This window comes from Panthera pardus, unplaced genomic scaffold (genome assembly GCF_024362965.1).
Source record: "Panthera pardus isolate Hobbes unplaced genomic scaffold, ASM2436296v1 HiC_scaffold_17, whole genome shotgun sequence".
NCBI lineage: Eukaryota > Metazoa > Chordata > Mammalia > Carnivora > Felidae > Panthera > Panthera pardus.
In genome coordinates, this window is record NW_026526732.1 from 130293566 (window position 1) to 130581923 (window position 288358).

The window sequence follows — 288358 nt, forward strand, 5'->3', positions numbered from 1 at the left end:
CATTGGAACTCACTATAACACCAAAGGCTAGGATTCCAGCTAGAGGTTGACTGGGGAACTTGAAAATATGCTCCCCAAGTGCTCCTGCTCAGCCCTTCATGACCTGGATACATGGTGGCAGGGGGAAACATACTTAGAAAGAGCTTGCAATGCCAAGGAGTACAGTCAGGCCATGGACAAATAGGCTTTGGGTAACAGTTTCCCTCTGTTCAAAATAGCATCCACTTCGTCATTTAGTTGAGAATACTTTCTCAGACTTACTGCAAAATTTCACAGCCTGCCTGGAATGTCACTAATGTTTTAAAAGTTCAGGCCTTGGGGCGCCTGGGTGGCGCAGTCGGTTAAGCATCCGACTTCAGCCAGGTCACGATCTCGCGGTCCGTGAGTTCAAGCCCCGCGTCAGGCTCTGGGCTGATGGCTCGGAGCCTGGAGCCTGTTTCCGATTCTGTGTCTCCCTCTCTCTCTGCCCCTCCCCCGTTCATGCTCTGTCTCTCTCTGTCCCAAAAATAAATAAAAAACGTTGAAAAAAAAATTTAAAAAAAAATAAATAAATAAAATAAATAAATAAAAGTTCAGGCCTTGTAATATCTTTGGGGTGTGCAATCCTCACAGAGGTCAACAAAAACCACCCAGGACTGAAAGGCTGCCTGATCAATTCAGACAGCAAAAATCCCATTGCCCTTTAGAAAGCAATTTATTATTTTTTTTTCCAGAACTGAGAGTTATGTTTACTGAACATGAAGTCCTAAGTAGGAAGTATCACTTTTTCATTGTGGGGGGTCAGAGGGAAGGAAATAGTTATTACTCAGAGTAACTTTCCCATGTTAACCAAGGTTTAACTATAAAGGATGAACTTGAGAAATCTCCCCTCTGGGAACTAAGCTATTCATGACTCTAGAAAGACAGCAGGCACCCTGCAAAGGTCACTGTTGTTCTCCCTCCTGACCTTTATCACCAGTGCAGTGGGTACAGCAAACCAGTGCCTGCATGGGGGCGGAGGAACGCAGCAAGACATGCTGATTTATTTTAGTTGAGATGAGATTACATACAAGTGGTTGAAAGTCCTCCTGGAAACCAGACAGTCAGCCCATATGTGGGAATCTGAGCAGGGGCTACTCTGTAAGGGCAAAGTCTGAACAGTTCTGTGCAGCCTCCAAGCCAAGCATCGCCCAACTTTCTTTCTGAGAATGAATGATGCCCAGGCAGGATCAAGGTTGTGAGAGCCTGCCCTCGTCCTTCCCAGCTAGGCCTGGACCTGGAAGCCGGTGACATGTTGGGGCACTTAAGCCAAGGTTGTGGAATTGGTAGGAGGCCACCGTGGGTATTCTTACCTCAGTCAACACCTTCCTTTCCCTGCACCCCATTTTCTCTCCAGTCCCACCCACACAAAATACCCAAGGTACCCACATGTCATCTTTTTGCCCCATGTTTCCAGTTATAGGACTTCAAGTTTTTAAATTTTTACTTTAGTGTTAAAAGCATTTATTATGACCCTGAAACAAAAGTTGATGACACATTGGTGACTTTCAATGGTACCGTGACACCCATTTGAACAAGCTTGTCTCCCACCTTATTCCAAAGCACAAGTTCTGAACAAGGCTTAAACAAGAAAAAAAACAAACTCTCCCACTTCGCATTGCCTGCCAGTTTTCAACCCCCTCCCGATGTCATAATGGCCCACATGGTGAATGGACTGGGGCACATTTCTATGAGGAGATGTGAGAGAAGTCATTCAGTCCTCCTGGATCTCCTCCTATACCTTCTCCTTACAGGTGGTTGCCTGGCGATGCCCTCCAGCCACAAGCTCTGATGGAACCCAAACCTTCTTAGACACTGGGTACCAGTGATATCACATGAGCCCAACAAGTGGTATTAAAAATGAATGGATCATCGGGGCGCCTGGGTGGCGCAGTCGGTTAAGCGTCCGACTTCAGCCAGGTCACGATCTCGCGGTCCATGAGTTCGAGCCCCGCGTCAGGCTCTGGGCTGATGGCTCGGAGCCTGGAGCCTGTTTCCGATTCTGTGTCTCCCTCTCTCTCTGCCCCTCCCCCATTCATGCTCTGTCTCTCTCTGTCCCAAAAATAAAAATTTAAAAAAAAAAAAAAAAAAATGAATGGATCAGGTGACGAATGCAATTAAGGCAAAACAATCTTTTTTTTAATGTTTTTTTTTTGAGAGAAAGAGAGAGAGAGAGAGAGCGAGAGCAAGTGGAGGAGGGGCAGAGAGAGAGGGAGACACAGAATCAGAAGCAGGCTCCAGGTTCTGAGCTGTCAGCACAGAGCCTAATGCAGGGCTCGAACTCATAAACTATGAGATCATGACCTGAGCCAAAGTCGGGTGCTTAACCAACTGAGCCACCCAGGCATCCCAAGGCAAAATATTATAAGACAAAGGGTAATGCAGTGAATCAGCATGCAGCTGTCTGTAAGGAAATGCAGAAGAAAAACAATACAGAAGAAGTATTCACTTTTCAGTTTCCCTACCACTGAGACATAGAGCAGAGAAATCCCCTCACTTCCATTGAGCAATTAACAACTATTCCTCCTGGCAGCTTGCTGTTAACAGTTATAACTCCCAAAGGGGCTTTGGATGCCCCAAATCTTCAAAAATGCTGTGGTGAGAAGACAGGCAGTGATAGGTGCATCCACTTGGACCTGTAATTGTAATGACCGCTGGGCCAGGCATGGCCTGGGCTCCTGGGGACAATACAGTGACCAGCTGGGGTCACACATGATTTCTCTCCCTATGTCTTCCACTGACTATTTCAACCAGTATTTATTTGGTCCTATTTAAGGAGGTCCTTTATGATGTGTTGGGGACGTCTTCTCTTCCCCAGGCTGTTTTCTGTGCAGTATCCTTCATATATCCTTCAGATATCCTTCTGATATCTGTACAAACATGGTGACCTGCTCTACTTTGCCAAAATCCCAGGACAAAAGAGTAAAGATGCATCACTCCAGTGCCACGCCAACTAGACCGGGATGTGCTCTGGCAGGACATCACAATTGCCACAGCGGAGCTGAGAGTCACTATTTTTGTGGTTCCTTCTCAACCACTCCAGGGCCCATCCTTTCCCCAGAACCCTGTCTATACTCTTCCAAAGGGGGTTAAGCTAGATCCCACTAAGAGCATGAGTGTTGTCCTTCGTGACATTCAAGGTTCTGTGCCAATCACCCCCAGGGCCCAAGCTCCCTGCCCTAACCAACGTTTCATCTTTGTGAAGTCAACTTGAGGTTGACATCTAGAGTTTATGAAGAAAAGAAAATTGTTGCTTCTTTCATCTTTACCCGAATGGCCTTGAATGTAAGCTTCAAATATAAAGAGAAAGGATTTTCTTGTTCTTTCTATTACATGATATAATAATATACATATAAAAGGGATTTTGTATCTTTAAGCGTAGCATCATTTAAATACTGTGATGTCATTTAAATACTGTGACTTGGCCTCCAATTCAGAGTGAGTGGCACAACCAGGGCTCAAACCTGGATCTTCTTATCTCAAGACCCTTGCTGACAGACTGACTTCTTAGAATATCCATTTTTTTGGGCACCTGGGTGGCGCAGTCGGTTAAGCGTCCGACTTCAGCCAGGTCACGATCTCACGGTTCGTGAGTTCGAGCCCCGCGTCAGGCTCTGGGCTGATGGCTCGGAGCCTGGAGCCTGTTTCCGATTCTGTGTCTCCCTCTCTCTCTGCCCCTCCCCCGTTCATGCTCTGTCTCTCTCTGTCCCAAAAATAAATAAAAAACGTTGAAAAAAAAAAAAAAAAAGAATATCCATTTTTTTTAATGTTTATTTATTTTTGAGAGAGAGACAGAGCATGAGCAGGGGAGGGGCAGAGAGAGAGGGAGATGCTGAATCCAAAGCAAGCTCCAGGCTCTGAGCTGTCAGCACAGATTCCAATGTGAGGCTTGAACCCATGAACTATGAGATCATGACCTGAGCCGAAGTTAGATGCTTAACCAGCTGAGCCACGCAGGCACTCCAAGACTAAGTTCTTGAAATAAAATAAGTATGAATGTCATGGCCAAACCTCACACTTCAAAGAAAAGGAAAGGGTGCCTTTCCTGGGAGGGCACAATGGGCACCAAACACTGTGTTATCTTTGTGAATTTCTATTGTCCTGTAGGCCCAAGGATTTCAGGATTTCTAGGGCAATGCAGTTTTGAATGTCGGGGGAAGATTGCCTCATTGGTCAAGGGCTCAAATCTGAGATACATTCAAGACCTCAGAAATAATTGCCAAGCCAATGTGGGGGAAACCAATCCTCAAAGAGGACTAGTTTCCCTGACAAACACCTTTATTTTCACACAGAAATTGAAAATGGATGGACTGTATTTTGAAATAAGCCTTATTTCAGGGAATTCTCCATCTATTTATGATAATCCTATCGCCAGTGAAACACTGCTCAAAAGAAATGCATTTACCCTGGGGCCATTAGGTGAAATGGTCTTATGGAGCCAGCTGTAGCTGTGGAGGGATAGCCCTTCAATAGTGCATTCTTTACGCTAAATGAATTTGGATGGACTTATTAAACTCTTGACAGTTTTTTTTTTTAATTGAGGGTGGTGATGGTTAAATGGAGTTTTGAAGTGATCTGAGAATTATGATGCAGAAAAAATAACAGAACACACAGAGATGTCCTCTTGTTCCTGGAGCGGTTAGAATCTGACCATAAATAGGAATGTTAAGAGGAGACTAATTATTTTTCCCCCATGGAGGAAGACATGACAGCTATAATCCAAAGAGTGACACCTGAATCAAGACATTCAATCTTTTGTTTAATGTTCGCATCCTGTGGTCAAGTTCAAAAAACTATTTTCTGAGAGGAGATTAGAAGGCACAAAAGCGGTGACAGGAAGTGAGGTTCCTGCCTCAAATGCCACGAGGGGGCTGTGCTCTCAGAGCTGTTTAAGCCTTACAGATATTCTCCAGGTGTGAACTAGTGGTCTGTCTCCATTTCACCCTCTCTTTCCACCCTGTGTGGTACATTTGCTTCTGAATGCAGCTGCTGATTCTATATCTTAATTTACCAGGCTGAGCACACAATTATTGACCCCCCCCCCCCCCCGCCCAGTCAGTGCCCAATTAATATCTGATGAATGAATGAATGAATGAATGATGGGAGTCCCCGGAGAGGGGCCGTACCACCCATGCAGGGATCTGACTAGCTGCTCTGCTATTTCTCCGTTCAACTTCTGCTTCTCGACTAGTCTGAACTTACCCCTGTTGCATTGTTTGGGCTCCAGAAAGATATACTTTTTCCGTTTGTTTTTTGTTTGTTTGTTTTTGTTTGTTTGTTTGTTTATCACATATTCCTTTTCTTCCCTGGGCTCGTGAGCACTTTAGGGGAAATTGGTCATGGTGAAGTAAGCACAGCTTCCTACCGTCCCACTACTTACACCTCCTGCTAAATCCCACTTGCAGACCCAGCTCAGATTTCCATCTTGGGGATTCCTGATCCCAGGAAAATCATAGGGTGTGCTTAGATCACGCTCCCAAGTATCCCCTGATGCATCTTCTTAGACTCTAGTGGCATCAGAGTCATCTAGAAGGTTTGTGTTAAAACAGTGGTTGCTTGGTCCCATCCCCCAGAGTTTCCAGGGTAGGTCTGGGGTGATGCCCTCAAGTGTGCATTTCTAACAAGTTCCCAGGTGATGCTGTGCTGATGCTGCTAATCTGGAGATTCAACTGGAGAACGTCTGTTCTAACTTGACCCCAGGGACCCGTTAGAAGCTTCAGTTGTCTTCAAGTTTACCCCACTACATTTACAAACCACTTCCATACTTCAGGACATTTAAATGCCCTAGTCTACAGCAAACCAGACCCCTCTACTCTGGAAGTGTTTCTTGGCCATCAGCTAAGTAGCTTGGGGAGCTGAGGTGGCTCCTTCAGGCTCTGCAGGATCTGATTCATCACCTGACTACGCTGGTTATTTTGTACATTTCAGAGTCTGACACTGGTCCCAGCTCACATTCAATGTGTAGACTTGGGGGTTGAATGTGACTTCCCAAGGAGCCTTGTAGCACAGAGTCATTAATGGTGGCATTTGGCATCATGCCCAGGCAGCCTAGTTTCTAGAAAAATCCCTCTTGCTCAGTTAAGGAGCCCATCGCCCACGAAACACAAACTTCCAGACAAGCCTAGATGTTAGCTTGGGCCTGCCTCCCATAAGTGCTGCTGCCTTATTGAGAAAAATCTGAGAATGTGGCCAGGATCCCTCAGGACCACTGAGAAGCCATCTGTGATATAGGTGACCCAGGAGATGAGACCATCAGGATGCTCAAATGATCCCTTTCTCTGTACTTTGGCTGAGGCCCCCAACACCACATCTGCCCAAAGCCTGAATGATAGGAGTCTGGCTGCGCAGCACCCACCAGCACTGGTGGTCCTCCATGAAAGGGACCAAGGGGAGGGCAGCAAAGAGCAAGGGATTCATCTGGGAAGAAGGGATGGAGTCTTGCAGATCCCTTCACCCCTCATCCCTCTCTACTTGCTGCACAGAGTGCTCCTCACACAAAGCCAAGTGGCGAGGCTTCAGGGGCTCCCCTGAGGTTAGGGTGCAGAGGAACAGCTGTGTGCTAGTGTCCACACTGCCCTGAGGCCCTGAGCAGAGGATGTGATTCACCTGTCATAGAAAGTGGGGCCACTGGGGCACAAAAACAGACACTCAGATCAATGGAACAGAATAGAGAACTCAGAAATGGACCCACAAAGGTATGGCCAACTAATCTTTGACAAAGCAGGAAAGAACATCCAATGGGATAAATACAGTCTCTTCAGCAAGTGGTGCTGGGAAACTGGATAGTGACATACAGAACAATGAACCTAGACCACTTTCTTACACCATACACAAAAATAAACTCAAAATGGATGAAAGACCTAAACGTAAGACAGGAAGCCATCAAAATCCTTGAGGGGAAAGCAGACAAAAACATCTTTGACCTTGGCCACAGCAACTGCTTACTCAACATGTCTCCAGATGCAAGGAAAACAGAAGCAAAAATGAACTATTGGAACTTCATCAAGATAAAAATCTTCTGCACAGAGAAGGAAACAATCAGTAAAACTAAAAGGCAACCAATGGAATGGGAGAAGATATTTGCAAGTGACATATCAGATAAAGGGTTAGTATCCAAAATCTGTAAAGAACTTATCAAACTCAACACCCAAAAACCAAATAATCCAGTGAAGAAATGGGCAAAAGACATGAATAGACACTTCTCCAAAGAAGACATCCAGATGGCCAGCTGACACATGAAAAAATGCTCCACATTACTCATTATCAGGGAAATACAAATCAAAACCACAATGAGATACTACCTCACACCTGTCGGAATGGCTAACATTAACAACTCAGGCAACAGCAGATGTTGTGAGGATGCAAAGAGGATCTCTTTTGCATTGCTGGTGGGAATGCAAGCTGGTGCAGCCACTCTGGAAAACAGTATGGAGTTTCCTCAAAAAATTAAGAATAGAACAACCCTCAATTTGACAATAAATTTCATATTAAAAAAAATTTTACAATAAATTTCATATTAAGAAAAAAAGAATAGAACTGCCCTACGACCCAGCAATTGCACTACTAGGTATTTATCCAAGGGATGAAGGTGTGCTGTTTCAAAGGGACATATGCACCCCAATGTTTGTAGAAGCACTATCAACAATAGCCAAAGTATGGTAAGAGCCCCAATGTCCATCGATGGATGAATGGATAAAGAAGATGTGGTATATATATACAATGGAGTATTACTCGGCAATCAAAAAGAATGAAATATTGCCATTTACAACTATGTGGATGGAACTAGAGGGTATTATGCTAAGTGAAATTAGTCAGAGAAAGACAAGTATCATATGACTTCACTCATATGAGGACTTTAAGATACAAGACAGATGAACATAAGGGAAGGGAAGAAAAAATAATATAAAAATAAGGAGAGGGACAAAACATAAGAGACTTCAATATGGAGAACAGAGGGTTACTGGAGGAGTTGTGGGGGTTATGGGCTAAATGGGTAAGGGGCATTAAGGGATCTACTTCTGAAATCATTGTTGCACTATATGCTAGCTAATTTGCATGTAAATTTAAAAAATAAATTTAAAAAAGTGGGGCCGCCGGTCCTCCTTCTTGGGGATCAGATGTGAGCTGATGGGTGGGGCAACCCCCAGAGGGTGGACACCCTCTGGCTGAAGGAGATTCTGTGGCAGCCAGTGAGAGAAAGGGAAGTCACCTGCGTGCTGAAATCTGCAGCAGGATTGGCATGGGGCAGTCCCTGAGAAACTGACCAAAACAACCCCCTCCAGAAAGCAAGGCTTTGAGCATCTGCCAAGCCCAGGGGACTTCAGAGCAGAGTACACAGTGCCAGCCATGGAAGACTCTGTCCCTCCACTCATTAGCAGGACCTGGAGGGGGCAAAGGTGCAGCCTTATGGGAGACAGGTGAATAAGGCATCAGAAAAGACTTGGGACATGTTTGGACTTTATCCAGGTCCCAGGAAAGAACCAGCCCAGAGATGGACTTCCAGGACCCAGTGGGAAGAGTCCAGTTTCTTGAGGAATTGGAATCTCCACAGATTTCTCCTCACCAGCTCCTTCCTTATACCTGGGGCACTTCTCTATTTACAGTAAAACTTTGGACTGGGAGTAACCTGTTCTGCAAGTGTTCCGCAAGACAAGCAAACATCTAATAAATTTTAGCTTGCTAAATGAACGATGTCTTGCAATACAAGTAGTATGTGACGCTGAATGTCACATGATCACAACTGAGCCAATGGTTCTTGAAATTCGCTTTGACACATGAGTGCTTTGGATTACAAGCATGTTTCCAGAATAACCTATGCTCGCAAACCAAGGTTTTACTGTATGATGTTTCCCCCATAACTAGAAGAATACCTTTTCTTTTCATAATCAAAGCTCACATTTTTGTGCATTTACTATATTCCAGGAACTGTGAATCACTGAAATGTACATTTTCTCATTTAATTCTCAAGTGACCCTATGATATACCATCATCTATTTCACAGACTAGGAGTCTGAGGCAGACTTATCCAGTGACTTGCACAGATTACAAATAATGTGGCTGGGTTAGAACCAAGGCTCACATTCCTCTTCAGCAGTGGTTCTCAATGGGAGGCGACAGGTGGCATATCTGGAAATGTTCTTGTTCACATCTGGGGATAGGGGTGGCATGTGCTCTGAGCGGCTAGCAGGTCAAGGCCAAGGATGCTGCTGAACATCCCACAGCATGCAGGACAGCAAAGAATTATCAGCTCAAGATACCAACAGCGCTGAAGTTGAGAAACCCACCTTCTCTTTTAATTTGTTTGCCAAATAGAAATAGTTTTATTTTCCTGATTATAAAAGTAATATATCATTATAAAAAAATCCATCCATTCAGAAAAAGACATGAAAATTACCTGTAATCTCATCACCAGAGACAATTACAGTTAATATGTTTGTTTATATACACTCAGGTTTATTCCTCTGTGGATGTGCACATGCTCACATATGCACATTTTTCTTTCATGCAGCCTTTCTTTATTTATGTTTTTCCTTTTTCAAAAATAGAGTCATATTGTAGATGCTGATCCTTATGCCAACATTTTTACTTGATTGTACATTTTAACATATTGTAGACTTTTTTCCTTGTCAATGAATACAGATCAGTGGTAACTGATTCTCAAAGCGAGCATTCTCCCCCATAGCAGGGATGTGTTGGAAATTTGTAGGAAGTTTGTTTGGTGGGGTTCTTGGAATTTAGTGGGTGGTGGTCCAGCAATGCTAAGCATTCTATTATATGCAAGTCAATCCATCATATGAAGAAGTAGCCCTCTAATTTTGAAATATCACCCCACACATTTGTGTGGTTGAAAAGCCTGTTTAGAATAATTTGAGTTAAGATCTAAACTTCATTTTAATTTAGACACAAATAATTTTTGCATGGTTTTAGTACACACTGTGTATTCCAGGAATGTAGAGGGATATTGAGGGAGGATTGCACCTTGCTCTGTCCATTTTGGATAATCAATAGCAAAGCAGCTACAGCAATAGCATCAGCAATAGCAAAGCAGTAATGAGATCTGAACTCACAGTGCACACAGCTGAAGTGTCCATATTTGTGCCTGGGACGTTCATAGCGATTCCACACATAGGCGCCAGCTTTGACGTCCATATGTCTCCTAGTGTATGCCTGTCTGTATGTTTACATATGGATATATTTCATTGTCACTTCCCCACTTCATTTATTTCTCTTTTATGTTAATGTGAAGGTAATATATTGATCTTTTCAACTTACATGTGTGATTCATTGTGCCATTATATTGATTTCTTAAGATCATGTGTGTAGGTTATATTATCCAGGAATTTTATTTCAGGGTAGTAAATGGAGTATTATAAGCATTTATTATAAAAAGGGGGCATGGGTATGACTGAGCTCAGAACCACTGATTTATATCATTACACTTAATGTAGCCTCATTCCTGGGCATAATTTTATCATGGTTTATTTAACCATCTACCACTGATGGATACTGAGGTGTTTTGCTTTATGTAAGCAACACTCTATATATATCTATAAATATATCTCTGAGCACTAATTGAATTATTTCCTTAGGAAAAAAATTCATAGGAGTGGAATTGCTGAGTCAAAGGTTATGTACATTTTCCATTTCAAGGTAGTTTTGCCAAAGGATCCCACTAAGAGAGTATAAGCCACACTTGTGTGAGATTCTGCTAGAAGGAAGCCATGTAAGGCAGCAGGCATGGCATGGTGCTCATTGCTGGCCTATGCTGGGTGACAGTGGCCCAGATCCTGTACCCAGCAATAAGTCACGCTCTGGGAGCTGTGTGTCTATACCCAGCAGTAGGCACTACAACAGGACTGCAGTCCAATGTGGGTGTCCTTCCTAACCCAGCAGCTCCTTTGGGATTAGCAAGCATATTTTAATAAATTTCTTCCCAGCATAAATTGGCACGATTGGATTCTATTGTTTGCAACAAGTATTCCTGACTGATGTAGAAACCTAATATCAAGTGGCTGGTTTATTTCAGTGGTGTTTTTCACTCAGACTTTGTTGTGTTTCAAATTGGAACCTCTAAAAATTCACATGGTGAATTTCTAACCCCCAGCAGCTCAGAATGTGACTTAATTTGGAAATAGAGTCATTGCAGATATAATTAGTGAAGATGAGGTCTGACTGGACTAGGGTGAGTCCTACTTCAATATGACTGGAACCCTGATGAAAAGGGGAAAATTGGACACAGACACACAGGAAGAGCATCCTATAAAGATGGGGGCAGCCCATCTAGAGTTGAGAAGCAAACCACCAGAAGCCAGGAGAGAACAGATTCTCCTGGAACAGATTCTCCCTCACAGCCCCAGAAAGAACCAGCCCTCTGACACCCAGATTTGGTACTTCCATCCTCTGCAACTATGGGTGACAGTAAATTTCTGTTGTTCAAACCACTCAGTCTAGGATACATTTTGTTACAGGAGCCCTAGGAAACTAATACAGATTTCTAAGTTTCAATTACTGAATTTGTCGTATTGTAACAGCATGGGTTCTGTCATTGCTCAGCAAAACTGTGGAATGATGAAGCCTGAGGTAATATCAGGAGTCATCTGATCTACCCTCAACTCTGACATACAAAGAATTAAAACCCAAAAGGCCATGTGAGTTGTCCAAAATCAGACTGCTGGTTGGCAGCAGGGCAAGGTACATAGAAGACCTGACTTGTAAGTTGTGTCAAACGTCCTTCCCACTACGATGGGAACTGAAAGGGCAGCAAGGCTCTGGAGGCAGGTTTGGACAGCAGTCGCCCTGCAAGCGTCATAGCCACTGTGCATTGCTTCCCATCAGAATCACCCAGGAAAAGTCTCTACAAGTACAAAGCCAAATTGGCCTCTCCCTGAGACCCACTGAATCACATTTCTGGGAGTGGAGTCAGAGAATCCATGTATTTTAAGAGCTCAACCAGGTTTGGAGACTCTTGCACACTACCTTCCTCCCTGGCTGCCAGTGAGAGAGGATGGGGACTGGGCTGAGGGGCAAGCAGAGCTGGGGTGACAGCTGCCATCTGCGTGACCTCAGACACCTTACTGAAATTCTCCAAGTCTCAACTTCCTGGCCCATAAATGGCCTCCATAGACTGTACAGAATTGAATGAAAATTCACCCCCAGCACAGAGCAGTGTGTCTGGCCCATAGTAAACACTCATTAGAATTTAGCTGTTATTGTATTGTTATTCATAAAGCAGTGAGCGTGACATTTGCAAAACCTCATCGTTAGGCCACACCACTCCTTCCCCTCCCTGATGTCAGAGGCTGGGCCTACTCCTGTTATTTTTGCCTCTAATAAGGTCAGAGACTCATGCTGGTCTCTTTGCTTGGAGATCTTTCTGCACCTGTCAAAATCCTACTCACTCTGCAAGGTCAAGCATCACTTCCTCTTGGCACCTGTCTTAATCCTCTTCCTGTGTCTCCAGCCCCTAGTCCCTGTCTCTGTAGACCTGGTCACAGGTGTTTAGTTGCTGTGTCCAATGTCCATTCCTAGTGTTGAGCACGATGTCTGACGCAGAGGAGGCGTTCAGAAAACTTTCTCTCAATTGGATGGAATGTGAATGCTCATTCCAATCCCAGCAAAGCCCTATTGGATTTTTCTGAGCCATGAGTCAGGATTCCAGGTGGCAGGGATTTGTCAACACCTTATAAAGGAAGTCAAATGTGACCAAAGGAAGTGTTTGTGTCAACCTCAAGTGTGATTATTAGGGAATGGACAAAGGATTCCGGGTCATGGGTTTCTGGAAGATTCTTTCTGAGTCTGCAACAGGCAGCATTGTGCATCTTGCTGTCTCCAGGGACTCACACAGCTGATCCTGACTCTGACAGAGAGAAGCACATCGATTCCCCAGAGGAACGAGAGGCAGTTAAGGAATAAAAACGTCACCTGTGTGAGGGGCTATATTAATCATGGCTGTGCTCTGTGAGAATCCTGTTCCATAGAAAGCTATCTGTGCCTACATTTCTTATCATGGATGTTTCAGGGTATTAGGTCAGGCAAGATGAAAGAGGGAGAGAGAGAGAGAAATTGATGAATGGTGTACTGCTGGGTTATTTTTCTCTTAAATATCTTCTCTTTTTTATGTTATAACATCCTGACCTGAAAGGAAATTTCTATCACTCTCTCCTCTTACTGAAATGGGGCTGCACAGGTTTGAGGTAGACAATGTCACTCATGTGGACCATTGTGAACAAAAATAGAGGCAGCTCTCCAGGGTCGAGGTAATAGATGACACATGATTAAAACCCACTAGAAATCTCCAAGCTTCTATTTACTATAACTCGTGTCTTCTCTCCCCACTTACCCAGGTTTACCAGCATTGCCAATGATCTGGCAAATGCCTAGGAACCTGGTGACTTAAGATCTTTCTGACATTGTGCAGTGAACTATTGATCACTAGAGAGAAAGAAGTTTTCCATTTCTTTCTACAGATCCTCTTCCTCCCAAAAGCGAGTCTCTAAACTTTGCTTCCTCTTGCCCTTCTTTTCACTCGATATCTGTTGTTAATTCTCTGTTCCTCCTCTGCAGTGTCTCTTAAATGTATCCCTTTCTACCTCTTCCCCACCCCAGCTGTCCAACTAGAATTTCATTGCTTCATGTCTGGATCACTGCAACCCTCCTTCTTGCTCCCAGACTTCACACATACAACCTGAGCCATGACTCAACACTCAGACACCTATACACTGTGTATCCTGACTTTCGAAGTCCTGCCCATGCTGACCCCTCTGGGCTCTGTCTAATATTACTCTCTCTGTCCATCTACCAACCATCCATTCATCCATCCATCCATCCATCCATCTCATTCATATCTATCATCTATCTATCTACCTATCTATCTATAATCTATCTATCATCACCCTCTGTTCTCATACATAGGACTTTACCTGAATCAGGGCCATGTTCCCTCTGCCCCCAGAACACTTCTGTTCATTCCTGAAGCCATGGTTGTTTTATCTAAGTCTTATATAATGCTTTTCAAATAAATTATAGCTCCGTGTCAACAAGCCTGGGGAATGCTGCATACCTCAGCCCCTCTTGGGGTTCACAATGCACATTTATACTTTAAAAGCCTTTGTAAGTCCTATAGCCAAATATGTGCTATTCTTTCTACCTCAAATATTTCCCCCAGCTCCTGACTTTACTCATCTTTTAGGCTCTGTTTAAATGTCACTTTCTCGGGGAAGCTAGGACATCTCAACCTCAGTGAGGGTCTGTTACAGCTTCTAGAGCATCTTCCATTCCTTCTGCAGTCTAACCATTGTAATGTTTGTATTTCCAGCTGGAATGCAACTCCCACAAAGGCAGGGACCACCACTCTCTTCCTTGATGTCTTATCCCCAACACATAGCACAGTGCCTGACATGCTGGGGGTTTATACACATCTGTTGACTAACTAAAGGAAAAAAACCCAAAACTTTGGGAAACATTGCAGCAAACGAATGTGTCTGATTTGAAAACTTTTCTCCCTTTTTATACAGCAGGCATTGCCCCCATGATACTCACTGAGAAGATGTGTCCCCTTCCTTTTGCCTGAAATGTTTCACTTCCTTGACAGGTAACAAATCCTATCTCTTGAAGCTTGATCTTTGCTGCAAGCCACAGAAAATCCAAGTAAAACTAGTTTGCATAATAAAGGACTCTGAAAGGTCTAGACCTAGGACTAGTTTCCAGCAAGCATTTATGTAGCAAGTCAAATGATGTCACCACTGACCCAGTTTCTCTGTGGCTCCCCTCAGCCTTCTATTTGCATTCCACAGTGACTCTTGCAGCCAGTGCCCACATCCTGCCCTTGGGTTCCCCCTTTGAAATACAGGAAAGGTTGTCCCACTGCTTCATATCATACTGAGTGTCTTCTGATATCCTCCAAGCAAGAGATGTGAAGCTTTTCTTTCTAGGAGAGTTCAAAGGCTGGGAATGACTCAATGGTTGGAGGCAGGAGTCACCTGGAGGTGTCTTCACTCATATATCTGTCAGTTGATATTAGCCAGCAGCTAGTAACTACAACTAGAACCACAAACGGCACTGTGGGCCAGCACTACCGAATGTGGTCTCTTCCTATGACCTCACAGCATGGTGGCCTGAGACCTTCTACATGGGAGCTCAGGGTTCCAAAGGCAAATATCCCTAGAAAACCAAGATGGGGCTTACCTTTTATGAACTAGCCTCAAAAGTTACATAGCCACCCAAACTCAGGAGGAAGAAACAGAGGGCCCACCAGTCAGTTGGAGGAATACCAAATCATATTGTAAAGAGTGTGAGTTAGGAGATATCATTGTAACCATCTTTGGGAAATACAATATGGCATACTCCATTACATATTTTGAGTCTCTTAAGGGCAGGGGCTCTTTATAAATACTGCTTGAACCAGCCATTGAATCTAAGAATAGGAATAATTTGCCAATTATATGTTAATTTAATCTGTAACAAGATCAAACAAACCTTTGTTAGGTTTTCTATTTAAAGTGTTAAAAAGATTCTGTCCTGTTAGAATATGCATAAGAGAAATGGTTGCATGCAAGATTAAAATAGAAAGGAAGATTCTAGGGACAACCACTTGAGGACTTGAAATAGTCATTGGAAGTAGATTTGGTCTTAGGAAGACACTGCCTCTAGGAACTGTCCAAACAGTTTCCCAAGTTCTGCATTGTCTCCTCCTCCTCCAGAATCTTCACCTTGAACTCTGTCTTCCAGAGGTACCAAATTTCTTGTAGTTTTGCAAAAAGCTTGCCACCAACTCACTCTCCTGAGGACCTTTGCACATGCTGCTTCCCCCAACTGACAGTATTTCTAGTCCTAAAGGAGGTCTAGCTTAGATGTCACCTTCTCCAGGAGGCCTTCCCTGACACACTTCTCTTTTCTACCATCACAAAATGTCCCATCTTTTAGGAACTGCCTGGTTACTTGTTTGTCTTCTCCACTAAGCTGTAAACTCTGTGAAGACAGAGACAAATCCATCTTGGTAGCCATTTATATGATTGTGCTTGGCACACAAGAAGTCTTCAAAGAATATGTATCAGGTACTGTCATTGCCCCACCCATACCCTCTTGTCCTTATCATTTTAGTCCAGGATCATCCCAAATCCAACTGCCAGTACTTGCCCTCCTTTGGCTGAGCACTTTCTCCAACCACCAAAGCATGCTTTGCCTACCCTAGTAACAGGGCAGAAGTTTCAGGGAATTCATGCTCCCTGGGAGCAGTCCTTGATCAATGATTAATGGGAGTTGGTATACAAATATCCCAGTTCTCTCAACCCTTGGGTGGGATAACTCTGAGGCACATGTTCTACACTGGATCCCAAAGTTTCTCAGCTGACCCAACTACTATGCACTCTCTCTTGGCTGCGTTCCTTTCTCTGTCTTACTTCCTCACCTCACAGCTAGTATTTTCTTCAGTTCTCCAGGAAAAGACTTGCTCTCAAATCCTTGACTCTGGATCTGCTTCCCTGAAAACCCACACTGGGACAGAATGCTTGTTGAATGAACTAGGGAGTCTCTGTTTCCCTGTCCCCAACTTACCACACCGCAGCTGGTGCATGAAAACTGAGAGCCAGCAGCCATGCATGACCTGAGCCAGGAAGAGCAAACACCTAGCAGGAAATTTTAAGCCTCCATTTCTATCTCCACTGACATTTGTAATCAATACACACACCCAGGAACATTATTTCACTTAAAAGTGCAGTGTTGAGAAGTGGCACTGAAAGAGGTGGTTAAATCAGTAAATAACATGGCACCTGTGAATGCAATTAGCTCTAGCAGTAGAGACAAATGCTGGCTAGATCAATTTCCAGACAAATGCTACTACTTGCTTTTCATTTGCTTGGCACTTGACTGGCGTTACACAATTTTTCTCCCATCCTGCTTCAGAAATGGAGACCAAGAGCCAACACTCAACAATGGAGGGTCACCCAACAATGGAGAGGAAGCAGATGTTGGAGGTAGGAGTGGAATTTAGGGTTTCTCTCCTTTCTCTCCTCTACAACCCATTATTATAATTTAGAAAGGGATTTGCAGGGGATTACATACTTCTCTGGGGTCAGTGAAGATACCTACTCTCTTATTGCCCCACCATACTTCCCCTACAATTCTCTATTTTTTTTCCTTCCAGTCAATTAATAGATGTTTGCTGGGTGTGGGAAGAACAGGGCACAGTTCTATGGGGCATGAACACTGGAGAAGCTTGAAAAGTTTGAGGCAGACTTAATCCTGCAAGGGGACCTCTAAGGTCAAAAAATAGATGATGCAGGATTTGATGTTCTCTTAAGGCCACAACCCAGCTCCATATCTAAGGGGAAAATGTGGGGACAGAGAGGAGAAGTTAGCTCTGGGAGGGAAAAAAATTGTGTACTTCCTTCCTCTGTTAAAATAAATCATCTTTACACTGGGTGTTGTATGGAAACCAGTTTCACAATAAATTTCATATATTGAAAAAAATAAAAAAATAAAAAAATAAAAATAAATCATCTTTAAATTGAACACAAATAAATCTAAAGAGAGAAAGGAAATCTTAAGAAATCTAAGAACTCAAAGAACCGAGGAAGAAGGAGTTATTTTGCCACATTGAGGTGGGTGTACACCTGCACCTCTGGGCATGAGGGGTTTGTTTCTGATGTGACTTGAATCTGCCCCCCCCCCCCCCGCTTCCCCAACACTGGCTGGCAAGTGTTCCTGCTTCCACTGCCCTCCTCTTAAATCCAATCACCCACCAATCTTATCAATCCAAATCCTACCAAAGAACTCTCCTACCTAAAACCAGTGGCTCTCCGGTGCCTCCAGGCGCCATGTTGAAATGCCCACCTCTGTGGGCCCAGGAGGGTTCCCTGGAAGCCTAAGGGAATGAATGGCAGGGACTGGGGCAAACAGAGATCCCTTCCTTGGTTTTAGAGGTGTAAGCTATAACCTGGTGCCAACTCATTACGGGCACTTGAATCCAGTGATGTCAGATCGGATTCTTCCAAGGGATGCCAAAAGGTACTGACTTTTTTAAAAAAATATTTATTTGCTTATTTTGAGACAGAGAGAAGGACAGAGAGCAGGGGAGGGGCAGAGACAGAGAGAGAGAGAGAGAGAGAGAGAGAGAGAGAGAGAGAGAATCCCAAGCAGGCTCCCCACTGTCAGCATAGTGCCCGACACAGGGCTCAATCCCATGAAACTTGAGATCATGACCTGAGCCATGATCAAAAGTCGGATGCTTAACTGACTGAGCCACCCAAGCACCCCGGTACTGACTTCTAAAACTTTATAAGAGTCAAACGAAAGAAGCCCCTAAGATTTAAAAAAAAAAAAAAAAAAAAAAAAAAAAAGATTATCTCATGGCCACTAGCTTGCAAGCTCCACCCCTCAAAATGAAATGTAAGTCCTTTCACATGGTGTCTAATGTCCTCTATGGTCTTATCTATTGTTTCTGTCCCAGTTGTCTGGAACTACTTGTCACTCACTCTCTTTGTCCCCAAAACCCCACATCCCCTAGGGGCAACTCAAGTTAAAATTTTCTTTTTAGCATTTATTCAGTTTTGAGAGAGAGAGAGAGACAGAGTGCAAGCAGGGGAGGGGCAGAAAAAGAGGGAGACACAGAATCAGAAGCAGGCTCCAGGCCCTGAGCTGTCAGCACAGAGCCTGATGCAGGGCTCAGACTCACAAACCGTGATCCTGACTTGAGCCGAAGTTGGCCACTTAACCAACTGAGACACGTGGGTGCCCCAGGGCAACTTGAGATAATATATAGGATTGAAAGGGAAGGGTATAGACTTGTCTTGAAGCGGAGTCCACAGAACAAACTCAGTATTTTTGCCCAGATTGCTTATTTGAGATGGCCTTGAAGGACACTGAAAGAGATCATGGTGGGGTGGCACCTGGGTGGCTCAGTTGGTGAAGTGTCCAGCTTCAGCTCAGGTCATGATCTCATGGTTTGTGGGTTTGAGTCCCCCCCGTCAGACTCTGTACTGACAGCTCAGAGCCTGGAGCCTGCTTGGGATTCTGTGTCTCTCTCTCTGCCCCTCCACCACTTGCTCTCTGTCTCTCAAAAATAAATAAACATTAAAAAAAAGTTTGAAAGAGATCATGGGGGGCACCAAGCCCCCCTCGTGTTCCTTCCTGATGCACATTCCCCTCTAGTTCACCCTCTGGAAGTTCAAAGACCCTGTTTCCTCTAACAGGATGTTCTTTTATACGCTTATCCACCTGGCAAACTTGAATTCATTTTTCAAAACCTTGAACATCACCTCTTCCTCCCGGAAGAAAGAATTACTCCCTTTTCCTTCTGTATCTTTGCACTATCGCTATCATAGGTCACAACGTACTGTATGTATTGCTTCCTGTGTCTGACTCCCCCATGGATTGGGGACTCTCTGAGCTGGAGCCTGTGTCTTGTGGTATTTGTGTCCTCAGGGCCTGGTTCACAGAGCCCGTCTTCTACTTCTGTATTCCAACATCTAGAATCATCTCTCACACTTCCGTGAACACACCAGACATTCAGTAACTGCTTGTTGAAATGAAACCAATCTGAGAACTGAGAATTCACGTTGCCAGGCTCCTGACTCACAACTTCCTTATAGAAAGCACCTCACCCGCCACCTGCCTAACCCACTTATGTAACCCAGTTTGGCATTTCTGATTCCTCCCTCGGCCTAGGAGGTTTTGCAATGGGCCGCACCTGCTGTGGGGTCGGGGACAGCCGCGGGGGAGCAGGTGGACACAGAGCACAATTATGCAGAGCCGCGTCTGGCCAGATTGGAGAAGGGACAGCTTTGTCAGGGTGCCTGGTTGGCAGCACCTGTACTGAAATGGAAGTGAAAGGAAAGGGGATGCAGCGGCTGGCCAGTGCCTGTATCAGAAGCAGGGCTGAAAAGCGGCAAGGGGCAGAGCCCGTGGGGTAGAGGAGTTCAGCTAGCTTCCTAACAGCCAGTGGGAATTTCTCGAGAGGAGGAGTCATGGGAAGGCCTGGTGCAGGGCGGATGAAACAAGCTTCTATTTTTGTCAACGCCCAGGGCAGTGACTGTACTGAAATGCCCTGGCCTTGTGGGCAGGAGGGTGGGCTGGGACACCTCTGTCCTTTCCTGCCCTGGGCAAAAAGCTCAGAAGAGGCACTGTGCCCCAATGTTCTGCCACCAGCTGGCCAAACCCATAAACAGACAGTCCACCACCCCCAAGTGCCTGGCAGGATAGCAGAGAAGGAGGAAATTCTGACTTTCAGTTTGATCGGTGCTCTGGACTGGACGGAAGCATGTAAATCCATAGGAAGGAGGGGGCTTACCCCAGGAATCTTTCCTGGAGTCACAGGCCCTGGAGACATTACCCTAGGGGCAGTGAGAAATATTTGGAAAAGGTGCTTTTAACTAGAAAAGGAATCCTGTCACTTTTGATATTTTAAAACCCAGAAGAAAATATCTTTTTTGTTTGCATTATTTTATTTTTATTTTGCATTATTTTCATGTATTTTTTAAATTTTTTTTTTTTAATTTTATTTTTGAGACAGAGAGAGACAGAGCAGGAGCAGGGCAGGGTCAGAGAGAGAAGGAGACACAGAATCCGAAGCAGGCTCCAGGCTCTGAGCTGTAAGCACAGGGCTCAAACTCATGAGCTAAGATCATGACCTGAACTGAAGTTGGATGCTTAACCGACTGAGCCACCCAGGCACCCTTATTTTCACATATTTTTATTTGTATTACTTCAGTTAATCCTCATAACGCTTCTTGGGGGTAGGTACCATTTTCAACCAACAGAAACTCATGTCTGCCCCAGAAAGCAGATGCCCCACTGTGTTAGTAAGGTGGCCCCCCACTCTCACCCCTCTTTTTCTTACATTCATTCACCTTCTCTTTGGCCACCAGGAAGAAGGAGAAGTTTTGGATGCCCTGGAGATAAGAAAAGTAGAGAATGATGCAATTGAGATGCTGTTTCTCCCCAGTAGGTGGTTCAATCCGGTGGGAGAATGGTTAGGAATAAAGGGGCCTGAGGCTATTTGGATTTTTCAAGAATGACTCAGACAGACTCAGGACTGAGTGGAGTTGCTTGCTACATTTAGGGTAGAGAAGGCCATTATCTTTGTGTATCCAGAAATGGCATTTCTCTGGTGCCCCCAGGATGGGAAGGTTTAAATGAATCCCAAAATAGCACTCTTGCATGGTTTCAGCAATCCAGTGATGAGCATCTCTGGGAGGCCTAGCAGAACTGAGGTGGGGTGGGGGTGGGGCCAAGTGCAGAAGAGGCAACTGGGGGCACATATGATGAGCAGACTCTGGGCATGTGAGGCACCCTCTAAGGATTCATAGAGACAAGTGCCAGACACTGTGAAGGGGTTAGTTTCTGGCAGCCAGACGGCGGGGGGGGGGGGGGGGGGGGGGGGGACACAGGCAACTATAATTTGTCATTAAAATGAAGTGTGATTTAGGGGTGCCTGGCTGGCTCAGTCGGTGAAGCCTGTGACTCTTGGTCTTGAGGTTGTGGGTTCGAGCCCCATGTTGGGTGTAGAGATTATTAAAAAATAAAATCTCAAAAAAAATAGTGTGACATATTACAGACACCTGAATACCTGGATGACATCACAATTATAAAGAAAAGAAACATATTCAGAGAAATTAAGTACTTTTTTAAAAACTGCACATCAAAGAATGGTATGCAATGGAGAGGAACAGAGTGGTCAGGGTTCAAAATCAGCTCTTGTTAATCCTCTAGGAGACCATCGTAGTACGAGAAACAGGAACCTTTCCTCTTCATCACAGATCCACCTGTTTGCTGGCATATTGGTCAATCATTGGAATGTTTGTTTTTTTGCCTTGGTATTTCCATCTTTTAGTGAAATACATACAGTATTTACTCCCAATAACCCACTAGAATCATTATAGTCTAATACGAAAATATATACAGAGTTGAGTTTGTCTGGTAAAAAATAATTCATTTAGAAGGCAAAGCATTCCATTTTAAAAGGGAGCCAGAGGAAATAGGAGCTATCCGCACTGCAGAAAAACAATAATTGTGGTTATGTGAGTTAAGTAACTGTTGAGGTTTGTGGTTTGTTTTATTTTTTAAGAATAGCGCTGGGGAAGACTAAGTAATGTTAAGATGGCAATATTCCCCAAATTGGTCTACTTTTTTGCTGCTTTTTTTTTTTGCATAAATTGACAAATTAATCCTAAATTCATATAGAAATGCAAAGGACCTGGGGTGCCTGGGTGACTCAGTCGGTTGAGCGTCCAACTTAGGCTCAGGTCATGATCTCATGGTCTGTGGGTTCGAGCCCCACGTTGGGCTCTGTGCTAACAGCTCAGAGCCTGGAGCCTGCTTTGGATTCTGTGTCTCCCTCTCTCTCTGCCCTTCCCCTGCTCTGTCTCTCTATCTCTCTCAAAAGTAAATAAACATCAAAAACAATTAAAAAAAAAAAATGCAAGGGGCCCAAAGTAGCCAAAAAGAATCTTGAAAAAGATAAAAGGTAGAAGACACAGACTTTCCAATTTCAAAACCTATGACAAACCTACACTAATCAAGACAATGTGGTACTGGCATGAAGATAGACATATATTGAAAGTCCACAAATAAACTCATATATTTATAGATCATTGATTTTCAACAAGGGTGCCAAGACAATCTAGTGGGAAAGAATGATCTTTTCAACAGATGGTGTCAGGATAACTGCCTGTCCACATAGGCAGTGAAAGAAAGAGAAAGAAAGAAAGAAAGAAAGAAAGAAAGAAAGAAAGAAAGAGAAAATGAAAAAAAGAGAGAAAGAAATTAGATCCAAACGTTACACCATATACAAAAGTAACTCAAAATGAATCAGAAACCTAAATGAAAGCGCTAAAACTATGAAACTCTTAGAAGAAAACAGGAATAAATCTCTGTGACCTTGGGTTAGACATGACACCAGAAGCCCAACAAAAGAAAAAATAGATAAATCAAACTTCGTTGAAAGTAAAAATGTTTGTGTTTCAAAGAACACCACCAAGAAAGTGAAAAAGACAGCCCATACAATAAGAAAAACAATTTGCAAATATGATATATTATATATAAATATCTATATCCAGAATATAATAAAAGGATAAATAACCAAATATTAAAACAGCAAAGGACTTGAATACACATTTCTCTAAAGAAGATGTACTAATAGCCAATAAGCAGATAAAGGAATGTTTATCATCACTAACCATTAAAAAAAATGCAAACCAAGCCACAGTGAGATACCACTTCACACCTACTAGGATGGTTAGAATGAAAAAGATGGACAAATAATAAGTGTTGGTGAGGACATGGAGACATTGGAACTCTTTTTTTTCAATTTTTATTTAATTTTTTTTTTTTTTTAATTTACATCCAAGTTAGTTAGCATATGGTGCAACAATGATTTCAGGAGTAGATTCTTTAATGCCCTCTTACCCATTTAGCCCATCCCCCTCCCACAATCCCTCCAGTAACCCTCTGTTTGTTCTCCATAGTTAAGACCCTGTTAGGTTTTGTCCCCCTCCCTGTTTTTATATTATTTTTCCTTCCCTTCCCTTATGTTCATCTGTTTTTTATCTTAAAGTCTTCATATGAGTGAAGTCATATGATATTTGTCTTCCTCTAACTTCGCTTAGCATATTGCCCTCTAGTTCCATCCACATAGTTGCAAATGGCAAGATTTCATTCTTTTTGATTGCCGAGTAATACTCCACTGTGTATCTTCTTTATTTCTTCTATATCCATTCATCCATCGATGGACATTTGGGCTCTTCCTGTACTTTGGCTATTGTTGACAGTGTTGCTATAAACATTGGGGTGCATGTGCCTGTATAAACAGCATAGCTGTATCCCTTGGATAAATACCTAGTAGTGCAAATGCTAGGTCATAGGGTAGTTCTATTTTTAATTTTTTGCAGAACCTCCATACTGTTTTCCAGAGTGGCTATACCAGCTTACATTTCTACCAGCAGTGCAAAAAAGATCCTCTTTCTCCACATCCTTGTGGACATCTGTTGTTGCCTGAGTTGTTAATGTTAGCCATTCTGACAGGTGTGAGGTGGTATCTCATTGTGGTTTTGATTTTTATTTACCGGATGATGTATGATGTTGAGCATTTTTTCATGTGTCAGCTGGCCATCTGGATGTCTTCTTTGGAGAAGTGTCTATTCATGTCTTTTGCCCATTTCTTCACTGGATTATTTGGTTTTTGGATGTTGAGTTTGATAAGTTCTTTATAGATTTTGGATACTAACCCTTTATCTGATATGTCGCTTGCAAATATCTTCTCCCATTCCATTAGTTGCCTTTTAGTTTTACTGATTGTTTCCTTCTCTGTGCAGAAGATTTTTATCTTGATGAGGTTCCAATAGTTCATTTTTGCTTCTGTTTTCCTTGCGTCTGGAGACGTGTTGAGTAAGCAGTTGCTGTGGCCAAGGTCAAAGAGGCTTTTGCCTGCTTTCTCCTCAAGGATTTTGATGGCTTCCTGTCTTACGTTTAGGTCTTTCATCCATTTTGAGTTTATTTTTGTGTATGGTGTAAGAAAGTGGTCCAGGTTCATTTTTCTTCAGAGACACTGGAACTCTTATACATTGTGGATGGCATGAGAAATGTGCTTTCCTTTCCAGAAATAGTTTGGCAGTTCTGCAATAAGTTAAAAGGGGAGTTAAACAGGAATTCCAGTCCTAGGTATATGAGAATTGAAACTATGTATCCACATAATAACATAATAACTTGTACATAAGTTAAGTTAGAATTAAATGTTCATAGCAGCCTTATTCATAATAGCCCAAACAAGGAAACAACCCACATGTCCATGAACTGTTGAATGGATAAACAAATGTGGCGTATCTATAAAATGGAATATTGTTTAGCCTTAAAAATTCAAGTATGGATACATGTTACAACATGGATGATCCTTGAAAACACTGTGCTAAGTGAACGAAGCCAGACATAAAAGGCCACCTATTATAGACTCCTTGTCTATGAAGTTTAGAATAAGCAAATCCATAGAGACAGGAAAGTCAATTAGTTGTTGTGAGGAGTTAAGGGTTTGGACAGTAAGAGAAGAGCTGCTGATTGATATGCATTCTTTTTGGGGTGATGAGAATGTTCTGGAGTTAGATAATGGTGATTGTTGCACAACCTTGTGATTATATTAAAACCATTGAATTATATACTTTAAAAGAGTGAATGTTAGGGCATGTTAATTATAGCTCAATTAAAAAAAACTCAGGTGTGGGTCAAAAAAAAAAAATAAACGAGTGAAAAGGGATAAACCTCAAGAAGTATGGTAAGGCAGAATTGCCACCAGCTCATGAAACATGAGGCTAGACTCTACCAAGAAAGGGCTTGCCTGACCCTCAAAGAAAACTGGAGGAAGGACCCTCCATTGTCTCTCATGCTCAGACAGCTGTGCCCCTCTCCCTAGAGCTGGTGCAGGAAAGAATTTCCTTCAGTCTTTTTCAAGAATCTCAACCACCTTCTCCAAGGCCTCTAGTTCCCACAGTTGACCTCCTAATGCTGGTACATTTCAGAAATCATGTTGTTTCTGATATAGTAATGGTTTTCCACACACTACCCAAGTCTAAAACCTGAATCCCCTTAAAGAATTCAGACTGCAAAGGAAGCAATCCAAAATTTACAGAACAGCCATTGCAGCGTGTCGTACAACTGAAAAACTGGAAACGATCTAACTATCAAACAATAAGGAATTGGTTAGAGAAATTATGGTACATCCTTATAATGGAATATTATGGAACTCTTAAAAATAAGGCCTAATAAATAATTTTTAGTGACATAAGGAAATGCTTATGATCATGGCAAGCAGAAAAATATAATGGATAGAGAATCATAGGGGCATTGTGTTCTCAACTATGGTAAGAATACGCTTACCTTAAGAAATATGCCATGGGGCGCCTGGGTGGCTCAGTCGGTTAAGTGGCTGACTTCGGCTCGGGTCACGATCTCGCGGTCCGTGAGTTCGAGCCCCGCGTCAGGCTCTGTGCTGACAGCTCAGAGCCTGGAGCCTGTTTCAGATTCTATGTCTCCCTCTCTCTGACCCTCCCCCATTCATGCTCTGTCTCTCTCTGTCTCAAAAATAAATAAACATTAAAAAAATTAAAAAAAAAAAAAAAAAAGAAATATGCCATGATATTAATAGTGATCATTTTAGGCGGTGGATATTTTCATTCTAAATTTTCTTTTCAAATTTTCCACAGTAAGTATGTCATAGTTTTTGTGTTAGAAAAACATAATTATTTGGGGGTGGGGGAGAATTCCAGGTGGCAAAACGAAGAATTTTAACACAGCCTTGCACGTACCACGTACATCCCATTGGCCAGAATCAGTCCCGGGACCACTGCTGACTTCTGTTTGCCCAGAGAAAAGGAAATGGTTTGAGAAACACAATCTCTGCCACAGGGTTGCAAGAGTGTATGGGCATTGGTTGAAGATTACACAGCTAATGCGAACTAGAGCAAAGATTTGGAATCAGTCTTGGTCCTGTTCATCTTGTAGTTCTGCCTTCTTCCAGGTCCCCTCTGGAATGTTCTCTAGTCCCTGAATGCTAGAATGATCGCTAGGGAGGGTAAGAAAGTCTGATGAAAACATTTATGTTAAACACAGTTTTAAGCCTTTCTAGACCCATCAACAATTCCTGTACAATATTTTCTTCCCTTAACTTCTGTAACTCCCCATTAAACATTCACATGAAGCTGATGTGTGGCATTGTGGAATAGCTATATTGTACACCTGAAACTAATGTAACATTGCATGTTAACTAACTGGAATTAAAATAAAACTTAAAAAACAAAAAGAAAACAAGAAAAAGACAGGCACTGATATCTTTAAAAAAAAAAAAAAAAGCAAAACACTAAAGCAAAGCAGACACCAGTTTCAAGGCAATTCATTACTGTGCTTTTGATATATGCCACCTTTTATAGGTTTGTTTTGCAAAAGCAGAACTTCAAAGGCTCTTCTCTGCTTCCTAGGGCCTTTCTCAGCCACTACTCCGCTGTGGCTGGTGGGGGGCGGTGCTTGGCTCTGCCTCAGGTTCTGATGATGAGCTTCCCCCCACCCCATGAGAAAAAAAAAAAAAAAGCTGAGTATAAACATAAGCTTGATTGACTAATCATTATCATTAAACAAAGGGCTTATAATTCAAACATGATTTAAAGAAATACAGATACCTGGAGATATTCACAACCATTTATTTTAAAACATGAGAAGGGATCTAATTAATATCATCTTGACACTTCAAACACATTTTCTTATCTAACCTTCACATGAACCCTGCTGGGATGGGTCTCCCTCGGATCCCAGGTTCTATAGATGGAAGCGGGCACATGGGTTAGTGAATACGTGTACTGTGGTTCATCTTCTTGCTTCGGCATTTCCTTATCTATAGAATGAGAAAGGAGTAAAAACAATAGTAACAAACAAACAGTAAGTAAAATACCTACTTTCAGCATGTGGGGAGAACTGAATGGGATGATGGATTCATAGCGCTGAGACATGATTATGATGACTGTTTCATTTACAGACAAGGAAAGGTAGGTTCAGACAGCCATTTTGTCAAAGCCAGCCAGTCAGAAGTGGTAAGGCTGGGGCTTGAGCCCAGGCTTCTGTAGGTCTGATGCTGAACACTTTCTCTTACCACTTGCTACTTTTTATATTCTAGGAAACACAGGGAGTCCAGCACAAAGATACCTATGCTTGACCAGCTTTTAGTTCACAGGTAAGCATCTTTTCCGTTTAATTTATAAAATGTCTCAATCACATTCTACTCAAACTCTAACACTTTTTTAAACTGTTCTTTATTCCAGCATCTGGAATTGAAAGCTTAACTCATTTACCTTCTTTCTTGCCCAGGATGAATGCCTATCTAGAAATACTGGAGTTTCAGGGGCCATCTGTCTAAAATGCAGTAAGAATTTATCAAAGTCTCCACCCACCTCATGACGAGGGCTGGAGGACAGCAGTGGACAAGGGTGAGAAATCACAAGACCTGAGTTCTAGCCCCACCACCTACTGGTTCTTGCACCTCATGTAATTTCTCCTGCCAGAGTCTCCAGTTCCTTAGCTATGAACCGGAACACCTATAATACACCAACTCACCTCACGAGCTTGTGGGATCAAATGAAGCGGAGCCTGTTGCAAACTGTAAAGTTCTATGTGATTGTTTTTACTATCCCAACCACAATCTATGGCCAGACAGCTCTTCATATAGCAGACAGATTTCTTCCCCTTGGCAATAATTGTAAGTAATATATTCCAGGATGTTTTGCATTTTCCTGTGCTTAAAATAAAACTGAACCCAAACAAGAATGCAGACATGGTCCCGTGTTCTGTGACGCTTGTAGAGTAGCTCCTATGTGGGAGGCTCTGTGCTTAGTGCACTAGAGATAAGATGTAGTCCTACCCCTGACTACTTCATGGTCTAGTGGAGAAGGCCAGGCATTTATATAAAGTGCTGCATACTTTGAAAGAGGAACAAATACAGTGTTAGAAAAGTTGAAAGAAGCAAGGTCACTTTCAGGTTAGTGAAATCTGGGAGAGCTCCTTGGAGGAGCTTGAGTTCGGTCTTAAATTTGGCTAATATTTGGGCAAGTAAAGAGAACAACTTGAGCCAAGACTCAGAGGCAGGAAGATCCAGGCTGTGTATGGAAACAGAGGAGTATTTTGACTTAACTGAGTCAAAGGGTACAAAAAGAAAAAGATGGGAAACAGGGCAGATTTGGGGGGTACATGAAAGTCAGACTGATGGCTTAATTTTTCAAATAGGAAATCAAAAATTGATCCAGCACAGGGTTTACAGAGTGAGCTGGAGTGATGGAGAGAGCAAAGGCAGGCAGAACCCTTCAGAGGTCATTGCAGTGGTCCAGACGTAAGGAAATCCTGAATTTAGGGCAGCAGCAGCAGCAGCAGAAACAGGGAGATATCTTACAGGTATAGAACCCAAAAGACTTGTCAGAATATGTAATACAAAAGGACTGGGACTCTAAGAACTGGTAAGCAAATCAGGGTTTCTTTCAAGGTTCCAAAAGCTTCACAAATTCATCTATTTGACAAATATGGGTCAGCTGTGTGCTAGGGAGCAAGACAGACAAGATCCTTTATGAGAGGAAGGCAGATCCTAAACAGGTAATGGGAGTTAGTAATATGACACAGCGTCCAGGTGGCAGGACGGGGGTGGGGAAGGTAGGGAGCTACCCAGGTAGGAGGTGACATTTGGGCTGAACTTTAAATGATGAACATCAGACAACGAGGGGAAAGTTGAAGGAAGAGTAACCTTTACAACTTTGAATCCAAATGACTTTTTAGGGAGTTACCTTTGGCATTAAGACACGAAGGTCCCACTGTGACCCCCAGAGAAGGGACAATGTCTTATTTACTATCCTGTAGTATAAATGATCTCACTTGTCTCTTCCATGTGGTAGTCGACTCTCAACCTCTAATGTGACTTCTTTCTCACAAAGTGGCTATGGACCAATTTTCCATCGCTTCTTCCAAAGAGCTGACCTTTGGACGTCCAAATGGGTTTTTATTGTTTCTCTTAAAGACCAGCTTTACTGATAACATTTAGCACCAAACTGAAGCATCCCAGAAATTCATATACATTGAATAATCAAGACTCACCCATTGATATATGATATAACAAATATCTCTGCTCCAACTAATAGACCAACAGGCAGTTCGCACAAAAAGACAGGTGAATTTTTCAGTCCAAAGGGTGAGTCAACCCATCTGGTATGACAAATGCTGTTTCTGGCTTGATTCCTTGTCTGAGACCATTTGCCAAAACCTTTTTCATGAATCAATAGTTAAGATAATCTAAGCTGTTCCCAATAGATTCAATAGTTCACTGGTTCCAGGCATAAGACATCAATTTGGTTTGGTTATAAAATTTAATATTCTATAATTCACAGAAAATCGAATTCATGTACCATCTGGTTTTGGAAGGAAGACCTCTGGAAAAATTCAGGGGCTTTCAGGATTAACATTTCTTATCTTCTTCCTGATCTCACTCAAGACCTTTTCATTCACACTAAAAAGTGATAATCTACTTGGCATATTACCCCTTATTTCAAAAATGGTAAGTTCATTCCACCTGGTTTACTTTGTAATATGTCCATGAATGTTCTCATTCTCTTGCCCCGACTAATAGTCTGAAGCCACACTACATGTTTCCTGATCCCTCATTGAGGACTATGAAGGCATATACCCATCAGGTCACAACCAGGTTAATCTTCCTGAACCTCCATTTGATACTTTGTAAACTAAAAGGTTTACAAAACACTTTCACTATATTATCTCGCTTTGTTTTCATGCTGACCCTGAGAACATTCCCATTTTACCCATGAGGCCATTAAAGCCAAGAAGTTGACTGGTCTACCACCTGGGATCCCTGATTTTTGGTGTGCATCCTGTCCAAAATATTTAACATGCCCACCCCAGAATGCAGTTATGTTTCCTGAATCTTGCCATTTGAGCAAGATTCCCTACCTAGTTTTCCAACCTCTTCTCTTCTCCCATGTTAACTATCACTTCCAGTGGAGCTGGTGTTTCTGTTACTCTTAGAGCCTATTATGCTCCAGATGGCCTTAACTGGGCCCCAGGGATCCATCCCTAGAGCCCCGTGGTTGGGCTTTCAGCAACTGAGTACTGCATGTGGGATTTTGTATGTATATGCTTGTGTGAGTCTGTCTAGGGAAAGAATCCATAGTTTCCAACAGATCCTCAAAGAAGTCAATGACATCCTCCCCCCAAAAAGTTAAAAATTAATTTTATACGCTGCTTTTCTTTCACCAGATCTCCTCTCCACTCTCTTGACCTACCTACGTTTCATAATTTCTCTTCAGAACTTAAAGCCAACTATAGGCTTTCCAGATCACTCTTTCTAGATGAATTTAATTGTTCCCTCCCTCCAAATATTAATTCAAAAAGTGAGAAGCCGGAGTATTCCTAGGGTGGCCTTTATATATGCAGATAATATGTGATAACTTATCCCGACTGAGAGAACAATGATCTGTAAACCTTAATCATTCCCTTCAGGGTTGATTTGAAACCTTTCATTAGTACAATGCTTCCCATGGGATAAAGAGTGGGAAGAACTACATTGATACGGATATGGTATCTATTATGAAAAGAAAACCATTATCTTACTGTAAGGATTGCATAGTGATATTCCAGATGAAAACATAAAATTGGTAGAAGTTCAACCACTCACTCTCTACACACCAAAGCAAGCCAACCCCACTGCCTATGGTGACTCAAAGGCATATAGAGCTTTTGTTTGTAGAGCTCAGGGTGAGGGGTCTGAGTGGTGGGGTAAATGGAAAGTGGGAGGGGGCTCTGCTAAGGATGGTGGGGGGTGAGTATCAGCAGTTGGTTCACCAGCTTTGGCCTTGACGGCCTTCCAGCCTCCCAGCCTTAATACTCATTCCCTGGCATTTTCTCATTCCATCTTCCTGAGTCTCTTCTGCTCCCCTGCACTAGTCCATCTTCTAAACATGGCATACACTGTGTTCCATCAGGAATCTGCTATATTTGAGGGTTACTACTTCGGTTACATACCCCTCCTTCTGACCCTGGTGAAGCCTAATGTTTTCCATGAGTGGTGCCTCCCATGAAGCCCTATGCCTAAAGATGTAGACTATCTATCTATACCCTGTATATCTGGGAAGGGGAGAATTGCCACTCTCTGCCTTTTCTTGCCAGCTAGTGCTGCCAACACTTTCATTAGAGACAAGGGCACTGTCATGTGCTGCATAGGTCCCCACAAAAAGGTATGTCTGTATCCTAATCCTTGGAACCTGTGGATATGAACTTCTTTGGGAAAAGGGTTTTTTCTCAGATGTAATGAAGTTAAGGATCTTGAGAGGAGGAGAGCATCCTGGATTATCCAGGTGGGCCTAAAATCTAATAACAAGGGTCATCATCAGAAGCACACAGAGAGATGGAAAGATGGAAGAGGAGGAGGGAATGTGACAAAGGAGGCAGAGGCTAGAGAGAGGAGCCCCAAGTAAAGGAAGGAATTCTGCAGCCACCAGAGGGAGGAAGAAGCAAGGAGTGGAATCTCCCCTCAAGCATGTGGAGGAAGCACAGCCCTGACGACAACTTAACTGTGGACCTCCAGCCTCCAGAACTGTGAAAGAACACATTTCTGTTGTTTCAAGCCACCCAGTTTGTGCTAATTTGTTGCAACAACCACAGGAGACTAATACAGATTACCTAACTCCCATCATCTTGCAAAATACTAAACACCTAACATTTCCTGAGTGCCTACAAAGTGCTAGGTATTGTGCTGAAGACTTTTCATGGATTATGTGTGAAATTCATAGAATTACACTGTAGCACAGGACAGATAAGGAAAGGAAAGCCCTCAGGAGATAAGTGAATGCCTGCTGTCACACAGGTAAGCACAAGGGGAGGGACTAGCAGATGCAGGTTGCCTGTCTGACTACAAGCCCATGTGCATCACCACTCAGTGACACTGCCGCTAATGGGTGACATAGAGTCCACTGGGACCCACAGCACCACTGGCTCCACAGCATCTCTGCACCCTACTTCCTCAGGTCATGGCCTCCGTCCTCCAGCAAGGCCATCCCCCGACTTGCTCTTCCCCTGACCTCACCAGCTGCAGAATCCCACTTGCTGACCACAACCCTCTTCCTTTTTAGCTGTCTCACACACTCTCTCACACTCCACCCAACCTTTGATCTCTGGGCCAAAGACCTCAAATTGGACAACCTGTATCCTTACAAGCACACGGAGACTTCCCAAGGGGCAAATAGGCATGGGTGGTTTTAGTGAAACTAAATTTTAGAACCTGAATTTCCATGAGAACTTGTGTCATTCAGCCATTGCCACAATGATGCTGCAGAACAAACCACCCCAACACAATGTGACTCAAAACAACAATCGTCCATCCTTAGGGCAGCTGTGGGTCAGGTGGGATGCCCCTATTCAGGCTGCAGGTCTGCAGTTTGTTGGGCTAGGGCTGGCTCCAGGTTGTGTGAGCAATGCAATTTTACAGAGCCCTACACTTAATAGGACCTTGCACTTGTGCTTTAATACTCTGGGATGGACCCAAGACATTCATGTTTTGTGAGTGAAGTCTGAAGGTATTCAGTACAATATTCGCTGCACGCTCCAGGGCCTTTAAGCCTCAATTCGCACATGGTGCTGCCTTCTCCTATCTCCCCGCCCTCCTGGATAGGTACTCAGCCATCAGCTCTCCATGCATGCCCAGTGACCACTGCTGCCCTCTGTCCCCATGGGGTTCTGAACATGACCACAGGGAGGACCATTCAGGCACATGTTCTGCAGTGTCTTAAGGTGGGACAAGGTGGTGGCTATTCACACTGGCTGTGTCATGGCACATTTGGCGGGCAATGGGCAGGGATTTCTTGTTCACTCCCAATCCAGGTACCAAGTGCACCCCTGCATGGAGATTTCTACCCATTGGGTGTTGCCATCCACCATGGATGGAGGTGGTAAGCCAGGAGAAAGAGGGATTGAATCCTGATGCCCCACATTTTCATTTTGCAGTGGGCCCTACCATTAAGTGATGGGCCCTGGCTGCATCAGCTTAATTCTGTATCTTATTTGGGGCCCAGTGGAGGGCAGCAGCTACCCGGAGCATTGTCTTCTCACTGCAACTGCAGAAGCACTAGAACCCAAGCCAAACTGCACAAGCACTTTTCAAACTTTTGCTCACATTTATCCACTGAAGCAAGTCAGTAAACCATGCTGGAGGCCATGAGTGGGAAGCATACTCCAGCCACCAGGAGGCCAGGGTGAAGGTATGGTTGCACGATGTTATAGAAAAGTAGGACTGATCCACCTACCATAGTACTCCTTTCTAAATATGTCTCCTTCAGAATGAATGGCCCTGATCACACCAGCTCTTATTTCCACCTCATTTCTGACAGGTGTCCTTCCCTGCACATTACCCAGGAAAGGCATGGGGGTGCATGTGGTTCAACCAATGGTGCACTAGTGTAATCCAGGAAAAAGGATGACTTTTCCCAGCTTCACATTCACAGGAAATATTTTAACATCTTATTTCAGTTTGTGTAATACTTTGTTATGGGTAACTATGATAGGGTCAGCAATAAAAGACTTTCAAACACAAGAATCTACAATGGAATAAAATTCTTTAGGGAGAGTGGGATAAAAATATGAAAAGGAATAAAAGGAATGTTGAAAAAACCCTTTGTTAGAGAACAGCTATGCTGGTGGCAGTGTGGCATTTAGATGGGACACATTTAAGTCAGACATGTAACCATTTTATTTGAAAATATAAATATTTATAATATACTAGAAATTACATTCTTTGCTACTACCTGAATTGAAGGAAAATTTTTAAGTGTTAACTTAGAGATGTTAGAGCAGGTACCTGGTTTCTCAACCCCTCCCCTCCCCCGGGGGGCAAGCAATCAAAAGAATTTTAAGTCCACTCATCTAGGGAAAGAAAACCTTACATTTTTATTCAACCTATTACTCCCTTGAGACTGTATTTTCTTCCTTACCCCTGTAAGTAAAATAAGCCAGACACAGAAAGACAAATGCTATATGGCATCACTGACATTTGTGGAATCAAAAAGAAAAAAGCTGAACTCATAAAACCAGAGTTGAATAGTGGTTGGCAAGGACTGGGACGGTGGGGGAAATGAGAGACGTAGGTCAAAGAGTATGAACTTTTCGTTACAAGATGAATAACTTCTGTGGATCTAATGTACCACAGGGTGACTACAGTTAACAATACTGTACATTATACTTGAAATTTGCTAAGAGAGTAGACCATAAGTGTTCTCACTACCCAAAAAAGGTGACTATGTGAAGTGATGGATGTGTTAATTAACTTGATTGAGGTAATTGTTTCACAACATATACATACAAATCATCACGTTGCACACCTTAAAAAAAGAAAAAGAAAACAGTTAACCACTATCAATTGTGGCTTAATTTATCTCTTGTTGATGTGAGGAGGATGCAACTATTTAAATCATGTCAAATTTTTCTTCATTTTGGACCTGTTTGGGACTTTCCGTGGCAAAAACCCTTGTAAAGAGCTTTCTGTCAGTCTTGGAACTTTTTTTAACAAGCAAGGTCTCCCGAGTTTTTCTCAGTAAAGGGCAATGGGTTGCCTTCTCAGGATTTTCCATCATCTCTTTGACAACCAAGTGCTTTTGAAATTCTTTTTTTTTTCTATATGCAGATAAAAAGGGAAACACAAATTCACTATCTATTTGGATATGTGCTATCAGGAAATACAGTGATTTCTGTGTTAGGATTATTCTTCCTGTCAGAAGGGAGTTATTTCATTTTCTTTTAATCTGGGCAATTTGTCCTGTGAGATTGTGGTTTAGACTGGTTCTAATATCTGTCCCTAAGTAATCATCAGTAATTTCTGACTCAACTTGGTTCAGCAAGAAAGCTTTCTTTTTTTTTTTAAATTTTTTTTTAACGTTTATTTATTTTTGAGACAGAGAGAGACAGAGCATGAACGGGGGAGGGTCAGAGAGAGGGAGACACAGAATCTGAAACAGGCTCCAGGCTCTGAGCTGTCAGCACAGAGCCCGACATGGGGCTCGAACCCATGGACCACGAAATCATGACCTGAGCCGAAGTCGGACGCTTAGCCGACTGAGCCACCCAAGCGCCCCAAGAAAGCTTTCAATAACAGTATGAGATTATCAATCCATAATCCATTATAGCAAACATAATCCCTTAAAACAAACATAACAGCTTAAAATATAGAAGAGGTTTAGCACAGTCCAAGTTCAAGCTTGCAACCTAGAGAGAAGAGAGCTGCCTTTTAGACACTACTTGAGGAATCATGGCTGGTGTGCAAATGCAAGTTAGTGCACTGACATCATTGTGAGGTGTGTCCCAAGATGTTAATTATAGCCACCTGTGCCTGTGTTACCTCTGCCATCATTAAATGTGCATCTGTCCAACCTCTGAATGACTTGGGGTTTTACATAAAGGGTCATGTTTCTGACTTGGTGAAGTTGCTTAAAATGAGCCCTAATGTAATTAAAATGAGATATTGGGATTGTCACTGTGATGGTTAATTTTATGTATCAACTTAACTGAGCTAAGGGATGCCCAGATAGTTGATAAGGTAGTATTTCTGGGTGTCTCTGGAAGGGTGTTTCTGGAAGCATTTAATTCAAGGACTAAGAGATCCATCCTCACCAATGTGGGTAGGCATGTTCCAATCCACTGGGGGCCCCAATGGAACAAAAAGGCAAAGGAAGGGTAAATTCACTCCTTCTTCTTGGGATGGGATGTTCATCTTCTATCTTGGAGCTTCTGGGCCTTTGGACATAGGAACTTACACCAACTGGCCCATGGTTCTCAGGACTTTGCCCCAGGACTGGGAGTTATACCATCAGTTCTCAGTACTTTGGACTTGGACTAATACCATGGGTTTTCCTGGCAGTCCACCTTGCAAACAGCAGACTGTGGGACTTCTCAGCCCCCATAGTCATGTGAGCCGATTCTTATAAATCTTCTCTTTGTTCTGTTTCTCTGGGGAATCCTGACTAATACAGTCATTATGAGGAATGGTTCCAAAAGGAGCGTTTGATGATGAGAATCTTAGTTATGTCACAAGAAGAGGTTACTTCTGACTGTGGCCTATCCGCACTGTTCTCAGCCCAAAGCCTCTACTTTGGAGAGGAGACAAAGGAAGAGCAGCTGGGATGAGAATCAATCACTGCAGCCCTATGCAAATGAAGCTGTCATTTTTTTTTTTTTTTTGGCTGACAAAATATAACCAGCTAACCATTCTACCAAATAGATATGCTTCTCAAAGGTGCTAACCACTCTGTTATCTCTATTCCCGCCTCTGATTTAAGAGCCTCAGATGCTAGTTTATAGTTTACATTTCAATGAGATCTCAGATCAATTCCAACATGTCAGAAAATCCAATAAGAAGAGACACTGAAATTTATGTGTTTATTTAAAGCTTGCTGATAAACAATTACATACATCTTACTTATAATCAGCTACTACGGTTTAGAAGTTACTAGCCACAGGAGGTTGTGGGTGACTTTTTTTTTGAAATAGAAAAATAAATTAAGGTCCCTGCAACTTGTAGTATGTCTGACAGTCCAAGATGAGAAGCCATGAAACAGGGGCAGGCAAGGTTTGCTGTTGTCATGCATGTGTGTTTTCTTCGCTTCAGCAAATGAAGAGCAGAGCAAGAAATGGTCAGTCAACCAGTATCTATTTCCTGATATCTATTTTGTATAAGGCTATACTCACGGGCTATGCAGAAGTTCAAGGCAGCACCCTTTCAGGAAGCTGAATACCCATCTGAAAATCAGGTGAACACCACTAGACGGAATGTGCTAATTTTCAAAGGAACATCAGACAGCAGGTGTTGTTGGAGCTTGGGGGACAAAGATGTGTGCCTGGACTGGGTGACCAGGGAAGGATCCCCAGAGAGGGTGGCATTTAATATGAGTCTTGAGAATGGGTAACACTGGGGACAGAGGGGATAAGGAGATAGGGCTTGAGGGGAGGTAAAGGCCAGAATGTGAGGAATTGGAATACCTCTCTTTCTCTGGATCTGAAGTAATGTTCTAATAGGCACTGATCTAGAGTACTTTATAGCATGACTCCACCCTGGAAGGTACTCTGGGGGGAACTTCAGAAGCCTCCTTCACTCCTTCAGCTTCTGAGACACCCTTGGGTACCACATAGTCTTAGTATACTAAATGACTCCCTGGTGCCTTCAGTGAGGGAATAGGAAAGTAAGTAAGATACCAACCATCCCTAACATAGGTAGACATCAACTAGGAATTCCACGTTCCCCTCTCTCTTCATCAGTTCTCAGGATGAAAACAATGAGAAGCCAAGAGAAGAAACAATTTCACAAAGTGTTTCCTCAAGCACAAGAAACAAACTAAGCAAAACACCAAGAGTTTGGTGCCAGCACTGCAAGGAGAAACGTCATGCACTCCATTGAGCATCTGTTCTTTACCAGATGCTCAGCTAGGCCCTGAGGACACAGCAGTGAACAAACCAGACAGGGTCCTATTGAGGAAGGCAGATATTAAACAAGGAGAGATATAGAGGACAAGTTTAGGGAGCTATAAGAGCCTACAACAGTGGAGTCAGGGGACTGTCTGTCTGAGGGAGGGGCTCTAGGTTGAGATATAAAGGACCAGAGAGTATTAGCCAACTGACAAGAGGGTGCCATGGAGAAGAACCTTGCCCTTCATCCATTCTCCACCCTCGCTGCTGGAAACACTCCTTTAAATGACAGCTTTTTCTCACAATGACTATGGTCTCTAACTAATTTCCTTAAGACTGATACAGTCTATGCAGATAAGGTGAGTCTGCAAATATTTTTCTCTTCACAATGCATAAGCATCTTCCAGATCCCAAGATGTAGGTCAGTTGGCAGGTTCTGAGTGTTTGCAGATGCCATGAAGAGGCTTTTCATATGGTTTGGTTTGCAGTTAACCTTGGACAGTGTTTACTTAAAACTACCAGTGACCTTTAAGCTGTCAAATATAGTGTCTTTGTCCTCAGGCCTCATCCTCTTCCACACTGTGGGTCACTGTTCTGAAATTCTGCCTTCCTTGGTTTCCATGACACTGAATTACTCTTATTCAAACTCTCTGGCCAGTTCTTTCCTATTTGCTGTTCCTTGCACTGTGTCAGTTGGAATTAGGTTTGGCTGCAAGCAACAGAGACACATAATGACAGTGGCTTAAATAAGATAGAAATTCAACTCTCCTTCATGTCAAAGCCTGGGGATCAGCAGTTCAGGGCTGGTATGGTGGATTCACAAAGTCATTTAGAGACCTGGTCCCATGCTAGTCTCTACTGTTTCATCCTTAGAGTGTGGCACCCATACTCATGGTCCAAGGAGGCTACTTTAACTCCAGCCTTTCACATCAGACTTCCAGAAAGCAGGATGGAACATGGGACAAAAAAATAAGACAATAGAGACATGCCAAATGTCTATTAGGACAGGCTTCTGGAAGCAATTACATGACTACTATTCTCAAATCTCTTAGACAAAACGTAGTCATGTGGCAATACCTAGTGACAAGGGAAGCTGGGATATATGGTCTTTATAATAATAAACAATAAATAATATAATAGTAAATAATCCTGCACCCAACTAAAAATGTGGGTTCTGTTCTTCTTCTTGGGAAGAAGGTGAAAATAGATAATAGTGGACAACCCCTGGTCTCTGTGCATACCATAGATGTCCTCACCACGAGAGATTCTGACTTGGTCCTCTCTCCTTATAGCCCCACACTTGCCAGTTCAAAAAAAATTTTTTTTAATTCTACATATAAGTGATACCACACAGTATTTTTCTCTCTGTGTCTGGTTTATTTCATTATTGAGCAAATGTCCTCAAGGCTTATCTGTGTTGTTGCAAATGGTAGGATTTCTTTCCTTTTTATGGCTAAATAATATTCTATTGTATATGTGTGTGTGTGTTTGTGTGTGTGTCTCACATTTTCTTTATCCATTCATCCATTGATGGACAGTTAAGTTGTTTGTATTATCTTGGCTACTGTGAATAATGCTGCAATGAACATGGAAGACAAATAGCTTTCCAAGATACCGGTTTTATTTCCTTTAGATACATATCCAGAAGTGGGATTGCTGGATCATAGAGTAGTTCTATTCTTAATTTTTGGAGGAAATTCCATACTATTTTCTAGAGTGGCTATACCAATTTGTATTCTCCCCAACAGTGTACAAGGACTTCCTGTCTTCCACATCCTCATCAACATTTATTTCTTATCTTTTTGATAATAGCCATTCTAACAGATGCAAGCTAATATCTCTTGGTAGCTTTGATTTGCATGTTGTTGATGATTAGTGATAAGGAGCACGTTTTTATATTCCTGTTGCCCATTTGTATGTCACCTTTGGAGAAATGTCTATTCAGATCCTCTGCCCATTTTCTCATTGGGTTTTTTGGATTTGGGTTTTTGTCAGTGAGCTATATAAGTTCCTTTTATATTTTGGATATTATCCCTCATTAAATATATGGCTTGCAAATATTTTCTTTTATCCCATAGTTGCCTTTTCATTTTGTTGATAGTTTCCTTTGCTGTTCAGTAGCTTTTTACTTTAATATAGTCCCACTTATTTTTGCTTTTGTTGCCTATGCTTTTGGTGTCATGCCCCAAAAAATCATTGCCAAGACCAATGTTAAGGAGCTTTTACCTATATTTTTTTCTAGAGATTTTATGGCTTCAGGTCTTACATTTAAGTCTTTAACCCATTTCAAGTGAGTGTTTATAAGTGGTGTAAGATAGGGGTTCAGTGTCATTTTTTTGCATATAGATATCCAGTTGCCCCAACACCATTTATTGAGGAGACAACCCTTACCCTATTGTGTGTTCTTGGTGCCCTTGTCAAAGATTAGTTGACCATATATGTGTGGATTTTATTCTGGGTTCTCTATTCTGTACCATTAGTATATATGCCTGTTTTTATGTCAGTACTGTATACTGTTTTGATTACTGTGATTTTGTAATATCATTTGAAATCAGCTTTGCTGTTCTTTCTCAAAATTGCTTTGACTATTCAGTCTTTTGTTGTTCCACGTGAATTTTAGGATTGTTTTTTTCTATTTCTGTGAAAATGCCTTTGGAATTTTGATGCCTTTGGAAATGTGTGTTGAATGTATAGATTGCTTTGGGTAACATGGATATTTTAACAATATTAACTCTTCCAAATCAAGAACACAAATTATCTTTTCATTTATTTGTGCTTTCTTCAGCTTTTTTCCCTCAATATCTCATGGGTTTTGATTAAATTTATTTCTAAGTCTCATTGTTTTTGATGCTACTGTAAATGAGATTTTTTTTTCTTAATTTTTTTCAGGTAGTTTGTATAGAAATGCAAATTATTTTTGTATCCTAACTTTGTATCCTGCAACTTTAGTGAATTTGTTTACTAGTTCTACCAGGATGGGTGGGGGGGGGGGGGGTGGAGTCATTAGGATTTTTCATAAGATCATGTCATCTGCAGAGACAATTTTACTTCTCTCTTTCTTATTTGGGCGCCTTTTACAGGCAGACCTCATTTTATTGCACTTCACTTTATTGCACTTCATAGAAAATGCATTTTTTTTTACAAATTAAAGGTTTGTAGTAACCCTGGATCCAACAGGTCTATTGGCACCATTTTCAACTTCACCACCATTTTCCACCATTTACTCACTTCATATCTCGATGTCATATTTTGGTAATTCTCACAATATCTTAAATTTTTTCATGATTATTATATTTTTTATGATGATATATGATCGGTGATCTTTGATACTATGACCATAATTGTTTTGGGGTGCCATGTAAGATAGTAAACTTAATCAATAAATGTTGTATGTGTTCTGATGCTCCACCAACCTGCTGTTCCCCCAGCTTGCTCCTCCTTCTCAGGTCTTCCTATTCCCTGAAACACAACAATATTGAAATTAGGCCAATTAATGACTCTTCCTCTAAGTGTTTAAGTGAAAGGAAGGGTCACACATCTGTTACTGTAAATCAAAAGCTAGAAGTGACTAAGCTTAGTGAGGAATGAGTGTTGAAAACTGAAAGAGGCCAAAAGCTGGGCCTCTTGTGCTAAGCAGTTAGCCAAGCTGTGAATGAAAAGAAAGAGTTCTTGAAGGAAATTAAAAGTGCTAATCCAGTGAATACGTGAATAATAAAAGAGAGATTGCGGATATAGGGAAAGTTTTAGTGGTCTGGATAAAAGATCAAATAGGCCACAACATCCCTTTAAGCCAAAGCCTAATCCAGACCAAGGTCCTGACTCTCGTCAATTCTGTGAAGGCTGACAGAGGTGAGGAAGCTGCAGAAGAAAAGTCTGAAGCTAGCAGAGTTTGGTTCATGAAGTGTAAGGAAAGAAGCCATCTCCGTAACACCAAAGTTCAGGGTGAAGCAGCAAGGGCTGATGTAGAAGCTGTAGCAAATTATCCAGAAGATTTAGCTATGATAATTAATAAAGGTGGCTACATCAAACAATAGATTTTGAATGTAGATGAGATAGTCTTCTGTTGGAAGAAGATGCCATCTAGGATTTTCACAGCTAGAGAGGAGAAGTCAATGCCTGCCTTCAAAGCTTCAAAGGATGGGCTGATTCTCTCATTAGTGTCTAATGCAGTTGGTGACTTGAAGCTGAAGCCAATGCTCATTTATTATTCTAAAAATTCTAGGGCCCTTAAGAATTATGCTAAGTCTACTCTACCTGTGCTCTATAAATGGAAGAAAGCTTGGATGAGAGCACATCCATTTACAACATGGTTTACTGAATACTTTAAGGCTACTGTTGAAATCTACAGCTCAGGCAAAAGAAAAAAAAATTATTCCAAAGTATTCCTGCTCATTAATCACGCATGCATGTGGTCATGCAAGAACTCTGATGGAAATGGACAATGAGATTAATGTTTTTTCAATGCCTGCTAACACAACATCCATTCTGCAGCCCAGAGATCAAGAGTAGTTTTGACTTTTAAGTCTTATTACTTAAGTAATACATTTTGTAAGGCTACAGCTCCCATAGATAGTGATTCCTTTGACAGATCTGGAGAAAATAAATTGAAAACCTTCTGGAAAGGATTTTGCCATTCTTGATGTCATTAAGAACATTCGTGATTCAGGGGAAGAAGTCAAAATATCAATGTTAATGGGAGTTTGGAAGAAGTTGATTACAACCCTCATGGATGATTCTGAGGGGTTCAGGACTTCAGTGGAGAAAGTAACTGCAGATGTAGTGGAAATAGCAAGAGAACTAGAATTAGAACTGGACCCTAAAGATGTGACTGAATTATTGAAATCTCACGATAAAACTTCAGTGAAAGAACAATTGCTCTTATGGATGGGCAAAGAAAGAGGTTTCTTGAGATAAAATCTGCTCCTGGTGATGATGCTGTGAAGACTGTTGAAATGACAACAAAGGATTTAGAATATTACACAAACTCAGTTGATAAAGCAGTGACAAGGTTTGATAGGCTTGACTCCGATTCTGAAAGATGTGCTGTGGGTAAAAGGCTATCAAACAACATTACATGATATAGTGAAATCATTCATGAAATGAAGAGTCAGCTGGATGTAGCAAACTTCATTGTTGTCTTATTTTAAGAAATTGCCACAGCCGCCCCATTTCCAGCAACCACCACACTGATCAGTCAGTAGCCATCAGCATAGACCCTCCACCAGCAAAAAGATTATAACTTACTGAAAGCTCAGAGGAAAGTCAGCATTTTTTTTTACCGATAAAGTATTTTTAATTAAGGCATGTACATGGATTTTTTTAGGCTCATTGATGTTGTACACTTAATAGACTACAATAAAAATAACTTTTATTTGCACTGGAAAAATTGATTTGACTTGCTTTATCGCAATATTCACTTTATTGTGATGGTCTGGAAACAAACCCACAGTACCTCTGAGGTATGCCTGTATTTGTTTTTCTTGCCTAGTTGCTCTGACCAGGATGCTAGTACTATGTTGAATATAAATACAAAAGTAGACATTCTTGTCATGTTCTTCATCATAGAGGAAAAGCTTTCAGCTTTACACAATTGAATAGGATTTTGGCTGTGGGCTTGTCATATATGGACTTTATTATGTATATTCCTTCTATACCTCATTGTTGAGAATTTTTCATTGTTGGAAAAATTGTTGAATTTTTGTCAAATGCTTTTTTTGCATCTATTGAGATGATCACATGATTTTTTAATTCTGTTAAAAAAATTCTGTTTATGTGATGTATCTTATTTATGTATTTATGTATTTATGTATTTATTTATTTACTTATTTATTTATTATTTTTAAGTAGATTCCATGCCAACATGGAGCTCAATATGGGACTTCAACTCACAACCCTGAGACTAACACCTGAGCTGAGATCAAGAGTCAGATACTCAACCAACGGAGCCACCCAGTGCCCCTCTATCACAATTATTAATTTACATATATTGAACCATCCTTGCATCCCCAAATAAGTCTTAATTGATCGTGGTGTATGATACTCTTAACGTGCTGTTGAATTTTGCTGATACTTTGTTGAAGATTTTTGCATGTATGCACATGAAGAATATTGGCTTGTAATTTTCTTATAGTGGCCTTGCCTGGCTTTAGTATCAGGATAATTCTGCCCTCATAAATTGATTTTGGAAGTATTCCCTTCTCTTCAACTTTTGGGAAGAGTTTGAGAAGGATTAATGTGGATTCTTTTTTAAAGGCAAAATGTAAATAATTAAATTATTTCCCACATTCCCTCTTTGTTTTCCTGTGTGTGTTTCCTACTTTTTTTTATTATTTACTTTTTAATTTACATCCAAGTTAGTCAGCATATAGTGCAATAATGATTTCAGGAGTAGAATCCAGTGATTTATCCCCTACATATGACACCCAGTGCTCACCCAACAAGTGTCTTCCTTAATGCCCCTTGCCTTTTTAGTCCATCCACCCCACCCAACTCCCTCCAGCAACCCTCAGTTTGTTTTCTATAGTTACAAGTCTCTTTTGTTTTGTCCTCCTCCCAGTTTTTATATTATTTTTGTTTCCCTTACCTTATGCTCATCTGTTTTGTATCATAAATTCCACATATGAGTGAAGTCATATGAATTGGTCTTTCTCTGACTAATTTTGCTTAGTATAATATACTCTAGTTCCATCCATGTTGTTGCAAACAGCTATATTTCATTCTTTTTGATCACTGAGTAATACTCCATTGTGTGTGTGTGTGTGTGTGTGTGTGTGTGTGTGTGTGTGTGTATATATATATATATATATATATATATATATATACCACATCTTCTTTATTCATTCATCTGTCGATGGACATCTGGGCTCTTTCCATACTTTGGCTATCATCGATAGCGTTGCTATAAACATTGGGGTGCATGTGCCCTTTCAAAACAATACACCTGTATCCTTTGGATAAATACCTAGTAGTGCAATTGCTGGGTTGTAGGGCAATTCTATGTTTAATTTTTTGAGAAACCTCCATACTGTTTTCCAGAGTGGCTGTATCAGTTTGCATTCCTACCAGCAGTGCAAAAGGTTCCTCTTTCTCTGCATCCTCACCAAGATCTGTCTTTGCATCGTTAACTTTAGCCATTCTGACAGGTGTGAGGTGGTATCTCAGGTTTTTTTTGATTTGTATTTCCCTGATGATGAGTGATATTGAGCATTGTTTCATGTGTCAGCTGGCCATCTGGATGTCTTCTTTGGAGAAGTGTCTATTCATGTCTTTTGCCTATTTCTTCACTGGATTATTTGTTTTTTGGGTGTTGAGTTTGATAAGTTCTTTGTAGATTTTGGATACTAACCCTTTATCTGATATGTCATTTGCAAATATCTTCTCCCATTCTGTTGGTTGCCTTTTAGCTTCGCTGATTGTTTCTTTTGCTGTGCAGAAGCTTTTTATCTTGATGAGGTCCCAGTAGTTCATTTTTGCTTTTGTTTCCCTTGCCTCCAGAGACATGTTGAGTAAGAAGTTGCTGCAGCCGAGATCAAAGATGTTTTTGCCTGCTTTCTCCTCGAGGATTTTGATGGCTTCCTGTCTTACGTTTAGGTCTTTCATCCACTTTGAGTTTTTTGTGTGTGTGTACGGTGTAAGAAAGTGGTCCAGGTTCATTCTTCTGCATGTCGCTCTCCAGTTTTCCCAACACCATTTGCCGAAGAGATGGTCTTTATTCCACTGGATATTCTTTCTTTCTTTGTCAAAGATTAGTTTCCCATACATCTGTGGGTCCACTTCTGGGTTCTCTATTCTGTTCCATTGATCTGAGTGTCTGTTTCTGTGCCAGAACCATACCATCTTAATGATTACAGCTTTGTAATACAGCTTGAAGTCCAGAATTGTGATGCCTCCTGCTTTGGCTTTCTTTTTCAAGATTGCTTTGCCTATTCAGAGTCTTTTCTGGTTCCATACAAATTTTAGGATTGTTTTTTCTAGCTGTGCGAGGAATGCTGGTGTTATTTTGATAGGGATTGCATTGAATATGTAGATTGCTTTGGGTAGTATCGACCTGTGTTTCCTACTTTTACACATTGCCATTATTTCTCCACCCCATTCCCATCATCCAATCTTTGCTGTCATGTATTGTTTCTCTTCATCTCCCTCCACATGCTATTTGTGGACAAACTCCTATTATCTCTTGTCTGGACTCCTGCAACAGTCTTTTGGCTATCTCTTTATCCCCAGGGTCAGCCTATTCTCTAATCTTCCTGACATATGGCTGTCTGATTCTCAATGTCTAGAATGGGTCACCTCTATCTTTTATTCCAAAACATTCAAATGTCTCCATGTTACTTACGGAATAAAACCAATACCCCAACCCAGTGCTCAACCCTCTATAAAGTGACCCTACACTCTCTTCTACTCTACAAACACTATGGAGTTTCAAGTATGTCCCAGACTCTATTCTAGGTGTTTGAGGTCCATTATGAAACAAAACAGACAGACAGACAGACAGACAGACACACACACACACACACACACACACACCAAACACCCACTCTTTGGAGTTTACATTCTGTTTTTCCACTGTTTTGAGAATTCTCTTCACATATCCTTCATTCCAGGCAAACGGATTCACCTGCTGTCTGTGCAGGGCTTGTCCTTTGCTCTTTTTTTTCTCTCTTTCTGGAATATTCTTTTGCTTATTCCTTTATAACTGTGATTCTCAACCAGGTGATTTTTTTTCCTGTAGGGGACTTTTGGCAATATCTGCAGATATTTTATTTGTCACAACAGATTGGGGTCCTACTGGTACCTCACTGGTAGAAGCCTGGGATGCTGTTAAACAATCTTACAATGTACAGGAAAGCCTCCATAGTAGAAAATTACCTGGTCCAAAATGTCAATAGTGTTGAGGATAAGAAACACTGCTATAGATAGGGTCAAGTTATACCCACCCTTCAATGACGGCTCAAATTTCTCCTTCATGAAATACCCACAATTCCTTCTTCCATTCCTGTTTGCTCAAAGCTATCTGCTGTCCTGCTGAATTCCCACTTCCCCTGTGGGTAGCTGTGTAGTGTCACTCATCATTTGTCATAGGCTATAAAAGTCTACAAGGGTGGATTTACACCTGATTCTTCTGAGTTCTCAGAGGCCAACCTGGTGCTTAGCTCACAGAAGATGGTACCCACATATTTGTTTTAGGCATGAATAGGGAATACCCAATGTCTGTCTCTTCTCCCAGACTTCAGTTCCTAGGAATTAAGCAGCCTGAAAGTTCCTGCTTCAGAGGAGAATCTGCCAGGCCCCTCCCAGCCATAGTTGGAAGAGACTCAACTGGCATCAAGCCACAGGAAAGACTGCCTCTACCAGTCTGAAGGAAAGAGGTTAACGGAAAAAGAAACTAAACAAATATGGCAAGAAACATGACTCTGTGTGCAAACAGAGGTTCCCTACAAAAATAATTGAAAGCAGGAAGGACATTTGTTTGGATGGGAGCTTGACCAGCTTTATAAATGGGTTAGGGTAACTAGTGACCTCAGCTGCCCTTGAAGTCATAGTCTTAACAGTGCAGAAACCAGGAGCCACATGAAGCCACAGCCAGGGGTGGCTCCCAGCCAAGGACTTCTGTGCTGTCCCTGGGCCATTGCCTGATGAAGGCCTGAGCACACACACATTGCTGCTGCAGGATTCAGAATTGTGTGTCAACCATCACTCATTAACTCAACTTTTCCTGTCTAAGTCCTTGAGCTGTCTGAGATGCTGAAGTGTCTTGGCAGGCCTAGGAAACTGTTGGATCTCAAGAAACAGGCTCAGTTATCTCAGGCTTCTCCTGAATCCAAATGTTCCAGTTTCAGCCTCCTCCTCATGAGCTGCTTAGAGTAGGGATCTCTGCTATACACCATTTTTTATCTGCCTGGCAGCTGAAATGGCAAAAAAGTATGTGAAGTCCCAGCTCTGACTCCCTAAAAGTAGGCACAAGGGAGCTTTAGTGCTTTTGCAAAAGGAGTGATTGAAGTCAGGTAGAGAAGAACAAAATGACTCAAAGCTACAGCCAAAGCCCAGAGACACAGAGCATTTGGTAAGCACTTTACAGCTAGATCTATTCCACATGGGAGTATCTGTCACTCATCCAACTTAATGCAATATGGTCCTTAAAATTAATAAAATAGCATAGCAAACCAACCAAGTTAGTTCTCTTATCCACTACCTAACCCTGTTTCTACAAGCTTCATGGTGGGGTTGGATGTTGGGAGAGAGGGAGTGAAGAAGAACTCTGCTGACATTTTTCCCCCTTACCCAAGATTCTGGAAGCTTGAGCAGAGAGCAGGGGGATGAGGTGCTTTCCCAAGAGGGAACATTAGTATGGTGTCCCAGGCTCTGACTCTTGGCTCTAACTTGGTCTCTCAAAAAGAAATACAATACTAGCCACAAACACAAGCCACATATGTAGTTTTAAATTTTCCTGTGGCCACTTTAAAGATGCATAACAAGGATTAAATTAATTTTAATAAAATATTTCATTAAATTCAATGTATCCAAAATATTATCATTTAACCTGTAATCAATACAAATAGTACCATCCATAAAATAATACGTGTTCCTTTTTATCTTGCTAAGCATTCAAAATTCATTGTTTATTTTACACTTACCAGATATCTTAGTTTTAACTAGCCACATTTCAAGCACTCATCCACAGGGGGAGCCTAGGATAATTCAAGACTTTCACAGGTCATCAGTTGGTGCCCAGGCACTAATGTATCACGTTATAAAACAGGGAGCTAAAATAGCATTTGAAACATAATGAGATGGGGAATTTTTTTACATTTATGAAACTCCCCCCAAGGGGAACACATACCACATGTGGTTGAGAGAAATACTTTGAAAAGTCTGCTGTGGCCAGCATGAGGGTAGGGGATGGAAGCGGGAAACCCCCATGGAGGATGTTAGGGCAACACATAGACTGACAGCTGAACTTGAACCTCTGAGAGAGGTTCACTGACACTTGAAACTGAGAGCAACCTTTAACTATTTTTCTAGGACCAAGGCAGAGGACACAGGGAGATATAACAACAGTGACTCATTTTACTACTGGAGAAATTGTAACAACTTTAATGTCTAATGGGAGGAAACTGTGAATCTATGTGAAAGAATATTTTACTATGATGAAAACATGGGGATGTACCTAATATAAAATTGTTATTAGGGAGAGAAAAGCAGATTCAAGTGTAGTTGCTTATACAAGCTCACCTATAATTAATAAATGCAAAGAAAAGAAATGCACAAACATATTGCCATTGTTTTTACTAAGAAATAGCAATATAACAGGGTGCCTGGGTGGCTCAGTCTATTAAGCATCAGACTTCAGCTCAGGTCATGATCTTGCAGCTCATGAGTTCAAGCTCCATGTAAGGCTCTGTGTTGACAGCTCAGAGCCTGGATCCTGCTTGGGGTTCTATGTCTTCCTCTCTCTGCACCTCTCCTGCTTATGCCCTGTCTCTCTCTCAAAAAAAATAAACATTAAAAAAAATTTTTTAAAGAAATAGCATTCTGCACTGCAATCAACAAAAGTAAAAGGCAGCTGACGGAATGGGAAAAGATATTTGCAAATGACATATCAGACAAAGGGCTAGTATCCAAAATCTATAAAGAACACACCAAACTCCACATCGGAAAAACAAATAATCCAGTGAAGAAATGGGCAGAAGACATGAATAGACACTTCTCTAAAGAAGACATCCAGAGGAGGAGCCAAGATGGCGGAACAGCATGGAAGCTTTTTGTGTGTCTCGCATCCATGAAATACAGCCAGACCAACACTAAACCATCCTACACACTTAGAAAACTGATTGGAAGATTAACACAACAATCTGCACAACCTGAACCACAGAATTCAGTAGGTACGTGATACAAACAACTGAACTTGGGGAGCAAGAAGCCACGAAAGGTAGGGAACCCCTTTTGCGGGCAGAGGACGGAGACTGGGGGGGGGAGCATACGGGAAAAGCACCCCTCCCCAAAAGCAGCTGGAGAGAAAGTGGAAAATTGGAAACAGCTACAGGGACTAAACTAAAAAAAGAGAAAGGAGAAAGGAGAGGGTTTAAATTCCATTAAGACTGTAAACAAGGGGAGCTCAAAATCTGCAACTCTACAGCTCAATACTTGCCAGTGCTCTGGTGGGTAAGGTGAATCCCCAGGAACAGAGTGGGGTCTGGGAGGTTCTCGGGCCACATGGCGAAAAGCGGTTCCACTGCTGGAAGGACATTTTGTAGAGACTGTTGAAGCCACCTGGTCCCAGCAGACCCCAGAAGGCAGCCACATTCACTGGTGCTGGGGCAAGGTCATTGAGGGTGAAGCCTGGTGCCAGATGTGTGTTGCGATTTTCCATAATCCCTGAAATGCTGATGCTACACTCTCACAATCTTTTTTTGGGGTGGCCTGGCACCTGGCCACAGTCTTGGGGCACCAGCAACAGCAAGGTCCAACGGGTGTTCCTGGGCACAGCCAACATTCGGCCATTGCTCATTCGGCCATTGCTCGGTGAGACCCTCATGCAGAGGGGCAGAACGGGTCAAAGCCTCAGTCCTTCAGAAGTAAGGGGCTGGGAAAACAGCCACATCTGAGACAAAACTTGGTTGACAGGTACTGCCTGGGGCCTGGCCACAGGGAGTGGAAAAGTGGGAAGTGGACGAGAGCTGAAGATGGAGGACGGTGCACAATTGCTGATCCAGGAGAACAGACTGGGTAGCTGGGTGGCGCCATTTTTCACCGCTCCCACGCATGCGCATGTGCAGCTACAAGCACTGCAACAATCCACCCCAGTAGGCTAGCAGCGCCATCTAGTGGAGAGCAGAACTGTTACACCAAGCCCCGCCCAACTGGGCCAACTTTGCTCTTCAAGAACGCAAACCTCACCGCCGGTTTAATTTATGGACTATAAAGAGCTACAGGAACTGACCTCTAGGGGAAAACGAAGCAATTTCAGTCCTACTTCAATCTGTTAGCAGGTTCATCTATTCAATTTTTTTTTCTCCTTTCCCTTTTACTCTTTTACAATTCTTTTCTTTTTCTCGAATACAGAAAGAGAAAAAACTCATTTTTATTTTCAGTTTTTATTAAAAATACCTGTCTTTAATGTTTATTACTATATTTTTTACTTTTGTGTTAATTTTCTCAAATTCTACTTTACTTCCACATTTTATTTTAGTCTACTTCATTGTACTCACTTTTTCAAATTTTCAATTTCCTTTTTTTCTTTCTTTTTCTTTTTTTCTTCTTGAATGCAGAAAAAGAAAAACTTCATTTTTACTTTCAATTTCTATTTAAAATATTTTTATTTAATTTTTATTACTATATTTTTCCTTTTATGTAATTTTTTTCAAATTCTACCTTACTCCCATCATTTTATTTCAGTCTACTACAATGTATTCACTTTTTCAAATATTCAAACGATTTCTTTGTTTTCTTTTCTTTTTTTATCTTTTGTTCTCTTTTTCATTTATTTTCTTTTTTCTTAAATACAGAAAATGAAAAAATTCAAATTTTTTTCATTTTTATTAAAAATATTTTTCTTTAATTTTTTCTACTATATTTTTGTGTATATTTTTTCAAATTCTATTTTACCCACATTTTCTCATTTTAGTCTACTTCAGTGTATTCACTTTTTAAAATTCTCAAATGATTTCCTTCCCCCCTCTTTTTTTTCATTTCTCTAATCTCTCAAACCACTTTCAACACCCAGACCAAAACACACCTACGATCTAGCATCATCTATCCAATTTGTGTGTGTGTGTTTAATTTTTAATTTTAATATTTTAAAATTTTTAATATTTTTTTAATTTTGATTTTTCTACCTCATTAATTCCTTTTCTCCCTTCAAAATGACAAAACGAAGGAATTCACCCCAAAAGAAAGAGCATGAAGAAACGACAGCCAGGGATTTAACCAACACAGATACAAGCAAAATGGCTGAACCAGAATTTACAATCACGATAATAAGAATACTAGCTGGAGTCAAAAATAGATTAGAATCCTTTTCTGCAGAGATAAAAGAAGTAAAAAATAGCCAGAATGAAATTAAAAATGCTATAACTGATCTGCAATCATGGATGGATGCAATGGCGGCAAGGATGGATGAGGCAGAACAGAAAATCAGTGATATAGAGGACAAACTTATAGAGAATAACGAAGCAGAAAAAAAGAGGGAGATTAAGGCAAAAGAGCATGATTTAAGCATTATAGAAATCAGTGACTCATTAAAAAGGAACAACATCAGAATCATAGGAGTCTCGGAGGAGGAAGAAAGAGAAATAGGGGTAGAAGGGTTATGTGAGCAAATCATAGTGGAAAATTTTCCTAACCTGGGGAAAGACACAGACATCAAAATCCAGGAAGCACAGAGGAACCCCATTAGATTCAACAAAAGCCGATCATCAACAAGGCATATCATAGTCAAATTCACAAAATACTCAGGCAAGGAGAGAATCATGAAAGCAGCAAGGGGAAAAAAGTCCCTAACCTACAAGGGAAGACAGATCAGGTTTGCAGCAGACCTATCCACAGAAACCTGGCACCCAGAAAGGAGTGGTGGGATATATTCAGTGTGCTGAATCAGAAAAATATGCAGCCAAGAATTCTTTATCCAGCAAGGCTGTCATTCAAAATAGAAGGAGAGATAAAAAGTTTCCCAGACAAACAAAAGTTAAAGGAGTTTGTGACCACTAAACCAGCCCTGCAAGAAATTTTAAGGGGTACTCTCTGAGGGGAGAAAAGATGAAAGTGTATATATATATATCTGAAAAAAAAAAAAAAATATATATATATATACCAAAAGCAACAGAATATTAGAAAGGACCAGAGAACACCTGAAACTCCAACTCTACAAGCATCATAATGGCAATAAATTCATATCTTTCAGCACTCACTCTAAACGTCAATGGACTTAATGCTCCAATCAAAAGACATAGGGTAACAGAATAGATAAGAAAACAAGACCCATCTATATGCTGTTTACAAGACAACCACTTTAGACCTAAAGACACCTACAGATTGAAAATAAGGGGATGGAGAACCATCTATCATGCTAATGGTCAACAAAAGGAAGCCGGAGTAGCCATACTTATATCAGACAATCTAGACTTTAAAATAAAGACTGTATCAAGAGATAAAGAAGGGCATTATATCATAATCAAGGCGTCTATAGACCAAGAAGACCTAACAATTGTAAACATTTATGCTCCAAATGTGGGAGAACCCAAACATATAAATCAATTAATCACAAACATAAACTCATCAGTAGTAATACCATAATAGTAGGAGACTTCAACACCCCACTCACAGCAATGGACAGATCATCTGATCAAAAAATCAACAAGGAAACAAAGGCTTTGAATGACACATTGGACCAGATGGACTTAACAGATATATTCAGAACATTTCATTCTAAAGCAGCAGAATATACATTCTTCTCCAGTGCACATGGAACATTCTCCAGAATAGACCATATACTGGGACACAAATCAGCCCTAAGTAAGTACAAAAAGATTGAGATCATACTGTACATATTTTCAGACCACAACGCTATGAAACTCGAAATCAAACAAAAGAAAAAATTTGGAAAGGTAACAAACACTTGGAGACTGAAGAACATCCTACTAAAGAATGAATGGGCTAACCAAGCAGTTAAAGACAAAATTAAAAAGTATATGGAAGTCAATGAAACTGATAGCACCACAACCCAAAACCTCTGGGATACAGCAAAGGCAGTCATAAGAGGAAAGTATACAGCAATCCGGGCCTTCCTAAAGAAGGAAGAAAGATCTCATATACAGAACCTAACCTTACACCTTAAGGATCTGGAAAAAGAACAGCAAATAAAACTCAAAACCAGCAGAAGACAAGAAATAATAAAGATTAGAGCAGAAATTAATGCTGTCAAAACCAAAAAAAACAGTAGAACAGATCAATGAAACCAGAAGCTGGTTCTTTGAAAGAATTGATGAAATTGATAAACCACCAGCCAGTTTGATCAAGAAGAAAAAGGAAAGGACACAAATAAGTAAAATCAAGAATGAAAGAGGAAACATCACAACCAACACAACAGAAATAAAAACAATAATAAGAGAATATTATGAGCAATTATATGCCAATAAAGTGGGCAATCTGGAAAAAATGAACAAACTCCTAGAAACATGTACACTACCAAAACTGAAACAGGAAGAAATAGAAAATTTGAACAGACCCATAATCAGTAAGGTAATCGAATTAGTAATCAAAACTCTGCCGAAAAATAAGGGTCCAGGTCCAGATGGCTTTCCAGGGGAATTCTACCAAACATTTAAGGAAGAGTTAACGCCTATTCTCTTGAAACTGTTCCAAAAAATAGAAATGGAGAGAAAACTTCCAAACTCTTTCTATGAAGCCAGCATTACCTTGATTGCAAAACCAGACAGAGACCCCACTAAAAAGGAGAACTATCGACCAATTTCCCTAATGAACATGGATGCGAAAATCCTCAACAAGATATTAGCCAACTGGATCCAACAATACTTAAAAAAAATTATTCCCCACGAACAAGTGGAATTTATACCTGGGATGCAGGGCTGGTTCAGTATCCGCAAAACAACTAACAGGATTCATCACATCAATAAAAGAAAGGGCAAGAACCATATGATCCTCTCAATAGATGCAGAGAAAGCATTTGACAAAATACAGAAAAAAAAAAAAAAAAACCCCAAGAAAGTGGGGATAAAAGGATCATACCTTGAGATCATAAAAGCCATATATGAACGACCCAACGCCAATATCATCCTCAATGGGGAAAAACTGAGAGCTTTCTCCCTAAGGTCAGGAACAAGACAGGGATGTCCACTCTCGCCCTGTTATTCAACATAGTATTGGAAGTCTTAGCCTCTGCAATCAGACAACACAAAGAAATAAAAGTCATCCAAATTGGCCAGGAGGAGGTCAAACTTTCACTCTTCGAAGATGACATGACACTCCATATGAAAAACCCAAAATATTCCACCAAAAAACTGCTAGAACTGATTCATGAATTCAGCAAAGTTGCAGGATATAAAATCAATGCACAGAAATCGGTTGCATTCCTATACACCAACAATGAAGCGACAGAAAGAGAAATCAAAGAATCAATTCCATTTACAGTTGCACAAAAAACTATAAAGTACCTAGGAATAAATCTAACCAAAGAGGTGAAAAATCTATATACTGAAAACTATAGAAAGCTTATGAAAGAAATAGAAGAAGACACAAAGAAATGGAAAAAGATTCCGTGCTCCTGGATAGGAAGAAGAAATATTGTTAAAATGTTGATACTACCCAAAGCAATCTACATATTCAACGCAATCCCTATCAAAGTAATACCAGCATTCTTCACAAAGCTAGAACAAATAATCCTAAAATTTGTATGGAACCAGAAAAGACCCTGAATAGCCAAAGCAATCTTGAAAAAGAAAACCAAAGCAGGAGGCACCACAGTCCCAGACTTCAAGCTATACTATAAAGCTGTAATCATCAAGACAGTATGGTACTGGCACAAGAACACTCAGATCAATGGAACAGAATAGAGAATCCAGAAATGGGTCCACAAACGTATGGCCAACTAATCCTTGACAAAGCAGGAAAGAATATCCAATGGAATAAAGACAGTTTCTTCAGCAAGTGGTGCTGGGAAAACTGGACACTGACATGCAGAAGAATGAACCTGGACCACTTTCTTACACCATACACAAAAATAAACTCAAAATGGATGAAAGACCTAAATGTAAGACAGGAAGCCATCAAAATCCTCGAGGAGAAAGCAGGCAAAAACATCTTTGATCTTGGCCACAGCAACTTCTTACTCAACATGTCTCTGGAGGCAAGGGAAACAAAAGCAAAAATGAACTACTGAGACCTCATCAAAATAAAAAGCTTCTGCACAGCGAAGGAAACCATCAGGAAAAATAGAAGGCAACCAACAGAATGGGAGAAGATATTTGCAAATGACATATCAGATAAAGGGTTAGTATCCCAAATCTACAAAGAACTTATCAAACTCAACACCCAAAAAACAAATAATCCAGTGAAGAAATAGGCAAAAGACATGAATAGACACTTCTCCAAAGAAGACATCCAGATGGCCAGCTGACACATGAAACAATGCTCAACATCACTCATCATCAGGTAAATACAAATCAAAAACAAACTGAGATACCATCTCACGCCTGTCAGAATGGCTAAAGTTAACAATTGATGCAACGGCAGATCTTGGTGAGGATGCAGAGAAAGAGGAACCTTTTGCACTGCTGGTGGGAATGCAAACTGATGCAGCCACTCTGGAAAACAGTATGGAGGTTTCTCAAAAAATTAAACATAGAATTACCCTACAACCCAGCAATTGCACTACTAGGTATTTACCCGAAGGATTCAGGTGTATTGTTTTGAAAGGGCACATGCACCCTAATGTTTATAGCAATGCTATCAATGATAGCCAAAGTATGGAAAAAGCCCAAATGTCCATCGACAGATGAATGAATAAAGAAGATGTGGTATATATACACAATGGAGTATTACTCGGCAATCAAAAAGAATGAAATCTTGCCATTTGCAACTATGTGGATGGAACTTGAGGGTATTTTGCTAAACAAAATTAGTCAGTCAGAGAAAGACAAAAATCATATGACTCCACTCATATGAGGACTTTAAGACACAAAACAGATGAACATAAGGAAAAGGAAACAAAAATAATATAAAAACTGGGAGGAGGACAAAACAGAAGAGACTCATAAATATGGAGAACAAACTGAGGGTTGCTGGAGGGGTTGTGGGAACGGGGGGATGGGCTACATGGGTAAGGGGCATTAAGGAATCTACTCCTGAAATAATTGCTTCACTATATGCTAACTAATTTGGATGTAAATTTTTAAAAATAAAAAATAAAGTTAAAAAAAAAAGAAGACATCCAGATGGCCAATAGGCACATGAAAAGATGTTCAATGTCACTCCTCATCAGGAAAATACAAATCAAAACCACACTCAGATATCACCTCACGCCAGTCAGAGTGGCTAAAATGAACAAATCAGGAGACTATAGATGCTGGAGTGGATGTGGAGAAATGGGAACCCTCTTGCACTATTGGTGGGAATGCAAACAGGTGCAGCCGCTCTGGGAAACAGTGTGGAGGTTTTATTTAATATTTTAATATTAATATTTATTTATTAAATATTAATAAATAAATAATTTATATATTATATATTATATATAATAATATATTATATTATTAATATATAAATAAATAATATTATATATTATATATATATTTAAATAAATAAATTTATTAAAATTTATTTAATATTTAAAAAAATTAAAAATAGATCTACCCTATGACCCAGTAATAGCACTGCTATTTATGCAAGGGATACAGGAGTGCTAATGCATAGGGGCACTTGTACCCCAATGTTTATAGCAGCACTTTCAACAATAGCCAAATTATGGAAAGAGACTAAATTTCCATCAACTGATGAATGGATAAAGAAGTTATGGTTTATATATACAATGGAATACTATTTGGCAATGAGAAAGAAAGAAACATGGCCTTTTGTAGCAACGTGGATGGAACTGGAGAGTGTTATGCTAAGTGAAATAAGTCATACAGAGAAAGACAGATACCATATGTTTTCACTCCTATGTGAATCTTGAGAAACTTTACAGAAGACCATGGGGGAGGAGAAGGGGAAAAAAGTTAGAGAGGGAGGTAGCCAAACCATAAGAGACTCTTAAAGACTGAGAATAAACTGAGGGTTGATGGGGGGTGGGAGGGAGGGGAAAGTGAGTGATGGGCATTGAGGAGGGCACCTGTTGGGATGAGCACTGGGTGTTGTATGGAAACCAATATGACAATAAATTTCATATCAAAAAAAAAAAGCAATAGCATTATGGGTTATTCTTCTGGACCTTCCAATACTTTCCTTACAAACACTACTTTGAGAATTAGGGCAAAAGGATAAAATAAAAAACAAAATCCAATGATTCACTTTCCAGAATCCTCCCACTTATATAACTACTTAATTACATGTGTGTGTTTCTAGTGTGTATGCCTGTGTAGGCATGTGGGTGTGTGTATATGCATGTGTGCCCATGAATATGTGTGTGTCTTCCTGAGCCATCACCTGAGACTGATCCCAGAATAATGCTCAGTAGATCTGGAGAAAGGCAACCTTCTTCCGCTTGAACATACTTTCTTGGATTCTATTAAACTGGCTGAAATAACCTGTCTATAGCCATTCCAGACTCATTTCTAATTCCCACATACCTAGTTGATTTTTGACAGACTATATCTCTCACAAACATTCCCAGCAAAGTATAGAATGGTTTTCTCCTTCACTTTATAGTGTAAATAAGAAAATAAATCACCTCTGACCTCCAAGTTCTCAATTCAGAGGCAAAGAACTCAAGATGATTATGCAGCAAAAAAATTAAGCCACTTCACTGTCCTGACATCTAATCATACCAGGCTGACTGCACAGTTTTTCAGAGAGTCATTTTTCAATTGCCTGTTTTATATTATAGGGTTAAGACGGAGAAAGAAAGCTGACAGTAAATTAAAAGTAGAAATTTTAAAGTATTCAGAAAAAAATCCCCCAGTAATGATAAAGTTTAATGATTAAATATTTATGACTGCAACATATTCAGCAAAGAGATATATGCTAAAAAGATAAGAGTTTGTAACAGAAAATCATATATTGTGAGAAATCTCTTTTTCCAGCAGTATGGCAGACTGGATACCCTGAATAACTCACCCAAATAAAATAACTCATATAGTGGGTAAGAAATCTTTTAAAAATCCTTTTTGAGGGGCGCCTGGGTGGCGCAGTCGGTTAAGCGTCCGACTTCAGCCAGGTCACGATCTCGCGGTCCGTGAGTTCGAGCCCCGCGTCAGGCTCTGGGCTGATGGCTCGGAGCCTGGAGCCTGTTTCCGATTCTGTGTCTCCCTCTCTCTCTGCCCCTCCCCCGTTCATGCTCTGTCTCTCTCTGTCCCAAAAATAAATCAAAAACGTTGAAAAAAAATAAATAAATAAATAAAAAATCCTTTTTGAACAGGAAGCATGTGTAAAGTACATGCCAGTCTCCAAAGTCAAGTGAAACCAGGAACTCAGAGTGCCAAAGCCTGGAAAGTTTTGGCAAAACCTGGAATCTTTGAGCTCGTGGTTTAAGGACTACACCAGATACAGGGGGCAGAAGGTAAAGTCTAGAGCACACCCCAGATAGAGACTGAAATGGAGATTCTCATAAAAAGCTTAGACTCACAGTGAAAGCCCCCCTGTGCAGAAAGGCACAGCAGGGAAACTGACTCTCAATCCTAGGGTTAGAAGGAGCAAAATTAAAGTAACCCCCTGGGAATTCATAACCACAAATGGGACTTCATGTGGATTTGGGTTTCTGTTACCTATGCAGTCTGAAAAACCTCAAAAAGAAAAGTTAACCTGAGGTGGTCATTGGTTGGTATTGTTCAATGGTGATTGGCAAGAAAAATCCAAGGCTTCAACTTCGACCCAGGCCTCAAAGAATCTCCACAGACAAATTTCTAATAAAAATGAACAGTTCTGGGGTGCCTGGGTGGCTCAGTTGCTTAAACATCTGACTCTTGGTCTCAGCTCAGGTTTTGATCTCACGGTTCGTGGGTTCAAACCCTGTGTCAGGCTCTGTACTGACAGCTCAGAGCCTGGAGCCTGCTTTGGATTCTGTGTCTCCCTCTCTCTCTGACTCTCCCCTGCTCACACTCTGTCTGTCTCCCTCAAAAATAAATAAACATTAAAAATTTTTTTAAAAAGGAGATCTTAAAAGGAAGTCAAAGATGTCAACAAATAAATAACAATTTGACTGACTGCTCACCTCTCATAGCCACAATGGAAATTAGAAGATAATAAAATAAATATTTTCAATAAGCTGAAAGAAAATAATTACCAATAAAGAATTCTATAACCAGAAAGACTAACTTTCAAAGAAGAGGGAAAACAAATTATTGCAACAAACAAAAATTAAAGGTTTGTCACACAAACATTCTCAGTAAATTAAATTCTAAAGGATGTACTTCAGGTAGAATAAATGTGATCACAGATAGAAGGTCTAAAATCCAGGGAGGAGGGGCGCCTGGGTGGCTCAGTCGGTTAGGCTGCCGACTTTGGCTCAGGTCACTATCTCGCAGTCCGTGAGTTCGAGCCCCGCGTCGGGCTCTGTGCTGACAGCTCAGAGTCTGGAGCCTGTTTCAGATTCTGTGTCTCCTTCTCTCTGACCCTCCCCCGTTCATGCTCTGTCTCTCTCTGTCTCAAAAATAAATAAACGTTAAAAAAACTTAAAATAAAAAAATAAAATAAAAATAAAATCCAGGGAGGAATCGTGAGTAAAGATTCTTGTGAACATGTAGGTAAATTCAAACAAACATTGACTGTCACACAATAATTATAAAAAGTTGGAAAATAGGCTAAAAGTAAAATACTAGAAAACTAGTATAAGATTTGGTATGGAGGTGATTAGGATTAATGCCTTTCAAGGTCACTATATTATTGAAAAGAAGGGTAAATAATGTACAAATACAAATACTTGAAAATCAAGTATGGAAAACAATAAATCAAATAAACACAAACAAAAAATCTGAGTGATTATATCAATATAACAAAATACACACTTTCAGGCAAAAGACATTACTAGCAACACAGAATGTCATTTGAAAATGACAATTAACCATAATTCTAAATTTGTATGCTGTTAATATGCTGTTAATAACACAACCAGCCTCAAAGTATATGAAGTAGAAAATGATAGATTTACAAAGAGAAACTGACAAGTCCACATTTATAGTTGGAAATTTTACTTTTCTCTTAGTACTTGGTAAATTAAGGAAACAAACAATACAGTCAGAAAAGATATACAGTACTGGAACAGCACAATAAATAATGTCCATTGTTCAAATGGACAACACATAATATTCAAATACACATGAACCATGTATGAAAGTTTATCACATGTTTGACTTCAATGCATTTTAAAGAATTGGTATTAGGGGCATCTGGGTAGCTCAGTGGGTTAAACGTCCAACTCTTGATTTTAGCTCAGGTCATGATCTCACTATTTGTGAGCTCAAAACCCACATCAGGGTTTGCCCTGACAGTGCAGAGCCTTCTTGGGATTCTCTCCCTCTGGCCCTCCCCTGTCTCCCTGTCTGTCTGTCTCTCTCTCTCTCTCTCCCTCTCCCTTTCCCCCAAAATAAATAAATAAACTAAAAAAAGTTAAATAAAAAAGGATTGTATCATACAGCCCAAATTTGATGACCATAATGTACTTAAATTATAAATGAATGATATAAACTAGACACAATTACATGCTATTTACAAAACTGGAAACAAAAGGATAAAAAATATATACCATGAAAACACTAACCAAAGGGAAGCTGGAGAGGTTACGTTGATATTAGAAAAAGTAATACTTAGGGCAAGAAGAATTACTAGATAAAGAGGGACATTTCATAATGATAAAAAGATAAATTCAATGGGACAACACAGAAATCATAAAGTAATATACATCTAACATTTAGCTTCAAAATATAAAAAGCAAAGACAGAGATAAAAAGAAAAATAGATTTTCTTTTCCAATCATAATTGAGAATTGTTTTCATGAGTATACAGTTTAATGGATTTACACACAGAACACACCCACTTGTACAAAAAGAACATTATACCACAGAAGCTCCCATAAAACCCCCTCCCAGCCAACGCTCCCTCCCTTGACTTTTTTTAATAGATATTATTTCTCAGAGAAGTTTTAGATTCACAGCAAAATTGAAGGGAAGGTACAGAGATTTCCAACAGACCCCCTTGCCCCACACATTCATAACACATTCATTATCAAAATCCTCCTCCCCTCCACAGAGTGATACATTTGTTACAGTCAATAAACCTTAATTAATGCATCATTATCACCTAAAGCCCATAATTAACTTAACTAAGAATTCACTCTTGGTTCACATTCTGCATGTTTGGACAAATGTATAATGGCATGCATCCACCATTATAGTATCATACAGGAGAGTTTCACTGTCCTCAAAATCCTCTTTGCTGCATCCATTTATCCCTCCCTCCCCTCTAACTCCTAGAAACCACTGCTCCATTGTCTGTTTTTGTTTGTTTTTACTATCTCCATTGTTTTGCCTTTCCCAGAATGTCATATATTTGAGATCATATAGTATACAGCCTTTTCAGATTGGTTTCCTTCACTTAGTAATACACATTTAAGTTTCCTTCATGTTTTTTCATGGCTCAATAGCTCATTTCTTTTTAGCACTGAATAATATTCCGTTGTCTAGATGTACCACAATTTATTCATTCACATACTAAAGGACATCTTTATTGCTTCAAAGTTTTGTAAATTTTAAATAAAGGTGCTATAAACATCAATGTGCAGGTATTTGGGTAGAATAATTAGGGATTTTAATACTATCAGTGCCTGATAGACCAAATGAGTAAAAATGTCAGCAAGAATATAGTAAATTTAAACAATACAATTAACCAAGTTGATCAAATTGACTCATGTGGTACACAAAATTCAACAACTATAGACTATGGATTCTTTTCAAGAGCACATGAGGCATTGATCAAGATGGACTGCATGCCAGGCCATAAAGCAAGTCTCAACAAATTTCAAAGGATTAAAACCACACAAAATATGAAATTTAACTAGAAATGAAGTTTTTTTAAAGGTCATTAGAAAATACCCAGAAATGACAAGAGATCATAATACATATATCTTTGTTGGGTACCAGCTATTTTGTTCCATGTTTTGTTAGCATCTCCATAACTTCCTGCAGGTCAGGAGGTGATCCTGCATCAGACCACAGTGGCAGTTCAACCCCAAGTCTCTGCACTCCAAATGAAGCACCAGAGGAAAAAAAAAAATGTCAGTTAGAAGAGTTCTGTATTAGGTATAAATGGTTAGGGCCTTATCCCACCATCTATTTTAATCACTGGCTGAGAACTACCCTAAGAATAGCATGTACTGTTACCACTGCTTTGCTCAGACATTGGCCAGGAGGTTTCTCCAAGAAGACCATGACCTTGGCTTAAAAACCAAAGTAGACCCTGAGGGAGATAACAGCTGGCAGCTATCTGAGGACCATACTCAGAGCGACTGGGCATGTTCTTTGTTGAAGGATTATCCAAGTCACAACCTCCATGTGTGCCACAGCTTATGCAAAAGAAGAAAGATTGAAAACCAAGCATGCAAATGTCCATAAAAGATGCTAGAAGAATATTGGAAAGTAAACACAAATAAAATAAAGGGAAGAAATGATAAAGATAAGAGCAAGAAGCAATGAAATAGAAAGCAGATGAGCAAGGGAGAAAATTCACAAAGTCAGAAGTAAGTTCTTTGGAAAAATTTAATAAAATTGATGGCTCCTAGCAAGACTTATCGAGAAAAAGAGAAAAAGATAAAGAGAATATAAACTGTGAGTATCAAAATTCAATATATACTAAAAATTTAATAAAAGGATATTATGAAAAATTTTATGCCAATACATTTGACCACTTACATGAAATGGACAGATTCCCTGAAAAGCACAACTTACTGAAACAGCCACACACACATACACAAAAGAAAATTTAAGTGGTCCTATATATGTCAAAGTAATTGAATCTATAGTTTAAAACCTATCCACAAAGAAAACTCTAGTCTCAGATGGTATCACTGGTAAATTCTTCCACATGTTTAAGGAAGATATCATACCTCTCTTATACACACTCTACAGAGAACAGGGGATGAAGCACCACTTTCCAACTTGTTTCATGAGGCCCTTGGAACATGATCTGTCAAAGATATTACAAGAAAGAAAATTATAGGCTGATTTCTGTCAGACTAAGGTGTAAAAATTCAAAACAAAACAACAAATCAAATCCAGCAAGTGTGGTTTATCCCAGGAACATAAGATTGATTTATAGCATTCAAAATCAACCCATACGATTCACCACATTAACAGAATAAAGGATAGATATATAATAAACTTTGTAGATTCAATAAAAGTATTTGATAAAGTTCCATACTCATTCATAATTTAAAAAAAAAAAACCCTCAGTGGACTAGAACTAGAAGGGCACTTCCTTAATATGATAAAGGGATGACCCAAAAACCTTCTGCAAACAATATACATGAAGTCAAAATATCAAACACTTGCCCCTGACTTTCAGACTGAACCAGACAAGGATGTTCACAATTGTCACTTCTGTCAACTTTGTGCTCGTGGCTAGTCTCTGTAATGTGGCTAGAAAAATAAATTATAGATAGAAAGTTTCCAGAGAAAAATGTAAAACTATTATTTGAAAATCTTGTTTGTCTACATAAAATATTCAAAATAATCTACACACTCACAATAATGGGTGAATTTAGCAAGGTTATTAGACACATGATTAATATACAAAAATCAAATAATTTAGGAAGTACTGTCGTATATTCTAAAAGTTGGCTTAAAGTCTTCCTACCCTTGGCAATGTATTTTCTCTATTCAGGTGATCTTCTTAGCATAAATGGCAGAAAAAATGGCTACAGCAACTTCCATATTCCTTGCAGGAGGGGGAGGAGTGCTCCCAAAAGTGGGAGCAGTCTTTTGGTTAGGGGAACAAATCTTCAGAGGGCTGTTGGGTATTAAAGGTAAGACTCAAGGTATTGGTTAAAATGGGGAGATCCAGTAAAATGAACTAAAGTTTTCTTTATGGTAATATAAAAGGCTAGTTCCGGTGAGGTGGAGTAAGATCTAATTTTAATTGGTTTTCAGCTCTCTTTGGAAAAGGGGGAAAAAAACATAATAGAAATGACCCTGGCTGGGAAAAGTAGACTCCACATATATGGTGAGACACAGGGCCTGAGGGGAGAGTATTCTGAGTTATTTCCAATTCTGTAGCTTATTTATGTTCCATTCTCCTCCAATGGTTTCAGCCAACCTTTAGTAACTACTAAATTAGTCAGATTTATTTTAGCATTTTCTTGGGAAATAAAGGAAGGTGTGATCATGCAGGCAGTTCAGCTGGGCCACAGAAAGACAGAAGGCAATAAAGAGGTATAGGGAGGAAACCAGGGAGAAAGCCAGTTCAACAGCCAGAAGTGGTCTAGAACAAGCTGATAACTGGGGTTGGCAGTTGATCCACACTCTCTGGGAATACTCAGAAATGTTTAGGAGGAGGCTAGACTTACTAGAGCCAAATATGGGCTATAGATTTAAGTTATTTTGTTTGGATACCAAAAAATGGTGACTCCCCCTGTTATTTGTAAAATTGAGGACCTTCAGGTTATGCTTAATGACAGTATCGATATAATAAATAACATATGTGTGAAAATATAACATGACATGGCTTGTAAAGCATTTTCACGTTTTACTATATTATCTGCAAGGTAATTCATTACTGTTTCACTTTCCAAACCTATCCCCATATTTAGAAGAGACAATATTTTTTTTTCTTAAATAATACATTTAATGATATTTAAACAGAAACTAACACCATTTTCAAATACAGCTACACGGTGATTTACTTACAATTATTAAATAATTCATTCTGTCTACAATAAAGCAAACATCTCAGGTCATTTGAAATAAGCTTTTTGTTAAATTGAATTTATACCCAATCTTTCAGGAACATCTTTATTAGAGAGCCTTGGGGATACCCTCTAGTGGCATAGGCCAGATGGTCTTCTGAGTTTCCTCCTCTCAGGGTCTATGGTGTGTGGAAATGGAATAGAGTAAAGACAAGCTCAGAAAGACCTCTGTGCCAAAAGAGAGATACAGCAAATATCCTGCTCACCAGGGCAGACATGGTCACCATGACAGCAATGGAGGTCATGTTTGTGATGAGCAGAGGCATCATTAAATGGCATTTGCTTTATCAGTGAATAACCTCGTCTGGTTTTTCTTCCCCTAAACTGAAGCTAATTGCTCAGTTATCTCTCCCTCAATAAAGTGTTAATCTTCTACATTAACTGCAAAAGCACTTCCAAAGTTTTGCCTGATGCAGCCAGCCCGCAGCCCACAGCAGCAGTGAAGGAAAGAAGCTAGAAGCTCCATATGTGAACAGGAGGTTGGGGCCATCTAAAATTTTTTCTAGGATGAGGCTAGAGTCAAAGTATAATTTTTTTAAGTTAAAAACATGATTCTCATACAAGTATTGAATGAACACACTTCAAAAATTTGCTTTACTGATTTATGAAGGGACTAGCAGAATTGTAAAGCTGGTAGAAAGTGAATCCGAGACATTGAACAAATGAATACAGGCATTGAAGGAAATAATGCTGTAATCAGATTGTTAAGTTAGATATAAAACAGGTTACTAGGGCAATAAAACCATAATGTTTGTCACTATCTTTTCTAAACGAGAAAAATCATGTGCATCTCTACTGGACAAAAATCACTTCCACCTTATAAATCTACAGGTTAACATCTGATTTCACAGAATCTGAGCCCTCAGCGATTGTAAATAGTAAGTGAAACAAAGGTCCCACTCCCCTTGAGTATGACGACAAAGGGACATGGTCATCCTTTTATTTTCTATCCAAGTTTGGGGTATTTTTTCCTCAACACTTAGAATTCATAACTGAATAAAATAAACCTTAAGCACATGGTTGTAAGAATGTAGCCTTTTCAACCTATAAATGGCAACAAGTTTCACTGGGATTTATGTTTTTATTGGTGTGTTTATTTCTTTGATCGCGTATTTATTTTTGCAGCAAGCGGAGACTCCGAGGCTATCCTGCTCTCCCCGGAGGAAACACTCTATTTCATGAAAATATCTGATCTTCTTTCCATTGCCATTTAGGGAGGACAGGGCTTGCCAGGAGTACAAAGTTCAGAACATTCAGACCTCTCCCTAAACTGGACAGCCAAATTAAAAGAACTTGATTATTATGTCCTTAAAAAAAAAAAAAATACAGAAACAAACCTTCAGGAAAAGAGATCAGGCCAACTCAGAAGAAGAAAGAAAGAAAGAAAGAAAGAAAGAAAGAAAGAAAGAAAGAAAGAAAGAAAGAAAGAGAGAGAGAGAAGAAAGAAAGAAAGAAAGAAAGAGAAAGAAAGAAAGAAAGAAAGAAAGAAAGAAAGAAAGAAAGACAAAAATACAAAGCTAATTCTTGAAAGGAATAAGTTCATTGGACTTTCTGTAGGAATTCACCTATCTAAATGTACTAGGAAAAGCAGTTAAGAAAATGCAAAAGAGATGCTGGGGTAGCCCTGGGGGTGTGAGCATGCTTCAGTCTTTGTTGCTACAAGAGGGAGGGGGCAGCGACGCGGGAAGTTTCAGGATGTGGCACACGAGGGACGGATCCCCTGCTCAGACTCCAACAGGAAGGGAACACAGACGGATGGAAGGAGATCACAAGCAGGAGAGAACACACCAGGGCAGAAGGCAGCACTTAAATGAATCAGAGAGATAAGGAGTCGCAGCACCGTACAGCCAGTCCCATTAACTAATGAAACAGGGAGCCATAACATCTTATAGAGCTATTTAGAGGGGAGCAGAGGCTACCTAAAATGTTCAGTGACTGCTTGGTGTCCAGGTTGGTTTGGAACTTTAAATCAGAAGCCACAAATGCTAACATGTCGGTATTGGCAGTCACATTGTCTACGTAAGTGTCCATGAGCCCTGTTGGGGCTGGGGAATGACACTCCTTATTCCACTGAAGGTGGGCAGGGGCGTCCCAGGGCCACTCATTGCTGCCATGTGAGAACAATGGCCTCAAGTTGCCAAGTCTTCAGATGGTTTTAAAGCTAGACTCTCAATTCATATGGGCAACCTCCTAGCGTTGACTTTGACGCCATTTTTTTTAAATGTCAGTGAAAGTCAAACAAAGCACATCTGTGAGCCACCACTCTGTGACCTCTGAGTTGGTGGCTGCCTTTCTTCTCATATCCAATATTACCAGTGCTCTATAAAAATCCCTCTTTCAAAGCATCTGATCTCCTTCCCTGGATGCCTCATCCGCAGATTATCTCTTTCTGACTTGCTTCTTTGGATGGAAAACTCTCTGCCAAACTTTTGATTCAGCCTCTCCTAGGATTTCCCTTTCAAATAATTTTTCCTGGCTTCATCCATTGCAGTGTTTTGTCAAGTGATGTTCTACCTTTGTTTGACCTTAATGTCTAGAGAATATACTCCAATTTGGGTCTGGCATCCCTAATACCATTTGTATGAACACAGATTCTGAGCTAGAGCATGTGTGTGCCTGTGTGTTTGTATGTGTGTGTGTGTGTGTGTGTGTGTGTGTGTGTGTGTGTGTATGTATGTGGAAAGGGGGGGGGAGTTAACACTGAATTGAGTTGAGAGAAAGGGATTTGTTCCAACATACAGTTGGGATATGAATAGCATGGAACATTGAGAATTAGAACTTGACAAATTAAGACTATTCCCTTAGCTACACTGGTTAATAATTACTAGCAGTGGCTCTCAACCCTGGCTTCACATTACAATTACTTAGGAAGACTTTATAACATACAAATGATTGGGCACCACCCCCAGAGATTCTGATGCAATTTGTTTGTATTATGTGATGTGGCACCAGTACTTTCTAAAAGTTCTCCAGTGATCTTAATGTGCAGCAGGGTTACAAACCACTGAGTGAGGAAAAGTCCCAGAGCCTAATGGTTCAGAAGGTGGACTTTAAAACCAGCTTTGAAGTGAGCTGCAGTTCCAATTTTATCACCCAATAGCTATGTGACTTTGGCCAATGTGCCTGGGATGTCTAAGGCTCACTTAGTCATGTAAAACACAGAAACAAATGCCTACTTTATGAAGCTGTGTTAAATGAGGCACTGTTTGTAAAGTGCTTAGCAAGTGTAGAATAAGCAATGGTTATTACTATTATCAGCAGGTGTGAGGGAGACCTGGTATTCTCCATTGGTGGTCATTGGTTATTTAACAATATTTTAAATAATCTTGTTATTTAAAAGGAACATGTTAAACACCCATATTAAAATCCTACTGGAGATTATATATATATATATATATATATATGTGTGTGTGTGTGTGTGTGTGGGTGTGTGTGTGTGTGTGTATAAATAATTAGCAAAATGTATTCTCATTCATAATAGTGTTTCAATAAATCATTTTGATGGTGACATAGGGATTGCAGATGAAGAAGTCCTTCAAGGATTGTAATATGTGGACACTTAGAATAGGCTCTTCCCACCCATTATAATCATGTGCAGAGAGGTAATACCAAAAGAAATACATATGGCTATTATGGATATGACAAGATATTGAACCATCCTAGTAATCTAGCAAATTCAAATTAAAATAACAATGAAATCCTTTTGTGGTCTATTAGACTGGCAAAGACTTTTTAATAGCAACATGAAGAAATTTTTAATTTTATGCACTGATAGTAGGATACTAAATTGGTGTTCAATTCTTAGAGAAAAATGTAGTAGTATGTATTTTGGTTCAACAGTTTCACTTCTAGAAATTAATCCTCAAGGACAATAATCAGAGATACATGAAATTTAATATGCAATCATGTTTATCACAGTGCTATTTATTATAATAGCAAAATGGCTGAAAAACAGCTTAAATGCCAATTACAATATAAATAAATGGTAGTGCATCCATATAATGGAATACTAACACTATCATTAAAAATTTATGCTTTCAAAGATTACTAAATGACATAGAAAAACACTCGCCAAAAACTGTAAGTAATGAATACATATCCAACAGAAAAATAAGGGAAAAATCCAAAATGTTAATAGTGATTATCTTTGGGTGGTGGGATTGTGAGCCTTCTCTATTTTTTTTCAAATTTTCTATAATAAACCTGTATTATTTTGATAATAAAAAATATATAAATATATAAAGCCCACAAAATAAAAAACGTCATAAAACTTTTAAATATTACATTGACAAAAGAAAGGAAGGCAAATTAAGCAACTTCTTTGAAAGCATCCTACTTTAATGATGCTTATTTGTGTTCTCCAGACCAATATCACAAGTAATTTCTGTTCCAGAGATCTGGGGACAATGAGAGAATCTCTTGCCAACAACATTGAATTGGTCAGAAAGTAAATCCTTTCCACAAAATATTTTTCCCAAGCAAAGAGAAACAGGTATGAGAATATGGAGGAAATACAATAAAAAGGATGAATGTTTAAGGTGTCATGGGACATCCAAGTAAGGGTGCCAAGTGGCAGCAGAAAATAAAGGACTGAAGCACAAGGGAAAGATTGAGACCAGAGATGTGGGTCTAGAAGTTGAGAGCATAAAGGTAAAAACAAAGGCTGTAATGAGTTTACTTAAAAATATGCACATAAAAGGAATAGATGATCAAAGACTGAGGTCTGAGGGAAGTTACCATTTAGGAAATGGGGATGTGAAAGATGGCAGTGGTGGTAGCATATTTTTAACTTCCTCAGACTCCTCCATAAAAGTAATAAGAGAAACTAGGATGGCAAAACAAAGGCCCATTGCCAATATCTACAATATAAATTGGTTGACAAGATGTTCCAGAGATTTCTAAATCCAAAAGGTGCACACAAATCCTGGCAGCTACAAGATCTGCATGGCATTAGCATCTATACCAGAGGAAGTTGAAGGAAGCAATAGGGCATCTGATGGCCCCAGGAACTCCAAAATAACCATCAGTGGCCACTTAGAAAAGCTCAGAAAGCCAAAGTGGAGAACAGCAGGTGAAACTGTAAGGGGTTTGCACATCCCAATAACCTATGAGTTGGAAGGGTCCTGAGGAAGGTGGGCAAGGGCTGAAATGGACTATGAACTCTCCTCAAAATGAAATAGCCAAAACTCCCTTCCAAGTGTCCCACACTGAGGAGGAACTGTTGAAAACAGACTCCAAATTGAGCAGGGCAACTGACACAAAGGAAGAAGAAAATGCATATGGGACCAGGAAATATAAGGAAGCAAATTGCCATATTTTTTAACACAATGTAAATCAATAAGAAAGGGAGGTCTGTGAATTCAGGAAATCTCTCTTGAACCCAGCTTATTCTAAAAGTTCAGGAAAACTAATTTCACGTTAACATGTTCAATAGAAAAGATTGAGATCAAAGAGATAAAGAAGCAGAATAACATCCCACAAGAAGCAGAAAGAATCCCACAAAGACAGAAGAAAAATATAACATAATATTTCAAAATTAAGCAAAAAAGTCATCAAAAACAGTAAATTATATGGAAGGAAAATACATATATGAACTAGAAATCTCAGAAAGTGATGGAACTTTCAAAGAATTAGAGATATAGAATAATTATTTCAGGGGCACCTGGGTGGCTCAGTTGGTTAAGCATCTGACTCTTGACTTCAGCTCAGGTGATGGTCTCATGGTTCATGGGATTGAGCCCTGGACTGGGATCTGTGCTGACAGCACAGAACCTACTTGGGACTCTCTCTCTCCCTCTCTCTCTCTGCCTCCTCCCACCCCCATTCTCTCTCTCTCTCTCTCTCTCTCTCTCTCTCTCAAAATAAATAAACATTTAAAAAAAAAAAAGGAAAATCATTTCAGAAGTGAAAACTAAATTAGAAAGAATACAAGAGCACACAAAACAACAGATATGGAAATAGAACATTAAAAATAATGAAGGTAAAGATAAATTGGATTAGGTGGGAAGTGACAATACAGAAGACAGGTAAAGAAAATGCAATAAATGAATAGTAGGAGCCTCAGCAAAAGAAAATTAAAGCAAGAAAACAGAACAAATACTAAAAACTATGTATTATTAAACTTTAAAGAAAAAGAAAAATTTTTTTTGTTATCTAGGTAAAAATAAGTTACATAAAAGGGAATGAAAATGTGATTACCATCAGACTTTTTGATAGCAATACTTTTTTCTAGAAGAAAATGAAGTAACATATTTAAAGTACCCGAAGGAAGAAAATGTGAGCCATGGACTTTACATCCAGGTAAAGCTTATTTTCAGGTAAAAAGGCAGCAAATTGTCACCAGCACGCAGGAACTAAGAGAATATTGTTCTCAGGAGTCCTTCTTTAGAATTTACTAGAGAAAGAACTTTAATCAACCAAAATGCCTTGGAGAGACATCAGCTTAAATGCTGGCAGTGAGCATTAAATATATACTTAAATATACATTGAGTACTAAATATATATTTAAATGTACAATAAACATATATTTAAATGTATAGTTTAAATGTACAATATATTTAGGGGCGCCTGACTGGCTCACTCAGTGAAGTGTGTGACTCTTGGTCTCAGAGTTGTGGGTTTAAACCCCACATTGAGTGTAGAGATTACCTAAAATAAATATTTTTTAAAAGCTTTAAATGTACAATATATTTAAATGAAAGATAAGAGAGCTAAAGTATAAAAGATCTCTGTGCTCTGATAGTGCAGATTGTAATATGACTGTGAAAAAGGAGGAAGGCATATGTCAAAAAATGTTTAATTTTTCTTGCTTTCTTGGTAAGCCTTTACCACCTTGGTAAAGTGTTGGGATTGTTATTCTGAAAATGTTTTGGCAAAAGCAAATTAATGACCCTGTAATATCTAATTCTATCATCAGTGTGTCCCTGAGAACCAGGATTCTTGGTTTGGGAACGAATGGATATAAATGTTAAATGGAAGAGGTTAATCATCCTGTACTCCTGAATTTGAAAAGGAAGTAATGTCATAAACTCATGAGGTATTTTTTTAATCTTCAAATACCCTAGTTCTGTCCATTGAAAAGCCCTGAAATGATGACGTAACCGGTAGCAATGAGCATCATCTTGTTTCCACCTTGTGGTCTTGGAGGAATGGCTGCTTCCGAGCATGGTGCAGCAAATGCACAAGATGAGCCTGCAAAATCACGACATATAGCAAGAAAGCTACTGAAGACCCTTAGGGTTGGGTAAAGAATGCAGGAACTGACTTAAAAAGACTCCCACTGACCAAAGATAGAAAAATTTGACCATCAATAAAGATAATTGTTGTTGTCAGTTAAAACACACCAAAAGACACCAAATATCATTTGATACCTGAGTTTATAAATTGTAACCACCACCACCCCCCCCCAAAGTACCCTAACCCTAATCAGTTGCCTCTGGAAGAGGCTACAGAACTGACAATTTTAAAAATCAGTAAATAAAGGGAAGATTTCAAGCTATCATTTTGCCCCCCAATTTTTTTTTGAAAATTCTACCACTGGGTAATCAACTAGCAAATGAGGGAAAGTTTCTCTTTTTACAAGCATTCCAGCTAATAAATAAAGAAGAAATGATGGATTGAACTATCACCATTTTGCAATATCGAAAGAAGCAAAGAATCTGGGCATTGACTATTGGTGGCTGTTAACAACACAGAGAGACATTAGACACTATATGCCCCTCAATGAAGACCCAAACCAACTATGGGGACATTCAGGAATTAAAATAGACTTAGGAGACACATTCTGAAATAAAGTAAACAGGCAGACCTAAACTATAGTGTAGAGTGATAGTATGCGGGTGATAAAATTATAAAGAAAAGTAAGTGGTAATGTAAAGATCAGAGAGTGGTTACTTATAGTGAGAGTTTTGAGGCTTATCAGGAAAATGTGGCTGCCAAGGTCCCATTCCTTGACCTGGATGGTGGTTACAGTGGTTACTGTCATAGAGAAGAGTATGTGGCTTGAGAAAGAAGAGGGCTGGCAATGGAACCGTGGCAAGAGAATCAATACTTAGGGCAAGAGTGCAAGAAGGAAAGGAAACCAGGGGATGGAAAAGGAGTGGACAAAGATCTAGAAGAAAACCAGAGAAAAGTGGTCTAGAACCTAAAGGAAAAGAAGATGAGAGAAGATGAGAGATGTAGAGAGCAAGAGAAATAAGGGTTGTTATCCTGAAAGCCATTGCTATCCTACTTCACTTCACTGTGGCATCTCTCAGGATTGACCATGAACAGCTTGAGAAGCTCTCCTTCCCTGACTTGGGCCATGTTCTGGTTTCCATTCTCATCCTGTGCCTGGATCTTCAATGGGGCATTTTCCGGTTCAGATACCATAAATAATAGAATTCTTCCAACATTCTGGCATTATTTCCTTTTTCCTTTTTAACCATTCTGTTCCAATTTCTAACACTCCCGTTACTTTACTAGCACATCTAAGGCAGTAAATCTGTGTCTCTGGTTCTCAACTTTCTCTTTAGCTCCAACTGCTTGTTGAACATTCCCATGAGGACTCCCACCAACACTCAAAGTCCAGTATCTATGAAACCAAATCAGTCAGCTCCCAACCACCGTCTCCTCCTGCCTCCCCAGAGTCTATAAACAAGATCGCCATTCTTTCTTCCACATGAATTTGAAATCCTTGATCATCTCACCTTCTTTTCTAAAAGTGCCCTATCCCATAAAGTCTTCCCTCAGAATGTCTCATGAACCAACAACCAAAGTCTGTCTATTTCTTCTGCTGCTTCTCCAGCATAGGATCTTTTAATCAATGCCCTCTCCTCTCCTACCCCACCCCATCCTCTATCCCTGCTGCAGTCTTATTGCAACAACTTTCTCGTCCATTCCATTCTGCCTACCACCAGGCTGCTCTTCCAGAATAGTTAACTTTGATTTGTAAGGGGAAAGAAGGATTTTCTTAACATTTCTAAAATTATACCAAATAAGGAATTCCTCACCAACTACAACAAACTATCATTCAAATACAGGAAACCTAGTAGTGTGTTATGTGTGGTGGCAGGTGTTTTACCACTGGAAAATGTGAAATAAGTACAATACTCCTATGTAGGCAATAGTTTACTGTTACCAGAAAATAAAACCACTTCTTGTTCTGTTACACTCTTGATTTTTCTTTTTAACAGAGATTTGGAAGGAAAAGCCTAGGTATAAACAGCATGCACAGAGAAGAAGCCACAGGGACACTGACAGAGAAAGGGGGTGTCAGGGGCATGTACTGTGTTATAACTGACACTGAAAAACACGGTATATTGTTCCAACCCTAGGCATAGATACATCACTTGCTAATACTGGCATGGGGTCAGGATCACAGCTGGCTGAAGGAAAGGATGTCAAGGGTCAGAGGCACATATTAGAGCAATCACTTGCCATAAGCCCTTCTCCTGATCCATTGCATCCAGACCCCAGACCACATCCCACCTCATTAGCACAGTAAGCAGGTAATCATGTGCCTGCTGAATTTGGGTATTCTGAAGTCTCTATCCCGTTGTATTTAATACTGAATTCATTTTCTGCAAAGCTGCAAATTATAAGAGCAGGAGTAAGCATGGGCACATGCCCGTGTGTGCTCCTGAGCATTTGTGTAGCAGTATCTGGAGGACACAAGTACTAAGAATAGGATCTTCCAGTGCTTCTAAAACTTGGCTGCACCTTAGAATCATTTGAGAAAAATGTTTAAAATCCCAGTGCATAGGCTCTTCTCTCCTTCCCAAACCAAGTTCATCAGAATCTCCCAGGTGAGGCAGGCATCAGTATTTTTTAAAACTCCCCAGGTGATTCGCATGGGTAGCCAACATTGTAAATTGCTGTCCTCTCCCACAAGTCATCAAACTGTGTCTTTCTCTTGGACACTCACCAGTAGTGTAAACTCATGCCCTATGTTTGAAAACCCCTCCTTTGACCATTGTTGAGAACCAGGACTGCAGATTGAGTTCCCTGACATTCACCCTTGTATGGCTTTGTTCCTCTCACTGTTTGTTATTAATTTTTATTGATGTTTTTATTTTAGAGAAGGAGAGCACATACATGCAGGGAAGAGGGGCAGAGAGAGGGGTAGTGGGGGGGGGGAGAGAATCTTAAGTAGGCTCCATTCTCAGCACAAAACCTGACACGAAGCTTGATCCCACAACCCTGGGATCAATGATCTGAGCTGATATCAAAAATCAGATGCTCAACCGACTGAGCCACCCAGGTGCCCCTTCTCACTGCTTATTTTAAGAGACTGACCTTGAAAAGTAATCAGGATTGGCCTAGAGTAAGAGTCATTCCTGCCTCTTGCCCACTTCTGTGGGTCCCATTCATCTGGCTATTGAATGGTGCTATTGTTTGGTGTGATTATCTGTGTGCATTGAGGCTGCAAATTCCCTAAGGGCGGACACCTGATCCTTCCCACCACTCTGCATCATACCTTGCATACAATAGGTGTTCTACGTATAGGCTTCTGATTTTTCTAGGGTCTTCAGCTCCCTTTAAATAGAAACATTTAAAAATATTTTAAAACTTTACATGCTTTCAGCTGCCTCTGACTATATTTTTACACATAGTTCTAATGTAATCCTGACATAAATGCCTTCTCCTCTCACCCCTCTTGTGGTTTTTGCCACACCCTGCCTCTCCAGAATGTTCTCTCTGGGTTTGGTTTCCATGGAAATCTATCTCTGGGGGAGAAAAGTGTATTTGCTGTAGAAGAACCATAACCGCCAGTTGCCTCCTGGTGTAGTGTCACCACAGGAGTGGAGAGAGAGCTCACAAGGAGTTGGCACCAACACCAGTGGGAAGCCAATCCTCTTCGTGCCATTTCCATCTGGGTCCACAGGGTGGAGATTTTTTTTTTTAAGCTCAACTCAAGACAGAAGAAAATTAGGGTGCCTGGGTGGCTCAGTCTGTTAAGCAGCCAACTTCTGCTCAGGTCATGATATCGTGATTTGTGGGTTCAAGCCCTGTGTTGGGCTTTGTGCTGATGGCTCGGAGTCTGGAGCTTGCTTCGGAGTCTGTCTGTCTGTCTGTCTCTCTCTGCCCCTCTCCTGCTCACTCACTCTCTGTCCCTCAAAAAAATGAATAAACGTTAAAAAATTTTTTTAAAAAGGCAAAAGTAAGTTAATAGTTGCTTTGTCACACAGAATCAAGAATACTATTTAAAAAACAAAATTCAACTGAATAAACTCTAAAGATCTTACTGACTTTATTCAGTGATTCACAAATGGAGCAGCGTCCTATCCAACAGATAGAAAGGAGCTCCAAGGAGCCGTACAAAATGAAACACTTTTGTAGGCATAAAGGAGCAAGACAAGAAAATCATTCCAGCAAGCGCGGGTTTATCAGGCAAATTAACTTCACTAGTGCTGACCAGGTAGCTCCTGATTGACTGATTCAAGATTCCATTCTGGGGAGAAAACGAAACTGTAATTAAGTATTGGGTCTGGCTTTGACGACATAGAGCTTAACATGACTTAATTTGTGGCCCGTTGTCTTGTTTTTAACAATACCAGTTTCAGATACTTCTATCCTAGAATGTTTGCTCTTCAGGGAATGACATTAAGAGAAAGTGGAAGGGGACAGTGACAAGAAGGGTCCAGGGCTATCATTTAGAACAAATGAAGGCTGGGATGCAATCCCCAGCCATGCCCACAAGGTGTCACAGTGATTCTGCATAAGGTTATTCTTCATCTTGAGAAAAAAAGGTAACTGTCTAATAACTAGCTAGTAGTCTTCAAAGAAGCAAGAAGAATCTCACAAAATCCAGGAATGTTGGTACATTGAAAAGGAAGCCACAGCAGCAGGGACAGAGGTCATGTAAACAGAGCCCCTCCCAGTCCACCTAGAATACACTTACCATTCAGGACCCACAGTTTAAGATATGGCACCAAAGATGTGTTTCAAATTCATTACTAATAGGAACATTGACTGTTAGAGATATTGCAATAGCTGTCTTAATTTTCAAATGCTTTCATCTGGGTTTTTAAATACCCCACCCTTAAAACAACTCTTGAACCTAATAACTTTTTTTTTTTCCAACCAACCAGTCAGGAACATTTGGAAATAAACTGTTGGAGGAGGTGGGGGTAAAAGTATGTGTCCAACTACATTTCAGAATTCTCAGAAATCACCCCAGACTCCAGGTAGAAATGTCATCTCTGAGGCCTCCTGGTTGCTTCGGACAAAATGGCAAACTTTACAATAAACCAATTCAACCACAAAGAGATATTCTCCCTGTCTCCTCTGATTTAATCGTTTAATAAATACTTACAAACTTCTACCTAACTATACATATGCAATGTGCAATTGCTCAGGAATCAAAGATAAATAATATTGGGGACCTCCTTTCCAGGAACTCAGGATCTAGGTGTGTAGATAGTTTTATAACCAAAGATGTTGATAGTTGTGAGACTACTTAGCTATTGAATATTGGGTATTTTCAGCATTAGATAGGATTTATTCTCAAATTAGGGGCAAGAAGAGATGCCCTTGCTTGGGGTAAGTAATCCTAGGAGGAAAACACACTTGCCTTTAAGTGAAGTGAGGATTTGTAGGCCTCACTCAGACACGAGGGTTTATGTTGACTCCCCCCACCTCCCCCCCCAGTTGTTATTGTTCTTTCAATAGTATTCCGGCAGTCAGACCAGTGAATTCAGACTTAGAGCCAGCAGAAACCCAATCAGTTAAGCCTCACTGTTTGAGCCCCAGGTACTAGTTGACATCTTAACACTGCAGCAAGTCAAGAAGCTAAAATGTAGAAATCAGAACTCAGTTTAGGAGGCATCATAGTAATTGACTGGATAAGCATCAACTAGGTTGAAGACGTGTAACACTCAAACTCTAGGTCCTGATACTAGACTTTAATATGAGTGACTCTGCCTCTTTTTGACCCCCTCTTCTTGCTGTCTCCTTCCTCTGCCTCTTCTGCCCTTCTATTCCAGTAGAAACTCTGACCATTTTATTCTATCCTATCTTTGATTACCATCTTGTTATTTGACTGTTGAGATGTTTCCATGGTAATGCTAAAGCACACCTGCATGGAGATTCGAATACAATAAACTCTCAGGCTCTTAGCAGGCCATCTAGGGCCAGTTCATCCATCTCTAGGATGCAATAAGTCCAAAGAGTGGTTGGGTATCCCTCTTCTACTTCTGCATCTGTGTGTTTTATGGGTGAAGAAAGTTGAATCTACTAGAGATGAGAACTTAATGATGTTGGGGATGAGGGAAGCCCTCATGGTCATGAACCTGTCTATATAACATATTCACAAGGGCTTCGAGTCAAAAACCTTGAGATTGGCATGAAGGGATAGTCCCACGAGTGTCCTTCGGTGATGTGACTAAAATGTCCTTCCCAAACTCATCCTATAGGAATTCACTATAGGCTGCATAAATGAAAGACTAGACTACTTTGGGGGAACTCTTCTTGACCAATGTTGTGATTAGCAAAGATTAGCTAATCAGAGTTGCACTGATTAATTTGGGGTGAAAGTCTGCCCTCCACCCAATCACCCCAGTGGTCATAACTGGAGCAAAAAAGGAGGGGAAAGTAGCAAAGACAATACCAGAACTCTTTCACTTAATCAATCCTATTTGTTGCAGGTCTCTTAAACTCCTGGCACCACATAGGTACTGAGGGTGGTAGAACTGTCACCTGGGGCTGGTGGGGATGGAAGGAAGCAGAAAGCCAATGACAGTACAGCAAGAACATTTTGAAGCCTGTAGAAGTAGAGCCTAATCAGAACTGAGAGTCAAAGGAAGGATGAAAAAGGGTTTGGAGAAGTAGTATCTCCACTGAGCTGGTGCCGCTTTTATTCTGGATGGTGCCAGAGTGACTGAGGGAAATTGGAGACTTCTAGGTAATTATAATACAATGCAGTGAGTGCTATTAATAGAGGCAGGAACAAGGTCCTGTGGGAGCACAGAGAAGAGAAGTTTCTTTCCTGTCCTCAGGGAAAAGATAGCAAGAAAGGAACAAACTTTGCAATTGATAGCAATTGCTCCCGGTGGCTGGGTGTAGCCCCAGATGCAGCAGGTGCCCAGGGGACACCGTAGGATTGATCAAGAGGATGCAGAGACCCTTGGGTGGGTCCAAACCAGTTGCTTCAAACATTTAGTGAAATTGCCTTTGGTCATCCAGAAAAGAAGTGTTCACAGGCAAGGAACATAAATTTAAAGAGGAAAATGTGTAGGTAAATGTTGTCTAAAAAGTATTTAACTCCTGGGTCTCTGCCACCACCTTTCAATTATCTGCAAAGGAATCTTTTGCTCCTTAATTACAGTTTTTTATAATCTATGGGGATTTCAGAAATAAGTATATCATGTAGTTGGAAGCAGGGACCCTTCCTTGGGATGAAAGTGAAACTTTAAGGAGGAGGACTAGGAAAGGGAGCTAGGACAAACTCTTGCATCCGGGCTGCGCCATGGCTGCGCCCCTCTGAAGCTGACCACTGTGCACTCAGGCCCAGAAGTCTAGTCCAGATGCCACCAGCTCCGCACACAGGAAACTAGGGGTGAATTGGCAAAGAGGAGGATGCTGAACAGTTTGCTGTTTCTCTGTAAATAACACTTCAAACACTGTACTAAGAGCCTCAAAGCAGAAGTTAATGAAAATCATTTATCTGAAAATCTGGAAATAACTGTGGGAAGATCGACTAAAGGGAACAGTAACTCCAGCAAAATTTACAAAAAAGGAAAGAAGACACTGTCTGAAGCTAACTTTGGAAACATATATGTAAAATCAGTAAAACTCCCCTGACAGTGTCATAAGAATAATGTTTATTATAGATCAACAACGTGGTCACAGCAGAAGAGCCTGAAACTAATTGTGTAAGATTTGCCACACAATCTGGATTCATAGCTTATACTTCTGGTACTTTCTGTAGCTTAACTAAGCTGTACTCAGGGCTGAAAAGGATCACATGCTAGTTTGGGGGGGTAGCTGAAAAGGGAAATTAAGTATAGAGTTGCAGTTCTTAAAGGATTAGCATTTTCCAGCACTCTCAAAACCTGACTAAGAAATATATTAGGTGGCTCTACTTAACCTTTAATTTTTCTCACTTCACTGTACTAAGCCCTTTCCCTGATATTAGTACTGCTTCCTATCATTGTATGGCCACTTCCTTTTTTTAGATTTTTCACCTATTTGCAGTGATGTGCAGCTTCCCCTGACAGAAATAAAAAGAACTCTATGTGGGGGCTCTCTTCCTGATTTTGCTCACCTTGGACCTTAGATTATTTTATACATATATTTATTTTGAGAGAGAAAGAGAACAGGAGCCAGGGAGGAGCAGAGAGAGAGGGAGAGAGAAAATCCCAAGCAGACTCCACGCTGTCGGCACAGAGCCTGACATGGGACTCGATTTCATGAACCATGAGATCATGACCTGAGCCTAAACCGAGTCAGATCCTCACTGCCTGAGCCACCTAGGCACCCTACTTTAGATTTTTAAATATTATTGTTGGGGTAGGGTCTGTAGGATCTAGATATTCACATATAATAATTATAGCAGTGCTGCTTTAAAAAAAAAACTCAAGACTAAGCAGACAACTAAAGCATTAGTTGCGAATGACTACACTCACTGCATGCTAAGAATTATGTTCCAATCATGACATATGATTATAAAGGATACATAGTGCCTTCTGAAATCAATCTCTTAATTCCTCAAGGAAACTGGAGGTAATTAGACTGAGCCTTCTTCTCCATACACCACATTGCTCCTAAGTGCTCTAATTTGAAGCATGTTGACAATGATGAGAAATTCTAGGCCACACTGCTTCAGTGAGGTACAGGAGTGGAAGGGGAAAAGTACAAATAATCTTTCAAAGCCTGATAGAAAAACTAAAAATGCATAAGATTAACAAAGTAAATTGTGAATTTGGCACATGATTCTACTCATTCTTGTGCAGTGAAATTGTAACTTTTTTCTTCCATATAGAATATAAAGACCCAAGAAGAACCCCAAGGGGCAACATATTTCTAACTACCAATTATCTGCACCCTTCTCTTTCTCTAGCTTTGTTTTATTTTTTCATGAAAGGCCGTGGAATATCTACCTAAGTCAAAGACCATCGCCTGAAGGAAAATCTAAATTATTTTCAGTGAAGCAAGTCTAAAGTCACAGCAGAGAAATAGCACTGTGCTGAGTTAACAGGGTAAGGAGCCAGGTAGGGTAAGTCACAGAGCAACAGCCAGGAGAAACAAAATCAATGCAGACTGCCAAGGCCAACAGGAGGATTTTGGAGACCTATTCTTATTTCCACATGCTGTGTGACCAGGGGGTGTGTTTAACAGTCTTAAGAAGTTGTGGGGCAATGACAGATAAACAGAAAGTGGGACAAAACAGAGAGCCTGAAAGTATGTCCACGTGCCACGTGTGTCAGGTTAGCTCCTCTAGAAGCAAGCTCTGAGACAAGAATTTGAGTGCACGATGTTTATTTGGGAGGCATGGAACAGTGAGATAGGGAGAGAGGCAGTCTCTACAGCGGGAGCTAAGCCAGATACAACAGTGGGTTATGGAACTATTTCCCTGGAAAAACTCTGGGAAAAGGTCTAAAACATGTCTCAGGATTATTCCACCTTAAGAGTGAGGGAGGGAACTGAGATAAGTCCTTTCAGACTCTGGTTGTGAACCGCTTCCACAGGATGTTAATTCCCCAGCACTTTCAGGCCTCTGTGGTTTTGTAAAAGTCCAAACATAGGTGATACATTTGGTACATCAAAGAAGTAGCTATACATGTGAGTGAAGGGAAAAAAAAATGGACTGTTCAATAAATGACGTTGGGACTAATGACTATCCATATGGCACAGATAAAGTTAGTTCCCTATCTCAGGCTATACACAAAAATAAAGTCCAGATGGATTAAAGACCTAGATGTTAAAAAAAGAAAAAAATATGTAAAAAAATCATGGGCAAATATCTTTATGACATCCAGGAATGGAAAGATTCGTTAAGATGTGAAAATCATGAATTATTAAGTATATATATGTGTGTATATATATACATATATATATATATACATATATATATGTATATATATATATTACTTTCTTAAAACTAAAACATCTGTATCACAAAAGAACCACAGGGGCACCTGGGTGGCTCAGTTAGTTAAGCGCCAGACTTCGGCTCAGGTCATGATCTCATGGTTTGTGGGTTCGAGCCCCATGTCAGGCTCTGTGCTGACAGCTCTGAGCCTGGATCCTGCTTCAGATTCTGTGTCTCCCTCTCTCTCTCTGCCCCTCCCCTGCTTGCACTCTGTCTCTCTCTCTCAAAAATAAACAAACATTAACAAAATTTAAAAAAAACAAAAGAACCACAAACAACACAAAAAAGGAATTTAAAGATTTAAAGAACTTATTGTCAGACAACAAACCTGATAAACAATTAATATCTACAATATACAAAGTTATCCTTTCCACTGATAAGGAAAAGGCAGCCCTAGTTGATAAATGAACAAAAGCTATAAACAGGATTCACAGAGAAGGAAACTAGTGTCTAATAATCATATGAAAAAAATTTTCAATCTCAGTAAAACTCAGGGAAATGCAAATGAAAACAATAAGATAATGTGTCATACACATCAGAAATTCCTGTCTGGTAATACTACATATTAGCAAGGATGCGGAGAAGCAGGAACTTCCATATATCGCTGGCAGGAGAGAGACAGCAATTTGCAATAGTGAGGGAAGGATGCGTAAGTTCCACAGATGAATAATTCTACCTCTAAGGATGCACCCTAGAAAAACTCTCCCACACACAACCCAGGACACATCCAAAAGGGTGTGTGCTGCTATTTGTAACAAAAAATAGAAAAAGGAAAGAAGAAAGAAAGGGAGGGAAGGAGGGCAGAAGGAAGGATCTAAATGTTCCTGAGTAGGAGGAATGTATATATATGAACTATGTTAACTTGTGTATGAAATACTGTTCAGCAGTTAAAATGACTGAGGTAAGTACATGCATATGAACACGGTTAAGTCTCAAAAAGCATACTGTTGGTAGGTGGCGGGAGGGAATTTGAAAAGAATACTTAAATTATACCATGATACCACCTATGTAAAGTTTTCAAACAAACAAAAAGTGGTGTAATTGTTTCTGGATACAAAAGAGCCAAACCATGTGATGGAATGTCAGTGACCTCTGGAAAGGGGTTGGTAGGGGGAGGTTCCAAGGAGGAAGGCATGTTTTCATGCTTCTTAAAACGATCTAAGCAGATATGGCAAAATCTTAGCTTACATTAACATCAGTGGAGGGTATAGAAGTCCTTGTTATGACTTTTGTACTTTGGGGGAGGTTGGAAATATTTCCTAATTTAAAATGTGAAAATATTACTAAGTCAGAAGAAGCTGCAGTCACACTAGAGCACCCCACCTCCCAGGATCTTCCTACACTCAGTTAGTCATTACTCTCCAGAACATCACCATCATCTGCAAGAGTCCCCGATCTGCATCTCCCACCCTTCACCACAGAGCATTCTTTTTCCCCAAAAGTCATCAGTTGGAATCAGATTGATTTGCTAAACTCAGGCTTATAATCTTATTTCATTAACAAATAACCAAATGAGGGGCACCTGGGTGGCTCAGTCAGCTGAGCGTCTGACTTTGGCTCAGGTCATGGTCTCACAGTCTGCGAGTTAGGTTCTCATGAGTACTTGGGAGCAGAGCTGGACTGTAGACTGAAGCCTGTCTTTCTCTGAAGCCAGATTTCCATTTTCTCTATAGGAAAGAGCATTTGCAGAGAAGCTCAAAGTTCCAACCTAAGACCCTAAGTTTTTATCACTTTATGTGTTTTATTTGGGCACTGTGTACTGGAGACGAAATAAAAGAATCCTTGAAAGAAAGATGAAGAGATCACAGAGGGGTGTCCCAGTCTCAGTCGGGAGTATCATGGGTGTCAATCGGTGTCTTTCCAGTAGGCAGCATCCTCTATAAAGCAGATGGCAATCAAACGGGGCTGCTCTTGCCTAGGAGTTAGAGTTGTCCCAACTCTCAAGATGAGGAAAGTCACATTGTGCCCTAATATTCCCTCCTTTCCCTATGTTGCCCCATTTTTGTTCCCCTAACAGCTCAGGACTCCTCCACACTCTGAGACAATCCTCACCCCCAACTGGCCGAACACCATGGTATCAACATCAAGTCCGCGTTGATGTTTCCATGACCCTACCTTCATACTCCAAACCTAAAATCTGTCTTTTTTGTGCTGGAACACCTTCCTGGTACCTGAGGCCACCCTCCTGCAGTTGGGGGTCCCCAAGTCATAGGTCCCACTGGATGTCACAGACCCAGGCTTGGGAGAGAAACACTCTAGGTTTTATTTACTCTCAGCTCCTCTTCCTACATATGAGTTCTGTGGCTTCTAACAGGTTATTTCACTTTTGCGGGCCTGTTTCCTCATTCAGGGATAGAGATGACAACAATAGTTATTTCATAGAGCTATTGTGAGAAGCAAATAGATAAGACATGAAAAGTGCATATTAGCACATTGCCTGCTGCTGAAGGGCACACTCAGTGTTACCATTGCTAGACTCGAGCCGTGGGGAGTGCCAGGTTTCCCTCCATGATGCCCTCAGACTTCTGCTTAGCACCTTCTCCCAGATTCCCAAATGCCCTGTCCTATCCAACTCGAAGGCCCTTCTACCACCTGGGAGGCCTTCAGGACACTTATCTGTCTCTACACCCTTTAATTCTGTCTTGTTTCTACAGTTGGATTATCTTCCAGGGCCACTTATGTCCCCTCAGTGCCTGCAATACCCCAGAGGGCAAAGACAGAACCAAATCCTGGATTCCAGACACTCCTGGTCATTGTACCCCTGCAGTTAGACAGATATCCAAGCTGGACCTTGCTTTAACATATGATGGAGATGACAGCAGGCTGTTGGTGTTCTGTGAATAATGTTTGCCTCAGGGATTTCAAAGTTAGTGAGATAAGATGCCGCAGAAACCAAGCCCCCAAGTTTTAGAGATGTCATGTCTAACACGGCACTTAACTGCAAAGGCTGGGGAGTGATCAGGGTTGCTCAACCTTGATGCTTATCAACACTTGGCATATTCTGCTCTTATCACTGTTGTTCAACATTGTGCTAGAGGTAGGCAAGAAGGTGGGGGTGGAGGGTGTAAGGTTGAAATGTAAGAGGTAAAGCTATTATTATTTGCAAACAAATTTGGATATATATAAAAGCCAAAAAGAAAAAAAATTACAATTTTTATTTACTATTGATATTACTAAGTGACTATTTTAAAATTTATTATTAAAAAGAAGTAAATGCTGTAGACTATAAGGTCAATATGCAAAAATTAACTTAATTTCTACATACTACTAGTCAAATAGTGGAAAATGACATTTTAATCTGAATAGACATTTTTTTCAAAGAAGACATCCAAATAGCCAATAGGTACATGAAAAGATGCTCAACATCATTCATCATCGGGGAAATGCAAATCAAAGTGAGATATCAACTCACATCTGTCAGAATGGCTATCATCAAAACGACAAGTAACAACAAGTGTTAGTGATGATTTGGAGAGAAAGGGACCCTTGTGCATTGTTGGTAAGAATGTAAATTGGTGCAGCCACTGTGGAACACAGCATGGAGTTTCCTCAAAAAGTAAAAATAGAAATGGCATATGACCCAGTATTTCCACTTCTGGGTATCTGTCTGAAGAAAACAAAAACATTAACTTGAAAAGATATCTGCACCTCCATGTTCATCGTGGCATTATTTACAATAGCCAAGATATGGCAGCAATTTACATGTCCATAGATCGATGAATAAAGACAATAATATCTATCAATTCACAGGGGGATCAATAGATAGCAACAGATAGATCATGGAACATTATTCAGTCATAAAAAAGAAAGAAATCTTTCCATTTGAGACAACATGGATGGACCTTGAGAGCATTTTGCTAAGTGAAATAAGTCAGAGACAAAAAGACAAATACCATATTATCTCACTTATATGTGTGATCTAAAAACGAAAATAAAACAAAAAACAATGAGCCCATAGATACAGAGAACAGACTGGTGGTTTCCAGAGACAGGGGGGTATGGAAGTAGGAGAAATGGCTGAAGAGGGTCAAAAAGTACAAACTTCCAGTTATAAAATAATTAAGTCATGGGGATGTAATGTGACTAAATACATAGTGACTAAATAATACTGTATTGCATATTTGAAAGTTGCTAAGAAAACAGATCTTCAAAGTTCTTATCACATTTTTTGTAACTATGTATAAGGACATATGTTAAGCACATTTATTGTGGTGATCTTTTCACAATATATACAAATATCGAATTGTTAGGTTGTACACCTGAAACTAGTATAATGTTATATACCCATTATACCTCAATAAAAAATGACATTTTAGAAATACCATATAAATAGCATTAGAAAAAAATTAATATGTAAGTAAATCTAACAAGATTTATAAGATCAAATAAAAACTATAGAGATAAAATTGTAAAAGCCTGAAGAAATAGAATTTCCATGTTCACAGACTAAAAGAAAAATATTGCAAATATGTCATTCTCACCAAATTGAACTATAGATTCAATGAGATCCAAATCAAAATCCCAGCAGAATGTTGTTGTTTTGTTTTGTTTGGGGTTTGGTTTGGTTTAGTACGTAAAGATTTAAACTGATTCTAAATATATATGGAAATGTCGCACCTATAATTCCCAAGACAATCTTAAAAACAGAAGACATGTACCAATATATATCAAGGCCTATTACAATAATTAAAATCACATGCTATTGAGGGAAGGCTAGACAAATAGGCCAATGGGATGGTATAGAGAGTTCAGGAATAGACCCACACGTATATTGCAACAGAGAAAGAATGGTCTTTTCAATAAATGGTTCTGGGACATTTGACTATTTTTATGGAAAAAATAAATCCTGACCCCTACTTCACACTATATGCAAAAATCTGGTCCAGGAGGATTTCTTAGAAATCTCAATAAATGTAAAAGGTAACATAATAAAACTTCTTAAAAACAAAATAGGAAAGTAACTTCATAACTCTTGAGTAGGCAGATTTCTTAAATAGTACATTTTAGGGGCACCTGGGTGGCACAGTTGTTTAAGCATCTGACTCTTAATTTGGGGTCACGTCATGATCCCAGGGTCATGGGATTGAGCCCTACAAGATTTTATCTCTCTCCCTCTGCTCCTCTCCCCTGATCACTCTCTCTCTCTGTCTCTGTCTCTCTCTCTCTCTCTCAAAATCAACCCTAAAAGGAGAGTATTGATGAATTAGAAAAGTTAAAGTAAGTCATAAAAAGACAGAAAATATTTGCAACCATATATCTGATACAAGATTCACATCTGGAATAAAATGAACTATTACAAATCAATGAGAAAAAGGCAGATAACCCCACAGAAAAATGGGCAAAAACTCAAATAGGCATTCAGTGAAAGAAAATATGTAAATGACCCAAAGATGTTGAGCATCATTATGTTAGTCATGAAGCATATGCAGGTTAAAATCACAATGAAATATCAAAATTGCTCCAATCTTAAAACTGACCACATCCAGTACTGGTATGTGGAACTGAAATCGTTAGTGAGGGTGTAAGTTGGTGCGTTTATTGTGGAAAACTGGCAGTATCCAGGAAAGCTGAAAAAACAAAAAAAATTCTCTAATCCCATTCTTACATATCTTCCTAAAGGAAGTGCACACAAACGTAGACCAAACACATTAGTGTGCACAACAGCGTTACTTGTACAACGAGAAGGAGAAAGGCATGACATGAAGGAAAGCAGGAATATGGTGCAGGAAAAAGATAAAGGGAATCCCAAGAGTGATACAAAGAAAAATTCCAGGGTAACATCACACAATAGGCCCAGGAGGCAACCAGCAGAGGAGAAGGAAAAGGGAAGTCTCCAGAGCAGGGAGTCTTTGGGAGGAAAAATGGAACCTATGGATTATTTGATGTTAATCACCCTGAGAAAAAATGTACGGGGGAGGCTGTGAGATGATGAGATGTATGCAAAGAATTAGCAATGAAGACAAAGAACACTGAGCAAATAAGACACAGGTCACTGTTACTTTCAGGGGGGAACAAAAAGGAAATGATGGTGGCACATGACAATTTTCAGCTGTGAACATTATCTGAACACATATGTTAATATTCTGAATATTGTTTTCACAAAATTGGAGTGACCATATGGGCATAAGAAAGAGGAATTCAGAGATAATGGCATGGTAAGAAAGATAAACCCTTAGTTGCCACAGTAGGTACTAAAGAGATCAGGTCTAAATCTGGAAGTAATTAAGATGTGCAAGGAGCAGAAGACACAGATGAAGAAATCCAAAGTGATCATCTCTGGATCAAGGATCTGGGAGGAGACAGGCACTCAGTGAATTTTTATAAACCTTTTAGAACTATTTGATTCTTTCAGACTTCTGTGCTCATATACCTTTGATAAAATAGAAATTGAGTAATTAAACAAAGATAAAGTGAAATAATAAAAAAAAAAGTCCCAAAGAACATAAACCCAAATATTAATAGTGTGAATCTTTAAGTCTTGTGCTTCTAGGTTATTTTTTCTTTTTGTTCCTTTCATTTTTTGACAATGGACATTTTTAACCATAAAAAGATACAATGAATTCTCAGGCAGAATATTTGATTTATCAGAGGTCATAATTGTCCTACCTCCAGAAACTCCCAAGGGAGCCAATACAGGTTGCTTGGCAATAGAATCAGAGCTCAGGAGGCCAGTTGAGGCCTGGCAGAGGTGATACCACTAGCCAGGAGAGAGCAGAAATCCAACAACCTGTCTTCCGAACTTCAGATCCCCAAGTAGGATCTGTGTTTTAGGGGGAGTCAGCTAAGCTAGGAATAGGTGAGGCCTCAATCTTAAAAGGGAAACCTAGAGAATTAGGCAAGCAAGCATTCTATACTCAATGAGTTCAGAAAAAGCCAACATGGAGAGCTGAGGGCTTTCCCCAGTCTCCAAACCCTGACTCCCTGACAGTGGGAGACACTTGGGGGCAGCTCAGGGTACCGAATCATTGTGACTGAGCCTCTAAGAGGGAGTAAATTTATTTACATCCTGTGTTAGTGTCCTCAGGCTACCATAACAATGTGCCACAAATTGAGTAGCTTAGGCCACAGAGATTTTTGTCTCACAGTTCTGGAGGCCAGAAGTCCAACAACATGGTATCAGCAGGGTCAAGTTCCTACTGAAGGTGCTGCAGAAGGACCTGTTCCAGGCCTCTCTCCTGGCTCTGGTGGTCCTTGGTGTTGAAAGCATAATTTCAATCTTCACATGGCATTTGGTCTTTTTATACAGACACCAGTCATATTGGTTTTGGGACCCACTCTACTCCAGTATAATCTCATCATAACCAATTACATTTTCAAGGAGTCAGCTTCTAAATAAGGCCACATTCTGAGGTCATGGAACTTAGGACTCCAACATATGAATTTGGGACAGGGAAGACACCATGCGACCCACTACACAGCCCCAGGCTGACATGGATGGTACGGTCTGGATTCAGCCTCAACCAGCAGCAGAGCACATGAGTGGATCCAATGTCAAGGATCTGAGGCAAGATGAAAGAGCAAAGCCACACCTCTCTTTGATGCACATACGAGGATGGATGAGGGAATGGCCTTACCCATTTGATTTCAGATGTGACATGAGAAATATGGCCCAGCAGGATGATAGAAAGAAGTCATCATTACCATCACTATTGTGGTCATATCACGAAAAATCACAGCCAACAAGCACTGAGCTCTTACAGAAGTGTGCTGTTTTACAGGACTTCACACAGTTAATCCTCAACTCGGACCAATGGGGTAGATGTGACTGGTCTCCCCATTTTATAAATAAGGAAACCAAGGCTCAGAAAGATTAACTCATATTGTCTAAGCTCTCAGCAATTAATGAAATGACACAGGATTCATTCTTGGTCTGCCCGACTCTAAAGTTTGTGCTCACCTTTATCACCCCCTGCCTGGGTCTCGGGTCCAAGAAGATGGTGAGGTTCAGTGGGGATCATACTGGCAATTGACTCTCAATGTCTGCCATGGGCTTGGGAGTGGGGAGTTAGGGCACATGTGCTGTGTATGTGCTGTGTTATATTCCACCCAGTGGAAAAAGCACTAAACAGGGAGTCCAGAGAGCTGGGTTCTAGGCTTGGTTCTGCTCCATGGGCTGCAGGTGTCCCTCAGCTTTCTGTGTATCAATGGCCTCACCCATAAAACAAAAACAATGAGATGATTTAAAACGTCCTTACATATCCTAAAATTCTATGGTTTCTATAAAGAAAAAGATTCATTCACTCTTCCTGTCTCTTGAAGAACAGTTTGTAAATGTGTAAATTTACATATATGTGCCTATTTGTACATAAAATGTAAAGATTTTATAGAAAAAAGAATACCTATTTCTATCTGAATAAGGATTGCCTAGCAAGATTACAGGGTTTCTTACTCAAAAGATGAGTAAGTTCGTCAGAGAAACCATCTGTCTGGTTTTTAGCAAGGGCCTCTTGGGTAAGTAGCGTTCAGGATAATGTAAATAGTGGATGTTCCTTAGGTAGGAGCTCTGGGGGCCCCCATCAACACCCCACTGGTACATAAGAAGGGGTTCCTCCATTGGTCATCGTTCAGTTTGGGGATGGGTGACCACAGGTGGGAGGTCATTGGCATTCATCTCAACTATTCAACTGTATTCTTCACTTCTCGGGAGTGCTAGGAGGATTAATGACTGTCTGGCAATTTAATGTCTGTAAGGCATTTTTGTAATCCTTGGAGAAAAGGCACCACATACATGTAAGGTCATTGGCAGCCCGAAACAACAACCTCATCTCTCTCTCTCCTTCAGAACTTGCCAAAAAACTCTCTCTGTACAAATCCTGTCAGCCTGCTGTGAAAGAATTTAAAAGAAAAGCCATGGGAACTTCTCCCACCCTTTCTCCCTGTGATTCACCATAATTCTCAAAACAAATGTGTCTTTATGTCTGAACTATTCAGACCTTGAGAACTCTAGGCAGAATCTGACCGTATCTGTCCATTTGGAAGTGGACTCCTCCACTCCACAGCAGCCACCCTTTGGTCAAAAACTCCCCATGAGCAAAGGGCAGGCTGCTTTTGTCCTCCCCTTTACCACAGGCTCTACTCTATACTAAAGGCTGCTCTGCTAAGATCCTCCTAGGAGGCAGGAGAATTTGTGAGCAGGGAGACAGAGGTGGGGGCAGGGGATCTGCCCCTAAGGCTCTGCATCTGATTCTGAGTGGTTAAGAACACACCCTTAGAAGGAACTAGCCCAGATAAACATCAGGACATATCACGCCCCCTCAGTAATTCAAACAGTGCATATCGGCCAAAGGAATATGATACAGAATGTCCAAAACAACAACCCTAAAAAGGAAGAACAAAGTTCGAGGACTAACTCTACCTGATTTCAAGACTTATTATAAATCTGCAATAAACAAAATCCTGCAGCTTTAGTGTGAAGGTAGACAAACTGATGAATGGAACAGAAGAGCTCCAAAATGGAGCCACATTTATATGGTCAGTTGATTTTTGACAACAGTACCAAGGCAACTCAATGGGGAAAACATGATCTTTTCAACAAATGATCCTAGAACAAGAAGGTATCTGTATGCAAAAGAATCAACCTGAACCCTTAGTTGACACCATATACAAAAATAACTGAAATGGATATAAACCTAAATGTAAGAGTCGAAACTATAAAATTTCCAGGAAAAAAAAAAAAACAGAAAAGAAAATCTTACTGACTTTTATTTTGGAAAGGTTTCTTAAATACAAATTGAAAAAGCACATGCTTGGGGGGCCTGGGTGGCTCAGTCGGCTGAGCGTCTGACTTCACCTCAGGTCACAATCTCACGGTTTGTGAGTTCGAGCCCCCTGTCAGGCTCTGGGCTGATGGCTCAGAGCCTGGAGCCTGCTTCCGATTCTGTGTCTCCCTCTCTCTCTGCCCCTCCCCCATTCATGCTCTGTCTCTCTCTGTCTCAAAAATGAATAAAAATTAAAAAAAAATTTTTTTTTAAAAAAAGAAAAAGCACATGCTTTAAAAGAAAAAATATATAAATAAATTTAACATTTTCAAAATCTAAATTTTGCCTTTCAAAAGGAAATGAATATAAAAATAAAAGGTAAGACATGGATTGTGAGAAAATATACAAAACTTACATGCAACCAAAGACTCATATAGACATTATATAAAGAACCCTTACCACTCAACAATAAGAATTCAATGAAACCAATTATAACAATACCCATGAGACCTGAACACACACTTTACAAGAGAAGATACACTGACAGCCAAATAAGCATAGGCAAAGATGCTTGCCATCAAAAGTCATTGGACAAACGCATATCAGAACCACAATAAGACACTACCACACGCCCCCTACAATGAATAAATGTAAAACACTGACCATACCACCTGCTGGCATACCATGTGGTGTTACCAGAACTGTTGTTGGGGTTTTTTAATTTATTTTTTTATTTTGTGAGAGAGAGAGCATGTGCATGTACACCTGTGCATGTGCATGAGTCAGGAAGGGGCAAAGAGAGAAGGAGAAAGAAAATCCCAGGCAGGCTTCACACTGTCAGTGCAGAGCCCAATGCAGGGCTCAATCTCATGAACCATGATATCATGACCTGAGCTGAAGCCAAGAGTCGGGAGTGTAACCAACTGAGCCACCCAGGCACCCTGCAGCTGGGGATCTTGTACCCTGTTGGAGAGAATGTAAAATGGTACAGCCACTTTGGAAAACAGCTTTATCTTAAAAGACCAAGTATACATGTACCATACAACCCAGCCATTGAACTCCTAGGTACTTAGGAGAAATGAAACTATATATACATTACAAATGTATGTGCACAAACATAGCAGCTTTATTTGTAATAATAGCCCAAACCAAAAATAACCCAAATGTTCACTAACAGATGAATGGTACATTCATACAACGAATACCACCCACCAATAAAAGGAATAAACTATTGACACATGCAAAAATATGGCTGAATCTCAAAATGATAATGCTGTGTGAAAAAATCAGACGAGAGGGTACATACTGTATGATTCCATTTATGTAATATTCTAGAAAATGCAAATTCATCTATAGACAGAAAGATCAATGGTTACTTGGGGAGAGAAGATTCCCAAAGGTCAGAGGGAAATCTATGGGGGGTGGAATGGATACATTCACTACCTTGATTGTGGTGATGGTTTCACTGATGTTTACAGATATCCAAAATCATCCAACTGTATACTTTAAGTATGTGCAATTTATTTTATGTCAACATAATATATATTTACTTAAATGCTGTCTTGACCCAGTAGAGATCCTGACTAGAGGCTGGTGGGTTCCTTAGTGAGCAGCTGATTGAGCTCATGACGACCACCTCCTCCCTTATCAGTCTCTCACACTCCAAGCCACATCCGTGTGCCTTATCAGCCCAGTGCCAGGTACCAGACAACTAGGGGCGGCCCCTGTACCCCAGAGACCACTGAATTATCCAGACTGGCCACTCCTAAGCCTGCTTACCCTGCCTTACCTGTTCCTTCCTGCAGAAGCCACAATAAAGACTTACCCATCCACACTTGGCATGAAGCCTGCTTAAGATTCTCTCTCTCTCTCTCTCTCTCTCTCTCTCTCTCCTTCTCCTTCTCTCTCTCTCTCTCTCTCTCTCACTCTCTCTCTCTGCCCCTCTCCTCTGCTCTCTCTCTCTAAAATTTAAAAAAAGACTCTTGCTCATGATTTCCCCTCCCCCTCTTCTCCTGAGTGACCCCAGTGCTTCCTGTGTGGGCCTGCATGGTGTGGTGTGTTCTCCCCAGGGAGCTGTGATGCAACAAAACAGTAAAGCTTTCTGATTTCTTTCTCTTGATCTGCATCTGGTCTCCCCATATTACTCAAGGTTAATATGGTTAACAGTCCAATTTACCTCAATAAAGGTGTTTAAAAACAAAAAGAGGGAGAATATTAAGATATTTAGGGGCACCTGGGTGGCTCAGTCAGTTAAGCATTTGACTCTTGATTTCAGTTCAGGTCAGGATTTTGTGGTTCGTGAGATCAAGCCCCGCATTGGGCTCCGTGCTGACAGCGTGGAGCCTGCTTGGGATTCTCTCTCTCCCTCTCTCTGGCCCTCTCCCTCTCTCTGGCATGTGCTCACTCTCTCTTCCTCTCTCTCCCTCTCAAATAAATAAATTTTGAAAAAAAAAATAAAGATATTTAAATCCATCCCCATCATTTTACAGAAGAGAAGGTCAAGAAAAGGAGAAAGCCATCTTCTCTCTCCCTGCCACACACCCCCAGGTGTGGTGGGACAGGTTGGGGTGTGGAGGCAAGCCTCTGAGCCCACTCAACAGCTGTGTAAATGCAAGAATTTTAACTGGAAGTCTCTGAACTTCATTTAATGGCAAAAGGGGTGAATAGAAAAGTGTAGGCATCTCAAGAGTGGAGAGGCGTCCCTTTGGGAAGAAATAACAGCACAAAACCCAGAGCAAATAGAATGGAACTGGCAGGGCAGAGCAGAGATGTCTGGGAAGGGGGAATGAAGAAATAGCAGCCTGACAGGCTGTGAGCAGACTCCATACGGAGGCCAACCAGAGGCGGCTGATGGGCGCAGGCAGCCGTGGGAGCCGGGGACACCTGACAGGCCCGCCTGACCAAAGGAGCCTTAGCTTTCGGGGGGAGGTTTGGGCAGCCACACCGTCTCTGATAATGATGTTCTTGATAAGCAGAAGACAGCAGGTGCATGGAAATGAGCAAGCTACACCCACATACCTACCACCACAGCCAAGACACAGAATGTTCTGTCTGATCCCTGCCACCCACAACAGTGGTTCAAAGCCGTCCTTTCCTTTCTTCTTGTTCCCCAAACCCTCATTTCATGTCATTTCCCAGAGATAATTCTCCCCTGCATGTTTTACCTGCCAATTCTGCAGCACCTAGTGCCATAGAAGCCCAGATCTGGAGGACTGGAGGCACAGAGACTCCTGGATAATTCTGCCCCACCTGCAACAAACATATCCCTTTTAAGTTCCAACTCAACCTAGAAGCTGAGCTGAACTCTTCTATTTAAACCTCCTGACCTAACTGTGTCTCTACCAGACTGTGAGACAGGCCCTGGAGGGTTCTCGTTCATTTCTCCAAAAATCAATTCTTCAAAAAACCAATTCACCAAATGACCAAATTTGCTAAAGAGCTGATTCACCAAAAGCCAATCTGCTGAGTTATTGATTGAGGCTCACAAATTATCGATTGGGGCCCAACGATCCAGGCCGGGGGTTTCTCCCCTGGGCCAGGAGCCAGAGCTGTGGAGTAACAGATTTTGCTTGATGTCCCTTCATCTGCCTTTCACAGCTGTTCCCAAAGCCTGCAGGCACCGTTGGCTGTGAGTCCAAGGATTTGGGGATCCTAGGTTTCCGCTATCGTTCTCTCAGACTCTAGCCCTGGAGATGTGCCCCCTGATTAAGGTTCCCCTTGGCTGGATATCTCATCCCCATATTGCTACTATCCTCCACTTTCCTCTCCTTTACCTAATCTGAACATTGCAAGAGATAAGCCTGTAGATAACTTAAATATTTTTGAAATATGCTTTTACTTGCATGGGAAATAGATTCTGCAGATTTTCTCATGGCCTGCTTAGAACGCTGTCCTTTCCTTCAGAACTTAGAAGGGGTTTGTCGCTGGGAGCCACCCTAGCTGGATTTGACAAATGCAAAGCTAAGGCTTCCTGCCATCTGAGCTGTGGGGAGGTGGATTCCACATGACCTGGTGCAGGTGTCAGCCCATTGGTGAGGGCAGCTCACACTGCCTGTGCCGGCCTCTCCGAGCTTCTGTGGAGACTTTTAGCACCTGTTTTATAGACTTCTTTCATGGTGGGTCGTTCATTATTCAGCATTTCCCCAGACATTTTACAACTTACCTAATACCAATGCTTTATTATTCTATTCAGTTTGCGAACTTCCCAAGGTGCTCTGCTTCCCTCCTGTTCTTCATGGCGGCTGTCTCCCTCCACCCAGTGCCCCTGAAGGCTGTCACCTGCATTGAGGCCATGCAGCTGTCCCTGTTACCACCACCTTCCCCTCACTTCAGAGAAAGAAGAGCTGACTCTATATTTAAAAGCTGTTTCATCAAACTATCTCGTATCTGATCTGTCCTCCAAATATCCCATGTATGGCAGGAAGTCGATGACCATGGTGGTGTCCTGGAATCAGGTAAGAGTGCCTGTGATGGAGGGCATGTTGTTGGATCAGTCTGTCATTCCTCACTTTCTCCACTAAGGTACCTTTCCGGAGCAGTAAGAAAAGTCTTTATATCTTAGGATGAGGGCCTAAAAAAGCTCGTCCATGGTGGCAGTACTTCTGTCTAGGTGAATTTGACCATGGAAAACCTATTCAACTTGCTGCTTTGAGATGTAAGTATCTCCAAAGACCTGCTGTTTTCTGACCTTCTTAGAGTCTCAGAGGGATGTGGAGTGGCAGAGCAAAATTCAAGGACAAACAGAATCAATATTGGTATTGAAAATTAGACTGAACTTCATTCCCACCACAAGGAGTGAAGTCAATGCCTTTGTGGAACTTCTATGTCAACAGCTGAGACTCAGGGCTGAGCTCCTGAATTTGGGAATAAATTCTCCTCCAGAGATGCCTGGGAAAATCTCAAAATAAGGATTAATGTAAGTTCAATTTTCCCCAGACCACACAGGTCTTGGGATAATCAAGGACTTGGATGACAGTCCCACTAGGGTTTGGCCCCAGTAGCTACCCTCACTCCCCTAGTTATCCTCCCCACCCTCTCCCTGTAGACCCCAGATGTTTCTCCTTTTAACTATTTTTGCTTTTCTCTTCTCAGAGGTTTCTTTATAATCCCTTGTGCTGTTCTCTTCCTAAATTTCAAGAAGGATTGCCTTAAATTATTATGGATCTTTTTTAGCCAATTAACATCTGGCTGGCCTTTGAGCAGACACTGCATAGGTTGGGCCCCTTGCTGGTTCAAGTTTTCAGCTTGGACATAAAAAGCCAAAACCAAGAACAGACTCAGAGAGTGGTCATAAGCTAAAACAAACAAACAAACAAACAAACAAAAAGTACAACATCAAAGGCTATGCTCTAAAGAGATGGATTGCCATGAAAGACTGAGTTAATAGCAGACAGCTCTAATCTGCATGATGTGATCATTAAGGCCAAGAGCAAGTAACAGGCTCAAGAAGAGGCAGAGAAGGAAAGGGGGGTTTGCACCTGTACAAAAGGCACAGGCCTCTGAACCAAGCATCTGCAGTCCCTCCTGGTCTCTGAGTAACCTAGCCTGTATGTGACTGAAGCCTCCAACATGGTTCCAATAAGTCATATTTATAAAGCCATCTGCTTAGAAACATCAGGCACTGTTGAGGGACAATACCCACTATGCACATGAATCCATTCCTCCATAATTCAGACCAGTTTTCTAAACAAGAGAGTTTGTGTTATAGTTCTTACTGACTCATGGATACTGAAGGCCCCAAGATTGGGCCATTGCATTTTTCAGAACTTTAAAAAAAATTTTTATCCCAGAACTTTTCCAGTAAAGCTTTTCCTTGGCAATTTAGTTATTTATCATAAATTATTTATTAAATAATTAAGAACTTATTGGAAGGTACTAGAATACATCATGGGATCTAGGGAAGTGTCAATCAGCAAGCCACAAGTAAAGTGGGGATGTATTTGGGCCTCCGGAATAATTGGGGTCAGAGTCTGGATTTCCCAGGACTCTTTATTTGTTTCTATGCCTCCTTTCAGTTGCCTCCACCCTTCAATAGCTCTCTCCACGGGGTGAGAAACAAAAGGCCAATTCCTGAGTCCCATATCTTGCTGCTCTTACCTCCACAAAGACTCTGTGTTTCACTGACAATTCAAAGCATTCTGGGGGAGGACTCCCAAAGACTCAGTGAGGCAGTGCCCAACTGAGCAATCACTTCTGGTCAAAGGGATGTGAGGGGTCCACTTAGCTCACCCATAATACCAATTAACTGAGGGGAGGGGGAGGTAGGGTAGAGTACTCCATGAATAATGGCAGCTCTCAGGAGAACCACAGAGATGGAGTAGAGTAGCAGCTACTCATCCCCTTAGCAGTCTGAGGTTCTTATGAGGCTTCCCAGGGTCTTAAAACTACAAATCTACCCAAGTATAAATAAACAAAAGCCAGAATGGCAAAAATATTCCTTCATTACTTCATCAAACACTTACTGACCACTTGCAATGTGCAGGTGTTTGGAATATGGCACTTAACCCCTATCTTTAAGGACTCACCATCTACTAGAGATGAGCAACAAGGAATACAACATAGTGAGATAATGTGTTATTATTTAAGTAGAGTAAGAGAACTATAGTAAATTTCCTCATTTACTATTACAATTTGGCCTAAAGCCAGACCTAAATGGAAGAAAGATTAGAGATGATTTGTGATATATTACTGATGTCATTTCCTTGTGATCCCCAAAGTTTATATTTTCAACTCTCCAAAGGTCTTCCATTTTCACACTAAAACATGAAATTACCAAAAAATAAAAATTCATCCATAATATATTCTAGCTTGTTTCAATTAAAGAGGTATATTTATTTTCACACATGACTATGTATCACATTGCTGAACACCCAGTAACTGAAGGGAGTTTGCAAACGGCTACAATAAACAACAAATTGATGAAAACATAACTTGGTAGAAAGCCAAGCTGTGAAATGAACCCCAGTCACTCCCACAACCACCATATGCCCTGACACCAGAGCAGCCCTGGGAGTATGTTTCTAAACAGGAAATCTGGAAACTCTTGCCCCTTGCTATGTCCAATCCTGGACCCAGAGGATAATTTATTGCCTCTTCATAGACACACAGATCTCCTCAGTCACCCATTTTCAAAAAATGCCAAACTCATCCTGAAAATTGTACTCTGAAAGTGTCTTTTAAAATAGGAGGTGTGTCGTGAAGAGTAGAAAGCAGAGGTGAGGCAAAAACCTTTCTAGGTGCCCTGGATTCAAGAACTGTAAATGCTTTTGGTTGGCAGCTTGCTGCTCTCTAACAGGAGGCACACAACTGTCTAACTGGCATCCAACCGGTGGCCACTAAACACAACTATTAAACGTTTCCCAGGTGCCTTACTATCATGGCTAATTTTAGGTAAACTTGTCTGGGCCATGGTGCCCAGATGTTTGGTCAAACATTATTCTGGATGTTTCTGTGAAAGGGGTTTTTCAAATGAGATTAACATGTAAATCGTAGATTCTGAGGTAAAACAGATTATTCTCCATAATGTGGGTGGGCCTCATCCAATCAGTTGAGGGCCTTAATAGAACAAAGATTAATCTCTCCCAAAGGAATTCTTCCCACAGAACGCCTTTGGATTTGGACTGCAACTCTTCCCTAGGGCACCTACTTCTGGTTCTCCCTATATATATTAGATTTAACCAAGCCTCTATAATCACATGAGCCAATTCCTCAAAATCTCTCTCTCTCTCTCTCTCTCTCTCTTTCTCTCTCTTAGACACACACACACACACACACCCCCTGTTGGTTCTATTTCTCTAGAGAACCCTGACTAATACACTTGGCTTCTCTTCAGCAGTGTTGTCTGGACACTTGGCCTCCAGAACTGACAGTCAGTGCCTACTGCCCTAAATCCCACATGGTTTCTGGAACCTGCCATTTTGTGGAGCAGAAGGAAAGGTGGGAAGCAGTCAGGTGGCAATAGCAAGCCCCTCTCTCAGGCATTCTGTGACTTTTTGTAGCCTCAGTGCCCATCTCAACGCACCTCCGAGAATCGAGGGCTTCCAGCCATGCTGAATTTCATATGACAGTGGCAGGAAGGGACCCTACCAAAAAGTTCCAGTCCATCCCAGGCCATTTCTAAGGGGCCAATAAATGCATCATCCCCTTGGCCCCTTCCACATTTACGACATTTATTGAGCCCTACTGTTACCCAGATGGTGTTGGAACAAGGGACACAAACAGTAATAAAACACAGCCTGTCCCCCAGGGGACCGGATCTCATATCCTGTTCCTTTTATTTTTTCCCATAACAGAAAACATCATCCAGACATCAGAATTACAACTATCTTTTTAATCCTTTCAGAAACCACTTAAAGGAGAAGCTATAGGGGCGCCTGGGTGGCGCAGTCGGTTGAGCGTCCGACTTCAGCCAGGTCACGATCTCGCGGTCCGTGAGTTCGAGCCCCGTGTCAGGCTCTGGGCTGATGGCTCGGAGCCTGGAGCCTGTTTCCCATTCTGTGTCTCCCTCTCTCTCTGCCCCTCCCCCGTTCATGCTCTGTCTCTCTCTGTCCCAAAAATAAATTTAAAAAAACGTTGAAAAAAAAATTAAAAAAAAAAAAAAAAAGGAGAAGCTATAGAAGGAAAAGCCATAGATCACCAACTGGGGACCACATTTTGACATCCCATAGACTTCAGGTGACTATACTCAGGACATAAAGGAATTTAAGTGTTGAAGAACCAGAGGCACTTATTTTTAGATAAATATAGAAGTGTATTTTTTTTTTAAATTTAAAGTTTATTTTCAAGAGAGAGAGAGAGTAGGTCAGACAGAGAGGGAGACAGAGAATCTGAAGCAGGCTCCACGTTGTCAATGTAAAGTCCCATGTTGGGCTAGAACCCACAAGCTGTGAGATCATGACCTGAGCAGAAGTTGGATTCTCAACTAACAGAGCCACCCAGGTGCCCCTAGCAGTATATTTAGAGACTGCTGTTAAATGCATCTTTGTCTATTCCCTGAATTGCTGACAAAAATTTTAAGTTCTTGAAAGTGAGGATTAATCCCTTATGGTGCAGATTTTTTTAAACATGTAGAAGACTTTTTGAACTTAAAAAAAAATTATTTTTAATTTTAGTCAAAATATAACATTAGGAGGGAATGCAGGCTTCATTTTGGAGAGGTAACTGCGGTTGAAAACTTTTTGTTCCCAGAGGACACTGTACAAATATGTAGTTGTACTCACTGTTGTCAGTAGGTGGCAGCAGAGAGGCTTCTATCCATTCACTTACAAGAGAAGAGGAAGGAAGTGAAAGGAATCCTAGACCTTTGTATTGGTGTAGGTGATTGTGGTCTTTTCCTGTTGGCATCAAAAATGCCAAACCACCATAGTGTCTATTTATATCAGAAACAAGTACCCCCACGGTGTAGAACTGATTTGAATCCAGCATTATCAATTTAATACGTGGGCTGGGGTTGGGGTGGGGAGCAGGGTAATCGATCCCACATGCACTTTGTCTCACTCATGTGGCATTTCCTTGGCATTCTTGAATAGTAGTGACATCCCAGTTGTAGAGCTGTTGGTTTTCTGAAGGTGGCTTTTTCATAGCTCATTGTCCCTGGTGCCCCTAGGTTCAAGAGTATCTGCTTCTTTCTTCTGAGACTGCCTTTGTACGGCCAAGTATATTGTGTCCAATTTCCTGACCTGTGTCCCAAGAAGTCTTACTAAAAGAACAGCAACACAGCATTCTGTTCCCTAGACCTTCAGGTGACTGGATAACCCCCCAGTAGGGATGCTGTAGAGATAAGTCCAGGGTGGAGGAGGATAAGTCTAGCAGTCCATAATTCATACAAACACTTGGCAATGGTAAGAACCAGTGCCCCTCTAGTGCCTCACCACAGTGTTTCCTGGGGATACACGCCCTTAGGGAAGGCTCAGGCCAAGCAGTAACTACAGTTTATACCACTCACCTTAGACTAGAGTTGCTGCTTCAGCAGGCCCATTTCTCCCTGTACCCACCCTTCCTCCAATGCCTTTATCACTGCCATAATTTTACATTTATTTGTGTATTTCATAATATCTGCCTCCTTCCCTTTCCTGAAAGCTACAAAGGGCTGAGACCAGGTCTGGCTGTGCTCAGCATTATATCCCCAGGATTTTGCATACAGTAAGAGCTCAATGGTTCAATGAATGACCACATGAATGTCCATCTTGGCCTCATCACTTTTCATGGGTGAAAGCCATCTGCAAGTGAAAGTCATTTGTTTGTGCCCATTTCTCAGTTCAGTGAGCTGGGGTCCCAGCTTTCTGGGATCTCTGCAGTGGCCATAATCTCCTTGAGCAAACTTCCTTTGAGCAAGTTCAGACTTTTTGACCCGTCAAAACAAAAGACTTCCCTTGGGCCTGCTCCACCACACTGTGACTGCAGTGCCCCAGACTGCCACCTGCATTCAGGAGGGGAATCTTTATGTCTGCAATAGACACAAACCTCTCCATCTTTTATCAAAATCCACCACAGCACTGCCATTCAACTAATACTCCCAAATTCCTGAAGTGGGTACTTTTCCCTGAGGAACTGCATTTACCCTTAGAGCTCCAGGGGACAACAAGATGGAAAACATTTACTAGAACACTGGACAAGTGCAGAGGGGAGGGTACCAGCTCAGAGTTAGGACATGACCTAACATGACCTTCAATTGGTTCCTTCTTCATTTGTTGGCTTTAGTTTCCTCTACAGTAAACAGAGAAGGTTTGGACAGATAGTATATCTACTACTCCTGTAAATCTCCAATTATGCCAAGGACATATGCTCTGAGGACATCCCCATTCCAGATGAGTTACTTGCTGAGCTCATTTTTAGAAATACCAGTTAGAGACCTACTTTAGTAGATATATCTCAATCTCCAAATCATAAGGGCTTTTGCCTTAAAGTTCTCCTTAAAATGCCATGGCTGAGGAGGCGCCAGGGTGGCTTAGTCAGTTAAGTGTCCGACTTCGTCTCAGGTCATGATCTTACGGTTTGTGGATTCAAGCCCCACGTCTGGCTCTGTGCTGACAGCTCAGAGCTTGGCATCTGCTTCAGATTCTGTGTCTCCCTCTTTCTCTGCCCCTCCTCACTCATGCTCTGTCTCTTGCTCTCTCTCTCTCTCTCTCCTTCAAAAATAAATAAACTTTAAAAAAATAAAATTAAAAAATAATAATAAATAAATAAAATGCCATGACTGAGTCTCATGGACATATGTTGACCATGAGTTGAATTACTTCTCCAAATGATAACAATCAAGTGGACCCTTGTCATTTTTTAATTTCCCATTTGCATTTTGAATTTTCTCAAGCACTCCCAAAGGTCTACACAGCATGGAACCATGGGTAGTTTTTCTGGGCCCCATTTGAGTAGCAGCTGCTACAAAGCAAGCCAGTTGGCCAGTGAATGGGCCAGCCTGCCTCTGCCTCCATAGGAAGAGGTGGTTTGGTTTCCCTGCTTCCCTTAACATACTCAGCAACCATCACAAAGTGATAAAAAGTTTGCTTCCTTGATCCGAACAGCCTCAAAAGAGGGCCAGGTGCTTACACTGGTGATGGAAGTTGAAAAAAAGAGGATATAGATGTGAGAAAATAGTGATTCTTCCAGAAAGTAGAAGTTTTAGTTACTTATGGAATGGTCGTGCCTGTGGTTTCTGAAGGGAATGGACCCACGAAAAGTCCTGCTTGGAAGTGTGACCCTCCTGAAATGAGAGCTCCAGCCAGGGTGAAAGCTGCTCATAGAGAGAGGAGTAAAACTTTGGTGGTTCCATTTTGGAGTTGTATTTTGTTCTATCTTATAGGAGAAACTACAGTATATAACAGAGGTCAACAAGATTTTTTCTATAAAGAACAAGATAGTCTGCATTTTAGGCTTTGTGGCCATTTGGTTTATTATGAGTTGAATTCCACCTCTCCCCCACCCCTACCACTACCAAATTCACATGTAGAAGTCCTGAACCTCTGAGAGTGTGACTGTATTTGGTGATAGGGTCTTAAAAGAGGCGATTCAGTTAAAATAAGGTCATTCAGATGGACCCTAATCCAATCTGAGTGGTGTCCTTATAAGAAGAGATTAGGACACAGGCAGACATAGACCAAGGGGAAGCCACACGAAGACACAAGCAGAAGAAGACCACTATCTGCAAGCCAAGGAAAGAGGTCTCAGTGGAAACCAGCCCTGCTGACACCTTGATCTTGGACTTCCAGCCTCCAAAACTGTGAGAAAATACATTTCTACTGTTAATCCACCCTGTCTGTGGTCTTTGTTATGGCAGCCCTGCTTGGTCTACTAGACTAATGCACAGTCTCACTGCAACTACTCAATTCTGCCATGGCAGAGTGAAAGCCACCACACAAACAAATGGATGTTACTGTGCTCCAATAAAACTGCCTTTACAAAAATGGTGGAAGCCAGATTTGACCCAGGCACCATAGTTTGCCAACCTCTGATCTAGCTTATTTCATGGCATCCCTTGTGAGCATCATTAATTATGCAGCATGTAAAACTAGAAATGAGAATGAAAGGCCCAGCAAGTGGACTAAAACACAAATCAGAACAAGTTCAAGGCTTTGGGTATCATGACACCTGATACCTCACTCTATTCTGTATAATTTCCTTGTAGGTAAAACAAATTTTTTCTCCTAATTTTACTTGAGGAGACATTGTATGGTTTGGATGGAAAATAATAATTCTAAGCTGTTTCATTTTCTAATTAGTAATGAGAACCGTTTGTGCATAGAAAAGCAGACCCAGCAAAACTAAAAGGCAACCGACAGAATGGGAGAAGATATTTGCAAATGACATATCAGATAAAGGGTTAGTATCCAAAATCTATAAAGAATTTATCAAACTCAACACCCAAAAACCAAATAATCCAGTGAAGAAATGGGCAAAAGACATGAATAGACACTTCTCCAAAGAAGACATCCAGATGGCCAACCGACACATGAAAAAATGCTCAACATCACTCATCATCAGGGAAATACAAATCAAAACCACAATGAGATACCACCTCACACCTGTCAGAATGGCTAACATTAACAACTTAGGCAACAACAAATGTTGGCGAGGATGTGGAGAAAGAGGAATTCTTTTGCGTTGCTGGTGGGAATGCAAGCTGGTGCAGCCAATCTGGAAAGCAGTATGGAGGTTCATCAAAAAATTAAGAATAGAACTACCCTATGAGCCAGCAATTGCACTACTAGGTATTTATCCAAGGGATATAGGTGTGCTGTTTCAAAGGGACATATGCACCCCAATGTTTATAACAGCACTATCAACAATAGCCAAAGTATGGAAAGAGCCCAAATGTCCATCGATGGATGAATGGATAAAGAAGATGTGGTATATATATTCAATGGAGTATTACTCAGCAATCAAAAAGAATGAAATCTTGCCATTTGCAACTACGTGGATGGAACTGGAGGGTATTATGCTAAGCGAAATTAGTCAGAGAAAGCCAAATATCATATGACTTCACTCAGATGAGGACTTTTAAGAGACAAAACAAATGAACATAAGGGAAGGGAAACAAAAATAATATAGAAACAGGGAGGGGGATAAAACATAAGAGACTCTTAAATATGGAGAACAAACAGAGGGTTACTGGAGGACTTGTGGGAGGGGGGATGGGCTAAGTGGGTAAGGGGCATTAAGGAATCTATTCCTGAAATCATTGTTGCACTATATGCTAACCAATATGGATGTAAATTAAAAAATAATAATAAAATTTAAAAAAGAAAGAGGAAGAAAAGCAGACCAAGTACCATAGCCTACCATCACAAAATCACTGCCTGCTAGGCCTTCTGCTGTGGAATTTCCCTTGGGTAAATTTCAAGATCCTTGACTCAGCAATCTCTGTCTGTACAATAGGCTGACTGGGGCAAATGTCTCCTAGATAAATACTCTAACATTTTATGATTGTTTTTACTGAGCTCCTAATCAAAATATAGCACAACAAAAGTCTCCAAGAAAAATATGAAAGAAACACAAACTTGGCTACTCATAACTTAGATAAAACAATCCGTGAATAATTAAAAACAGTACATCATTAAGCACTATGTTCTATACCCTAGTTCCTTACATCTTTGTAGATACAATGAGAATTCAGAGAGTGGATAGATTAAAAGATTGGAGACCACATCAGAGAAAATATGAGGGTTTAGTTAGTGAAAGATGGCTGGGGCTTTGGCAGCATATGGAGAAAGACATTTTAGATGTGAGAAATGATGTGAGTACAAGGATGAAGGCTTGTAGAGATAGGAAACAGGTTGAGTGGCAGAAGCTGTACCCAGAAAGACACGGAAGCTAAAACAGTATTTCTCAGTTGCAAGTGGGAGAAGAGGAGTGTGAGTAAAATGAGCTGGGAAGTTTTCTAAACTACAGACGCTATCTCCTCCAACCAGGGCACAACATAAGGAGATGGGTATGATTTGATAGGCCTTCCCAGGTGATTCTGATGCCCCATTCTTGTGGGTGAGATGTCCGTGATTTTCAAAGTGTGGCCCCAATGCATCAGCATCACCTGGTAACTTACTGGAAGCACAAATGTGCATGCCTCACCTCCAACAAACTGAGACAGAAACTCAGGAATCTGTGTTTTAACAAGATGTCTGAGTGCATCTGATGCATGGTAAAATCTGAGAACCCAGGCAGGAAGCCAGTGCTTTTCCACTCTGGCTGAACAGTATGTCACTTGGGGAGCTTTAAACAATTTAATTGCTCTGGGGAGGGATCTCAGCATGTATTTTTATTTACCCCATTTTATTTATTTGTTTTTATATTTTCCTTTTTTAAAATTTTTATTTAAATTCTAGCTAGTTAACATAGTGTAATATTGGTTTCAGGGGTAGAATTTAGTGATTCATCACTTACATACAACACCCAGTGCTCATCATAACAAGTGCCTGTCCTTAATACCCATCACTCATTTAGCCCATCCCCTACTCACCTCCCTCTGTCAACCCTCAGATTGTTCTCTATCGTTAAGAGTCTCTTATGGTTTGTTTCCCTCTCTCTTTTTCTCCTTCTTCCCATATGTTCATCTGTTTGTTTCATAAATTCCACAGATGAGTGAAATCATATGATATTTGTCTTTCTCTTACTGACTTATTTCACTTAGCAAAATACACTCTAGCTCCATCCATGTTGTTGCAAATGGCAAGATTTCATTCTTTTTGATGGTTGAGTAGCATTCCATTGCACGCAGGCGTGTGCGTCTGTGTGTGTGTGTGTGTGTGTGTATGGACATTTGGGTTTTTTCCATAGTTTGGGTATTGTTGATAATCAGCATGTGTTTTTTAAAAAGATCCCCATATGATGTGCATACAGGATTGAGAACCTCTGAGCAAAATAGTTGAGCCAAATCTACAGTGTAGGAAATAATCATGGCAAATATAATGTCCCTAGTTGAGTTAAAAAGAGACTAATTCTCAAACAAATACTTACACATGAATGTACAAAGAAGCACTATTCACAATAACCAAAAGGTAGAAACAACTCAAATGCCTATCATCAAATGAATGGATAAACAAATTGTGGTATATACATAAATGGAATATTATTCAGCCGTAAGAGGAAGCAAATATTGATATCTGCTACAATGTGGATAAACCTTGAAAACATATGCTAAGTGAAGGAAGCCACTATGTTCACAGTTACATGAAATACTCAGAATATGTAAATCCATAGAGATCAAAAGCAAATTGGTAGTTGCCTAATAGGGTTTTCTTTCAAGGTAATCAGATGTTTTAGAACTAGATAGTGGTGATGGTTGCACAACATTGTGAACACACCAAATGCCACTGAACTGTATACTTTAAAATGGCTAGTTTTATATTTTGCAAATTTCACCTCAATAAAAAAGAATAAGAATTAAAAAATATATAGAAGCCCTTCTTAGTAAGAGTACATGATGAGAACCAGCTTAGATATATGGTTTGACTGCCAACATTGCACTATGGTCCTGAGCTATTGGTTTTCTCCATATGTTTCTGTTTCTACTCTCCCATATCAAACAGAGAGATTGGCTTTGTCTCTCTTACCTCATATTTAAGTTTGTGGCTTAAAGTTAAAGTCCTCTGTAAAAGTCCAAGAAATTTGCAATGGCCATTTCAAGTGTTGATGAGTAAGAGGAAGAATTGAAGACAAAGTCTGGGGGTGGCTGGAAACATGCAAAAGATATCTTCCCCTAGGCTAAGTGGAAACAGGAGACTTTGGATCCAAGGATAGCCAGACTATATTCCTTGGTGGTATCTCTGGGAAGATGGCAGATCTCCAAGGCACTGAGAGATAGTCCCACCCCTGCAATAACAACTAAGGACCTTGGACATCATGTAGGCTCAATTAATACAGCTGCCAGCAGAAATCGTGTTATCTTGTGGATCAGGGGATCCACTATCATCTTCTCACTATCACAGAAGCTTGTCACCCTAGAGAGGGAGATAGTGTTAAAACTTTGCACTAGGCAGGTTGGGAGCTTTGAATGGAATTTTAGTTGAATTTAAGTTGATATTTAAAGATTATGAAATGTGAGTCTTCTTAGTACACACCCAGGTAGACTGCATTAATAGAAGCACCCTGTACAGAACAAGATAATGGAACTAATAGTTCGTCTTTATTTCGAGCTGTAGGGTCACATCTGGAGTGACAAACACAAGTAAAAATAACCCTTTTAATGATTATAGTAGTAGCTACCATTTACCATGTGCTAGGCACTCTCTTAAGCACTTATGCCATTATCTTCTATTGCCTTACCTTACATTACATTATCTTAATGCCATCTTACAAATTTAGAAACCAATTTAACCAATATGGTTGGTTACAAATTTAACCAATATGGTTAATAGCTCTAAGGACTTAAGAGCTCTGTCTGACCACAGAGGCAAAACCTGAGAGCAGCCAAGATTCTGATGATATTCAAAAACTGCTAATTGAGGAAATGGCTAGAAAAGCAAGTTTTAGACAAATGAAGCTATCATTAAATACTGGGAGGACTACCTGCCACATGGGTCAAACTCAGACCGATGACTGGAATTGATTAGGAGACAGATTTTGACCCTGAAAAATTTCTTCAAGGAAAATTGAATTCTCCACAATCTTTGCTAGATGAAAGTAACATTACTGGTGATGAGCAGTAGTACTTGGTACTGCCTAGAAAGGCAGTCTGCTGTTTTTGTCACTAGTTTAGTATTGAGTCCTGCAAAGTTTACACATGATATCTTTGTTATAGGAAACAGCATAGTACTGCCACCTAAACCCCAAAACAAGGTCAACAACACAATTTCTCCACTTGTCCAACGCCAAAGCCACAGCCTCAGCTGCCTAGAAGTTTTGTTCCTTTTTTTTTTTTTTTAATTTAATTGAGGAAATAAGTCATTGGCTGAGTGGTCTGTCTACTTGATGAGTTCCTGCTGTGTGTCCCTGGGCAAGGCCTTTCCTCCTCTTCTGGCTCTAAATTTCTCATGTTTAAAAGAATTAAGTGCTTACTTAGATTTCTTCTATCACCATGATGATTTAATGTTCTTCAACATGTGCAATGAGCAAAGAACTTATTCAAGGCAAAGGTAATAAGCATTTTAGAAAGAATGACTTATAACAACATTGGACATTAGAGCTATCATTAATTGTTCTGAACAGGCTAACCAGTTCATATGGAAATATAATGTCAAAAGTCAAAAGGCCTGTGATAGGGCTCTGACTCTACCACATCCGACTCCTGATGCTTTTGGACTTCCTACCTGATTATTTATACTGTGTGTGTGCCTCTAGAGATAAACTTATGAGTGAAAAATAAAAAATGAAACTTCCTAAAACAATTTTCACTGTTCTGAAAATTTTATATCAAATCTGGAGTCTCCATAGCTAAAAGCACATAAATAAAAAGTCCTTCTGCCTCATTAATTGTGACCCTTTATGCTAGACTTATGTATAGATAACACTGAATACAAGGGGTTTCCTCTTATGAAAGATTATGCTGTATGTGTAGTCATGAGTCCCAGATGGCTTATTTCTACTGAAAAGGAATCCCTAGTACTGGTGAAACAGGTCCATACAGGCTGAGGAGACTGAGAGAAATAACTCATCCTAAAGGAAGAGGAGAGTTCTAAAATCTTATTCCAATAACAATGCCTCATTAATCAAGTATACTGTTTTGTCTATTGCTAGATCTTTCTCTGGGCTTACCCATGGTAGAACTGAGCTAAAGGTGATTTCTGAGTGCTATAATTACTATATGTAAGATTAATGCAAAGCTTTGTGGGTTTCAGTAGAAAAATTAATATTTTTGGTGTGAGAAAATGAGTGCATATAAACCAAATTAATTGAAGGAGAAGAATGTTATTACGTTAAATAGTATGAGGAATGTTTTTAAAGCTGGAAGAAGACAATATTAATCAAGACTAGATTGGCCCACAGAATGGCCTAAATATTAATCTTTTCAGAGTGTCAGATGTGCTGATAAATTCTGGAACTTGGAATGACAGAGCTTCTCATCAAAATTAGGCAATATATACCAAAGAAGATGACATAAATGAGTCAAGAGAATAGCTGATTTTGAGGAAGATTCAACATCCAAAAAGTTACATGTAGGCAACATGTCAGTTGGCTCCATCTCTCTGGAGCACAACTTGGCAATACATAATGACTAATATAAGGTCGCCACATCCAGGCAGACTCTAAGCCAAGGGTGGGTGATGACTTTGTGAGACTCAAGAAACAACCCTGAGCCAGCAATCATAGAGCCAGCCTATGTCTTATTGGGGGAACTGATGCACAGGGATTCCAGGAGCAGCATACTGGACAAAGTACCCACTGCTGGGATCTACATGCAACAAGCTTTTGTAGTGTAGCAACTAGCCTCACAGTTCTCCATAGCTTTGCCCTTCCTTGGGTGGCCAATGTTCCAAGGAGATCAGAGCCTGGACATCCTGCATTACCAAGGAGATGGCCTGAGTTGGCCACCCTGGAACCTCTGACTTGGAATGCTGAACAACATTTCCACATATCTTGCTTGTGGGAAGTGACAGAAGAAAGACAGGAGCTATACACTCTCAAGATAATGATTAATAGGGGCATTCAGGGTATGCTTGTACAAACCAGCCATCTGGCCCTTACCATGCAGCCAGTCATCCATATCTAGAAATATATTGTAGTTAAATAAAGATGCAAGTCACAAATATGTAGCTGTGACTACATAAAGCTAAATCTCAGCCCAAATGTCAAATAATAGGTTGCTTATTGGTGATAGCACATCAATATAATAAAATATTATTTAGCAATTACAAATAAGCAACAAAGCCTTCTTAAATAAATTACAGTTCAGCCATCCAAATAAAAAATGATTTGTGGGAAGAATAAGAAGTCTTCTACTTTCAGACAAGATGACGTAAAGGAGACCAGATTTACTCTCTCATCTGAAACAAGTGGAAAAAACAGACAACATACATGAAACAATGGTTTTCAGACAGTGGATAACAGCACAAGCTAGTCATCTCAGAAAGAAGGAAAACAAATAAAGTGATGCCTACAGTCACCTCCAACTTACTCCCTTGAGACATATTCCAGGCCATGGCACAGAAAGTAGGAGCTCGGTCAGAGCTCATTGATCTCTCTGAGTTGAGGAGACAGAGATGGGAGTCCAGGGAGGTCAAGGCAGCTAACATTCACAGGGCTGAATATTAGAAGAGAGAGCTGAACAATAGGACAATTGCAGGAACTCGCAGATGGTCCTGCCAAGGTAACTGATCATAAGAAGATTGCCCAAGGGCAAGGAGACAACTACCCAAAAGGATTAGAAGAAACCATCATCAGTGATCACACTGGGTCAGGATTAGTGCCTGCTGTCACTAGTCAGAGTGAAGAACATTATAATTCACAGGAAATAAGTATGGTACTCAGAACAGTTTTGCCTTAATAGTGGGGAAAATCAATACTAGATTAAGCCCTATTCTGGTCATCTCCAACAAAGCCTGGAAACAAGATCCAAAAGAAGCAAACTGTTTATTTGATAACTTAACCACATTCCAGAATAAAGCTCAAGAAAATTTATGGAATATAAAGATATATCTAGCACCCATCATGATAAAATTCATAAGGTCTAGCATCCCACTAATAATTACTAGGCATGCAAAGAGGCAAGAAAATACAACTCATTATGAAGAGAAAAAGCAATCCATCCAAAGTGACCCAGAAAAAAAATAATACAATAAACTTGTAGACAAAGATATTAAAAGAGTAATTATTATTGTATGCCATATGTCATGGGACTAGAGAAAAAACTGAACATGGTAAGACACAAATCAAACTTCTAGAGATAACAATACAGTGTCCAAGATGAAAAATTCACTGGATGGAACTAACAACAATTTAGACACTGCAGAAGAAAAGATAAGTAAAATTGAAGACAAAATTATATAAACTACCAAAAATAAAACACATAGAGAGGAAAGAGGTTGAAAAAAATGTACAGAGCACCAGTAGGTTGCGGGACAACTTCAAGAGATTAATGTTTATGAAATTTCAGTCTGCAATGGGGAAAAGAGGGACTGACAGGGAAAAAGTTTTTCAAAAAAATACTGAAAATTTTAAAAATGTGTTGAACACTATAAATGTATACATTCAAGCAGCTCAATAAACTTCAAGCATGAGAAAATTATACCATAGGACATCATAATCAGATTGTCTAATACTAGAGATAAGGTCAATATATTAAAAGTGGCTAGAGGGAAAAAGACACAATACATACAGAAGAACAAAGATGAAGTAATGGCAGATTTCTCACCTGAAACAATGTAGGCTAGAAGACAGTGAAATTATACCTTTGAGGTGGTGAAAGAAAACAATTGTCAATCTAGAATTCTTTGCCCAGGAAAAATATTTTTCAAAAATAGTGACCCAAAGTATAAAATAAGTACGCATGAATCCATACTAATTGTATCAGTTTACTATTGCTTTTGTAACAATTACCATACATTTAGTGGTTAAAATGACAAAAAGTTATTATTATATAGTTCTGGATGTCGGGAGTCTAAAATCAGTTTTACTGGCCTAAAATCAAGGTGTTGGTAGGGCTGTGTTCCCTCTGGACGACAGGGGAAAATCTTTGGCTTTTTCAGTTTCTAGAAGCTGCCTATGTCACTCCAGTCTCAGCTTCCTTTGTCTCTTGCTCTGACTCTGACCCTCCTGCCTCTCTCTTAAAGAGACTCTTATGATCACATTGGGCCTACCCAGATAATCTGGGGATAATCTTTCATTTCAAGGTCCCCAAGTCATATTTGCAAAATCGCTTTTGCCATATAAAGTAACATAGTTATAGGCTTTAGGGGTTAGGACATGGACATCTTTGGGAGGCTGCTTTCAGCCTACACACTGATATAAATAAATAATAGCATAAATTTTTAAATTGAGGAGAAGAGACAAATCTTTATAGTAGAATTTTAAGTAATCTAAGTAGATGCTCTTTCTCCAGGATGTGGAGCATAACCTCCTACTTTCTTGAGTAAGGGCTGAACTTAGTGACTTGCTTCAAAGGGTACAGTATGAAAAGGGAAAAACAGTAACTTCATAGTCCAGAAACCTGGCAACAAACACTACTTTAACAAAGCGATGAGGGTTAATATCACTAGTGAGAATGTATGATGGTAGAATGCACCCAATATCATGTCAAGAAGGGTACTTCCTCTGTGTGGTATTCTTCCCAGAAACTCATAACTCCAGTCTAATTGTGAAGAAAAAAAAATCAGACAATCTCAAACTGAGCGACATTCTATGAAATACCTAACCAGTACTCCTCAAAACTATTAAGGTCATAAAAAAACAAAGACAGACTGAGAAATTGTCTCAGACCAGAGGAGACTAAGGATACATAAGGACTAACTGCTATATGGTATCCTGGATGGGATCCTGGAATAGGAAAAAACTGTCACTGGAAAACAAGTGAAGTCGGGATAAAATCTAGAGTCTAGTTATTAGTAATGCATCAATGTTAGTCCATTAATTTGACAAGTGTACCCTGACGATGTAAGATATGAACATCAGGGGAAACTGTCAAGTGGCATAAAGGAGCTCTCTCTACTATTTTTATCACTTTTCTGCAAATGTAAAAGTATTCTAAAATTTAAAAATTCAAGTGAAATGAAGACTTTTCAAACATACAGGAGCTGAAAGAATACATCCCCAGCAGACCTGCACTACAAGATGTTTTCAAGGAAGACCTTCAGCCAGAAGGCAAATGATGCCACACCTGGGGCTCAACAAAGGGGACACCTGGGGCTCAACAAAGGAGCTAAATGCACCACAAATGGTAACTATATGAGTAAATATAACGACTCTTTTCCTATTATTTATATCTTTTTAAGGGATAATTAACAATAACTACATATTGTGGAATTTATAACACACGTAGAAGTAGAAGATAGGACAATAGCACAAAAGTCAGAGGGGTGAAGAGAAATGGAAGGTTATGGTTGCAAGGTTCTGATGGTTTATGTGAAGTGGTACAATATCACTTGAATGCAGACAGTGATAGAAGGTAAAGAGGCATACGATCAACTCTAAAGCAACCACTAAAATAATGCAACAAAAAGTTATAGCTAATAAAAGCCAATAATCCAATTAAAGGGATAAAATGTAGCAAAAGATGAGATAAAATACAGTCATAACCCAAAAATGAAGAAAAAAAGAGTAAGAAGGTAACAAATGGACAATAACAGATTTTTAAAAGAGGCAAAAAATATCTAGGTGGTAGATTTATACCCACATATTTCAATAATCACATTAAATGGCAGAGGTTGGATTAAAGATAAATAATACCCAACTATATGCTGCCTTCAAGAAACTCACTGTAAGTAAAAAGATACAAGTAAGTTAAAAGGATGGAAAGAAGATATAGCATGCTAATACTAATCAAAAGAAAGCTGGAGTGCCTAGATTTACATCAGAGAAGGTAGATTTCAGAACAATATTATTGGAGATAAAGAGCATTACTTTATAATGATAAAGGGGTCAAGATAATGATTAAGAGAATATAAGAATCTTGAATATTTATGCATGTAATACTGGAGCTTCCAAGTACAGAAGCAACAGCTGACAGAACTACAAATAGAAGTAGAAAATTGCCAGCAATAGTGAGAGATTTCAGTATCCTTCTCTCCATAAGTGACAGAACAAATAAACATAAAATCAGTAAGGCTATGGAAGAGCTGAACAATACTATCAGCCAAATCGACCTAACTGAATTCATTTGTAGAAAACTTCATGCAACAATGGTAAAATACACATTTTTTTTTAAGTGTATGTACCAAACATACCATATCCTGGGCACATAAAACAGGTCTCAACACATTTTAAAGGATTTAAGTCATGCAAAGTACACTCTCTGACCACAATTAAAAATCAACAGTGGAAAGATATTTGAAAAAAAAATCCTCAAATATTTGGAAACTAAATGATATACTTCTACTCCCATTTTAAAAGTGTAACAGTAATTGATAACTTGTACCTTCTTTAAATCAGTATATTTCCCCAAAGTACCTGGGAAAGTAGTTGTCATCAATATTCAATATCTTATTAATCACTGAGAAGCAGCTAATCTGGCTAAAAGTACAGAGGCCCACTCGGCCCTCACACTCCATTTGTGTTCACCCCCAAGGAAGTGTGTGCTTTTTGAAGGAAGGAGAGCAGTTTCCTGTCAAGGGTGGCCTCCTGCTGGAGACATCACATTCAGAAAGGTAGTCTGTGTTTCTCGTTTTATCTCTTTTCAACAGAGCTGTTACTACCAATTATTAACCTAAAATAAAACTGACTAGTGGTCCTGACCACAAGTAGCTTTATCAGGAATAAGAGCAAAGGTGTTTTTATCGCTTTATTCTTCATAGGGCCACGGCCATAAGCAGAAATTGGTGTTCATGTCCAGGGCTAAAAACACTGGTGTCTTGTGTGAGAGCAAAACCAAAAATCCCATTGTTCAGGGATCTGTCTTTGTGTTATTTATTTAACAAAAACGTACTGAGCATTTCCCATGTGCTGAGTGAGCCCTGTACTAGGCACTGAGAATTCAAACTGAACAGGCCCACAGCCTCTGACCTCTGGCTGCTTATGAGGTAATGGGTGTAATCAGGTAATTAAGAAAATTTAAAATGATGCAATTAGTGTTATGGCAACATAAGTATGCTATAGGATACTACAGGAACACTAGGTACTTAGGATTGAAAGAAATTACAGCAATAATGCCATCAGGAACAGAAATTAAGCTTGAGATTTCGATCTCTAGTGCCCAGTACAGTGATGAGCACAAATTATTTAAAAGTTCAAATGACTCAACATGATATTACTCACTATAGGCTCTGTTCTTCTGTTTTGCTGGTGGTTGTGGTGGGGTGATACTTCAATTCCTGAACTAAATCAGAACTTGTTTAGCTGAGTCAAAAATTGGCACAGGTGAAGATTTTTAGACCCCAATGAAAAATTTTCAGATCCCACTTTAATTACAATTTAAAGATGGTTTTCCCCTAAAGTAATGTTAAAACAAAACTTCAGGAAGAGTATGCCTTAAAAGGAGGTTAAGGAACTTAAAGTCTTTTTCATCACAAGAGATTTTTTTCTCACTCATACCTGCATTTGAACCAATCACAAAAGGCATCCTTGTTTGCAGTGATGGGAAGTCAGGGCCTTTCTTTCCCTACCTAATTGCTCACATATTGAAAAGACACAGAAATATCATCATAGTACATAGGGTCGTTCAGCTTTGAATAATTTTTACATAATTACAACTGTGGCTGAATATTACTTAACTAAAAATGTGATAGAATTCCATTGGGAGGATGGAAAAAAGGGAAAATGAAGGGAAAGGAGAGAAAAGGTTCTGCCAGAACAAAATAAATCACTAACCACTAAAATGCAGATATCAAGAAAATTAAAAATAAGAGTATTATTTAGAAATAAATGAGTTAACAGCTAAAGTTGCTAAAAGCAGGACCTTTGGGAAACTAGCCTTAGGTATGATGAGAGATCTATCAGGGGACAGCTAGTTTTCCTTATAATTTTTTTAGTATTTACTATTGACTTTCTAAACTGTGCCTAAGTATTAGTTTAATAAAAAATATAAATATTTTAGGTAAAGGAAATAAAAATTAAAAAAAAAAGAAAACTACCCAGTCTTGGCTGATCACACCACTTTGTACAATGAAACTTGGGAAGAGTTCTTTTTCAATAATGCTTCCCTAACTGAAAAGTTTTCTCAGTGTCACAGCAATCAACAACAGCTCTGCTCCCAGAAATCCTCTGGCCCTTGTCTCCACTGTGAACTATGTAAGGTGGCGGGGAGAGCACCAGTTTTGTCCATGATATATTACAATTGGTAGGTGTCTGAGAACTACTGAAGTCACTGATAGTTTCTGAGGCTTTAGAAGTATTTTGCTAGGTGTCAACAAAATATCACTGAAAGCCATTATTTGCAGAATCATTACCTAATAGATATCTGCAGAAACACAAAATTTCATGTCAAAAAAGCTAATTAAAAGTGATGTTTGGTCTAGCAGTGAAGCTCACTTTCATTACATCACTTGCTGTACTTCAAGTATGATCTTTTGCATTCTTCTGAAGCACTTACCTTTAATTACCCTCCCTCAACTCTACCTTGAGTTAGCTATGTTTGCCCCTACAACTATATGGACCACACTCCAGGATTCCCAGTTAGCCATTCCCTTTATAGGCTTCCAAACTTTGCTGTACATTAGAATCACAAACTTTGCTGTACATTTATAGGCTTCCAAACTTTGCTGTACATTAGAGTTTTAAATGATCCCAATGCCCAGATTTCACACTTCACCAATTAAATAAGGATGTTGGGGGGTGGGAGCTAGGAATTGGTACATTTTTTTTTTGAAGAACTATTTTTTTTATAAATATGAAATTTATTGTCAACTTGGTTTCCATACAACACCCAGTGCTCATCCCAAAAGGTTAAGCATTGGTACATTTTAAAGATCCCCAGGGGAGGAGGGGCCACCATGGTGGAGAAGCAGGGGTATTTGTACTTCCCGTGTCTCTCAGACAAAGAAGGGTTGAAGCCAGCAGACTTTGAACCGCAAGAGTCTGGGAGGAAAAGAGACTGAGTCTACCAGGGAGATACTGGGACAACCTGATGGACCATAGGTGGGAGATTATGAACTGGGGGAGATAAAACGGGCTGTGTAGGTACAGAGGGGAGGGATCCCCTTCTGAGGAGAGACAAAGGGAAGAGAAGGAGCAGCTGGGGAAGCATAGGACTATATCTGGACAAGAGAAAAACCTCGGACTGGGACAGAGAGGGATCCCATCTCTAACTGAGGGGCTTTCTCTGTACTGGGGCTGGCTGCCCTGTTCGTGAACCTGGGGAGGCGGGGAGCCACTCCTGGGTTCGGTGGTAGGTCAGGGGTGGAGTCCATAGTAGGAGAAAGTGGTCCCCTCCCTCCCTGGAGTGCTTCTGCACAGAACAAAACCAGCCGGGACCACATATCGGGCCACATAGAGAGATGCCTCCCAAGTGCGGGGCACACAGAGTGGGAGTTTGAATCCCAGCCAAACGCCTGGGCACAGGAGTCAGCAGAGCGAGACAGACTGCCTTGTCTGCGTGCCCAACACAGTGAGGATAGCTCGAACAGAGTGACTTGGGACACCGGGTCGTGGAGAAGAGACTGGGGGTCGCCATTTCCCCTCCCCCCGACCTATACGGGGTCCACAGTGGAGGAGGGACCAGCCTACACCAAACCACTCCTCTCTGGGCCTGGTAACTGCGTATCTACTAGAGCAGGATAGACACTGAGGAACCAGACAGCGCCCTCTTCCAGACCAGGATGGCTGCATTACCTGGATTAATTCTAGGACAATTCTTGTTATTTAGATATATTCTTTCTTACTTTTCTCCTTCTTATCTCTTCCCTCCTCTAGGCTGGTTACTCTGGTTGTTGGTTTGTTTAAGCAGACATATTTAATCCATTCTCTTGATACATGTTCTACACCTTCTTCTTTACTTTCCTTTCTCTCTGGAATAATCAAGCCATATAGTTTCTCTGTCTGGGTAACTTTATATTCATTTCTTTTTCCCTGTCTCCTTCTTTGTTTTCCTTTCTCTCTCTCTCTCTGGATTAAGGTGTTTAGTCTCTCCGCCTGGTCAATGTTTATTTTTTTCTTTTTCTACCCCTGCCCCTGTCATTTCTGTCTTTGTACGTGCTCTTCCATCAGCACTGCCTGCACCCTGTTCTTTACTTGTAGCTGGTGTTTCTGGGGTTTTTTTTGCCTTTGGATTGTTTTTTTGTTTGCTTGTTCATTTGTGTGTTTGTTTTGTTTGTGTGTTTGTGTGTTTTTGTTTTCTGTTTGTCTGTTTGTTTTCCTTTCCAAGGCTACTTCAAGGAACAAATCAAGGTACACCTGGTAGAGGGTGCAGAACATCACTACAAGTAGGGAAATAAAATAACCAAAGTCACACCAATAAAGAGCAAGTAACACTCTCCAAAAAACACCTCCTGAAGGGCCAGGCAGTGGACAGTGTATGACCCACCCTTTAATATAGCAGTGCTTACAGGTACAGAGCACATAACAAGCTTTTAACTCATAAGGGACAGAAAACTAGCCAAAATGAAGAAACAGAAGAATTCTTCCTCAAAAGAAATTACAGGAAGAAGTGAGAGCTAAAGAATTGATCAAAACAGATATAAGCAATATAACTGAACAAGAATTTAGAATAATAGTCATAAGATTAATCACTGGGCTGGAAAAAAGCATAAAAGACAGCAGAGAATATATTGCTGCAGAGATCAAGGAAGTGAAAAATAGTCCTGATGAATTGAAAAATGCTATAAATGAGGTGCAAAATAAAACAGAGGCAGCCACAGCATGGACTGAAGAGGCAGAGGGGAGAATAGGTGAATTAGAAGATAAGATTATGGAAAAAGAGGAAGCTGAAAAAAAGAAAGATAAAAAAATCCAGGATCACAGGGGAGAATTAGAGAACTAAGTGATGCAATCAAATGGAACAACAGCCATATCATAGGAATTCCAGAAGAGAGAGAGAAAGGGGCTGAAGGTGTACTTGAACAAATCATAGCTGAGAACTTCCCCAATGTGGGGAAGGAAACAGATTCTGAAATCCAAGAAGCACAGAGAATTCCCTTCAGATGTAACTTGAATTGATCTGCATGACATATCGTAGTGAAACTGGCAAAATACAAGGATAAAGAGAGAATTCTGAAAGCAGCTAGGGATAATTGGGCCTTAACATACAAAGGTAGACACATAAGGGTAGTAGCAGACCTATCTACTGAAACTTGGCAGGCCATAGAGGAATGACAGGAAATCTTCAATGTGATGAACAGGAAAAATATGCAGCCAAGAATCCTTTATCCAGCAAGCCTGTCATTCAGAATATAAGGAGAGATAAAGGTTTTCCCAAACAAACAAAAACTGAAGGCATTAACCACCACTAAACCAGTCCTACAAGAGATTCTAAGGGGGACTCTGTGAGTGAAATGTTGCAAGGACCACAAAGTACCAGAGACATCACTACAACCATGAAACCTACAGATAACACAATGACTCTAAACCCATATCTTTCAATAATAACATTGAATGTAAATGGACTAAATGCTCCAATCAAAAGACATAGGTATCAGAATAGATTTAAAAAAAAAAGATCCATCTATTTGCTGTCTATGAGAGACCCATTTTAGACCTGAGGACACCTTCAGATTGAAAGTGAGGGAATAGAGAACTATCTATCATGCTACTGGAAGTCAAAAGAAAGCCGGAACAGCCATACTTATATCAGACAAACTAGACTTTAAATTAAAGATTGTAACAAGAGATGGAGAAGGGCATTATATACTAATTACAGGGTCTATCCATCAGGAAGAGTTAACAATTATAAAGGTCAACGCACCAAATTCGGAGGCACCCAAATATATAAAACAATCACAAACATAAGTAATCTTATTGATAAGAATGTAGTAATTGCAGGGGACTTTAATACTCCACGTACAACAATGGACAGATCATCTAGACAGAAAATCAGTAAAGAAACAATGGCCGTGAATGATACCTTGGACCAGATGGACTTGACAGATATATTTAGAACTCTACATCCTAAAGCAGCAGAATATACTTTCTTCTTGAGTGCACATGGAACATTCTCCAAGATCACATACTGGGTCAAAAAACAGCCCTCAATAAATATAAAATAATTGAAATCATACCATGCACACTTTCAGATCACAATGCTATGAAACTTGAAATTAACCACAGGAAAAAGTCTGTAAACCTCCAAAAGCCTGGAGATTAAAGAACATCCTAATAAAGAACAAATGGGTCAACCAGATAATTAGAGGAAATTAAAAAACAAAAAACAAGGAAACAAATGAAAACAAAAACACAACAATCCAAACCCTTGGGGATGCAGCAAAGGCAGTCCTAAGAGGAAAATACATTGCAATCCAGGCCTACCTCAAGAAACAAGAAAAATCCCAAATACAAAATCTAAAAGCACACCTAAAGGAACCAGAAGCAGAACAACAAAGACACCCCAAAACCAGCAGAAGAAGAGAAATAATAAAGATCAGAGCAGATATAAATAATATAGAATCAAAACAAAAAACAGTGAACATATCAATGAAATTAAGAGTTGGTTTTTTGAAAAAATAAACAAAATTGATAAACCTCTAGCCAGGCTTCTCAAAAAGAAAAGAGAGAGGACCCAAATAGATAAAATCACGAATGAAAATGGATTTATTATAACCAATCCTTCAGAAATACAAGCAATCATCAGGGAACACTATGAAAAGTTATATGCCAACAAACTGGACAACCTGGAAGAAATGGACAAATTCCTAAACACCCATACACTACCAAAACTCAAATGGGAATAAATAGAAAATTTGAACAGACCCATAACTAGTGAAGAAATTAATCAGTTATCAAAAATCTCCCAACAAATAAGAGTCCAGGACCAGATGGCTTCCCTGGGGAATTCTACCAGACATTTAAAGCAGAGTTAATACCTATCCTTCTCAAGCTGTTCCAAAAAATAGAAAAGGAAGGAAAACTTCCAGACTTATTCTATGAAGCCAGCATTACTTTGATTCCCAAACCAGACAGAGATCTAATAAAAAAAGAGAACTACAGGCCAATATTGCTGATGAATATGGATGCAAAAATTCTCAACAAGATAGTAGCAAATCAAATTCAACAGCATATAAAAAGAATTATTCACCATGATCAAGTGGGATTCATTCCTGGGCTGCAGGACTGGTTCAATATTCGCAAATCAATCAATGTAATACATTACATTAATAAAAGAAAGGATAAGAACCATATGATCCTGTCAATCGATGAAGAAAGAGCATTTGACAAAATACATCATCCTTTCTTAATAAAAACCCTTAAGAAAGTTGGGATAGAAAGAATGTAATTAAACATCATAAAAGCCATTTATGAAAATCCCATAGCTAATATCATCCCCAATGGGGAAAAACTGAGAGCTTTCTCCCTGAGATCAGGAACATGACAGGGATGTCCACTCTCACCACTATTGTTTATCATAGTGTTGGAAGTCCTAGCATCAGCAATCAGACAACAAAATGAAATTAAATGCATCAAAATTAGCAAAGAAGAAGTCAAACTTACACATTTCGCAGACAACATGATACTCTACGTGGAAAACCTGACAGACTCCACCAAAAGTCTGCTAGAACTGATACATGAATTCAGCAAAGTTGCAGGGTACAAAATCAATGTACAGAAATTGGTTGCAGTTTTATACACCAATAATGAAGCAACAGAAAGAGAAATAAAGAAACTGACCCCATTCACAATTGCACCAAGAACCATAAAACACCTAGGAATAAACCTAACCAAAGATGTAAAATAAAACTATAGAAAGCTTATGAAGGAAATTGATGAAGACACAAAGAAATGGAAAACCATTCCATGCTCAGGGATTGGAAGAATAAATATTGTTAAAATGTCAATGCTATCCAAAGCAATCTACACATTCAATGCAATCCCAATCAAAATTGCACCAGCATTCTTCTCAAAGCTAGAGCAAACAATCCTAAAATTTGTATGGAACCACAAAAGACCCTGAATAGCCAAAGTAACATTGAAGAAGAAAACCAAAGCAGGAGGCATCACAATCCCAGACTTTAGCCTCTACTACAAAGCTATAATCAACAAGACAGTATGGTATTGGCACAAAAACAGACACAGAGACCAACGGAATAGAATAGAGAACCCAGAATTGGATCCACAAATGTGTGGCCAACTAATCTTTGACAAGTAGGAAGGAGTATCCAATGGAAAAAAGACAGTCTCTTTAACAAATGGTGCTGGGAGAACTGGACAGCAACATACAGAAGAATGAAATTAGACCACTTTATTGCACCATATAAAAAAATAAACTCAAAATGGATAAAAGACCTGAATGTGAGACAGGAAACCATCAAAACCCTAGAGGAGAAAGCAGGAAACAACCTCTTTCACCTCAGCAACAGCAATTTCCTACTCAACACATCTCCAAAGGCAAGGGAATTAAAAGCAAAAATGAACTATTAGGACCTCATAAAGATAAAAACTTCTGCACTGCAAAGGAAACAATCAACAAAACTAAAAGGCAACGGATGGAAAAGATATTTGCAAATGACATATTGGATAAAGGGCTAGTATCCAAAATCTATAAAGATTCACCAAACTGCATACCCAAAAAACAAATAATCCAGTGAAGAAATAGGCAGAAGGCATGAATAGACACTTTTCCAAAGAAGACACCCAGATGGCCAACAGACACATGAAACGCTGCTCAACATCACTCATCATCAGGGAAATACAAATCAAAGCCACACTGAGATACCACCTCATGCCAGTCAGAGTGGCTAAAATGAACAAATCAGGACACTATACACATTGGCAAGGATGTGGAGAAACAGAACCCTGTTGCACTGTTGGTGGGCATGAAAACTGGTGGAGCCTCTCTGGAAAACAATATTGAGGTTCCTCAAAAAATTAAAAATAGAACTACCCAGCAATAGCACTGCTAGGAATTTACCCAAGGGATACAGGAGTGCTGATGCATAGGGGCATTTGTATCCCAATGTTTATGGCAGCACTCTCAACAATAGCCAAATTATGGAAAGAGCCTAAATGTCCATCAACTGACAAATGGATAAAGAAGTTGTGGTTTATATACACAATGGAATACTACATGGCAATGAGAAAGAATGAAATCTGGCCATTTGTAGCAACGTGGATGGAACTGGAGGGTATTATGCTAAGTGAAATAAGTCAGAGAAAGATACCATACGTTTTCACTCATATGTGGATCTTGAGAAACTTAACAGAATACCATGGGGGAGGGGAAGGGGAAGGGGAAGAAAAAGTTACAAACAGAGAGGGAGGGAGGCAAACCATAAGAGACTCCTCAATACAGAGAACAAACTGAGGGTTGATGTCGGGTGGGGGAAAGGGGAAAGTGGGTGATGAGCATTGAGGACACCTGTTGGGATGAGCACTGGGTCTTGTATGGAAGCCAATTTGACAATAAATTATATTAAATAAATAATAAATAAATATATAGATAGATAAATAAATACCCCCAGGTGATTCCAATGCATAGCAAAATTTAAGAACCACTGCAGTACCATAATTACTTCATGGGACTCAATTTTGCAAATATTCAATTGTGCCAATATACACGCAAGCTGCTGTTCTCATTTTCCTTTGAGTGCCTGAGTTTAGAGAAACTTCCCTTTATATGTTATACATAGCTGGTAGCAGACATTCATGACTAAAGTTTTGGGATAGGTTGCATTATGCATGTTCTATTATGCATGTTCTATTATGCATGAAATTGATCTTCAGGGCCTCATGTTAGATGGGCCCAGAACTGTTTTCTAAGGAAAATCTGGACTGGGGAAAGTGTTCAGTTGGTCCACCACGGGTGTCCTTTATTGAGGCCCAATATAATAGTGAAGATTTACCCAGCATAATGGTGATGATTCATTGTTAAGTTTCAGAACACTGGACATAGAGGGAAAAACAAGACAAAGCAAACAGGTCTCATTTGAAAAGGTCAGTTATGAGAATATTCTTGCTTTCTTAATAGTAACACTGGTAACCAGAAGATAACTGAGATGCACACCATCTGAAAAACTTACTCTTTATACACAATGTTTAGAAATCCACTGGAAGATACATTCTACTAAAACAAAGTAAGTAAATCAAGAAGGAGAATGACATATAACACAGGAAACAAGATTCCCAATACTGGAGAGAGGTACAGGGAATACCTACCTTAAGGGTGAAGGGAGAATTTGGATATCAAGTGGCACCAACAGAAGGAACAATTCAAGACTAAAACAGGTAAAAGAATAAGGAGAGACTGCTTTTGGGTAAACTACCTCATTCAAACAAATATATTGAGAGGAGATTTAGACAAATGGTGAAGACTTTAGGGTTTAGTAATAAGTACGTGGAAAACTTATCAAGTGAAAAAGAACCTCATAATCTCCAGGAAAAACAGAAACTGTACAAGAAAGAAAAGTAATTACAATTACTTAATAGTAAAAAGAGTAAGAATAATGAAACTCTGAATATTAATCTAATTAGAATTACAGCATGACTATATTAGGATGAAAGGACAGGAAAAGTTGGATGGAGGGGAAGGCAGTGGGGGAGGAAGTGAGATAAATCCTCATCTTTAAGAGTGGGAAGTCACCAGGCAAATACCTAAAACTCAAAAATTAAAAAACAAAAATAAAGTATACTACTTAGAAATATGGAAACAGTCCCGAAGGCAGTCCTGAAATCAGCTAAGAGAGTTCACATGGTGGGGGAGATATGTTAAAGACTGTTCTTTGCCTTGACAAATCTTATAAGCTGGTGCCTGAAAGCCTACGCATGTAACACTTTAACGAAAACTTAACATCTAAAAAGTTCTGAGGATTTTTGTTTGCCTGCTTTATAACGTTAAGGTAAACCTCATCTACCACTCCAAAAAAAAAAAAAAAAAAATCAGTATGATATACATTTCTCGTGAATATTTTGTGAAATAGATTCCCTTTGTGGAATTCTTGGTACAAGGGTGGCACCAGCAAGCTAGCAACTTTCAATGATAGGCCACCCACATAGGGTTTGCTTTCATATATATCTTTTATGATATATATATCTTTCACATACATCTTTTATGTATTCACCTTGAATATACATATCTTTCATATACATCTTTTATGTATTCACCTTAAATACAGTTTTTATATGTATTAAAATTCCAGCACAGACCTTCAATAACTTAGCTAATCAATAATTTTGAGGGTCCACGCTGATTTTAGCTAACTTTTTAAATTGCCACATATTGACCAATAGCCTATGTTATTAAGTCATACATAATGTAACTACAGCAATGTAAAATATCTTAATCTCACAACATTATCAGCTCTTTTATTAGATTTACTAGATATTTCCTACCACATGTCGTCATTTAAAAACCCTGTTAGGGAACCTGGGTAGCTCAATTGGTTAAGTGCCAGACTTTTGATCTTGGCTCAGGTCATGATTTCAGTGTTCATGAGATTGAGCCCTGCATCGGGCTCTGCACTGACAGCGTGGAGCCTGCTGGGGATTCTCTCTCTCCCTCTCTCTCTCTGCTCCTCCCCCACTTGCATTCATGCTCTCGGCTCACTCTCAAAATAAATAAACATAAAAAAGAAAAGAGGGGCGGCACCTGGATGGCTCAGTAGGTTGAGCATCTGACTTTGGCTCCAGTCACCATCCTCCACTTGTGAGTTCAAGCCCCATGTCAGGCCTGTGTTGACAGCTCAGAGCCTGGAGTCTGCTTCGGATTCTGTGTCCCTCTCTCTCTCGGCCCCTCCCTTGCTCATGCTCTGTCTCTCTCTTTCTCTCTCTCTCTCTCAAGAATAAAATATTTTTAAAAATTTAAGAAAAAAAAACCTTTAAAAACAAGCCGTTACCACCTGTTGGGGAATACTCTGGTAACCAAATTTAAGGATGCACTAACAGGGAAGGGAAGGTAGAGGGGAGGGGTAGCAGGAGGCTGAAGGTAAGGAGGAGGGCTGGACCACTTTGCCAAGTCAGCCTGTGCAACTGATGCATGAAAATGATCAATTTCACACGAATTACCAGTTTTTGTTCTCCTTATAATTTACAGCTACTTATCCCCATTCTTGTCACATTTATAAATCATCTCTCCATATTCAACCTTTGTGTTTTCCCCATGTTCTGTTCTATCTAACATGAAAGTCAATCATATTTCAGTTAAAAATTTACTTCATTCAGCCTCATTCTTCAGAACATTAAATTTTTTCTCCCTAAATTAATCTCCCTACTATAATTTGTGCACACACCCTTTTAAGAGAAAAAATATATAATAGCTTATTTTTTATTGCCTGCATTGTGTACCTTTCTCTCTTACTATCTTTCTGCCTCCTGAGCATCTCTCTGTAAATGTATAGGCTCCTTTCTTGCTGTGGGAGGCCGGACCCCAGTGCCAGGCTGAGACCGGCTCGAGCAACGGCTCCCTGTTGACTCAGCCAACCCGGTGGTTCCCCCTCCCATTCCCCCACTTGCAAAGGCATACGAAAGCCTTGTCAAGGCTGAGAAAGTTAATTCCTGAAGCCTGTGGTCTGTGGGTGTTGGCAGTAATGTTATCCCCCTTTTCTACCCCGGGTCAAATAGAAACAAACATGGGAACTGTGTTTTGCTAGCAATCTATCAACAAGGTCTTGCTGTGACCCGTTTAGAAAGTTCACAAGGTACACAGAACTAAATGTTTTGGCTGGCAGTGATCATGTGAAACCTGTTTATTCTTAGAATTACCTGATCCATAAGAGTCTTATAAAAGATTGTGTACAGTAACATAAAGCCATCACTTGGGCCATCAGCCCAGGGGACCCTCCTGTTCCCAAACTGTCTTCTCTTCTCTTTTTTTTCCTCACATTCCCCTACCCTCAGGACCCTGATCTCGGTGTTTGTTGCGCTGGTCACAACATCTTGCCAATTAAAATCAGCAGGAGTATCAGTGATCTGTCCTAGCCTATGCTGCAAAGTTATTTACTGAAAGTACACTGGTAACTAGAATTTATCTAACAAGAATGATCTCACCAAGGAAGTCATATATTTATTTACACACACACACACACACACACACACACACACACACACACAAATAAGAAATAAAGCATTCAAATTTTTCTCCCTAATCCAAGCAAAAAAGGAAAAAAAAAGTGAACAAAAGTCCCAGCCAAATCATCAAGCTTTTTTTTCTGGACTAACTTTGTGCTAATACACAAGGATCCAAGACCTTGGATTTCACCATGAATATAGCTTTACATGGCTTAAGTTGTATTCCAACAGACTGCAAGATAAATTAAAAAAATAGGAATGAAATAAACAAAAGATACCAAAGTCCCTATTTCCTACCTCTGCTGAATGGTATGCTTAAATCCCATGAAAAGTGCATGCAAACCGTGTACATGTGAATGCATGCATTGTACTTGGAAGATGTATCATAGCCTTTACGATCTTTTTAGGTTCTCATTCTACTACTCCACATGGATTGAAAATTACTGGCTTAATATAAAAATAATTACATTGAGCATTAAAACTAATTTAGATGTAACATTAAGTTAAAATAGTCATCATAGAGAGGATACTAAAGTGACCACAAAAGACAAAACTGTTCTTAAAAAAATTTTTAATAAAAAAACCTGGTACTAATTATTTAACAGGTTGTACATATATTTTATGTACTTTTCTATAATTATGGTATATTTCACCCCCTCAAAAATGCTTTTTTAAAAAAACATACATCCAGACAGAAAGAGAAACCAGTTCCTGAATAATAAGACTAGAAATTGAAAACAAAAGGATTAGACAAATAAAAGCATGATAGATGTGTTCCTATACATAGGAATGAGTTTAAAGGGTGATTTTATTATTGACTTTATAAATCAAGAAATGCATGTTTAAGTATATATTTAACAAACAAAAATAAATGTCTATTATTGAAATCACCACACAAGATGAAAAAAAAACCCCACAAAATATAGTGTGCATTCAAAAGAGAAGGAGGAAAGCAGGGGGAGACCAGAAAAAAAGAGAACAAAGGAAATAAGAAAGGCCGAGTTTACACACACACACACACACCAAAACAATCACATGAAGATTAAAAGAACTCTCCTCTTGGGACAAAAGGGAATTTAAAATTACTATTTACAAACTACATTAAAAACATATGGAACCTGATCAAAACTGTACTCAAAAGGGAACTCTTACACTTAAACACTTTCATTAGTTTAAAAGAAAGTAAATAAATAATAACTCAAAAAGGCAAGAAACGCAAAAGAAAACAAAACAAAGAGGATCTTCTAGAAAACGACAAGAAAAAAAAAAGGCCAAAATTGAAGTTAATGAATTAGAAAACAGAGTGTTTGTAGAATTAACAACATATATCCAAATATGTCCTAGTGATTCGTGTTGTAAGAGGAAAATAAACAAAAATGTGAAGAAATGTGGGGAAATGTGAAGAAGGATATAAGTTTCTGTTGTATATTTTTCTTCTTTCTTTTTTTTTGAATTTTTTAAACATTTATTTATTTTTGAGAGGCAGAGCATGAGCAGGGGAGGAGCAGAGATAGAGAGAGACACAGAATCTGAAGCAGGCTCCAGACTCTGAGCTGTCAGCACAGAGCCTGATGTGAGGCTCGAACTCACAAATCACAAGATCATGACCTTGGCCAAAGTTGGACGCCCAACCGACTGAGCCACCCAGGCGGCCCCATCTTTCTTTCTTTTTTAAACAACCTTTTAAAAATGTGTAAAATCATTATTAGCTAAAGGGCAGTACAAAAACAGGCCCACTGGATTGGCCCAGGACCTACAGTTTGCCAATCCCTATTTGACCTATGAATTCAAGAATGGTTGAATATTAAGAAATATGTTCGTTTTATGCAAGGCATCAGCAAAAAAGAGAATTCTTTAAGACCATGAATGTATCCAATGAAATCCATCATCCATTCCTGTTGAGAATTCTTCAGAAACTAGAACCAGAATGATAATTCATTAATATGAGAAAGATTTCCTCCCCTAAATCAAAAGCCAACATCATACATAAAATGCTAGAGGATGTTCTCTACAACCATTACCATTTTATAATATTTGAAAATTGTAACAAATACAAAAAGAAAGATGAAACAGAAATAAGAATTATATTAATAGTAGGGAAAAGAAAACATGTCATTATATTATATTTATGGACACATAAATATTATGCCCACATTATATTTGTGGACAATATAGTGATATCCCTAGTTATCTAACAGTTTATTTTAGAGTCTATAGAGTTCCCTTCATTTTTGGAAACTTCTCCCTTTTTTCTGGAAAATGACCCTGTGCTCTACCATTTTGTCCCAGTGGTCATTAAAAGAGTGTTCAGGTTAGTACAATAGGACTCTACCCTCTGACAATAGCTGACTGATGGAGGCAAACTCTTAGCCTGAGCTGGGCTAAGCAAAGCCCCTTCCCTAGCTATTTGGACTTGACCCTGCCTTCATCTTTCTCTGAATACCTAAACTGTGTTAGTGAACCCTTGGAGTAGCTGGTAGCCATGCTTTACTGAGAAGCAGGAAAGAATGGTATGCAGAGAGAAGGACAAAGAGGATATACAGAGAGAAGTGCGGACAAGACATGGAAAACAGTATCCTGATCACATTCAGCCCCTGGTTCCAGTGCATACCTGAGACTCTTTCATGTTCTTAGACTCCATGAAGCATTTTTTAAACCTTATAATAAATTTCCATTTTGTTTATGTTAATTCAAGTTCTTATTTCTGTTATTTGCATCAGAAAATGTTTTAATTTGTGCACCTAGAAAGTTTAATTGCTGAAAACCATTTTTTAAATTTTGAAAAATCAAACTTACAAAAAGGTTGAGACCATAGTACAAAAAAACCTTTTTGTAAGTTTTTTTTGTAAGTTTCTTTTGTAAGCTAAAGCCATTTGAGAACAGTTGTTATTATGATAATCCCCACCCCTGAATACTCTGGCAAATATTTTTTCTAAGCGAGGACATTTTCTAACATAAAAACAATATAACTGCGAAAGCCTCCACCACCCCTCTATATAGACACTGACCTTGCTCTATCAGCCTAGTGGCTTTAAGATAGAAGTTTTCAGCAACAGAAGAATAAGAACTATCATTTTTTTTAAATATTAAAAATGTATCTGGATGCAAGATAAATGAGACTTTTGTGTTTGAGTTTTTAATGGCATGTGATTTACCATTAGGGAATACAATTTGCAAGTACAAATTTCATAGAGATGGCTACCAGAAAAAAAAAAAATGCTATTGCATGTCAAAAACTTTCTGCTCTGATATTTTTCTCACTGAAATATTGTTTTATAACACAATTTATGATATTTGTAATGTTCTTGGAAATACATTATAAATATTAAAATGGGAGTCATTATGTGTAAATATTGGTGCCTTTCCTAAATATCAGCAAAAATCAGAAAACAATTCTAATTCATGTCTGACTTTTGAACTCCAAACCCATTTTACCAACTGCCTACTTAATATAGCAATCTGTATTTCTTACAATCATTTCACACTTAATACATGCAAAACTAAACTTTTGATTTATAATGCAACATACATGTTTTCTGTTCTCTCAGAATGCTCCCCACCTCGGCCCAGAAACTCTCAAAGCCATCCTTAATTCTTCCCCTTTCTTAAATTCCCCCAATAGCCCATCAGGAACATTTTACTCCCCAAATACACTGCAAATCTGCCCACTTCTCTCCCCCCGCCAACTATTCTACTACCATCATCCATGAACCATCCAAATTGGCTCCACCATCTCCACCATCTCCATGAACACCAAAATGGTGGCCACACTGGCTCTCCACCTCTACTTTTTTTTAAGTTTTTTATTTATTTATTTTTGAGAAAAAGAGAGAGAGCACAAGCAGGAAAGGAGCAGAGAGGGAGACACGGAATCCAAGGCAGGCTCCAGGCTCTGAGCTGTCAGTACAGAGCCAGACACAGGGTTTGAACCCATGAACCACGAGATAGATCATGACCTGAGCCGAAGTTGGCCGCTTAACCAACTGAGCCACCCAGGTGCCCCTACTCTTTCTATCTCTCCAATCCATCCTTTACAACAAAGTGATCTTTGTAACACACGAAGTGAATCAGGTTGTTTTCATTTATTAATAATAATAAATGAAGAAACAGGAAGTTGTACCATTTTTAAACAATAGGTCAAAAGCTATCTTTTTTTTTTTCAGAGAAAATACGTTCAATCTTATTTGGGTGCTTTCTAGAATACCCGAAATATTGAGACTATTCTTGCCACCACACTACCCCTCACTAGACAAACATGCATTGGATTCCAGTCTCCTGCAACCCTAGGCACCTGACATGTGCCAAGGAAAAATTTAGAGACGTAGTTATCTGCATGCAATTCATTCATACGAGGGAAACACCATCCATAGTCTGTGGTCATCAGACAAAGGCAAAGACAAGATTTATAGGAGAGGGGAGAGACAGGACAGAAGGTAACTGCAGTGGACAAGATGAATCATACTTTACACTTTCCAAATAAATTGATTAGTTAGAAAATAACAAATAGTTTAAGTAATCCGTCCTTGAGCAAGTTGACTAGGGTATTCGAAAACAAACAACTGCAGTTGTTTCTGGGCTTTCCAAAACCATAGGCCTTGAACCCTGCAGTGTAAGTGACAGACTGCCAATGTCCTTCCCGAAGACCTCCATCTTGATTATGTCAGGTCTCACCAATTCTCTCTTCTCTGATACAAGGATAATTTTAAAAGTCACTTTAATATTTTTCAAAGAGCTGAATCAAACAAGGGTTTTTTAAGTCTAACAGTTTTGCCCTCGGATTATATTTGTAGTAATAATGTTTTCTTCTAATTTGACAAAGATTATACAATCACCGCAATACATCCTACTCTCCTTCAGCTGGAGTTTGGTTGAGCATTTACCTCCACCACGATGGTGCCTTACCATCTCCACCTGTGAAAATCTGCTCTGCTCTGCTCTCCGAGCTTCTCAGAACTTCTTTGTCAGTTTCAAGGGCATGGTCTCTTTCCCACTTCTCCTTGATTGCACCACAGGGATAATACAAATAACTGCCTGGACCTTAGACAGAAATCCATCTGAGCTCAGTGGAAACCTTAAAACCAGAAACACTGCCAAGATATGGATGAGATCTGAAGCAGGTGGCTCCTTGGCAAAGCCAACATGAGGGACTCCCTACTGCAGCTCAGGCCTGCAGTCCTGGGACCCAAAGTCAGCCATGGCTATAAAGCAGCCCTGGAAAGGAAATGTTTCCTCTCTGGTCCATTCCTATAAGACATGAGGATTTCAGGGCTGCTTACCAGTAGTTAAATCCATGAATATACCATGTAACTTCCCAAGTCAACTTACCTAGTTATCTGAATCTCACAGTAGACAGGAAGCTGCTGAGGGCAGAGGTACTGTGTTGTTCTCTTTGGTCTCTCTTAGTACAATGCACAAATGGGTGCTCAAGAACTGTGGCTGATTTAATTGTCTTAACTGCAACTTAACACCTCCATTTGGAAATCTATTATGCATTTTTTATGACAGTGGCATCACATTATAGTTTTATATAATTACTACACTATCCATGACAAAACAGGCTCTTAATTTCCATTGCATTAGACTGCTTCTGTCCTAGGATTTAGTTTTATCTAAACAGTACCACCATATCAAGCCAAATGCCTAGAATTTATCCATAATGCTTATCTTTCCTTCATATCCTATATCCATCCATTCATCCTAAGTCCTTGTAGACTTCTCCCTCCAAAATACATACCAAATCAAACTATTTCTCTTCATCTTCACTGCTCCATCTTGGTTCCTGTTTATATCTTATCTGAACTACTACACTGACCCCCTAACTACTCTTTCCCTCTTCAACCCATTTTCCAACACTGTAGCCAGATTGGTCTTTATGAGACCTCTTCCTACTTAAAATCTTCCAGTGACTTCTCTCTAATTTTAGGATAAATTCCAAACTCTGAACATAAGCTACAAGGTCCTAAGTGATCTGGTCATTTCCTACTCTTCCTCCTTGACTTTGTCCATTCTCCAACCACTTGATGGATTCATGCCACATTAGTCTTTCTTCTATTCCTTGAATTTACCAAGTTTCTTCCTGCCCCAGGGCCTTGGCACTTGTTTCCTCTGCTTGGGACATTCGTCTCTCAGATATTCACATGTGCAGCTTCTTCTTGTCAGGATTTCAACTCAAACCTGCCCTCCTCTGAGAAGTCTTTTTTGGCAACCTCCCTCCTAGCACTTTTTAAAATCAGTACCCTGTTTGAGGCACCTGGCTGGCTCAGTCAATAGAACATGTAACTCTCTATCTCACCCACATTGGGTGAGATTTAAGTAGAGATTACTTTAAAAAATAATAGTACCCTGTTTTATTTCTTATACAATGTTTAAATACCTGAAATTGTTTTGTCTTCCTGTTGTCTTTTGCTTCCCTCCATTAGAGTATGAGCTCTATTGGGGTGCCTGGGTGACTCAGTCAGTTAAGCGTCCAACTTCAGCTCAGGTCATGATCTGTGTTCATGGGTTCCAGCCCCATGTCGGGCTCTGTGCTGACAGCTCAGAGCCTGGAGCCTGCTTCAGATTCTGTCTCCCTCTCTCTCTGCGCCTCCCCCATTTGTTCTCTCTCTCTCAAAAGTAAATAAAAACATTTAAAAAATTAAAAAAAAAAAAAAAAAGAATATGAGCTCCATGAAAGCAAGACCCTTTCTGGCTGGTTTACCACCATCTCCCTGGATCCTAGGATAGGCCTGGTACATGATAACTCTTTAATAAGCATCTCTTGAAGACATAAAGGAATGAACTCCAATTGTAAATATCTGTAATTTATCAACAAAAGTTCACATATTTCTGTGGAAATTTTCAATGAAAAGGAACAAAGTTATCCAGAATATCAGAATATATCCAGAATATATGTTTTTAAATGGGCTTGAGATCAGCAATTAGAACTTAATATGAATTCAAAAAAGCACAGTAGCAAGAGACAAGTTGATCCTGGCTTCCGAAAATCAATAAAGGTGAGTATGAAGTTTAAGAATCATTGCCTTGAAAGCCGCAATTAAGCAAATTAACCCCAGGTACAATTAAAAAGATTTGTGGCTTTGGTCTATCTGCCATTACGACATTCGAGTTAAGAAGGAATTTATTGCCATTAAACACACAGCAATAGCAACAGAAAAGGTGAAACAGCCCAGGGATCATCTCGTATCTTATCTTCTATTTCTCTTTAAAAAAATATACCCTTTTACTGAATCCTTGTTCCCTTTATATATGTTATATAGTAGAATTCCCTGAAAGATGCATAACTTTAGAACTCTCTACCTTGTATGGAGTTCTTAAAGAAGATCAACAGTACATACCATAATGTATATCCTACAACAGTGCATATTACTGATCTAAAAGCCTATTTGCCATGTAGTATGGGCTTTGGCTCCTAAATGAAAGTTGATAAAAATCTTCTCACCATAGAGTATCTTTTCCCAGTTTCCACGTATCCACATTCTTTCCACATTCCGAAGGCCTCCCCTGACCACACCCATCCACAGTGGCAGCTCCCACCTCCAACTCTCCTGACTCAGCTGGTTCAAAATTGTTCCTTACCACTTGCTGAGCCAAATATAACAAGCACTTTGGGTAAACAAACATTTATTCAGTCTCGCAATGGGGTCATCAGAAAAAGCTTGGAACAAGCACAGTTGTGCAAGAATGTTTATTATCTGTATTGCCTAGGCAAAAGGATAAATAGGGGCTGAAGTTCATCCAGCTCAATTTGCCAATTAGGTGCTTCCTAAACCATGTGTTCATGGGGCTGCATATGTACAACTGAGTTACTTTCTAATTCAAGTAAAAATGTACCATGTGGGGTGTATGGGTGTCTCGGTCAGTTAAGTGTCCTACTCTTGATTTCATCTCAGGTCTTCATCTTGGGGTTGTGAGTTTAAGCCCTGCATTGGGCTCTACCCCAGGCATGAAGCCTACTTAAAAAAAAAAAAAAAATGTGCCATGTGGATTAATGCTGACCTTGATCATCTTCTTAAGAACAAAATTCTTCAACTCTCCTAAGACCTGTAGAACAAGGACGTGGTCTCTCCTCTCAGACCAAAGTTGTTTTTTTTTTCTTTTTTTCATTTAAAAGAGATGGAAATCACAGGATATGATTGTCAGAGACTGGTCCAAAGGGCTTTTATGGTCCCTTCATTCCCAAAAAGATTCCCACCATTGCATAACTTCTCCTCAACAAATTTGTCACTCCATAGGGACCCAGGGTTCTACATGAAAACCTCAACCTCACTCCAACAGAGTTGTCTGCTACTGCCTCACACATAATAAATTATCAATAAATATCTGCTGAGGAATGATTGAAGAATGAAAGAATGAATGAATGAATCAATCAATCAATCAATTTTCCAGCCTTGCTAAATGCTGCCAATATCTTTATGAAGCAGGTGAGCAAGGCAGATGAATGGCAGATCATTCATTTTATATCAATCATGCTAATAAATGCTTTGTCTCAACTTCCTGTGATTGACAGTAACACTCTAAGACATGAATTCCATCTGGCCTGGGTACCTATGAAGTCTCTGTAAAATAGAGAATTTGATTTATGAGGGTTGCCTGCAATTATAATCAGGCTGAAAATGTTGAGAAGTATGAAATACGCACTACATTTCTGGTCCATGAAATTCCACAGAAGCTTGGAATGAAGAGCATTATTCAAAGATAACAGTCGCCTTGTAATGATGTATTACATTGGCTAGACTGGACCTGTGAATTTTCTATCAATGAATCCACTTAGCTCAACTTAATTCAAATTGTCCAGCAAATTGAAGACGTTGTTGAAGGAGGGGAGAGAAAAGGAATTAATGGTCCTAATCAAATCTTCAAAGACCTAAAATAGCCTAGCTGAGGGCCCAAGACATACCTTTGACACTGGAACTGTCAAATGCAGGACTGCCCAGCGTAGGACTGGGCAATGAAAGTGGGGTTGCCCATCAGACAAGTTGGAGGGCCAAAGCATCAGAGACAGAAAATCCAAGTGGTCAAATGCAAAAGAACAAACCCATGAGGCAGTGTGAAACAAAGCCAACAGGAACCAATAACTTAAAGCCTTCATTATAATCTTCCTTCAGGTAAAAGTGAATACTTCTGGAATGAAAATAAAGATAAGTGTTGCCAGCAAAGAGAAACTCATAAAACAAGTCAAATAGAAATTTGAGAAAGAAAAAAAAAAATAGAATGCCTAAAAGAAAAAAAATCTACTAGGTAGCCTCAATAACCATGTAGATGACAGAGAGAAGAATCAGTTAATTTGAAAATAGATTAATAGAAATGATCCAATCTGAAGAATAGACAGAAAAAGCCTCAATAACCATGTAGATGACAGAGAGAAGAATCAGTTAATTTGAAAACAGATTAATAGAAATGATCCAATCTGAAGAATAGACAGAAAAAGGATTAAAACATAAACAGTCACAGAGACCTATGGGACAATATCAATCTCATTGGAGTCCCTAAAGAAGAGGAGGAAGATATTGTCACAGACAAAATATCTGAAGAAATAAGGACTAAAAATAAAGACATATATTTATAAATTTAAAAAGTCTGGTCAGCCCCAAACGAAATAAACTCAAAGAACACCATGCTTATACACATCAAAACCAAACTGCTAAAGAACAAAGATAAAGAAGAACAAAGATAAAGAAAAGTCTTGAAAGCAGCCACAACAAAATGATACATTACATAAAGGGGAACAACAATTCAAATAGTACAGTTACTAGAGAATACTAAAGTTCCTCATCAGAAATTATAAAGGCCGTGGAGCAAAATCTTTAAAGTGCTAAAAGAAATGTCAACTAAAAATTCTATAATCAGGGATAATACCCTCCAGGAATTAAAGTAACATAAGGTTATTCTTGATGAAGAAAAACAGAGAATTCATTGCCAATGATATCCACTGTAAGAGAAATTGCTAAAGGAATTAAGGCTGAAGGAAAATGTTCCCAAAGGGAAACCTGGAATGAAAAAAACAAAAACAATAGAAATGATAAATGTCTGATTAAATGATATTTTTCTATTTTAAGTTCTCTAAAATACATATAAGTGTTGAAAGCAAAAATTCAAGATTGTCTGGGAAGGTGTAAATGTGATACATATGACAACTATAAGATAAAGGGGGCAGTAAAGTGATCTATATGGTTACAAGCCCTGCATTTTATCTCAAGTTACAAAACATCATCTCTAAGTAGACTGAAAACTTAGTCATGTATAGCATAATCCCTATAGCAACTGCTGAAAAATAATACAAGCAGATACAGCCAAAAGCTAGCAGATAATTTAAAATGGAACATCAAAAAATATGCAAAGGAAGGCAGGAAGAGGTAACAGAAGAACAAAAAAACCAGGAGACAAATAGAAAAATAACAAAATGGTAGGCCTAATTCAACCATATCGGTTATCACGTTAACTGTAAATGATTTAAATACACCATTAAAAAAAACAAAGATTGTCAGATTGGATCTAAATTTAAAAACTAACTATATTCTACCTACAAGAAACCTTTATTTTTTTTATTTAAAAAATATTTTTTTAATGTTTATTTATTTTTGAGAGAGACAGAGACAGAATGTGAGTGAGCTAGGGGCAGAGAGAGAGAGGGAGACACAGAATCCAAAGTAGGCTCCAGGCTCCGAGCTGTCAGCACAGAGCCCAACGCAGGGATTGAACTCACGAGCTGTGAGATCATGACCTGAGCTGAAGTCAGATGCTCAACCGACTGAGCCACCCAGGCACCCCAAGAATCCTACTTTAACTATGATGATATACATACATTAAAAGGATGAAAATAAATCACATAAACCCCAATCAAAATAAAGCTGTATTGTCTATATTAGTATCAAATAAATTAGATTTCAGATCAAGGAAAATTATTTATCAGGGATAAAAAGAGACAATACATGATGATAAAAAGTTCCGTTCATCAAGGAAACATAAAATCACCAATTTGTATGCATGTAACAACAGAGGATGAAGTAGAAACTGATAAGACTAAGTGGAGAAAGAGACAAGTTCACAAATATACTTTGTTACATCAACATTCTTCTCTAATCTACAGAACAAATAGACAGTAAATCAGTAAGTGTCATTTAAAGAATATCTGAGGGGGGTTCCGGAAGATGGCGGCGTAGGAGGACGCGGGGCTCACAGCGCGTCCTGCCGATCACTTAGATTCCACCTACACCTGCCTAAAGAACCCAGAAAACCGCCAGAGGATTAGCAGAAGGGAGTCTCCGGAGTCAAGCGCAGACTAGAGGCCCACGGAAGAGGGTAGGAAGGGCGGCGAGGCGGCGAGGCGGTGCGCGCTCCACGGACTGGCGGGAGGGAGCCGGGGCGGAGGGGCGGCTCGCCGGCCAAGCAGAGCCCCCGAGTCTGGCTGGCAAAAGCGGAGGGGCCGGACAGACTGTGTTCCGACAGCAAGCGCGACTTAGCGTCTGGGAGGTCATAAGTTAACAGCTCTGCTCGGAAAGCGGGAAGGCTGGAGGACAAAGGGAGGGAGAGCTGCTGAGCCCTCGGACGGCAGAGCTCAGCTTGGCGGGGAACAAAGGCGCCAGCGCCATCTCCCCCGCCCATCCCCCAGCCAAAATCCCAAAGGGAACCAGTTCCTGCCAGAGAACTTGCTCGCTCCGCGCAAACACCCAACTCTGTGCTTCTGCGGAGCCAAACCTCCGGCAGCGGATCTGACTCCCTCCCGCTGCCACAGGGCTCCTCCTGAAGTGATCACCTAAGGAGAAGCGAGCTAAGCCTGCCCCTCCAGCCCCCGTGCACCTTGCCTACCCACCCCAGCTAATAGGCCAGATCCCCAGCAACACAAGCCTGGCAGTGTGCAAGTAGCCCAGACGGGACACGCCACCCCACAGTGAATCCCGCCCCTAGGAGAGGGGAAGAGAAGGCACACACCAGTCTGACTGTGGCCCCAGCAGTGGGCGGGGGGCAGACATCGGGTCGGACTGCGGCCCCGCCCACTAACTCCAGTTATACACCACAGCACAGGGGAAGTGCACTGCAGGTCCTCACCACGCCAGGGACTCTCCAAAATGACCAAACGGAAGAATTCCCCTCAGAAGAATCTCCAGGAAATAACAACAGCTAATGAACTGATCAAAAAGGATTTAAATAATATAACAGAAAGTGAATTTAGAATAATAGTCATAAAATTAATCGCTGGGCTTGAAAACAGTATACAGGACAGCAGAGAATCTCTTGCCACAAAGATCGAGGGACTAAGGAACAGTCACGAGGAGTTGAAAAACGCTTTAAACGAATTGCAAAACAAAATGGAATCCACGATGGCTCGGCTTGAAGAGGCAGAGGAGAGAATAGGTGAACTAGAAGATAAAGTTATGGAGAAAGAGGAAGCTGAAAGAAAGAGAGATAAAAAAATCCAGGAGTATGAGGGGAAAATTAGAGAACTAAGTGATACACTAAAAAAAAATAATATACGCATAATTGGTATCCCAGAGGAGGAAGAGAGAGGGAAGGGTGCTGAAGGGGTACTTGAACAAATTATAGCTGAGAACTTCCCTGAACTGGGGAAGGAAAAAGGCATTGAAATCCAAGAGGCACAGAGAACTCCCTTCAGACGTAACTTGAATCGATCTTCTGCACGACATATCATAGTGAAACTGGCAAAATACAAGGATAAAGAGAAAATTCTGAAAGCAGCAAGGGATAAACGTGCCCTCACATATAAAGGGAGACCTATAAGACTCGTGACTGATCTCTCCTTTGAAACTTGGCAGGCCAGAAAGGCTTGGCATGATATCTACAGTGTGCTAAACAGAAAAAATATGCAGCCGAGAATCCTTTATCCAGCAAGTCTGTCATTTAGAATAGAAGGAGAGATAAAGGTCTTCCCAAACAAACAAAAACTGAAGGAATTTGTCACCACGAAACCAGCCCTACAAGAGATCCTAAGGGGGATCCTGTGAGACAAAGTACCAGAGACATCACTACAAGCATAAAACATACAGACATCACAATGACTCTAAACCCATATCTTTCTATAATAACACTGAATGTAAATGGATTAAATGCGCCAACTAAAAGACATAGGGTATCAGAATGGATAAAAAAACAAGACCCATCTATTTGCTGTCTACAAGAGACTCTTTTTAGATCTGAGGACACCTTTAGATTGAGAGTGAGGGGATGGAGAACTATTTATCATGCTCCTGGAAGCCAAAAGAAAGCTGGAGTAGCCATACTTATATCAGACAAACTAGACTTTAAATTAAAGGCTGTAACAAGAGATGAAGAAGGGCATTATATAATAATCACAGGGTCTATCCACCAGGAAGAGCTAACTATTATAAATGTCTATGCGCCAAATACCCGAGCCCCCAGATATATAAAACAATTACTCATAAACATAAGCAACCTTATTGATAAGAATGTGGTCATTGCAGGGGACTTTAACACCCCACTTACAGAAATGGATAGATCATCTAGACACACAGTCAATAAAGAAACAAGGGCCCTGAATGATACATTGGATCAGATGGACTTGACAGATATATTTAGAACTCTGCATCCCAAAGCAACAGAATATACTTTCTTCTCGAGTGCACATGGAACATTCTCCAAGATAGATCATATACTGGGTCACAAAACAGCCCTTCATAAGTTTACAAGAATTGAAATTATACCATGCATACTTTCAGACCACAATGCTATGAAGCTTGAAATCAACCACAGGAAAAAGTCTGGAAAACCTCCAAAAGCATGGAGGTTAAAGAACACCCTACTAACGAATGAGTGGGTCAACCAGGCAATTAGAGAAGAAATTAAAACATATATGGAAACAAACGAAAATGAAAATACAACAATCCAAACGCTCTGGGATGCAGCGAAGGCAGTCCTGAGAGGAAAATACATTGCAATCCAGGCCTATCTCAAGAAACAAGAAAAATCCCAAATACAAAATCTAACAGCACACCTAAAGGAAATAGAAGCAGAACAGCAAAGGCAGCCTAAACCCAGCAGAAGAAGAGAAATCATAAAGATCAGAGCAGAAATAAACAATATAGAATCTAAAAAAACTGTAGAGCAGATCAACGAAACCAAGAGTTGGTTTTTTGAAAAAATAAACAAAATTGACAAACCTCTAGCCAGGCTTCTCAAAAAGAAAAGGGAGATGACCCAAATAGACAAAATCATGAATGAAAATGGAATGATTACAACCAATCCCTCAGAGATACAAACAATTATCAGGGAATACTATGAAAAATTATATGCCAGCAAATTGGACAACCTGGAAGAAATGGACAAATTTCTAAACACCCACACTCTTCCAAAACTCAATCAGGAGGAAATAGAAAGCTTGAACAGACCCATAACCAGCGAAGAAATTGAATCGGTTATCAAAAATCTCCCAACAAATAAGAGTCCAGGACCAGATGGCTTCCCAGGGGAGTTCTACCAGACATTTAAAGCAGAGATAATACCTATCCTTCTCAAGCTATTCCAAGAAATAGAAAGGGAAGGAAAACTTCCAGACTCATTCTATGAAGCCAGTATTACTTTGATTCCTAAACCAGACAGAGACCCAGTAAAAAAAGAGAACTACAGGCCAATATCCCTGATGAATATGGATGCAAAAATTCTTAATAAGATACTAGCAAATCGAATTCAACAGCATATAAAAAGAATTATTCACCATGATCAAGTGGGATTCATTCCTGGGATGCAGGGCTGGTTCAACATTCGCAAATCGATCAACGTGATACATCACATTAACAAAAAAAAAGAGAAGAACCATATGATCCTGTCAATCGATGCAGAAAAGGCCTTTGACAAAATCCAGCACCCTTTCTTAATAAAAACCCTTGAGAAAGTCGGGATAGAAGGAACATACTTAAAGATCATAAAGGCCATTTATGAAAAGCCCACAGCTAACATCATCCTCAACGGGGAAAAACTGAGAGCTTTTTCCCTGAGATCAGGAACACGACAGGGATGCCCAATGTCACCGCTGCTGTTTAATATAGTGCTGGAAGTTCTAGCATCAGCAATCAGACAACAAAAGGAAATCAAAGGCATCAAAATTGGCAAAGATGAAGTCAAGCTTTCGCTTTTTGCAGATGACATGATATTATACATGGAAAATCCGATAGACTCCACCAAAAGTCTGCTAGAACTGATACATGAATTCAGCAAAGTTGCAGGATACAAAATCAATGTGCAGAAATCAGTTGCATTCTTATACACTAACAATGAAGCAACAGAAAGACAAATGAAGAAACTGATCCCATTCACAATTGCACCAAGAAGCATAAAATACCTAGGAATAAATCTAACCAAAGATGTAAAAGATCTGTATGCTGAAAACTATAGAAAGCTTATGCAGGTAATTGAAGAAGATATAAAGAAATGGAAAGACATTCCCTGCTCATGGATTGGAAGAATAAATATTGTCAAAATGTCAATACTACCCAAAGCTATCTACACATTCAATGCAATCCCAATCAAAATTGCACCAGCATTCTTCTCGAAACTAGAACAAGCAATCCTAAAATTCATATGGAACCACAAAAGGCCCCGAATAGCCAAAGCAATTTTGAAGAAGAAGACCAAAGCAGGAGGCATCACAATCCCAGACTTTAGCCTCTACTACAAAGCTGTCATCATCAAGACAGCATGGTATTGGCATAAAAACAGACACATAGACCAATGGAATAGAATAGAAACCCCAGAACTAGACCCACAAACGTATGGCCAACTCATCTTTGACAAAGCAGGAAAGAACATCCAATGGAAAAAAGACAGTCTCTTTAACAAATGGTGCTGGGAGAACTGGACAGCAACATGCAGAAGAATTAAACTAGACCACTTTCTCACACCATTCACAAAAATAAACTCAAAAGGGATAAAGGACCTGAATGTGAGACAGGAAACCATCAAAACCTTAGAGGAGAAAGCAGGAAAAGACCTCTCTGACCTCAGCCGTAGCAATCTCTTACTCGGCACATCCCCAAAGGCAAGGGAATTAAAAGCAAAAGTGAATTACTGGGACCTTATGAAGATAAAAAGCTTCTGCACAGCAAAGGAAACAACCAACAAAACTAAAAGGCAACCAACGGAATGGGAAAAGATATTTGCAAATGACACATCGGACAAAGGGCTAGTATCCAAAATCTATAAAGAGCTCATCAAACTCCACACCCGAAAAACAAATAACCCAGTGAAGAAATGGGCAGAAAACATGAACAGACACTTCTCTAAAGAAGACATCCGGATGGCCAACAGGCACATGAAAAGATGTTCAACGTCGCTCCTTATCAGGGAAATACAAATCAAAACCACACTCAGATACCACCTCACGCCAGTCAGAGTGGCCAAAATGAAGAAATCAGGAGACTATAGATGCTGGAGAGGATGTGGAGAAACAGGAACCCTCTTGCACTGTTGGTGGGAATGCAAATTGGTGCAGCCGCTCTGGAAAGCAGTGTGGAGGTTCCTCAGAAAATTAAAAATAGACCTACCCTATGACCCAGCAATAGCACTGCTAGGAATTTATCCAAGGGATACAGGAGTACTGATGCATAGGGGCACCTGTACCCCAATGTTTATAGCGGCACTCTCAACAATAGCCAAATTATGGAAAGAGCCTAAATGTCCATCAACTGATGAATGGATAAAGAAATTGTGGTTTATATACACAATGGAATACTACGTGGCAATGAGAAAAAATGAAATATGGCCTTTTGTAGCAACATGGATGGAACTGGAGAGTGTGATGCTAAGTGAAATAAGCCATACAGAGAAAGACAGATACCATATGGTTTCACTCTTATGTGGATCCTGAGAAACATAACAGAAACCCATGGGGGAGGGGAAGGAAAAAAAAAAAAAAAGAGGTTAGAGTGGGAGAGAGCCAAAACATTAGAGACTGTTAAAAACTGAGAACAAACTGAGGGTTGATGGGGGGTGGGAGGGAGGGCAGGGTGGGTGATGGGTATTGAGGAGGGCACCTTTTGGGATGAGCACTGGGTGTTGTATGGAAACCAATTTGACAGTAAATTTCATATATTAAAAAAAAAAAAAAAGAAAAAAAAATTAAAAAAAAAAAAAAGAATATCTACCTGATGGGGTGCCTGGGTGGCTCAGTTGGTTGAATGTCTGACTTCAGTTCAGGTCACAATCTCAAAGTTCATGAGTTCCAGCCCCTCATCAGACTCACTGGTGCCAGCACCAAGGTAGCTTCAAATCCTCTATCCCCTCTCTCTTCCCCTCCCTGACTCATGTTCTCTCTCTCTCAAAAATGAATAAATGTTAAAAAATAATAATAATAAATAGAGAGAGATCTACCTGACAACAATGCCTTTTCTAAGACATGTGGAACATTCACCAAGATAGACCATATGCTGGGCCACAAAACAAACTTCTTTAAAACAAATTTAACAGCATTGAATTAGCACAAAGGACGCTCTTGGACCACAATTAAATGAAACTCCATGGTTCATGTCCTTTTTTTTTTTTAGTTTATTTTTTTATTCTGAGAGAGAGAGAGCACACAGGAGGGACAGAGAGAGGGAGAGAAAGAATCTCAAGCAGGCTCTGCACTCTCAGTGCCAAGCCCCAGTGCGGAGCTCAAATTCATGAACTGTGAGATCATGACCTGAGATAAAGTCAAGGGTCAGACGCTTAACCAACTGAGCCACCCACATCACCCATTACATGTTCTTCACTGGCTCTCAGAGTTCTCTGAGTTGATTAATTTGCTTGATTAACTCACCTTTTATTGGCGGCTTTTGCTTTCCTGTCTTCACTCCTCCCACACAAATGTTTCCTGGGATGATTTCCAAATAAACTCCTTTCTGGAGGTCTGTTTCATGAAGCCCAAGCTAACACAGTTGCATGCACAATTAATTCTCATTATTTGTTCAAGTGAGATTTTCTAAAGTCACTGCAAACACTGAATTAGCGAATACTGAACCCTGTTAGCTCCAAGGGAAAATACAGTTAGGATCCTGTGAGCCTCTGGTCACATTTTCATCAACGAATCAATACATAACCTTGTTTTATGTGTATTTCTGTTTAAAGACAACTTATTTAATACACATTGAAATTTCATTAAGATTGAACTGATGCCAGAGTGCCTGGATAGCTCAGTCGATTAAGCGTCCCTTGGTTTCAACTCATGTCATGATCTCACGGTTCGTGGGATGGAGCCTTGAGTTGGGCTCCGTGCTGACAGCATGAAGCCTGCTTAGGATTCTTTCTCTCTCCCTCTCTCTCTCTCTCTCTCTCTCTCTCTGCCCCTCCCCAGCTTGCTCTGTCTCTCTCTCTCTCTCAAAATAAATAAATAAATAAAGTTTTAAAAAAGATTTAACCTATGTAAATAGCACTATAACTCATGTCTAAGTGAAGCTTATTTAGGACACATTTTCCCTATAAGACACATCACAGCTTTCTTGCACTTAGGTACACTAGACAGCACTTCATCACTATACTTGGAGGCATTTTAAACAGCAAATTTCCACCACCACCACCAATAAAAAAAACCACATGCCCACACACAGATGTGGAAAACATGATACAAAATAGACCATGAAAAGGACACTTGTTTGCAGTATGAGAGCTGGAACAAGATAGCAGATCATCTCCTCGTTTACCCCTCAGCTGGCAACGTGCATGTACTGAAACTCAAATGTTTTGATGCTCTCTCTACACATGTCTATGAAATAGACATATAACTATGAAAGCCCCAGGAGTACTGATTTGGAGGTTTCAAATAAATTTTGTAGCGAGTGAGTTCTCAAATACAGAATTTGAGAATAATGAGAATTGACTGTGTCTTTTTAAAGTCTTCATTCAGTGACTTATGGATAGAAATCTTAATTCACTTCTTTTTTATACAGAAAGAAGAGGCCATATCACCTTTGCTAGTCAACAAGGATGTCATCTGCTTCCCCAACCGTGGATGTCATTCTCTGACCTCTTTCTAAGCCCTGGAATCAATGTAAATTATTTAATGTTGTACTGAATCCATAGCTTATGATTCTTTTTGTGACTCTCTTGGCTCATTTTTTATCGTGGCCATTGTTCTTGTTCTTTTTTATGCATTTGGACAAGTTGTAAGATAAGCTTTGGTGTGAACAAGAAAAATTGGAGTTATTCTGGAAACAACAGCCACTTCTTACACAGTAATATGTATCAGTTCCAATCATTCTCAGAGCAGGATACCTGAGGGAGATTTCTTTGCTAGAGAAAAAGGATTGAAAGGTAATCCTCAAACAAAAGGTTGGGTTTATGTTTGTGCAATACACACACCCAGACCCACACCCACCCCCCCACCCACCCCCCCACACACACAATGTGGATAAAATAGCCATGGATGGATGAATGAATGAATCATTCAAGTATAAGGAACTCAGGCACAGCTGATACAGTGAGTCAAATGTTTACTTCTGAAATGTCTTTCTTCTCTAAATTATAATAATTGAAATAGAAATGAAAATAGAAATAGAAATAACATGCAAAAACATATAAGATTCCAGAATGTTATTTTTAATATATTTTAATATATTTATATTTTAATCACGTATAAGACAGTTTAGAAAGATGATACAAAGCCTACGTAGAAAAAAAAGATTAATTTAGTAAAGAAAACATAATAGCAGCATAGGTTTAACTGGTCTCAAGCAATGTTATAGAACTCAAGCCAAGAAACAGCTTTGATACTGAGTACAGAACATGGACTAATAATCTTTAATGACTAATTGAAGATAATATATTACCCCACCCCAGAAATTTATAGATTTAAATACCATAGTTTCCTTAATCCCACTTTTTCTAGTTTTGTTTATTTTTATTTTAGAGAGAGAGAGAGAGAGAGAGAATGAGCAGGGGAGAGGGGCAAGGGGGGGGGGGAGAATCTTAAGCAGGCTCCACGCTTAGCTCAGAGCACCCATGTGGGGTTTGATCCAGCAACCCTGTGATCATAACCTGAGCAGAAATCAAGAGTCAAGAGTCGGACGCTCAAATGACTGAGCAACCCAGGTGCCCCTAGTTTGTTTTAACACAGGAAACTGGCAACAGTTAACTTCCCTCTCCTTAAACTACCACTGACTGAAAAAGAAATAGTTCAAAGCACAAAAACATTGATGTTAATTCCTTCTGAAACTTCATAAAAACATAGCAATTTACTCATAGCTTATTATCAAACATGGAAAAATATGGCCTAGATAGACATTTTCAATAGCCCATCATTCAATACACATTTACAGACTATTTTGTGTCAAGCAGTGTGTTAGGAGGTGGGGCCTGGGGTTTACTGTAAGTGTGGAATTCTCAGTGTGTGCCTGTGGGTGAGTGAGGAGACAGATCACTAACCAGACATATACAGTGACACAGGTGCTATGAGAAAGAGAAGACAGGGGGGATTATAGGAGCTCAGAAGGAAGAAATATACCTGATTGGGGGGGGGGGGGGTCAGAGGAGACTTTCTGGATAAGATGAGGATATGAAGACTCAGAGAAACAGAGTATCCCAAGTTCATCTGCAATGGAAGATTCAAGTATAGGGTCGGTGAGAGATACACTAAACTGGTAGGCAAGGGCCAAATCTTGAGGGCCTTTAGGTTAGACTAAGAAGTTTGAATTTTTTCAGAAGACAATGGGGACCCACCAGAATATTTTCAATTATGAGGAGAGATTGGGGAGAATTATGAGTGTAGCGTCAGGTTTACAATTTAGGGAAACCAGTTAGGAAGCAGATAGACAATGGGCTGCAGATGTGGGGCTGAAGTCAGCAAAACTGGTAAGTGGCTGTTATGGTAACATAACTAATGATAATCCAAAAACCAGTAATCACACACCATGAGGGTCTATGTTAAGACGGTGGTAGAGGGGAAAAGGAAAGAAGTGAAGAAATATTTAGAAGTCAGAGTCACTAGGATGTAGCAACTGATAAAAGTGAGGTCTCAGTGCGACAGAGAGATTCCAAGATGCTTCCAGGCTCCTAGCATGCACTGTTAATTGGACAATAGTTCCCAAATAGCTCATCATGACTGAATGGGACAGAATTCTTGTATGTCATAACAGTATCTGATGGCTTGAAAATCAGAAATAAAAATAATCATTATGACTGACAGAAGACACACAATTGGTAGATGTTACTCTGCGATTCTAAAAAAGTAAATATTTTTAAGATAAAAATTTCCTACCACTGAGCACAACAGTGTGAAGTGGGCATCCTGGCTCCTAAGCGTCATTACAGCACAGTGGGCACCTGTGACCTCCAGGGGAGTCTGGGATTCTCCGTACACAGAACAGCATCAAATTCCCTTCCAGGCAGACCCTTCCCCGCCCCCCCCCCCCCCCCCCCCCCCCGCAATCAATACTCTAAAATGGGATCCAATCAGATAGGACATTCCCCTTCCAATGCCTTCAGAAGCACCAGGGGAACCTGATCATATACTAGAGATTAGAACTTTGTGAGGTCTTGACTGGGCTTCTGCATTGCTTACTCTTATCTAGACTCACTACACCCTGAGGATATAGAGGGAGTGTATTATTGCACTAAGAACTGATAACCAGACATACCAGTGATATCTTCAGTGGCTCTCCAAAGCTCTCAACACAAAATCCAAACAGCTTAGCGTGGAGCTTCTAACCAACTCACAGTGGTTCCCTTTAGCTGAGAACTGGTCTTTTTACCCATGAGGCCATCATAACCATGTTTAAATGGCATGGCCTGAACTTCTGGTAACAATTTGATAGACCAAAGGTGGACCCAAGATGTCAGGAATGTCTATCTTCTCAATCATCTCCCCTCACTCATTCACTGGCATATAGTGGTCTTTAGTAAATACAACCAGTGGAGATGCAAACTATTTGAATAACGGTAAAAAAAAAAATACACTCCAGAGTTTATGGTTTTATTGCTCTGTAAGACATTAACCAATTTTGTATATAACCTGGCAGTCTACTCTAGCATTCTTTTTTATAGTAATGATATAAACCAGCCTTTCAAATTCTTTCTTACCATCCTGTTAGTTCCCTAATTAATGAGTTAAGTAAAACTCTCACCAATGTTCCCTCTATATTTTTAAAATTATACTTTGGCAAAGATACTTTCCCATATCCCACTTTTCTGTTGAAATATAGGAGGCATAATCCAAATATGTTCACCACTAAAGAACTTTTTCAAAATACTAATATTTCGGAGAAGTGTTTCATCTTCTGGAGTCCAGAGAATCTCCCAGTATTTTTGCAATTTCCGACTAGTGTATTTCCACTGCCTAAGAGGGTCACTTAACTCAGTCCATGACAGGACCAATGCCTTTGAGAAACAGCTCAGCCTACCAACCATAACTTTGTACTGTCTGAAGTTTTAGGAGAAGTCCAAATTGTTCTACCTGGCCTTCAGTCTTGCTCCCAGCTGAACTACTACCCATATCTGCCTGATGAGGCACAAATACTAAAGGACCATCAGCGTGGAATAATAAAATTACTTGGGACTTCAACTCTGGGCTTTGAGTTGAAACATTCTAATACTTCCAAGTCACAGGTCTTTGGGCAAGCCACCTAATTACTCTTTCTTGACCTCAATTTCCACAACAGCAAAATGGGGAAACACCATTTTTCTTGTGTGATTACAGAAAGAATTACAACTACCCTGGCTCACTATATATAGGTAATCCAGGCCTACTTGGATGTTACACCTTGAGCACTATAAATAACAAAAATTTAAACAGTAAATTTGAAGAGCTAACTGGCTTTATGAAATGATTCATGAATCAGGCATGCTGTTGAACTGTAGAAAAGGCAGAGAGGGAGCAGAAAGAAGGCAATTATTAGCAAACAATGCATCATTTTAGGCAAGGTCAACCTCCTGATAGAAACAGAAGTCATCAGTAAATTTCCTGCTGTTGATCAGGAAATTCCCTATTGACAGTTATAAAGTAGGAGGGGCAGTGTAGGAAACTGCAATCAGGTTAATTTATTAAGTCTTAGTTTGCTGACTCTGAGCCCTTAACATAAGTGACTCCATTCTGGACCTGTGGTTTTCTTTTTAACCCCATTTAAAACAGTGAGTTTTGTTGTCCTCCTGTGACTGGAGGAGCTGACTGCCAAAGGCCCTTTCAATTCTTAAGAATTCTTTTCCAAAGCCGCACCTGGGTGGCACAGTCAGTTAATCGCCTCTTGATTTCGGCTCAGGTCATGATCTCACGATTAGTGGGTTCAAGCCCTGAATAGGGCTCTCTGCCGACAGTGTAGAGCCTACTTGGGATTCTTTTTCTTTCTTTCTTTCTTTCTCTTTCCTTCTTTCTTTCTTTCTTCTTTCTTTCTTTCTTTCTTCTTTCTTTCTTTCTCTCTCTCTCTCTCTCTCCCTCTGCCCCTCCTTGCTTGTGTGCTCTCTCTCAAAATAAATAAACATTAAAAAAAAATTCTTTCCCAAAGAAAATACTTTGTTAAACACTTTGGCAAAACTGACAACTATCCAGAGTTACTGATGTGAAAAGATGGGTTTAAAATAGTCAGCAATTTCTGATGCCCAGGTGCTCTACCAGGTCTGTAAACCTTTCATCTTTTGCATTAAATAAGGCGTGTTCTGTTTTTTTTTTTAAACACACCCTCATTATTTTCCTTCCTTAACGCACGGCCCATCCTAGGTAGGTGGGCGGTAGGAGAGGGAAGCGACCACCCCTCCTCGGGCCCTCTAGCAGGTAGACCAAACTTTGGCAGAGTTCCAGTGTACCCAATACACACCTTCGCACCTCCTAACGCACCTCCTGGAGCTCGGACAGCCTGAGTTTCCCACTCCATTTGTCGGCTTCCCGCCAGTCGTTGCCCCCGCGCCCCAACTTCCCTCTTCCTCCTCCGCCTCCGCCCGCCTCCCCACATCTCCCCAAGCCTCCGCAGAACCTTCGGGCGCTGTACCTCCCCCACTCACTTCCAGCCGCGCCCCGCCTCCCCGCGCGTTGGCCCCGCCTCACACGCCGTCTCGCCCGCTTTGACCTATCGGGTCCCCACCTCCTCCCCGCCCCGGGCCCGCCCCCGCGCATCGTTCCCCCAGCCCCCCGCGCAGGCCCCGCCCCCGTCCCTGATTGGTCCTGGCATTCCGTTCACGCCCATACCCTCGGGGTAGCCATGGCTGGCTCAGCGGGTAGAGTCGTCCGGCGCTGGTACCCTAATGTGCTGAGGCGGTAAGTGCTGAGCCAGGGGTCCAGGGTCACCCTTGCGACGCCTCCGTCCCGGGAGAGTCGCCGCCTGTGGGAGCTGCCCTCTCTCTTAACTTGTCCCGAGAGCAACAGGGCTATGCTTTTATGGTTTTTCAGGAACACAGTGCCAGCAAGTATCCTGAAACGCGCGCCCTCTTCCTCAGCTGGGCGCGAAAGAGTCGGGGTGGAAGCCGCGGGGCCTAAGCTGCGACTCTTCTCCCCGCGCGCGTCCGCGCTCAGCGCGCGCCTCGGGCCACACTCCCTGCAGGAGTGCGTAGCACTCAAATCTCCGGCTTGTAAGCCGCCACCCTGGCTGCTTCTGGGTTACAAACGTAGTTTGCTAAAATGAGGTCGAACATCTAAGCACGCTTGGCTTATTCTGCTGAACGCTGTAGAAACGCAAACCCTTATCAACTATTCTCTTCTTGGAGAACACTTGGAGAATAATGTTAAATGGCGGGATACACAAACTATGTAAAAACTAAAAAAGGAAGGGGGTGCGCCCGCTATGCAGGCGGTAGAGCACGTGACTCTTGACCACGGGTTGTGGATTTGAGCCCCATCTTGGGGAGAGAGTTTACTTAAAAAAAAAAAAAAATCTTAAATGGCACACACAAAAAGGACGCTATGCGTGAGAAACCAGAAACCCCGGTAATGTGTTGGAGTTAACGATTTTCCTGATTCGGTATATTAAATGGTAGTGTTTTGTAATTTTTTTAACTTTAGCTTAAAATAAATGTGTACTATATTTTGTGAACACTTGCACATTTATTTAGGCCTTCTAATGGACATTTTGTTTTCCTTTCATTTTGTTTGGAACTTCACAGGTGCCAGATTCACGTAGGATGCAGTTTTTTCCCCCATTTTGGAAAGAAACTAATTCAATTATTTAATATAAAAATTGTTGAAGACTTATTGAATTACTAATATTTAAGGGTTTGAACATAGTGTTCGTTATACTCTTTGAAAGTTGTGTTATTGCAGAAGAAGTGATACTAGGTTTGGGCTCCATTAGTAATTGTATGTTTTAATCATCATTGATCCCATTAACTTGAACTTTATATGCCAGAGTCATCATTGTGAACACCCTTTTTGTTTGTTTTTTTGCTTGTTGCCTTAATACTGTGCACTGAAATTTTCTCCTCCCCTCTGCCTGCTAAAAACTTACCTGTTTGTGCTTGCTGTTTCTGCTCTGCTTCTAGCTGGCTCCTTAAACTTCCTGGGGTGAGTATTTAGTTATATCTGTTCAGCCCAGTTTCACAGACTAGCATCCACATCAGTTAGATTTCCCCTAGGTGGGTCCCTTACTTCACTAAGAAGTGGCTGGCTCTTTGGATGCCAGCAACAGCTCATTTGTCTTTTTGAACATTTCTTGTATTTTACCTCATTCTCCCCTCCTTTCATCTGTATGTTGAGACACACATTTTGCTGAATAGGAAGAATTGGCCTTGTAGTATATACTTTGTTAATCAGTAAGGGCAGACAGGGTTTCTGGTGCACAGGGTGCAAAAGACCAGGTTCTGTTCACTTGACCTGTTCTGACTCAGTCTCCTGATTACTTTCATTTTGCATGCCTTTCATTTACTTCTTGCCAGTGGCAAAATGTTGTGGCAGTTCAGGTTCTAGCTGTTCTTACCAGTATTTAATGTGAGTTGCTACAAATGCATTGCGGTATTGTAGCTTCCTTTTCCTTTACTTGAAGATGACTACAGTTAGTCTCTGTATTGATTTTTAGAAATCACTGTTGGGGAAGAAGAAATTTATTTTGCCCTTCAAGATCCTTCTAGCTGGACCAAGAATCAAATGGACATACGACAGATTCACAGAAAACCAAATTTAGTTTCATACATATGGGGAATACATGACATGAATTTCCAAAAATAGGCAGCATGAGGCTTGTATGACTTGTATCTTGAAGCTTACATTCTGAGCTAAGTAGAAGGGGTATGGGTTTGGGGATACAAAGGGGAAGAAGACCAGTAGCAGGAAGGTGAGAGAATGTTGGCAAAACAAAGATGGTCCTGTTAGGTAAAGTTTGTTAGATAAAGAGGAATCTCTGTTAGTGGCTTTCCTCAACCGCTCTTCTTTCCAATGTAAACTCAGGCAGTTGGTGGGGAGGCAGAGAGATTTTCCTACATCTGCTGGCTTTTGCTTGCTTTTTACTCAAAATATTGTTCATGCCAAAGTGGCCCATCTCGGGGCTGCCTGCCCTTGGCCCCTACACCACTAACCATTTGCAGCCAACTTGTATAGGGCAGGTATAGGGAACATGTTTAAGGAGAAACATAGCATTTTGGTATGTAATGGTTGGGAACAATTAGAAATCAGTGTGCCTGTTTGTAGTTCCCTGCAGGTCCCAGCACTTCAGCTGCACGTGAGTAAAACAGCAATGAGAGCCAGTCAGAAGGACTTTGAAAGTGCACTGAGTCAGGTGAAACTCTTGAAGGATCCAGGAAATGAAGTGAAGCTAAAACTCTATGCGCTCTATAAGCAGGTAACTCCCTGAGGTCTCATATCATTTAGAGACGTTTTGAGCAGATGGCTCTCAAATAGATACGCTGTGTGTTTTACTAAAATCTGTTTCTCATGTTTTTGAGGTTGCTGCCTTGCCTCTCAAACCTGTATACATGAGAGTTTTTGTATATTATTGGCCTTTGCAGTACTGTTAAGGCAAAAAGTAACCCCTCAGGATCACTCCAGAGTAAGAGAGACTTAAAAAAGATAACAACCAAAGGTGTGGACCTTATCTGGCTGAGAAAATATCCGCGGGGGGGGGGGGGGTAGTTTTTTTGAGACTACTGGGGAAATTTGAATATGGATAGAATATTGGGTGATACCTGGGAGTTATTACTAAGGGCATCATGGCTATATAATAAAATGTTGATGTGTTTTAGGAATGCACGCTAAGTATGTAGGAGTGAAGTAGTATGTGTTTGGGAATCACTAAAATGGGCAAAAAAAAAAAAAGGGGGGGGGGGAGAAAAGGATGGACAAAGCAAGTATGACCAAAAAATGCTAGTTATTGAGTTAGGTTGAATATTGGGAATTCATTAGAATATTGTACTTTAGTGTATGTTTTATTTTTTTTAATGTTTATTTAGAGAGTGCGTGCATGTGCGCAGGGTGGGGGTGGGGGGCAGACAGAGGGAGACCAAGGATTTGAAGCAGCCTCCACACTGTTGAGTGCAGAGCCTGATGTACGGCTCAAACTCATGACCCTAAGATCATGACCTGAGCCGAAACCAAGAGTCCACTGCCTAACCGGCTGAGCCACCTAGGTGCCTGTTTGAAAATTTTTATAACAAAAATTTTAAACTTCAGTTTTTAAGTTGTGATGTCTAAAGACTACCTTGAGAAGTCAGCTCATCTGAGCTCCTGGGTGTGATCTATTTTCCTCTTCCTGTGATTGGTATGAGCCTCCCTTACTTTCATATGGGTGTGTATAGTGAAGAATTTGACTTAGCTCAGAAAGAGCTAATGAATATGGATAGAATATTGGGTGATACCTGGGAGTTATTACTAAGGGCATCATGGCTATATAATAAAATGTTGATGTGCTTTAGGAATGCACGCTAAGTATGTAGGAGTGAGCCTACAAAGTATGTAGCCTTTGCCCTTGATTTCTGGGAGGTAATCCCTCAGCCCTTGAGATACCATGCCTGGTACAGACTATCTTTGCCCGCCTGGAGAGTCTAACAATGTGATTTAGAGTGGGGGCTTCTGGTTACTTAGTCAACCATACCCATGTGATGGAGCCCCAAATGAAAATTTTGAACACTGAGTCTTGAGTGAGCCTCCCTGGTGAGCAGTACTCCACGTGTGTAGTCAGACACGTGTTGTGGGAGAAGTGTTGCTATCCTAACTCCATGGTGGGTGTGGGGAAGGAGGCTTGTGAACTGTGTTGCCTCCAGCTTCTCAGGTATCCACCCCTTGCAGGGTGACTCTAGTCTCTCTGTCTTGGGAAAGTCTCAGACTCTTTTACTGCCTTTGTTTTTCAAAGCCTCTTCTTTCCTCTTTTGGCTAATTATGGAATTTAAAGTTTTTAAATGTGGCTATTTAAGTGGAAAGCAGTTGCTTGGGATATTTTATTCATCTTAAAACACTCCACCTGTTCTCAAATAAGTAAAATTTAGTTGTTTTTATGCTTCCTACTTGCATGCCCTTCAGTTCAGCTTCCAAAGGGTGAGTGGCTCTGACAGCCCCCCATCCCTGCTACCCTAGGCATAACTCTAGTTAGCAAAAATCCACCACTGAATGAGTGGTATTTTTTTGTACCTCTGAGTGGGGTTTCAGAATATGCTGTAGGTTTGGCTAGTTACGTTTGAAGATAATTTGCTTGAATATTTTGAGTGTGTGTGAAAGATGTGATCATCAGTATAAAACTAATGGACTACTGGAATTTTTAAAAAAGTACTTTCCCAGAACCCTTACCTTGCATTATTTTCACATGCAGGCATTTATAACCTATTTTAGGGGCTAATAGCTCATGGCATATTTTCTCTCTCCAGTATTTTTTCTGTTGTGTATTTTTAGTAATAGCGTCAAAGGGAGGGCAAGGAGAAAATTCAGATGAATTTATGTACCTTCCGAAAGTATTTGGGAGTGGAAGGCACATTCATGCTAGTTGTGCATTCTATGGATCTTAAATATTTAACACTCCAGTTTGCATGGACATTTGATAATTGCCTCTCTGCTTTTCACAGGCCACTGAAGGACCTTGTAATACACCCAAACCAGGGGTGTTCGACTTGATCAATAAGGCCAAATGGGATGCATGGAATGCCCTTGGCAGTCTGCCCAAGGTAAATTTACTTGCTACTTTGCTATTATTTTATTTGCTATACTCCTGAAGGAAGTTGGGTGCTTCTCATTATTAAGCCATTGCAGATGGAACCTGTGAGATCTTGATGTGTTCTGTTGAGTCAGAACCTCTATTCTTTCTTCATTGGAAGGTGCTGTTTCTTAGCATTGTAAGTTTCTCAAAATGCTTACTCGTTGACCATGGGCCGAAGTTATTTGTCATCTTCTCTTCAGGAAACTGCGAGGCAGAACTATGTGGATCTGGTGTCTGGTTTGAGTTCTTCCTCTGACTCCTCCAGCCAAGTGAAGCCTGAAGCAGACAGGAAACAACCAGGATATGAAACCCTGGTGGTAACCTCTGAAGACAGCATCACAAAGATCATGATGAACCGGCCAGCCAAAAAGAATGCAATGACAACTCAGGTAAAGCGACCTGCCGTGAGAGTTTGTCCTGCTTTTCTGTTCTTCCCCTATTTCACTCAAAAGCTTTAGTGTTTCAGCATCATTCCTATTTTTGTGATCTCTCGTTTGATTTGGTGTAGTAAGATGAGTAATGGTGGCTGCTACTTCACACGACCAAGTTGGGCATTCATTATTTAGAACTTGTTGGCTTCGGGTAGGTTCTGCATGTCCAAAAAGCACTGCAACTTTCCTAACGATGGAAGCACAAATAAATTAACATAAATGAAGTATATATTGATATAAGTGAATGTGCATAGAGATTCTCTCTAAGGTCAGGATAGACCATCCCCAGACTTTGTTCCTGTCACTTAGACTTGAGAGGGAGTACTATTCTAGTTGCATGGGGCTTTATTTTGTACAAGTAGAGGGAGAAAGGAAATAAGGCCTTCCTCTTAAATATAGCATAACCCAGCTCTGCTTAAAATGAGCTGCTTTATAAGAGCAACTTTGATCTTTGAATCTTTCATTGAACTAGAATAATAATAAAAATAACTATTTCCACCCCTTCCACTTGAAAAAATTATAGGGAATTAATTAGATGCTTCGTGCTGAACTGCAATTAAAATTTGAGAGGACTATCTATAACCTTCTTTGTTGGGTTTATCATATGCTTTATAGCAGAAAGAGCACACTAACTTTAAAGTAGTCTTAAATAAAAATTCAATGAGGTTGGGTATGTGCCATCCAATTAGTAAAACATTTGAATCTCAAAACTTTATTTCCCTTGCCCTTCACTCAATTCTGTATAATCCTGGTGATGATTATAGCGAATAGTAGGTACTCTTCACAGTGTCAGCACTTTCCACACAGAGGTTTCTTTAGTTCCCATACGGAGCCTACTGCTATTATTACCTAACAATAAAATAATTAGGTTAAGTAGTAACTTGCTCAAATAAGCTGGAAAACCTAAATTGAAACCCTAATAGATCCATCTCATAATCCCAGCTCTTGCCAGTTACCCCATCATGCTATGTCATCATAACTGTAATAATATTGGCATTACTTCTTCATTTCTTCCCTCAATGAATATGATTTCACTTTTACTCATATATTATGTAAAGTCTATCTTTTTTTTCAGTGTCTGCGTGTGCATAAATATCAGCCCTCTTCATCATTCTCTCCCACCCACAGTGATGTCCCATCTGAGGTAGAAATGGCACCAGTGCATTAAAAGCTATAACAACTACACATCTGAGGTTTTCAGAGATGTTGCTGATTTGAAATACTGTCCTGTTGTCTTTGGTTACCATTACAGTGTCCTGAAATCCCAGCCTTTAACACTCATTAACGCTTTTCAGACTGCCTGGGACACTTGGGCTCTTTTTTGAGGTCCTAGCTGAAAAACCGCTTCATGAAACTCTATGGCCACCTCCCCTCCCACCCATGCCAGATGCATCAGTGCTTCCTCTGAGCTTCCAGCTGCATTGTACCCTCCACCCATTGTAGAGCTTCCTGGACCCCTCCCTCCCTCCCCCCCCCCCCCCCCCCCCCGCCCGCCAGCATTAATTCCAAAAGCTCAAGAAATGTGTCTTGCTTACTTTGGGAAAAAGTGGACAAATCCCCCAGTGTCCACCATAACACATGGTACCATTATACACACGGAGTAGTTGTAAAAAGAATGAGAATCCTTTCAAGTGTATCCAACTGCCTTTTTGATTATATAAATACAACCAACATAAACAGAAGGCACTTTGCAGAGAGCAGGCTTGCAGACTGACTTTAGTCAATCTACCAGGTGGCAGTTATTATTTTCAAAGTTCTTTTCTTTTCCTCGTCTCCCCCTTTCACATAGATGTATAATGAAATCATGCTTGCACTTAAAGCTGCCAGCAAGGATGACTCTGCCATAACTGTTCTAACAGGTAAGACATTCTCTTGGATTTCTTAATAATTAAATTTCTATTTGGGGGGGGGGGGTGGATTTCCTACCAGGTAGGAAACTGAGTAAATAGCTCTAAGGTCTTTTCCAGTACTGAGATACTCTAATTCTTTAATATATAAAAAACACAATAGGCACAAGATTAGTATCTTTATCATGTAAAAAGGAGATACAGACTGGTAAGAGAAGTACTAAGATCTCCTAGAGAAATTGGTGAATAGAATGAATAAACAGTTTATATGATAAAGACCAGGTATTAGATACCAAGGAAAAATGCAGCCTCATTAATAATCACAAATACAGATCAAAATGATGAGATACCATTTTGTACTTCTTAATTAGCAAAATTTTTAGTTATACCCTACTTTGACAAAGTTATGGTAGAATAAATGACTTTAATGTCTTGCTGGCAGCAGTGAAAACGGCTGTAAAAAGTGTAAATAGCAAAGGAAAAGGGCATTTTGGCAATATATAAATTGTTTAGCATGGGAATCCCACTTTGTAGAAGTTTATTTTAAGGAAATTATCCAAGAAAAGGTTAAAGGCTTGAGGCAAGAAAGGTATTTTGCAGCATTTCTTGCAATTGCAAAAATGTTAAAACATTCTAAATATGTTGCCATAATAGAATAATAAAGCAAATTCTAGAATATCCACCGGACTGTTTATTGCATAAGCACTAACAATTATAATTGTAAAGACCAACAATATAGAAAATATTTAAGATATAATTAAAAAAACAGTAAAAATTTTTAAACAGTGAAAATTATATCAGTTCTATGATAATCACTGAAAAATATCACGGATGCCCATGAACCTGGACTGATGAGAACATAAAAAATAGAAGTTGGATTTGGAAGGGACACCACGTGTGTGTAGGGGGCTAAGGCTCAGGACTCAGGTCAACTTACATTTAAATCCTGGCTTCATTCCTCACCTACCTGTGGGTGACCTTTGCTTCTGGAATGGAGAAGACAGTGTTTTACTAACCCCATTGAAGGGTTGCGATGGTGACATGAGATCATGCAGGTAAGGGCATGGCACACAGCAGGAATGTGGTAGATGGTAGCTGTTACTGTTTGTTGGCATTAGCAGAAACAGAAGTGATTCTGCTTTCTTTTATTTTTTGTTAAAGTTTGTAAAATAAATAATATAGAGATATCACACAGCTCTTTGCGAGAAAAGAGGTCAGGAGAGAGAAATCTCATAGCTGATTAGAGGGTCAGAGGAAGGGAAGAGCTGAAGATCGTCCTGGCAGTTCACGCATCTACCTAGGTGATTTCGGAGAACGGAGGGAACAAAAACAGTAGGCTAGAAGTGACATTGGTTTGATACAGGAGAAGGATGTTTTATGTATATTTTTTATAATAGTTTGACATAAGCACATGGTTTTTGTTTTATTTTGTTTTTAATCTAAAGAATATGAAAAGGCAACATAACAAAACTAAATCTCAATTCTTGGAACCCCAGTCCTGCTCCCTAGAAAAATTTGATTTTTCTTCCATGCCTTTTAGAAACTGTATGTATATACGTGTGTGTGTGTGTGTGTGTGTGTGTGTGTGTGTGTGTGTTTCTCTTCATGTTTTTAAAAACAACCAGAAAGACAGTATACACACATACTATATCCACCTACCTACCTTAACACATCCTGAAAAACTGTTCTGTTAGCAACCTACACATCTCAGTGTTTCCTTTCAGGGCCACAGAGTATTACATTTTTTGGATTCCATAACTTACTTCATTATTCTTCTGTTGATGAACATGTAGATTGTACTTAGTCTTTGGCTATTAAAGTGCTTCAGTGAATGTCTTTAGATGTATGATTTTAGGCTAACGTGCAATCATATCTACAGGCTCTATTCCAAATTGCTAACTTAATAATAATGATAGGTGACATACATATATATGTATGTGTGTGTGTGTGTGTGTATATATATATATATATATATATATATACACACACACATACACTTTCTGTTCTCTTCACCAGGTGCTCTTCTAAACACTTGGATTCTTTTTAAAGCTTTTTTTTATTTTAACTTTTTCTAAGCTTTCTTGGAACAAACCCAGTGAAGTTAGGTCCTGTAATTATTCTTCTTTTATAACTGGGAAAACTCAAAGGTTAAGTTTTGATAAATAGTGCTTTTGCTATAGTTATCTTTTATATATTCTTCACATTGGGTTTCTGTTTCCTCTTTGATCCAATCATTACATAATAATGATAGTTCCTTAAATTTCCAGAAAGTTTTTTCTTTTGTTTGTTTCATTGGTTGGTTCCCTCCTTTCTTACCCTAGGCTTCAGTGGCACAGCCTGCCCCAAGTTGCTGGCTCTGGTCTCCTTTGTAAGTTCATACTCTGTGTTGTCATCAAATGGGAGAGTTCCTGAAGGTTTACCCATAGGCAGTCTTTTCTTGCTTCTAGCTCTCTCTGGACCCTGCATCCATGCCTACTCTCCAACAAAAATTTACATGCTGGTGATTCCCCCATTGGTATCTTTACTGAGGACGTTCCACGAGGTTCCCAACTGGTGTACCCACCTGGCACTTCTTCAGAGGTGTCACCTCCCACATCTCTCTGGAGCTCTTTTAGTGTTCCAAATCACAGTAGGTGGCTTCACATCTACCCTTTGTGTAGACCAGAATCCTAACATTCATTATTGATCTTGTCCCTGTCTTACCTCCTATGTCCAGTCCAATCCAATTTTACTTCATCAGTATTTCTGGACTTGTACTTTTTTTTTTTATGTCTCCTCTGACCTAGTCCAAGCTACCGTGGACTCTTGTCTGAACTGAAATCAACCCCATATAATCTCTCTGATACCCTTTTGTCCACCTCTCTCCCATGCCTTGTCCAATCTTACCACATCCAGTAAAATTCTTTTTCCAAATAAAAATCTTATTCCTCCCCCATTTGAAACTTCTTCAGTGGCACCAAGATAAATCAGTGGAGAAAGACAAATCTTCTGAAAAATGGTGCCAGAGCAACTAGATATCCATATATGGAAGAGTAACTAGATCCATATGTGGAGAAATGAACTTCAACCCCATCTTACAGCCTATACAAAAATTTAAAAGTTATTTAAACATAAAGCCCACAAACATAAAGCTTCTAGAAGAAAACAGTATCTTTGTAACCTTGGGGTAAGCAGAGATTTCTTAGAACACAAAAAGTATTAACCATTAAAGAAACTATTTACAACTTAGACTTCATCAAAATTTAAAATATCTGTTTATCAAAGTCAGTAGTAAGAAAATGAATATACAAGTACCACAAGCTGGAGGGGGGGCATATTTGCATATACAAATTTATGTATACATAAATCTGATTAGTGATTAATATTCAGAATATATAAAGAACTCGTAGAAATTAACAACAGCCAGATTTATAAACTAGATAGAGGTGCTGGGGTGGCTAAGTCCATTAAGCGTCCAACACTTGATTTCCACTCAGATCATGATCTCACGGTTTGTGAGATCGAGCCCATTATCAGGATCTGCACCAAGCGGGGAGTCTACTTAAGATTTTTCTGTCTCACTCTTTCTCTGCCCCTCCCCCACTCACACATGAGCTCTTGCTAAATAAATAAATAAACAAACTTAAAATAATAAAAGAATAAAAACTAGATGAAAGACTTGAATACTTCATAAAAGAACATATACAGATTGTCAGTAAACACATGAAAAGGTGCTCAATATCATTAGCCATCAAACAAATGCAAATTAAAATCACAGTGAGATATTTCATGCACTAGAATGGCTAAAATCCAAAGAACAGACAATATGAAAGACTGGTGATGATGTGGAGCAACTGGAACTCTTACACATCTAATATGAGAACTCTGCAGAAAACTGGCAACTTTTATGGAGTTAAAAACATACCAACTCAGTGGCACACCAATCTACTCCTAGACAATTACTCAAGATAAGTAAAGCATATATCCACAGAACAGTTCATAATCCAATTTACAGTAGTCCAAAACAACTCAAATATCCATTCAGCAGATGAATAAACAAATTGTTGACTAGTCACACAAATGGAGTACTACTCAGCAATGTAAAGGAATGAAGAACTGATACGAGAATACAGGTGAATCTTTAAGACAGTTCAGCAAAGAGAACACAGACACAAAATAGTACACATTATGTGATTCCATTTATGAAAGTTCTAAAATAGGCAGAAGCGTTCTGTGGTGATTGAAGTCAGAAAGTGATTGCATTGGGGCAGGGTGGGGTGGAGTGAGATGGCTGGAAAGGAGCTTAATGGAACTTTCTAGGATGGTAGAAATGTTCTATATCTGTTTCAAATGGCGATCACAATTATTTACAGTTATCGAAAATCATTTAACCGAGCATTTAAAACAAAAGCATTTAGCATAAAAAAAAAAAGCATTGAAATACACAAGCATTTCTTGTGTGTAAATTATACTTTAAAACAAACACCTTCAATGGCTCTTAGAATAAAAGGCAGAACTTCTTAATGGTTCAGCAAAGCCCTGCATGGTCTTTCCTGCCTGCCCACATCCTACATACACCAACTCCCCCTCTGGATTTTACTGCTCTGGCACAGTGGTGCTTCTTTCAGCTCGTCATGTACACCAGGGTTACCCCCTTCACAGAGCCTTTGTACATGGTGTTCCCTCTGCATGAATTCTGCCTTACCCCTCTTTTTCTAGCTAACCTTGCTCCTCCTTCAGATCTCAGTTCAGCTATTCCTTCTTTAGGAATGTCCTTCTGAAACGGGATTAGAACAAATTCTGTTACATACTCTCATGTCATCGTCAAGTACTTCTCTGTATCAGAATTAGGTTACCTACATTTGCTTATGTGTTTTGAAATCAATGTCCAGCTTATTCAACAGTCTGTAAATTAGGACAGGAGCCATAGCTGGTTCACCAGTGCATTTCCACTGCTTGCTAATAGAGCCTTACCTAGTAGATGCTCAGTAATTACGGAATGAATGGTGAATCTGCTGATTTTATTTACAGGAAATGGTGACTATTACTCTAGTGGGAATGATCTGTCTAATTTCACTGATATTCCCCCTGAGGGAATAGAGGAGAAAGCTAAAAGTGGTGCCATTTTACTGAGGTAAGAGTGACATTTGTTGATCCCAAAGGGCACATTCTTATTCATTAAAGTGGTATTTAGTCGAGCAGAAGATAAATACTTCTTTGTGTCAATGTAATAAACTACAGTTCTAAAAAAAAAAAAAAAAAGTTCTCTCGTATTGAAGCAGAGAGATCTAGCAAATTCTCTTTTTGGCCAGAGGATTGCATGGTTTCTATGATTGCGGGTAATGAGATATGTGAAGTAGTCTCAGCCTAGAGGACAGGAAGGCTTCTCTCTTCCTAACTCATTTATCCCTCCTGGGTTTCTCATTCCCACTGAGCTATAAAATTGCAGCATATGCTCAGCCAGCCACCCTAATCTCTAAGTCTGTGGCTGACATACAGCCCTGACCTGGCTGCCCAGAATACATGGTTGAAACAAGGTCAAGCTTATGGGACTCATTTTATGAGCTTCCATCAAGTGCCATTCAGATGGATGTCCAGCCTGGCCAGAGAGTTTATTTCAGGCTCATGCTGTCTTTCCTATACTTCAGTAATGCTGCATTGGAACATTTAAATGTGCTTTTGTATTTCTGTTTCTGTAGGGATTTTGTAGACTGTTTTATAGATTTTCCTAAGCCTCTGATTGCAGTGGTAAATGGTCCAGCTGTGGGAATCTCTGTCACCATTCTTGGGCTATTTGATACTGTGTATGCATCCAACAGGGTAAGTTAGCCCCCAGAAACTTACAAAGTCTTGAGGGAAAAATGAGGTCCTCTGAACTTTCCTTTATTGTTGCTAGTAGTAAGTAGATTACATGGTTTATGGTAGAATGGACTAAATTAAAATTTTTCCTAACGAATTACCCTAATGTAATTCAACTTGTTTTATTTGTCCTTCATTATTAACTTAGGTTTTCCTAAACACCAGTATTGTTGTGAACATTTGTCCCCACTCTTTCAGTTCTTTAGTCAGATTACATAACAGTTACTCAACTTCTAATTTTCCAATTAATCTAAGATAGGAGTGGCATTTTTGCATGTTACACAAGTGGATCACTTAATACTTTTTTTTTCCAAATAAATTCTAGAGTTTAGAATTTTAGAATAGAATTTTTGAATAAGAAGGAACTTTCAAGCACTCTCTGCCCTCACTCCCTTTTTTGCAGGTAAGTAAACTGAAGCTCAGTGAAGTTACTTGCCAAAACAGTTCAGCCTGGTGTTTATCATTGAATTGTACTGATTTTACTTTCTGTTCTTACTACAGTAGTGGTGTATGTCATAGTAGAAAATAAAATTTTGAAAAATCTGGAAAAGCACAAAGAAAAGGGTTCAATTAAAAAACACTCCTTGTCTTACCTCTCAGAGATAACCAGTCCCTGGGTGCTGGAACTCCAGGTCTTTCATTTTGAACAAAGATGTGATGACCATTTAGCTTAGAACTTTTACCCTAGAACTTGTACTGTAGAACTAATAATCCCTTGTATGGTTACCAGATTCTTAGAGTTATTTTTGCTTCTGCAGTAGTAGGATTTCCTGATCTGCACCTCATGGGAAACATTTGGTTTTTATCACTGAAGAGATTTCTAGTTTTGTTTGGAGGTGTTTTCCCTACTGATAGACAAGACCATATTTTAAGATCCTAATCTCTTGGGTTCATTTTTTACCAGATTCAGTTTGATCGGATTGGGCATATTGTCAGACCTAATTGTTACTAATAATTTTTCCATGAAAATAGTAAATGAGATTCTAGGTGCTAGGATGTCTAACCTTTACAGGTGGAAATTTCTGCCCAAAGGCAGAAATCAGTAGCCTTTGGTCACATTGTGTGTTAGAGGACTCATTAATCAGCCAGTCCAGAAGGGGGTGGGTTCAGGAATTCCTGACATGAACTTGGGGGTCTCCTTCTTCAGTACTCAGAGGGAAAATATATCATCCTCTTTGAATATTTTCCTGATTCTCTCTCAGAATTCAAAATGACTGTCCTATCCATCATCCTTTTATAGGTTTCTAGGACTTCCATCTTAAACGATACCAATTATAATTGAAATCAAAGAAAACACATGTATGTAATTAAAAATGCTAAAAGATTTGGCTCAAAGTAAAATATTTAAACAAATAGAGATCACTGCTAAGAGTTCACCCAACTGAATCAAACCAAGGTTCAATTTCAAATCAGAGAAAGACACAGAAGAAAGAACCTGTGGAGAGGAATTCGTTTTATAGGATTTATCATTATTGGCTTCATAAACAAATACCATACTAAACGTGGGTTAACATTTACTCATATAATCAAATGATTCTTTATTATGGGCAGTAGTTAACATTGTCTGTTAGCTTCTTTGTCAACAAATAGTGCATTTCCCCATGAGGTAATAAAAAGGTAGAAATCCTAAAAATCATATTTGAGTACACCACATACTGGGTGTTCTGTTGATGCACAGTGTACATACATAATAACACTTACAACAGCCCTGTGAGACAGGTACTCTTGTCTCCATTTTACAGATGGGGAAACTGTGGCACAAAGAGGTTAAGAAGCTCCCAGCATCACCAAGCAGTCTGATGCAGAGCCTGACCCTTAGTCACATCTGCTCTATTTATGAAAATGGGCTAAATGCTTACTTATAATAATGACTGTAAATAAGTTAAATGGTGCTTTATTGTTGGCTCCACACATACCTGTTCGTGTCCCCTTAGCTATGATTAGCCTTTTCTTTCAATTTCCTGCTTGTAATCCTTAGGCTGTGACTTTGCAGTATATCTTCTTGAATATGTTTTCTTTTGGAGGGAGGGGGATGATAGGTGACATTAGTATTTTATATTTTTATTTTGGTTTATGTGCTGCATACATTATATATTTATGTCCTCTAACAATATACATTATGAAATAGCACCATATCTGATTAGGGGAAACGAAGTCTAAATGTTCTGTGTACATATTGTCAATTATAAATTAATTTCCTTTCATAAGGACTTCTCATTCATCAAGAAATACACAAAAATATTTCTTAAATAAATTTAAAAAATTAAAGATGGCTCTGTAGTCTAGATAACTAGTATTAGTCATAGATTCTGATATTTAAAGCCAATTTAAAAACCTGAGGTAAAATCAAGACAGATGACAGACTGAGGAAACAATTTTTCAACTGACACAATAAAGGCTAATCTTCCTAACATTTTTTAAATACATTTATAAAATGATAGATCAAGAACTTAATGTAAAAATGGGCAACAGAGGAATACATAATCTGCAGAAAATAAAGTATAAATGCCTCTTTAAAAACATAGGAGAAAGACACTATTAAGAAAATTACTTGCAACCAGAATACATAAAGAACTACAATTTGATAATAAAAAGACAACCAATCTAACTTAAAAATCATGGGCAAAGTATTAGAATGATTACTTCATCAAAAAAGATATAAAATGAGCTAATAAGTACATGAAAAGATGCTCAACATCATTAGTCATTAGGTAAATGGAAATTAAAACCACAAGACACTACTACACACCTACCAGGATGGTTCAAGATAAAACGACTGATAATAACAAGGTTTAGCGAGGGTGTGGAGCAATTGGAACTCCACGTGCTGCTAGTGGGACTGTTAAATGGTACACCATGGTGGAAAATCTTTTGGCAGCTTCTTACAAAGTTTTAAACCACCATTTACCCTACAACCCGGCAATTCCACCCCTAGGTATTTACCCAAGAGAACTGAAAACACGTTCATGCTGAGACCTGCATAAAATTATCATTAACAGTCGTAATCATAATAGCCAAAATGCTGGAAATAACACCGATGGCTTCCGCTGGTAAATGGATATACGAATTACAACATCCATACAATGGAATTCTTCTGTTCAGTAACGAGAAGGAACAAGCTACTAATACATACTACAGCATGGTGACTCTCAGAAATCTTAGGCTAAGGACCAAAGGCTACAGAACATGTGATTCCATTATATTACATTCTAGAGAAGGCAAACAGAGGGACAGAAAACAGATCGGTGGTTGTTTAGGGGTGACAAGAATGGAAGGCACAAAGGAACCCTTTGGGGTGATGGAGATAGTCTACACCTTGACATGGTGGTGACTGCAGAACTGTATACATGTGTTAAAACTTACCAGCTGCATACCTAGTAGTGAACTTTCTGTGTATATAATTCCACCAAAATCCTAATTGTAAAGCAAGTTACTCAGTTAAGTATTGTGAGGATGTAGACAATAGTGGGGTTTTTTTTATCCCATACAAAAAAATAATTTTATTTTCTTTTTTCTCCAAATAGGCAACATTTCATACTCCTTTTAGTCACCTAGGCCAGAGTCCAGAAGGATGTTCTTCTTACACTTTTCCGAAGATAATGGGCCCAGCCAAGGTAACTTTTGGAAACCTCAAGAATAAATTGTAATAGTGACTTCTGTTCCAAAGGCAACTCTGTACTCTCTCTTTTTATAATATAGACAGGAGAAAAATGAAACATTTGCTGATAATGTTTGAACTCTACAAGTTTCAAATATAGAGGAGCTGGGCTATGGGAAATGGTCTTTCTGGTATGAGGGAGAATCAGAAACCCTCCATAACTCCCCAAACTAGGATCTATTCTTGCAGCTGGGTGCCTAGCTCATTCTCTGCTGCTGTGTGGTGTTAAAAGACCAGGGCTTTAAAAGCATTAAAAGACCAGGGCTTGTACCCAGCTCAGGGTGCCACCTGGTTTCTGTACAGATGAGTGGCATCCTCTGGAAGCCCTAAGATGACGCCTTTACTTGGAGAGTCACGGGAGATACTCTTCCACAACCACTTCCAGTCACAGCAGCCTCTTCGTGGGTGGTTTTAGTTGTGTGTTCAGGTTCCCTGAGTGGTTCAGTGGCTGCTCAGGTCTGTCACTGTGTCTGGAAACTTGGTTGTGCAGGCTTAGTGTGCATGACTGCAAGGTGATCACAAGACTGGAGCATGGAGAGCAGGGGCTAGGGGATGGCTCGGCCCACACTCTTTGAGGTATGAAAGGGCTGGCGTTGGAGTTGAGCCTGTTTTCACTGACTGCTAGGTTTTTGTTGTAAATACGTATTTTTTAAATCTCATTATTCTGTCATAGACCCTGAGTCACTCTACAGATTTTAACTTTGAAAAGCTGGGCAGAACCAACTCTAAGGCTTAGGGCATTTGACTATGAAAATACTATTTTTCCAGAAGAAAAATTGGAAATACAGAGGATATCTGCTTAGGGATCTCAGTTTGTTAGAAACAGTCTTAGTCCTCACTTTCCTTTAGCCAGGTAGAGCTAAGTAAGTACTAGTCTCTGTGCAGGTAAAGAAACCTGTCAGAGCTGGACCACTGGGTAAAATCTCCAGGGAGAGGAAGTTAGAGAGGTAGAGTGTCTAAAGTTTGGTTGGCATTCACTGTGACCATGATTTTCCTTTTTTTTTTTTAATTCTTTTTTTCTTATATAGTTGTTTATGGTATATTAAATAAAAAATTATAGCTGTGTGGGTTATCAAGTCAGCATCTGCTTCAAGTCATTTCTGCCCTGGGCTCCCTGCTCTTGCCTCTCCAACATAGATACATCCAGAAGCAAAAACACCTGCAAACCTTCTAGAGAGCCTAAGATGGCTTCAGCACATTTTGCAACAGCATTGCCTATTGAGGTCTTCAGTTTCTCCCTGAACAAGAAATCCTGGCAACCTGAAAAGACCACAGGGGAATCTCCCTATGTCTGCTGTTCTGAGGTTAACTGACCTTTGTTTTATTAAGTTAATATCTCAATCCTACTTTTCATTTCAGGCAGCCGAGATGCTTATTTTCGGAAAGAAGTTAACCGCTGCAGAGGCATGCGCTCAAGGACTTGTTACTGAAGTGTTTCCTGATAGCACTTTTCAGAAGGAAGTTTGGACCAGGCTGAAAGCATATTCAAAGTTGCCCCCAAATGTTTGTGTTCTTTTTTTTTCTTTTTTAATAGTAGAAACCATGGAAATAATGTATTTGCCTTAAGAGAATAAGGAATTTAAAAAACAAGACCTATCTTGGTTAGCTTTGAGCATATCTAAATTTGAGATTAAAAATAACCATAATAATGTTAGAAGCACTGATTTTTATAAAACTTTTCAAATAGACATTTTCATTTCTCTGATATGTAGGAAGGCAGAGGGGCAGTTCTTTCTGGGGATGACTTTGAGGAGGATGATAGGCATTATTTGCTGAGCACTTTTATTCTTGAATCCAGGTGAGAAACCAGATAGGTTGACCTTGAGGAGATTCTTATTATGCAGCACTTTTGTGGGGGTGAGGGGTTGGTTTTTGTTTTTATTTTAAGTTTATTTATTTATTTTGAGAGAGGGAGCACAAGCAGGGGAGGGGCAGAGAGAGAGGGAGAGGGAGAGAATCCCAAGAAAGCTCTGTGATGACAGCACAGAGCCAGACATCAGTCTCAAACCCACCAACCCATGAGATCATGACCAAGAGTTACACACTTAACCAAAGAGCCACCCAGGCACCCTGCACTTTCATTTTTATATGCAGCTAACTGGTGACTGATTGCTCTTATAGTCTTTCTGTCCAAAATATGGTCCTGGAACCAAAAGCTTTAGTATCTATCTGGGGCTTTTTACAAATGTGGAATCCCAGGCTCTCTCCCACACCCATCAAAGTAATTTGTATGTGCATTGTAGTTTGAGAAACACTGTCCTATGTTACACCTGTATCTGAACGTGTGACAGGATTAAGTGAACAATGGAGAAACAAAAATCAGAACTATAGGGTACCCTGTTACAATGCCTTTTAACCTTATTGTTGCTTTTGTGTTTTCAGGCCATGAGAATTTCAAAACAGGTCATCAGGAATAGGGAGAAAGAAAAGCTACATGCTATTAATGCCGAAGAAAGCAGAGTCCTCCAGGAAAGATGGCTGTCAGATGAATGCACAAATGCAGTCATGAACTTCTTAACCCGAAAAGCCAAACTGTGATGCCTATCACAGAAACGTTAAACATTTCAAAGGAAGGGATGTGCTATCATTTGTGATTTCCAATACTTGAACTGAATAAACCGTGCTGAAATATCACTTACGATTATCCTACTTCACTAAAGCCCTGGTGAAAAACAAATGACATGTAAAACAAGAATCTACAGAGGTTTTTGGTCATAGCGAGTCTTACATCTTTTGACATGAAACGCTGTTGCCAGGAACACTGAAACATTGTGCCTGTGGTCCTGCTTTGAAAAGCATTCACAGCATTACAAGCTGAAGTCAGGTCTTCGAACACCACGATAGCACTTTGCCGTCCACAGAAGGTGACTGACTTAATTGGCCCAAACACTGACAGCCTCTGGATTACTGACTGGAGGTCTTCGGCGGGTTGCATGTTCTTTTTCAACCATCTAGCAAGGGAGCAAATGGAGCAGTAGTACTATTAGAAAATAAGTAAGAATCTTATTTCCATTTTTTCCCCCATAATTTAATAAAAAAGGCATGAAGGGAAAATTGGGTTATTTCATTGGAAATAAAAGCAGCGTTCTGGATCCGTAATTACATACTTAACTATTACATAGTCTTCATTCTTGTTTAACGTGTTAGGTTATAAAAGGCATACCTACAAGCTACCTTACCTGTCCTTGGAACTTTCTGCTTTGATTGGCGCCATATCTATTAGTTGACAAGGATGAGGGTGTCATTCCAGTGGCTACAAAGCCATCATGGAATATTTTGCTCTTCTAAATACCCCCTTTCCTTTTCAGTCTGTCCTTCAAGCCTCAGTATCCAGGTAGCCAGCCCACTGAACCTGTAACTTTTGAGGTCTTCATTTTTGTATTCCAGTATTATAATCCAAAATGTTCAGTCTTACTGAAAATATATGAATAGTAATAGCCATTGTTTTGAGCACTTACTGTTACAAGTGTTAGATGACCCATAACCACATTTTATCCTCAAAAAGCAGTGCCACAAGTTGAAAATGATGTGGGTACTGTTGCTTCTACCATTTTACAAGTAGGGATGTAGAGGCACAGGGATTTAAGGAGCTTTTCCAGAGTCAAACTCACAGGAAGTGTTGCAGAGAGTTACAGTTCCACTGTGTTACCATGAGCCTACTACTGCCTACCCTCCCACTAATTTCATCTAAAATCTCTGGGCAAAAGATGTGAAACAATTCCTTGGAGATGCTGAAATTGAAAGCAGATGGATTGTGTTAGGGCATCAAAATACAAAGAAGCAACTGCACAAGGATGAGTTTCTCAGATGGTGGGAAACGAAACAGTTGCTGGGCCTTCCTGAGCATGTGACTTCCACCCAAAGGCAGGCCCCCATTAATCCTTGCAGTGGTGGCCAACAGTACACCTGGCCAAATAAAATCTGAGATAAAGGAAAACCTTTTTCTAATCAGAGAAAGGATTCCCTGGGGGGTAGAGAGTAAGCATGAGGACAATCCCCGAGCAGAGAGAGAGACATGTTCCCCTAACTGTATGAACACACACAAGTCTCAAGTTCATGAGTGGACAAAACACACAGAAGGCTTTGAAGACTGCACTGGGATTTTTGATCATTACCCACACAAGATCAAGATAGAGTGTATAGTCTCTAAGCAGGTTGGTTACTTGCTAAAACAAAAACAGCAACATTCTCCAAACGATTGTAGCAGGACCCACAAAAACAACATTCTCCAGACAATGTCAACAGGACCCAGGATCCATGCAATGTGTAATATTTAGTGTCCACGGTACAACGCAAAATGATTTGACATGCAGAAGACCATGAAAATGCAAACAGGTGAAGAAAAAGCACACGTCAATCCTGAGATGACCTAGATGCCATTGTCCTACAAAGTTTTTAAACTAGTTTTTGTGACTGTTCTACAAGGTAAAGCACACTTGAAATGATGAAAACAATGTGGCTTCTCAGCGCAGGAACAAGCTACCAAAGGAGATGCAAATATAAACTTTGGAACTGAAAATCTGAAATTTAAGAAAGATGATCTGAAGGGCTTTGCTAGCAGACTTGGTGACGAAGGAGTCAATAAACTTGGAAGGTAGATCTACAGAAATTAAGCAGAGCAAAACACAGAAGAAAATACTGGGAAAAGATGAATAAACAGTGACATCAGCAAGATGGCAAGCTAGGAAGATTTAGGCCTCATTTTTCCATAGAAACATCAAATAACTACAGAAACTGAACACACCTAAACAAGTGAATGTCCAACACAAAATCACATTGAATTTTGTAAGAAATTGTGTGGCATTTTTACTTGCCCTTGCCCCACCACTTCCCTGCATGGTGTGGTTGGAAGGAATTCACCTGATTCTTGGCTCCCTCCCTTGGGATGAAAGGAGCAGAGTGGAACTTGTTTGCAACATTCTGACCTATCTGTGGACTGTCTGAGGAACTGTTTGCTGTCTTGCTGGAGTCAAAGTTCAGAAGGGAAACACTGCCATAATTTGGATGTGAGACAAGAAACCACAAGAGGCAGTGGCAGTCAATGGAACACATGAAAAGTACAAGCTGACTGCAGATGAGAAAGATTACAAAACAGTGGAATACAATACAATACTTAAGGCCCCAAGAAGAAGGTGGAGATTCTTCAGGAAATTAAGACATTTAAAAGCTGAGGGAAATTTTTAAAACATACAGACCTGGACAGGAAGCATGCCCAGAAAAGACCTGAGAAGGCCCGGGATGCTCTGAAGACTCATGGTCCCACTAATGAGAGAAGGTCTTACCCATCAGTGTACGAGGGGCCTGTTTTTGCAAATGCCCACTTTTCAACAAAAGGTCATGGGCATGCAAAGAAACAGAAAAACATGGAAGCAAAAATTTCAGAAACAAGCAAAAGGCACCTAGTTATTAGACAAGGGTTTTAAAACAAATGTCAGATACCTCAAAAGAGCTAAAGGCTAATATGGACAAAGAACAAAAGGACATCAGGAAAACAGCATGTGAAGATAAAAGTGTATTGACAAAGAGGTGGACTTTTTTTTTAAACTGAACAAATTCTGGGACTGAAAATTACAATAATTGGAAAAATTAACTAGGGCAGTTCAGCAGCAGACTTGAACAAATAGAAGAAAAATCAGCAAACTTAAAAAGAGGTCATTTGAAGTGATCAAGCTTGAGGAGCAAAAAAAAGAATGTTAAGTGAACAGAGCCTAAAAGACTTAGGGGACAGACTCCGTCAGGCTGACTGCTATACACACAATGGGATCCCCAGGTAGAAGAGGAGGAGAGAGGGCAGAGTGATCATTTGAAAACAAGAATGCCTAAATTTGAGGAAAGATGTGGATATACAAATCCAAGAAGCTCAGTGAACTAGAAGTAGGATAAACATAAAGATACCTACACTGAGCCACACTATAATGACACCGGTCAAAGACAAGGAGTGAATCTTAAAAGCAGCAAGAGAAAAGCAACTCATTATAAATTTATTTTTAATGTTTTTATTTATTTTTGAGACAGAGACAGAGCATGAGCAGGGGAGGGACAGAGAGAGAGGGAGACACAGAATCCAAAGCAGGCTCCAGGCTCCGAGCTGTCAGCACAGAGCCCAACACGGGACTTGAACTCACAAACCGTGAGATCATGACCTGAGCTGAAGTCAGATGCTCAACCTACTGAGCCACCCAGGCGCCCTGAAAAGCAAATCATTTTAGAAAGTGATCACCAATAAGATAATGAGCAGATTTCTCAGCGGAAACCTTGCAGTCCAGAAGGCAGTAGGATACATTTAAAGCGCTCAAAGGAAAAGAAAAAAAAAAAGTCAACTAATAACTCTACATTTGGCAAAACTGCCCTTCAAAAATGAGGGAGAAATTTAAGACCTTCCAATGTAAAACCTGGGCATTCATTACTTCTAGATCTGCCCTACAAGAAATACTAAACAGCATCCAAGTTGAAATGAAAGGGAGCTAGATAGTAATTCAAAGCCACGTAAAAATATAAAGTTCTCCAGCAAAGGTAAATATATGCACAAATATAAAAATCGTACTCTGATATTTGGGTTTGCAACTCCACTTTTTATTTTCATAGGATTTATTTGCTTGTTTATTCATGTGTCTTTATTTTAGCATGAGCAGGGGAGAGAGGCAGAGAGAGAGAGAGAGACAGAATCTCAAGCCTGCTCCATGCTCAGTGCAGAGCCTGATGGGGGGCTAGATCTCACAACCCTGGAATCATGACCTGAGCCAAAATCAAGAGTCAGATGCTTAACTGACTGAGCCACCCAGGAGCCCATATTTTCTTTTTTTTCTTTTTTTCTTTTTTTTTTAATGTTTATTTATTTTTGAGACAGAGAACATGAACGGGGGAGGGTCAGAGAGAGAGGGAGACACAGAATCTGAAACAGGCTCCAGGCTCTGAGCTGTCTGCACAGAGCCCGATGCGGGGCTCGAACTCACGGAATGCGAGATCATGACCTGAGCCGAAGTCGGTTGCCCAACCGACTGAGCCACCCAGGCGCCCCAGGAGCCCATATTTTCTATAGGATTTAAAAGACAAATGCATAAAATGTAATTATAAATCTATGTTCATGGGTATGCAATATGTAAAGATTTAGTTTGTGACATCAAAAACAGAGGGGCAGAGCTCTAAAGGAGTTTTCTTATGCAATTGAAGTTGAGTTGGTAACAATTTAAGATAGATTGTCACAACTTTAGGATGTTATATATAATCCCCATGGTAACCACAAAGAAAATATCCATAGAAGATACACAAAAAGAAATGAAAAGAGAATCAAAATGTGTTGGTACAAGAAATCAACCAAACACAAAAGAAAGCAGTTATGGAGAAAATGAGGGGAAATATATAAAACATACAGAAAACAATATGGCAAAAGTAAGTGCTTCCCTATTAGTAATTACTTCAAATGCAAATGGGTTAAATGCTCCAAAAAACATGGACTGATAGAATAGATAATAAAGCCAGTCAGGATTCAATTATATACTGCCTACAAGAGTCTTACTTTAGATCTAGGGACATGCTTGGGTTAGAAATGAAAGGATGAAAAAAATACTCCATGCAAATAGTAAGCAAAAGAGAACAGGGATGGCTATACGCATTTAAAAACAAAAAAAAAGGAGACTAGAAAACTCTTACAATAGATAAAGACATAATGTAATGGTAAAAAGGTCAATGAGGCAAGAAGATATAACAATTATAAACATGTATTAACATTTTATAAACACACCAAATATTAGAGCTCCAATATATAATCTTATGATTCCATTATAAACCAATGGAATAGAATAGAAAACTCAGAATAAACTTTTGCATGACTTTATTTCTAATGATGAAATGATTTTTGACAAAGGTGCCAAGACCATTCAATAGGGAAAAGATGATCTTTTCAATAAATGCTGGGTGTTTTGTTTGGATAAAACAAAATGTAGCATATACATACAATGGAGTATTATTCGGCCTTCAGAAGCAAGGAACTTCTGACACACAACATGATGAACTTTTGAGGACATCATGCTCAGTGAAATAAGCCAGACACAAAAGGACAAATATTGTATGGTTTTACTGATTTGAGGTATCTAGATTAGGCAAATCCATAGAGACAAAAGGAAAAATAGTGTTTGTCAGGAATTGGAGAGACCAGGAAATAGGAGTTAGTGTTTAATGGGTGCAGAGTTTCAGTCTAGGAAGATGAAAATGTTCTGGAAATATGGATGGTGTGATGGTTGCACAGCAGTGTAGAGGTGCTTAAAGCCACTGAACTGTACACTTTAAAAATGGGGGAAATAGAACATTTTACGTACATTCTACTGTGATAAAAATATTTTTAAAACAATATAATTCACCGTATTAATAGAAAAGATAAATATGATCAACTTGGTGGATACAGTGAAAGCATTTGACAAAAGTCAATATCCATTATGACAAAAACTAAGCAAACCAACAACAGTAGTGAACTTCTTCCAACTGATAAAATAACCTGCAAAAACCAATAGCCAACAAAATACTGAATTATTTTTTCCTGACATTAAGAACAATGAAAAGATGCCTGCTTTTACCAGTCCTAGTTTTTAAGAAAAGCAAATAAATGTTTGTAGAAGAAAATATGAATAAATATGTCATTTCTTATGTTCTAACAATCTGGCTATATTTTTCAGAAACCAAACAAACTAGGATGTAAAGTAAAATATATTAGTTCACATCAAGACATTATGGCCTGAAATTGAGGTGTGTAAACTGTTGTTTTCTTTCTTTATAGGCCTCCAAAGTATGGTCAAATAATCTTGAGTAATCAGGAATCATCACTTAAAATAACTTCTATCCTTAATCTGAACACAAGTTTAGTGCCTTGTATTGTTCAAGAAGAAAATACCATCATTCTAATTCTTTTATAACATATCTTTGCCTTCATTGAAAATGGATTTTTAAATCCAATTGTCAAGTTATGCCACTGAGGACATTGGGGGGAAAAATGTAGACAAGGAAATTCTTTCCAAGTGGGAGCTTCCAGTACAGGTAAAATTCATGAGCTGGAAATCTCTCCCTGTTACCTTCAAAGCAGAGAGAACTCTGTCTTTATAGAAAATTATATATTCTCCTATCAGCCTGGCAACAATATTTTTTGAATACCTACTAAGTGCTACATGTAGAAATCACTTATTAGGTATTGTATAGCAATACATGCAGCAATACTGAAGAAACAAATCTGGAAACATCCTCTGTCTGGCATTATCAGGGAAGGAAGTGTACCAACAAAGATAATTTTCCAAGGAAACCAAAGCTTATAACTTTAAGTGCCAGAATCCAACTAATTCTACATCCCCTCTGTTACTACTGGTCTGAGACATACCATCCCTCTCCTGCTTCCCCCCTGGTGCCCCTAGGAGCCAGGGAGGTTTCAGATGAGATTGTATCGCCCTTATTTTTAAGACCCTGAAACGGCTCCCAGTTCTGTCAGTGTAAAACCTGCACACTATACAGATAACGCTAAGGTTCCACTGTTTATACTATTGTATCCTAGGCCCCTAGTCATGCTAGGGGTGCGCTGGTGCTTCCTGACTCATGCAGCATAAAAGCCCCATAGCTCTGTAGTCGAGTCCCTCTCCCAAGAATGCCAGCCCAGCCCAGCTAGATGTCTGCCTACTAACGTGAAATGCAATGGCCCATGGGAGACCTACACACCTCCTATCTCCGTGAGTTCTCTCTCTCTCAGAATTTTGTCTCCATGAGTTTTGTCTCTGAGAAAATGGGGCTTATATGCTTTTATACATAGCAATGCTTGTTTTCATGCTCATCATACATCTCAAAGAGCACATTAAGACATTTTTTGGCTAAGGCATGAAGAGTTTGTGATCACACTAAAAGTAGATGCCTACCTGACAACTATGGTTGACATCGGAGGTTCCTCAAGGCTTTTATTCCACAATTGACATTTCTTCCACCCACGATTTGCATTGTTGATGCATTTTCTTCTCCACAGGGGCATGCTACTTGGATTGGGAGTCAGATTAATCTCTTTTGGAAACTGATGTCTTGCTAAGATCCTTTCTAAGCCAGAGAATTCAGAATTCCGACCTAGTAATAGAATAAACATTCATACGATTCAGTGTTCCTTTCCATCTTTGCATAGCAAGAGTAACATGGCATTAGTTTCAGAAAGAATATTTATACCATTTAATAATTGCTATTGAGCTCTGCCATTCCTTCACTGCAAAAGTATTACTTGATGACATTCAGACCTTAGTCTGGTCCTAGACATCTAATAGATGCACAACAAATAAATAAATGAATGAACAAACCAATGTGCTGGTACCACCACAAATATTGAAGTTTGTTTAAGTAATTTGTGCGTGATTCTCAAATTAATGGCAATTTACTGTTCCATTATTTCAATCTTCAGAGAGATTAACCATACCCTGTATTTACATCACATCCACCACTTCACGTTGCCCGTGTTTGGCCCCTAACCAAATCTCTCGTCTGCTGTGGGACAAAGAGCTTGTGCCAGAATATAATTCAGTATACTGCTTCCTTCATCAAAACAGTCCTGCTACCAAAAGAAAGGAAGAGAGGGAAGGAGGGAGGGAGGAGGCAAGGAGGGAGAGAAGAAGGGAGAGAGGGAGGGAAAGAAAGGAAGTCAGTAGAACTGCATGGTGGATTTGGTGACATACCACCATACATACACTGTAGTGTAAGCTTCTCTCTTTGCCAACTGGTAACAAGTTGAGAACCAAAACCAGTTTGCCGGCTACACTGTGAGTGGCTCTGCAATGCAGCTGGGTGTATTAGAAAATAAGAGTGCCGTGATCAACCTAATGCAAGAAGAGCAACTGAGCCCCAGTGATTCAGGGTGACCCTGCATAGAAATTAGTTCCCAACTCAGCCAGCCTCTGTTGTTTCTCAGACTGAACCACTGATGGTCCATCCCAGACAGGGTAATTGGCACAGACTCCAAAGAACCAAGAATTGACTCAAGAGGCCATCTCTTGGCAATCTAAATGATGTAATGATTAACAGATCAATCTTTAGAGGCCTGCAAATCATTCTAAGTGAGTAAAAAACAGGAATCTGGGGCTCCTGCCCAGTGGTCTCGGGCCTGGCCCAGACAGCATTCACATACTGCTCCTAGAAGCAGTTTTAGCTCAGGATCCCATGGCGGGCGGGGGCAGGGATGCCGAACTCAGAAGCCCTTACACTCTAATGATAGGAATAGCATGGTTTGCTTTGGTTGTCAGAATTTGGAAGCTAATTTATTTGTTTATATTTTTTTACTGTTTATTTATGTTAAAGAGAGACAGAGAGTGAGCAGGGGAGGGGCAGAGAGAGAAGGAGACACAGAATCCAAAGCAGGCTCTAGACTCTGAGAGCTGTTAGCACAAAGCCTGATGCAGGGCTTGAACCCATGAACTGTGAGATCATGACCTGAGCCGAAGTCACAGGCTCAACAACTGAGCCACCCAGGCACTCCTGGAAGCAAAATGTAGTATTTGACCGAAATAATAAACCCAATTCAGGTATTTGATGACATCCAGCTAAAAATAATTTTTGCCTTAAATGAATTGTTTTTTATTGTCTTGTGTACACATACTTTGGTATTCTAAACTGCCTCAAATCCTTTATGTAAGTAATCAAGGATGAATTAGAAAGGATAACATTTAACAAATATAACAAATTCTCATATTCTCCAGCATAAAATTTATATTTAGCACTGCACACCAAAATAAGATAAAAACTCAGAACTCACTTTGAATATTTAAGTCTTACTGCCAGCCTTATCTGAAATTATAAGCAAGTTTCCTGGTTTTGAAAGAAAGTACAGAAAGTATAGTTATGCCTCCAGAAATTATTGGAAATAAAATGATATTGATTATAAATTTATAGATGAAAATTAGATATATTGGACTGTGAGCTGCTTTGAATGGTTTTTGATTTCTTATTTTTTTTTTTTTTTTTGAGAGAGAGAGAGAGAGGCAGGTGGGGCAGAGGGAGAGGGAGAGAATCTCAAACAGGCTCCATGCCCAACACAGAGCCCAATGCAGGGCTCAATCCCACAGCTGTAAGATCATGACCTGAGCTGAAATCAAGAGTCAGATGCTTAACTGACTGAGCCACCCAGGTGCCCCAATTTCTTATTTTAATGTGTGGAATGCAGTACATGTTAGATGGGTGGATGGTTTGAAGAATGGATGGATGAGTTTGTAATCACAATACAAATCAGCATAGATAATGTATATAAACCAGTACACAAGCCAATGTGTGTGTGTACCAGACACAGCAGAAAATAGGTAACTTAAAACTGGAGGCTTTAAAATGACTTGTTGCTTTTTCACCTCAGAATTGTCTTTAAGGCACACACAAAAGTCTCCAGCTGGCACATGAACAGGACATACACACACACACACACACGGACACACACACATGCACACACGCACGCCTCTTCTAGAGCTGCCCCGCTCATCTCCTCCCCGAGCCCGCTCCTTCTGTGGAATCCACTCTTCCTGCTTTCCCTGCCCCTCACTGCATCCAACTAAGCAACCTCCCAAAGTATCTGTGGGGAAAAGCCGTGAATTAACCAAGAGAGGTAGCTTCTTAAGCGTTAAAAACAATACACAAAAGCTTCAAACTTCCTCCCATTTCCTACTTTTTGGTTTGGTACCAGTCATTGAGAAAACTGGTCTGGAGAATGTATTAAACAGAATATGACGAGGAAACCTATGAGATCTGCTTGTAATTTTACCCAAACATGATGACTGAAGAGCAACAGAATGGTCACAGGGGAAACCATGACAAAAAAGAAAATTATTTTCTACTTATTCTTTGCCAAGTTCAACTCATTTAATAAGCCAGTAACGTACATTTTAAATTTCGGCAAAGACTTTCAAATTATCTTCAAAAAAGCCCGAATCAATAGCATTCTAATAATGATTATGAGGGCATTAATTTCCCCACATGTTCACCAGTATTGATCTTTTAAAACTTGACCAGTCTGATGGCCTAAAAAAATATTGCCTTGATTTATCTTTTACTTCCTTGACTACCAGAGTGTTTGAACAGCGTTCATGCTTACTGATAATTTGTATTTCATCTTGTGAATTGTCTGTCTATATTTATCTACTCTAGGAGGTTGCTTTTATTTTCCTTGATTATTTTTATGTAATCTTTAGTGTAATCTGGATATTGGGATCAATTCACAATACTGTGCATTCAGGGACTTGGGACTAACCAGAATATAAATGGACAAATTTGCCATTAAACCTTCCTCCCCAGGACTGTGTCTTAAGCACTGTGGCAGCTGCTATTTTCCTTTCTAAATTCATGGGCACAAGTGGCTACCAGCTACCTTTGTCTTTCACTGAAGCAGGAACAAACACTTCAGGAGGCAGGCCCCACCCAATTCTGCGAATCAGTCCAGTTATAAACAGCTCTGAGAGAATTCCAGGACTGGGGGCTGCTCCAAACTCCAGAAAGGGAGGGGCATTTATAATCCTTGGTGGCGGGGTGGGGGCGGGAGGGAGAGGGAATATCCGGCTTCTCTGTGGGGTGGAACAGTAGGAGGAAGGCACACCAGGAAATAGAGCAAAGGAATAAGCTTCGAAGCCTGACCTTCAACTTTGACATTCCCTTACTCATCTTCAAATCAAATCTGAACCTGTAAATTTAGAGATTATTTCCCACTTAATCCACTTTCCATCATCCCACAGGTAGACTTTGCCTGAAGAACAGTGACAGACCTCAGTTGGTTCATAAAAGACCAGTCCAATAAACGAAAGGGAAGAAGGGAGCTCAGAGAGCATGGACCCCCACAGCATAATCAGCATGCCAAGGACTGACCACACCTGCCATATAAAGAGTCAGTTCTTAGTCATGGTAAAAGCAGAGGCAGGGGGTGGCTGGGTGGCTCAGTCAGTTATGAGACCAACTCAATTTGGGTTCAGATCATCATTTCAGTTTGTGAGTTTGAGCCCCTCATCAGGCTCTGTGCTGATGTGTAGAGCCTATTTGGGATTCCCTCTTTCCCTCTCTCTCTGTGCTCCTCTCCTGCTTGCTCTCTCTCTCAAAATAAATAAAAAAATTTAATAAATAAATAAAAGTAGAGGCAGTTTTACACCAAGACGAAGTATATGCTTACTAAACAGAGTTCACGCCCATCCTCTGCCCACATACAATTTTGTTTGTCCTCTTCCCTCTTGTAGAAGTAGAGTGTCTCCATCATATGATTTGGCAGCAGTTTGTGAAGGTTAGACAGGGTCTCAAAGGTGTGACACAGAACCTCAGGTTGGGCATAGTTTTTCTGTGTCTTGGGTTTGTCAAGGAGGGGAAGTTTCAGTACAGTGTGGTTGTTCTTGGCTGTCCCCATGATGACCCACTGAGTTACAGAGAAGAACAAATAAGGAATCAGAAGGGTAGAGTGCCCCACAGTTGTTCTTTCTCCCTGCTTTCCTCCATCTCGGAGAAGGTATCACAGAATCTATTTTCTGGTCTCAGATCACTTAGCATTCTGAGAGTCACAATGGCCCAGATCTTAGCCTGGAACCCTGAATGCTCATCCTATCTTCAAACCAGAGGAAATCAGCCTGTCAAAAAGATCTTGCCAACTCTTATGGGGATTTCAGGCAGAAACTCATTTCCTGTCTGAACGTGGACAACAGCTGAGGCAAACAGAGTACTTTCCTAAAGGGAAGAGGGGAAGCCACTGTGCACACATCCAGTGTTGATTTTCCATCTGGCACTTCATGGAGGTCTGTGTGTACATAATTGAGACTCCGCAGACCTACTAGGCCCCAAGGGAAAGCGATTACCTCCATACAGTCCTCAAGCTGAACTGAGTGAAGAGCTTCATTGTCCACAACTGAGGAAATGTCCAGATTAACACAGGTAGGAGGCCAACCTGCTTCTTATTCTCTTATCCGAACTAACAGAGTCAACCAAATGCTCCATTCTAGCTTTACTGACAGAAGCCAGTCCTCACTGTGGACCCAGAGCAGAAGTACTAAATGATCTTGACCCACCATAGCTGATAGCATAGCCCTGAGCAAGGTAGAAGGTGTCAAGAACTCCTCCCAGATTTGAGGCCAAAATGCGAACAGTTAGGGTTGTTCTAGCTACTCCTTAACCTCAGCCTGCTTTGCCACCTGAGCCAGGGTCACCACTTTGCTGTATCCCATGAACTGGCTGGCAACCGCACTGCAAAGTGATCAGAAATGAGGAGATCCATGTGAGCCAAGCACGCTACGAGCCAGCTGGTAGTGCTTGCCAGCTTCTTAACAAACTTCAAAGCCCTTGGTCAGGACCACAGTAGCATCATGGTTATATCATGTCATACATTAGTGCCCAGAGCAGAAGATACAAAATTTTATTTCTGAACTTGCAAATTAGTTTTTAATTTGCAAACTTAAAGAGTAAGGCTTTAAAAAAAAACAAAAGGGTTTACTTTGAATATATTTAAAATATGTTAGAGAATCAGAATCACTCGAATATAATGTGATTCTCATGATTTCATGGGTGTTTTTGGAGACAGAAGGGAGCTTGTGGAAGTGAGGGGGGTAGGATATTTTGATAGGTGGAGACTTCTTTCTTCCAAGCAAACTTGAATATGTTACACTAAATATTATTTATATAAATAGAAAAGAACGAACCATGTTTTAAGCTATTCTACAGGCCAAGGAAGTGATATATTGCATGTCAGTTGACATATATATATATACATATATATACGTATATATATATATATATACATATATATATGTATATATACGTATATATATATATACATATATATATATATATTAGTGTTACAATACCATTGACTATATTCCCTGTACTATACCTTTCATCCCCGCCATATGTTCTTAATCATTGCTCTAAATAGCAACTGATGGAATGTTTCCAGTTATTTGGCTTATTTACCTTGGCTGAAATCAGAAGTAGGCCACGGGATTATATTTTATTTTTAAATAAATGCTCTGATGGATAAATGTCTTCTGCAATGGATAAGACTGCTTCAAGGAATCCATCTCATTCACTCTATGTGTGGTGCAGTGGAAAGAATACCATTCAGGACCAGGGTCAGCAGTCGGAGGCTGGTGCCCCGCTGCTGTTGACTAGCTGTGTGATCTTGATCTCAGCCAGCCAGGTCTCACCCTACAGAACTAATGTCCTCTGACGAAACATCCTTCTAGTTTGTATCTTGTTTTGAATTTGGCTTATTTCCAATTCTGTTCTTCCATGGCCAAAAAATCTACATTTCCAAAACCACATTTGTAATATATGATTATTTTCTCAAAAGAAAGATGAGAGAGAATCCTCCTAAGCCAGTGCTCTCTTTCTTTCTTATTGTGACAATGAGTTGCTATGAAGGGCCAGCTGTGCCGCTCAGGTAGTAGCACTGTATTATTAACTAAATTGATCCCACAGCACAGCACCTGCAGGACGCTGCGTTGTTTTTCTAGTTAGGCTGATCTCTTCTTCATGACTTTTAGGTAAACGGCAATTCCTTTTTTTGTTCCAAAGAGGGCTGTTGTGTCTCCCGAACACCTTCCCCTTCCCCTCTGCCATGGTGGATGTGACAAGATCAGCTGGCTTCCAGAAGGCAAAATATTCAGTAATGTTCAAAGGGAAAAGATCATCTCCAAGTTTCTTAAAGAAAGCGTTCTAAAGAGAGTGTTCTGTTCAAAGCAAATGAGGTGGGAGGGCTCCAGCTACCAGAATGAGGACCTAAGCGACAACTTTCCTGGCACCAGAAAGTAAGTCCTGCTCCGGAAACTTAAACATTCAAAGTACATTTGGGATACAAGGCTAAGAGCATAGGCATCTGAAGGACAGGAAGCCATAAAGCTATGCAAACTGCAGAAATCTAGTCTTGCAGGAAAATCTAAATATAGGTAGACATATATGACTGAGAATTTATTCAACAGTATGGGCTGCAACATATACAGGTGCAGAATTTGTGAAGGTACCTGCTTAGCTTTTGGAAATATATCCCTATGGATCACTATCACATTTGTTCTAAGAATAAATAGGTCTTAAACAAGATTTTTTATGTTTTTGCAACAAAATGGTGGTCTCCCACATAAGGGAGCAAAGTGTTCAAGGTTAATTTTTAAAAGAGAAATGCAACTTCTAACCAAAAAAATATTTTTATACATTATTTCCTAAAAAGAAATTAGACAAATCCAAGAAAGTTAGGACATTTAAGGTAAAGGCTCACAGAAATGGAGTCCTAAGTTGGGGTGAATATAATTGGCTATGGCTGAAACAGAAAGCAGGAGCTGGGAAAGCAGGAGAAAAGGAGAAGCAAAGGACTAGTTATCTAAATCATACACTAAATACAAATTGTCCAGAATTGAACTGAAATGTTTCCCACTGAATAGCATCTCATGTACTTGGGAACAAAAATGCATATTACTAATTAGAAAATATGGCCTTGACTTTCTGAAAATATTTACATAATTACACTGAACAAGATTCCACTGCAGTAAATAACCAGCTGTGACATTGACCATACAGCAGGGAAGAATAAAGGGAAGTGGAGGCAAATACATGAGTAATGTAAAAATATGAAAGGTCTTGAAAGAGGTGAATGGAAATAGAAGGGTTTCCCTGAAGAATCATTAGAAGCTAAGCAGTGTTGTCACTGACATCTCTTTACATAACTCTGGACGACAAAAAGGAATGTATGTTAAAGGGCTTTCCAAAATAGTTTTCTGTTGGTCAAAATTGTCACTTTTGTCATAGTAGGAGAAACTGACTTGATCAGCAAGCCATGCTTACCTGCCAAGTGATTGGCCCAAGGCGTTCCTTCTTTCCACCAATTCAGACCACCTCCATTGCAATGAATGTAAGAGCTTGTTAAATGCCCTGAGACATAGAACATCTCCCTTACCTTCCTTCACTGGATTAGCTAAAGAAGTGTTAAAGTAAGGCAAGTCTGATGCTGCCACTAAAATCTGAATTCCTGGAGTGGCCTTGGGATGGCCTATAAGGAAAGTGCACTCTGTTGGGCTAAGGAGTGATGTTAGAGCTGCGTCAGAGCTACTATGGAAAACCCCTGTCCAACAAATCCCCTTGCTCTCAAGGCAGGACTAGAGCCAAACCAGACTGAGGGGTTTGGAGAGGGTGTGATTCTCTTAGCTGTTTCCCTTAGATTTCACACTGGCACATCATTTCACACTTTTTCTCTTGTCTCCTCACCACCTAGACTGGGGCTCCCACATAGATAGTGTCCAGGGACTTTGATTGATACTAAAAACTATCAATTCAACAAGTGATTGGGGGGGGCATGATTTTTATGCTAATGTCAAAGCATTAAAAAAATCTCCAGAGAAAGGGGGGAAGAGTCAAATTGATAAGAAGGTTTTTAGAAATATGTCCTGTCAAGAAAAAAAAAAAAAAAGAATCTTAGAGGATGTATTTAAGGATGACAAATCTGAGGGAGCTTAAGGGATCGGGAAGCAATTCATGTTCTGAAACAAAAGGAAAACACAGAAACAAACATAAACCAAGGAAGACAGGAGATGTGTGAGCTAGAAAAGTGATGTGCATGCCCACGTGCACATATACACACATCATTTTTGTCTTCTATCCCGACAGCAGAAAAAAAAATTTCCCAGCTAAATATATTTGTAGAAAGTATCATCTGGTAGTATCTGGACTTAAATATTTACCCAATTCACTATTTTTAAAATAATTGTAAGTTGGGAAAACAATATATTTAAGGCTCAGGTTACCAATTTATAAAATAGGAATAACTTCCCATCGTGTTATTAGAAGTATTAAATTGGTTAATCTATATAATCTATATAAAATGTTCAGCCTTATGCCTGCCACATGGGAACCCTATCCTAGCAAGTGTTATTTCTAGCAAATGTTATTTGTGGAGTAATTAAATTGATTCAAATATTTATTGCATGCCTACTATATGCCAGGGACCAGGCCAGATAGAATAAGTCCAGGCCTTGTCTTTAAGGCATTGACAAGATAGTGACTGAGATATGAATGAAATGAAGAATTAGAATGTAACAGTGAGTAGGGAATTGTAAGCAAATCAGAATAACCCAAATGAAGAATCTTGGAAGAGGTAGCAATTTATTCTTCCTGAGGGGCTAAGGAAGATGATTTGTGAACTAGATTTATATGGATAGGACTTAACTAGGCAGGTAAAAGGGGGGAGGAGAAAAAAAAGGAGGAACTATTAAAGAAAAAGAAAAATGATGTATGTCCTGGCAGAGAGAGAGTGTTTAAGAAAACTGCAAAATGTCTGAGGTGTTGGACATGCAGGCACCAGGAGTGATAAGCAGATACTTAAAGCCTGGCTACAGAATTTGGACCTCATTCTTTGGGATTAGGAAGGCATTAGAGCAGGTCTATGTTTTATATCAGCAGTATGGAAAACAGTCTGGAGGACATAGCCTAAGAGGGAGACTTCCAAGGAGACCAATGTGAAATTCATTCTCTTATATTTATTGTCCTTCTACTATGTGCTAGGCACAGTTTTAAAGTGATAGGGTAGATCAGTGAACTAGACAGTCAAGGCCTCCGCCCTCACAGAGCTTTATACTCCAATGGGAAGAGACAGGCAATAGAAAAGCACACAAGATTAACAAGACTGTGATGCATACAGTGAAAGAATAAAAATAGGGTCTTATGAAAGAGTAAAGTGGGTGGGAAGGCTTCTTGAAAGCCGAGCCAGGAAAGGCCTTTCTGAGAGGAAAATGGACATGCAGAAGAAGGAGACAGACACCTCTGGGCAGGGGGTGGGGGTGGGAGTTCCAAGAGCTGACAAACCCTTGAAATTCTGTTGGACATCTGGTTTATATGTGCATTTTCTGGGAAGACTCTCAAAGGAGCATGACGTCTCTTCCCCCCAAATGTTAAGAACCAGTGCATTTAGATGCTTAATGAAACATTTTGGGGTTCGAATCTATAGTTGGATGTTCAACCCAACAGAACGCAATAGTATCATCAGCAAAGGATTGCAAAAATGTCTTTCTCAAATGTCAATGCTTTCTTATAAAGAATATCGCTGATTTCTTTAAACATTCTTTACTTATACACATATATCTTTATATATTATTATATGTTATTTATACATATATATCTTTATTCATTTACTCATACACATATATCAGCCATAAATATGTAAATATTCACTTACATATTTACTTGTTATACATGTATATACACAATACTGCACATATAATAATATATCCATATCATATATATGCATACACGCTCCTTCCTCTCCCACCCCACACATTGATTTCATGGAACTGAAGTAAGAGATATACATTTGGAGGGCCAAACTGGTCTCCTATCATCTAAATTTATCCTAGATAGAAAAAGAAAAAATCAGCTTCTGTTCTTCTGTTGTAAGACCAATGACTGATATGGAACCACCAGAGGCGGGCTTGCTCTCAGCTGGGATACCTTCCTTCTTCCATTTTAATTAAATTTACATATTATCAGCATGGATAGAATTGTACATATATCCGTGCACATACGTACATTTAGCCAGCCCGACCCCCTGGCTTCATTCGAACAGGTGCCAGGGATCTGCGGATATCTCTTAGCTCGCGGTCAGGGTCAGGGCCGGGGCCCAGGAAGGCCCGAGAAGTCCCTGCGGCCGTGACCTCCGCCCTTGCGGAGCCTCGGGGCGGCCCCTCCACCTGCGATGGCTGAGTGCGCCTGTCCTCCCGCGAGGAGGAGCGGAGGGGCGCAGGGGCCCGGACTCAAGGCACTGCCCTGGCGGCGCGGCTCGTCCCGAGGGGCTGGAGGCCTGGCGACCCCCAGAAGGCTCTGGGCCCAGGCGGCCCCCGACCGGCCCGCGGCCCCGGAATACCGGTGGCCCCGGTGGAACGCGGGACCGTCGCGAGCGCCCCCGCTCGATGGTAGTTGCCGGGCGACCGGGCCGCTGGGGAGGCCCGCGGAGCCGCAGCCCCAGCCCAGGCTGGCCTCGCTGGGCCCGGCCTGGGCCCCTGCGCCCCGCAGGCCGTCCAGCGCCGAGGGGGCCGCGCTCGCGGCCAGCCGCCGTCCGCTGCCCCCCCTGTCCTCCTGCTGCAGGAAGGCCGAGTCCGAGGGGGCGCCCGTCAAGCCGTTCGCCCCGCACGCGGAGGGACCCGGGCCTCGGAGCAGCAGCACCTTCGGGGACGACGCCGACGACGACACGTGGGCCTGCGGCGCCATGGGGTAAGAGGCCGCGGCCCGGGGCGCCCCCGCGAGCCCCACCTGCTGTCACCTGCTCCGTGCCCCGGACCGAGCCACCCCCGGCCCGGGAAGGAAGGGTCAGGAGGGGTGGCTCACTAGCGGGCTTTGTGCCTCCCACCTGCACCTCTCTCCCTGCTTTCCTGTCCTGAGGCTCCTTTCGCCGCCGAAGCTTTGTCACAAAGGCCTCCTTGTCTCTGGGCCCCTCCTCCAGGTGCGGTAGCCTTTTCCAGGCACCCCAGGCCCTACTCCGTGGCATACACTTGGGGGGTCCCCAGGCTGTGCCACCTATTCAGCAAACTCCTTCCTCTTCCTTCATTGTTCCATCCCAGGGCCTGGCATGGAGCAGGTGGATCGATACCTGAACTGTACTCTTCTATTTCTTCAGGATCTGCCTCTCCTTCTAGGAGACAATAAATTGTAAATGATTAAGAAATATACTGATTACTGCGGTGGCTTTAATTTGTGATTCCACATAGTCATACATTAGCCCAGTGATTGTCTTGTCTGTTATGTTCTCTGATACTTCTACCTTATACAGTAGTGGGCTTAGAAACCATGATAGTTGGGCATGGAAAATAGCGTTTGGTCCTTTGGGCCTTCTAGTGTCCCCAGAACTGCATGGGGGGCTATAAGGTTCATCCGGCTTTCAAATGGAGCACCTGTTTTGCCTAATGAAAAGCCAAAGAGTTCCTGGCCCTGTTTTATGAGTTCCAGATAATTGATGTATTTTTTCTAATTTGTTTTTTTTTAATTTTTTTAATGTTAATTTATTTTTGAAAGAGAGTGACAAAGCAGGAGTGGGGGAGGGGCAGAGAGAGGGAGACACAGAAACTGAAACAGGCTCTAGGTTCTGAGCTGTCAGCACAGAGCCCAACAGGGCTCACAAACTCACAAACTGTGAGATCATGACCTGAGTCAAAATTGGACACTCAATGGACTGAGCCACCAAAGTGCCCCTCTAATTTGTATTTTTTAAGTGTATTTATTTATTTTGAGAGAGAGTGAGAGAGAGAGTGCAAGTGAGAGAGGGACAGAGAGGAGGCGAGAGAGAATCTCAAGCCGACTCTGAGCTGTCAGCACTGAGCCTGACACTGGGCTCAATCCCACTAACTGTGGGATCACGACCTGAGCTGAAATCAAGAGTCAGATGCTTAACCAACTGAGCCACGCAATTGCCCCTCTAATTTGTATTTTATCTTTCTATCTGATATGTTTCCTTTCTCACTTAAGACCTTAATTTCCTAATCTTCTGTCAGTTAGATTTTAGAATTTGCTTTGTCTGTGCTTTTTTTTTTCGTCTGGCTTGCACCTTATTTCTGGTTGATTTCCTATTGTTACCTCTTCCCTGTCCTCATAGTTCCTTTGTCCTCCATTCTAAACATTTTTGCAACCTCCTTTAGATGAGGAGCCAAAGCACAAGCTTTGAAAAAAAAAAAAAATCACTGTTATACCTTACCCATCTATTGTGCCTGTCCCACAACCTGTGTAGGATTTTAAGGAAACAGAGATGCAAAATGGGAAGAAGAAATGGAGAGAACAATGGCACCACCCCGCGTGCATCCAGCATCTCGCAGGAGGTACGGCCTGTGGCAGTGACCTGAGCGTTAGGCAGCTGCTTTGCTAAGACAGAGCTCCTGCTGAGTCTTCCTGCTGAGACCCCTGCTGCTTTGTCATTGTGAGCGGTTTGTGTGGGATGTTCCTCTTGGGAACTTGCACTAATAGCAAAGGGAAAATTGTTATTTCTCTTAATGAAGGAGAAATTCACCAGCTTCCCTCCAAACCTCAAAACGCTTCCTGTTGCAATTGGACTTTGTGAAAGATGCCACCTTGATCCATCAGGCCATGCTCACCTTGTAAAATCTTCTCACACATAACTTTATGAAAAGTGTTGGTAAGGCAGGTGGAATATCAAAGAGCCTAATCGTTCCCAACCTGTAAGGAGTTTGCAATCCCGCTGATGTCGTGCGGAGTTAATAGCTTTCCTTACCAGTTGACAAATTGGTTTATATTAATCTCTTATTTAATAAATTTATTTTTGAGAGAGAGAGTGCAAGCGTGAGCGTGGGAGGGACAGAGAAAGAGGGAGACAGAGGATCCAAAGCAGGCTCCACATTGTCAGCCCAGAGCACATCCCAGGGCTCTAACTCACCAGCCCTGAGATCATGACCTGAGCCAAAATCAAGAGTCCCATGCTTAAGCCACTGAGCCACGCAGGTGCTCCTATATTAATATTATTGGATGACCTCAACCACAGTTAACAGCTTCCCTTTAAGGTGTCACTGTAAGGATGTTTCTCTCACATGTTCTCTTGTGCATTAGTGGACCAGGATCACAGAGCTGAAAGAAGCCTGATAATCTGTCAGGGAGGTTTTAAAAATACAAATAACTGAGCCTTACCTTCATCCTACTGAGTCAGAACTTGTAACTTTTTTTTCAAGCATTAGTTTTAAAAAGGTCCCCAGGTGATTCTCAGGAGACTAGACCTAATTATATGTTATCTCAGGGAGCAGGGAATTAACCTCCAGAGAAAGATAATCTGCAGGCTACCTTCCCAATGTTCAACTACCTTTCCTGTCAGGAGATAATTTTCTTGTGGGCCAGTTAAATCCTCAGACTGTATTTAAGCTTATTCTCCCTGTTCCTCTTTTAGTTTTGGGATGACACCTAATGTTTTATTTGTGTATTGCTTAGAGTTTAATTTACAAAGGGTTTTCTTATTTTGAGATAGGAAATAACTGAGTTTGCTCCTAAAAAATTACTAAAAAAAAAATAAATAAATTCCACCTCCTCATTTTTCCTATTCCAAGATAAATTGTTACAATCCTCTCCTACACGCATCCCACATCCCCCCCCCCCCCCATGGCATAGCACAATGTCTGGAACATAAAATATTCAGTACATATTAATATCTTCCCCTATTCATTTCTTGACTTGCTTTTGAATACTTCCTGAGTGTTTTTTCAATATCTGGAGTCTAGAATGATTGGTGAGTTTGTCAGTGTTGAGTACGATGTGAGGATTAGAGAATTTTTTTTGGTCGATGGAAAGAGTTTATAGGATATCAGATCCCGTGTTCGGATACAGAAAATTTGGCCAATGTGCCATGGTGTACCAGGGACACACAGAACTGGATATTTTATTGTATTTTTAAAATCGGTTTTGAAAACCTGTGTGTCATTTTTTTTTTAATTTTTTTTTAACGTTTATTTATTTTTGAGACAGAGAGAGAGCATGAATGGGGGAGGGTCAGAGAGAGAGGGAGACACAGAATCGGAAGCAGGCTCCAGGCTCTGAGCTGTGAGCACAGAGCCCGATGCGGGGCTTGAACTGACGGACCGCGAGATCATGACCTGAGCCGAAGTCGGACGCTTAACCGACTGAGCCACCCAGGTGCCCCATCATTATTTTTAACAAAATGGGAATGAAGCCATAAATCATTATAAAAGCCTTTCTATTTCCTAATAGGTGTCATCAAGTTGTTAACAGTTTGATAAGAGAATACTACCTGCTTCTCAAAAATGCTGGTAGTGTACTTATAGGAGGGACAATGGGTCAAGAAACTTTGTGCTTTTTGTCAGACTTTATCTACAGACATGAAAAATTATGTACTTGAGCTTTTATTAAAGTGTTCTTAACATTGTTTATCCTAAAACAAATATTGTTTTAGAACTTGTGTCACTGGAATTTGGATTCAGAAATACCTGCTCCTGAAAATAAAAATCTCCCACCTGGAAAGGATAGTGCAACAGGTGGTAAGAAATCCTAGATGTATGTATTTATACTTATAAATATTAAAAATTTATATTCATACTTGTAATACAAATAGCCACTTATATTAAAGGGGGTTTGTTTTTAATGCAACCAGTTTTATGTAACTATTAATTGTCATTTTTTCCATACACATTCTTTCAGGTTCAATTAACAAGGTAAGGATAAATGTTTGGTTTTAAATAATTCACAAAACATTATTTTAAAATTACATGTATGCTCATTAAAAATTTTTTTCTTTAAAAATATCAATTTCATTTCCGTAGAGTTCTTCAAACAAGTCAAAGCCTTTTCTGTTCTATAGGGCTGCAAACTGGTCATTAAATTAATATTTTATTATGTATTTTTCAATAAAATAATACCATAAATGGAAATTAACATTGCCAAAAGAGAAGTAGTTTCAGCCCTTGAGATTTATTGAAGCAATTGAAATGGTTCATTTCAACTAAGTAATTGAAGTAGTGAAGAAATTAATCTTTCATTTACTTTTTTTGATCAGGATATAAAACACTTAACTATCAGTAAATCTTAATGATATTCAAGGCTTATTAGTTAATGCTGTTTAGCTGGTACTTGCAACAGATTATACCAGTTCCTGCTGAAGTCAGTAAAAACAAATGATTCTTGGTTAGAACAAGAATTATACAGTCTTAGAACAAGAGCAGGGAACAGAGATGTCTTGTGTTTAAAAGTCTTCTGCTGCTTTATAGAACCATTTGGAAATTTCAATAGAGCAACTGATGATAGAACTTAATTTGTCAGAGCATGCTCACAAAAGAACACAGGTGGGATTTTATTCATCATACTCCTAAAGTATTTTTTTTAATGCATTCAGTTACTAAAATGTTGTCCATGGTTTTTCTGTTATCAGAATAGTAAGCAAGGGATGTTTCAGTTATGGAGTTATCCACTTAATGAAGGAAGTACCATGGAGAACAGGTGAGAGAATATTTATTTTTGTAAACCCATAAATTAGTGAAATATATCTAAATACAATGAGTTAACTATTCATCTTAGATACTAGGAAGAAAAACAACCTGAATAAAAAGTATTGCATATAAATATGGGGGAATTATAGAAACTCTAAACTAGGAAGTGGCTGGCTTACACTACAGAGATCATCAGTGTATGGGCAATTAAGAATTTCTGTGCCCTTAAATGAGAGTTTATATGGATAGAGTTTGGGCTTCTCATCGAAGGGAAAATAAACTGTAATAGGAAAATAATAGTCCATGGGGCAAGAATGATTTCCATCCCTTATGTATAAGGTACTGGTGTCAGCATTCCTACTTTACAGATGAGAACACTGAGTCAGGGCGACAAGATATGTAACTTGCCTAAAGTCATACAATGAATGGAATGGTAGAAACAGGATGTAAGAAGAGCTTGGTTCATGCTCATTAGCACTACAGTGTATCACTTCTCAGACTTTACTTATTTTTTGGTTCTTAAACTTAAGTATCCATCAGAACCAGCTAGAATGCTTCTTACAAACACAGGGTACTACTATGTGGAGATTACATTTATTGAACCCTGGGTCACTTTTACACACAGTGTGCTGTTTCATGGAGATCCTGAGTTCTGTTCCTCAGTTTTGTGCCCAGTTTTGACAGTGGGTGTGGCTCACTTGATAGCAGTCTCCCAGAGGACTTTACCTCTGTGAGACTCAGGATGAAACTCCCCTAAGCTGAAATTCAAGGTGTGAATCCAAGAAATGCTAAAGGGACCCTAGTGACTAATGCCCTAAGGGAATGTCGGTGCTGAGGGGGATAGAAAGGCTACTTTTACTAGAAGGAACTCAGCTGGGAACAAGGATTTCAAGGTAAGAGGTCAAATGAAATGAATTGAATTGTATCACACTAACACAGAGCAAACAAATTGAGTCAGCAGAGGGCAGTGGGTAGGATTACAAACATCCGGTCCCACCACTCTGGCTCTACCACTTACCACATGTATGACCTTAACCACTCTGCCTCGGCTTCCTTACCCATAAAAGGTAAACAATAAAAGTGCTTGTCTCCTGGGGACTAAGCAGAACAATGTGTTTGATAGGTATTTGCTATTTATACTGGGAAACCCTAAGATGTTGCAGAGTTGGAAGCCCAGGATCAATGAAATAGTTTATTACTGAGATTTTTCTCTTCAATATGCCATCAAGAAGAGAATAAAAGTAATATTTTTTATTTAGGGTTCAACATTTTGCAAAGTACGTTCATGTAATTGGCTTCTCAGACCACCTCAAGGTCGGTATTGTCCTTACCATTCTGATCACTGGTGGCAAAGGGATTCAAACTTACGTCCCCACTCCCAGATTCCATGCTCTTTTCACTAAACAACGTGGATTGTGTCTGTCATCAATTGTAGATTTCAGGAGACTTTCCTGTGGTTTTATAAAGGCAAGTCGGTATAACTAATATTTAGCTAAAGAAATAAATTTTTACTCTTTTCTGTAGAAATAAAAGTATTTTTCAAAATCCTTCAAGAATACTTTGCTGTCTTTAATATAAACTGGCATTAAAAGAAGCAAGAAGATAATGAGACTTTAGATGTCAATTAATGCTTCAACTCTTTCAATGTCAGTACTTCTAGTAAGCTTTAAAAAAATGAACTATTATAAACTCAGTGTTCCATGGCCTGGCTCTTATGCAGTTTTCATTCTAATATAATACCTAGAAGCATTAGTCATAAAATAAAAGAGCACTTCCAGGTGAAAATTACAATGGGATAATTTTTTTTTTTTTTTTTACCTGTATGGTTCCTTTCTTTCTTTTTTTTTTTTTTTAAACTATGGGATAGTTTTTGATGAACATTGTTTTGTTTCCTTTTATATGGGCATAATTTTTTTTAGACCACAATGGCTAATGTAGAAGGCTTTATTGAGTAACCTAATTACATTCTTTGAGCTTCCTTTTATCTAATCCTGGGTCATAAACATGTCAATGCAATTTCAGTTTGAGTTGGATAGCCCCCTTCTCCGACATCATCAGTGCAGATACAATCTATTCATAGGTAAATAGATGTAATTAGCCACTTTCAACCCAGTGACCATTCATAGACACAGCCATTTGTGGGTATAACGATCTAGTTTCCTGTGAATGCACACAGGGATATCCAGTTAATATTCTAATCTATACGTTTAAAAATGTATATAGTTTTATGTACTTGAGCATATTTGGGAGTTAACATCTGTCAGTTACAGATAGATACACATAGGCCATTGGAAACTAAACATTAACCAGTCTTTGATAATTTTACTTTTTGATTATTTTAATAGCATTTTAATTCCAGTCAACAAACCATTCATTAACTAAATCATTTTTTGAAGGGATTTCAGAAAATCTTCCGTGGAAACTGGCTTTAATGTAACCAATAATCCCATAAGGCTCTTTACTCTGAACCACGCACTTGTAACAAGTGCTTCAGTTGAGAAGCAAGTTGGTTCTTACCCTGGACTGCAGATACCATCGGTTCTCTGCTGGCCCTATGCTGATGGAGACTTTTTGAAGGACAGAAATGAGCCTTATATTAATTTATGTTCAACTATAGAAAACAATAGTGGTGAAACTTTACCTGCTTTAAATTGGAACTTGAAATATGGAAACAGCAGTGTGGAAGAAAACTTAACAGATGAAAGTGATTTATCAGAAAATGAAAAAGCAAGTGATAGTTTGCTCAGCTACTTTAAAAAGATGGACCTGAACTTAAAGCCAGAAACAATAGTAAACGTTGAGGAATCTGTCACAGAGGAACCAAGTGAAGTATTTCCATATCCTGATTTTCTCCCTTCTCCTTTCAATACCCTGGACTTGCACAAATTAGCCCTTTCAAAATCTGAAAATTGGAAAGTGACAGTAGAACCTCCAGAAAGCTCTGTTGAACGTCTGATAACTCGTTTACTAGAAATGGAAAGATTGCAACACATGACTGTCCAAAAAGAGAGGCCCAGACTACAAACTACCTTCTGTACTCTGGCAGCTACTGAACGACCCTCTTCCTCCAAAGCTATACCCAAAGTGAGACAGCCCAAACTTTCAGACCCTTTGAGTCTTCAGACGACTTGTGTAGATAAAAGTCGTGAAAAAGGAAAAAGCAATTCTGGATCTTGCAAGCTTGAACAAAATGCTTCAAAATGGAATTGGAGCAATGCTGGCAAATATAAATGGAATTCTAGACCAACATCTCTAAAAAGTTCATCCACCACCAAACAATTGGTTGCAACTTGTGATGACTTTAGGAATCTCAAAAGCTCCATTTTAAATCCATGCCAAGAACTCGCAACCAAGCCTACTCCTTCCCAAACAACTCAATCATTGGTTAAATTGGTCTCAACAAGATGTCTGCCACCAAAGTCTCCAATACCAGTCTCATCTATACCTCTGTCTTTTCCCGAAAATCAGAGAGAAGAAATTAAGGTACCAAGGACCAAAAAGAAACTTTATCAAAAAAACATAGCACTGAACAGACCATTCTATATTCAGAAGCTGAACTGTTTATCACCTTCCTTTACAGCTAAGGATAAGTGTTCACCTATTGACCAAAAATAACTTTTCTTTCATACAGCTCAATGTGAGCAAATCTGTTTCCAAGAAGCTTGGCTAAAACGTGGTTCATCATTCTGAGATACAGGTATTACACACATGCATGAGTAACTTGATTTGATGTGGAGTGGAATTTGTAAAAATCATTGCTGAGATGTGTAAATATAAATTCAAGGGCTTCCATACTGACATATTTGGCAATCTTTTGCATGTTATGTTTCAAAGGAATGTTTCACTTAGTAAACTGTTCTTTTCAAAAGAATATTCTCTTTTGTTGTGATGGTTTCCTAATGTAATTCCATCATCAACGAACGCTATAATCAACTTATTGCTGGTATATTTTGTGTTCTATTATAGTTTGAAGAGTGTAGTTACCTCTTTTTAGTTCTTCCCACTCTGGTTCCTTTTTTCTTTCCTTTACTGCCTCTACAAATCTCCTTTGTCTATCATTTTGACCAATCTTTTGAGTATTTGCTTGGCCATTAAAAGCTAAAATACTTGCTATTTTGTTAAGTTAATATGTGAGAGCCCCTGGGTCCTCCTGTGAATCTTAAAAAATGTTCCTTTCCCAGGTCCTTGGTCATATACATGAAAGCAAGATCAGTTCCCTTGGAGACTAACTATAGTTGTAGACACGAAACAACCCTCTTCCACTCAGACTAAGTAGTTTTATTTTTTTTTTAATTTTTTTTTTAACATTTTATTTATTTTTGAGACAGAGACAGAGCATGAAGGGGGGAGGGGCAGAGAGAGAGGGAGACACAGAATCGGAAGCAGGCTCCAGGCTCTGAGCCATTAGCCCAGAGCCCGATGCGGGGCTCGAACTCACGGACTGCGAGATCGTGACCTGAGCCGAAGTCGGACGCTCAACCGAGCCACCCAGGCGCCCAGACTAAGTAGTTTTAAAATGTCAAAGGGAAAATGAGAAAAGGTTGCTGTCCACAAGAGCAGCCAAAATCTGTTAGTGGAACTTTTCCCCAAAGTTCTTTGTTGCTGGAAGTCTTAACCCTGGTTAGTTGAAACTCAAACAGCTGAAGTTTCTTATTTAAAAAAGTGTGTGGGGATTGGAGGCAGGGGGACTATGTGATGGACACAACTTACTGCACCTAAGAATCAGGGAAACAAAAAAGCTGAGTCCTGGGTTCTACCGTAGGTGCACAGACACAGAATCTTTTGAGAGTGGGGCCAGGGAACCTGCCTGGTAAACTTCCCAGGTGATTTTAATGCAGGTGGTTCTTGGATCCCAGTTTGAAAAACCTGAAGGAAAAACTTGATGCAAAATGCTCAGGGTTGGTTGGTTTGTGGGGATCATGTGCTTTGGTTTTCAGTTGATGGTTGGTGAATTCAAATGAGTTTTTCTTAAACATTAAAAAAGTAACACAGGATTAAAACTTTTAGGTTTCCCAAAGGAAAATGAGAAATAAAAGGCCTGTTCCCGCTCCCAGCCCCCCACCAAGGCAATTGATATTGCATTTTTGTGTAGCATCCCCCAGCCCCCTTGCCCCCCCCCACCCCCAAGATGAAATAACATGAGATCCAGATGGCGAAGTGAATTTTCAGGACGATTCAAATACACTCTGAAGACAGCAACTGCAGCTCAGTTTCCTTTGTGCTATTTGTAGTCAAAGAATAAGGCTCAAGGAGTTTGCTTAGAAGCAGAGGTCAAAGAGAGCATGCTTAGTTTTTAGATTAGTTTCCAAGAATTTTCTGGAACTGCATCAACACAGCAATAGAAAATTAACTGTTCAGGATCCCTTGTCATAGAACAGAATTTTGCCTAAATCCCACACAGTTGGTGTCATTATCCAAAGTACTAGAACATGCCTTTGATAGAATACAAAAATGGACTCCAGCTTTCACTCTGTTCCAGCTTGCAACGAATGATCTTTCTGGTTTCCCCTCTCAACCACCCTTACTCTCATTATTTAAAAAAAAATTTTTAATGTTTATTTTTGAGAGAGAGACAGAGTGTGAGAAGGGGAGCGGCAGAGAGGGAGACACAGAATCTGAAGCAGGCTCCAGGCTCCAAGCTGTCAGCACAGAACCTGATGCAGGGCTCGAACCCACAAACCGTGAGATCATGACCTGAGCTGAAGTCAGATGCTCAATGGACTGAACCGCCCAGGCGCCCCATCCTTACTTTCATTCTTACAGCTCTGAGTATTGAGCCTTATTTGCCAACCCTTGTACCCATTCTCATTTCTACCTTCTTTACTTGCTTTGCATTTTATCCCTTCACCTTTAGGGTTGTAATGATGTAATTTTTATCTGTGAAAGCTTCAGGAAAGGGACATGCCTGTTCTGTTCACCACTGTATCCCGAACTATCATTGGTTGGCATGTAGATACCCTTCACAGTACATAAGGAAAGGACTTTACCCAGCCTTGAGGACTGTTAGGTGACACAGCAGTTACAGGCGCTGGCTCCAAGGCCAGACTGAGTCTGAACCCAGGCTCTGCCACTTAACAGCTATACACCTCAGTCAGGTTCCTTAACCTTGGTTCTTCACTTTCCTAATTGGTAAGGTGGGTAGAGTTATCTTTTATCTCATATAATCATGTGAGGATTGAGTAAAGTGCCTGGAAAATTACAAAATAGATCAGGGAAAAGAGGAATGACACAGGAGAGCACACTGAATGGAATGAGGTGCCTCAGCACTGAATTCACTGTCACTGGAGTAACAACTCAAGATTATTAATGTCCTACATCTTACAAGGCATGTACCAGGCATCAGGGACACGGTATGAAGTGATGCAGACACCGTCCCTGGTTGTCAAGATCAGGAGTGGGAGTGGGACATGGGCAATGGGGGGTATTTTAGAGGGAGAGGTAGTAAAAGATCACGGTCAGCAGTTCCATGAAATAGATTCCCATGAATAGGATTGCTTTGGGAGGTGGGAGGAGACAGATTCTCAGCTTTAATGTCTTAGAGGTAGGGCAAATTTCTTACTGCAAACATAACCAGGCCACTTTGTTTAGGATGTCATTAGACCTGAAAAAAAAAAAAAAAAAAAAAAAAAAGAGGTAGCTACTGAAACACCAGTTTTCAATTAGTCCCAAATTGCTTTATTTTTTAAAGTTCATTTTGAGAGAGAGAACCGACAGGGGAGGGGCAGAGAGGGGACAGAGGCTCCAAAACAGGCTGTGCTGACAGCAGTGAGCCTAATGCTGGGCTAGAACTCACAAACTGCGAGATCATGACCTGAGCTGAAGTCAGCTGTTTAACTGACTAAGCCACCCAGATGCCCCAGTCCCTAATTGTGTTCAATGTAACTATGTAAAAAACACATTTGCAGCAGTGCAGATTTCAATTATGAGGCAAAGGTACTAATTTTAACACGTCATGATCATTTGTAAAAATAGTTGCCAGAATATTTTGTGTTTAAATGGAGTCTCTAAAATGAGGTTGGAAGGGGCATAATGTACATAGGAAGATGTAGCCATCTTAAGTTCATCTTGTAAAAGGATAGCCAAACATTGCCTATTTTACCCCTACGAGGAAAACTCACCACTGAGGGGTGGGGGCACAGTAGTTACCAACAAAGTCAAAAGACTTGACTTCCAACAGGCTTGAGAAATAGCCAACTTCTACTACTAATTTTGAAGAAACATCTGGCAGTTTGTAACAGACATGTTTAAATTGGAAGTTAATTCCGTCCAGTAAACTTTAGTTGAATTTGGCTTAATGGCTTGCTCATAAATCCCCCATGTTTAGCTCTCTAGTATTGAAGCCTTGTCTTAGCTCCTTTTTGGATCTTTCGATTTCTTCAATGAGAGAAAGCACATCTTTCTCTTTAAAGTTTGCAGCAACCTCCTCCCAAGCCCAATACACTCTGATAAAAAATAGGATCTCAAGACTCTCATGTCACTTTAGAGGAATAGCATATGGTCATTAATCGTCTGCTAGCCCAAGCAGAAAACAACTGGGGCCTTTGGGGGTGGGGGGGAGGGTACCCAGAACCACTGCCATTTGGCCCATTTCTTCCCAAAATCAGGAATCGACTGCTAATGAGAGAAGGGAGCATCAGCTAGGTCAAGTGTATTCACACAGCCACACATTCTGGCTGTCTTCCATTCTCCAGTCCTGCTTTGTGTATTAAAGAGCCACTCAGCCTTGCTGCCACTCTTAAGCATTTTACACGTTGTTTGTTTTGTTAAGGACATTTCCTTAAATGAAAATGGACAGACTAAAGATAAAGTCCAGTATTTGCCAGCCTTTCCCATCTGCAATGAACCAATTGAATGAAATCATTACAGAAGAGGGAGTTCTCTCCTTACTTACAATGTTTCTATTATTAGGAAAACCAAATCAGAACTATATGTACCAAGAATAGGAATCCAACACCGTTCGTTTGGTGTGTGTTGTGCACTTAGTCACTAGGAAGGATTTTGATGTTTGTAAGGAAGATACTAGGCTGTTTCCAAACAGCAGGTTCTGTGAAAGGGCATATTCTGCCAAGTGGTTTGGTAAACTTCTCTCTATACCTTTGCCCTCACTGGGATGCACATCAGATGTCTTCTGAGAACCTGTAAATACCACTCTAACTTAATCCGGCAGTTGTCAATCAGATTTGAGCACAGAATACCTTTCGAGGCAGATCTATGAACACCAGTGAAATAGCATCTAAGAAACTTTAGGTAGGAAATGGTGTTTTAATTTAAGACTAAACACAAGATACCAAACTGGAGCAAAGGAAAAAATCAGGAGACAACCTGGTAACAAGAGGCATATTTTATTAAAGTTTCCCAATAATTGGAAACATTGTTTCTATTTAAAATGAAAGTTACAATTCAAATGATACCATGAGTAATTGGGATACACAATGAGTATTTTCAGAGACCAGCTTCCATATCTTGATCACTAAATGGAAACATTCTTCAGAAGAACAGTCCCTTACCCTACATACAGAAGGAGAAGAAAACAATTAAAGATGCCATGATGATATCTATCAAATAACTGGAAAACATTTTAAGTCAATTTAGTGTACATTATTGACATGTAAAAAAACACAAATGAATCTGTAGTGAACACTTCCAAAAGGAAGACATTCCATCTAGGAGAATGATAAAACTTGTGTTGCATAATATATGCTTGAACTAGTATGCTACAAGGAAAGAAACACTTTACGAAGCCCAATTTCTAATGATATCATAACTCATGAAAGGAAATTACTTATTTGAATGTCTACTTTCCTATCTCCACCATTTAAAAAGGGCATTCCTTAACTGCCTGGCCTAAGTTTGAAGAGATGTGATTCCTGTGTCATTTCAGAGATTTTATTTCTACCTAGCCAGCTCCAGTAACCAAATGATGATCAAGTACAGGTAAAGCAAAGCAGGATGGATGCAAATATGAAACAAATGTGAGAACATTACATTTCTCTGCTCTACCACATACCATAAAACATACGTTTTTCGTATTGTATAAATGCCCTGAGTATTTGTTTTAAAGAGGTGGTTATTATAATGGGGGAAAAAAAAGTTACAGTATTTTACAAATACAAAACTATTTTGAAGTAGTAGAGTGGAATGAGTTATACACTGGGTTTGAATAAACAGGATGCTATTAATAAGGACTTAAGGGTGAAAGTGAATGCTGGGAAGGTCTTCAAAGTTTACGACCAGATGCTCCCTTCCTTCAAAACTTGGATATTCCAACCTGAATTCTGAGACCTTTGAGAATAAGGTCCACCTAGAATGGGCTCTCCAATGTATGTGCTTTCTGGATCTCACCTACCCTCTCACTACAGAAAGTAGGACCTTTTTGAGGGTTGCGTCCTAAGACTTAGGAACCCTGAAGTCCGACACATTCACGGTATTATTTTGCTGTGAAGTGTAATAAAACAAAAAGCTTTACCAGAGATTAATTTATTTGAAAACTATACAGCTACTGTGAAATATGAATGTAGGTTAAAGGTAATTCAACTAAATGACCATAATCAAACACACAGGTCTTACCAAGTTCTGAATTTCTGCCTCTGCAAAATTACAAATTCTAATCAAATCCTGTGTATGTATATAAAGAATGTTTACAGAGTTCCTTTCAAATAGACAAATCTAGGAATGCTAAATTTGGGAAGATTGACTTCTCTCATTTCCCTTAAGAAGAAAAACTGACAGTGACTCTAAATACTGTGTCTATTTTAAGACCATGATTGGTGCACTTGTGAAAACAAAGGGACTAAAAGGAAAGCTGGATTAAAAGGAAAGAGGATTAAGGGAGTTGAATAATAGTGTTCTTCAAATTCCACGACTTGCTATTCTTTTGCATTTGCCAAGGAGATTAGATACCTAAAGCTAAAGACTGCTTTTTGATGTACAAGGTTTTGGTGGTTTCTAGTTTCCTAATAACCCCTAGGGACCAATTCTGACGGCCACGTGTTTAATGTGGAATCTCGCCATTGAGGAGTCTTTCCTACCAACCACTCAATGACCACTGTTTTTTACTGTAGGGGAGGGAAGAGAGGGGAGAGGTAGGAAGCACAATAAAACAAGCATGTACAGATGAACACAACAGCACTACTACTCTAAGTGCCAAACATTAACGAAACCCAAATGATAAGGCTGAAAACTAAAAAATTAGACAAAAATTAAATGGAGGATTCTTTTTTGTTTGTTTGTTTTAATCTTTTATAGGACAGAAACCTTAGCTCATGTCTTCTGGCTGTCATCATCTTCCACTGAACTGCACCTAAAACACAAAGAACAAGTAACAAGCAACTTTGTTTTTTAAAGAATAGGTAATAGTTTTGAAGGCATAAGATGAACTGTCTCTAGTGGAAGTTAACTTACTTAAATAATTATATAAAACGAAGCCATGAAAAATCACCAGAAGCATCAAAATGTTAACAATTTTGAGTGAAAATAACTACAAAAGACTCGAATATGCAGCATATGATCACCAAAATAAAGTAAATCATGGTGGGAAAATCACTACCCATTTTGTTAAGGTAGAAAAGCTGCACCTGTGAAGCCTTTTGTAAAAGGCTTCCCTCTACCTGAAGATGGAAACCAGCTTGTATTTACTTTAGTAAAGTCTAAACCATGAAGAGACGGGGTGTAGATTCAAAGTTGGCTTATTATATCATCTATCACCTTCCTGGCTGTAGTTCATTTCATGTCTTTAAATGGAGCAAAACCCACCAGAAGAATGCTGCTATTCTGATTTTCCATTCTTGAATGCACCAAAACGTGCATCTTGTTGTAATTAGGTGCCTGGGTGAATAAAAAAATCCCATTTACAATTTAAAAATATTATTTAAACCCCAAAAATCTGATTATTTTCCACATTGCTCAGGAAGACAAGCATTAATTTTACCACCCAAACAGAAAAGATTCATATGCATTTCTGAAAAAGCTCCCCTACCATGTTTAAAAATACGAATTCCTTTGTGTTGCAAAACCAAGCTGATTTACATGATTTTGTCTTAAATTGTGGCTAAATGTTTATCTACACATGCTGTCAGAAATAACCTTGTTAAGAAGGTGAAGCTGGTGTCTCAGCAAATCAGACCCCTTGGAGAAGGCGTTGAATGGCCTGTGCCCCGTTTTCCTTTTTTCTCTTTCCGCACCATCAGAAGGAAAAGTGAGAAAATAGCAGAAACATTAGTTAAATCCTGAATTATACCCCATAACCTACAGGAATTATCTCACTACACTGAAAGCTGACAATATTTGCAGGATTCTTTTGATGAAATAATTAGGATCCTGATTATTAATAAAATGATAAACTTGTGGCTAGGCTTTACATCTTTAACAAATAATTCTTTTAAAGACTTAAAGGAAGAAATGAAAGGTTGCTTTTAACTAGTTATGGTTTACCTGACTTACCAGCACTGAAGACAAAAACTTTTAAAAATGGCTACAAATGCCTTGTTCACAAAAGACTTTATTATCTAGTGATGCATACTGAGAACATACAGAAATCTGCATGGTCCACTTCACATGCAGTAGAACAATCTTCACTTTACAATAAGTGAGTGTCAACTGTTTTATGCAATAGACAACACTTTAAAGTCACATTCTTAAAGAAAAGCTTCATTTACAAAAGAAATAAAAGGTAAAGAAGCAATTACCGCTTTTAAAAAGCAGCTGCTTTGTTCAAGAGTGGAAGGTTTATGCCTGTATTGAAAGACAACATGATCACAAATAATGAAAACAATGAACAAATGAAAAAACACTTTTACCATAAAGCAGTACACTTTCAAAATGACATACAAATAGTTAAAAATTTCATTATGTTGTCTAACTTTTAAATATGAGGACTCTCAGAATTAGGCCTCAACATTTGTAATTAGTAAATGAAAACTACGCATTGTTTCTATGTCACTACGAACTGTATTTAACAAAATGTATATAAAGTCTATAGCAAGTTGATTTAAAAAAATTAAAGTTAATAAGAAACAGTACACTGAAGGCGCTCTATCCATCAAGCGCACACTCTTCCAATTTTAAATGTGATGAACAGAACAGAAATTGTAACTATGCCACAGTCGCGATGCCAAAAAAGAAAACGAGATCAGTTAGCACACATGCAGGGAATTCCGCCACAAAGCTAATATCCCTCATTTGTCAACTGTTCCAATAAAATAACGTCTTAAAACGCCAGTGATGTTGATGGTTTAGCTTACCTTCAGTGTACTGAATGTTGTACACAACCTGCTTTAAAAGAGGAGGCCGTCCCTGCAGGCAGGCTCAAGAAGGAACAGACCCCCTTCGGCACTGACTACGCCAAGGGCATGCCGCTGTGGCCTGCACACACATACCTAGGAAAATGTGAATATAAACAGCATTTATGCTGGCCATTTTATCTGAAGACCAATATGAAGCCAAGTTTGCTAAAAATAAATCAACCACCCAACATTACTACTCCTTTTATAACAGATGCTTTTGTCTTTTATGTGAACTGCAACCATATACATTTGCACTGTAATTCTGTGCAGTCTTGGCAATTAAAACAGTTCTACAGTGAAATTTCACATAAGACACAAAACAGATTAACTAACATTTCTAAAAGAAATATCACCCTTGGTGTTAATTCAAATATATCATGCTTCCTCAAATTTGCTGGAGAAATATTTATAAGTTTATATACATTAATAAACTGCTGTGAAATTTCTTCAGTCTTTGTATTTAATTACTCAAACCCTTGGAGCTTCTTCATCTCGTTTAAATTTTTTCCTGGATGAAGGCATGCTGTAGGGCCTGATTGATGCTAATTCGTTTAGCTGGGTCCAACATCAGGATCTGGTCCAACAAGTCCTTTAGCTGGTGTACTTTTTTACGTTGGTCTTCAGGAAGTCGCTGGCACCCAATCAAGTCAGCCAACAGGTCCTTGGTTGGATTAATGGTGCTCATGACAGTAACCTTCTCCTAAAAATAATTTTTAAAATGTGTATGTCTAAATGAGTTACTAAGCATATGTAACTTAAATCAGACTGCTTCATCAAGACTTCTAACATAGATTATCATCTACTCATTGAAAACTTTGACACAGCTTCCTCTAGTCTACATCTTTTTAAGAAGCAACCAAAAAACTTCAATGGGGAAAAAAAAAATCAACCCCAAGTTAGCAATGACAGTTTTTAAAAAACACTGTAATTTAATTTTGTAAAAAGAGAGAAAATGTCAAAAGAAAGAAGTCTGTGAAAACCCTAAAACAGTTTAATAATAATTAACAGTAAACACTTGAGTTTGAACTGTACTTTCCCTATCCTGAAGTGGTAACAAACAGACACGGAAGCAAGTCCATACCAAAAAGTGTTTGTGGTTAAGTGCTCCGATGAAGTTAGGAACAGCCGATATAATGGGGCAAACAAAAACAAAGAAGTCCTTACTTTAACCTGGAGGTTTTAGAAGGGCTCATGTAGAATGTGTATTTCCCTTGAGGCCTGAAGTTGGACAAATTATTTTTAGGGGATGAGGAAGTACAGGAGGCAGATAAGGTCAGGACAGTCTGTGAACAAAGGCACAGAGGTGTGACACAGCAGGCCCTTTGGCTAACTGCCAAGTGTGGCATGGTGGGGTTTACAGAGTACTGCGAGGGGGTGGGAACTGCTGAAGATGGCAGAGTTCATCAGAGAGGAACCCAAAGAAGGGTTTTTAAGCAGGGAGAATAACATGATCAGATTTGTTTTCAAAAAGATCACTCTGGCAAGCAGCACAAAAGCTGGATGGGAGGCCAGAATCCAAAGAACAGAGGAAGAGGGCCATTTAAATGTGACCTATAATAAAAATAGACTCATTATACTAAACATTTTTAAATTCCTTCATCTTTTTCATAACCTGATTGTGTTTTATTCAGGAACTGGCCAACAGCAAAAGGAATTATTTTTAGTGTTTTAAATATTCATTGCTCCTAGTACCACCCAGCATTGTTTGTTCACAGTAAGAAAATCATTTAATGTAGCACAGCTAAAAGAGACTTACCCTCTCTGTTACTTTATCAACTTCTATATACATGAAGTTGAGGTTTTGATCAAAATGCTGGTCTTTGAATACACCTTTCCGAATCATCTGGCAATAAAGCAAAACAAAACTTGGGTTTTGAACTATTATGAAACAGTCTGGCCTACTAACAATTTAATACGAAACAAGTCACAAATAATATTAATTTAGTCTCTCTAGGTTTGTCTCCTTGTTTAGGAATCTTAGAGTCCTTGCTCTGGAGAGTTTAACCCCTTTGAAAGAGCAAATAGAAATGCTGTGCCTGAAACTACTTAATATCATGAAATTCAATTTTCCCAGGCAGTGACTTAAACCAATTATAATATCACATTGTGCTTTCATTATTCAAAATTGAGGATCAAACAAAGACAAAATAATTTATGCTTAGAAAGTAAAAGTATCACACATTTGGACCCTTTTCTCTTGGCAGTTTAAGAAACCCAATGAAATTTCACAAATTATGTTCCAATGGTCCAAAGAGGATATAGGTGAGACCTCATTAAAACAAATACCAACATGGCTAATTTTTGTGTAACTTCTTCTAACCAAGCCCAACATAATAGAATTTGGACAGTACCTGAAAAATACAATGGCTTCTGACCCATACGTGGAAAAGTCTGTAATCTCTCAGAAATTTAGCAAATAAACTGAAATCATCAAAGTCTAACATATGGCCCTCAGGTTTATAAATGCCTCAAGTTTCTGCTTCATTTCTGAAATAATTGTTGTAGCTGAAGCATTAAGGGTGAATTTTAGGTTATAAAGATGTCAAGTTCAAGGGAGTTTTCTTTGTAACTTCCTTTCCCAAAGAACTTCTAATCTGAATAAACTGAAGGCCATCAAGTTCCTTTTCCAGTAGTCCCCCATCATTCTGACAACTGAGCCCTTCTTCACATCTGAACTAACCTGACCTGCATCTTTTTTCATTCCACCTCTCAAGCATGTTTGGTGCTGTTATCAATATACGGTGTGCTCCCAAGGCTGCTTCTCTGCCCATCATTAAAGGACAATAAACAAACAAGGGAAGAACAAAGATATGAAACAGTCATATATATACACATGTATGGTGCTGAACAAATTTATGCTCATCAATCTCTCTTCCTCAATTCCAATTCTACTCCAAACTCTAGGCCCCTACCCTCCTGCTTAAAAGAATAAAGAAAAGCAAAGAGAGACATTAAAAGGAAGAGGAAAATGGACTTCTCTTATCTTGACAGCTCTTGGTTGATTAGAACCACTAACTTAAACAGCAGAAATGAAAAAGAACTAAGGAATCACAGTAGCCATATACCTGCCTTTCTGAAATTGTTTTATAGACACTACTGAGGACTAAGTGTCAGCAATCTACTGGTCTACAATAAACTACTGCTAAGACCTCAAAAAACAAAAAGCAGCTCACACTAATGTCCTACCTTATTGGGCATCTTTCCTTTGAGATCCATGGCAAGCTTCAACATATGGTTATTGGTTTTGCCAGGAAACAAAATTTTTCCGGTGTAGAGTTCATATAAGGTACAACCCACAGACCACATGTCTATACCATAGTCATAGCTTTTCCCTATAACTGAAAACAAAATGGGAGTGTTAATACATGATGATAAAAACAATCAACTACAATTTATTTTCATTAATGAGGGATTAATTTAGCTCGGCCTCCATAACTGCAATCTTAATACCTCACTTTGGCATTAGCTTTATGTTTTTTCCCCACTAATTCTTAGTAGACTCTTAAACTTAAAAACCTTAAAAAATGACAAAATGCAGAAGGGACTGAAGGGGGGTGTGGAAGAAAGTGTGTATTTCTTTTTTCATTTCACCTTTGGTGGAGGTGCTAACCAGCCTCAACCAAGGCAATAGGAAGAGAAAAAAACAAAGGTCCCATATAATCCATAAATTTGATAATCAGACCTTGAGTAATCAAGAGCAGTCTTCTAAAGCCGAGGATTTTCCAGAACTGTTTTGCTACTCTTGCCAGACATGATCAAGACTCCTGTCACAACTACCACCATTCCACCTGAGGAGGATGAACTTGCTACGGTTCCCTTCCTCATGAATGACCTCGAGCAGCTGCTGAAGTGCGATGGAAAACAGTACTTAGACATTAAATATGCTGTTTCCACTGCATATGATGGCCCAGGTCAAAGAACAGCTGAAGAGACTTACTGATTTCAGGAGCACGATAAAATCTACTGACAAGATAAGGTGTTATGTCATTATCCGCAACATGTGAAGCCGACCCAAAATCGCAGAGCTTTAAAATAGTTTTTGATTCATTAACCTGCAAAACATTTTATCATGGAAGTTTAATTCATGCCAGAAAGAATTAAGACAAATAATCAGATAAAAAACAATGGGTTTTGAGAAGTTATTTCCAATACTGAAAACAAAGTTACCCATTTAAAAATTCCTTTTCTAATTATCTTAGAACTCAATTTCCTAATTATAGAAAATTAAGAGCTATCAAGTATTTGATTATAATTAGTTAAAAGAACTTTTTTCAGTGAGGAAATATGGAATAATACCAAATACAATTTTAACCTATGCTACTTTGAAAAGGGAGGGGTAATAGAAAAATCTCATTGAAGCAAAGCATCTTCTAAAAATCCCCAGAATACCTGAATAAAGTCAAGTTACTAATTTAAAGGAACATGAACACGTTTATTAAGAAGGGATCACATTTAGATTCTAACTTTCAATTGACTGAGGTTAACTTTCAGTTGCCAGAAAATTATGATAGCAATGAAAGCAGAGGACGATTCAGATTAAATCTGGACAAAATCAGAGTAAAAACATTCTTCACCGGAAGCTGCTAGACCATCCCAAATTTAGCAATCACTTCAAGTCTAAAAAATACTAAATCCCTTAAATATAAAAAAGGTATTAGTCAAGAAAATGTTAAATATATTTGGCACAATATTTGATAAATATGAACTCTATATTAGTCATTTGTTTCTTTTTTCCTTTGTAAATACTTCAACATACACAGTAACAGTGACATCTGCTGAGAAAGGCTGGAGCTGCTCCCATGGCTGCTGCCACTCATGAGTCAGAAGCATGTTCAGGATTAACAAGTGAAGATAATTCATATTCCAGAGTCCCTTCCCCCCTTCAAAAGAGACACACACAAATTCCGAGTTGGGACTTGAACTTGGCCTATAGTTCCCACCCCAAAGAAACATAACACTTTAACATAAACACTTTCTACTGGGATATCCAAGTCTGGTCAGTGTTACAGATTGGCCCATTACAGTTGATATCCACAGAATTAAGCTAATAATGGAAATGATTATTTTTAACTGCCATATCCGTAACCATTCTCTTCATCTGGGGTCTCAGGAAGATAGGGATCTTCAAATGGAAAAGTACTTGTGAAGCTTTTTAAAAAGTATAAACTGCATTCAGCTACTTAATTAACGAAGCAGTTTAAAACCCAGAGAAACCTCAGGACAATTTTAAAATTACAATCTACCAGTTCCACTGACAGGAGTTCCACTCTTGGGCTGGCTAACATGCCTTAAATGATAGCAGGGGAGCCACACTTATGTGCATTTCAGTTTGGCTACACAATTTCTATCCTCTCACAAGGAATGTGGTACTCCTACCACACTGATGGTTGAAATCCTGGGCTAGAAGTTTTGGATTTTCATTCACAAGCAGCTCCCTGTGATCTCTGAGGTCTATTTCCTCCTTTCTTGGGAAGGAGAGACAACATTCAGTGTCTGAAGTCCATGTGAAAACCTTATGAGAGTAGCATTAACTCAAAGAAAATGAAGTTTTAAAAATAAGAGCAAAGGTCTTATTCTTTAACTTCTATGGTAGTTAAACAGATTTTCAATGCATAGTTACCTTTAGGTTTTATAGATCTTACACATTCTTTGATATGAATGTTATATTTCACAATTTAAAGAAAATTGAGGTAAAAACTAACTATGAAGTTGACTAGGCAAGTCTACAATTCATTGATTTCACTGTAATTACTCAGCTCTTCTAACCCCAAATTATATTGGATACGCAATACATTGTAAAGTCAGACAAAACATGCTAAGATGGAATTTCTCATTATTTATGTGCTAGTCTGGAAGAAAATATTTTAAGATATTAAAAAAGTAAAAGAAGAATCTGAACTAACAGCTAAGTTACTGACAAGGGATCCTTAAACTTTAATGGGATCGTAATCTTTTAAAAGTGTAGAACATGTTACTAGCAGACAAGTTAGGAATTCCTCAAGTTGTGAACATACCCGCAACTCTGAACATCTCAGAACAGGGGTGAAGAAATGGGGCCAGGGAGGGAAGAGGTATGTGTGCATTCATCACTCCCCTATCAGGATATATTACTTTTAAATTTCAAAAACATGTACTCTGTGAAAGCTGCATATTATACCAGAAGTCCTTAGGAGATAAAGACTGAAAGGGACACCTTTCAATGTAATCACAACTGAGTTACTGTGTTTGGACCCCCTCCTGGGCACCTACAGACAAACCGTAGATTTAAGAGATAATTCTCCTTAATTGTCTCTAACCCTGTCAGACCACAGAGAACAAAGAGTTGTGAACATTCCTAATTTCAAACAACACATATGCATCTTTTATTTTTTTCTTTTTAGATACCAGAAGAAACCCACCATTACTCCATTAAAGCACTCCTGAGATTTATGTGTACTCTAAATCCATCAATAAAAGGAAAAAATTGGGGACAATAGCCTATTTCCTTTCTTTACAGTTTACTATGAAATTTCATGGACCAACTTCCATAAAAGTAAACCCTGGTTAAGTCCTTTGTAATGGGTAATTAATATACTGAGTTGTTCTTCTAAGACATCGTTTCTAGAATAATACAGTGGTAATCACATCATTGGTAAGAAACTATATGGATGTACAAGGCAACCTGACTGATGGACTTACCAGGATATTGTCTGGCTTGATATCTGCATGTAGGATATTGCATCTTTTAAGGAGTTTTAATGCCAAGAACAGCTGCTGACTATAGGACCTCACGGCTTTAATATGAAGACCAACATCTTTACCATATTTTTTTAACACCTCTCGTAAATTCATACTTTTAGGAGAGAAAAGCAACAACACAAAATTAGGGGTTAAAATGCAAAATGGAAATAAAAAAGGCAAAATCATGTCCAAGCATAAAGTAAAATCAAATCTGCAATCTGGATTATAATGAAAGTACCTGTTCAAGAACCTCCTCAGATGTTTAATAAATTATTCTACATTGAAATGAGAGCACATGAATCTGTGTGTATATAACACAACTTTCCAGTAAAACTCAATTTTCAAAAATAGAAGGGAAGACATACAATGGTAAAATTCCTATTGATTTCAGAATGGTTCACATCTGAAAGCCTAAAACTAAAGCCATACTTTTGACAATCAAAATTGTATTTTCCTACTCCACTATTTCCATTTCTTTTTATCATGGTGTAAAAGTATTGAACTTTCGGAGAACCTCTGTTGCACTGATGGCTACAGGAGATTAGAGTTTGGCACACGGTATGCAGTCAATTCGTGTTTATACATTAACTATTGTCAAGAAACTAGTTCTTAACCAAAAGTAAAAGACAAACCCAGAGCTAACTGGAAAAATAAAACACACAGAAAATTTGTCATCACATTTATCTAAATGTTTAGTAATGTACAGATTTGACAGCTTACCTTAGAGGCTCAAATACGAGACAGAGATGCTGCTTGTGATAAAAGTGTCTGAAGAGTCGCAAACAATGAAATTTGTCATCAGGATCAGCATCATTAAGTTTTTTCAAGAATTCTAGTTCTTTTAAGCCAGTTTTTTGCCTGAAAAGTAAAAAAAAAAAAATCAAAATTGAACACAATACAGATTAAAAAAAAAATCAAACAATATTTAACTAGTTCCAGTCTGATGTATTACAGATGATAAGCAGTTTGGAATTTTTTTTAAATACTAATAAATCTATTGAGGACTGACAAGTCTGTATATCATTAATGCAATAATTTATACTGAGCCAAATATTGTTCTCACGTAGTTAATTTCCACAATTAACAGAAAGAAACACTAAGAAACAAACCCACATTTCTTGAAGGAATTCAATCTTGCACATATTTTATCTCAAAAACATCTTGATGTAAATGTTATTTTAACAAAAACAGAACCACCCTGTACAAGTTCTGGTGTAAGAGTCTAATAATGGATGTCTTACCAAGTATTAAATATTTGGTTTTCCTCTAAAATTCTAGTTATAATTTAATGGACTATTACTCGACAATCAAAAAGAATGAAATCTTGCCATCTGCAACAACATGGATGGAACGAGAGTGCATTATGCTAAGCAAAATTAGCCAGAGAAAGACAAATATCATGATTTCACTCATATGTAGAATTTAAAATACACAACTGATAAAACATAAGGAAAGGGAAGCAAAAATAATGGGGGCGCCTGGGTGGCTCAGTCGGTTAAGCGGCTGACTTCAGCTCAGGTCATGATCTCGCGGTCTGTGAGTTCGAGCCCCGCGTCGGGCTCTGTGCGGACAGCTCAGAGCCTGGAGCCTGTTTCAGATTCTGTGTCTCCCTCTCTCTGACCCTCCCCCATTCATGCTCTGTCTCTGTCTCAAAAATAAATAAACGTTAAAAAAAATAATGTAAAAATAGGGAGGGGGACAAAACTTAGATCTAAATATAGAGAACAAACTGAGGGTTGCTGGAAGGGTTGTGGGTGGGGGGAGGGGCTAAATGGGTGATGGGCATTAAGGAGGACAGACACCTGTTGGGATAGCACTGGGTGTTGTATGTAGGGGATGAAATCACTAGATTTTACTCCTGAAATCATTATTGCACTATATGCTAACTAACTTGGATGTAAATTAAAAAATAAAAATAATGGCAAGTTGACTTTAACATCAACTCAGTGTGTGGTTATGGATTGTGCTTATTAGAACATATGGGTATGGCAATTACCTCTATTGTATAAAAGAAAAAGGGCATCAGATTCAATACCATCATTCTGTCATTTTAGAACTGCAATACTTTTATAGACTGTTATACTTTTTAAAAATCTTCATGTGTCAATACCTGTGTTTTTAGGTTTCATTACATATGTCTTCTGAACTTACATGAGCTCATTGTTTCTGATGATTTTTACAGCCACTTCTTGGTTTGCTCTTGCATTATCTCTGGCTCGTACAACGTTACTGAATACACCCTGGCCAGTGTAGCCATACACATTGTAACGCTTATCTAGGACTTCACCTATGTTCACGCCTAGAAAAGTAAATTAAGAAATGGGAATTTTGAAAACAATAAATACTTAAGAAAACTCTGAGATACACATAATTAAAAGAAACAGTGCAGTCACTTAAAAAAGTGTGTCAAATCTCTACTGTGTGTTTGGTGTCCTAGGCACCAGGGAGAATCAAAGCCAAGCCTCCATCATTCGTCACTCTTTCATAATGTGGTTCAAGCTGCATGCCCACTTCCTATCCACTGCTGAGGATTTCAACATTGAGTAGGGAAGAAATGTGCTCACTGAAGTGTTTCCAACTGTAGTCCTGCAGGACAAATACTGCATGACTGGCATCCCAAGCTCCTTGTATGTCGTTTTTCTTGGTTTTCAGATCAAGACGAGCAAGTGACGTTCCCCCTCCTCCTCCTGGAGGCTTATCTCATGGCTGAAAACAACTTTGAATAGATTTAAGTTGCACATCAAGTTTTTACCTCACGTCTATTCATGAAGCTCGTGGGCTGCTTACTAGATTACGACATGGGTTCATGCAGCTATCCAATGTGCCATACTTTGTAAGTGCTGGCACTGTGATGGGACTCTCAGAGTTCTCCAATGTGTGACTGCATCAAGCAAAAGAATTCTATAAAATATTGCAATGAACTCTAAAATTAATCAGAACCGTGAACTTACGGTAATAGCCTTCTGCATCTGTCCAGTTATCCCTGAGGTTGGGATTCTCTTTGAAATCTTTCCCAATACCAGCAGCCCGAAGACGAGCACTCTGAAATGAAGGAGGCAACAACAGAGCCATTTACCTACTAATCAGGCAGACATTTAAACCACTTCCTTTAAAACAAAAATGGGCAAAACAAGCTATAATTCAATAAAAACATCTTATGCCAAATTAAGTAAACTCTTACCATCACCTGGAAACATGAGTAACAAAGTCTCTTATACCACAATAACGCTCAGGAAAAAAGTTAAAGTATCTTCAAGAAATCTTAGGAATATGACTAGGGCATTATAAATGAAAAAGACTCAAAACCAGGTCTGGTTTTTGACAGCTATTAATAGACAAAGGGGGACAAAAATTACAGATGGGCACTCAGTTAACAATAGGTATCCAACACTCTCTTCTACCAATTCCACATTTCTTATACTGCCTTGTCCACTTGCCACCCCTTGGCTCCTCTTCCCACATATGCATGAAAGGTCACTGGCTGTACTAACAGTTTGTCTGGGAAATTAAGAATATTACAAACCACTCTCCATGATACCCAGAAGGCCCCTGTCACCCAAGCAAATGATGGGCACTGATACTTTCACTGGCTCAATCATCATTTCATCATTCCTTAACCTGGCATTATTTAGTATTTCTGTTTAAAATACAGACGTAGACACATGAGCCCATGATCAAGGTCTTCCGGGTCCTGGACACAGACTGCTTAATCCTACTCCATTTTTAATTTCCCCTTTTTATGTTTATCCCCCTACTTCCTCTTCTTGCCAAAGCCTCCTTATTTCTCATATTCTCTTGAATTTATAATGAAAAAATTCCATACTTTTGAGTATGTTTTTAAGACTTTTTCAAGAAAAGAAAACTGGAAACATGGCTAAAAAGCCAAAATTTCTTAATCCCCTGCCTTAGAATAACACTCAGAACTCTTTAATGACTTTATTAGGACCCAAATCCTAACTTTTTAATCACCAATAATATCGAAGCCCAAAGTGGACTCTGCTCTAATACCAGCTTGGAAATTATTGGTACCATCTTGTCTCAGCTAACTATGCCCTACACACACACACACACACACACACACACACACACACACACATTTTAAATCCAAGAAAATGTTGCTTGAGAAAAATAACTACACATTTAAGTCATTTGGTGTTTAACTTTTCTGAACCTCCCAAACTGTTCTGCTATACTTGTTTTTAAAATATTGACCTAATTTCAGACTTCGAGAAATGTTGCAACATTAGTACAGAGAGTTTCCAGATAACCTTCAATCAGACTGTCCAAATGTTAGCATATATTTGCTTTATCTATTACTCTCTCTCTCTATATATATACAACGCTTATACATTTCATTTAAAGTTACGTAAGTAAAATTACTTACATCAAAATAGGCAGCAAACATATCATCAGATTCGGTAAACATATCAGGTGCCAACAGCTTCTTCTGAGATGAACCTAAATGGAAATGAACAGTAATATTTGAAAAATGAAGGGATACAAATTAAAACACAAATCAGTCATCAATGTAAAATCACTAACAATTCAGTTTCTTTCCTCTTGCACGAGTTTTTCATTAATACCCATCCAAAAGTTACTTTAACACTTAACATATATAAGGCCATCCATTCTTTACTAAAAAGATTCATTTCAGAAAGTTGAAACACCTAATTATCAGTACTTTCTCCAATGTTAGTTAAATTAATATGCTAATAGGTAAATAATAATTATGTATTAAAATCAAAGTTCCTCTTCAAAAAATTCTATTTCTAGGAGTGCCTGGGTGGCACAGTCACTTAAGCTTCCAACTTCAGTTCAGGTTATGACCTCGCGGTTTGTGAGTTCTAGCTCTGTATTGGTACCTGTCAGCTGGCTTCAGATCCTTGGTCTCACTCTCTCTCTGCCCCTCCCCTGCTTGTACTTTCCCCTCTCCCAAAAATAAACTTTAAAAAAATAAAATAAATAAATTCTAGGGGCAGCTGGGTAGCTCAGTCAGTTGAGCAATCGACTCTTGATTTCAGCTCAGGTCACAATCTCACAGTTTCAAGCATTTGAGTCTTGCTCTGCGCTGCTGGTGTGGAGCCTGCTTGGAATTATCTGTCTCGCCAATGTTACCCCCCCTCACTCATGCGCATGCTCTCTCTCTCAAAAAAAAAAAAAAAAAAAACAAAAACAAAAAACCAACAAGAACCCCCACAAAAACAAGCCCTGATAAACAAGAACTCAGACATTACTTGGGAGAGGCAAAACTGTGTAAGCCTTACAGCATAAAATTTGGAAACACAGCACAACCATACTCTTTAGACCCAGCAACTCCACTTCTACAAAATCATCTCAAAGACAGAGTGGTACACATTAAAAAAATGACAATGCACAATCGCATTATAATTAATGGTCCAATGAATACTCAACAACTGGAGACAACCCAAACATCTACCATTAGAAGACAATGAATAAACTTTGGCACATTCATTACACTGGAATAGTACACAGCTATAAAAAGGAATGAAGATTTTTTTCACATCGAGGAGTGTATATATCTTTGTGTGTTCTTGTATACATAGGATACAGATACACACACATATGAAGGACCATTTTAATAATAAAACAGAAAATTCCTAAAAATCACAAGCAAAAGAAAAAAAATAAACCTAAATCTATTAAATGAGTGGTACACCCACACAAAGAAGTATTTCAAGTGATTTTACACTTTGGAATGTATCCCAAGGATAAAAAGAATATTGATCATACTGATAAGTATGTAAATAAAAGCTTCAAAATAACCCAAATAATGTTATTAGGAGTCAAGTTTTTCACTAAAATAGAAATATAAAATCAAAGAACTTAATAAAAACCTTATATAAGTACGAATTTGAATTGACACTTTTTTAGTATGAACCCCCCCCCTTCCAAAAAGGTATGTATGTCCTAGCTTTGTCCACTGAAAAGTCCCATGAATAATGGGCACCCCTACGTGCCCTGTGACCTCTGAATGGAATTTCCTATTATATGGCACCAGCGTTCCTTAGATCAACAGCTGTTTCTGTTCTGGGACAAGATACCCATAAGGTGAGCCTGTGAAATCTCACACTGTGGTAAAACTAATTTTGCAAACTACAGTGAAGCAAATCTGGCCCCTTATTTTCATATGGTCCATTTTTATGTTTTCAAAGATTTTGGGGAAAAACATGAGAATATTTTGTGACGTTTGAAAATTATTGAAAATTTAAATTTTGGTGTCCACACAGGTTTTTTTGGGAGGAACACAGCTGCTTCTGCTCTACAACAGCCGAGTTCAGTAGTTGGAACAGAGAAAAAAAGTCTAAATTATGAAAACCTAAAATATTCTCTATCTGACCTTTTACAGTTTGCCAACCCCTGTCCTAGAAAGAATAATATTAATAAGTATATATTACCAATTAATCCTGTAGGGTGTGGGTCAAAAAGACATTAGAAACCAACTTAAAAAGGCTCTTCCCCACCTCAGTTGGAAAGAGAATTTAAGTATATAATGATACGAAACCATGAAAACATGACAAAAACTACCAAAATTTCACTGGTTATCTCTGGAGGTTGCTAATGTACCAAACTCTATCTATGCTAAAAATTAGTCAATAAAAGAAAATAATGAAGCATTTATCCCAACTCTCCTGTACAAACTATGTTTCACGGTAACCAAAGAATGGAAACCTTTTCTTTTATGGAATTACAGGTAGTAATTCAAAAGGAATTATAATTTAAGAATCACCACTTTGGAGTGTGTCCACACCCCCCCACCCCTGCCCCTCATGAAAGAATGGATCTAAGTAATGATCACCAATGGCTACTGAAACTGCTAGGTGAACAGCTGAAGGTAAACTTCATACTGGACACACAATCTCAAGGTCAATAAAAACAGGACAAACACACACCACACGCCACCTGTGCAAGTGCACACCACTACTTATGAAGTATTCTTGCCAAAACAGTTAACTTAAATCTGCTCAAGTCTCCAACACGTTAGTGTTCAAGAAACACTGAAGATAGAGGAAATAAGATAAATGGCCCAAGAATGTGGTAAAATCAGAGTGCAAAGAAAAGTTTATAGGACACATGGCCCCAGTATCTTCACAAGTAAATGGAAAGGGGGGAGGAGGAAAGGATGAGAATATTAAAGACTCTGAGACATTGAGAGAGGTATGGGCATCTTATGTGGATTCTGATTCAAACCAGCCAACTGTAATTAGACATTAGATATTTAAAAGCGATCAATTTTTTTAAGTAATGTTTTTTTAAAAAAAAGTTCTTATCTAGCAGAGATACAAAATGAAATATTTATAGACAAAATGAAATCATGGCTGGGATCTGCTTTAGAATACTCTAGCAAGCAAAACAGAAGCTAATGACATTTTTAAAATATATGTATGTATGTATGTATGTATGTATGTATGTATGTATGTATTTATGTATTTATTTTAAGTAAGCTCTGTGCCCAACATGGGGCTTGAACACATGACCTCGAGATCAAGGGTTGCATGCTCTACTGACTAAGCCAGCCAGGCGCCCCAAACAGAAGGTAACGAACAATGTGGGATTCCGTATACTGTTTTAGGTTATGTGAACTAATAAAAAATATTTATAAAGAACATTCACTGGGACTCATTTAATACTATATTACCATAAGATTTAACAGGGGTTAACAGGGGCAACATTTCTAATCCCTTTCACTTTTCCCCATTCCAAAACAATCTCTTTCATTATTTACAGAGCTAAAAATTCAGAGAAAAGCATGATCAAAACAAAAATCTAACTTACCATTATTCTGTTCAACTGTCATTAGATTATGCTTGGCTTTTACTGAAGCCTCAAATGTATCAACATTTTCCCGTTCATACTCTTTAACATCAGCAGCTACCCTTTCTAGAATGTCATCTGGAGAAGGTGACCGCGTACAGGTACTGCTCTGGGGGCTGCTGGGTTCAGATGGCACAGACATATTGCTATCTTCAGCAAGATATTTATATTTCTGTAACAACAATACAACATATTATTTTCATAAAATCTGATGCATATTTGCTAAAGAGGTATTGCACTGAAAAGAGTGTTAAATAATGTTAAAAATTTTTTAAAGAGTATTGATGCCTTCACTGAATCAGATCCACAATCCCTTACATAGAATTCCAAAATCCACACAACTCTGAAAGAGATTTTCTATGTTCGGTGCACATTCATTAGGTGACAAAACCTGACATGAACAGATGTGATGCTATTTGTAGTCTTATTTTTATCTCCCCCAGTGTGAACAGAATATGCCTCACTGCAGAAATACTACTGTGTTTGATAACGGGGTGCTGCTCCTAGAGCCCACTGATGGGGCTAAATAATATACATAGATGCACCATATTACCTTTCTAAAATTCAAATAGTTCTGAGTTCTGAAGCACATCTGGCCCCAAGGGATGGAGATAAGGGATTGTGGACCTGGGCAAGAACAAAAAAAGATTCAACCAAGTCTTTAGGGATATCAGTTTAATAACAACAATTTCATCAGTGCCCCAGAAAAGGTTCTCTGGAATTCCAGTTTTGCCCTACATCTTCTGATGATTCAAGTTCTTTCCTTTGCTCTGACATACCAGTACATGGTTTATGATTTGCTACATATGTGTAAGTGAGCTAGTATGACTGTCCTTTCCTTTTGTCTGATGTTCTTATAGCACCTAAACATTTTTTACTTCTTCCAGAATGCATTCTCAACTTCATTGCTCACCTTCCATTAGGGGAAAACTTTACACTTTACAGGGACTGCCGTCCACAAAGCATCTAGTGGCCATGGCTTTAAGTCAGGATGGCCGAGGCATAACTGACAATCTTCCAAGGCAGGTAACCAAATCATTAAATGACCATATAAAGACCTATGTATAACACCCTTTCCCCACCCCACTTTCTTAATCACCTAGCTCTAAACGACTCAAACTTATTTTTGAGATGTTCCATGTAAACAATCACATTTGCATTAGAAATTTACCATTTTTTTTAGACCTTAAAATAGTTCTCCACCCCCACATAGAGAAATTCTTCCTTCTAACTGAAATTCTTCCAATTTATTCTATACTCACTTATGAGGGTTTTCTTAAAAAACAAACAAAAAAGAAGGGCACCTGGGTGGCTCAGGTGGTTAAGCGTCTGACTCTTGATTTTGGCTCAGGTCATGATCTCAGTTTTTGAGTTTGAGCCCTATGTTGTGATTCTCTCTCTCTCTGCTCCCCCCCCCCCCCCATGCTCTCTCTCTCAAAACAAATATGTAAACTTTAAATTTTTTTTTTAAAAAAAGCAAATTTCAAATTTTATGTCTTATAAAAGGTTTTTGTCAGAATCCTCTCTATAACAAAACAAGGCAACCATTTCAATTTTATTAAGAAACTATCATCTTTTCAAATCTCACAAAGATAATTTTACACATACACTTCTTAAAGGTTTATTCAATTGCTGTTACCATCACTTCTTTATAAATAAAAACTGTTTTTACTAAAAGAGTAATTATTTCAGAAGGACTACTCAAAGTTTCACTAATATCACACACCTGAACAATTGCCTGCCTCTGTATTCTTCTCTGTTCTATTAGGGCTTCTTCATCTTCTTCCTCTACATCAAAGTCTTCAAGGCTTAAAAAAAAATTTACACATATATACACATAATTAACTTCAAAAATGCTTAGAGACTCACAAATAGTAACTGTTACATAAATTAAAAGTAAGAGCTGGAAAACGTAAGTGATCAGCTAATTGCACCAAAGTCTTAAGCCATCCTACTCTATTCTGTTTCTAAACTCTCTTAGTTGCCTGGTTTGGAAACCAAGCAAGTAATTTAACCTTCTATGTCTCATTTTTCTCCTCACTTGTTTCATGGCACCAAACTAGGGAACAAATGAAAGATCCCTAAGTTCAAAAAAGTCACTCCCGGCTCTTCCATGACCTTGGTATTGCTAAAGTCATTTCATTTACTAGCCTGTTTTAATCTTTATAGAACAAGAGGGTGAGACACATAAGCAAACTAATACCTTTTCTGGGTCACAGAAAGCTGCAGATCCTTGGAAAGCTATGGATCTTTTCCCTATCAAAAATGCACACGTAAATATCCACATACACTCTGAAGGGGAATGTGGCTCTACCCCCAGACACTGCCCTGACTGTTCCCAATTTCCTCCCAAAAAAACTCCACAATCTTTGCAATCCCTCCCAGTATAGGCTTTTCTATGATCTGCTGAATGTTCACTGCAAACAAGTAAGCAAAATGCATTCTCAAGGTTATCAGGATGTTCACTTAACCTTCATTTAACTTTCATATCACCTAAGCTCTTTCTTGACCTCAGCACTACTGACATTTTAACAATTCTTCATTATGGAAGAGGGCATTGTCCTATGCCCTGGCAGATATTGAACAGTATCTCTGGTCTCTAGCCACAAGATGACAATCAAAATACCTTTAGATATTGCCAAAATGTCCCCGGAGAAGCAGATTACCCCCAGCTAAGAACTATTGCTCTAGATTAGTCTCATTTTTTGAGATGTTCCATCTACACAACTGAATTCGCATTAAAAAAAAAAAATTCTCTGTTAGACAATGAAATGTTTTTGCATTTTCCACATGGTAACAGGCATATCTACCACCGATAGCCTCAACTGCAAAGTAGGTATCATTTTACACAAAGTGAAAAGTTTAAATATTAGTATACACCCGCACACACACACCACTGCAAAACTGGTAATCAAGATTGGTAGTAGAACTATCTAATATATCTGTTGTCTCTAATAAAAATGAAGGGAAGGCTCATGATAAATTGATAGCCCAATGTTCATTCCAGCGAAAACTGAAGCCTCTAAATTCAGAAAACCATGACCTCTGCCACATAACCTATAAAATATACACAAAAGATTAACTTTTCAATTCAGGACCTAATGAATGGATTCGTTTGCTATATCCAGGTGGAAAAGTAAAGACTTCCAGGTCAAATAGTACTTGTCTAAATTGAAAAAAGGAAATTATGGGAAATTCCATTCTTACTTATCATCAGATGAAGATTCTTGTTCAACTTTCATTCCTTCAGAAAGACTTCCTTTAAATTTATCTTCTTTTACTTTGCTTCTGCTCCTACGTCTACGACCACCCCGTGATCGAGACCGCCTTCTCAAGCGTGACCTGCTCCTTCGACCTCTGTCCCTATTTGGTTGGGTTAGGGGGAAAATAAATAAATAAATAAATACACACACACACACACACACACACACACACACACACACACACACTTTAAAGGTCAATTAAAGGTGGGAAAGCTGTGGGTGTGTTGGGCAGGAGTATACAGGAACTTTCTGTACTTTTCAAAAGCTCAATTTTGCTGTGAACCTACAACTGTTCTAAAAATAAAATCTTTTAAAAAGGGGTTAATTAAAAATTTAAAGTGAAATAACACACAAGATTGGGGTAATCAGCTTAACTGAAGACAACTAAAACACAGTTACTGTTCTTATTGGACTGCAAAAGGACACAAAAAGAACTTTGGGGGTGATGGAAATATTCTTGATTATGGTGATTATGTGACTATGCGTTTGTCAAAACTCACATAACTTTACACCAACAAGGGTGAATTTATTTACTTTATGTAAATATGTTTCAATAAATGAGATTAAAAAAATATCACCATTAATAAGGCACAGAAAATACAAACATGACAAAAATTCTAAGTCTAATTAACAGGGCCCTCAGACAGCTTTATAAGTGCCTGAAGGTCTTGCCTCATGTTAAACAAAAACTGATACTGTGGTTCAAGCATTAAAGGTAAAGTTTATGTTGGAAAGATGCTGTAGAATTCCAAACAGAAAAGGCTGCTAAGTCTACAGAGAATTGGCAAACTGCCTGTTAATGTCACATCTGACTACCAGGCTTATGTCATATTTCTTAAGAAATCTTACTAAAAATGACATGAAGAGAACAACTAAAGAATGTGAAGAGCTATTAGGACAACAGAGATGTCAACAAAATCTTGATGTGCACACTGGACAAAAAGAGTAATAACAGATCAAATCTAAACATAAGTCTGACAGGAACAGACAAGATATATAAGAAACAAGTAAATCCATGCCACAGAACTCCAGAAAGAAAGCCTCAAGCATTGGAGACACCATATCCTGTAGGTAAAAGCTAAATAAAAACTGGTTGAAAGCCTTTAGGAATAGCTGGCTTCTGTATATTCTGCCTCCTTCCTGACTCAGCAGAAAATGCCAACCATTCCCCTTCAACATTCTGGCAAAATACTTAAATTTTATAGAGGTGAGGTTGTTATCAAAACTGACCCAAGGTAGCAGGGAGGCACAGTACTGAAAATGGAAGGATTAGGGGAAGTCTACATTATGAAGAACCAGAACTCTACTGGCAGCCATGTCTACATTCTCCAGCAGACGAGAGGATTCTGGGAAACTGCTAACCCAAAAGAGCTATAGTCAAGGATATGCTAAAGAGATCACAATGAAGCCACAAATTCTACATTCTCAGAATGGACGAAAGTTTCCATTCAGCTTTCTCAGTGGCTAAGTTTTAAATGAGAATAGGATCCAGCTGTTTGAATAAAGTCCTCAAATGATAAAGGTAAATGAGCAGCAAAAGGATTCTGGGAAGAAAGAAAGTATAAGAAAAGAAAATCATTAAGAACAAAACTCCACAAAGCAAACTCATTATAATCTTTGATGCAGGAGATGCTATTTCTATAAAACAAGTTAAATGGCAGAAAAAAATTAAACAGCCAACAAATCTTGGAAATAAAAATAAATATATATGAGCACAGGAAAAAATATAGAAAGGTAAGAAGGCACAACAAGAAAATTTACACTAAAAGCAGAACAAAAGGACAAACATAAAAGATGAGTGTGCATAGAGGGGGAATGAGTGGAACAATACAGAAGATCCAATGCAGGAATGAAGAAAACAATGGGCAAAAAAGCAAACAAAGAAAATTTCCCAGAATAGGTAGCCATAATCTTCCTGCTTTAAAGCCTATTTAGGGAGCACCTGGGTGGCTCAATGGTGGGTTAAGCGTCAGACTTCAGCTCAAGTCATGATCTGTTTGGTTAGAGCCCCCAGTCAGGTTCCATACAGCGTAGAACCTTTCTTTGTCCTTGCACTTTCTCTCAAAAAGTAAACTTAAGTAAGTAAATTTAAATAAAGGGTCTATTTAGTGACCAGAAAACTACTGGAAACTAGAAGTTAGTGGAATAACAATTTCAAAATTCTTCAGGGAAAAAATGATTTCAACTTGGAATTCTATTCCTTAACAAATCAGCAGTGAAGACAAAAGCCTTTTCTTTTTTTAAAGAGACAAAGGTCCCCCAAAATGTCCTTTTCATGTACTTTTCGCAGGAAGCTATTGTAAAGGCATTAACAAAGCAAGGAAATAAAATATGAAGATGCTGGATACAGGAAAGAGAATCACAAAATAAGAGAGACTGCCAAGATGACAGAAAAGGGAAAACAATTCCTACAATAACTGTTTAAGCAGGCCTATTCATCAGTTTGGAGCTCAAAGGCTAGAAGCATTAGAAGGAAGGTCTTTTCTTGCCCCTTCTCCCGTCTGCTCAGCAATGAGCAATATGCACATGATCATAATGATTATAACTGGAAGCACAGGGAAATATGGTACAATTGGGTAGAAAAGTGTGTGTGTGTGTGGGGGGGGGGGATTAAAAAACAGTAATTGTCCAGAATAAGAAATCAATAGATAATATGATAATAATTTCTAAAAATTTTAACATACACAACCTTGGGCAAAGCACTTCTACTTCAAGGAATCTAGTATACAAAAATACTCAGATAATGTAAAGATCTATCCACTGATTGCAATAAGCCTTTGGTATGCTATCTTTTAAAAACATTAAAAATTGGCAAATGGAAGTCTACTTATGTTTGAGTTAAAATATTTAATGCATATATTTTAAAAATGATTTGTGCTTTATAAACCAACATTTTGATTAACCAACTCACTACATGTGCATCACATAAAATGGTTTCTACTACAGTGAATTAAATAAGTGTTTGCTGAGATTGTCTTTCACATCTACTGAGGTTATCATCTTGAAGTCACATTCTAAGGGGACCAAATACAAGTTAATAGAAAAACAGAGAAATGAAATTGTATGACCAGAAACTCGGCTTTTTTTTACCTTATGATCTATCCTGTTCAAAAAAAACAAAACGAAACAAAAAAGCAGTAAGCACAGCTCATGTAGTATTTATCTTGAGTAGGGGAAAAAAATTCTTCCCTTTTAAAAGAATGGGTTTTTAATGAACACTGATTTACTTAAATTTGAAAAAAAGCTATATTAAAGAAAAATCAGTGTATGTGAAATATCACATGTTGGGAAAAAGGAAACTATATGGGATCACAGCTACAATTTTTCAGAGAAAAACGGTCTCTAAGAAAACCTACCAACTGAGCTAATATGAGGCTTCAGAAGCATACAGTTTAATGAATCAAAAGGACAACATATGTAACATTATTTTACCTTCTCCGAGGAGACCTGCTTCTTCTCCTGGGTGACCTACTTCGTCTGAGTGGGGAACGAGACCGCCTTCTAATGGGAGATCTACTTGCTCTTCTTCGGGTTGGAGACCACCTATTGATGGGGCTGGCATCTTTTGATCTTTCACGTCTACTGAGGATATCATCTCGAGGTCGTGTTCTTAAGGGGACCAAATCCAAGTTATAGAAAAACACATCTAATTAATGAATTTGTTTTGCACATAAAGAACATCTTAAGAAAGGGTGTACTAAACATGAAGACAGTAAACAAATATTAACAGGTTTTTTAAAACTTAAATCCAGAAAATCACAATGACATTTTGGTGTTGTGGTAGGCACACAGTAAAAATGGTATACTTCCTGTCATCTCACAATCTGAAGAATTATGATGGCTATTCACATTATTAAAGTCACTGATTCTAATTCCAGATACACAACTCAAATAAAACTTGCCTAAGTGAGTAACAGTATTCCACTTCCTTAGTTTGAAGACTGTTTCTAAATTTTGACATTCTCCCAATATAGAGTCTTCTTTTTAATATATTACATATAATAGCATCTTACAATCAATGTTAACCTTTAAACAGAGGAAATATAAGTAAGGATTTAGAGAAAAGGACAGCCTATCTAGTCATGGAAACACATATTGGTGTAACTTTCCTGGAAAGACATTTGGCAGTAACTTTCTAAAATGCAAATGTACATTACCTTAGACTTTGCAATTCCATTTCTATGAATCTATTCTACAAAGAACCTTCACACGTAAAGAACGGACATAGTAGCATACAATCATGAAAAACTGACAACAACCAAAATTTTCATCTGAAAAAGGGGGATGATTAGAGGTGATCCTTGAACATGGGTTTGAACTGCATAGGTCCACTTACACGTAGATTTTTTACAGTACTGTAAATATATTTACTCATCCTTATGATTTTACCTCTAACTTACTTTAAGAATACAGTATACAATACATACAACATACAAAATATGCCAATTGACTAAGTTTTATTGATAAGGCTTCCAGTTAGCAGTAGGCTACTAGTAATAAATTTTGGGAGAGTCAAATGTTATATGCACATTTCTGACTGTGTGGGGGACTGGCCCCCCTAACCTCTGTGTTGTTCCAGGGTCAACTGCATTATGATATATCTATACTGTGAAATATGGTGCTGTTATATAAAGACTTAAAAGATCTTTATTGTCACAAAAATGTTTCATGAAAAAAATCACTGTTCACGTGAATAGGAAGACTCCATTTTTGTAAGAAAGAACATTCATAGAATTCTATGTGCATAAAAAAAAAAGGGCTAGAAGGACATTCTTGTGACTGGTACTGCAGAAAGGATGGAAAGGGAGAGAATTCACAGGTTTCTGCCTTATCCGAATTTCTCTTTGAGTTAGTATCTTTTCTGTAATTAAAACAAAATTTTGTTTCAAATATTCAACTCTAGTCCTTAATAAACTGCTCAGAATTTCCTTTTCAAATGGAAAGAAAATTGAAAGAGACAAGAATCATTTGGAAACACTTTAGAAGACATAATCAGCAACACTAACAACCGTCTCAACTTAGAAAGCTAAAGAAAGAAGGGGGCCATTTAATTACAGTGTCATTTAGAAAAATCAAGAGTATTTCCTAATATACAGCATTTTGAAAACAGCATTCTTAAAATTTTTCAGAGAACCATTTACACTTCAAGGTCAGCTTGTATGTATACTCACACAGAGTAAATGGCTAGGAATTTATATCTTCACATTGTATAAGCCAACATTCTTTTAAGCTAAACTTTGCTGATAATTTCACCTGCTTATTAAATATAAAGACACTAAAAATGTTTCTGAAGTAGTTTAGACTAAACAACCCCCAACCCCTCTTCCAAAATCTTTCATGTGCCTAAATTACCTATTAGGTCTATGATCCTAGGTAAGTTAGATAATCTTGCAATCTTTTTTCTCATTTACAAATGGAGTATAAGAGTTACTCTACTTTATAAGGAGAGAGAATCATGAGAATTTATGAGAAAAAATATGATGGGCCAAAAGTATTACGCAAAAATGAATTACTTTCATTATTATTAAGAAAATAAAATCATTTCTTACACTATTCTTAAAATTAAAAGGTACTATTATTTAAACATTGAGATTATAAGTATATGAATTAGTAACAAAAAAAATGTCCACTTTGAATTTAATTTTATTTTGGGGGCCAAAAAATTTGGTAGTTCCAATTTACATTGTCAGAACTCAAAATTATGCCAACTCAAGAGAATGGATACATCACAAGCCTTAAATTGATACCTCCTTTTTTAAAGTTAAAATCTTAAGCCTATACTGTCCAATGAAGTCATAATCCTTGCTCTAGAAATTCCCATAAATGGGTACACATAGATTTATCAGCCAAATTATTTGGATTTAAAGGAGTGATTCTGCAAATTAGGTACTAAATTAAGAACTTGAAAAAAACCTGATTGTCAACATTTCAATTCAATATTTTTAATATATAATTCAATTCAACAGTTCGATATTTTTAAATCCCATAGTCAAGATATTTGCTGACAAAAGTACAAATGTTAATATAGTTAGTGGGCAGGATCTATGTTAAAAGTATATTAACACCACCACTTTTTTTTTATTGTTCACAAATTCTAGTTTCTCCTTTTTAAAATCTGATGTATTGGCAGAAAGCATTAACATTTTGAAAACAAAAGTTACCTTGGAGAAGAAAGTCGTCTCCTTTCTGGTTCTCTTCGTTTTCTTTCCAAGGATCGGCTCTTGGCTCTTCTACCAGGAGACAGAGTTCGAGAAGGTGATTTGCTCTGCTTAGACCTCCTATCATTTACTAGTGGAGATCTACTTCTCCTTGATTTATCACGCTGTTTTGGAGACAAACTTCTTCTTTTAGGACTTCGACCAGGTCTTCTACTGGGTGACCTGTTTTCTTTCCCAGAAGAAGCATCCTTAGAGGGAGATTTAATTGGCTTCTTTTCTTTATCTGTTTCAGACCGTTTTGATTTTCTCTCTTTGGATCGTGATCTTCTGTCTTTGGATTTACCTCTTAAATCAACTGGGGATCTGGATTTTTTGCCTCGATCACGACTTCTACTTTCATTTATAATCGGGGATTTTTTCCTATCTTTTGACCTACTTTTGTCTTCGGTTTTAACCTTGTCATCAGTAGGAGATCTGGCCTTTCCAATTTTCTCTTGAGATCGCCTTCTAAGGGTAGGGGATTTTGATTTCCTTGCTTGATCTTGAGACTTACTTCTTTTGGATGGACTTTTGGACTTTTTCCTCTCCTTTGATTTGCTCCTAGTTGTCTTTTCTTTAACTATTTCAACACCTCCCTTACTTTTCTTTTTATCAGACCTATGTCTAGTCCGTTCTTTGGATCTGCTTTTACTTCGCTTTTTTGTACTATTTTTATTGTCCATAAGTTCGAGTTTCCCCTTTGTACTTGAAGATCTGGTACTAGACCTATTTCCATTTCTTGCCTTTTCATGAATCTCCCCCTCTTCTTCAGAGCCAGACTCATAACCTTGCAATATGAGCCCCATCCCAGATTGGACCTTTCCTTCCATTAACTCATTATCAAGTTCAGCTTTAATCAAGGCTCTCTGTTTTTCCAAGTCTTCCAGCAAAGCTAAATCATCAAGTTTAGTTCTTTTTGCTGGAGACATACCTTCTTTGTCAGAGGCATCAATGACCTCTTTTCTTTTGTGTTTCTTATGTTTATGCTTATGTTTATGTTTTTTATCCTTATCTTCTTCTGAGGAATGTTTATGTTTCTTATGTTTACTTCTGTGTTTATGCTTCTTTTTTTTGTGACGACTGTGCTTATTTTGAGATTGGTCTTCTGATACTTCCCCATTTTCTTCATTTACACTCTTCTCGGAATTATCAGCATCTTCTATCCTATAAATGTATCAAACACATTTCAAAATCCTATCATTTATCAAGATTTGATCACAACAAAATAATGATAAATACATCTCAATGTAATACATGAAGTTAGTCACTGAAATATTTTCAGAACAGCTTCAGACATTTCAAAATACATGGCAAAACTGACTTAAATAGTGGTTTAGCTTTATTTCTAATGGTTGCACTAAAATACATAGAAGAAATACACAATGACAGAAGATAATTACACTGAATAGAAAAAGAAAATCCAAAACAGGTACAGTAAAACGTTAATATTGATTTAAACACTCGGTAACTTGTTTTTAAACCAGAATTTTTCACACAGATTTAACACCAAAGGCATCCCCCTCCCATTTTTTTTTTTCCATAAAACACTGACATACATTGGGAGACTAATCTCTTTCTCCACTTTATTTTTTATTTATTTTTTTATTTAAAAAAATTTTTTTTTTCAACGTTTTTTATTTTTGGGACAGAGAGAGACAGAGCATGAACGGGGGAGGGGCAGAGAGAGAGGGAGACACAGAATCGGAAACAGGCTCCAGGCTCCGAGCCATCAGCCCAGAGCCTGACGCGGGGCTCGAACTCATGGACCGCGAGATCGTGACCTGGCTGAAGTCGGACGCTTAACCGACTGCGCCACCCAGGCGCCCCTCTTTCTCCACTTTAAATTGAGAACTATACTTTCAGTCTGTGGTACCCAATGAGCAACCATGTGGTATTAGACTGAAAGACATCAAAGGGTCTTCTGCAGGTGAACAACAGTCCAATATCAGCAACAGCCTATGGTTCAACTAATATTAGTTCACTGGGCTATTTAATCTCTTTAAATTTCAAATGAAAGATTAGTTTCCCAAAATATGCTCATGTTGATAGGTACCATGCAAAAAAACATTTAATTACATCAAGGGGGTAGCTTTTGTGTTTAAATGCCCGGGCTATGCTTAGTTTATGATGCTAAGTTATTTTGTTAAATCCCTGCTATTGTTAATCCCAGGTTAAACACAGGCTACAATGGCATTAATTACCTTTCCCCTTTAAAATCACTCCATAGTAAAACATCACACCCCAGAATATGAGACAAACATCAAAACACTAAATCATCTGGATTCAGAACAAAACACTATTTTTGTAGGAAGATATGGATTATTTTGTCCAAATCCTTCAAGTTATGTACTGCTGTACTTTTAGAAAAATTATCATGCCAAAAAATGAAGGAATTTGATTTTTTTAAAAATCACTACACAATGTAGGCATTAGAAAAAGTAGCAGGAAAACAAAGATGTACAAGACCATATCTCCCACTCTCAAGGAAATAACAGGCCAATGGAAAAGAAAGTCACATGAAACACTGCAAGAAGGCAATGATAAAAACATAAATAAGGGCATTATGGGAACACTGAGGGATCACCCAAAACCACTTTGAAAATGGTCAAGGAGATCAAAGAAAAACCCAAGCTATGTGTTAAGCAAGGACTTTGAAAGGAGAAGGAATGTTTACTGAGAAGGTACATGGATTATAAAATAAAAGTTGAGTAACATAGTCCTAAATAATAATAAATTAACAAGGGAAAAGAGTATTTTCGATAGAAAAAAAGGTGACAAAAGGCACAGTTATGAATAGCAAACCAGAAGCAGATCAGTGTTGCCAGGGCATCAAAACTCATGAAGTAACTGGTCTAGTGGTTAAGACCTCCATGGACCAATTCCAGGAGATAAAGAGATACTGCACAAGATTCTGGGAATGAGTGGCTGAGATAGTTAGAGGCTAATTGGGGTCAGAGGCCCAGGAACTGCAAGATTAGGTTGCTGGATAGGTGGTCTGTAAGGACACTGCTATTACAGAGGAGTTGGGAGGCAAGTCTGGTCCTCCAGCTAGGTCTCAGTCTTTAGTAAACTTGAAAAGGCTAGAGGAGGGAGGGGACACACCGGAGTAGACTTGGTAAGTTACTAGTTGACAACAATGAAGGGATGTGGAGAACATGAAGAACATATAACTACCGCATGGCAAGAACTTTAAATTTTTGTCAGATTGCCAATCTCCATTTTGGTACTGTGGAATGTGAGAAAGGAGAAAGTGCTGAAGAGAGCTGCAGAAAAAGCTGTACCTTCCAGTTGAGAGGTTTTAGTTTGATCTGACTTCTCTCTAATGGGGTATGAGAAAAAAGAATAAATATAGCAGCGTTCTCTGGATCGTCAAATTTTCTCAAAGACTTGGAAAAAGAAAGTGTAACATCTTTATGTTAAAAACAACATGGTTCTATTATGGGTAGGGGGAAATCACGAACTTAAGTAGAAGATACAAAGAATTAACTTTGTTCCTTATACAGACTATACCCTCATACAGGTAACCACATCCCTTCCCCTGAAATCTCCCATCGCACAACCTAGGAAGTGGGAGCATAGGTCTTTTTTCCTGAAACTTGACTTCTAGGGGGCAAATTTGAGGAAAACTGAATTAGGCTAATTCATGGTATGGAGACAGGTATGGAGAACCTGTTTAAAGGTTGTGAATGATTTTTAGGTATATAAAATCTCAGTGCCCAAAGTACAAAATTCTAGTCAACAACCTGAAACTCAAAACTACCTAAATATCCTCTAATGTGTCTTAGGAAGCCAGTCTCCAAAGCCAGACTGAGTTCAAATCCTGGTCCGAATGCTTACTAGTTGTGCATTAGGCAAATTTTAAGTTCTCTCTGGTCTGCAGGCACCTCATCTACAAAACGGAGAAAATATTCCCTACCTCAAAGTAAGCTGAGGATTGCATGGATTAACAGATGTTATCAAGGCTCATAATAGTGCCTAGAACAAACCTAGGGCCCCCAAAGTAAGAGATTATTATTCTTTAGAGACTGGATAAATCTACTTACTCACTAGGACACTGTGGAGCTGTCAGAGCTGATGCTAAGAATGTTGAGTTTGTATGTAAAAGGCTACCACACAAAGCACTGAAGAAATACTGTCTCAGTCTCCACGACAGAGATTTTAAGTTTCAAGGAAGTTTAATGGTCTTGCCTTCAGTCGCACATACATCAAGCTAGTGAGAAGGCTAGTATTACATTCCAAGAGAGTCAAGAGCTCTTCCAATTGACTGAAGATGGATTTTAAAATGTCAGATCCTATCCCTACTCTGTGTGAAACTTGATTATTGCTTCATATTTTATTCAGAGTAAAAACCAAAATTGTTTACAAAGCCCTACACTATCTGCCCAACCTTCCCAACACTTTGATCCTACTTTTGTCCCACACTCACCATGCTTCAGTCATTCAGCCACACCGCTCACCTTGAACAACAGGTACACCCCTACCTCAGGGCCCTGGTACTTGTACTTGCTGTTTCTCCACCTGGAATGCTTTCCCCAGATGCATACATTGCTGGTTCCTTTGCTGAACTCAGGCCTTTGCTCAAAGTACTTTCTCAGTCAAGTTTTCCTCACCAATTCATTTAAATCACAACCCTCACTATACCACACACATATTCCCTTCCTATTTTTTTCTCTAAAGTAACTGCAATCAAATTTTTGTCTTTGCCTATCATAACACAAGTCTTATGAGAGCAGATTTTTAATCTGTGTAGTTCACTGCACTAAGACCTAGTAAATTGTCTAACCTATAGTAAGCAGGTATTCAGTAAGTAATTTGTTGTGTCAATGAAATAATTTGTATAGAATAACACATAAAAACTGTATTCATGAGATTACAGTTGGGTTTATAGTTGCTATACTATACTCTTACCTCTTAACAGGAAACAATTTGGTTTTGCTCAGTCAGATCTCCAGTGCCTCACACAGTGCACACACCTATCTGGTGAATGCAATAACTCAAAATAATATAAAATTTAATCAGCTCCCTACCCAGGAAAAATCTACCCTTTGAACACTTTTCTAATGCTTTCTTCTACAAGTTACAAGTCTCCAAGGAGTTTCAAATCAAAATTCTTAGGAGTTTACCCACAAAGGAAGTAATTTCCTTCAAAAGGAAACCTAGCTCCTAAAGCTTCTGAGAATCAGAATCACTGTGATGCCCAACGTCACTTAAGAGTTACTCCCATGAGTGATCCTTGTTTCTAATGTATCTTAGTGACTGTTAACCTCAAGAAATGACTACCTTACTGATAAAAATGCTACAAGCACCTTAGGGCCTACTAAGTCAATTCAACCTTAATTCTAGAGTTCTCCTACATTAGGGTTAGCAGACATTTACACCCTCCTCAGTTGGCTCTATCAATGCAAATTCCATAGAATATACCAATTGAAGTCTGATTAGGTACATCAGGAAAACCTGAACTCAATGAAGCAAAGGCATATTGCATATAACAAGCTTGTGCTAAGGCAGCTAATTTAGGTCCATTATCAACAACTTTTTTCTAAAACTTTAGGGAAAGGTACCTTGATAAATCTCAGTCTTTTTGCATAGTTTATATTTATAATAAATACAGGCATATAACTCCCACAAATGTAAATTTACATTTTGCAACCTAACACTACACATTTAGCAGGTGTATGTTTAAACCAACACGATCTACAATTATTTGTCATACTCATTGAGAACTGAGAAACATCCTTCAAATCACATTATTTGGAAACAAAGCGAATTTGAAGTGAAGACTATAGGGGTGTTTAACAGTATTTATTCATTTATTTTGTTAAATGCAATGTACAAGTTTCATCCTTCAAACAAGGGTCTCTAGGCATCTGACACAAAGAAAACAGCAATGAAACAACTTTAAAATAAAGTTTAAAATAAAGACTAATTACAAACCACCAGTGTTAATTTCTTCTTTCAAATTTTTTCATAAGAATGCTCCTAATGACATCTTATTTGGGAGGCATTCAATTAATGTTTTAGAAACAGAGAATGGAGAGCAAAGTGAATGCCATTACTTCTTTACAAAGAAAGTAATTTAAGCCTGCTTCTCTGATAAGCTAAACTACTTTAACACAGTATTCACATAGACATAAAAAATAAGAATGATTCAAAAGACCAAGTAGTCTTAAAATGAACTCCTCTGCCCCTCCTTTTCCAAATCGGGTGTGAAAAATTAAGCTTCAAAGATTTAGAACTGTCACATAAAAAAAATGGACCTTTTGGGAACAATGGAAGTAAATAAAAATGATTTCAAACCCTAAAGGATATTTTAAAAAGGAACCACAATGTATAGTGGGTGACCAGATAGTAAAACAGTTAGGAACAGGTCTCTAGAATCAGACTTCCTGGGTTTAAATCTTGGGTCTATCACTTAGTGTGACCCTGGCTGGCTAAGTACACTTAATTTTTCTGTGCTTTAGTCTCATCATCTGTAAAATATAGGAAACAACTGTATCCACTTCCAAAGGGTCATTATAACGATAAGATAGCCGTTCGGTGCTTTGAATAGTACCTAGTACTTGGTAAGTGCAAATAAGTGAATGCAGATAAAAACTTAAATGTTTAAAACCACCAAAGAGGCGGAGCTAAAGAGACGGACAAACGTAAAAGTCATTAAAAAGCCTTCAGGGAATTTAAAAGCTGTTTTTCATATTTATTTCTTCTCAAACGTTCCACTTTGAATAGAGTCCATACAACTGTAAACTACTCAGTGTCCTCTAAAGAACTGTGTAGATATTACATCCCAGAATTCACTATGAGCAGCACACACAGTGCTTGCTTTCATACTAAATTTATTTTCTTTGTCAAACATTTTAAAATAAGTGGGACACTTACAGAATACTCCAGTTATACCAAGAGTTCTGTGCGGAAGGGATGTGGAATCAAGGTTTATTTCAGTGGCATTCATATTGCAGGGGCCTAAATAAATACTAAGACGAGTATTTGAATATGCATAGAAAATATGGCTCAAGCACTCGTCAAAATGAATCTGAATGGTCCCTCAAATCAAACAAATGGACATAATACTAAAGAACGTTAAAGAGATTGCTAGAAAAAACAGCTGTATAACATTTTTACTATGACATAAATACTGTAACTCTGCCACACTGTGAACTCAATGAGAAACAAAGAGGCAAAGTCTAGGTAAAACTTACAACCCAATTGCTCTAAGTCAAAATTGTAAAGATAATAAAGCAGCTTTCAAAAGCCCTTAATGAAAAACTCAGTGTAATTCTGAGTAAAGCAAATGACTGAGGAGTCCAAAACTGGATGCACAGCAATGACGTGTTGGGCTGCCTGGTAGTAAAAATTTCTCCTCTCAGTCTCTAGTTGCTGGGAGACTATATCTACCTCTCTCCTAAGATGGGTTTAAAAAAAAAAAAAAAAAGGCAAGCTAATGCTGATGCACAAAACGGTCGCTATATGAACACTCTTTTAAAATCCATTTTCTTTTAGGTTCTTGTTTGAATTTTCCAAACACGAACAGAGGAACAAAATGCTGCTTTTAAGCAAAGATCAGACTTTGCAGCACATACAAGTTATATTTTCACTCGGCCGCATCGATTCTTACATTACCTTAATTACAGACATAAAGCACTTGGGTTTGGAAGGAGCTACTATTTCTTCCACTCATACTCCCAAGAAGCCCTATAAACTCAGGCCAAAAACGTCAGGCCTCAAAACCAAGGACTTGATCTTACTTTGCCTCAAGTTTGCAAGTTGGCAAATAAGCTGCCACTAGGCAGAGGGGGAAAAATATATCGAGTGATGCTGGATTAAGAGCACAGGGGTGAGGAAACGAAGCACCCCGCTATTATATAGGTCTGGGATATTCAAAGAGGTGGTCCTAGCATCCCCTCCTCCCTACTTTCAGGTCCGAAAACTGACACCAGCAGCAGGACAACGGCAGGTTACTGCATGCAGAAGAAAAGTATTATCGCTTGCCTCCCTGCCGCCACTGCTCCTCGGGTGCCAACACCGATGCCGCTCAGTGCTGCAGCCAAGGAGCTCCGCTCGGTCCCTGCGGGAGGAATACGAAGGCGCGACCGCACGGTCGCGGCAGCCGCCTCGCGCACGGGACCTGTAGAGGCCGCTCGCGCGTACGCCTCCCAGGGCAACGACGCGCGGCAGGCCGCGGCCGCCTCCGACCCAACAGCCGTGGCCTCCGGGAAAGCGAAGCTCGAAGGCCGCCCGCCCGCCCCCTACGCCTCCCGCCCAACAACGTATCGCGCGGGGAAAGGCAAAGTTTGGCTCTCGCCGTTAGGCCTGAACTTTCCCGCCAGCCCGTGCAGGTCTCCGCCGTTTCCCACTCGGCAGTCTCCTGGGCTCCGGCCTTCCGCACAGCTCACAGAGACTACTCACTCGGGCTGTTCCCGCAGCGACAGAGTCTCGGCGGCGGCCATCTTGAACTTCCTGACTCCTCGGCGGCGGTGGCGGCGGCTTCCCGGACGGTGGAAGCTAGTGGAAGTGGAGGAACAGGGAGCAGAGGCGTCGCGCATGTGCTAACCGCGTAGGGAACCGTGGAGCTCTGAGTCCGCTCTAAGAATCCGGATATAAAAGTGCATCCGGGGACAGAGCGCACGAGCGCCATGACGCAAGTTCCGGGACGGGGGTTGGGCGTGTGGAAGTATAGGCGGCACCTGCCAAGGGTTTAGTGACCAGTGACTGGGGCTTGCCCGGTAGTTAGTATTAGCACTGAACGTTTGGCTCTGGAAACTTGCTAGAGAAGGGACCAGAGTGAGTGGGATATCGGTATTTTGTGTGCGGTTCCGAGAACTGGTTTCACGGTGGGGCCCACAAGTTGAGTTAATTCTCCAACTAGGGCAAACAATATGATTTGGCTGCGGGGCTGCGTTGGAGGCATAATACCTCGTTACTGGTTAGATAACCCAATCTCAAGTGGCATTGAAGGAGAGTTGGTGAAAGACATTTTGAGAATACTGGGAAGTTAGTGCTGTTTTAGAATGTAAATGTCTTTTAATATGGAATTATTAATTGTTAGATTTATTTGAAACGTTTGAATTTCTTTCAGCTTTTACTGTTCAAGAGTAACGATTATGGAGCCTTTAGGTTTGCTGGTTCAGTAACATTTTTGGTCCAAATCACTTAATGCGATTTTGTTTTTCTGTAATGAATTCTACAGTAATGGGATTAAATGAAATGTTTTATAAGAAAATATGTACTGGCTCTTGGAGAGCTTTTAACACCATGTAGTTTTTTACCTTCTCTCAAAAATATCTTTATACTATGATACCCGAAATCAGGTGGCCATCACTTTCATTCTTACTGAGTTTGGTTTAATCATAGAAATTGGAGCTCATACTACCTGGCTTGTTATATATCTTGGTTTTCGGAGGGGAAGATTTACAAACATTAGTACAAAATGAGTCTTTCGTTGGTTGACTTCTTAACCTGTTTAAAATGTTCAGCGTTTTACCTTTGTGGACTCTCTTAATATGGAACACTAATCCTTGGGTAATTACTGATTTTTGTGGATTCCCTTTCCTCCTCAACTCCATTGTAGCATTTCTTTAAGTGGTCCTTAATTACATTGTTTTCTTTGTGAAGGATTTTTCTTGTTCTTAACAATGAGATTCAGGTTTAATAACTTGGAAGACTTTTTTTTCAGAGGAAAAAGGTTCCAGAAATATGTTAAGGATGGTTTCTATCTTAAACCATATATCTATCTATCTATGGGATTTCAGAGTTCTAATTGCTTCCTGCCTCTAGATTCAAATCCCTGTATACCTTTTCAAATAGTATGAATTCAGCCTTATATTTATGGTTTATTATATTCTCTGTCCCACTCCACGTGAAGGCAAGGCCACGTGTCCTTGTAGCCACATTGGCTCAAAGGTATTAAAATAACAAAAAAAAAATTAAAAATAAAATTTTAAGTTAAAAGAGATGAACATAGTGTATGTATGTGTAAACCTATTAGATTTCTTCTTGGAAATAAGTGCAAACCTGTAAGATCTCATCTTGGATATAAAGTAGAATATACTTTGAAGGCAAAAGAAGCCTAGCACACTGGCGCTTGGAGGTAAGGGAACTTGCTTATGATGACTCAGTTCCCAAGTGCCAAGCCAGCGTATGAAATGAAATCTAACATGCAATTCTGTGCTCTTTCCCTCTTACTCTACTGCTTCCCACAGAAATGTCATTTGTTTAGCATCTATTTATTGAGTACCCACCAACACAGCTCTTTGATATTCAAATGTGTTTTGAGTTAAAGGTAATGGCGAAAAAAATAAGGGGGAGGTCCCTTTAAAAAATAAAAAAATAAAGGTAATGGAAAGAACACTGTATTACCATCCAGATACACCTTATTTTCTCTGGGTCCAGAGGCTGTAGTCTCTTCCTTGTTGCTGAGTAGCAGAGAGCTCACAGGTCAATTCCAATTTCCTCAATCATATTATTATCTCCCTGGTCCCCTCTGCTTTATGATTCTAAAAAATTTCTTAATTGAATTATAGTTGACATGAAATGTTACATTAGTTTCTAATGTAAAACATAGTAATTTGACAATTTAATATGCGTTACCTGTGCTAGCCATGCTATATGAGTTGTGGGTAAAAATGGGCAGAACAGACGCTAAATTATTCAGGTTTGAAGCCACATTATGACTGGCTCAAGTTTAGACTTGGACAAACCCTTCACGTTTTTTTGTGTTATTTTTTAAAGCATAGAAAAAGAAGGAACTCTTCACAAAATGATACTGGCAAATTTCCATTAAGATTTTCTCACCAATTCGCTTGCACGGTTACTACCAGTTCAGACCGCACTAGGAGGGATTTGTCAAGGATTCCCCCAAAGTTGTGTTGCAGTTTTGGAAGAACAGGATTTAGGGAAGGCAGAGTTAAAATTAAAGCAAACATCACTTATTAGTTTAATAATTCCGCAAACGTTTAGTAAGAGAAACTTAAACCCAACTTTTCACTCTTGCTGCTTTTCCTCCCAGAATTCGAGAACCTCTGCACCTTAGAGCCGCAGGCATTCCTACACCTAGCAGGCGCGGAAGGGACAGCATAGCCGCAGAACCCGCCCGCCGGAAGTCCCTGACGCGACAGCGCCTCCGCGAGCAAGCGCTTCCCTATCTGTGGGCGCTCCGCCCGCGCGCCCAGGGTAGCGCGTGCGTGCGTGCATGCGTGCGTGCGTCAGGGGCAAGGGGTGGGCGTGCCTGAGGCGGCCGCGGCCCGCCTTACCAGGCAGAGCCCGCCCTGTAGCGGCGGATGCAGGCTGAGAGCTGATTATTTCTTGTCGGTACCTTCGCGCCGTGCCTGGCCGACCCGCCCAGCTAGTGTGTCTCCTCCTTTCGGCCTTGAGCCTGCGCTCTTTGGTCCCTGTCAGACGCGCCGCTCTTGCCGGTTTTACCGACAAGGCGGTTTCCCGGCGTCGCCCGGCCGGTCCGACTGGTACTGAGTAGGTCCTAGAAGCCGCGGCCTGGGGGCCTGGGGGCCCCGAGGACCTGGCGTCGCGGGCTCCCGCGTCCCTGAGACACCTTGTTGACCCCCGTGAATACCGAATTCAAAAAAGCAGAGGTCGACTTTGTTTTGCCAGCAGAGAGCGTAAAACCCACAACGCTTGGCGCCCTACTACCAAAAAAGTTTACTGGCCTCGAGACAAGGTTTTGAGAACAAGCCTGCGTTTTTGACTTTTTTTTTTTTTAACCACCTTTCCTTCCTTTTAAGTATTACTACTTTCGTTCAAGATTCACACTCCAGAGGTAGTTTGGAAATGCTTTTGAATTACGTTCTTTCTGTGGAAAGAGATAATTAGGTTTGGACCATCTAATCTACGCGGGCATCAATCCCGATAAACTCTTAATAGGCTCATTTTAACGTAGGCTACAAAGAAAATAGAGTATCATAAGATCCTTTGAAGAAAACTGGTCCATGGAAAGTCCCCAGATGTCAATTATAAGACTGTAGATCACCTTTTAGATAAGTTTTACCTAGTTTAGATCCAGACTTGAAATCTATAGCTGGGAAGACACTGGAGGCTGAGTTTTTCTTTTACAAACAAAACTTTTTGTTCCATGTAATTTAGGGTTTTCTTTTTGTTGTTGTTGTTTTAAAAGCAGTTCTGACGCATTCACGAAAATCTGGAAAATACAAATAGCAAAAGAAAACAAAACCGCCCAAGTTCTATTGCCCAAACTGGACCAACATTAATGTATTGGCTTATTTTGACCTATTTCCATATGGAATATTAAATTTTTTGTACTCATGAGTAGAATGTGATAGTTGGCTTTTTCATGTAACGTACCCATGTATTCTACATAATTCTAGTTTCAGTAAGCATTTTTACATGATGTCCTTTTTTTTCAGTTACTGGATGTCTATGTCATTTTAGTTTTGCACTATTGTATATGCCTATGATGAAGCCGAATTTACCATAGTATTTAGAACACGACCATTCAAGGCAGTGGGCTTCACCACTCTGCAACTTCCAGCAACTTATTTAACCTTTCTGAGCCTCATTTTACACATCAGTAACATGAGGATAACATCACAAAGTGTTATTATGAGAATTAATTGAAATAATGCACGACAGTGCCTGGATCATATATATTGGTAAATACTACCATTTCTACATGTAAAATTTTTTTCGATTTTTGATTTTTAAAATTTCTCTTGTTCTAATTTTTTTAAATTAGTGACATGCATGGTTTATTTCCAGATTTTGTATATGGTTAAATACTATCACCACATTGGGTCTAAGAGGTTTTATACGCAGCTTTTTATATATTTTACTACATAAGTTATTCATCAAAACATAAGTTAGAAATACTTCTTTGCAATAAAAAACTATATTTGGCTATAATTTACCCATATATAATTATTATTCACATTTTATAGTAGGTCCTATTCTTTCTCACTTTTTATACATACGTTATTTTTAAGAATTACATTATAAACAAGGGGTTCAGTGCAAAGAGTGCAGTAAGTAGGGAAAAAGCTGAAAAAAAAAGAAGAATTTAGATTTCATTTCAGATTTACAGAGTAAGTTCAGGGTTGAGGAACAATCTGATTTAATTAATTTTAGAAGGTTCACTTGGCTGCTGTATGAGGATACACAGCAGGGCACCAGAGAACAAAAGGTGGAATCCAGTTAGGAGTGTAATTCAGTATTCCTGGTGAGTGATGGTGGTGTTTCAACCAGGGTGGAAATGGAAAAAGTGGCTGGATTCTGGATACAATTTGAAAGGACAAGCTATAGAATTCATTGATTCATTGGATGTGGGGTGCAAGGGACAGTGAGTTAACAGTTTGTGGCTTGAGCAATTAGATGGATGGCAGTTGCTGCTTACAGAGATAGAGACTGAAGGAAGAGCAAATGTTAAGTGGGGGAAATGAAGGTTCTGTTTTAGTCATATCATGCTTCAGACTGTCTTAGATGTCTAATTGAAAGTGGGGTCTTAATGACTTCAATTATTATTGAGTTGTTTGTTTTTCCTTTCATTTCTGTTATTTGGTGCATTAATGTTTATAAACATTTTCCGTTTGGGTTGACACTTTTATCATTCCAAATGTCCCTCTTTTGAAAAATTTTTAGTTTATTTTGTCTTGTATTAGTACAGCAATTCAGCTTTCCACTGGTTGTTGCTTACATGATATACCATTGTTGTGTGTCTCCTATAAACAGCACATAGTTGGATCTTATTTTTTTTAGTCTTGTCTAAAGATCTCAGCCTTTTGATTAGAATATTTCATTCATTTGCATTCAATGTATTGGTACAGTTGGATTTATGTCTGCCATTTTACTTTGTTTCCTATGTGTCTAATGTGGTTTTTGTTCCTCTGTCTCTTTTTCACTATTTTGCATCAGGTGAATATTTCCTAATGGAGCAGTTTACTTTCTTTAGTAATTTTCTTTCACTTTTTTCCTACTTTTTAAAAAATTGATATGTAATTAACACACACTGTTACATTTGTTTCAAGTGTACAATATAATGAATCAGCAATTCTGTACATTACTCTGGCTCATCACAATCAGTGTACTCTTAATCCCCTTGATCTATCTCACCCATCCACCCACCTCCCTTCTGGCAATCACTAATTTGTTCTCTGTGTCTAAGAGTCTGTTTTTGTTGTTGTTGTTTGTTTCTTAAATTTTCATCTGTGAATGAAATCATATGGTATTCGTGTTTGTATGTCTGGCTTATTTCACTTAGCATTGTACCCTTTAGGTCCATTCATGTTGTTGCAAATGACAACATCTTATCCTTTTATATGACTGAATAATATTTCACTGTATATATGTACCACATCATCTTTATCCATTCATCTATGGATGGACACTTGGGTTGCTTCCAAATCTTGGCTATTGTAATATGGTGCAATAAACATAGGGTTGCATATATCTTTTTCAATTAGTGTTTTAAGTTTCTTTGGGTAAATATTCAGTAGTGGAATTACTGGATCATTCTATTTGTGATTTTTAATCTTTTGAGGAACCTCCATAATGTTTTCTACAGTGGCTGGACCGACTTATATTATTCACTAGCAGTGTACAAGGATTTCTTTTTTTCCACATCTTTGCAACACTTGTTATTTCTTGTCTTTTTGATTCTAGCCATTCTAACAGGTGTAAAATGATATCTCATGTGGTTTTGATTTGCATTTTCCTGTTGATTTGTGAGTATCTTTTCATGTGTTTATTGGCCATCTGTATGTCTTTTTTGGAAAAATGTGTATTCAGGTGCTCTGCCCATTTTTAATCAGGTTATTCTTGTTTTTGTTTGTTTTTGTTTTTGTTTTTTGGTGTTAGGTTGTATGGTTTCTTTATATACTTTGGATATTAACTCCTTATCAGACATATAATTTGCAAATATATTCTCCCATTCATTAGGTTGCCTTGTCATTTTGTTAATGGTTTCCTTTGCTCTGCAAAAGCTGTTTCTTTTGTGTCTCAGTAGTCTAATTTTGCTTTACTTCCTGTTGCCTGAAGAGACATACCTAGAAAAATTGTGTGATGGCTGATGTCAAAGAAATTACTGCCTATGTTTTCTTCTGGGAGTTATATGGTTTCAGGTCTCACATTTAGGTCTTTAATTTATTTTGAGTTTATTTTTGTGCATCATGTAATATAGAGTTCCAGTTTCATTCTTTTGCATATAGCTGACCAGTTTTCCCAACACTATTTGTTAAACAGACTGTCTTTTCCCCACTGTGTTTTCTTACCTCTTTTGTCATAGATTAATTTACCATTTAAGTGTGGGGTTTTTTTCTGGGCTGTTTTGTTCTATTGATCTATGTGTCTGCTTTTGATTACTGCAGCTTTGTAGTATAACTTGAAATCTGGAATTATGATGCCCTCAGCTTTGTTGTTTCTCAAGGTTGCTCTGGCTATTTGAGATTGTGTGTCCACACAGTTTTAGTATTATTTGTTCTAGTTCTGTGAAAAATGCTGTTGGTTTTTTGACAGGGATTGCATTATATCTGTAGATTGCTTTGGGTATATGGACATTTTAACAGTATTCATTCTTCTAATCCATGAGCATGGAATACCTTTCTATTTGTGTTGTCTTTAATTTCTTTCATCAATGTTTCATAGTTTTCAGAGTACAAGTCTTTCACCTCCTTGGTTAACTTTATTCCTAGGTATTTTTTCCCCACTTTTTTTAAGTTTGTTGTTTTTTGTTTCTTGTTTTTTTTTTTAGTGGTTCCCTTCCACATTGACAATAGATTATTTTTAAAATTTTATGCCTTGTAGGAAAGATTGAACATTAGTCCTTTTGTATGTCAAGTGTATCTCAATAAAACTGGGAGAACAAAAAGGATTTAACAGCAGTCTTTTAAAATGCCTTTTCATACATTCTTTTCTGTTTTTTTTCCTATTTGTAGATTTGCATTGTTAAATTAATGAATTAAAATTTAAATTCTAGTACATTTCATGTAATCCTGACATTTATCAGAGGAAAGCATAATGCCCAATCCTTCTTATTTCCTAGGGGAAGGCTTGGAAGCTCAAACTGCAACTGTTAGAAATACTTTATTTAGACCCATAGGTGTGAGCTTTACCAGATTTCCATTTTCTTAGTTCTTTAAAAATTTTTCTGACAAGTATTTTCTAATTTCCAGTATACAAGTGTTACACACACTTTGTTAAATTTATCCTTACGTGTTTCACATTTACTGGTGCCATAGTATTTATTAAATATTATTTTTAATTGTTTACTGCTACATGTAGAATATAAATGATATTTGCGTGTTGACTGTATATTTTGCAACTTTGTTAAACTCATTATTTCTGGTAGTTTTACTTTAGAACTCTTAGGATTTTCTATATATAATCATCTTGTTTTCCAAATAAAAACTTTTACTTCTTCTGTTCCAAGTCATATGATTTTTAAAGTAATAGATGTTATTGCTTATGAAAGTTTTAAAAATACAGGAAAATTAAGCAGACAGTACAAAGTGTTCCTATATTCTTTCCCCACCTGTACAATTTCTGCTATTAACATCTTGCATCTATGTGGTACACCTGTTACAATTAATGAATCAATATTGATACATTATTATTAACTGAAGTACATAGTTTACATTAAGGTCAACTCTTTGTAGTTACAGTTCTATACATTTTGACCCATGTTTAATGTATCCACTATTGTTTAAGGTATCCACTATTGTAATATCATACAGAGTAGTTTGATTGCCCTAAAAATCTCTTGTGCTCCTCCCATTGATCCCTTCTTTTCTTCCACTGAACCCTTGGCAACCACTGATCTCCATAGTTTTGCATTTTCTAGAATATCATATACTTAGAATCATAAAATATATAGTCTTTGCAGATTTGCTTTTATTCAGCAATAAACGTTTTAAGTTTTCTTACATGTCTTTTTGTATGTGTGTGGGAGGCTTAATAGTTCATTCTTTTTATTGCTAAATAATATTTCTTTGGGTGTACCACAATTTATCTATTCATCTATTGAGTTTTCCATTTTTAGCAGTTCTGAATAAAGGTGCTATAAAATATCAATGTGCAGGTTTTTATATGGTCACAACTTTTCAACTCAATTGGGTAAACATGTAGAAAACAATTACTGGATCATGCAGTGTCTTAATATACTCAGCAGCCACAGCAAAATATTACAGACTGGGTGACTTAAAAAGCAGAAATTATATATATATATATATATATATATATATATATATATATATATATATATTGTCAAATTGGTTTCCACACATACACCCAGTGCTCCCAAAAGTGCCTCCTCAATGCCCATCACTCACTTTCCCCTCTCCCCCCCCCCCCCCAACCTTCAGTTTGTTCTCAGTATTTAAGAGTCTCTTATGGTTTGCCTCCTTCCCTCTCTGTAACTTCTTTTTTTCCCCCTTCCCCTCCCCCCGGTCTTCTGTTGAGTTTCTCAGGATCCACATAAAAGTGAAAACATATGGTATCTGTCTTTCTCTGTATGACTTATTTCACTTAGCATAACACTCTCCAGTCCCATCCACGTTACTACAAAAGGCCATATTTCATTCTTTCTCATTACCAAGTAGTATTCCATTGTGTATATAAACCATAACTTCTTTTTTTTTTTATTATTATTATTATTTTTTAATATATGAAATTTACTGTCAAATTGGTTTCCATACAACACCCAGTGCTCATCCCAAAAGGTGCCCTCCTCAATACCCATCACCCACCCTGCCCTCCCTCCCACCCCCCATCAACCCTCAGTTTGTTCTCAGTTTTTAACAGTCTCTAATGCTTTGGCTCTCTCCCACTCTAACCTCTTTTTTTTTTTTTTTTTTTTCCTTCCCCTCCCCCATGGGTTTCTGTTATGTTTCTCAGGATCCACATAAGAGTGAAACCATATGGTATCTGTCTTTCTCTGTATGGCTTATTTCACTTAGCATCACACTCTCCAGTTCCATCCATGTTGCTACAAAAGGCCATATTTCATTTTTTCTCATTGCCACGTAGTATTCCATTGTGTATATAAACCACAATTTCTTTATCCATTCATCAGTTGATGGACATTTAGGCTCTTTCCATAATTTGGCTATTGTTGAGAGTGCCGCTATAAACATTGGGGTACAGGTGCCCCTATGCATCAGTACTCCTGTATCCCTTGGATAAATTCCTAGCAGTGCTATTGCTGGGTCATAGGGTAGGTCTACTTTTAATTTTCTGAGGAACCTCCACACTGCTTTCCAGAGCGGCTGCACCAATTTGCATTCCCACCAACAGTGCAAGAGGGTTCCTGTTTCTCCACATCCTCTCCAGCATCTATAGTCTCCTGATTTCTTCATTTTGGCCACTCTGACTGGCGTGAGGTGGTATCTGAGTGTGGTTTTGATTTGTATTTCCCTGATAAGGAGCGACGTTGAACATCTTTTCATGTGCCTGTTGGCCATTTGGATGTCTTCTTTAGAGAAGTGTCTATTCATGTTTTCTGCCCATTTCTTCACTGGGTTATTTGTTTTTCGGGTGTGGAGTTTGATGAGCTCTTTATAGATTTTGGATACTAGCCCTTTGTCCGATGTGTCATTTGCAAATATCTTTTCCCATTCCGTTGGTTGCCTTTTAGTTTTGTTGGTTGTTTCCTTTGCTGTGCAGAAGCTTTTTATCTTCATAAGGTCCCAGTAATTCACTTTTGCTTTTAATTCCCTTGCCTTTGGGGATGTGCCGAGTAAGAGATTGCTACGGCTGAGGTCAGAGAGGTCTTTTCCTGCTTTCTCCTCTAAGGTTTTGATGGTTTCCTGTCTCACATTCAGGTCCTTTATCCATTTTGAGTTTATTTTTGTGAATGGTGTGAGAAAGTGGTCTAGTTTCAACCTTCTGCATGTTGCTGTCCAGTTCTCCCAGCACCATTTGTTAAAGAGACTGTCTTTTTTCCATTGGATGTTCTTTCCTGCTTTGTCAAAGATGAGTTGGCCATACGTTTGTGGGTCTAGTTCTGGGGTTTCTATTCTATTCCATTGGTCTATGTGTCTGTTTTTATGCCAATACCATGCTGTCTTGATGATGACAGCTTTGTAGTAGAGGCTAAAGTCTGGGATTGTGATGCCTCCTGCTTTGGTCTTCTTCTTCAAAATTGCTTTGGCTATTCGGGGCCTTTTGTGGTTCCATATGAATTTTAGGATTGCTTGTTCTAGTTTCGAGAAGAATGCTGGTGCAATTTTGATTGGGATTGCATTGAATGTGTAGATAGCTTTGGGTAGTATTGACATTTTGACAATATTTATTCTTCCAATCCATGAGCAGGGAATGTCTTTCCATTTCTTTATATCTTCTTCAATTACCTGCATAAGCTTTCTATAGTTTTCAGCATACAGATCTTTTACATCTTTGGTTAGATTTATTCCTAGGTATTTTATGCTTCTTGGTGCAATTGTGAATGGGATCAGTTTCTTCTTTTGTCTTTCTGTTGCTTCATTGTTAGTGTATAAGAATGCAACTGATTTCTGCACATTGATTTTGTATCCTGCAACTTTGCTGAATTCATGTATCAGTTCTAGCAGACTTTTGGTGGAGTCTATCGGATTTTCCATGTATAATATCATGTCATCTGCAAAAAGCGAAAGCTTGACTTCATCTTTGCCAATTTTGATGCCTTTGATTTCCTTTTGTTGTCTGATTGCTGATGCTAGAACTTCCAGCACTATATTAAACAGCAGCGGTGACATTGGGCATCCCTGTCGTGTTCCTGATCTCAGGGAAAAAGCTCTCAGTTTTTCCCCGTTGAGGATGATGTTAGCTGTGGGCTTTTCATAAATGGCCTTTATGATCTTTAAGTATGTTCCTTCTATCCCGACTTTCTCAAGGGTTTTTATTAAGAAAGGGTGCTGGATTTTGTCAAAGGCCTTTTCTGCATCGATTGACAGGATCATATGGTTCTTCTCTTTTTTTTTGTTAATGTGATGTATCACGTTGATCGATTTGCGAATGTTGAACCAGCCCTGCATCCCAGGAATGAATCCCACTTGATCATGGTGAATAATTCTTTTTATATGCTGTTGAATTCGATTTGCTAGTATCTTATTAAGAATTTTTGCATCCATATTCATCAGGGATATTGGCCTGTAGTTCTCTTTTTTTACTGGGTCTCTGTCTGGTTTAGGAATCAAAGTAATACTGGCTTCATAGAATGAGTCTGGAAGTTTTCCTTCCCTTTCTATTTCTTGGAATAGCTTGAGAAGGATAGGTATTATCTCTGCTTTAAATGTCTGGTAGAACTCCCCTGGGAAGCCATCTGGTCCTGGACTCTTATTTGTTGGGAGATTTTTGATAACCGATTCAATTTCTTCGCTGGTTATGGGTCTGTTCAAGCTTTCTATTTCCTCCTGATTGAGTTTTGGAAGAGTGTGGGTGTTTAGAAATTTGTCCATTTCTTCCAGGTTGTCCAATTTGCTGGCATATAATTTTTCATAGTATTCCCTGATAATTGTTTGTATCTCTGAGGGATTGGTTGTAATCATTCCATTTTCATTCATGATTTTGTCTATTTGGGTCATCTCCCTTTTCTTTTTGAGAAGCCTGGCTAGAGGTTTGTCAATTTTGTTTATTTTTTCAAAAAACCAACTCTTGGTTTCGTTGATCTGCTCTACAGTTTTTTTAGATTCTATATTGTTTATTTCTGCTCTGATCTTTATGATTTCTCTTCTTCTGCTGGGTTTAGGCTGCCTTTGCTGTTCTGCTTCTATTTCCTTTAGGTGTGCTGTTAGATTTTGTATTTGGGATTTTTCTTGTTTCTTGAGATAGGCCTGGATTGCAATGTATTTTCCTCTCAGGACTGCCTTCGCTGCATCCCAAAGCGTTTGGATTGTTGTATTTTCATTTTCGTTTGTTTCCATATATGTTTTAATTTCTTCTCTAATTGCCTGGTTGACCCACTCATTCGTTAGTAGGGTGTTCTTTAACCTCCATGCTTTTGGAGGTTTTCCAGACTTTTTCCTGTGGTTGATTTCAAGCTTCATAGCATTGTGGTCTGAAAGTATGCATGGTATAATTTCAATTCTTGTAAACTTATGAAGGGCTGTTTTGTGACCCAGTATATGATCTATCTTGGAGAATGTTCCATGTGCACTCGAGAAGAAAGTATATTCTGTTGCTTTGGGATGCAGAGTTCTAAATATATCTGTCAAGTCCATCTGATCCAATGTATCATTCAGGGCCCTTGTTTCTTTATTGACTGTGTGTCTAGATGATCTATCCATTTCTGTAAGTGGGGTGTTAAAGTCCCCTGCAATGACCACATTCTTATCAATAAGGTTGCTTATGTTTATGAGTAATTGTTTTATATATCTGGGGGCTCGGGTATTTGGCGCATAGACATTTATAATAGTTAGCTCTTCCTGGTGGATAGACCCTGTGATTATTATATAATGCCCTTCTTCATCTCTTGTTACAGCCTTTAATTTAAAGTCTAGTTTGTCTGATATAAGTATGGCTACTCCAGCTTTCTTTTGGCTTCCAGGAGCATGATAAATAGTTCTCCATCCCCTCACTCTCAATCTAAAGGTGTCCTCAGATCTAAAATGAGTCTCTTGTAGACAGCAAATAGATGGGTCTTGTTTTTTTATCCATTCTGATACCCTATGTCTTTTAGTTGGCGCATTTAATCCATTTACATTCAGTGTTATTATAGAAAGATATGGGTTTAGAGTCATTGTGATGTCTGTATGTTTTATGCTTGTAGTGATGACTCTGGTACTTTGTCTCACAGGATCCCCCTTAGGATCTCTTGTAGGGCTGGTTTCGTGGTGACAAATTCCTTCAGTTTTTGTTTGTTTGGGAAGACCTTTATCTCTCCTTCTATTCTAAATGACAGACTTGCTGGATAAAGGATTCTCGGCTGCATATTTTTTCTGTTTAGCACACTGTAGATATCGTGCCAAGCCTTTCTGGCCTGCCAAGTTTCAAAGGAGAGATCAGTCACGAGTCTTATAGGTCTCCCTTTATATGTGAGGGCACGTTTATCCCTTGCTGCTTTCAGAATTTTCTCTTTATCCTTGTATTTTGCCAGTTTCACTATGATATGTCGTGCAGAAGATCGATTCAAGTTACGTCTGAAGGGAGTTCTCTGTGCCTCTTGGATTTCAATGCCTTTTTCCTTCCCCAGTTCAGGGAAGTTCTCAGCTATAATTTGTTCAAGTACCCCTTCAGCACCCTTCCCTCTCTCTTCCTCCTCTGGGATACCAATTATGCGTATATTATTTTTTTTTAGTGTATCACTTAGTTCTCTAATTTTCCCCTCATACTCCTGGATTTTTTTATCTCTCTTTCTTTCAGCTTCCTCTTTCTCCATAACTTTATCTTCTAGTTCACCTATTCTCTCCTCTGCCTCTTCAAGCCGAGCCATCGTGGATTCCATTTTGTTTTGCAATTCGTTTAAAGCGTTTTTCAACTCCTCGTGACTGTTCCTTAGTCCCTCGATCTTTGTGGCAAGAGATTCTCTGCTGTCCTGTATACTGTTTTCAAGCCCAGCGATTAATTTTATGACTATTATTCTAAATTCACTTTCTGTTATATTATTTAAATCCTTTTTGATCAGTTCATTAGCTGTTGTTATTTCCTGGAGATTCTTCTGAGGGGAATTCTTCCGTTTGGTCATTTTGGAGAGTCCCTGGCGTGGTGAGGACCTGCAGTGCACTTCCCCTGTGCTGTGGTGTATAACTGGAGTTAGTGGGCGGGGCCGCAGTCCGACCCGATGTCTGCCCCCCGCCCACTGCTGGGGCCACAGTCAGACTGGTGTGTGCCTTCTCTTCCCCTCTCCTAGGGGCGGGATTCACTGTGGGGTGGCGTGTCCCGTCTGGGCTACTTGCACACTGCCAGGCTTGTGTTGCTGGGGATCTGGCGTATTAGCTGGGGTGGGTAGGCAAGGTGCACGGGGGCTGGAGGGGCAGGCTTAGCTCGCTTCTCCTTAGGTGATCCACTTCAGGAGGAGCCCTGTGGCAGCGGGAGGGAGTCCGATCCGCTGCCGGAGGTTTGGCTCCGCAGAAGCACAGAGTTGGGTGTTTGCGCGGAGCGAGCAAGTTCCCTGGCAGGAACTGGTTCCCTTTGGGATTTTGGCTGGGGGATGGGTGAGGGAGATGGCGCTGGCGAGCGCCTTTGTTCCCCGCCAAGCTGAGCTCTGCCGCCCGGGGGCTCAGCAGCTCTCCCTCCCTTTGTCCTCCAGCCTTCCCGCTTTCCGAGCAGAGCTGTTAACTTATGACCTCCCAGACGCTAAGTCGCGCTTGCTGTCGGAACACAGTCTGTCCGGCCCCTCCGCTTTTGCCAGCCAGACTCGGGGGCTCTGCTTGGCCGGCGAGCCGCCCCTCCGCCCTGGCTCCCTCCCGCCAGTCCGTGGAGCGCGCACCGCCTCGCCGCCCTTCCTACCCTCTTCCGTGGGCCTCTAGTCTGCGCTTGACTCCGGAGACTCCATTCTGCTAATCCTCTGGCGGTTTTCTGGGTTCTTTAGGCAGGTGTAGGTGGAATCTAAGTGATCAGCAGGACGCGCTGTGAGCCCCGCGTCCTCCTACGCCGCCATCTTCAAGGGACAATCCATAACTTCTTTATCCATTCATCAGTTGATGGACATTTAGGTTTTCTCCACAATTTGGCTATTGTTGAAAGTGCTGCTATAAACATTGGGGTACAAGTGCCCCATGCATCAGCACTCCTGTATCCCTTGGGTAAGTTCCCAGCAGTGCTATTACTGGGCCATAGGGTAGATCTATTTTTAATTTTTTGAGGAACCTTCACACTGTTTTCCAGAGTGGGTGCACGAGTTTGCATTCCCACCAACAGTGCAAGAGCATTCCCGTTTCTCCACATCCTCTCCAGCATCTATAGTCTCCTGATTTGTTCATTTTAGCCACTCTGACTGGCATGAGGTGGTATCTTAGTGTGGTTTTGATTTGTATTTCCCTGATGAGGAGTGATGTTGAGCATCTTTTCATGTGCCTGTTGGCCATTTGGATGTCTTCTTTAGAGAAGTGTCTGTTCATGTTTTCTGCCCATTTCTTCACTGGATTATTTGCTTTTCGGGTGTGGGGTTTGGTGAGTTCTTTATAGATTTTGGATACTAGCCCTTTATCCAATATGTCATTTGCAAATATCTTTTCCCATTCCGTTGGTTGCCTTTTAGTTTTGTTGATTGTTTCCTTTGCTGTGTAGAAGCTTTTTATCTTCATGAGGTCCCAATAGTTCATTTTTGCTTTTAATTCCCTTGCCTTTGGAGATGTGTTCAGTAAGAAATTGCTGCAGCTGAGGTCAGAGAGGTTTTTTCCTGCTTCCTCCTCTAGGGTTTTGATGGTTTCCTGTCTCACATTCAAGTCCTTCATCCCTTTTGAGTTTATTTTTGTGAATGATGTGAGAAAGTGGTCTAGTTTAATTCTTCTGCATGTTGCTGTCCAGTTCTCCCAGCACCATTTGTTAAAGAGACTGTCTTTTTTCCATTGGATATTCTTTCCTGCTTTGTCAAAGATTAGTTGGCCATACATTTTGTGGGTCCAATTCTGGAGTCTCTATTCTACTCCATTGGCCTATGTGTCTGTTTTTGTACCAATACTATGCTGTCTTGATGATAACAGCTTTGTAGTAGAGGCTAAAGTTTGGGATTGTGATGCCTCCCACTTTGATCTTCTTCAAAATTACTTTGGCTATTCAGGGTCTATTGTGGTTCCACACAAATTTTAGGATTGCTTGTTCTAGCTTCGGGAAGAATGCTGGTGCAATTTTGATTGGGATTGCATTGAATGTGTAGATTGCTTTGGGTAGTATTGACATTTTAACAATATTTATTTTTCCAATTCATGAGCATGGAATGTTTTTCCATTTCTTTTTATCTTCTTCAATTTCCCTCATAAGCTTTCTATAGTTTTCCGCATACAGATCTTTTACATCTTTGGTTAGGTTTATTCCTAAGTATTTTATGGTTCTTGGTGCAATTGTGAATGGGATCAGTTTCTTTATTTGTCTTTCTGTTCCTTTATTATTGGTGTAAAAAATGCAACTGATTTCTGTACGTTAATTTTGTATCCTGCAACTTTGCTGAATTCATGTCTTAGTTCTAACAGACTTTTCATGGAGTCTGTCAGGTTTTCCATGTATAGTATCATGTCATCTGCAAAAAACAGCAGAAATTTTTTGTCTTCTCAGATTTTGGGGAGGCCATAAGTCCAAGATCAAGGTGTGGGAAAATTTCATTTTTGGTGAGGCCTTTCCTTCTGGTTTGATTTGCTTTTCTGATGTGTCCTCACTTGTTCCCGAGAGACAGACATCTCTGGTGTCTCTTCCTTTGCTTATAAAGACAATCCTATCAGAATAAGGCCATACCTTTCTGACCTCAATTAAACTTTACCCCTTAAGGCCTTATTTCCAAATGCAGTCATACTGGGGATAAGGCTTCAACATAAGAATTTTTGGAGGACACATTTCAGTCTATAATATACCACAAGATTTTGTTGGGGTGGGGGGTAGGAGGTGGGGAAAATGGGTGAAGGTGGTCAATGTGTACAGACTTTCAGTTACAAGAGGAATAAGTTTGGGAGACATAATGTACAGCATGGTGAGTAAAGTTAACAATACTGTATTGCACATTTGAAGTTGCTAATAGAGTAGATTTTAAAACTTCTCACTACACACACAAAAAAATTATAACTATGTGAGTTAATGGCTGCATTGACTAACTTTATTGTGGCAGTCATTTTTGAATATACATCAAACCATACGTTGTACTCCTTTAACTTACATATTAATGCTATATGTCATTTATATCTCAATAAAGCTGGGGGAAAAATAACAACTATGTTTAGCTTTGTAAGAAACTGCCAAATTTTCAAAGAGGCTGTTCTATTTTGCATTTCCACTAGCAATGAATGAGAGTGCCTGTTGCTCCATATCATCACCAGATTTAGGTATTGTTAGTTTTTGGTTATTAGCCATTTTAATAGATGTGTAGTAGTATCTCATTGTTGTTTCAATTTGCAATTATGACATAGTTAGCATCTTTTTGTGTGATTATTTGCCACCTGTGTGTCTTCTTTCATGAGGTGCCTGTTCAGATCTTTTGGTCAGTTTTTGATATGATTTTTTTTTTTTACGTTGTTGATGTAATGGATTATATTAACTTATTTCATTAAATGTTGAACCAGCTTTGTAGTCCTGGCATAAATTCTACATGGTCATGGTTTGCAATTCTTTCTGTACATTATTAGGTTAGATTTACTAATATTTTGTTTTGGAATTTTATATCTATGTTCATAAGTAATATTGGTCTGTAATTTTACCTTCTTTGTAATGTGTATAACCACTTTTGGTATAAAAGTAGTGTATAACTGAATGAGTTAGGGATTATTTCCCTCTGATACTGTTTTCTAGAAGAGATGATGAAGAATTGGTATCATTTCTTCCTTAAGTATCTGGTAGAATTCAACAGTGAATCCCTCTGAAACTAGAGCTTTATTTTTGGAAGGTTATTAATTACCAACTCAATTTTTAAAAAATGTTTATTTATTTTTGAGAGAGAGAGAGAGAGAGAGAGAGCGAGAGAGCAGAGGAGGGGCAGCGAGAGAGGGAGACACAGAATCTGAAGCAGGCTCCAGGCTCTAAGCTTCAGCACAGAGCCCGATGTGGGGCTCAAATTCATGAACCGTGAGATCATGACCTGAGCCTAAGTCAGATGCTTAACCAACTGAGCCACCCAGGTGCACCTGATTCAATTTCTTTAGTCGATATAGGCATATTCATATATTCATCCTTGTGTGAAATGTAGTTTGTGTCTTTGAAGAAATTGGCCCATTTCATCTAAGTTATCATATTTGTGGGGATGGAATTATTCACAATATTCCTTTATTATTTGTTTAATGTCCATCGGATCAATGGAAATGGCCCTTTTTTCATTTCTGATGTTGGTGTTTATGGCTTCTCCTTTTTTTCTTAGTCTGACTAGAGGTATATCAATTTTTTGATTTATTGATCTTCTCAAAGAACCAGACTTTGATTTCTTTGATATTTCTCTCTTGATGTCCTGTTTTTAATTTCATTAATTCTACTCCAATTTTTATTGTTCATTTTAATTTGGCTGCCTTATATTTCTCTTTTCTCTCTAGTTTCATAATGTGGAACTAGATTATTAACTTTAGATTCTTCTTTTCTAATTTATGCATTCAATGCTGTACATTTACCTTTAAGCACTGCTTTTGCTGTATCCCACAATATTGATAAATTGTATTTTCATTTTCATTTAAAGTATTTTAAAATTTCTCTTGAGACTTATTTGACCCATAAATAGTTTAATCTCCAAATGTGTTCAGATTTCCTAGCTATCTTTCTGTTAATGATTTCTAGTTTTATTTTATTGTGGTCTAAGAGCATATTTTCTGTGATTTCTACTTTCTTACATTTTTCAAGGTGTGTTTTCTGGTTCAAAATGTGGTCTCTCTTGGTGAATGGTGTAAATGACCTTGAGAAAATATGTATTTTTTGTTGTTGTTGAATAAATATTATATAAATACTAGAGTATAAACTGTAGTTTGTCAGTTTGATCCTGTTGATTAATGATGCTGTTTAATTCAACTACATCCTTACTGATGTTCTGCCTGCTGGATTTGCCAATTACTGATAGAAGTTTGTTGAAGTCTCCAACTGAAATAGTGGGTTCATCTATTTCTCTTTGCAGTTCTATCAGTTTTTGCCTTATGTATCATAACGCTCTGTTGTTAGGTGCATACACATTAAGGATTATTATGCTGTGTTGGAGAATTTTATTTATTATGATGTAATGACACTCTACCTTTTGTAAGTTTCCTTGTTCTTAAGTCAGCTTTGTCTGGAATTAATATATATGTTCCAGCTTTCTTTTGATTAACGTTAACATCCCTTTCCTTTTAGTCTGGTTCATTATATTTCATGTGGGTTTCTTTAGACAACGTATAGTTGGATCTTGTTTTTGATTCCCTCTGTGTTTTAATGGAAGTATTTGGACCATGCATATTTAAATTATTGATATGATTGGATTGATATGTATAATGTTTTTAATTATATTCTATTTATTGTACTTTCTTTCTGTTTTTTCCCCTCTTTTCTGCTTTGTCTGCTTTTAGTTGAGTAATTTATGATTCTGTTTTCTATTCAAAATCCTTAAATTTTTTTACTTTCATTTGATAATTGATATATGAAATGATAATTCATTTCATAAATTGTTTTACTTTCATTTATTCTTCCTCTCCAGGACTCTGCCTGGCAATTTCCAGCTGCTTCAGACTCTCAGAACACCAACTGCTGATAACTTAGTTTAGCAGGACCACTACATTGTATGGGAGATCCCCTCCTTTTCTGCAATATGCAGGCCAAAAGCTGTGGCAGCTTTAGGGCTTCCTTCATTTGATTTTCTTTTCTCAATGCCTATAGTTCTGTGCTTCCTCTTGTCCAATATATGAAAACAGTTGGTTTTTTATTTTGTCGAGTTTTTTGTTAAGGCAGGAGGATAAATTTAGTTCTCATTCAATATATAAGGAACTAAAAGTTCTGTAATGAATTTTCAACATAGTTAATAGCATAAGCTTGGATTCTAAAAATTTATTGCATAGATCCTGAAATGTATCCATTTTGTTGTATGAATTCTGTGTAGTTGCAGACTATGTCTTTGTTTTATTTTCTTATGTATATCACAAGTAAATTATCAACTTCTTATGCCAGATAGTTGAATGCAATATTAAACATCATTTCTTAACTTTAACATCATTGTCTTTTTAGGAATCTAACATTAATCACTGATTCCTTAGCATCTATGTTAGTTAGTCAAGTGCTTCTTAAAGTTTACTGTATGTAAAAATAATCTGGAAAATCTTATTAAAATATAGATTCTTATTTAGTAGGTATGGGCTGAGGCTTGACTTTCTGCAATGCTAAAAAGCATCTATGGGATCCATAGACACCACTTAGAGAAGCAAGGAGTTCATTTTCCCAGTATTATAGAGGAAACATATGTTTAGAGTATGTCAAAACAAGAATACCAGTTTATAGGGTGAACAGAAGATTTTCTTATTTGATATTTTTAAAAGATCATTGTAATAGGGTGCCTGGGTAGCTCAGTTGGTTAAGCATCTGACTTCGGCTCAGGTCATGATCTTGCAGTCCGTGAGCTTGAGCCCTGTGTCGGGCTCTGTGCTGACAGCTCAGAGCCTGGAGCCTGTTTCAGATTCTGTGTCTCCGTCTTTCTCTCTCCTCCCTCATGCTTTGTCTCTCTCTTCTCAAAAATAAATAAACAAAAAAAAAAGATAATTTTAATAATGGGTGAGACTATCTTTTTAACATTCTGTATTCTTGGAGTCTTTCTCACAGATTAGTTGACTGTTATGCATGTTTTATTTCTGGGATATGGATGTCTTTCTGAATGGCTTTTATTTATTTTTCTTGCCTAATTGCTTTGGCTAAGACTTCCAGTACTATGTGGAATACAGGTGGTAAGAGTGGGAACCCTTGTTTTGTTCCTTATCTTAGAGGAAAAGGTTTCAGCTTTCACCATCAACAGATGAATGGATAAGGAAAACCTGGTGTGTGTGTGTGTGTGGGGGGGGGTTGCATATTATTTAGCCATAAAAAGAAGGAAGTCTTGTCATTTGTGATGACATGGATGAGCCTAGAAGATATTATGCTAAGTGAAATAAACCAAACACAGAAAGACAAATACTATATGAGATCACTTACATGTGGAATCTAAGAGTCACATTCATAGAACCAGGGAGTACAGTAGTGTTTGCCAGGGGCTAAGGTCCAAGGATGCAAACTTTCAGTTAAGGGATGAATAAGTTCTGGGGACCTAATGTGTAGTGTGGTGATTATTGTTAATTAACTGTATTGTATACTCAACATTTGTTTGCTAAGACAGTAGATCTTAATTTTTTTTACCATCAAAAAAAAGCTAACTGTGTAAGGTGATGGATGTGTTAATTAACATGATTATAATAATTATCTCACAGTGTCTGCATATATTAACTCATTATGTTGTATATTTTTTAAAAAGTCACATGTATAACTGAAATATATAACATTTTATTTACCGATCATACCTCAATAAATCTGAGGAAAAAAAGAAATATAAGAAAACCTCAGAAATTTGTTTCACTGCCTTACATTCATTCTATGTATTAATATTATTTTATTTTGAATATATGGTAGGGGAATGACCATTAGCCTTTAGGATTTTAGGGCTGCTAATGTTCCTAATCCATATTATCCCAGATTTGATCCTTTCTCTGTATAGTCATACTAAATCAGGCATTTATACTCATAAAACAATTCTTCTAATCTTTCCTGTTTTTAATTTCTTCCTGAACCTATGACAGTGGATCTCAAACATTTTGTTCTTTGTAACCCTTTATATCCTTAAAAATTAATGGGAAACTTTTAATTATGTGGGTTATACCTATCGATATTTCCTGTAATAGATATTAAAATAGAGAAATTTAAAAATGCTTATTGATCAAGTAATTTAAAATATCAATAATAAGCCCATTGTACATTAATATAATTTGTAGTTTTTAATGAAAATGACTATTTCTCACTGTGCACTTTTGCATTTTGAAAATACATGGTTGACTGATGTATTTAGGAAATGTTTTCTGAATAAAAGCATACGAATTTTTAAAAATTAGAAATATAAAATTTATGTGGTTTTTACTAACAATATTTATATACTTACTAACTTCACTTTTAGTAAAATTTGCCTTGGAAACATGTTTATCTCTAATTAAGTGATATCTCAGTGAATCAAGTATCACAGAATTTGTTTGATAAAAATTAGCCCTCAGTTACCCCTTGGCATAGGAAAGATTGGAAAGAATCTAGGACTCCTTGGCACAGTACTGGCTGTAATTGTGGATAAAGAGGCAGTGGCTTAGTTTCATGTTTAGAGGTCATATACAGGCTAGACATGGGCCCCAGGATATGCTGGGTGTACTCATCAGGAGAGGAAGTGAGCTGTCGAGTGTGATCTCAGGGAAGCAAGAAGGAGGAGTGCAGTATGAAGGTTTGTTTAGTGGAGTCCTCATGACCAGATGAAAGATGAAGACTCCAATAACGGATTCAGAATTCTAGAATACTGTCTTTTATCTAATGCAGTCTGTCATTAGTATTACATTTTCTGAACCACGAATAACAGTAATCTCCTATTCTTATCAGAAAATTATTACATATTTTATTTACTTCACACATTTTTGGAGTGCCTACTGTGTCTTAAACATTGTTTAGGCATTGGGAAAACGATGGTGAACTTAAGATACATAAGATCCTTGCTCTCATGTAGCTTATATTCAGTTGGTAGGAAACATGCAATAGTAAGTGCTGTGAAAAGATGAAGCAGAATGATGAGGTAGGAGAGAGCTATTTGAGAGGATGGCTGTCAGACACTTCTCTGAGGAAATGTCATTTGAACTGAGCCTTGAATAATACAAAGTGAGGAGCCATTAGGGAGAAGAATGTTCCAAACATGAGCAAGTATAAAACACCTGAGAAGGGGGTATATTTGATGTGTTCAAAAGACAGGAAGAAGACTTGTGTTCCCACTAAATACAGTTTATTCCATTTTGTGAGATCACGAAAACATTCCAGTTTTGTGCATTTAATTCTTGTGCAGGATTTCTATAAGAAATTGGTCAAATGGACTAACCTGCTATTCATGTGTTCATTTAACAGCTCTAATTACTGAATACAAATTTATGTGGCATAATACTCTCCTGACTTTCCTCCTGTATGGGTCTCTGGGGCTCCTACTCCTTAAGTTACCTTTCTAGCTTAGCCTTGAGTCTCACATATTCTCTGTGATCTCTAAGTGATCTCATCCATTGCCATTGTTTGTCATTTATGTACTAGCTAATAGACACATTTAGTTGGATACATGACAGAAATCTGAACATGAACATGCTTCAAACTGAATTATCATTCCCCCTTCCCAATTTAGACTCCTTTTGTCTCAGTATAGGAGATATCTCTGTTCTTGAGTTGCTCAAACCAGTTAATATCTAGTCCATCATCCTGTTCTATTAATTTTACCTTTATTTAAGAAATGTTTATTTATTTACTTTGAGAAAGGCAATGAGAGAGAGTGAGCATGAGCAGGGGAGGGACAGAGAGAGAGGAAGAGAGAGAATCCCAAGCAGGCTCCACACTGTCAGCTCAGAGCCTGATTCGGGGCTCCATCTCACGAACCACGAGATCATGACCTGAGCTGAAATCAAGAGTTGGACGCTTAACTAACTGAGCCACGCAGACACCACTAACTTTAAAATGTATATTAAATTCAGTGATTTCTTTTCTATTCCCTTGTTACTACCTTAACCCAGATCTCTGTCTTGTTGGAATGCCTGCAGTTGCCTCTTTTATGATTTCTCTACTTCCGCCTTTGCTTTGCTTCAAACCATTCTCTACCCAGAAACTGAAGTAAGCTTTTAAAAGTATGAATTAGATCATGTCACTTTACTGCTTAAACCCATGTAATGGTACCGTGGAATTTTGAAATCAGACTTCATAACATGGCATGCAAAACCCTGATGATTTAGGCTCTATTGTTTATTCTCCTCTTTCAGCCATGCTGGCCTTATTTTCATCCTGAAACATGCCATACTTTTTCTTATCTTAAGGCCTGAGGTTTTTGCTGTTTCTTCTGCCTGGATTTCTCTTTTCTCTCTCTTTACCTTGATTACTACAACCTATTCTTCAGATGTTGTACACAAAGGGGCCTTTCTTTGAGTGATAGCGTTCCTTCTGGTCGGAATATCAATATAATATCAATATAATATAAATATAACAGGAACTATCTTTCTTTTGACTCTTAAAACTTCCTGTTATTTTCCCTAATCAAACTGTCAGTATATTTATTTTATTAAAAAAAATTTTTAATGTTTATTTTGAGAGAGAGAGAGAGAGAGAGCACAAGATGGGGAGGGACAGAGAGAGAGAGAGGGAGATTCAGAATCTATAGCAGGATCCAGGCTCTGAGCTGTCAGTACAGAGCCTGATGCAGGGCTTGAACTCGTGAATCATGAGATCATGACCTGAGTGTAAGTTGGACACTCAGCTGACGGAGTCAACCAGAAGCCCCATCAAACTGTCAGTATATTTATTTGTATGTTTATTTGCTTGGTGTTTGTTTTTTCTTTCTAGGTTATAAGTTACATGACAGCAGGCCATGTATCTTTTGTTTGTCTTTCATTGTGTACCTAGCTCCTAACACAATACTTGTACATCGTACTCAAGAAGTATAGTATTTGATGAATGGATATAAGAAGATAAGAGCCCGTACTAGAATGATACCATTGACAATGGGAAGGAAAGTGTGAGTAATAAAGCTCTTGATGAACTCATAGTGGGTAGTTATGATACAGCTACCAGACGGATTCAAGAAATATTTTTGGTGAGTACACTAAGCAGTTGTTGTTGTTGTTGTTGGTGGTGGTGGTGGTGGTGGTGTGTGTGTGTGGTAGCTACCTAACACAGAGGAATGATATTTATGGTATCTGCCCAATATGTAGGAATGATATATACATCATGCATCTCAGTGATGTGTGTAACCTTTCCCACTACTTGTGATGACTAAAGTCAGGTGAGGTTCAATTCTAAGGATTGAATCATTCCATTCCAATGGAAAGCCTGGAGAAGTTCCGTTGTAGGAGATGATCCATGACTTTGGAAGTCCACTCATCTATGAATTAGTGAAACAATTACAAAAATCCCTCACTGTTTTGAAGTCATATGATTATGGGCTTTCATGTTTAGTGTCATCATTAAGAGTTTGAGGAAGTAGCTAGGGAGATAACTGTTTACCTACATTAAGACTTCAAGCAATGCTGTTCTTCATAGATTTTGTTGAGGATTGATCAGCCCTGCCTATTGCAGTGTTCAAAGCTCTTGGTTTCTTCTGAGATAGATTGTTGTCACAACCAACAGAGACTAAACAAAGAGCAGGAAATGAAAAGAAACTTGTTCAACTACTCACTTTGACTATTTGAGCTTTAAGAAGATGTAGAAGTACTTGAAACAAGTGATTGAACTGACAATTTTTGATTATGATCTTTATTTATTTTGTAAATATTAGGATTTTATTATTGTGCATAAACTTGGTAAATGATGCAATTCTATAATTTTAAATAAGCATGATATATGCTAATCCATATACCCCAAAGATTAAATTGGAAGGTATTTAGTCATTTAACTAAGTAATTTATTATAGGATTCCTGTGAAATCAAGGTCCTACATATCAGAGACTCAGTGGATGAAGTTTCAGTTCAATTCTACAAACATTCATTGAGTACCTTTTTGTACTGGTTGCTTTGTTCTAGAAGCTGAATGATATCACTTAAACTAGGTATATGTGAACTAGTTATGAAAAAGTGAGACTAGTTATTGGCAAGGATTTGTGTATCTCTGTACATTTTCCATAAGAGGGCAGCAAAGGACCAGCATAATTTTGTTATCATGCAATCTTGCACCAGAGATTGGTTCACTTAGAAAACCTAAATAACGGAAATCTTGCAAGAGAAAGGGAAAACAGAGGGCATAGTTACAGTTTTGCTTAGTTTCCAGGTTATCTTTTGTCTGGTATAACATGGTTTTTGTACCACATAGCAGATTATCTCACAAGGATTGTGGTATCAGTGATAGTTTAATGATTGAATGTTGGCCATGGGGTCAGTTGTTGGGGTTTGAACGCCTGCAGCATGACTTACCAGCTGCATAACCTGGAAAGACTACTTAACCTTTCTAAACCTCAGTTTCTTCATCTACTAAAAAAGGAGGGGGCAGTGTTAAAGACTGGCAGTGCCTACTTTACATGGTTTTAATAAACACAAATTTCTGTATCCTGGAAAGGCTAAGAGCAATTAAAAGTTGGAACTAGAAAAGAAACTAGCCCAATAGCCTACCAGACTTGGATGTATACTATTTGCTTAAAATCCTGGTTAGGGTCTGATGAAATTTTTTTTTTTTTTTTTTTTTTGAGGGAGAGGTGAAAATGAGCAAGGGGCAGAGAGAGAGAGGGAGAGAGAGAGAAGTAGGGCTCACCAGCAGTGGGGTTCGAGTTCACCCCATGAAGGACTCAAACTCACGAACCATGAGATCATGACCTGAGCTGAAGTCAGATGCTTAACCAACTGAGCCACTCAGGTACCCCTACTTCTATATTTTTAAATTAACATATATTTGTATACCAATGATTATTTATTCATATAATTTCTGAAGCCAATTAAATACATTTAATCTTTTACAAACTACCAGTTATAAAAGAAATCATGACAATGAAAGGTACAGAGGAAACAGTAATATTGTTATAACTTTGGTGACAGATAGTGACTATACTTGTGGTGAACACTGCATAATGCATGTGATTGTTTAAACGCTATGTTGTACACCTGAATGAATACAATATTGTATGTCAACCATACCTCAATTAAAAATAAAATAATAAATTAAAAAAACTTGGACTATCTCAAATAGCATATCTTAATTTGGTTACTCCAATTGTTTTCTAAGCAAAAAAATAAGTGAGCTTGTTTCATCCTGATTTAATTCTCACAAATTTGTTGTGATAACTTTGTTTCTTCTTATTTATGACATTTTTCATGTTGTTCTTTTTTAAAACATTCTTGATTATTTTTTCCCCTTTGCCTGTGAAACTTCATTAAGTATGGTTCTCTTTTGATCTCTTGTACTTAAATTTTTACTAGCCATATTTGACACATATCTTTTTATCAATGGTGGGAATTATTGAGTATCTTAACTTCTGACTCTCAAATAAGACAGTTAGATTGATTTTTCTTTTTTGTAAGTGGGTTCCATGCCTAGCACAGAGTCTAATGCAGGGCTGAAGCTCACAACCATGGGATCAAGACCTGTGCAGAGATCAAGAGTCAGAGGCTCAACTGACAGAGCTACTCAGGTGCCCCTGATTTCTTTTTTTAGATCTCCCTTTGTGACATGCTTATTATATTTTGATAAATAATTTAAAATTTTAGTCTGAGATTATTGTTACTTTTTGTTTGTTTGTTTGTTTGTGTGTGTCTTTTTAAGATGCACCTCAAGTGGTGCACAGAAATAGATCACTAATATCTGGTTCTTGACATTTTCACTGTTGGTCCATGCAAAGCCTGCATTTGTTTTTTACTTTGTTTAATACTGATTAAGCATCCATGAAGTTGCTATCCAATTCAACCCCAGAATCTTGATATTATGTCTGTCTCTTCTCATTTCTTGCCTACCTGAATTTGGGACCTCGGTCATTCCTTTATTTTCTGCCCATTTCCCCTTTGCTTTACATGGCTTTATTTTATCTCTATGCTTCTTAAAATTTTATTTTAAATACTTATTTCTAATTTTATTTTAAAAAAGAATTATGGGGCACCTGCGTCATAGTTTTAACCCATAGATATTGTATATCTTTTATTAGATTATTTGTAGGTACTTGGTATTTTCTGATACTATTGAAAATGCTATCTTCCTTTTTCAAAAATATTTTCCAGGTATGTGTTATTAGTGTAAAGAAATACAGTTGACTTTTGTACAACAACCTTATATCCACTCTGTTAAACTCTCGTTATTTCTAGTAAATCATCTGCAGATCTTTTTCTACAGAAATGATCATATCATCTGCCAATAAAGATAGTTTTATGTACTTCTTTGCAAACATTTTAGCGTCAGTTTATTTTTATTATTTTATGTCCTATTAAGGGCTTCAACTTAGTGTTATTTTTTGATTTGTTAAAGGAATGCTTTTAAGGGCTTTTACTGCAGATTATTTAGAGATATTCTCTGTGGAAATTCATTGTATCTTTTCCTTCTAAGGCCTTTTGTTATGAATTTAATGTTAAATTTTATCGAATGCTTTTTCTGCATCGATTGGAATAATCATGATTTTTCTCTTTTCATCTATTACGATGAATCGAATTTGTAGATTTTTCTAATATTCAACCATTTTTGTATTCATTGGATAAATCCAACTTAGTCATTTTTTTTTAATTCCTCTTAGCGGAATTAATCTGTTAAGTAGATAGCTTTCAAAGTGAAGTTTGACAGTGATGAAAAGTAGTGGTACTGTTGTAGAAACTAGGCTTCATTTTATAAAAAGAATATAACTTGTAAAAGTAAGAAAACTGGAATTTTAATCACTGCCTTCATGTCTATTACTTGTTCTTTTCTAGCCAAATAAAGTTATGTCACAGATCAGAAACAGTGTTCACATTTTTATGGGAAGATTTTTTTGATAACAGCTTTATAGGGATATAACTCATATATTCTATCTATAATCCACTCATTTAAACTGTACAATTCAGTGGGTTTTAGCCTATTCAGAGTTGTGTAACCACCATCACAACCAATTTTAGCACATTTTTTATCACTCCAAAAAGAAACTTTGGACTCCTTAGCTATCGCCCTCTATTTGTCCCCCATTTCTTGTCCCTACCATGCAGTCAGTAATCTACTTTCTGCCTATATATTTGTCTTTTCTAGGCATTTCATATAAATGGAATCATTAAATATGTGATCCTTTGTGACTGGCTTCTTTCAATTAGCATGATTTTTTTTTTTAATTTTTTTCTTTTTCTTTTTTTACTTTTTTTTATATGTGATTTATTGTCAAATTGGTTTCCATACAACACCCAGTGCTCATCCCAATAGGTGCCACCCTCAATGCTCATCACCCACTTTCCCCTCTCCCCTATCCCCAATCAATGCTCAGTTTGTTCCCAGCATTTAAGAGTCTCTTATGGTTTGCTGCCTTCTCTCTCTGTAACTTTTCCTCCCCACTTCCTCTCCCCCCGGTCTTCTGTTAAGTTTCTAAGGATCCACACAAGAGTGAAAACATATGGTATCTGTCTTTCTCTTCCTGACTTATTTCACTTAGCATAACACTCTCCAATTCCATCCACGTTGCTACAAATGGCCAGATTTCATTCTTTCTCATTGTCAAGTAGTATTCCATTATATGTATAAACCACATCTTCTTTATCCATTCATCAGTTGATGGACATTTAGGCTCTTTCCATAATTTGGCTATTGTTGAAAGTGCTGCTGTAAACATTGGCATGATATTTTCTTTCTTTTTTTTTTCAGTAATCTTTTTTCTTTTTTGTGCTTTGGTTTAACTTTGTTTTTTATTTTTTTAAATTTACATCCAAAGTAGTTAGTATATAGTGAAGCAATGATTTTAGGAGATTCCTTAATGCCACTTACCCATTTAGGCCATCCCCCTGCCCACAACCCCTCCAGCAGCCCTCAGTTTGTTCTCCATATTTATGAGTCTCTTCTGTTTTGTCCCCCTCCCTGTTTTCATATTATTTTTGTTTCCCTTCCCTTATGTTCATCTGTTTTGTCTGTTAAAGTCCTCATATGAGTGAAGTCATATGGTTTTTGTCTTTCTCTGACTAATTTCACTTAGCATAATGCCCTCCAGTTATATCCACATAGTTGCAAATGGTAAGATTTCATTCTTTTTGATTGCTGAATAATACCCCATTGTGTGTATATATATATATATATATATATATATATATATATATATATATACCACATCTTCTTTATCCATTCATCCATCGATGGACATTTGGGCTCTTTCCATACTTGGGCTATTGTTGATAGTGCTGCTATAAACATGGGGGTGCATGTGTCCCTTCGAAACAGCACACCTGTATCCCTTGGATAAATACCTAGTAGTGCAATTGCTGGGTAGTTATATTTTTCGTTTTTTGAGAAACCTCCATACTGTTTTCCAGAATGGCTTCACCAGCTTGCATTCCCACCAACAATGCAAAAGAGATCCTCTTTCTCCACATCATCGCCAACATCTGTTGTTGCCTGAGTGGTTAATGTTAGCCATTCTGACAGGTGTGAGGTGGTATCTCATTGTGGTTTTGATTTGTATTTCCCTGATGATGAGTGATGTTGAGCATTTTCTCAGTGTCAGTTGGCCATCTGGATGTCTTCTTTGGAGAAGTGTCTATTCTTGTCTTTTGCCCAATTCTTCATTGGATTATTTGTTTTTTTGGGTGTTGAGTTTGATAAGTTCTTTGTAGATTTTGGATACTAACCCCTTATCTGATATGTCATTTGCAAATATCTTCTCCCATTCTGTCAGTTGCCTTTTAGTTTTGCTGATTGTTTCCTTCACTGTGCAGAAGCTTTTTATTTTGATGAGGTCCCAGTAGTTCATTTTTGCTTTTGTTTCCCTTGCCTCTGGAGATGTGTTGAGTAAGAAATTGCTGTGGGCAAGATCAAAGAGGTTTTTGCCTGCTGTCTCCTCAAGGATTTTGATGGCTTCTTGTCTTACATTGAGGTCTTTCATCCATTTTGAGTTTATTTTTGTGTATGGTGTAAGAAAGTGGTCCAGGTTCATTCTTCTGCATGTTGCTGTCCAGTTTTTCCAGTACCACTTGCTGACGAGACTGTCTTTATTCCATTGGATAGTTTTTCCTGCTTTGTCAAAGATTAGTTGGCTATACGTTTGTGGGTCCATTTCTGGGTTCTCTATTCTATTCCATTGATCTGAGTGTCTGTTCTTGTGCCAGTACCATACTGTCTTGATGATTACAGCTTTGTAGTATAGCTTGAAGTCTGGGATTGTGATGCCTCCTGCTTTGGCTTCCCTTTTCAAAATTGCTTTGGCTATTTGGCTTTTCTGGTTCCATACAAATTTTAGGATTATTTGTTCTAGCTCTGTGAAGAATGCTGGTGTTACTTTGATAGGGATTGAGTTGAATATGTAGATTGCTTTGGGTAGTACCAATATTTTAACAATATTTGTTCTTCCTATCCAGGAACATGGAATCTTTTTCCATTTCTTTGCATCTTCTTCAATTTCTTTCATCAGCTTTCTATAGTTTCCAGTGTATAGATTTTTCTCCTCTTTGGTTAGATTTATTCCTAGGTATTTTATGGTTTTTGGTGCAACTGTAAATGGGATCGATTCTTTGATTACTCTTTCTGTCGCTTCATTGTTGGTGTATAGGAATGCAACCGATTTCTGTGCATTGATTTTATATCCTGCAACTTTGCTGAATTCATGAATCAATTCTAGAAGTTTTTTGGTGGAATCTTTTGGGTTTTCCATATAGAGTGTCATGTCATCTTCGAAGAGTGAAAGTTTGACCTCTTCCTGGCCAATTTGGATGCCTTTTATTTCTTTGTGTTGTCTGATTGCAGAGGCTAAGACTTCCAATACTATGTTGAATAACAGGGCGAGAGTGGGTATCCCTGTCTTGTTCCTGACCTTAGGGGGAAAGCTCTCAGTTTTTCTCCATTCAGCATGATATTAGCGTTGGGTAATAAAAGATGTCTTTTATCATCTTGAGGTATGATCCTTCTATCCCTACTTTCTTGAAGGTTTTTATCAAGAAAGGATGCTGTATTTTGTCAAATGCTTTCTCTGCATCTATTGAGAAGATCATTTGGTTCTTGTCCTTTCTTTTATTGATGTGATGAATCACCTTCATTGTTTTGTGGATATTGAGCCAGCCCTGCATCCCAGGTATAAATCCCACATGGTTGTGGTGAATAATTTTTTTAATGTATTGTTAGATCTGGTTGGCTAATATCTTGTTGAGGATTTTTGTATCCATGTTCATCAGGGAAATTGGTCTATAGTTCTCCTTTTTAGTGGGGTCTCTTTCTGGTTTGGAATCAGGGTGATGCTGGCTTCATAGAAAGTTTGGAAGTTTTCCTTCCATTTCTATTTTTTGGAACAGTTTCAAGAGAATAGGTGTTAACTCTTCCTTAAATGTTTGGTAGAATTCCCCTGGAAAGCCATCTGGCCCTGGACTCTTATTTTTTGGCAGATTTTTGATTACTAATTTGATTTCCTTACTGGTTATGGGTCTGTTCAAATTTTCTATTTCTTCCTGTTTCAGTTTTGGTAGTGTATATGTTTCCAGGAATTTGTCCATTTCTTCCAGATTGCCCACTATATTGGCATATAATTGCTCATAATATTCTCTTATTATTGTTTGTATTTCTGCTGTGTTGGTTGTGATCTCTCCTCTCTCATTCTTGATTTTATTTTTTGGGTCCTTTCCTTTTTCTTCTTGATCAAACTGGCTAGTGGTTTATCAATTTTTTTAAATTCTTTCAAAGAACCAGCTTCTGATTTCATTGATCTGTTCTACTGGTTTTTTGGTTTTGATAGCATTAATTTCTGCTTTAATCTTTATTATTTCCTGTCTTCTGCTGGTTTTGGGTTTTATTTGCTGTTCTTTTTCCAGCTCCTTAAGGCGTAAGGTTAGGTTGTGTATCTGAGATCTTTCTTCCTTCTTTAGGAAGGCCTGGATTGCTATATACTTTCTTCTTATGACTGCCTTTGCTGCATCCCAGAGGTTTTGGGTTGTGGTGCTATCAATTTCATTGACTTCCATATACTTTTTAATTTCCTCTTTAACTGCTTGGTTATCCCATTCATTCTTTATTAGGATGTTCCTCAGTCTCCACGTATTTGTTATCTTTCCAGATTTTTTCTTGTGGTTGATTTCAACTTTCATAGTGTTGTGGTCTGAAAATATGCATGGTATGATCTCCATCTTTTCGTACTTACTTAGGGCTGATTTGTGTCCCAGTATATGGTCTATTCTGGAGAACGTTCCATGTGCACTGGAGAAGAATGTATATTCTGCTGCTTTAGGATGAAATGTTCTGAATATATCTGTTAAGTCCATCTGGTCCAATGTGTCATTCAAAGCCATTGTTTCCTTGTTGATTTTTTGATTAGATGATCTGTCCATTGTTGTGAGCGGGGTGTTGAAGTCTCCTACTATTATGGTATTATTATTGATGAGTTTCTTTATGTTTGTGATTAATTGATTTATATATTTGGGTTCTCCCACATTTGGCGCATAAATGTTTACAACTGTTAGGTCTTGGTCTATAGATCCCTTGATTATGATATAATGCCCTTCTTTATCTCTTGATACAGTCTTTATTTTAAAGTCTAGATTGTCTGATATAAGTATGGCTACTCTGGCTTTCTTTTGTTGACCATTAGCATGATAGATAGTTCTCCATCCCCTTATTTTTAATATGTAGGTGTTTTTAGGTCTAAAGTGGTTGTCTTGTAAACAGCATATAGATGGGTCTTGTTTTCTCATCCATTCTGTTACCCTATGTCTTTTGATTGGAGCATTGAGTCCATTGACGTTTAGAGTGAGTACTGAAAGATAAGAATTTATTGCCATTATGATGCTTGTAGAGTTGGAGTTTCTGGTGGTGTTCTCTGGTCCTTTCTAATCTTTGTTGCTTTTGATATATATATATATATATATATATATATATATATATATATATGTGTGTGTGTGTGTGTGTGTGTGTGTGTATATACATATATATATATATATATATATATATATATATATATACATACATATATATATATATATATTTTTTTTTTCATCTTTTTTTCCCTCAGACTGTCCCCCTTAATATTTCTTGCAGGGCTGGTTTAGTGGTCACAAACTCCTTTAATTTTTGTTTGTCTGGGAAACTTTTTGTCTCTCCTATTTTGAATGACAGCCTTGCTAGATAAAGAATTCTTGGCTGTATATTTTTCTGATTCAGCACACTGAATATATCCTGCCACTCCTTTCTGGCCTGCCAGGTTTCTGTGGATAGGTCTGCTGCAAACCTGATCTGTCTTCCCTTGTAGGTTAGGGACTTTTTTTCCCTTGCTGCTTTCATGATTCTCTCCTTGCCTGAGTATTTTGTGAATTTGACTATGATACGCCTTGTTGATGGTCGGCTTTTGCTGAATCTAATGGGAGTCCTCTGTGCTTCCTGGATTTTGATGTCTGTGTCTTTCCCCAGGTTAGGAAAGTTTTCCACTATGATTTGCTCACATAACCCTTCTACCCCTATTTCTCTCTCTTCCTCCTCTGGTACCCCTATGATTCTGATATTGTTCCTTTTTGATGAGTCACTGATTTCTCTAATTCTTATATGATGCTCTTTTGCCTTAATCTCCCTCTTTTTCTCTGCTTCGTTATTCTCTATAAGTTTGTCCACTATATCACTGATTCTCTGTTCTGCTTCATCCATCCTTGCTGCCAGTGCATCCATCCGTGATTGCAGCTCAGTTATAGTATTTTTAATTTCATTCCAGCTAGTTTTTACTTGTTTTATCTCTGCAGAAAGGGATTCTAATCTATTTTTGACTCCAGCTAGTATTCTTATTATCGTGATTCTAAATTCTGGTTCAGACATCTTGCTTGTGTCTGTGTTAGTTAAATCCCTGGCTGTAGTTTCTTTGTGCTCTTTCTTTTGGGGTGAATTCCTTCGTTTTGTCATTTTGAAGGGAGAAAAGGAATTAATGAAGTAGAAAAATGGAAATTAAAAAAATTAAAATTAAAAAAATATTAAAATTAAAAATTAAAAACACACCCACACAAAAATCGAATAGATGATGCTAGATCTTAGGTATGTTTTGGTCTGGGTGTATAATCTGACAGATTATAGAAACAAACCGAAAAAGAAGGGGGGTACAGAAAAAAGAAGGAAATCGTTTTAGAATTTGAAAAAATTAATATATTAAAGTAGACTAAAATACACAAAAATAGAGACTATAGTAGAAAAAGTTATAGAAAAATATTTTTAATAAAAATTAAAAAGAAATATGAATTTTTTTGTTTTCTGTATTTAAGAAAAAAGAAAAGAAATGAAAAAGAAAAAAGATAAAAAAGAAAAAAGGAAAAGAAAAAAGATCATTTGAAAATTTGAAAAAGTGAATACACTGTATTAGACTGAAATAAAATGATGGGAGTAAGATAGAATTTGAAAAAAATTTACATAAAATCAAAAAATATAGTAATAAAAATTAAATAAAAATATTTTAAAAGAAATTGAAAGTAAAAATGAAGTTTTTCTCTTTCTGCATTCAAGAAAAAGAAAAGAAATGAAAAAGAGAAAGAAAGAAAAAGAAAAAGAAAGGAAAAGAAAGGAAATTGTTTGAAAGTTTGAAAAGGTGAGTACACTGAAGTAGACTAAAATAAAATGATGGAAGAAAGTAGAATTTGAAAAAAATTTACACAAAAGTAAAAAATATAGTAATAAAAATTAAAGACAGATATTTTTAATAAAAATTGAAAATAAAAATGAGTTTTTTCTCTTTCCGTATTCAAGAAAAGAGAATTGTAAAAGAGAAAAAGGAGAAAGAGAGAAAAAAATAGATGAACCCGCTAACAGATTGAAGTAGGACTGAAATTGCTTTGTTTTCCCCTAGAGGTCAGTCCATGTAGCTCTTTATAGTCCCTAGCTTAAGCTGGTGGTGAGGTTTGTGTTCTTGAAGAGCGAAGTTGGCCCAGTTGGGCAGGGCTCGGTGTAACAGCTCCACTCTCCCCTAGATGGCGCTGCTAGCCTACTGGGGTGGATTGTTGAGGTGCTGGTAGGTGCGCATGCTCATGGGTGGGAGCAGTGAAAAATGGTGCCACCCAGCCACCCAGTCTGTTCTCCCCGATCAGCAGTCTCACACCAGTCCTCCGTCTTCAGCTCTTGTCCACTCCCTGCTTTTCCACTCTCCATGACCAGGCCCCAGGCAGTACCTCTCTCCCGAGTTTTTTCTCAGATGTGGCTGTTTTCCCCCGGCCCCTTACTTCCAAAGGACTGCGGTTTTGACCTGCTCCACCCCTCTGCGGGAGGGTCTCACCAAGCAATGGCCGAATGTAGCTGCACCCAGGAACGCCCGCTGGATCCTGCTGTTGCCGGTGCCCTGAGACTGCAGCCAGGTGCTAGCCTGCCCCCCCAAAAAATCACGAGACAATGTAGCCTCAGCATTTCAGGGACCATGGAAAATCGCAACATACATCTGACACCAGGCTTCACCCTCAACAACCTTGCTCCAGCACTGGTGAATGTGGCTGCCTTCCGGGGTCTGCTGGGACCAGGTGGCTTCAACAGTCTCTACCAAGTGTCCTTCCAGAAGTGGAACTGCTTTTCCCCATGTGGCCTGAGAACCTCCTGAACCCCACTCTGTTCCTGGGGATTCACCTTTCCCACCACAGCACCGCCAGGTATCAAGCTGCGGAGTTGCAGCCTTTGTGCTCCCTTTGTTTACAATCTTAATGGAATTTAAACCCTGTCCTTTCTCCGTTCTCCCTTTTTAGTTTAGTCCCTGTGGCTGTTTCCAATTTTCCACTTTCTCTCCAGCTGCTTTTGGGGAGGGGTGTTTTTCCTGTATGCTCCCCCCCCTCCCCAGTCTCCATCCTCTCTCTGCCTGCAAAAGCGGTTTCCTGCCTTTCAGGCTTCTTGCTCCTCAAGTTCATCTCTTCGTGTCCCGTTCCTGCTGAATTCTGTGGTTCAGGTTGTGCAGATTGTTGTGTTAATCTTCCAGTCTGTTTTCTAGGTGTGTAGGATGGTTTAGTGTTGGTCTGGCTGTATTTCATGGATGCAAGACATACAAAAAGCTTCCATGCTGTTCCGCCATTTTGTGGCATGATATTTTCAAGGTCCATCTATGTTGTAACACGTGTTCTATCTAAAACTTGTGTGACTTGTTATGCATTTCTGCCCAGAGCCGCACATACACAGTCATGGGGGGCTTAGTTGGCTTGTACTCTGTATTGGCCTTGGTATCAGAACTGGCCCTTCTGTTCTTGATGCCAAAAGGAATTTTAACTTGCTTCACCTCCTTGCACCAGACCAGGCTGGCTCCCTGGAATAGATCAGGGAGGGAAGAAAAATATACAGATGTCCAGGCTCCTGAGATTCTCAGATATGATAAGAAAAACAGAGAGGGCGCCTACGTGGCTCAGTCAGCTAAACGTCTGACATTGGCTCAGGTCATGATCTCAGTTTGTGAGTTTGAGCCCTGCGTTGGGCTCTGTGCTGACAGCTCAGAGTTTGGAACCTGCATCGGATTCTGTGTCTCCCTCCCTCTCTGCCCCTCCCCCGCTTGCATTCTGTCACTGTCTCTCTCTCTCAAAAATAAGGAAATGTTAAACAAAAATTAAAAAAAAGAAAAAAAGAAATCAGAGAAAAAAAAAACCCAGCTTGCTCAGGACTGCACTTAGGCAAACTTAATGACTAGCCATAGATGAATCACACAGCTAGTCCATATATTGCCCCGGTGGGAATAGTTAGTTGGAAGTCTCACCCCAGGGGAGGACACTCCACTGTAGGGCCCTCAATTAGGACTCCAACTGGGCTGTTCACTGTGGGGCTTTCCCTGCCAGAAGGTTTGATGTTGTGAGTACCTGATTTGATGTATTAACCCTTCTTTGTTCTTCTCTATACTTCTCTCCCTCCTTATGTTTACTCTAATTGTTTAATTCCGTATATTCCTTTCCCTTATAATTAATAAAGCTTTCCTCTATGAAATAGCATCTATCGTGAATTACTATTATTCACAACAGTACTTCTTTCCTTTTTATTGCAAAATAATATTTCATTATATGGACATCCTACATTTTGTTCATCAGCTAATGAATATTTAAGTTGTTTATACTTTTACACTTTATGGCTATTATGAATAATGCTGCCACGAACATCGATGTGAAAGTTTTTTTGTGGACTTATGTTTTCATGTCTCTTGGGTACCTAGGGGTGGAATTGCTAGATCATACAGCAACTCTGTGTTTAATATTTTGAGGAACTGACAGACTGTTTTCCAAAGTGGCTGTGCTATTTTAGATTCCCGCCAGCAGTGTATGAGGGTTCCACTTTTTCCATATCCTTTAAAATTGGTAAAATACACATAACATAAAATTTACCATTTCAGCCATTTTTAGTGTGCAATTCAGTGTCATTTTGTACATTTATGATGTTGTATAACCATCACCACTACTCATTTCTAGAACTTTTTTTTACCCCACACAGAAACTCCATATCCACAATAATTCCATATTTCACCTTCCCCCTAGCTCTTGGTAACCTCTATTCTACTTTCTATCTTTGTGAATTTGCCTATTTTAGTTATTTCATGTGAGTGGAATCCTTAGCATATGCCTTCAGGGTTCCTCCTTCCGTTCTTGCCCAGCTTATGTCAGGTGCCTCCTGGATCCTGCTTTCGTACCGTGGCCAGCCTGCCTTCTGAGTGGTCAGTTCCCATATGGTGGTTTTGGAGAGCATCCCTGAATTGATCATAATTTACCATGTTTTTGGTGAAATTTCATCTGTATATTGGGAAGTACTTTTCTGTTAAACATTTATGTTTAAAAGTCTCTTCTGACTTCCTTGAAATTTTATGATATCTCAAGGAATCCATGTGTTTTCATGGGAAATTGGTCTCTGAAATATCACCACCGTTAGTGTAATAATATAGAACTTTTTGGAGCAGTGGTTTGGACATATAAGCTCCAACTTATACCAGAACAGAAATTTTTCCTTCTTTGTAGAGCAGAAACCATGGCATTTGGGTGGGATTCATTATTTTTATGTCACTTTAAATTCAAACATTCAATGCATTTCTCTTTAAATATAATTTTTTTCTGTAATAGTATATTACGCATCGCCATCTTCCAGTATGGCTTTATCTTATACTTCTTTATTTTCTTTCCTCACTTATCTTTTCCTAATATACCCATAATGTATTTTTTCTGAAATGTCTTTCATGTTTTCCCAGTCTCAGCTAGAATTTCATATCACATTATATGGTTAATTTTGTGTAATCTAACCTTGTACATTTCCCCTCATTCTAGTTACTTACCAGCCTTCATCTGTTTTACATAAGCAGCTTTATTCTAAGCTGAAAGAAAGAAAGAAAGAAAGAAAGAAAGCTGCACATTTTTATTTACCCAGATCTTCAGAATGTTTTCTTGTTTGTTTGTTTGCTTTTAGAGTATTTATGAAATGACTGTGAACTTTTTATTGCAAATTTCCAAGTTTTCTCTTTTTAGCCCAGGAGAATAATTTTTCTTTAATTCTTACACAGTGAGATCTGTTGCCACCACAGCTTAAAATAACCATAAGGTCTAGGCCAGCCACTCCTGCTCCTACAATGATGTTCTTTCCCTCTGTTAATTAATTTAGGTGAGAGTGATGAGGGAGCTTGGGGAAAGCTGAGGGCAAAGTATAGGCTAACAGCATGCACCCCCCGCCCCACCCCAGGTGGGATATGTGTGCTATTTCTCAGATACTCCTGGCTGCCCAAGGACAGAGGAAAGGAAAAAAAAAAAAAAAAGCAAATGATTGACTGATAGAAATCGCAGTCATGCATGCATGATAGGAGTCTCCTTCAGTTTATGGATAACTGAATAAACTGCAAGAAAAAGGCAATTTTATCCATAGCCTAATCTCCAGAAACCTATAGACTCTGTTCCCTGGAGCCCTAACATCACACTCATCAAGATGTAAGGAGGTTTAAGTGCTTGCCATGGTGATGTGGGAAATAAAGCCAAATTAAAAATTAAATTCCCTTACCACCTACAGCCCACTGACAAGTACTTGAAACAGACAGAGTGACCTCCCTCTAGAAGCTCCGCTGCCTCGATGATAACACTTTGCTAGAGGCAAAGGGGAATCTTGGGTTAACATTATCTGACCCCCCAGGATCCTTTAAATCTATTCAAACATATAAACCTCCTTTATCTCTTTGGAAACCTCCTTTATCTCAACTTCCCCAAGATATATGCTGGCAATCATACTCCAAACGTATGGCCCCCTGATATACATCTGAAGGGGTCTCATGACTGAGATTTTATTAATTGGTAATAAATGGCATTTTCCTAACAACATCTAGCCCCTCAAGGTCCTGGAAACTTTGCTTCCAAAATACCTTAGAGACGTACTCTTTCCCAACCCCCTCCCAATATGAATGTATATAATCAGTCACCTGTTACAACCCCAGTGCAGCTCTTTCTGTCCCTGGGTCCTGTCCCTGTGCTTTAACAAAATTACCTCTTTGCACCAAAGACATCTTCAAGAATTTTTTCTTGGCCATCAGCTCCAAACCTCACCATCACCCCAAAACCCCATCAAGAGGAAGGCAAGTGCCTGCCTATTGATTTTATCATAAAATATGTTTATATTGTGGGGTGCCTGGGTGGCTCAGTTGGTTGAGTGTCCGACTTTGGTTCAGGTCATGATCTCACGGTCTGTGAGTTCGAGCCCCGCATCGGGCTCTGTGCTGATGGCTCAGAGCCTGGAGCCTGCTTCCGATTCTGTGTCTCCATCTCTCTCTGCCCCTTCCCTGCTCATGCTCTGTCTCTCTCTGTCTCAAAAATAAATAAAAACATTAAGAAAAAAATTAAAAAAATATGTTTATATTGCATGATTTCATCTTATCTTTGTATCTCCATTTCTACCATTCTAGTGTAAGCCATCAAAATATCTTACCTAGTCTCTCCACTTCAATTCCTTTTCCCTCAAAGCAGCAGAATGATGTTTTAGAACATTAACGAGACAAAAATCCACCAGTGTTTTCTCACCATACATCAAATAAAATCCACCTGTGGTCTGACCTATGGTCTATAAGGCTCTACATGACTTGGCCCTCCCTAAATTCTCTTTTGTACTCTTTAAGCTTCAGGCACACCCTCTTTTCTTTTATTATAATTCTTCAAGCTTATTCCTGTCTCACAATCATTATGTGTGCTGTTCCTCTGCTTACAGCTCTCATTTCTACATCTGTGCGTGGTCAGTCTTCCAGACTTTTGAGTCTCAGCTCAAAGGCCACATCTTCTAAAACTTGTTAATATCATGCCATGTTCTATCCCTAACTCAGGAGTCCTTTTGATGGGGCGCCTGGGTGGCTCAGTCAGTTAAGCGTTTGACTTCAGCTTAGGTCATGATCTCATGGTTTGCAGGTTAGAGCCCTGCATCAAGGCTCTGTGCTGACAGCTGGGAGTCTGGACCCTGCTTTGGATTCTGTGTTTCTTTTCCTCTCAAAAATAAATAAACATTAAAAAAAGAAGAAGAAGAAGCCCTCTTCATCACACTGCCTTGCTTGATTTTCTTCTCACTACTTAAGACTATATACAATTGCCCCTTTATTAATAATTGTTCACTGACTTAGATGTAAGCTTTATAAAATTAGAGATATTGTCTACTCTTGTTGGCAACAGTTTATCTAGCACTTGACTGTGTTAACTGTACAATAAGTGTATGATAAATGATGAGGTTTTGGACTGGTGGTGGGGGTTCAGAGCGGATAGCCAAGAAAGAATTCTTGAAGACGTCTTTGGTGCAAAAAGGTGATTTTATTGAAGCACAGGGATAGGACCTGTGAGCAGAAAGAGCTGCCCCAGGACCATGAGGAGAGACTGCTTATGTACTTTGGAGTTGGGGGAGGTAAAGTCTAGGGGAAGTTTCCAAAGAGTTTCATATGCCAAAGAAGACTCACAGGTTACTGGAGGCCTAGCTATTGTCAAGCTTCTCCTCTAGCAAAGGATTAAGACAGGAGGGAGTTCCTGGAAAAACTGCTGGTTTTACTCTGCCAGCCTCAAGTATTTGTCAATGGGCTGCAGGTTATAAGAAAATTTAATTTTATCTGCCATTTCCTTCTGCCTTTGTTTCCCACATCAATGAATATTTGTTAAATGAATTAATTTCAGCGCTGTTAGTTTATACTCCAACCTCTTTGGCAAGTGAGTATTTTATTGCCTTTATATGAATTTGTACAGATTTTAGTTGTTTTTAATTAAGTTTAGATCAAGAGGGACCCGTGTCTCCCAAAAGAGTACCCCCATTTCAACCAGGATATGAGGAATATGCTGCTTTATTTTGGGATTAAGATGCTGCACCACAATTATCTAAGGAAAGTGGCTGAACCTAGCTACTGAAGAATAGTTCTTAGAATATTTTAGACACGTATTTTATTTCTGTAGTTGCTGACAAGTGTTTTGTTTTACAGAATAAAAGGCATCTTGCCTGGAGTAAAAGCAAAGGGCCTTGTCTTTGTAGTGCTTTTCGTTCTGTTTTGGAAAGCATTTCTTTTCAGCTACTCTGTGTCATGGTAATGTTGAATTCTCTGTTGAAAGTCTAGGGCCCTTGGTTTCCTTGATGTTCCTAGGCTTTGGGTTTTGTTTAAGATCTGTGTTTTTGGAAGGAACATTTCCATGGTTACACCCGTTCCTTCTACCATTCTTGAAAAAAAAAAATGATGACAAGTAGAGTAATCTGATTCCTGGATTACTGCACAGATGTCTTTTGTATCTGCCTGCATATGAAACTCTTGGGCAAGTTCCATTTCCGTGCATTTATTCCCTTGAATGCGTTTATAAAATGAAGCATGTTTTAAGATTAGGAATAAATGACTTGGATTGGCAAATTAAACAGGGTATAGCCTATGTTATGTTAATGGTTTGAACTCAATGGCAGATGAATTTGGAGGTGCAGTAGATGAAGGGACAGACTATGTCAGAGGCAAGATGAAATAGCAGGTTTGGGCAGTAATCACACGCATATGTGAAGCATCAATGCCACATTTGGAAAGACTGTTGTTTTCAAATATAGTGTGCAGTTTTTAAAATGTAAAGCTTCATGTCAAAGTATTTTAATAAACATATGCACTTCAACTGCTATGGAGCAGTAAAACTCCCTTTTCCTGGAACAATTTGTATGCTTATTGCCACTCCACTCAAGCCTAGTCTAATAGCTGTACAATCTAGCACTTTTCAGAGCATTTGCAAAGCATTTTCACAGACTTGTTGATGTTGTGTATATATATATATATATATATATATATATATATATTTTTTTTTTTTTTTTTTTTTTAAATGTTTATCTATTTTTGAGAGAGAGACAGAGCATGAGTAGGGGAAGGACAGAGAGAGAGGGAGACAGAATCCGAAGCAGGCTCCAGACTCTGAGTTGTCAGCACAGAGTCAGAGGCGGGGCTTGAACCTGTGAACCTGGAGATCATGACCTGAGCAGAATTCGGATGCTTAACTGACTGATTCACCCCGGAGCTCCACTGAATGATACATTTTCAAGTAAGATGAGGGTGGAAGACAAGGACCTCCTCCTCCAAATTAAAGCAAATTTAAATTGTGAAAAAGTTGTGCATCTTTTTTTTTACAGTTAAAGTAGTGACTAATTTGCACTACATTTTTCAATGAGTATACGAAACATTTAATTTGAATATTAACTATTGGTATGCAGACAGCTTGGCTGGAGGTTTATTTTCAAGTATTTAAAATGACTTCTATTACCTGGTGTCTATCTCCGTTTTGCTTGAGCTTTAGAGCCTATCTCTTTTCCTCCTCTTTTCCTCCTCTTACACTTTGGTATCTCCTCTCTTCTTCCATCTGAATTCAATTATAAATTGTCACTAGTATGTAATTATTATTAATTTATAAATGATTGTAGTTTAAAAATAACACTAAAAGGGGGAAAACTCTATAATCTTAACCTCTAGAGACATTTTTTATGAGTATATTAGCATATAGGTTATAATTCTTTTTTATTTGACCAAAAGGAGATTGATGAAGAAGCGTGGGGCAAGCTGAGGGCAAAATACAGGCTGGCACCCCCCCCCCCCAACGCCCCAGGTGGGATCTGTGTGATATTCCTCAGACACTCTCAGCTACCCAAGAACAAAGACAAGGGTTTTAATTGCTTGCCATGGTAATATGGGAAACTAAGGCAAATGAAACATTAAATTCCCTTGCTTCCTATAGCCCATTGATAAGTCCTTGAAACTGGCAGAGTGACCTCCCTTTAGGAACTTACCTGTCTAGATGATAACACTTTGCTAGGAGCAAAAGAGGATCTTAGCTTAACATTATCCTAACCTTGAGGATCCTGTAAATCTACTTCTTTTATCTCAACTGCCCCAAGATATATGTTGGCAATCATACTCCAAGTTTATGGCCCCCCCGATATATATCTGAAGGGTCTCATGGCTGGTTTTATTAAACTATATGAACATTTAAGCTGAATAAACACCAAAGGGTTGTCTGTATGGATCAGTCTGTTAGGTGGCCAACTTCTGCTCAGGTCATGATCTCATGGTTCATGAGTTTGAGCCCCACATTGGGCTCTGGGCTGACAGCTCAGAGTTGGAATCTGCTTTGGATTCTGTGTCTCCCTTTCTCTCTGCCCTTCCCCCCCCCCCCCCCAAAATAAGTTAAAATATTAAAGAAAAAAAAGTTTAAAAAATATAGATTTGAATAAGCACCAAAAACTACCTTGAAAAGTATACCAGTTTATACTCCCAAAACAATGTAAGAGACTGATTTGATTTGATTATTATATTCTTACTAACTCAGAAAATTATCAATTTTTTTTGCAATCTTGGCCAGTCTGCTAGGTACTTATGGGGTTCAAGGCATACCACCTTGGTTTATTGAATAGATTAAGCTGAAGGAGTCTGAGAAAATGGCAGCAGCAGGAAGGTGACTCTGGCTTCCCCCTGCCCCTTTCTCTGGAAGCAATCATAAAACCCTTATGTGAGAAGTGCCCTTTCTATACCTGGAAGAAAGAAGCATCTTCATCTCTGAAGATAAGGGGATGTTGAGAAACAATGGGCCTGGCTAAATGTCCCCCAGTTTGCTATACTTATAATCTTTACCCTATCACATCTTTCCATGACTTTCCACTCTTCATCAAACCTAGCATAAAAACACATGGGTTTAACCATTTCTTTGGGTCTTCATTTCCTTTTGAGGCTCCCATGTCACATAGAATTCAGATTAAATAAATGTGCATGTTTTTTTTCTCCTGTTAATCAGTCTTTGCTGATTTAATTTTCAGACACAGCAAGGGATGATGAAAGGTCAAATTAAAGTTTATTTTCCTCCATGAACAGTATAATCATGTGTCTTATTGTTGTCTTACTTTGCATTTTTATTAGTAGCTTATATATATATTTTCATGTGATTATTAACTGATGTTATTTCTGCTTATTCGAGCTTACTGGTTACATACTTTGTCCTTTTTAAAACATGAACTGTTTTTTCTTATTAATTTGTAATTATTGCTTTTGTCAAATATTACAGATCTTCTCCCCTGAATTTATTGAATGCTTATTATGTGCTATGCCCAGTGCTAAATACTTCACGTACATGATCCCATTTAAGCCTTATATCAGTCTTGTAGAATATTGGTATTATTCTCACTTTTCTTTTCTTTTTTTTTAATGTTTATTTATTTTTGAGACAGAGAGAGACAGAGCATGAATGGGGGAGGGGCAGAGAGAGAGGGAGACACAGAATCGGAAGCAGGCTCCAGGCTCTGAGCCATCAGCCCAGAGCCTGACGCGGGGCTCGAACTCACGAACCGCGAGATCGTGACCTGAGCTGAAGTCAGACGCTCAACCGACTGAGTCACCCAGGCGCCCCTATTCTCACTTTTAATACGAGGAAGTCTGGAGTTCAGAGAGATTAAGGAATTTACCCAAATTCACACAGTTTTAGAGCTGGCCTTCAAACAGGTCTCACTGACAACCAAATGCACACCACAAGCTGTGATAGGACGTTATCTTCCAGATTGTCTTTTATCTTTTAACTTCAAGGAGGGTTTGTGTTTGTTGTGCTATAAAGAAGCTTCAAATTGTTTAAGTGGTCAGATTCCCTTGTGACTCCTGGGTTTCCTGATGTGCTTATGAAAATCTCCTTGCTCCAACATTATAAAAATATTTAAGTTTATTTTTTGTAATACTTATATATTTTTTAGAAGTCTTTGGTATGGGTACCCAATAGGCCTCGATGAATGATAGGGGGTATGAGCTGGACTATCATCAATAGTGCCCCATATGAAAAAGCCAGAAAAAAGAGGAGCCAGTGTTTGTGTAGTGGTCTGTCTTGTCCTATGGAAAACCCCAGCTTCAGGTTCTCATCTCTCTGACAGACTTTATAGTATTAAGCTGGAACTCTATAGATAAGGTACTGGGAAAATATCTGATGTGCCAGGAGGAAAAAGGATAAATCTCTAAGGGAGAATTTGGGCTCTTGACTTGATTAAAGCAGAAAAGAACAGGGGAAGGAAGGCAAAGCTAAGCATCAAGTGTAGCATTTCCTACACACATTGTCCAGAGTGAAGACCAGGTGGGAAAGCTGGCAGAAGGGAAGGAGGTGAGGTGCAGTCCCAGGAGAGAATGATGACTAGTATGAAGTTTAATCAAAGTCGAATTCAAGGACAAACCACTAATAAAATAAGTCAATTTGGGGCAGCAAGTCTCCACCTTCCTCCCAGTTAAACACCAAAACTTATGGCCTTATTTCTGCATGGATTTAAAGGGACCAGAAGATAGAATGGACCTGAAGAGGTCAGCCTACCCATCTTTGGGCAGGATTCACGTCTCTCTTCCTCCTCCTCCTCCTCCTCCTCCTCCTCCTCCTCCTCCTCCTCCTCCTCCTTCATGGAAGCTCTCCATAGAAGTAAACATCCCCTCAATATTCTTCACAAAGCAAACTTGCTGCCACTCCAGTTATGTGCCTCACACTTGCACCAGCTTAAATAGCACTAATTCCTTAAAAATACTTAAAAAATACTTTGTTCTCAAGGACAAAGGGCATAGCAGGCTAACATTATCCCAACTTTTTGCCATGGCCCTTTCATCAAAATAATGGTAATACTTCAAATTGATTATAGTGTGCTCCATGAGATATTCACAATGCAGATTATCAAAAGTGGAGAGGCCTAGATTTTAAACTAGTTGACTGCCAGGATTAACTTGATGGACTTTGACCCAACTTTTAAAAGAAAAAGACCTCTGGAAATTTCAAAGAAAAAGGCATCACTTATTTGCATCATAATGGCACTTTTTAATTTAGAACACTGAAATCAGCCACACACACACAGGACCCAGACAATCATTGGGAAGAAAAAGAGATAGGCTGGATTTATATTTATAAATGCCGATGGTAGCAGTAATTGGATAAAGTCCACATGGATAAAGGAAGAGCTCTAAGTATGCTACATTTGTGAAGTTTTCATTTGAATAAGGAATCAAAGTACATTTTTGTAATATTGAATCAACTATTTATAGAACTGAAGTGCTAGCTTTTGCTTCCATGGCTCAGTCAACAGAAGTTAAGGCAAGAAATGATTAATTACTGTGAGAAATAAGCCCACTGCCCCAATCAAAGGAGGGACATGGAGACTTGGAGCACAGGGAAGGGATGCTTTAATCAATGTTCTTGCAAGAACAGGCGTCTGATGGACAGGCACGTGTGGGCAGTTACAGCAGGCAATGTATCTCCTAGCATGAAGTCCCTCTCCTGATTCCTCATTGGCTAAGTATTACAGAGGTTATGGCCTTACTGGGAAGTCACTTATGCCCATATAAGGCCAAAAAGTAGTCTGATTGGAACCAATGTACTTTCCTTGAAGTGATGCAGAGACTTCAGTTCTTTGGCCAATGCTCATTGCAAAGCCTATGAAAAATAAGCCTGCTAAATGGTGAGGGGAAGAAGAACCAGAAAGTGAAGCAGCTAAGGGTTTGGGACTCCATGGGGGTGGGGCAGTGTTCATACATATTTCCAATAGGTTGCAAACCTATGGTTAACTAAACAACAGCTTTTATTTGGTATCTGAAAATGAATCATCTCACTTCTCACAATTATATTCCACAAAAGAAGAGGGAAAATATATCAGATATGGCAATATTGCTTTGTTAAAGTAACATCTCCTGGCTTGCTCTGTAGTTTCATGGCATTATTTTGAAAGTCTGTGAAAATAGGCCAGGAAAGTAAGATTCTGTGAAGAGTTGTGGAAGAGAGTGATGATACAGGAAGGGTGGATATGGATCTAGAGCTCACACTGTTCCATTCCTAAATCTCCTCCAATGGCCAGTCTTCAAGTAAACGCATTGCAGTTCTTTAGATATGAATCTATGCCTTCCATTAACATTCCCTCTCCTTTCTAGCTTTCCAATATGTGCAATAATGACCCAAACAAGAAAGAATTTATGAGGAATCGTACTCAATTGACTGAAATTGAGTGTTGTGCGC

At 39.2% G+C, this 288358-nt stretch overlaps 4 protein-coding genes and 1 long non-coding RNA gene across 22 annotated transcripts; 2 read left to right on the forward strand and 3 right to left on the reverse strand.

Moving 5' to 3' along the window:
- Nucleotides 1-23397: 23397 nt before the first annotated feature.
- LOC109249452 (uncharacterized) lies at nt 23398-132923 on the reverse strand. Of its 4 annotated transcripts, XR_008423064.1 has the most exons (8): nt 132815-132923; nt 63737-63816; nt 41391-41436; nt 36190-38911; nt 27261-27382; nt 26916-27047; nt 26304-26548; nt 23398-24624 (listed from the first exon to the last, which is right to left on the reverse strand). It is a non-coding gene; the product is annotated as an uncharacterized LOC109249452 (long non-coding RNA). The 4 variants fall into 4 exon arrangements; XR_002072585.2 differs by lacking the exon at nt 36190-38911 and having other exon boundaries at nt 23419-24624; nt 27171-27382; XR_002072584.2 differs by lacking the exon at nt 36190-38911 and having other exon boundaries at nt 23421-24624.
- A 19644-nt stretch (nt 132924-152567) lies between these two features.
- Nucleotides 152568-171956, forward strand: ECI2 (enoyl-CoA delta isomerase 2). Of its 2 annotated transcripts, XM_019419870.2 has the most exons (11): nt 152602-152699; nt 153917-153938; nt 155058-155208; nt 157418-157516; nt 157749-157937; nt 159769-159838; nt 164837-164939; nt 165505-165625; nt 169189-169278; nt 170682-170825; nt 171705-171956. In XM_019419870.2, exons 3-11 carry the CDS (start codon nt 155104-155106, stop codon nt 171858-171860), a joined length of 1077 nt encoding a protein of 358 aa, XP_019275415.1. In that variant the 5' UTR covers nt 152602-152699; nt 153917-153938; nt 155058-155103; the 3' UTR covers nt 171861-171956. The 2 variants fall into 2 exon arrangements, with proteins under 2 accessions (XP_019275413.1, XP_019275415.1); XM_019419868.2 differs by lacking the exon at nt 153917-153938 and having other exon boundaries at nt 152568-152699.
- LOC109249451 (testis expressed protein 56) lies at nt 171709-183792 on the reverse strand. Its single transcript, XM_019419871.2, has 3 exons — nt 183498-183792; nt 179210-179408; nt 171709-172273 (listed from the first exon to the last, which is right to left on the reverse strand). The coding sequence occupies exons 1-3, from the start codon at nt 183688-183690 to the stop codon at nt 171964-171966; spliced, it is 702 nt and encodes a 233-aa protein (XP_019275416.2). The 5' UTR covers nt 183691-183792; the 3' UTR covers nt 171709-171963.
- Nucleotides 183793-183879: 87 nt separating this feature from the next.
- On the forward strand, nt 183880-199169 carry FAM217A (family with sequence similarity 217 member A). The gene is made up of 9 exons (XM_053904940.1): nt 183880-184208; nt 185844-186076; nt 190392-190517; nt 192025-192112; nt 194203-194287; nt 194448-194461; nt 195014-195088; nt 195175-195242; nt 197629-199169. The coding sequence occupies exons 1-9, from the start codon at nt 184191-184193 to the stop codon at nt 198845-198847; spliced, it is 1926 nt and encodes a 641-aa protein (XP_053760915.1). The 5' UTR covers nt 183880-184190; the 3' UTR covers nt 198848-199169.
- A 4386-nt stretch (nt 199170-203555) lies between these two features.
- PRPF4B (pre-mRNA processing factor 4B) lies at nt 203556-240131 on the reverse strand. 14 transcript variants are annotated; one of them, XR_002072576.2, is made up of 17 exons: nt 239930-240131; nt 231491-232690; nt 228762-228938; nt 225274-225429; nt 223793-223874; nt 222028-222238; nt 218618-218691; nt 217185-217275; nt 216385-216532; nt 214954-215091; nt 214192-214345; nt 211451-211565; nt 210700-210851; nt 209270-209356; nt 207472-208213; nt 206917-206962; nt 203556-206402 (listed from the first exon to the last, which is right to left on the reverse strand). XR_002072576.2 is itself a non-coding variant. In XM_019419861.2 (15 exons), exons 1-15 carry the CDS (start codon nt 240064-240066, stop codon nt 208010-208012), a joined length of 3126 nt encoding a protein of 1041 aa, XP_019275406.1. In that variant the 5' UTR covers nt 240067-240131; the 3' UTR covers nt 203556-208009. The 14 variants fall into 14 exon arrangements, 1 of the variants encoding a protein (XP_019275406.1); XR_002072582.2 differs by having other exon boundaries at nt 203556-205532; nt 206315-206402; nt 206917-208213; XR_002072580.2 differs by having other exon boundaries at nt 203556-206056; nt 206315-206402; nt 206917-208213.
- Between the last annotated feature and the right edge of the window lie 48227 nt (nt 240132-288358).

What these genes read in the sequence shown, in the direction of transcription:
- ECI2 (XM_019419868.2), top strand. Translation starts at nt 152,644, where the DNA reads ATGGCTGGCTCAGCGGGTAGAGTCGTCCGGCGCTGGTACCCTAATGTG. An exon ending in TACCCTAATGTGCTGAGGCG is followed by an intron (nt 152,700 to 155,057) that starts GTAAGTGCTGAG and finishes GCCTGTTTGTAG; the next exon opens with TTCCCTGCAGGTCCCAGCAC. An exon ending in TCTATGCGCTCTATAAGCAG is followed by an intron (nt 155,209 to 157,417) that starts GTAACTCCCTGA and finishes TGCTTTTCACAG; the next exon opens with GCCACTGAAGGACCTTGTAA.
- LOC109249451 (XM_019419871.2), bottom strand. Translation starts at nt 183,690, where the DNA reads ATGGGGACAGCCAAGAACAACCACACTGTACTGAAACTTCCCCTCCTT. An exon ending in GGAAGAGGACAAACAAAATT is followed by an intron (nt 179,409 to 183,497) that starts GTATGTGGGCAG and finishes TTCTATTACTAG; the next exon opens with GTCGGAATTCTGAATTCTCT. An exon ending in ATGTCAACCATAGTTGTCAG is followed by an intron (nt 172,274 to 179,209) that starts GTAGGCATCTAC and finishes CTCCCTTGCTAG; the next exon opens with ATGGTTGAAAAAGAACATGC.
- FAM217A (XM_053904940.1), top strand. An exon ending in AACTTTCCTGGCACCAGAAA is followed by an intron (nt 186,077 to 190,391) that starts GTAAGTCCTGCT and finishes CTCCTGCTGCAG; the next exon opens with GAAGGCCGAGTCCGAGGGGG. An exon ending in CATCCAGCATCTCGCAGGAG is followed by an intron (nt 192,113 to 194,202) that starts GTACGGCCTGTG and finishes ATATTGTTTTAG; the next exon opens with AACTTGTGTCACTGGAATTT.
- PRPF4B (XM_019419861.2), bottom strand. Translation starts at nt 240,066, where the DNA reads ATGCGCGACGCCTCTGCTCCCTGTTCCTCCACTTCCACTAGCTTCCAC. An exon ending in GAATCTTCATCTGATGATAA is followed by an intron (nt 223,875 to 225,273) that starts GTAAGAATGGAA and finishes TTTTTTTTTAAG; the next exon opens with CCTTGAAGACTTTGATGTAG. An exon ending in TTGATAAAGTAACAGAGAGG is followed by an intron (nt 208,214 to 209,269) that starts GTAAGTCTCTTT and finishes AATTATTTTTAG; the next exon opens with GAGAAGGTTACTGTCATGAG.